Raw genomic sequence first — 288358 nt, forward strand, 5'->3', positions numbered from 1 at the left:
TGGTCTCCCATGTGGTATTATAGGTTTGGGTGGCTTCAACTAGTCTCTCTACCCAATCCTTCCTATTTATGCTCACTACCTTGGTTAAGATGCCCTCCAATGCCCTGTTGGTCACCTCCACTTTCCCATTAGCTTGTGGATGATAGGGAGTGGAGGTCCTATGCTTGACTTTGTGATGGTTCATCAGTTCTTCAATCATGTTGGAGGTAAATTGGTTGCCTTGGTCTGTGACTAGCTTTCTAGGGTACCCAAATTTGTAGAATACATTCTCCCTTAGGAACTCAGCCACCTTCTCTTCTATTTTTGCCTTAATTGCCTTGGTTTCTGCGCACTCAGTCAAATAATCAGTGCACACAATAATATATTTTTTTTGCTTTGAAGGAGGGTTGATGGCCCAATGAAGTCCATGCCCCACTTGTCAAATGGCTTGAAAGTCGCTTGAGGCTATAGGGGCATATCATCTCTTGGAGTAGGCTTTCCCATCCTCTGGCACCGATCACACTGACTAGTGTTCTTTTTCACATCCTAATGGAGAGTGGGCCAATAATAGCATGCTTGTAACACTTTGAATGATGACCTCCTTACTGCAAAGCACCCTCCACAAGGCCCATCATGACAGGTCAGAAGGATGTCAAAAACTTCCTCTTCCCTTACACACCTTCTCAAGATTTGATCTAGGCCAAGTCTGAAGATATTTCCCCCAATCCAAGTGAAGAGGGTACTTTTCCTGATTATCTTGCTCTTTTCTTTGGAGGGAAAGTTTGGTGGGAACTGTGTTGATACCAAATAGTTTTCTATATCGAAAAACCATGGAGAGAGAACTGAAATAGCAAACAAGTGCTCGTCTAGTAACTGGTCATCCACCATTCCTTCTTCCCCTATAGGTAGATTCACCCTAGATAAAAAGTCTGCAACAACATTTTCCTTACCAGGCTTATCAACAATGGTTAGATCAAAGTGCTGTAATAAAAGAAACCATCTTATAATTCGAGCATTCACATCTGGTTTTTTCATTAATATTTGATTGCAGCATGGTCAGTATGCAAAAATGTTTGATAGCCTGTAATGTAATGTCTAAATTTGTTTAATGAATGCACAACAGCCAGGAGGTCCTTTTCGGTCACTGTATAATTTAGCTCAGCCTTTGACAAGTTCTTACTAATAAAATAGATGGCATAACGCAATTTTTCCTCTACTTGACCTAACGCTACTCTTATGGCTTTGTGTGAGGCATCAGCATGAATATGAAAGGGGAGGGCCCGGTTCGTGCCTCGAACAATTGGTGCAGTGGTTAACTTACCCTTCAAAATGTCTAAGGCCTCTTAATAGCTTTTTGACCATATAAACTTAGAATCTTTGGCCAACAACCAAAATAAAGGAGAGGCCAACTTATTGAAGTCGTTTATGAACCTTTGGTAGTATCCAGCTAGCCATAAGAAACTTGTGACATCTCTCTGCTTTTGCAGAGGTGGGACCCTTTTTATGATCACTATTTTGTTTGGGTCCACCTGCAGTCCCTGCTAAGATATTGAATGACCTAGCATGGTCCCTTCAGTCATTAAGAATTCACATTTTTCAATACTGAGATATGGGTTCATTTCAATGTGTTTGTGTAGTACTTTTCCTAGATTAGTCAGGGCTTCTTGAAAATCACAGCTATAAGATGTAAAATCATCCATATAAATTTCCACCGCATCATGTACTAATTCGACGAAAATACTCAAGACTGTTATCTGGAAAGTGGCAGGAGCATTGCATAGGCCAAAAGGAAGGACCATATAGGCAAAGGTACCCCAAGGACAAGTGAATGTGGTCTTATCCTAGTCTTTTAGGTAGATTTGGATTTGGTTGTACCCACTGAATCCATCTAGGAAATAAAAAAGACTTTTTCCCTACCAGACCGTCTAGCACTTGGTCAATGAAGGGAAGGGGAAAATGATCCTTCTTTGTGGCATTGCTCAGCTCCCTGTAATCGACACAAATCCTCCACTTAACATTTTTCTTGGGAACTAACACTAAAGGGGAGACCCACTCACTATCGGAGATAAAGTAAATGAATCCTGCAACTACTAGTTTTTTTAGTTCTTCTTTGACTATATATTTAAGAGCTGGATTCATCCTCCTTTATGGTTACCAGACTGGCTTGAAACCTTCTTTGATGTATATGTGGCAAGTACACACTGAGGGGTGTACTCCCTTCATTTCCTTGTAACTCCAAGCGAAGGATTCTAGGTTTTCTTTTAACATGTTGCATAGTTTTTCCTCTTTGAGAGAAAAAAGGGATGGATTAATTTTCAAGGTTTTCTATGGGATGAATTATATGGTTTTGACACGGAGTGGGTTGGAATCAACCAAGCTTAAGTCAATTTGATGATTGTTCTAGGTTTCCCTTACTTCTTCTTCTAATGGTAACGAACTAGGAGTTGGACTTTGGAGCAGGTGTTAAATCAAGTCATCTTCATCTTGTTGTCCTCCTCCTATGGTCGCTTCTAAAGCATAAACCTGGGTGGAATAAACCTAATCTTCTTCCTCCTCCTCCAACCATAAAGGTAAATCATGCTCTAGAGAAGGTTGAGCAGGAGGGTATAGGACTAACTGCTTAGACATATGCCCATTCTTGATGGTCATATTCCCGACTCTACAGTTAATGTAAGCATAGGTTGTGGCCAACGATGGCCTCCCAATGATGAGAGGATAACCAGTGAGATTAGCTTTAGGTTGGAGAACTAGAAAATCTGCAGGGTACTCCCACGAGTCAATGGAGACCATCACATCCTCCACAATTCCCTCAGGGGTGACTGTGGAACGGTCTGCAAGTTGCAGAACTGTTGTGGTCTTCCTCAATGACCCTTGGAGGTTGAGCTTGAGCATGGTGTCCTTGGTCATCATATTAATGGCAGATCCAAGATCGATCAGAGTGTGTGGGACAATGGTTCCATTGATGTGCACATCTACTACAGGCTTCCAGGGTCCAAATATTTCGGAAATTTTACCTGCCCCAGCGTTCAATCAAACAATTTTCCAATGACATTAATGGTAGGGACATCCCTTTTTTTCTTCTTGGATGCTTGAAGCATTTCTCCTTAATCAAATTATTGTAAATGGGAACATCTTTTATTGCCTAGAGAAGGGGGATCTTTACACATAGATTTTTCAATTCTCCCAGAAGTTTAGTTTCTTCTGGGGTAGGCTGGAGTGGTTGGGTTAATATCTCAGGAAATGGTGGATTTACATTAAGTTTGCTTTCCTCTCTTTCTTCCTCAACCTCCCTATGTGGAGGGGGAGGTTGGTTATCTAGGAGGACTCTCCCAAATCTTAGGTTAATCTCCTGGATTTCCACAACATAAGCTAGATATGATGTCTCTCCACTGTATACTTGTTGAGCCTGCCTATTGTTCAGGTTCACATTTGGCTGGGTAGGCATTTGGGGTTTCTTAGGTGGAGCAGAGTGTAGGAGTTGTGTTTGGGAAGGTGGTGGAGGAAATAGAGCTAGATCATTGTTGTATTGGGGCCTCCACCCCTCGAGTGGTGTATTCCACTAAGGTTGTGGTGGAGCATAAGGTTGAAATGACTAGTTGGCTGGCTGGGAATGATACTGAGATGCATCGGATCAAAGAGGGGGTGTAGACCAAGAAGGATGAGCAGGGGGTCCCCAAGAAGATATAGTTATGTTTTTGTTGGGGTTTTAATATGCATGGGATGACCTTTGCATGCCCTGTTGGTACGGTCTAGGCCTAGCAGGCCTCCTTTGGTTAACGTAGCAAAGTTTCTCGGTGACCCCTTCAGCTCCTGGATATACAGTTTTGAGTCCGGGTAACAAAATGCACTTGTCTGTGGAGTAGTTCTCTTCGCCGACTAAGAAAATTTCAACACAATTCAATGGACATTCGTTCCTAGGATGCTAATGCAGGAGCATACATCTCAACAATTTCATTATGTTCTAATTAACTTAGGGGGTATTGTGTTCTCAAGGAAGTTGGATTCCTATGTGTGTAATTATTAATTTTTTGAGTGATTAGAATAGGAATTAATTAGATATTATGAGGATATTTGTAAATTCTCTCGAATGTAGGAGAACATGAGTGATGATGAGAGAGTTGGAAATCAATTATAAGTCTTAGACTAGAAAGTGGTGTCATGATTCATGGAACTAGAGAGGATTCTTAGGGATTACTGGAGTTAAAAGTGGACTTAGAGGATATTGAGGATTTAGTTCAGCAGATTAAGGATCTGAACCAAAATTGGTTAAATGGAACCTTTTGTATAAATGTAAGCCTAAAAGGCATAGTAGAAGGTAGAGAGTCAGTCAGTTAGTTAGAGGATAGGTAGGATTTGACTATAAGCCTACGGGCAGGAAAGGAAAGGCCACTAATATTGAAAATCAGGTCGAGGAAGAAATTCCTGTGTAATGGTTGTTTATTAATACATATAACTCGATTCTGAGTTTGTGTGATGTGTATTTGAATTATAAGTTGGGTGTGAACTTGCATAATTCTATGTAACGTAGGTTGCAGGTATGCAAAATTAGAGAAGAAGTGCAGAGAGGGGTGTTATGGTTTTACACACAGACGGTTTTGGAGAAAGCCTTTAATGTTACAGCGAAGGTGAAGGAAGCATAAAGGCGTGAACGGAGATCGATATCAGAACAAGTGAATATCGTGAGGCGAAGACAAACACATAAGTAAAAACCCAAATGGGGGATTATACATTAAGAATAAAAAGAATGTAACAATGCACAAGAACCGTTAGATCGATCAAATCAAAAGATGAGTCAGTGTGCGATAGACGACTAAGATTAAGTCACGCAAAATAAAGTTAAGAAGATGAATGATGAAGATTAAACCCACGTGCTTTAAGAAGGATGAAGTGTTATTCACAAGGGGTAAGCAGTTTCTCGTGCACCCTAAAGGTGGTAAGCGGTCTTTCAAAATTTCACGCGATTACCTTTAGATGTTGACACGTAGCACACGGTGGAAAGAGAAAACCACTTTTCTCACGTGCTCTCAACCTAATATTGTTGGAAATAATACTGAGGGGGGGGGGAATCAGTATTATCTAGCAATTTACCAAATCTTCCTTATTTGATCTTTTGAAATATTCTTGCATATCAGTACCATAAAACAATGAGCATGAATAAAGAAAATAGACAGTCACACCAAAGAACACAAGATGTAAGGTGGAAACCCAATGCGGGAGAAAAACCACCTGCTGCAATAATGTCTCTATCTTCTTTCAAGAAATTCTTTTTACAATGATTTTGTACTGGTGCAGTCCTTTACCAGCACGCAGGCTGCAACCTGCAAAGAGCTACAACTCTTTCTCGTTTTCCAGACTTCTCCTGGAAGGGAGCTACAACCCCCTACTTCTTTTTCAAAATGATCAACAAGTATACAACAGATACAGTCTACTACAGATATCAGATCAGTAATTACTGAAACAACCCAGAACACCTTATGAACAGAAATATACAGTCAACAGATCATCTTAAGACAGGGACGCATATTTTCTTTCTGTGGCCTGCGACTGGACGCAGTCTACCTTCTTCTGTTCTGCGTGCAGACGCACTGTTCTTCTAAGTTTTTCCGCGACCGACGCACCCAGTAGCACTATTGCGCCGCGTCTTTTGCTTCAGAGACGCACCCAATAACACAGTCGCGCCGCGTCCTTTGCCTCAGAGACGCACCCAATATCACAGTCGCGCCGCGTCCTTCGCTTCAGAGACGCACCTGATCCTTTACTGTACTGCGTCCCGGCGCACTTTCCCTTCACTGAATCTGCGTCCCTTTAGATATAGAAGATAAGAGGACTTCAGAACCAACCCAAACACTCAGATCCACAGATCTGATCATGCGCCATATAGATCGTAGTCCTTTAGAAGATTTACCCTTAAAGATATGGACTAGAACACACCAAGAGATGATCAACCAAGATGATGCCTAATCCAAATGAATTCCTCTGCTTTATATAGGCAAGCTTCTCCCCAAAACATGGAACAATACCACGAGCCGACATCATAGAAACACAAAACCGTCGGCTAGATACCACACAAGAAACCCCCACGTGCATTTCTCTGCCTTGAAATGTGTGCACTGGGCGGACGCACCTCCTGAACGGCTGGCCTGCGTCCCTGGACGCGGGTTCTGTATGGTATACCTGCGGGGACGCACGTGCTGAACATATTTCCTGCGTCCTTCTTGATTTATCCCCTGAATGGGTTTGCCATCAAGGACAACACCTGAATCATAATGCCAACAATCTCCCCCTTTGGACTTGATGGCAACCACATAATCTTCAGCTTCATTCTCCCCCTTTGACATCAAGGGCAAAGGGTATGCTCCCCCTATGCTCATGCATCTCCAGATTTGTAACCAGAAATCCATCATGAAGGAGATAGAGACATATTGCAGCTATTTCCAAGATCTCCTTCTCCATAATGCCAACAATGCATTATGTGCTCCCCCTGAGCCTATACCACCAATAGGAAGATGATCAACAGTAAGATGATGCATCAACAACCCCCAGCTTTTGCCTGAGGTATTCAAAAGTGTCCCTGGGCAACGGTTTGGTGAAAATATCAGCAACTTGTTCCTTAGAAGGAACATACTCCAACTTGACCTTCTGTTCAAGTACTTGTTCCCGGAGAAAATGGTACTTGATTGGTATGTGCTTGGTTTTTGAATGCATAACCGGATTCTTTGAGATGCTGATTGCACTTGTGTTGTCACATAAGATAGGAATAGGAGGTGTACAAGTGATTTGATAATCCTGCAAAGTCTGCATCATCCAAAGAAGTTGGGTGCAACAAGATGCAGCCGCAACATATTCTGCTTCAGCTGTAGACAAGGCAATTGAACTCTGTTTCTTGCTGAACCAAGATACCAGTCTAGAACCCATAAAGAATGCACCACCACTTGTGCTTTTCCTGTCATCCACGCTTCCGGCCCAATCTGCATCTGTATAAGCATGAAGAGTGAGATCTGTTTCTCTAGGATACCATAGGCCATAATTTTGAGTCCCTTGAAGATATTTGAAGATTCTCTTTACTGCTTGAAGATGAGTTTCCTTTGGATTTGCCTGAAACCTTCCAACTATTCCAACTGCATGCATGATGTCTGGTCGGGTACCTGTCAAATATAGTAAACTTCCAATCATAGATCTGTAGGTTGGTTGATGAACTGCTGCAGATTCGTCATTTGCACTGAGACTACATCCTGTAACCATGGGTGTACATACTGGTTTTGCATCTTCCATGCCATATTTCTTCAAAATCTGCTTGAGATACTTGGTTTGAGATAAAAGGATTCCTCCTTTCTTTTGTTGGATTTGCAAACCAAGAAAGTATGTCAGTTCTCCTAGCAAGGACATCTCAAATTCTTTCTGCATGACTGAGGCAAAGCTTTGACTCATAGCTTCTTCATTACTGCCAAAAATAATGTCATCTACATACACAACAAGTATTAGTAATTTGTCATTTTCAACTTTTATATAAAGATTGCTATCTGCTGAACCTTTTGAAAAACCTTGTTGATGAAGATATTTGTCCAACCGGTAGTACCAAGCCCTTGGAGCTTGTTTGAGACCATAGAGAGCCTTTTTTAATCGGCATACAAGATTTGGATCGTTTCCAAGAATGAAACCATCTGGCTGTTCAATGTACACTTCTTCATCCAAGTCTCCATTCAGAAAAGCTGATTTCACATCCATTTGAAATACTTTGAAGTTTTGACAACTTGAGAGAGCAAGAAACATTCGGATGGCCTCAAGTCTTGCAACAGGAGCAAAAGTTTCTTCAAAGTCTATCCCTTCTTGCTGTGCATACCCTTTACAAACAAGTCTGGCTTTGTTTCTAATTACTTCTCCATTTTCATTCAATTTATTTTTGAAAACCCATTTTGTTCCGATAACATTCTTATCCTTTGGTCTAGGAACCAGCTCCCAAGTATTGTTCTTTTCGATTTGCTCAAGTTCTTCATCCATTGCTTTCACCCAACATTCATCTTTGCATGCTTCTTTCACATTTTGTGGTTCAGTAGAGGAGAGTAATGCCAAATAACTTGAAGCTTCTGCAACTGTTCTTCTAGTTTGTATACCTGCTTCCTTTTGTCCCATGATCTGAGATTCTGGATGGTTCTTTTGAACATATCTGGATGGAGTCTTTTCTTCTATTCTTGTTCTTTCTACTGCTTCTTCGTGAGGTCCGTCTTGAAATTGTTCTTGCGGTTCTTCTTCTTCATCATTCTGTCTTTGAGGGTAGCTTTCATCTTCTTCAATGTCTTCACGATGTATTTGCCTAGGAATGTATCCTTTCTCATCAACCACTACATCAATGCTTTCAACAATTCTGCCAAGTCTTTTATTGTAGCATTTGTATGCTTTGCTATGTGGAGAGTAGCCAAGAAGAATTCCTTCATCTGCTCTAGGATCAAGTTTGCCAAGCTGCTCCTCAGTATTTTTGATATAGCATTTGCTCCCAAAGATTTTGAAGTGCTTTACTGAAGGAGTTTTACCACTCCAGAGCTCATGAGGAGTTTGAGTGCTGTTCACTCGGACATTTGTCTTGTTGAGAATAATAACTGCCGCATGTGCAGCTTCACCCCAGAAGGTTGCAGGAGTTCCTGATTCATCAAGCATAGCACGAGCCATTTGCTGGACTGTTCTGTTCATTCTTTCCACTACTCCATTTTGCTGAGGAGTTCTAGCTGTAGAAAATTCTCTCCTTATTCCATGTTCATCACAGAAATCGAAAAATTCATTTGAAGTAAATTCTCCACCTCTGTCGGATCTGAGGCACTTAATCTTGTGACCTGATTCATTTTCAGCCAAGGCTTTGAAGGATTTGAATTTTTCGAAAGCTTCATCTTTGTGCTTCATAAGTCCTAACCAAACAAACCTGGAGAAATCGTCAATAAATAATATCAAGTATTCCTCTCCTCTAGGTGTTCTTTTTCTGAATGGTCCACATACATCTGTATGTACTAGCTCAAGAGGCATACTGGCTGATCCTTCTTTCTCTGGAAAGTTAGTTCTAGTCTGTTTTCCAAACTGACATGATCTGCACATGGTGTTGTCAGGAATTTTGATATCTGGAAGATCGCGAACTGCCTGATATTTGCAAGCTTTCCTTATTTGTGAGAAGCTTAGATGTCCCAATCTTCGATGCCATAACCAGTGCTCTTCATCCTTGCTTAAATAGCATTGTTGTTGTTCTTCATCAAAAATGTATAGATTATTTGAAGTTCTTTTTCCTTTGAGAACTGTTTTACCTGTATCAAGATCACGAACAAGACATCCATTTGATCTGAATATAACCTCGGTTCTTTGATCACACATCTGGCTTACACTTAGAAGATTATGCTTTAGTCCATCAACAAACAAAACATTTCCAGCCTTAACATCTTCTTTTAAAGGAGCAATACCTTTTCCTTTTATAGTTGCAGGAGTATCATTTCCAAAAGAGACTTTCTTTCCCTTCTCTAAATTAGAATAAGATTCAAGTTTTTCTTTATCACCTGTCATGTGCTTTGAACTTCCACTGTCAATGTACCATAGATTTTCTTGTCCTTCTGCATAGAATGCTATCCCACATCTTTCTGTTTGAGGTTCCTTTATTTTCAATGTTTTGGTGCCTGAGGTTTGTTCCCTTTTTTGTTCTTGTATCTTTCTTTCCGGAAACCTGTTTCTACATTCAACATCTTCATGTCCAAAATTATTGCAAATAGAGCATTCAACTTCATTTTCAAGAGCTGAAAAATTGTTATAGGTCCTTTTTGTATTCCCTGTCATGCTTCTTTGTTTTTGAGCTTCCCTAGTCATGATTGTTTTATACGCAACACATTGGGCTGCTTTGTGACCAAAGTTATGGCAAGAAAAGCATTGTCCATTGAAGAAGTTTCTGCGATTATTGAATCTACCAGCCGACTGATTGTAATTTCTATTTTCATCTATTCTTGAACCAAATTGAGAAGGTTTTACCTGTGGCTGGTTGTGGCTTTTGTTCACCTTTAAGCTGGATTGCCCCTGATAGTTTGAAGTTTGTCCCTGCTTTACCTGATGATCTTCCTTGTGTTCTTGCTCATTTCTTCTTGCTGCATCAAGATAACTTTTTGAAGTGGAAGCTTGAGAAGTTTCTCCATTGTAGCCCAGACCTGTCTTATTTAGAGGAGATCGCTGCACACTGATAATCTCATTCAACGTTTCAGATCCTTTGACAAACTTGAGATTAATAGTTTTTGTTTTCTCAATTTCTTTTCTAAGACCAACAATTTCACCTTCTAATTTTTCAAGATGTTTTTCCTTTTCATCAATCTGAAATTGTAGAGTATCAATAATCATGTTCTTTTCTTCTATACATCTCTTGAGTCTAGTAATTTCATCATAAAGGTTATCCACATCTATAGCATCCTCATAATTATCATCTTCAAATGCCATTAACAATCTATATTTGTTACCTTGTTCATCTTCATCACTGTTTGATAAGCCATCGCTATCTTCATGGGTGTAGTAGCTTTTCTTATTTGTACCCTGTTTCTTGTTCCATCTAACTGGTTCCTTTCCTTTATCCTTATAAGAGCATTTTGCAGCATAATGACCTACTCTTCCACAAGCAAAACATTTGAAAGGTAGCTTACCTCTGAACCTTCCAGAACCCCTTTGAAGATTTCTAACAAAGTTTGATTCTTCTTCCTCTTCTTCATGACATGCTTCATAGTGATCTTCTTTGCCTGATGCTTTAAAAGCAGCTTCCCTTCTGTCTGATGGACCTCCCTTTCTCATTTCATAAGCAGTTAGAATTCCATGCAGCTGAGACATAGTGAGAACACGGAGATTTTCCTTTTCTTCTACTGCAGATACTTTAGATTCAAATTTGGGAGATAAAGATCTTAGAATCTTTTGAACTACTATAGTCTCTTTTATTTCTTCACCCAAATTTTTCATACAATTAACAATCTCATCTACTCGAAGAAAATAATTAGCCACACTTTCATCATTATACATCTTGAGAGTCTCATATTGAGTCCTGAGAGTTTGAAGTTTAGCTTCTTTTACCTGTTCATCTCCTTCATAGCTAGTGATCATTTTGTCCCATATCTCTTTTGCTGATTTGAAGTGCATGACCTTCATGAACTCTGTTTGAGATATACTTCCTAATAGAGTACTGACTGCTTTTGCATTTGTTTCATACTGCTTTTTCTCAGCTGGATCTGTAGGAGTAACTGAAGGAAAGGCATAGCCTGATTCTACAATGTTCCAAACTTCTGTACCAAGAGATTGAAGATATGCAGTAACTCTTACCTTCCAATAATTGAAGTTTGTCCCATCGAAGACGGGTGGCCTGATTGATGCTTCTCTCTCGTAGTTGCTCATGATGAACGATCTACCTTCAAGCGATCAAGCTGTTTTGAAGGACCTGCTCTGATACCAATTGTTGGAAATAATACTGAGGGGGGGGGAATCAGTATTATCTAGCAATTTACCAAATCTTCCTTATTTGATCTTTTGAAATATTCTTGCATATCAGTACCATAAAACAATGAGCATGAATAAAGAAAATAGACAGTCACACCAAAGAACACAAGATGTAAGGTGGAAACCCAATGCGGGAGAAAAACCACCTGCTGCAATAATGTCTCTATCTTCTTTCAAGAAATTCTTTTTACAATGATTTTGTACTGGTGCAGTCCTTTACCAGCACGCAGGCTGCAACCTGCAAAGAGCTACAACTCTTTCTCGTTTTCCAGACTTCTCCTGGAAGGGAGCTACAACCCCCTACTTCTTTTTCAAAATGATCAACAAGTATACAACAGATACAGTCTACTACAGATATCAGATCAGTAATTACTGAAACAACCCAGAACACCTTATGAACAGAAATATACAGTCAACAGATCATCTTAAGACAGGGACGCATATTTTCTTTCTGTGGCCTGCGACTGGACGCAGTCTACCTTCTTCTGTTCTGCGTGCAGACGCACTGTTCTTCTAAGTTTTTCCGCGACCGACGCACCCAGTAGCACTATTGCGCCGCGTCTTTTGCTTCAGAGACGCACCCAATAACACAGTCGCGCCGCGTCCTTTGCCTCAGAGACGCACCCAATATCACAGTCGCGCCGCGTCCTTCGCTTCAGAGACGCACCTGATCCTTTACTGTACTGCGTCCCGGCGCACTTTCCCTTCACTGAATCTGCGTCCCTTTAGATATAGAAGATAAGAGGACTTCAGAACCAACCCAAACACTCAGATCCACAGATCTGATCATGCGCCATATAGATCGTAGTCCTTTAGAAGATTTACCCTTAAAGATATGGACTAGAACACACCAAGAGATGATCAACCAAGATGATGCCTAATCCAAATGAATTCCTCTGCTTTATATAGGCAAGCTTCTCCCCAAAACATGGAACAATACCACGAGCCGACATCATAGAAACACAAAACCGTCGGCTAGATACCACACAAGAAACCCCCACGTGCATTTCTCTGCCTTGAAATGTGTGCACTGGGCGGACGCACCTCCTGAACGGCTGGCCTGCGTCCCTGGACGCGGGTTCTGTATGGTATACCTGCGGGGACGCACGTGCTGAACATATTTCCTGCGTCCTTCTTGATTTATCCCCTGAATGGGTTTGCCATCAAGGACAACACCTGAATCATAATGCCAACAAATATCGGTCATGCACGATTCCACACGAGATTACAGGATAGTCATTGGATCAAGCGAGATTGATCAATGGTGGAGATCAGCCAAATTGGTTTGGTGATCGGATGACGCGACAGTCGTTGCATTGGGCAGAGCAGATCAATGGTAGAGATCGTCTGGGTTAGTTACTGATTGGGTGAAACGATAACCATCAGATCGAGGAATGAGATCGATGACGGAGATTTAATGTGCTAAGGAGAGAATCGATAAATGTGAAAAGGTTTGTGGAATAGCGAAAAGATAATGTTTACGTGTGGTTTATGAGATATTTCTATTACACGGGAATTATAAAGAAATAAGTGGGATTAATGTTTTATGGGTTAAGTTTGAGTTAACCAAAGTCACAATACCATGGTATGGTTGACAAGCACCTATGGTGAAAATAACCCAAAGTCTAAACTTGAGATAGTTAGATGAAATATGTTCGCTTAAGGAATTGAACTTTGATAAAGTTGGTTTCATCAGATGTTATATTTCTGCTGATTAAACCTTGACTTGTGAAGGTTTTACTAAGTGAGGTATTTGGAATTCCTGGGACACATGTAGATGACATGAAATTTTATTTGCATACCGTGGGTATTGCAGCTTATGCTACATCATTGGGGTATATGTGGCTTAGGCTAGCATCATTTGGTATCAGAGCAGAACAAGGAAATTGTATGTAAGAATTCTTTGAGAAAACTTGGAACGGAGTTATGTTTTGAAGGTGTGTATGCAGGCAAGAGGAGATCAGATTCTAAATCTGACAAAAAGTAGGCATACAGAGATAAAGTGTAGCAGAATATTGGGAAAAATTGTAGATGCAAAGAAATAGAGAACAATCCATTCAAAGTGCAGGTGAATGGTAAAACAAGATCATGCAGAGGTCTTGAATATAGCAGGTGAGAATATTGCAGCAACCTAGAACAAGGAGTGCTCAATTGGTTCTAGAGAAGAGAATCAGAGAGATGCCAAAAGACTAGGCTCATAGGAGAGAATTTTAGTGAGGCATGTGTAGCAAGAAGGAGACTTGTTACTGCAGAGTTTTTTTCGGAGCTCACCGGAAGATCATAAAGGAAATTCCACAAAGGATGTGGTTAGAATTTCTAAGGGATGAAGAAGTTGGTAAGAATTTCTAAATGAAAGCAGAATGTGGTAGAACCTTGAAGAATTGCAACAGAGGCTGGATAAAGAGGACAATTGTGTTCTTAAAAGGTGCAGATGAATTGAAGCCTAGAATGAGCAGAGAGAAGTGCTCAAAGAGGTTCCAGAGAATAGAGAACCAAGTGCTTGCCAAAAGACCAAGTACAGAGGAAAGATTGGTGAGGTAAATGGCAGCAAGGAGGACTTGTTGTTGAGAGGTTTTAATGCAACTCATAGTAAGTACGTGAGGAACTCATGAAGATAGAGAAGAAGGTGACTATTGATAATCATAACATAGATAACAGAGGTTCTAAGGAAGAAAAGTGAAGAAGGAGGATGCCAAGGCAAAAGGCAAGAAAAAAGTCAAGAGGAGAGCGACAAGGAGATTGCAGAGTTAAAAGAACAACTCAATGCATTAAAGATGATACTAGAGGAAAACAAAAGACAAGGTTGGGTCTTGAGGAAAAATCTAGTGAAGTGGTCTAAGTTACAGAGAGGGCTACAACAGAGGAAAATGAAGTGGTTGGTGGAAGAAATCAGACAAGCAGAGTTGGGAATGGAAGTTTCCATTTGTGAAGCAGAACAGGGTGAAGTTTTGGGTGAAGATGAAGACTAGAGATCTATGGAAGATCTTATGAATTATTATGAGAATTCAAGACAGCTAGGAGATATGATGACTGAAGCATCAAGTGATACCACAAGGTCTTATGTTTTTAAAACTAATAGTTTGTGTATGATTGCAGGTATTGCAGGAGAAAAGCAACTTTGGGAAGATGTCTTCAGGATGGATGAAGATCTTGAATGAAAGGTGACAGAATATTTCTCAAAAGATGAAGAATTTGACTGTTTACAGCAGAAAGAGTCTATGGATGAGTTACTTAATGAGAGAAGATAGTCATTTAAAGTTGTCATAGAGATGGAAGATCATGAACTTATTATGATGAAGAACAAAGGAATATTGTCTCAGAGAGGTAATCTAATGAATTTTATTACTATTATTGATCTAATCTAATCTAATCTAGGAGAATATTAATGCAGATGATGAGACAAGGATAGCTTTGGAAGAAGGGTTATAAAGGGACAGCAAGGAAAAATGTATTGAAGAAGAAGGACATCTTCTGAAAGATGTTAAGAAAGAAGAAATCTATGCTAAGATTTAGCAAAGGGAGAAAGGATATTTGATGATTGGTCACTAACAAAGGAAGGTTTTGTAGAGGATGAGAAACCTTTTGAAGTTGTCAAAAGTATGGAAGAGTATCTTTTAGAAGATGAATACTCTGAAGTAAAGAAGGATGGAGAATGTCTCTTAAATGGGAAAAACAGTGAATTGTTGCAGCAGAAAAAATTTAGTAATACATTGATGTTTAAAGTTGTTACAATCTAGGAACAATTTCTTGTGAAAGAAGGAGATGAGAATCAATCTGAAGAGCTGATATGTGAAGCAACAGTTGAGATTGTTGAACCTTGTAATTTTGAAATTGATAATTTGTGTATAAATGTAGGAATTATAAGTGATGATGAAGTACTTATGAAGTGTCAAAGAGAAATTGAATTGTTGGAATATTCGCTGGAAAACTCAGAGTATGACAGTGTAATTTCAGAGGAAAGAGTTCACTACAGTGGAAAAAAGTAGAAAGACATCATTGAAACAGATGGTTTGGAAGAGAGCCTTGCTAACAATCTCGAGAGTCCTTTACAGAATCCTTTAAAGAGGTTGAATCAACATACTGATGTGCTAATAAAAGAGGAAAAAATAACGCAACATGCTGAGATGTTACCAGAGAACAAAAAGGTAATGAGACCTTATATTTTTAATTTTGATAATTGTTTTATGAATACAGGATTTGATGAAATTGAGACAGACATGATTCAAGTTGAAGAGTCAGTTTTAGAACTGAAGAAGACTAGAAGTTTCCAAGACAGACATGCTGATGGGGAAAAATCAAAGCATGAAGATACTGTGCTTGAAAAAGTTAAAATTATTGTCAGAATCAATCAAAGAAGTGAAGGACAATTACTGAGGGTTGTGAAGGAATAGGAAGGAAAATATGTTGGAATTGATGAATAGCATAGTGATATATTTGAGGGGAATCAAGTACAAAGGAAATTGAAGGAAAATTTACTTTTTAAAAGTAAATTTATAGATATTGAACAGAGGTTGTTTGGAAAGCAACAAGAAGGTAAGGATGAAAGGGAGGTAGTAAGGATCCAACAACTTCAAAGAGAGTACAACAAACATAGTTTGAAGAGGAGTGGACAAAATACAACAACAAATGGCAAAGTAATTATCAGTCAAAAGATAAATTGGACATAGAGATTGAAAGAATAATAAGATTGATGATGAAGGTGCCTCAGAAGAAAGCAACAGTAAGAAGGTCAAGCAACAGAAAGAGAAAGACAACAACAGACTGTGAAAGCATAGCTAGTGGGGCAAAGCAACATAAAGTGTGGAAACCTAGAGAACAACAACAAACAACAACAACAACCAAAGACAAATTACAGAACAAAGTATGGGATCCAAGAAGACAAATATCAGAAGCACATGATCAAGAGATCATGATTATTTTAACCTTGGGAGTCTGATGCAAGAGCATACAACTCAGAAATTTCATTATGTTCTAATTAACTTAGGGGTTCTTGTGTTTGCAAGGAAGTTGGATTCATATGTGTGTAACTATTAATGTTTTGAGTCATTAGAGTAGGAATTAATTAGATATTGTGAGGATATTTGTAAATGCTCTCGAATGTAGGAGAACATGAGTGATGATGACTGATGATGAGAGAGTTGGAAATCAATTATAAGTCTTATACTAGAAAGTAGTGTCATGATTCATGGAATTAGAGAGGATCCTTAAGGATTATTGAAGTTAAAAGTGGACTTAGAGGATATTCAGGATTTAGTTCAACAGATTAAGGATCTGAACCAGAATTGGTTAAACAGAACCTTTTGAATAAATGTAAACCTAAAAGGCATAGTAGAAGGTAGAAAGTCAGTCAGTTAATTAGAGATTAGGTAGGATTTGACTGTAAGCCTATGAGCTAAAAGGAAAGGCCACTGATATTAAAAATCAAGCCGAGGAAGAAATTCATGTGTAATGGTTGTTTGGTAATACAAATAACTCAATTCTGAGTTTTTGTAATGTGTATTTGAATTATAATTTGGGTGTGAACTTTAGTAATTCTGTGTAACATAGGTTGCAGGTGTACAGAATCAAAGAATAAGTGCAGAGAGGAGTGTTATGGTTTTACACACAAAAAGTGTTGGATAAATCCTTTAATGTTCTAGTGAAGGTGAAGGAAGCATAAAGGCGTGAGCAGAGATCAAGATTAGAACAAGTGAAGATCGTGAGGCGAAGACAAATACACAAACAGAAAGCCAAATGGGCGATTATATAGTAAGAACCAAAAGAATGTAACGATGCATAAGTATCGTTAGATCCTTCAGATCAACGGATGAGTTGGTGTGTGATAGATGACTAAGATTAAGTCGTGCAAAATAAAGTTAAGAAGATGAACGGTGGAGATTAAACCTATGTGCTTGAAGAAGGATGAAGTAGTACTTGCAAGGGGTAAGTGATTTTTCGCACGCCCTAAAGGTGGTAAGTGGTCTTTTAAAATTTCATGTGGTTACCTTTAGATGTTGACACGTAGCACATGGTGGAAAGAGAAAACCACTTTTCTCGCATGCTCTCGACTTAATATCAGTCATGCACGATTCCACGCAATATTGTGCGATAGCCATTGGATCAACTGGGATTGATCAACGTTGGAGATCAACCAAGCTGGTTGGTGATCAAGTGGCACGATAGTCGTTGGATTGGGTAGAGTAGATAAACGATATATATCATCTAGGTTAGTTAATGATCGGGTGATGTGATAACCGTCAGATCGAGGAATTAGATCGACGGCGGAGATTTAACGTGCTAAGGAGATCATCGATATATGTGCAAAGGGTTGTGGAATGGAGGAAAGGTAAGGTTTACGTGTGGTTTATGAGATATTTCTATTAATAATATAAATAAGCAGTATTGATGTTTTATAGGTTAAGTTTGAGTTAACCAAAAATGAAATACCATGGTATGGTTGATAAGTTCCTGTGGTGAAAATAACCCAAATTCTAAACTTGGGATAGTTAGATGAAATATTTCCACTTAAGGAATTGAACTTTGATAAAGTGGGTTTTCATCAAATGTTATATTTCTGTTGATTAAACCTTGACTTGTGAAGGTTTTACTAAGTGAGGAATTTGGAATTCCTGGGACACATGTAGATGACATGAAATTTTATTTTCATACTGTGGGTATTGCAGCTTAGGCTGCATTATTGGGGTATATGTGGCTTAGGCTGGCATCAGATGCCTCCTGGTGCATCCAGGACAAAATATGGCCAAGGATCTCTCTGTTTCATCTTACTTCCTTTTGATGATCATGGTGTCCATTTGCAAGGCAAGCGTCTGCAACATCTCACTTTTGAAATATTCTAGCATATTTCCAATTTCACCCTTGATGGATGAGTTGGAAGGTGATGCATTGGTCATAGGTTGACGACCCCTACCCTAGAATGGTTTATAAAGACAGTCCTGATACCCTCATAGGGTAATTGGTAGATATATCCTCTTACTAACAAGTGTAAGGTAGCCAGAATGTCTTCTCTTACTCCCCTAAGAAGGACTAGCTTTAGTGACTTAGGGTCAAGTCTGCACCTGGCCCTTTTGTAACTGAGCTGGAATATTTCTTCGTAGCCTTCTAAGGATTTATCCTGGCCTATGGTCATCCTGAAAATTTCTTCTTTAGGATCCTTTAAACTACAGTAGTCCCGATATTTGTTGTTAAAATCCTATTGCATCTGAGCCCAGGTTGTGATGCTATCTCTAGGTAAGCCCATGAACCAGTGCAATGTTGCATCCTTGAGGGTAGATGGAAATAGTTTTAAATTTTTCTCATCATCTGTATAGTCATAGGTTTGGCATATAACAACAAACTCAAATAGGAAAGTGTCGGGGTTTTTTGTGGTTAATCCATGGAAATGAGGTATGGTAGAGGGGCTTATATTCTTCATCGTAGTGTCCCTGTTGGTTTCCCTAATGGGGAAGGCACCCACAACTCTCTATCTATTCCCACTGTCATTTCGGTTTTCAGCCATTGGTTCAGTAGGAATGGGTTCCTCTTCTTCTCCTTCCCATGTAGGCTCTTCAAATATGTCATGTTACTCACCTAAAATTTCCTCCAATTCATAGCCACCGAAGAAGAGAGAAGGTTGGCTGTTGGACGGAGTAAGGTATCTGGCAAAAATTTCCCTAAATTGTCCCTATTCCTACGAGGCATGAAAGGAAATGTTTTTGGGGTGGTTTTGTAATTTTTTTAAGCTGGAAAGTACTTTCAAGAAATGAAATTGTTGATTGAATGAAAATCACTGACAGAATGAAAAAGCTACTTTCTGAATTGAAATTATACTTGCAGAATGGAAAGGAAAGCAGATAATGAAAAATGAAAGAAAAGAAGCTACTAGATTACTTTTGCATAAATAAACTAATGGTAGAAAATTGAAGGAAAGAAATAGAAGAAAAGAAAGCAGTAATCACATTCTACTCAGACACCTACCCAGCAATGGCACCAAAAAGTGATAAACGCTAGTATTGCAGCAAGGATGTTGCAACTCCTGGGCTACTAGCTTTACATATTAACCCGAGGTTCATACAAACTTGGAGGTGACAGTGTTATATGCACAAGTAAAAGTGAAGGTCCTGCCTGTTGTCACTTGTTCATCCAGTGAGAGACCCCAGGGGTTCCAAGCAAGACTTTTATAGAGCCAGAAGAAGCTTGATTCTTTGATGGAAAAAGAGAAAATCTATTCTAAGAGAGCTACACTACTGCAGTAATGAAGAAAATAACATGTAATGCTATATCACACCATATCCTAATTAACCATTTAAATAGTTGTGCTAAGCAGAATTGCTAAATCATCACTAACCTAATGTTTCTATCTAACCTACAGAGTAAAGAGCATCAAACCATACTAATGTGTAAGCAAGAAAACTAAACTAAATATGTTTTCACTTTTTTGGTTTTTTTAGGCAAAATCAAGTATGAAAATTAATTGTTCTTGTGGATGTGACAGGTGGATGGAAGGTGATTGAGGATGGCTAAAAAGCTTATGGAGTGGTTGGATGGTGTGGAAGGGTCCTAGGAGGCTTTTTGTGACTTCCTAGATGTTCCCCGTCAATTCAGCCTCAAAAAAGGTCATTTCAAGAAAACCTATAGGATGTACTAAAAACCTACAGGATGATCCTATAGAAAAACCTATAGGATGTACTAAAAACCTACCAGATGATCCTATAGGAATTATAGGAAACCTACACGATGCAGCCAAGAGCTAATTGTGAGGTGCTAGAAGTGTTGGAAAGCTTGGAAAAGGTGTTTGATGAGTGGGATGGGGTGTTAGAAGGTCTAGGAACACTCAAGAGTCAATATCCAAGATCAGAGATGGCTATATTCGCTCAATGTATCTAGGGGAATTTTAATGAAAAATGACAAAAAAACTGGTGAGGGTGATGGTGGAACAAGAAATAGTTAGGGTGGATGAAGTGGAAGGTGGCTACTGGTGATGAAATCTGGGTCTCCTCCTAAAGTACCTGATGTTCTTAAAACATGTGTGTTTTCCAAGAACTATGCGACAAGATATATTTTCATAAACTAGAAAAGCATGAATCAATTTCCTATATTGCGCATGAAGAGAGTGCTGAAAGGAATGAAAGCATGAGTGAGATCTTATTGCAGAAATGGAGTAATGGAAAAATATGACAATGAAATAAACCAAATGATGAATCAAGACAAAAAACTCCAAAGCCCATGCAAGAACTAGAAATCTGTGTTTTTTGGGCTGTTGAAGGGTCTCTTCCTCAAGTCATGGTCCCAGAGGGAGGAAGTGAGCCCGAGGCACTTGTTGAAAACCTTATGGTGATCCTTTTTCTCCTTGTCAACCTGCGAACTGAAATAAGGCACAAATGGAAGCAAACTAATGTACAACCAATCTAATCTACACTGCTATAATGGAAATGTAGCTACTAAGCAAATGAACAATGAAACTATGAATCTATACTAGCATACATGTATAATAAAGAGGAGCCTTGGCTGCTAGGGTTGGGCCCTAACCCAAGAGCTTCAGCCCTCTGAGTTAACTCAGTGTTGGCTCGAAATAAAACTCATTCTTATTATCAAAACAATGGATTACATCAAAAATTGTCACAAGTCTTGCAGCTTGAAAATAGAGTAGGGTTTTACAATCAAAAATATGAATCCTACTAAGGTCCTAGGCCTCTCTACTTATACATCTGAAGTCTACAATGAATTCCTCAAAATTAGGCAGTCTCGGCTCCCAATATCAAGATAAACTGATGCTTTATCTTTCACTTGCTCGACTTCCTTCTAGTCCTCATGAATTGGTCGTTTGCACTCTGAGCTGATGGAGGAATATTCGAATGGAGGGGTAGTAAATGAGGAGGATTTTCCTCCTATAATTCCTCTCCCTTGTCCCACTCGAGTTTTGACCAAGGTCTTTGCCAAAATTCCTTGCTTTTATCCTCTAATCCTGCATTAAATGCACATTAGACCACAAAACAAAATATCTAACTCTAATTCATCTCATACACAAAATATAATCAAAAGTATGCAATAAGTTATGAGAATAGTTGGTTTGACTAAGCTAGGAGGTGGATTAAGGCCCATATATAATTACCCAATGATGAGTCTCATCACCTTACTGTTCTTCGTTTCTCCTCGTATTTAAAACATTATCACATTACAATCTTATGAGCATTACCTTCAACCAATCAATGATAATTCCAAGTTGTTTAATATATAATTACATTTAAAATCAATATGCCTCTAGCTTCATAAACCATATCATGATGTCATTCAAATCGATCCTAACATGTTAAAGGAAATGAGGAATTTTTTATTACTTAATCCAAAGCAGATGATTTAAATAAATAAATAAAATATAAATGAAAAATATTCTATCACCCTTTTGTTGTATATGATCACCTTATTATTGTACTTAAGGTGGAACATTAATGTTTATATTTGCAATGTCCCTTAAATATTTGAATAATAATTAAAAAAACATCTCATTAAAATGTGAAAATTTGGTGTTAAATTTACAACACCATATTTTCCATGATGTAATTAAAAAAATAAACACAATGGTTGTATAAACAAAAATTATGTATAGGATCCTTTTTAGGGTTGCCTCTTTGATAGCTTAATTGCTAACAAATAAGATGGATACATTAGTACATGTATTTTCATTTATATGAAGTATATGTGAAATATATATATATATAAGATAACTAAACATGTGAAGGAGGAAACCATGTGTGAATTATGTGAATAGATTGTAACATGGTAGTGTTGGAAAAAATAGATCTTTGAACAACATTTGTTAAATATTAGAAACATTGTGCTAAAACCATTAATAAGTATCCTTTGATTAACTATAAAGATCTAGGTAGTATGTTAAGTATTGTCACACTATTACATATCAAAACAAATTACCCTTCCAATTAGGACAATGAGGTAACGATACCACTCTCGTGACCTATGTGTCAGTAACACTTGCCTATAAGTATCGCACGAGGGAACCATTTCGATGAAACCATTATGTATACTATAATATAGGGTTTGACAGCTCAGGAACCGCCTAGTAGACCAAGTATGATCTTGGATCCACTACTTAGGAAGACACAAAGACCATATCCAAAATACTCCAACTTGTTTTGACTTTGAAGCAAATAAAACCTTATTTTGTATATCCTTACTATGTTTTGACTAGATACTTGAGACTACCATTTTGAGATATTTTATAACTATAAAAGGTTACACATAAGAATGATTTCAAATTATTTACTTAACATTACTGGCACATGGATACCAATAAGAAGTATGTCATTTTCTTAACATTGCTAGTACATGGATGTCAATATGAAGTATTTTATTTGTTTAACATTGCTAGTACATGGATAATAATATAAATTATGAATTATGTTATTGATGTGATATCTATAATTTTTATTTTTCTTACCAACATGAATGATGAGATAGAAATAAAAGAATGACTACACTTGACTACTCAATGTGAAATCAATCTTATAGATATATTGGCTAGACATAGCCAACTATGTTATATGAACTCAAAGATCAATATCATAGATGACAACATATTAGGAATGCATAGAAATTGTTATCTAAATAATATTAGTTTTGAATATATTGATGCATATGTTATAATGTGTGGAAATTTGTTTACATTTGATGATAGAACTCCAATAACAATTGATGCTCAATGAGATTCCATGATAGGGTGTTGACCTTGTATTACTAGGAGGGATGGATGTGTTTCCCATTGTTTATCCTCCAAACCTAGAGTCGTGGGAGGATTGTGCGAGTCACACTCTCCTAAACGTGTGATGATGACTGTCGGATACCTACTCAAAAATCAAGTCGATATAATCGATGTTGTCACCCTTGAGGTTTATGAATGGTTAGATCAATATAGTTGAAACCATGACATACTTCATTGGAGGATTGATAGGATGAGAGTGGAAGAGATTATGAAGGATAAGATGATTCTAGAATAGCTTGGAAATCCAGCTGGGGGCAGGGTATGACTATTAAGGTTGTAAAAATTATAACTGTTCAAAAATGAAAATTTTAAAGTGCCCTCACATTAAACGAAAATTCAATTATGAAACACAATTATTACATGATTATACTAATCTCTAAATGATTGATATACTTATAAACCCTAAATTTGTGACGAGGTTTTCTAAACGAGGGGTGTATGTAATGACCTTATTGAATTACAGATAGAACATGATTATTAGCATTCATATGAGGCATGCATATGATAGGTACATATGCATGCATCGCATGCACTACACTAGTATAACTACTAATTGGTTATGAAGAGTGTTTAAATATGGATAAATGAATTAATAATAAATTAAGTACCCAGCTATCAAGAATTTCATAAATGTATTAAGTCCAAAATTCTGTGATAAAATTTAATGAAATTATTAAACCCATTAATTAATAAGTTCATTCAATAATACATTTAATTAAACAAACCACTTGTTGACGGTGTTGGACCCGCCAACATTCAGGGGATCTCCCTGGTATGAAGTCTCAACTAGACCTCACACTGTTTGGTGTAGAGGTATCATCCAGTACGATGGCTCGGTTGTCACTATCATAGAGATTTGTCTTAGCTCTTGTTGTTCAGCACATTAGAGTGTTATGCTTATAACTTTAAGAAAGAGAGATGAGTGTTCCTGGTGAGTGCATAATGTAACTTTGTGTCTGAGTTCTCTTACTATAAGGTAGAGGTTAAAAGTAAGCCTCTAGATGTGAGGTAGTAGTACCACCCAGCGAGAGACACACGTGAAAACAACAAGGTTATGTCAAGCATCCAGCGGAATATTTCATAGTGGATGCCAAGTCGTTAAAATCAAATTACAAGGGAAAACACGTACACCGTCCAGCAAAGTAGTCCACATGAGGGTGACAGTCGTTATAACCATGAAAACACAAGAATGGTATGTCTAATGTCTGGCGGAGTAGTCCAAATGAATGAGACAACAATTATAAACAATACAATACATCTTCAACAATGTAAGTACTAAAATAACCGAAGTAGTTCAACTATCTTATTACAGGTTAAGCAAACATGCATTAAAAATGTTTAAAGAGTAATCTTACAAGCAGATGCAAAACATGCATGAAAATGTACTCGCCTAAGACATGCTTCTAAATTAAACAAAATTTCCAAGACACATATGTACAACATACATCACTAGCCCCAGTGGTAGGAAATTGGAGCCACTCCTCACTCCAGACTACAAACTCTCAAGGCTATGTGGGAGGAGCTAAGTTGAAAATTCATTTGCTCATACAATGAGGGGGTATATGTAACCAAGTGGGATACTTGACCCTTGTGACTCTTTGACTTCCCTCATGACTGTTTGACTTCCTATGAATTTTCAACTTACATGACTCTTCAACTTCATATGTGTGTCTCTTGGACTTTCACATTACATTACATTTGATTGCAACAAGTATGGCCCATAATAGTGATGTGGTCTAGAAAACTCATGACACAACTCTACATGACACTGTTGACATGTACTGGCTAACTGTGGTGTCTGTGTCAAGCTGCTATGCTACTAAGTGATTGGTGTGCTCTCTTTGTATCATGTCTTCACCTTTGCATGGAAAAGTGTGTGGGGTCTTCAATGGTCTTGGTTTTTACATGATGGTGCACATGTATGTGTCCCTTTCACTTGTTGCTCGATGTGCTTCATATGTTCGTTTAACTGCAAGTAAGTCTTCTAGCATGCACTCCTTCTTTATCTCATTCATTGTCGTGCCATATTTCATCAATGTACATGTTCTTGAAATCACTAATGATGAGACGACATCAAATCCAAAATTATCCTACTCTAGCATGATGCATTCTTTTCTATTTCGAATGCAAGTGATTGGGAGGGAGGACAAGGCACTGAAACTATGCAGAGCACACCTCAGGCTGGGATGAAAGGCTCTGAAGCACTGTCAAGAAAAAATACGCAGATGTCACTGGGAGGTAGATTTGTACAATCTGAGACATCAGTGACAGCTCCAAGGTAGAACCCAATTGGGCAGAATTGTGCAATTCCTAGGAGGAAGACAAGGCAGGGTGTTGGAGGAACTGCTAAGAAATTTTACACATTTTTCAAGATGAGGATTGGGCATGTCATTCGGGGCCCAGCTGGGAATTTTTTCAGTTTCACTAAGGAAGACAGAGCAGGAAATGGGAGGCACTGGCAGACATTTCCGTGCAGTCTTCCAAAGAAAGGCTAGATCGAGTTGCAGGGATCTATTGGTCACAACTACGCAGTTTTGAGGGACAATGTCGGACATGCAGTAGGGGCCTTCCTAACACAACTGCATAATTTTTGGGATGAGTGCAGAATGAGACAACAGGGAGAGTGCCAGTGAAAACTGAACAATTTTCAGGGAAAAATCAAAGCAAGCCAACAAGGGGTCCTGCCAATGAGATCTATGAAATTTCTTGGAATAGTGTAGTGTCAGGCAAAAAAGGCCTAACTCACATGATTGTGCAATTTCTACAAGCAATGCAGGGCAGGCAGCTAGGTATGTCTTTGCAGTTTTGGAGAGCAGTGCAAGTTGGGGTCAAAATGCAGTTCAGGTTTCTAATAGACAAGAGGAAGGCTTAATGAGTGATCTTGTGGGAAATGAAAATTGAATCGGACTTGGGGACAACTTCTACACAATTCTGAGAGAAAGTCAACTTACTCACTTCCAGGATTACACAATGCAAGCTATCCCGAAGGATAGCCTCAAGCTCTGTGCAATTCTGGGTAGCAGATTAGGGTCACTGAGGGCTGAGACTACATAGTGCAACTCAATCAGGTATGGTTGAAGCAAGGTTGTCCGGTCAAAAGATTTTCAAGCAAAATGGCTAAGTGTGAGAGCAAGTGAACTTGTGCATACATGACATTGTGATCACACACTTAGCATGACTTGACGACAAGACACATCAAACCAATAAGATAAACATGTGCTCAGTGAAATTGTCTTAAAGGTTAAGAGCAACAAGTGTGACACTTGAGATAGATCTTTGAACGACCGCGACGGCACTTGTGCAACAGTGCTTCAACTTTGTGTGTGAGTATGACCAATGTTCACAAAGAAAAAAAAAACTCATGCACACAAAGACAAACCTTCAAAATTTCCAGAACGAGATCACCAGCATGACATAGCAATCAACATGCCAAAAGATGACCAGTGGTCGGTCAAGCAAAATGGTGTTACATGTAAATTTGCCACAATGACACTTGATCAGCTTATGGGTCCTTTTACCATCCGTGAACATGTTTGAATGAACTCCCTTAGAATTCAAACAACCCAAAATGTCTTGAAGTAGCTAAGAAATTTTGGGAAAATAGCTGTCACACCTTGTTAAGTTTCACCTGCACTGATTTTCTAGATTTTTTCACACATTTGCTGGAATTAACTCTGAGAAAATCGCAGAGTTGTGCACTGTCTCCCACTATAAACCTGTGCAAGTGAATTCAAGAAAGTAAAAATAAAAAGTACATTCTAGAAACATAGTTGGTCAAATATTTCCCAACTAAAATCTTCCAGGTGATGATTATTCGAACTATAACCCTCAGATGATGCATCTTAATCCCTTTTCTCATGGAAACCTAATCCCTTAATTTAGGAGTCTATCCTCCTCTTTTGGATCTGAAACTTCTTCCTCTTGGCTTATAAAATGACTAGAGGGATTGAGGAGGTGAGGACTCAGAGTAGATAAAGTTACATTGTTAGTTTGAGATTGGAAAGTTTGTCATCTAAGGAGGAGATTGAAGGAATTTCGGGGGACCTCATGGCATCAAGGTGAAGGTTGTAAGGCTCCTCTTTATATTTGATTAATACAAATGAACACTTTCTCCCATTGATTTTTCTTATTGGAGTGATGAATGGTTTATAAATGTTTATAATTTTTATTAAGGAAAATTCAATTCCTAATTTCCTTGATCATTAGGTTAAGTTTTGCTTGGATTATTATATCGCATGTGTTTTTTATCCTTTTATGGTCTATGTTTGCAGGTCCTATCAAGCATTCAGGAGCTACACAAAATCACAACAAGGGATCTTCTACAAGCATTTCGTGAAATAGATAAGAGGCTCATCCATTAGCCTTACTTCTTATAATTCAAACAAGTCCAACTTAGGGAAAGAGTTAATTCAATTTTCTTGCTTGTTTCTAGTTTCTGTCAAGGATCTAGGGAGATCGTTCCTATCTACAAGAGGGATTTGTCTAGTGTAACAAATTGGTGACTCCACTGGGGAACGTCTCTATTCTCATATTTTTCCTTAGTTTTGCTTTCTGATTCTTTTGATTTATCTCGACCTGATTCTTTATGAATTAATGACCTTTCATATTTGTGTGGTTGATTCCTTGAATTTTTATTTTTTCATGGGTTTATTACACCTGTGTTGTTTTTGTCCGCTAACAGAGTGCATTTATGCGCCAGTTTTGCCTTAGAAATCGGGTGCATGCACTTTGTTTTGTATCGCTGACCTACACATGCCTTGAGAATTTTTGAAAATTTGGCTTTTTCTTCAACCAAGACCTGTGTTGTTTTTTTGGAAGTGTCGTTATCTTTTTTTAGGCTGTGTTATGTCTCTTTTGAACTCATTTGAGTAATTTATTAATATTCTTTTATAATTAGGTCTCTTTGAAGAAACTAGTTAGGGTTTTGCCTAGTTGATTTGTTGATTGATCAAAACAAGATAGGTTGTCCTTCTGCTTGTAATATCCTTATTTGTGTTGTCAAATACACCAATTAGCCTTAATTTTTGATTATTTGTGATCAAACTCATTTTGAATTACAAATTAGGGTTTCTTTAGATCTAGTGCTTTTGTGAAGAAATTGTGGTCATTTTCGTTTGATAAAGGAAATTGTTGCTTTCAAATTTGGGGATTTCTCATAATTACATTGTCGCTATCATTAAATCAAAGAATTCATAGGAAAAATGTGCTTTTCTCCAACTCTCTTTATTGATTTCTGACTTGAAAGTTTTGAGTGATAAAAGATAAAGAGTATTTTGGTTTATTTGATATTTAGGGAAATCTGGAACTTGGTTTGTTTTCTGCATTTTCATTGCATTAAGATGAAATTTGGAAAAGTTGTGAGTTTTGCATTTCATTTCAGAAAAATCAAAGGAACTCTTTCTTTCCTCTAAATAGGACTTCATCGAATTTGAAAGTTGTTATTGCATTTTTTAGTGCATTAATATTTTGAGTTGTGTCATAACATCATGAGTTTCACCTTCATTAATAATACAACGTTAATTAAAATTCATCTGGATTTTACATTTTTTAGGGCTCTTGCGACCTACATTAGGTTAATTATAGAGCTTTGGAATAGGGAAGGAAGTAAACCTTCCAAATCTACAAACAAACAATAAAATCTTCAGTTAGGGAGAGAAAATCCAATTATTTACATTTTTTCTCTGGGAATCTCTTCTTGTAAATGAGTTAAGCATGAGATCATGTTGAATCTAGTGAAGTGATCGTACCCACTTCATCGGCCTAAATATAGTGATTTACACATATTACAACGGTACCAAAAGGCACTTGGGGTCACTTGAAAGTAAACCTCCAATTTCTCATGTGGAGGAGCCTTCAAGAGGATTGAGCTTGTTACTATGCCCTTGCGTGTACGTTCGATCTGTGACTTGCCCCCCAAGTAAAATTTTTGTATTTGGTGAACTTAGTGGCTATAATCCTAGGGATCTACCTAAGGTGATTGCAGAGGGAAGTTCCTATTGTACCTGGAACAGACGTTGACTAGACTCACTAGGACTTTTTGGAGGGTAACTTTGCTCGAGATGGTTTATAGAAAAGTTACTTGCACCAGATTGCTTCATTAAGCAGGTTGTCAAGGTAACTGGTTCCAAATGCTCATTTCTATAAATATTTTCACCTTGGTCACTGGGATGTTGGATTTCATCAACAACTAGTAACTATTGATCTCTGTGAAGAGTCAATTAGTATGGTTTGAACTCCTAGATTTTTAGCTTGTGTTACTTTCTGTGTTGTTTTTTTCTTCTTAGAGACTTTAATTGTAATTTAGATATTGTGTGATTTATTAATTAATTTTTTTTCATTGTGGCGGGATTAACAAGAAAAACAAGTAGGATACTCGGGGAACCCCCTGAGTATACACCGAGTGAGTTAGAAAAGATAAAAACTGAAAAATCTAAATCATTGGGATCCAGAACTACAGCAAGAACTGAATTTCTACTTTTATAAACTCTAATGTAAAAGGAAATGAAGTTAATCAACCAAAAACATCTACTATTTTAGGCCTTGAAGTGACAAAAACTGAACTTGATCAAACTCATAGATTAGCATCAAACTCAGGAGGAACTTATTTACAAATTATTGAACTCATTCAAATTGAATCAGATACAGGAGAATTTTAAAATACAAATCCCATTTCTGAACCAGGTATTAATGAACCTAAGTCTGATATTTCTAAACCTGAGACTTATACGCCTGCTACAATGCATATTCGAAATCCTCCACATTCATTTCATGTGAAACTTATTATTACTGATAGTCTCCCTCCTGGTCTCATTAACATCGAAGAACTTCTTTCAGACGAAGAGGATGAACCAATAGTTTCTATCAATGAACCCTCAGATATCTCGGATATTTTGTTTAGATCTCTTTACCCTGGCCCTTAGTATTTCACACCCTTGAACTTTTTAGGACAAGGGATTCTATGATACACTACTCCTTACTCTACCATACCAGGTTTTGACTGGTCTATGATGGCTTATAGAAGTACCTCATCAGATACATCTATGTTTTCTACTTCTCCGGAGTCAACATTATATGGTGGTTTTCTACCGCCTGGATATCATTCTCTTGTTGGAGCTTATTCAAGAGCTTCCTCCTCAAATTCATCTTCAAACATGTCAACTGGTGTAATTAATCCTATCAATGAAGGTTTGACATCTAAAAAATTTATTAATATGATTTATGGTAATGTTGGTAATCCTCAAAACAACCTGATGGGTGGTTATTACCCACATCGGGGGCAACCATCGTATCCTCCACCCACAGGACAACATTTAGGTGCATATTAACATACAATTGGGAGGAAACCCCCTACCGGAAATTATCTTAATTATGCTCAAATGCCTAAACCCACCATTGGAATGCCTTACCCTAGAATGAATACAATTTGGAACCAAATCAACAGTAAATTCCAATTGCTTCTCAAGTTCCTATGTATCAACCTGTTCAACCTACTGGAAAACCTATTCAACAATTACCATTTCAAGGTATGCCTTTTCAAGTCCAACAGACTTCCCAGGTTAATCCATCGACACCTACCCAAAAACCACTCCAGCATCATGTCCCTAGTACTCCTCAAACCTTGGTGCAGTCTATTGTACCAATGATTGTTCAGAATCCAGGTTCAGGTTCGCCTCAAACTCTCATTCTAGGAGTATCGCAGGTAATTGTCCCGCTTACATCACAAGTAATGGTGCAACCCCTTGTTCAGTCTATCCCTCAGGTATCTAGTGTTCAATCTATTCCTACAATTTCGTACATGCCCAAAATACCTATTCTACAGCCTAATGTCCCATATATGTAAGTGTCGTTTCAAGGTCAACCCCAGAGTCAGTTTTTTCAAGGTCCACCTTTTCAAAATCAATTTCTCCAAGGTCAACCTTTGCAAAATCAACCCTTTCAAGGACAATTTATTCAAGGTCAAATGGGTCAGAGTCTTTCGTTTCAAAATCAACCATACCCAAGTCATACGTTTCAAGTATCTATGTAGCCTCAATATGGTATGGCTCATCCTAGATATCTAGGACGTATGTAGATTCCAACTGCTCAGACTATTCCAATATATCTTGGGTATCCTCCTCCTGGTATAGGACTTGTCCCTCAGGGTTATCAATATCCATCTCAAGATCCTAACCGTTAGTTACCTTTCATTGTAGCTTTGGATTTTCCTGGCCTCTCTTGGTTAACTAATGAACCTCTTATTTATTTACCGTTTTGGCCAACTATTCCTACTAAGTTTCCCAGTGACATCCCTAAGTTTGAAGGTAATTTGGGTGAAGATCCATCAAACCATGTTATGACCTATCATCTTTGGTGCATGCCCAACTCATTAATCAACAATTCTATTAGATTACGACTTTTTCAACAAACCTTAACTAGTTCGGCAACCAAATGGTATGCAGAATTTCTACGTGCTTCCTTCAGTAGATTTAATGCCCTTACTACAACTGTTTTGACCCATTTCCAATTGCCCATTCGATATGATAATGGAACCGAACTTTTAACTTCTTTGAAGCAGTCAACAGCAACCCATATCTCATATCACATTCATGAATGGAGACGAAGACGTCGCTTGGTTAAAGTGTACATACCAAAACATACTTTGGCTGAATGATTCATAAAATCTCTTTTACCAGTAATTGGTGGGCTCCAATATTGCAGTAATGATGTTGCAACTCTTGGGACTCCCTTCTTTACTTTTATCAACCCAGTAGTTCATAACAAACTTGGAAGTGATGGTGCTATATGCACAAGTACTAGCTCTTACTACAGGCTGTCACTTGATCAGCTGGCACAAGTTCGCTAGGAGCTTAAGCCAACTTCTATGAGTTCTTATAAGAAGCTTTTGACTATGATGGATGAAAGCTAACTCAAAAGAGGGTAGTCTACTTGCAGAAAGAAGCAGAAAGCTGAATGCAAACCCTAATAAACCCTAGCTTTACTAACTAACCCTACTGGTGCAAGAAAAGAGATGAAAGTTGTTGAAATGGATGCCATTGACTCTTGGAAAGGTAAAATGCATGTGTTTAAGCTAATTTTGAAGGAAAATATGGAAAAATCATATTTTTGTATTTTTGAGTAATTTTGCAGAATTATTATGCATGTGCTTTAACTATTTTTTATTGTGCAGGGGTTTATTGGCGAAAGGAAATGGAATGGGCGCTTGCAGAAGGTTGGGAAGGTGAGAAGATGACCTAAGGGGTCCCTAGCACCCTTCTAGAGAATTCCATAGTGATCAGATCTCAAAAAACTGCTCGTGCGAACTTCTACAGGAAGTCTCCAAGGGTTCTACAGGAAGTTCTACAAGAACAGGCCGAAAGTGGATTTTAGAGGGTTGATGGTGGAAAAACGGTGGGAAAGTGGAAATGAAGGGTGGATAAGGGTGTTAAGGGTTCTAGGACCTGATAAATGAAGCTAAGGATTGATGAAGGTGGTTGGATTTGTTCAAGGATGGAGAGAGAAATGTTGCACAAAAATGTAGAAATTAGGGCAAATTGGAAAAGTGTGGCAAATGAAGGGGAGGAATCTTGGATTAGGGGTTGGAACGGGTTGTATGATGGAGGAAGGGTAGGTAGGAATATATCACAGGTGCTCTGCACACTACTTTCCAAAATTGATCGAACAAAGACTGAAAATACAGAGATCTATCTATTTTGACCTAATCTGACCTAAAAAACCAGAAATATGATGCACAGAAGTTTATAGATAGAAAATCATGCAAGATAGCTATGGAAACTAAGAAAGAACAGATCTAAACATGCAAACACAACTGATATCAACTTTTCCAACTTAAAATCTAACACTAGCAATTGCAATGGAAGGCAAAAACAATGTTTTTATGGCAGCAAGTATGCCTTGGTCTCAGCTCATGGTCCCAAGGAGGGAGAGATGATATCAAAGACTGCTCATTGGCCTTTTTGCAGATATTTTATATTACAAAACTGTCAAATCAACCTGAAGCATGAAAAACTATCTTAATCATCAAAAACAACCTAAGTAACAAAGCAAGATTTTAACCTAAATAACATAAACTATTCTATGAATGCAAGAAAAACACATAAAAGTACACAAAGGAGATACTGGCACTTGGGTTGGGCCCAACCCCAAGAGCTATAGCCTCCTAAGAAAACTCAGGGCTAGTGCAAAGAGAAATTCATCTCCATTGCTCAAAAAATAATAGTCATGTCACAAAACTGTTTACAACAAGAGCTCGAAAATGAGCTGAAATGCAAAGTTGCACTAAAGTGCAAAAAACAACTGTTCAATAGCTAAACTACCAAGGCTTGAAGCCTTCCTACTTATGCAACACGAGGACTCCCAACAGTCCTCCTTAACTTTAGGAGCTTGGCTACCCAAAACTGCAGTTAATCAGCCACTTCACTAAACCTACTCAGCTACCCCTTGAAATCATCTTTGGTGGGCTGTTGAACTCCGAGATGATGGTGGAGAACTTGGGGAAGGGTTCATTTAGTGCAGGAGACACCCCTCCTACAAATCCTTAGCCTTGTCCCTTCGTATTTGGCTACCAATTTGCTCATAAATGCCTGACCTTGGTCCAAAAAATGTCCAAAAATCTGCAATAATCATGTATTAGACTTTGTGGTCAAGTGACTATTCTCATTCATTCAATTAACATAAATATATTCAAAAGCATGCATAAAACTATGAAGAATAGTGGATTAATCAAGAATAATAGGCAAAATGAGCCCATAAAGTTACCCATTTTTGGGGCTCATCATCACCCCCTTGCTGAATGTGTTGCTCATCCTCTGAGCAACTAATCCAGTTCATCATCTTTGATTGCTTTGACTGCCTCTCTGACATCCCAGGCTTTTGAGGTGATGTCCTCTTCTTGGTCATGAAACCCTACCTTTCTCTTTACTTCCTCCCATTGCTTGTGTTCTTCTTCTTCTTCATTGACCCCTTCCAGTAGTCCTAAAAGTAATGGAGGACTGAAATTTAGGCCAATCCAGTTGGCTTTCAGATTTTGCATTGACTGTTTATAAAGTGGCACTCTTGCCAAAGCCTCCCTCATTTTGGTTGGGGAGGGTTACTCTCTTATTTTCAGATCGTGGGACAATGTGTTCAATCTCCTTATGCAAGCATGAATGCAATTATCACCAAACAGTCTTTCCATGTCTTCAAAGTGAGCAATGGCCTGAGCTTCCCTTTCAACGTAGTCTGGTAGAACTTGAGGGTTGTTGGAAAGGTGTTGATGCGCATATACTAGAGCTGAGGGATCTTTTGGTTTTGCCCTGATCATGAGTGGCTCACTTAGCTCCCTGTCCATAACCTTTCGAATTTCTACTGCCCTCTTTTCCTCATGGCTTAACCAAGAAACCATAGCCATGAGTTGTACATCTCCCAATGCAGCATTTGGGTCCCATAGATTCATGTTTGGAAGTGCCAAGTTGTGTAAATAGAATTCTGCTAACTTGGCCTTATCTTCAGTTGAGCTATTATCACACAAATACATAAAATGATTGTAATTCTGAAATGGAATGGTGCCCCTTTTTGCCAATGTGTTAATTTGAAATTGCAACCATTGATCTTTAACGTATAATGCATAGGACTTAGCAGGTTGCCTACATTGTAAGGCATCTACTACCCAGCTGGCCATGAAGGCCATTTGGGCTTCTTTTTCTTGCAACTGTTGTTTTAAAACCTGTATTTCCTCTGTTGCCTGAGACTCCTTTTCCTATAGCATTTTTGTCAGCATCTCAACATCAGCTTGCAGCTTTTCCTCTCTCTGTTGTTTCTCGATCATTTCCTTGTCTGCTGGAGGCCCTTCTTGCTATTGTTGCCCTCCCAAAATGGACGGACTATCTTCCTTATGACCTTCCTGTAGCTGCAAATTCTTTTTCAGCAGCTCATTCTCCTCCTGTAACTTGTCTCTTTTACGGCTTTCTATGTGCCTCACCATGGCCAACTCTCTTCTTGATTCTGTTAGTTGTTCTTCCAGGTGGCCTATGTCTGCAACACCCTTGGATTTGGCAATTCTCATCCAAGTGTGAGTCCTAACCCGTTCTTGTTCCAATGCAAAGAAAAGTGGTATAGAAAAATTCTGTGGGATGATCTTCCCACTTTCTAACAAGTTGTAATATGAGCCCAAGCTAAGCTGAGGGCTTGGTTCTAGTATCTCCTCGACCTTGTCTTCTCCCTGTGATTATTTGGCTGTCTTCTCCTCCAATTTCTCAGTCTCTTTTAACTTGGCTAGAGTTTCCTGTAGAGATGTTTCAGCTTCCTGTAGAGTTTCCTTTAAGTCCATCATCCTAATTCTCTCTTTCCAGGTGGAGGTTTTTGGGCTTCCTCTTTCATAGGTGATAGATATCTTGTAAGGAGACTCTTCCTTCTATTTAGTGGTTGTGTCCTCAATGACAATTGGTTCCTTGATTGTGGCTGGGGTTTTCCCACTTTGATCCTTGTGCTTCTTCTGGATTTAAAGTACATGGAGGTTTTCCTCTTTCTTTTTCCTTTTTTTTTGTAGGTGTGCTTAATGCAGCAAGCATAGCTACTGCTTCCTTTGCCAACGTCTCGGGGGATTTCTCTTCCTATTGTTCTTTTCCTTCACTTCCTGTAGAAATCTCTGTGTCCACTATTTCCGTCTATGTTACTGATATCTTAGGGTGTGTCTTTCCCTTGTCTTGCTGGGTGCCTGCTTTGGATGTGGCAATCTTCTTTTGGTCTTTCTCGGCCTTTCCTTTCCAATCAGTCTCCTTTTTCCCTTCTCTGTTCTTGCTGTTGTCTCTTTCTCTGTTTTAGGCTCAGCAGTCTTGTCAAATTCTTCTTTTTCTTTCTGTTCTTCCTTTGTTTTTCCCTCTAATTAAATGTCTTATGCTCCCTCATCATTGTTCTTCTCAATTTCTTCAATTTTCTCCCCCTCATCACTGCCGGATGGGGTGATGTTCTCAGCCAAAGTTCTAATGTCATCATCCCTGGACATATTTCTGAAGATTTCCCAAGCTATGGGGATAGTATAGGTGTGTAAAGCATCTTCCACCAACAGTTTGATGAGCCCATGGTGGGCCAACTGATCTAGGATCCCTTCATTTAGCTTTGTACCACATTCAATTAAGGACTGAAGGAGGAAATATGGGATGCTCAATATTCTGGCTGGAGGCAAGTCCATCCCATACCTTAATTCATGTAGCAACCTAAAATGGTATCCATAAATGATGTTGAACCTCCCTTCACATGTGATATACTTCATTATTTGATAACTAACATCACTCTAGAGAGGAGGCAAGCTTGTCCTTCTAACCCCATTTTTGTCTTCTACAGGATGCTCCTCAAGCAGAAAAAATGTTTTCTTAGCAACTTGTCCCAATGATCTCTCCTCTTTGCTCCATGGGAGCCCCAATCGTAGACTAGTAATTCTACTGATGAGATCAGATGTAAGTTCTAGGGTCAAACCCCTAAAACTAACTGTGGCATGTGTCTTCGAATGTGGTCTCAGGGACATCAAAAACTCTTCAATTATCTCCTCATCATAACCCTGAATTCTATCAAAGAAGGATATCTAGTTTGCCCTGGTGAAAAGGTCCACCATCTCAGGGTGCTCATGCAATTTGCTAGAGTCTGAGGGTTCTTTCCTTATGAATCCTCCTGGCATGGTGTCGAGTGCTCTCTTTATGTTTTAACCAGAAAAGAAAATGCTCAGGTGAGAAAAAACAGTGAATCACTTAAATAGAGGATAGTTGAATTCGGTTTCTTCTGAATCCAAGAAGGAATGTCTCGGGTGCTTCTTTGTAATATCAAATGGAAATAATTCTCCTATTTTAACTACTGCCACCCTGAATTTGACTTCGTGGTTTTGAAAAGAAGGAATTTTTCCATCGAAAAAAGGATAAGGACACAGGTTCTTTTCTCAGCATGTAGATAGATATGCACATTCGATTTTTTTCACACACACAGAGGCTGGCCTTTACTGTTGCATGTATCTTTCTTATAGGATAATTTGAAAAAGGATGGGGAGATTTCGTATGCAGAGAGAAAAATCAACTGTGTAGACTCAGGGAAATATGCAGGCAGACTTTCACTTTTTCAATGCATAGGCAGACTTCCACTTTCTTTTTCAATCTACTGTCGTGTTCAATTTACCACCTTACTCAAACAAAGCATGCACAGAGGTGTTTTCCCAAGCCTACGTCATTTTGAGCCTGAACCCCGATGAAAATCCCAATTTTCCTTTCCACAGAGTTGTTCTCTACCTTTCCTGTAGAACCCTTCCTGTAGAAATCTCCTAGCTCTTGTAGAATGAAATTGTGCTTCTGGTAGAGCCCAATAGGCGGGAGATTTTCAAAAATAGGAAGAAAACTGGTGAAGGATGACTGGTAAACTACTCTGGAAGTGGTGGATGCATACTCCAGTCGAGAACGTCGTGAGTGCAGAATGAACAAAGGGTGGTGCATGTTTCAACTGAGTTGTCTTTTAACTATGGGCATGATTCGTGGTGAGGGGATGAGGTGTTCGGACTGGATCGTTGATCCTACGTCACAGCCATAATGTTTCTACATGCCGTCTGAATGCCATCACCTCCCTTTCTCCCATTATCCACCACCACCATTACCAGTCCCGAATATCTCTACCTGAATGGACACTCCACACGTGCTGGCTACGCATCTAATCAGTAGTTTTGAATTTAACAGGGCTTGTTTGGATTCCGCGAGGATATGTAACTAGCCAAGGGTGGTCAGTTGACTGGCCATCGATTTCACTCAATCCGGACCATTCCCATAGTCCCACAACCTTAAAATATGATTTATGCAATTGAAGAATGATTTTAGGCACTTACCTGCATAGTCGCGGCCGTGTTATGCATATTTCGGATTTTGGAACCCATTTCTTCATTTATTGTTGCTGCTTGCGCATTGCATACTTGGCCTCAGGTTGTTGCTGATAGTCACATGTTCAAGCAGAGCTCCATGCATGTTTCATATGCCATACTTTGCTGTCCCTGTCTCTGGAGTATGTCTTTTAGAGGGATCAGATGCTACAGGAATCCTGGAAGATGTCCTGTAGCTGCTTCTCCTCCTAGAATGCAAGCGAGAATGAGTAGGGCTACAATTTCTAATGAGGGTCTTGGTTGAAGGAGTCTATATGGAGGGTATTAGGTATAGTGAGTGAAAAATTGCTTCTTCGATTTGTCATTAAAAAATTTCACTGGCAGCATGAAGGAAACAAGATTTATGTGTGTGACTATGCAGGGACATAAAAATGAGTGCAATGGAGGTGTGCGGAGATGGAAAAAGGGTGACATATGGTGATGGATGGAAGCAGGGAGGTTTACATGCCTCATAGACAAATTCCCAACCTTCGGGTCCTCTTCTGAGATCGATTTAGACGTGTCTGTAGGTTCTATAGGATCTTCTTGTAAAAGATACAAAATTTCCTGTAGAAGGTGAAATCTTAGCCCGAATGAGACCAAATATTAGGAAAGGATAATGGTCATAGAGGAATGGATTGTGAGGGATGCTTGAAGCCTGGTGCTGACCTCTGTCTTTGTCTTGTGTGATCCTCCTAAAACCTATAATGACCTTCGTGCAACCTGCAATTTATTCAACAGAAATTAGGTTTATTTTTCTTTTTGTTTCTTTTTTTCTTTTTTTTGCCTGAGACAGCTGGGGTGCCTCCAGGAGGTTTTCACCCTCACTTTCTACCCTGGGCACCTCCAAGAGGTTTTCACCCAAGGATCTTTTATTCCTTTTTCTTTTCTCTATTTTTTTCTTCTTCTTTTTTTGTGTGGTCAAGGTGTAGGTGGAGTGGAGACAGGGGCCTGCTCCACTACCAGCACTGATTTACCCAGAGTTCCAATGAACTCCTGCTTATAAAGGGGCTTCCTATAGATTTTCAATCGATTCCCATTGACGAGCATGGGGATGGCTTCTTCATCAATGGTCCTGATAAGGACTGAACCATTGTCATTGCATTTCTCCACTGTATATGGTCCCAGCCATCTTGTCCTCAGTTTTCCTTTGAAGTTCTTGTATCTTGAATCATATAACAACACCCAATCTCTTGGCTGAAATGTCTTTTCTTTAAGGTGTCGGTCATGCCATATCTTTTTTTGAAGTTGGACTACCTCTGAGTGGAGAAGGGCTTGCATTCTTTGTTCATCTAATCCATTCAGCTGCAGTAATCTTTCCTGTTGTGCATGGCTGAGATCTAGGTCCAGCTGAGCTGCCAACCTCAATGTGTTATATTCAAATTCTATGGACAACAAAGCCTTCTTCCCGTAGACCAGCTCACATGGTGTGCAACTTGTTGTAGTTTTTCAAGTAGTGTTATAGGCCCAAGTGACCTCAAACAAGCGATCTGCCCAATCGTTTCTGTTACTGCTCACTACTTTAGTCAAAATCTCTTCCAAATCTCTGTTAGTGACTTCCACCTATCCATTTGCTTGTGGATGATAAGGGGTGGAAGTATTGTGCTTAATATTGTGATGAGTGAGCAGGTCTTCAATCAGGTTAGAGGTAAACTGACGTCCTTGATCTGTGACTAATTCTCTTGGGTAGCCAAACTTGTAGAAGATATTTCCCTCAAAAACTGAGCTACTTTTTCTTCTGTTGTTGCCTTGATTGCCTTTGTTTCTACCCACTTTTTCAGGTAGTCCGTGCACACAATGATGTAAGACTTTTGCCTTGAAGGAGGGTTGATAGACCCACAAAGTCGATTCCCCACTTCTCAAATGGCTTGAGAGTCACTTGGGTTTGTAGGGGCATCTCATCCCTTGGAGTCGGTTTCCCCATCCTTTGACATCAATCACATTGGCTAATGTATCTCCTGACATCTTGATGAAGAGTGGGCCAATAGTACCCTGCCTGTAGAATTTTGAAGGCGGTTCTTTTTGCTGCAAAGTGGCCTCCACAGGGCCCGTCATGACAGGTTAGGAGGATTTCAAAAACTTCCTCCTCCTTGACACAACACCTCAAAATCTTATCTGGACCAAGTTTAAACAGGTTGCCCCCAATCCAAGTGAATGGGGCACTTTTCCTCACGATCTTGCTCTTCTCTTTTGAGGATAGGTGTGGCGGAAACTATGCTGAAACCAATTAATTTGTTATATCAGAAGACCATGGAGAGAGTACTGAAATGTCAAATAGGTGTTCATCTAGCATTTGATCATCCACCATCCCTTCTTCACCTGCAGCAAAATCTAGTCTAGACAGAAAATCAGCAACAACATTTTCCTTACCTGGCTTATCAACAATGGTCAAATCAAATTGCTGCAATAAAAATAACCATCTAGTGATATGAGAATTTACATCAAGTTTATTTATCAAATACCTAACTGCAGCATGACCAGTGCGTACGAATGTTTGATAACCAGTGATGTAGTGTCTAAACTTGTTTAGGGAATGGACTACAGCTAGGAGCTCTTTCTCAGTTACAGTATAGTTTAATTCTGCCTTGGACAGGTTTTTACTAACAAAATATATGGCATACGGTAGCTTCTCTTCAACTTGTCCTAAGGCTGCTCCTATGGCTTTGTTCGAGGCATGTGTGAATGTGGAAAGGTAGGTCCCAGTTTGGACCTCTCAAGATTGTGGCAGGTACCAGCTTACCTTTCAATGCATCCAGAGCCTCTTGACAGTTGTCAGTCCATATAAACTCAACATCTTTCCCCAAAAGACCAAACAATGGAGAGGCTAACTTACTGAAATCTTTAATGAATCTTCTATAATATCCTGCTAAGCCTAGAAAACTCTGAACATCTCTTACCTTTTGAGGATGTGGGACCCTTTGGATGATAGCAATCTTGTTGGGATCCACCTGTAATCCTTGCTGAGAAATTGTATGACCTAGCACGGTCCCTTCAGTCATCAGAAATTCACATTTTTTAGGACTGAGGGACAGGTTCATTTCAATACACTTGGCTAAAACTTTTCCTAGGTTAGTCAATGCTTCTTAGAAGTTGGACCCATAAGGAGTAAAGTCATCCATATATATTTCCACCGAATCATGAAACAACTCAGCAAACATGCTTAGTCCTTCTCTCTGGAAAGTGGCAGGAGCGTTGCATAACCCAAAGGGAAGGACCTGGTAGGCAAAGGTACCCCATGGACAAGTGAAAGTGGTCTTATCTTGGTCTTCCGGGCTTATTTGGATCTGATTATACCTGCTAAACCCATCTAGGAAGGAAAATAACTTCTTCCCTGCCAGGCCATCTAACACTTGATCTATGAAAGGCAAAGGGAAATGGTCCTTCTTGGTAGCTTTGTTAAGTTTTCGATAATCTACACAGATTCTCCACTTACCATTTTTCTTGGGCACAAGCACCAAAGGAGAAACCCACTCGCTGTTAGAGATGGGTTAGATGAATCTTGCATCTAGCAACTTTTGAAGTTCTTCTTTGACAATGTCCTTAAGGGCTAGATTCATTCTCCTCTGAGGCTGCCTGACTGGTTTACAATCCTCTTTAATGTAAATGTGATGGGTATAGACTAAGGGGTGGACTCATTTCATCTCCTTATAGCTCCAAGAAAAAGCATCCAAATGGTTGTTCAATAAGCTATACAGCTCTTTCTCGTGAGAGAGGGATAGGGATGAGTTGATCTTCAGGGTTCTTTTAGGGCCAAATTCCACATTCTTAACTCAGGGAGAGGTCGGATCAGCCACATAGAGATCCACTAAAGCACTGGCTTGGGTGTCTTCTACCAACTCTTCTAATGGCAACACACTGGGAGGTGGATTCTGAATCAAATTTTCAATAAGGTCATCCTCGGTTTGAGGACCTCCCCTGGTGGCTTCCAATGTGCACAATGGTGCAAAGTAGACTTCATCCTCATCTTCCCCTTCCAACCAAAGTGATAAGTCATGTTCTAGTAGAGGTTGGGCAGGAGGATATAGGACTAGCTGTTTGGACATAGGCCCATTCTTAATGGTCATGCTCCCAGCTTGACAACTGATGTAAGCATCTGTAGTAGCTAACCAAGGCCTTCCCAAAATGAGGGGGTATCCAGTGAGTTTTTCCTTTGGCTGAAGGACCAAGAAGTCCGCAGGGTACTCCCAAGAATCAACGGAGACCATGACATCTTCCACAATCCCCTCGGGGGTCATGGTGGAGTGGTCTGCTAACTACAGTACTGTCGAGGTCTTTCTTAGGGAACTCTGAAGGTTGAGTTTGAACGTAGTGTCCCTGGTCATCACATTAATGGTAGCCCCTAGATTAATCAGGGTGTGGGGGATTATGGTGACATTGGTGTGGACATCAACTACAGGACTCCCAGGGTCTAGAGATTTTGGACAGATTACTTGTCCCAACATTAGGCCGGTCAGTTGTCCTATGACATTGATAGTTGGGGCATCTCTCTTGCGCCTACCTGGGTGCCTGAAACACTTCTATTTGATCAATTTGTCGTAGATTGGTACATCTTTTATGGCCTGGAGAAGTGTTATTTTTACACATAACTGTTTAAGTTCTCCCAGAATTTCAGTCTCTTCTGGGTTTGGTTGCGTAGTTCCAGTTAGTCTCTCAGGAAAGGGTGGAATGGCTTTGGGTTCACTTTCTTGTTTCTCTTCCTCATCCTCCTTAGGAGGAGGTTGGCTATCTGGGAGGACCTTCCCAGATCGTAGGTTGATCTCCTGAATCTCCACAGAATAGGCAGGGCATGCTGTCTCTCCAGTATATACTTGTTGGGCCTGTCTGTTATTGGGGTTTGGGTTCGGTTGAGCAGGCATCTGGGGTTGCTTCGGAGGAGCAGGAGGTAATGGTTGTGGTTGAGCAGGTGGTGGAGGAAAAATAGTGGGAGGAGAGTTGTATTGGGGCCTCCACCCCTGTTGAGGTGCATTCCACTAAGGTTGTGGTTGAACATGAGAATGAAACGAATGAGCAGCAGGTTGAGTATGGTATTGAGATGGATATGACCAAGGAGGGGGTGCGGAATAGGAAGGGTGAGCAGGGGGACCCCAGGAAGGTATGTGAGTGGATTGGTTGGGGTGTAATAATTCTGGGATGTCCCTTGCATCCCCTGATGGTAAGGTCTGGGTCCATGTGGCCTCCTTTGGTTCATGAAGTAGAGTGGTTCAGTGGTTCCTTCAGCCCCTTGGTACATAGCTTTAAATATCAGTAAGGTTGGCCACTAGTTTGTAGGGTGGTATACCTCACAAATAAAACATACCTCTATGGAGTGCAATGGACACTCGTTCCTAGGATGCTTCCTTGTACATCTAGGACAAAAGATGGCCAAAGCCCTCTCAACTTCCTCTTGCTTCTGTTGGATTCAGAAGGTATCCATTTGCATGGCAATGGTCTATCTCACCTCACTTTTAAGGTCTTCCATCTGATTTTCAAACTCATGTTTGGAAAAGGTGGCACTGGCTGAAAGTTAACTCCCCCTACCTCTTTTCCAGGCTTCCCTAGAATGGTTTCTAAACACAGTCTTTATTTCATCGTAAGGTAGTTGGTATATGTCTCCCCAACCAGCAAATGGAGGGTATCTAGAAGGTCTTCAGGGACTCCTCGGAGCAGAACCAGCTTCAGAGATTCGGGGTCAAGTGTGCACCTGGCCCTTTTATAACTAAGTTGGAACCTTTCTTCATAGTCTTCTAAAGATTCATCACTTCCCATGGTCATCCGAAAGATTTCTCCCTTTGTTTCCTTTGACCTACAATAATCCTGGTATTTGTTGTTAAAGGCTTGTTGCATCTAAGCCCAAGTTTTTATACTGTTTCCAGGTAACCCCATGAACCAGCGTAGTGCTGCATCCTTGAGGGTAGAAGGAAAGAGTTTCAACTTTTGCTCGTCTTCTGCATAGTCATAAGTTCGAAAAAGGACAAAAAACTCAAACAAGAAGGTATCAGGGTCTTCAGTGGTCAATCCATGGAAATGAGGTAAGGCTGAGGGACTTATGTTTTTCATTTTTGTGTCCCCATTGGTCTCTCAGATGGGAAAGGTGCCTTCTATTCTCTCCTCATTTCCTATACCGTTTCTGTGTTTAGCCATGGTCTCGGGAGGAATGTTTTCTTGCTCTTCTTCTGTTATAAGATCTTCGTATATCTCTGGAGGTTCACCTATAGGTTCTTTTGGATCACTACCACCGAAGAAGAGAGAAGGGTGACTCAGTGATGTGGTGGGGGTGTTGGGTAAGAATTTTCCTGAATTGTCTCTATTCCTACGAGGCATGAAAGGAAATCTTTTTGGTTGTTTTTTTGTGTTTTTATGCTTGTACCTGCAAAACTGAAATTGATTAAACAACAAATTGCAACTAACTAAAATAAACCTTGTTGGAATGAAAATTGCAGAATTGAAATGAAAATAAGAAATGACTAATCTATGCTGTTGAAATGAGATTGTGGAATCGAAATGCTAAGCTACGCTTGTAGAAATGAAATTGCAAAATCGAAATGCTAAGCTACGCTTGCAGAATTGAAATTGCGGAATTGAAATGCTAATCTATGAAAGCGGGAAATATCTAATCTACGCTTGCTGAAATGAAATGAAAGCAGGAAATGTCTAATCTACTTTTGTGGAAATAAAATTGCAGAATGGAAATGAAACAACCACTCTACTCTTGTTGAAATAAACTACTTAGCAGAAGGTTGCAGTAGAAAATAGAAGAAAAGCAGCATTCACAAACTCTGACGCTTCCTCGGAAACGGCACCAAAAAGATGGTGGGCTCCAGTATTGCAGCAATTATGCTGCAACTCTTGGGACTCCTTTCTTTACTTTTATCAACCCGGTAGTTCGTAACAAACTTGGAAACGACAGTGCCATATGCACAAGTACTAGCTCTTATTGCAGGCTGTCACTTGATTAGTTGGCATTAGTTCGCTAGGATCTTAATCCAACTTCTATGAGTTCTTAGAAGAAGCTTTTAACTATGATGGACGAAATCTAACTCAAAAGAGGCTAGTCTACTTGCAAAAAGTAGTGAAAAGCTGAATGCAAACCCTAGTTTTACTGACTAACCCTATTGGTGCAAGAAAAGAGATGAAAGTTGCTGAAATGGATGTCATTGACTCTTGGAAAGGTAAAATGCATGTGTTTAAGCTACTTCTGAAGGAAAATATGGAAAAAGCATCTTTTTGTATTTTTGAGTAATTTTGCAGAATTATTATGCATGTGCTTTAACTATTTTTTACTGTGCAGGGGTTTATTGGCAAAAGGAAATGGAGTGGGCACTTGTAGGAGGTTGGGAAGGTGAGAAGAGGACCTAAGGGGTCCCTAGCACCCTTCTAGAGAATTCCACAGTGATCAGATCTCGAAAAACTGCTCGCACGAACTTCTACAGGAAGTCTGTAGGATTTCTATAGGAAGTTCTACAGGAACAAGAAAAAAGTGGATTTTAGAAGGTTAATGGTGGAAAAACGGTGGGAAAGTGGAAACGAAGGATGGATAAGGATGTTAAGGGGTATAGGACCTAGTAAATGAAGCTAAGGAGTGATGAAGGTGGTTAGATTTGTTCAAGGATGGAGAAAGCAATGTTGCACAAAAATGTAGAAATTAGCGCAAATTGGGAAAGTGTGGCAAATGAAGGGGAGGAATCTTGGATTAGGGGTTGGAACAGGTTGTATGATGGAGGAAGGGTAGGTAGGAATATATCACAGGTGCTCTACACACTATTTTCCAAAACTGATCAAACAAAGACTAAAAAAACAAAGATTTATCTATTTTGACCTAATATGACCTAAAAAACTAGAAATATGATGAACAGAAGTTTATAGACAGAAAATCATGCAAGATAGCTATGGAAACTAAGCAAGAACATATCTAAACATGCAAACACAACTGATATCAAATTTTCCAACTTAAAATCTAACACTATCAATTGCATTGGAAGGCAAACTCAAGAGCTACAGCCTCCTAAGAAAACTCAGAGCAGGTGCAAAGTTAAATTCATCTCCATTACTCAAAAAATAATAGTCATGTCACAAAACTGTTTACAGCAAGAGCTCGAAAATGAGCTAAAATGCAAAGCTACACTAAAGTGCAAAAAACAATTGTTCAATAGCTAAACTATCAAGGCTTGAAGCCTTCCTACTTATGCAACACGAGGACTCCCAACAGTGCTCCTTAACTTTAGGAGCTTGGCTGCCCAAAACTGCAGTTAATTAGCCACTTCACTAAACCTGCCTGGCTGCCCCTTGAAATCATCTTTGGTGGGTTATTGAACTCCGAGCTGATGGTGGAGAATTCGAGGAAGGGGTCATTTAGTGCAGGAGACACCCCTCCTACAAATCCTCAGCCTTGTCCCTTCGTATGTGGCTGCCAATTTGCTCATAAATTCCTAACCTTGGTCCAAAAAATGTCCAAAAATATACAATAAGCACGTATTAGACTTTGTGGTCAAGTGACTATTCTCATTCATTCAATTAACATAAATATATTCAAAAGCATGCATAAATCTATGAATAAAGGTGGATTAGTCGAGAATAATAGGCAAAATGATCCCATTAAGTTACCCATTTTTGGGGTTCATCAGTAATAACTGAAGATGTTGCCAAAGGAGGTGTTGTAACTGAGGAGAAAGTAATTGTTCGTGCTCAATACCATGATCTTGTTTATACTCAGTCCAGTACTTTGTATGAAAAGATACCAGATTTACCCCGCCCTAGTCAAAATAATCTAACCCTTACAAGATCACATTCCGTTGATGGTATGATTGGTTCTGTGAGCCAAATATCTAATAATAAAAAGAAAAAATCTAAGAAAACTCAGATTTTGGCTCTATCTAATTCACCTGAAGAAGATTCCTCTCCCAAAATTACTTCGGAAATTAAGGGTAAGCAACTTGGAAATAAGAAAAAAGGAAAATGGAAAGCTAAACAAGACACTCATTCTAAGGAGAAATCAAACAAGAATAAACCATATAATGAACAGAAGAAACCTTGTTATCCTTGCCTAATTTGTGATGAATATTATTACACCAAGGAGTGCCCACATCATGTCGAAGTTTCTAAATTTGTCAAAACTTCACTGACTCTTACTATTTTGAAGGACCCCTTTCCTCCCCAAGACAGAAAAATGGTTTCATGACCAATCCTCCTCATTCTCATTGGCAAATATCATGATGATCTCTTCCAAAGTTATGGTATCAACGAGGTCCAAAGATTACACATCAAATAGTCTTGTTGAATATGGAGATGACTCCAATCCATCTAGTCAAACTTCCACATCTACTCCTCCTTCTTCTGAATCATTACATATTGAAAAACAAAACCCTGATATGATAATTTATCTGCCTCCTAAGGGTATGCTTCGAAAGTCAACCTTTAACCCTCATGTTAGGGGTGCTCAAAACTATATCGTCGAAGATTTGGATATGTCACCTTCGGAAATGTCGGCTTTTGAAGTGCTCCAAGCTTTTCCAACACAAAGGAATTTATTATTATCATCCATAGGCGTAGTATATCCTCATGACTCCAATTTTATTGTTTTTTATCTTGAAAATCATGTCTCGTGTCTCCCGCACCAACTGGATTTTCAAATACCAGTTCATGTCAAAACTCGACGAGTTTTTCAAACAGTCATTGACGAAGGAGAATTGAAATGTATTTTATCCATTGCCTATTGGAAATCTTTAGGTTCTCCAACAATCAATCAATCTCCCACAACTTTGAAAGCCTTTGATGGAAGAGGTTTTCATCCTTATCATCTTTTAAATGATTTACCAATCGAATTAGAGGGTAAAACAGTTGCAATAGACATTGAGGTTGTTGATGCTCAACTTGAGTATAACATTTTTCCTAGTCGGAGCTGGACTTATGCCATGTCATCAATAGTCTCGTTATATTTTAGGATGATCATGTTTCTTCACAAAGGAATAATTGTGAAGGTAGATCAATTATCCTACTATACCTCAAACCCTAATTCCATTGGTAGTTTGCCTTTTGTTAGAAAATCAATGACTCCATATGAATAAGTTGGTGTTGGTCTTCTCAAAAAATCGTCTTTGATGGGAACTTGTCATTCCCTCCACCCAATTTCCCTCATAATGTTGTCGAGATTAATATGATTACATCAAGTACTTTTGAATTAGAAGATCCGTGGAAAGTACCTTCAGAGTCAGAAATAGTCTTATATGGCAGTGAGATGCCTCATAGCCCTTTTGAGTTAGCTTATGAGCCAATTCAGTCCTTTTCCAATTGATTAATGTCTGAAAACAATCGAATGAATACGATTATTGATGAATATTCTCATTTGTCACGCTTGGAACCAATATTTATGCCTGATCCTTTTAACACGGATTTCTTAACTGATGAAGGGATTATGGAAGCTATGACCTTGGATGAAATGCCATGGAACAATACTCATCATCATTCAACCTTCTTGCCATCCTTTTGACAAAATTGAGAATAATTTCTCATCTATGTTTTCTTCTGAGACTCTTAGTGATCCTCAATGTCCCATATCTACCCTTTCTTCCAATTCTGAACAGAATTTAGGGAACATATCAGCAACGATACCCATAGATATCTTAGTGAAACGTGGGATGACTGAAAATATTCATATAGGATATTCTTTTTCTTTAGAAGATATTGAAACTTATAAAGCTCTATTTCGAGAATTTTGCAACATATTTGCTTGGTCATATGAAGAAATGCCAAGAATCGACCCTAGCATAGTTGTACATGAAATAAAAGGTTATCTGGATGCTAAGGTTGCTAGAGAATGATTACATCCTATATATCCATGAAAAGCTACTGTGATCAAAACTAAAGTTGAAAATTTGTTGAAAGTGGGATTCATTTAACCCATTCCTTTGACTGATTGGGTATCAAACATTGTACCCGTTGATAAAAATCAATTATTCAAGTATGTGTTGATTACAAAGATATTAATAAAGTTTGTACTAAGGACAATTATCCAACTCTGTATATCAACCAAATTGTTGATGATTATGCCGGGAATGAAATTTTTTCATTCATGGATGGATTTTTTGGCTACAATCAGATAAACATATTCCCTGTCGATCAATACAAAACCTTTTTTATATGCCCACGGGGAACTTTTTCTTATCGCAAACTCCCATTTGGCCGGAAAAATGTTGGCGCATTCAATGACTTGCCGACTCATTCAATGAAAAGGCAGGATCACCTGTTGCACTTAAAAGTAATTTTCATTAGATGTAGGCATTACAATATCCTCTTGAATTTGCACAAATGTGTCTTTTGTGTACAATCAAGTCGGCTTCTAGGTTTCATCATTTCGAAAGAAGGCATTCGTGTTGACCCCCTTAAGGTGGAGGCGATTCTAAATTTTCCTGCTCCTTCTAGCCTTACACAGCTCCAAAGTTTGCAACGAAAAGCAAAATTTTTGCGTAGATTCATCCACAATTATGTTGAACTAACCTAGGGTTTTACTCAATTTTTGAAAAAGGGAATTCCTTTCTTTTGGGATGATCTTGTCGATAAATCTTTTGATGCATTAAAACATGCACTGACCAATGTATTGTTACTGCATCCACCTAATTATCTTCGAGATTACCTTATGTACTTAGTTGTGTCTGATGCCACTATTGGCATGGTGTTAGTCCAAGAGGATGATTCTAGCAGCGAACATGTGATTTATTATTTGAGTATAAATCTCACTAAAACCAAGATTAAATATGCACATGTGGAGAAGCTAGCCTTGGCAGCTGTCCAAGTTGTTCAATGATTCCGTCACTATATACTTCTCCGAAAAACAACTGTCATTTCATATTGCAACCCTATGATGTATATTCTCACTAAGCAATTGTTAGGGGGAAAATACTCCAAGTGGATAGTTATATTACAAGAGTTTGATTTAGAATTTGAAAAATCTAAATCAAAGAAATCTTTGGTTTTCGTTGAACTATTGTGTGACTTTCCTCATACTAATATAGAAACTGTAGCAAAAGATTCCTTTGTTGATGAATCTCTCTTTCTTATTAGTATGTCAGATTCGTGGTATGGAGATATCATTATATATCTCCAAACACAAACTTTTAGGCCCGAGTTATCTAAAACTGATCGTCGTCGAATCTGATACCAATCCCAACAATAAAATATTATTGGTGACACTCTTTACCGTCAGAGTACCAATTCTATATTCTGAAGTTGTTGGACTCTCCAAGACGCAAAAAAAAAACATTAAATGATTGCCACTCTGGAGCATGTGGCGGTCATATGTCTAGGTATGCTACTGCCCAAAAGATATTACATGTTGTTTATTTTTGGCTTTCAATGTTTAAAGATTGCATCACTACAATACGAAAATTCCATAATTTCTAAGTCTACGATCGTAAAATGCGAGCACCTCAAGCTCCTCTTCACCCTATCATAGTTTTCAGTTCTTTTTCCAAATGGGGCATCAATTTCGTCACCTGTAACCCTCACTCGACCAAGGGGCATGGCTATATTATCCTTGCAGCCAATTACTTTACAAAATGGGCTGAGGCGATGCCTACATATAGAGACGCAACAAAACTACAACAGTTTTCATTTTCAATCATGTGATTTCTCGGTTTGGTGTCCCACAAGCTATTGTTATAGACCATGGTAGTCATTTTCGTAACTTTATGATGGTTGAACTATCCACATAGATCGGCCTACATCATGATAGATCTACTCTTTATTATCCACAACCTAATGGTCAGGTCGAAGCTGTCAATGAAGTTTTAACCAATACAAACGTGCTAAATGTACAAAACGTTCTTCGTCTGCAGAGGTAGCAGGTAGTAATTCGATAGCTAGTTTCAGGGATGGGATTTCACATTCAATGGGTAAAACTGCTTCCAAACCATAAACAAGTTGGAAAGGAGTAAAAGTCGTCGATGTTTTTACAGTATTATTGTAAGCCCACAGTGCTGAAAAGAGCATGGAATGCTAATTTCCTTTATGAATACCAACTATTCGTTTAATCATATTGGTTAGATGCGCAGCTCGTAGTATTGCATTTAAATAGCGTCTATATAATAAGGAGTCCAACAATGTTAAGAATGTTTTTACATGTCCGTCTTTTAGAAAGTAAATTTGATTATATCGAACATCAACACATTCTGAGATATTTTGACACATTGACAAATGCATTGGCTAATCATGTGTTAAATAGACATTTGCAACATTTGTAAATTAAAAACAATAGCCATTCATATATTGTTCAAGATAAACAGTAGGCAAAAGTAGTATTTTTTCATTAAAATAGAATTTGTATAGAAGTGTGTCTACAAAATATGTCATCCGAGGACATAAGGCCTCATGGCCTTTTATTTTCCAAATATGCTGACACCAAAAATAAAAAATGTGGTCCTAGAAACTAGAACAACTAAGCATGATTATGCTTATGATCTCAAATGATAGAACGAGCATCTCAACACAGTAATCGTCTAAGTGGCCCTGGAACCCCAACTACATGTCTCTGATAAGGGCAAGGAATGTCATCTGTCCTAGTCTCTGGGATCTCAAAAATTCAACCTCTCGAGGTTGTGTTCCAGCTTTATCAAAATCTCTTCTGCCTCTGGGTTAGTTTTCACAACCACTACAGGTTTCTCGCCTCTGTTATCAAATCACCTCGACCTTGCTGGTTGGTTTGGGCCCACATCTACACATGCATTTCAAATAATTAGCCTTTGAAGACAAAAACATATAACAATTTAAAAAATAAAAAATAAAAATTGAAAACATGTGAAAATGATAAATTCTCACCTAGATCACCCCACTGAGTTTCGGCTGGAAGTGGGATATCGGGATCACCTCTGTAATCCATCCCGACATATGGAAAGTCCTCAGTTAGAATGATCTATTGGCCTAGCCGATCAAAAAAATTAGGAGTATACCTCACTACTGGTCCATCGACTCCATGACGTGCCATCAGTGCAACCCACCTCATCATGCGTGGATCCCTAGGTTCCCCCTCATTTGCTAGAATCTATTGTGGCCGGAGAAGAGGAATCCTCTCTAAGGCAAAAGCAATAAGAATGGTGTCGCAACCAAACTTCTTCAGTTTCCCATTCTTGCATCTGGTCAGTTGTCTCTTCATGTTCACCACCACTGCCTCGCACCAGCTGAACATCGTGGATTCCCAGCTTTCCACGGTAGTCTACATCTATGCCTGCATGGCTAAATGAAGGGCAGCGTTACCACACAGCTTGCTAACAGTGAAATTAATGGTCCTTAGGGGCAACAACTTGATGGTTTGAATATCAATTCTTCCATCCTTGGGTGGTGCACCCTTGCAAAAGCGTCATAGATACCCATCAATAATATCTCCTCCTGTCATTTGTCCAAATAATGAAATGTCATCTCCCCGATGAGACAACCTAGTCAAGAAATAGATGTCATCAACGTCAATGGTAACGCGATGATCTGTGATCACAAAACATTGTTCCTAGACATTCTAGGTTCTTATCATCCATGTCATCATATCTACCTGGGCTTTCATCCCAGGAATGAGCCAGTTTTTTAGGAGGCCACAAGTTCTTAGAGCCTGAATGGTAGCTGGATCTGCCAAAGCTGCCAAATCATTGACTTCATTCTCTCTTTTCCTCCACTCCATTTTGAACAATCAATTAGTCTAAAATGACCATTTTAAAAGGATTAGAATCATTTTTGAAAACCATATCATATGTTATCCTCCTCAAGCTTGTAAAAAATAGAGAGGTACTTGCCAGTAATGGTGGGAGGGAATTGGGAAAAGGTGTCCATTTTACATTGTCATTTCTAAAGGTAGCATGTCGCTCTTGAACATGGCACTCCGTCACACTCATATCCGGGTTGCGAAATCCATTTGTCTTCCAATTAATCGAACCTCATTGGAAGTCTTCATGGTTTTTGGTATTATCGTTAATATTGAAATGTGGCAACAAGAATATTCCAATTTTAATTTGTCCTTGAATTAAAATTGTGAATTAAAATCATATTTAGTCTTACCAGCTACTTGGAAATACTTAATTAATTTAGTTTGAATTAATTAGTTGGAGAAATTAAAGTTAGAAGTCTTTCTGAAGTCATGCAACACTTATCCCTTAAATTAAGGAGATAAGGTTGAGTTATATTTGAGTTAAATTAGTTAACTTAGTTTACTGAGTTAAGTCCAGTTAAATTAGTTCCAAACTATTTGAGGAACTAATAGAGAGTTAATAGTCAGTTGATGCATGCATGCACTCAACTATTGTACTCCATATAACTGAAGATTCCCTCATCAGTAACTCATGCATGTCTATTCTAAGAAAGACCCAATTGAGATTAAAGACAATGACAATGTGCTATCAGTTGCATGTGTTCTCTTATAAATAAAACTCATGCATGTAGTCAAGGCATCATTCATTGAGGATTGGGAAATTCTGACAGTGTGTGAGAGTATTGTTCCACTAGGTGAGGTGAGAATCATCCACTAGGAACAACACAAGGAAATAGGAGCTTGGAGGGCAGAGAGGAAGGCTGGTGATAGGCCTAGATTTCCTGTGAGCATCTGTGAGGATTGTACTGAGATTTGACTAGCTGTGAGAGTTAAGGCTTTCTATAATTCCTATGTATTTCCACCTTGTATGATAATATAGATAGTGGGGTTTTTAGTTGAGGCTTTCCCCGAAGTATTTTCATGTGTATCGTGCATTGATTCTTCTTTTGGTTATATGTGTTCAGCTCGATCTTGCTCAATCCTTTAAGCTTCCCCAAATTGATCGTAGAAGTAGGTTATAGTATTTTTCTTTAATTTATATTGCATTATCAGGTTAACCTATAGTAGATCTACAGAGTTGGATTTGTAGGGAGAATTTCTACATGGTATTGGAGCCAAGTTTATCGAAGTTGTTAACAGTGTACTGACAAAAAAATTCAAAGTTTGAAGTTCGGAGTTGCAGGTGCAAATCGAATTCATATCATACTTCAAAGTTGGCCAATGGCGTTCTATGGCTTGAGACTTGAGTATGTCTTGGAAGGTAGCTCGAATTACATCGCATGGAAAGATATAATGGAGGTTGTATTAGAAGACAATGGCTTGAAAGATTTCATTGATCAAGAAATCCCAAAGCCAGATGCAACTAATGCACAAGAGTTGCCTGAGTGGAAGAAGTGTGTGGTGAAGACAAGACAGATCATCCTTGAGGGAGTTCAAGACCATATTGTCTCGAGTCTCCATAGGAAGGATACTCCATTTTCAACGTGGAAGACATTGAAGGACCTCTACCAGAACAATGGCGACCAGAGGAAATTGGCACTCAAGGATAAGCTTTGAAGAATCAAGATGGAGAAGGGCGATACTATTTCCACATATCTGAACAAGCTCACCACCTGCAGAGATGAGCTTGGCAGTGTGGTAATAACTACTGCCGATGATGATATGGTGAGCCTCGCTCTCCTTGGCCTTCCAAAGAGTTGGAATAGCTACCAGAACTCTGTGAATGGAAGGGAGAAACTACCAAATTGGGAATGACTTTGGTCGGATCTTATGCAGGAGGAGATAAGGAGGAGCAAATGAGATGGTTCTTCACCCAAGAATGATGATGAAGAAAATATGGCCTTAGTAAATAAGGAAAGGAAAGGTAAGGGTAAGGCTTCCCATTCAAAATCGAATTCTTCTCATAGAGGGAAGAAGGGTGACAATTCTAAAGTAAGATGCTTTAATTGTCATGAGACGGGACATTATGCGACTAAATGCCCATCAAAGAAGTCCAATAAGGGATCCTCAGAAGGATCGGAATGTGATGAATTAGCCTCTTAGTTCGAAATGGACTTTACCCTCATCGCATGCATGGTGTCATTAATGATGGGTTGTGTTTGGTATCTTGACAGTGGAGCCTCATTCCACATGACCGGTGATAAAAGTTTATTCAGTACCTTGGAGGAGAAAGACCTTAATATGTGCATAGAGATGGGTGACGACGGAAGGTATATTATTTTAGGAGCAGGCACGATTGCTTTTCAGAGGGAGCATGGAGCTCTTATCACCTTGACAGATGTGAAGTATGTGTTTGGGCTAAAGAAGAACTTGGTATCGGTTGCAATGTTGGAGGACAAAGGCTACAATGTTGTCTTCAGTAAAGGAAAGGCATTCCTAAGACACATAGCCACGGGTCAGACCAAGAGGATAGGGATTCGGGTGAAGAATATTTATAAACTAGAGGTAGATGATTATGCAACATTGAGTATGAAATCAGAATTGGTTCAAAGCCAAGACATTGGTGAGTTGTGGCATAGGCAATTGGACCATTTACATCATGTAGCCTTGAAGATAATGCAGCAAATATATACATGACTTACCGAAGGTAAACTTGAGAAATTTGACACACGCAAAGGTTATACCTTAGGAAAGTACACCAATTATTCCATTCATGATCGAGATAGTTGAGCAAAGGCTATCTTAGAGCGAGTTCATACTGATGTGTGTGGACCATTCTCGACGGCATCCACGAAGCAAAGGTATTATGTGATTTTCATTGATGATTATTCTCGTAATGATGGATTCATTTCATGCAGAAGAAGGACCAAACCTTCACAAAGTTTTGTGAGTTCAAAGCTTTGGTCGAGAAAGAGTCAGGGAAGAAGATCAAGGCCTTAAGAAGCGACAACGGTGGAGAATATGTCTCTCTAGAGTTTAAGGACTTTTGTGCAGCGGAAGGAATTAAACGAGAGTTTACGGAACCTCATAACCCATAGTAGAATGAGGTGGCCGAGAGGAAAAACAAAACTATTGTAGGGGCAGCACAGGTAATGTTGCATGGCCAAGGTCGACCACTTCATTTTTGGGTTGAGGCATGCAACACAGCAGTCTATTTGTAGAATAGAAGCTCACATCACATACTTGGGATGAAGACACCAAAGGAAGATTTCTCCAATAAGAGACCAGATGTGGGTCACTTCAGGATCTTTGGCTCATCGGCATATTTCCATGTAACAAAGGATGCACGAAAGAATCTTGAGCCAATAACAGAGTTGGGGATACTTTTGGGGTACACTGATACACCTCACAACTATCGGGTGTACTTGCCTACCAGTCGGATGATATTGGTTCGTAGAGATCTCAAGTTTGATGAGCAGAAGTCCATGCGAGTTTCTCTTGAGAGGGAGCTCCAACTACATGTTGTGGAGGAACTGTTGGTTCCTAAGGAGGAGGAGCCTCAGACTGATGTGGAGCAGCCGCATGAAAAGGTTTTAGGAGTGGAGACATCCACTCAAGAAGAGTCTCCCAGAGATGGATGGAAGCACAGAAGAGAAGCTGACAGATTATTGCAGGATGTGAGAGAGAATGTGGGAGAACCATCTTCTCAGCACAGATAGAGGAGGTCACCTGAGAGGTACACTAGATACACGGCCCTTGTTGGGGAATGTGTTGAGACCAAGCCATCTTCCTTTGAGGATGTAGTGTAGTAGCCAATTTGGGTTGATGCTATGGTAGAGAAGTATGACTCCATAGTTCGTAACAGTGTTTGGGATGTGGTTCTGATACCGAAGAACAAGTCAGTTGTGAGTTCCCGTTGGCTTTACAAGGTAAAGCAAGCTACTGGTGGTAGTGTGGAGAAGCATAAGGCAAGATTTGTTTCCCGTGGATTTTCACTAGTGAGGAGGATCATGTTATTGCAGTATATTTCGACAAAGGAGCAAGATGCTAACATTTTGACAAAGGCATTGTCAAAGTGTAAATTCGAGTTCCATAGAGAGAGGATCAGGGTGGCAGATAATCCCTTTCTTGTTGAGAGGGAGTGTTGAAATGTGGTGACAAGAATATTCTAATTTTAATTTTTCCTTGAATTAAAATCGAATTTATTCTTACCATCTACTTGGAAATAATTAATTAATTCATTTTGAATTAATTAGTTGGAGAAATTCAAGTTAGAAGTATTTCTGAAGTCATGCAACAGTTATCCCTTAAATTAAGGAGATAAGGTTGAGTTATTTTTGAGTTACAATTATTTAACTCAGTTTACTGAGTTAAGTCCAGTTAAATTAGTTCCAAACTGTTTGAGTAACTAATAGAGAGTTAACATTCAGTTGATGCATGCATGCACTCAACTAGTGCACTCTAGATAACTGAAGATTCCCTCATCAGTAACTCATGCATGTCTATTCTGAGAAAGACCCAGTTGAGATTAAAGACAAGGAAAGTGTACTATTAGTTGCTTGTATTCTCTTATAAAGAAAACTCATGCATGTAGTTGAGGCATCATTCCTTGAGGATTACGCAGTTCTGACAGTGTGTGAGAGCAGTGTTCCACTTGGTGAGGTGAGAATCATACACTAAGAACAATGCAAGGAAATAGGAGCTTGGAGGGTAGAGAGGAAGGCTGGTGAGAGGCTTGGATTTCCTGTGAGAATCTATTAGGATTGTACTGAGAGATGGATAGCTGTGAGAGCTAATGCTTTGTATAATTCCTATGTTTTTCCACCTTGTATGATAATACAAAAAGTGGGGTTTTAGCTGAGGCTTTCCTCGAAGTATTTCATGTGTATTGTGCATTGATTCTTCTTTTCATTATATGTGTTCATCTCGATCTTGCTCAATCCTTTAAGCTTCCGTAAATTGATAGTAGAAGTAAATTATAGTGTTCTGCTTTAATTTATATTGCATTATCGGGTTAACCTACAGCAGATCTACAGAGCTAGATTTGTAGAGAGAATTTCTACAGTTAAGTCAAATGATGCCAAGTCAATTGTCATGCTGTTATGTGCTCAAGAGAAGTTCAACCTCAGTTCAAAATTCCTTTGCAAATTCTAGCCTTCAATCGCATCAACCATCCTTGAGTCAGTCTTTTCAAACTATTTTCAAAACTTGACATTGTGTTTCATGTCGTAGGCTTTCCTACGATAGGTCGCTTCCTATCAACTTCAACTCATTATCTAGGAAGTTGATCTAGAAACCTTCAGTACCTTGAGACCTGCATGCCTTAATGTAAGGTTTATCGCCTTCGATGACAAGTTCTCATCATTGGCCTTTGATTGAATGATTATATGAGTGTTCAACCTCAGATAACTTATTTTCACTTCATAGATTGTACTGGAAGTACCTTGAGAACCATTGTCATTATTGGTGGTTTCTCTCACACTTGTTAACATTTCATATCATTGGTCGATAATCAAGTGGTTTCTGCCATGTTCGACTTCGAAACATTCACTCGCATGGTTAGATTCGTACTGTGGATTGAGAGGTGGAGTTCAAGACCCTGGATCTAGTTTCATCAATCTAGGTTGCGAGGATATTTTATATTCATGATTACAGATGGTTGCATCCATGTCGTGTCTACTATCTATATGATTTTGGTTTTTTCCATGTTTTTTCATTAAGTTCGCTTTACTTTGAGTATGGGAATGCCTACCTCAATGATGATTTTTGATATACAATTGCATTGAAATCCTTGAATGTTCCCTGCAGGTTTCTGACCATTTTCTTTGATCCGATCCTTGGAATGATAAAGCACTTCAATATTTTAAACTTATTTTACAGACTTCGCACTTTAGGGGGCAATTTATTACATGTCAATTTGTCTCCATGACACTTGATAATTTTATGGGTCTTTTTACCATCCATGAACGTGTTTGAATGAACTCCCTTAGAAGTCAAACAACCCAAAATGTCTTGAAGTAGATGAGAAATTTGGGGAAAATAGATGTCACACCTTGTTAAGTTTCACTTGCACTAATTTTTCTAGATTTTCTTGCACATTCGCTAGAAATAACTCTGAGAACAGTGCAGATTTGCGCTTTGTCTGCCGCTACAATTCTACGCAAGTGAATTCAAGAAAGTAAAAATAAAAATTACATTCTAGAAACATTGTTGGTCAAATATTTCCCAACTAAAAGCTTCCAAGTGATGACTATTCAAACTATAACCCTCAGATGATGCATCTTAATCCCTTTTCTCATGGAAACCTAATCCCTCAATTTAGGAGTCTCATCCTCCCCTTTTGGATCTAAAGCTTCTTCCTCTTGGACTATAAAATGACTAGATGGATTAAGGAGGTGAGGACTCAGAGCAATAAACTTATGATGTTAGTTTGAGATTGGAAATCTTGTCATCTAAGGAGGAGATTGAAGGCATTTGGGAGGGAACTCACAGCATCAAGGCGAAGGTTGTAAGGCTCCTCTTTATATTTGTTTAATACAAATGAAAACTTTCTCCCATCGATTTGTCTTATTAGAGTGATGGATGGTTAATAATTGTTTATAATGTTTATTAAGGAAAATTCAATTCCTAATTTCCTTGATCATTATGATAAGTTTTGTTTGGATTATTATATGGCATGTGCTTTTGATCCTTTTATGGTCTATGTTTGCAATTCTTATCAAGCATTGAGTGGCTACATCAAATCACAAAAAAGGATCTTCATCGAGCATTTCATGAAATAGGTTAAGAGGCTCATCCATTAGCCTTAATTCTTATAATTCAAGCAATTCCAACTTAGGGAAAGGGTCAGTTCAATTGTCTTGCTTGTTTCTAGTTTCCATCAAGGATCTAGAGAGATCACTCTTGTCCGCAAGAGGGATTTGTCCAATGTAACAAAAGGGTGTAAAGACTTGACAAGAGCTCACAGAATGAGCCCGAGTGTTTGCAACCATCAAGGGAAAAACCAAGGAAGGCTCCGAAATTTGGATGCAGGCCAAAATTTTGGAGGGTGTTGTAGTTGCTACAACACCACTATACTTACTTTGGTATAACACCCAATGTATAATTGAATTAAACTCAAATTTTAATATAATAACTTATTAATTATTCAATGAAATTTAGTAACGTTAATGAATAATATCACATATATGTGGTTTGTGATATATAAGATGTGAACAAATAATTGACATTAATGTGTATCATCATATATATACATAATATTTGTGAGACATTGGGTATCGATGTCCATCATCATAAAACTTATTTAATAAATTTATTATAATAAAGTTACAAGTCATTTAATATATAAAACATAAAACATTGTAAAACAATGAAGACGGTGACTGCCAAACAAATCATAAAGGAAACTACAGGTGGCAGGGAGTCGAGAGGATTTTTATGCAAGGGTGGTGGAGAAATTTTGAGAGAGGAAGAAACCTCTCTATTATAAAGGAGGGGAGGTGTGGTAAGAAGGGGGAATTCTTTTTCATGAAAAGTAATTTCGGTCTTCTGAAGGAAGGGAGAAAATTGTGGGAAATCTAGAGGAAAGGAAGAGGGTGCAAAAGGGAATGAACAGAGAGAAAGCCACAAGAAAGGGAGAATAGCTAGAACAAATAACTGGGAGGAGCTTGGGGCTTGAGTCCTAAAAAATATATTTGCAAATTTGAGCAAATAGTGGTTGGATTTTTGGGCACGGGGGTTGGAAGACTTCAATTTCGAAATCTTTTAGATCTGGGAACTGGCTAGGTTGATCCCAGATAAGCTGGGAGGAAATGGTTGGTTTCGTAGCAGATAGGACAATATACTAGATATGTCTTCAAAAGGGTTTCCAGGTATTTTTCTACATTTTATTGTTAAATTCTGGTTAAATTGAATGTCTCTACATTTTATTATTAAATTCTTATTAAATTTATTGTTAAATTCTTGTTAAATTGAATATCTGAGTAAATTTCAAAGTATGGGATAATATTAGCAATTAATTGTGTAATTATTCGAGGCGTTAAAGTAGTTTGGTTGCTTTTCAGTGGCAGTTGTTGCAGTTGCAGCAACAGCGAATGGAGAGGGAGTTGCAGTACATATGCAGTGTTGGCAGCACTTCAGCAAGGTCAGCAATAGCACAGATGTAGCGTTTATCAGAGTTTCACAGTGGTTAGTGGGAAATAGCAGCTAAACATCAACAACATGACAAGAGATGGTGCAGAGACAAAGTTTTGCTTCAGTGGGTTGTAGCGCTATAACACTTTCCTCGCTAAGAGGGAGTGTTAGTTTTTGTAGCATCGAACATGTTCTAGCCACAAAATTTGGTGGGGAGACTAGAATACATGTATTCTCCAAAACCCAGAAATCATTTATGGAAATTCCACCTAGAGACGATTTAATTAAAATAATTAATCGTTAATTAATTAAAGGGTATTAATTAAGTCATGGTGAGAATCTTCTAGAAAAAGGCATGAATCGATTTCTAGTTAATCTTAGCCATCGATTAAGTTTTAATCATGGTCGTTGATGTCCCAACAAGAGATTATAAGAAGAAACTTGATGGGGGTTGGAGAACACACTTGAGACACCAGTAGATCGAACTCTAGAATAGCAGTGTTGGGTTGCTGGGGAGAGAGCTAGTGAGCTTGATGCAGTGAGAGAGAGGCAGGGATAGTAAGGTCAGAGGAAGATTTTCCAGTTCCTATGAGTGAATTGCAGAGAGGTAGTGAGTGCCACAGAGAGGCAGTGCAAAGCCATTCAAAGGCAGCACAGTGGTCCAAAGGGGATTTCGTATTTTTCTATGGAGAAGCAGTAATTCAGTGCTAGAAGCCAGAGAGAGAGTCTCGAGGCCAGAAGGGCCCATCTTCCAGAAAATAGTTGATCAGAAAGTGAGGGAAGTAGTTCTAATTTGTGGGATGCATTACTGTGTAGGTTGAAGCAGGGACTGCGCAGAGGCAGTAGAGAGTAGCTTGACTTGAGCCAAGGTCAGTGTCGGATCGCCAATGGGAGTGACATTTTTCTCACTAGATTTATTGTTATTCATTTCTCTGTATGGATTGCTAAATTTGAACATCCATAGTCTTGTAGTCATATTTGCTACTGCATAGTATTAAAACCCTCAGCTGCTACACCGGTTTTCTCAAGTTGAGTTTTTATGGGGACTTAGTCCAAAAGTAATTGTGTATTTGTGTGTTCATCTATTCTTCCAGCTTTATTTTTTCTTTCACAATATTTTATTTTGTGGAGGCTGCAGTGTATTAGTTTTGATATTTACCATAGAACATAGTAAATAATTCATTTGATTTATTTAGTAAATAGAAGAAACTAAATCAGTTGTTGCGGTAGGATTCCAGGTTTAAGAATTCTCACATGAAATATTACTGAATACATCTTCATAAAATGAGTTAGACACATGAATTTACTTTTGTTGGTCATTGGAAATTTTTGTACTTCATATGTTCAAAAATTTGTATAATTTAGAGTGATTTTTCTACTATTGCCATAACATTAATAAGCAATGAAATTTTCTGAAGTACTATTGTTGATTTAATTGTTGAGATCTAACACTTGTGTGGTTTATTCTAAGTTTGAAAATTTTCCGGAATTTGGTGTTGAAGAATTTAGGGCGATGTAGGTTAATGAGATTCTTCTATTCATGATAACCATTTGTGAGGTGTTTTTAATTTTCTTATTAGCACAATTATTCACTTGTTATAATTAGAGTGTGTCTTCTCAATTCATCAAATAGTTACCAAAACAAAAGAGACAAGGACATAAGATGTTAGCTTGTGCCAAGGCCAAAACCTCTCACTCTTTAAGAGGAAAACCCACACAAAATATTCTTATAGAGATTCCAATTGACGAATACCAAGACCATAACCCTTGACCTATTAGGCCACTCGAAGACCAAGACACCAATCCTTTTATTTGTCACTACTGAGTTCATCATCATCATTGTTGCTTCACCGAGGTAATCATTATTGCATTACAGTTGCATCATTGTTGTACCTTCTCCTAGATCATTGTTGCACTCTCACTAAGATCATCACCATGTCAACGAGGTCTCTATACTAAGATATGTATGTATATATCGAGATCTTCATCATGACCTTGTCTTCATCAAGATTATGACCGAGATCATGGTTGCCACTATGCCGAGATCATGACTGTGTCTAGTATGACGAGAGCATATTATGCCAAGAGTGTATAACAGTGAGATCACCTACATCTTCATCATCATAATTATACTGAGATTGTGACTGTGTTCTTTCCCTGCATTGAGGTCTTCATCATCACAATTATGTCAATAAGGTTGAGACTGTAATTACTCACTATAATTAGAGGCATACAAGTTTTTCTTCCCTCCTATAATGCAGATTTCAGACTTGTACCCATCCAAAGAATTCAAAGAATCTAAGTTCCTGTACCTCACTGTATCCACTATAATTACCACCGAATATTTTAGAGACATTCGAGATCCTGAACTGAACTTATACGAATATATCAGCAGGGTCTTTATAGTAGTTTTGTCTCCATAAATTAGCCAACATGTCAAGTTGAATGGGTGTGTCTCCATAGGTGATCTGACATGACTTTATTTAATTCATTTTGTTGGCTGACATCAAGAGGATTGTGCTTGTCTTTTTGGAGGGCTTTTCTAGACACTAGGTTGACTAATATATATTTTTGATATGCTCGAGAAAAGCTCTTCATACATGACATTGACTCTTTTGAATAAATAATAAATCCTAAGTCTCTCAATGGGAGCCACTAACAAATAAACCTTTTGCTCAGGAAGCCATGCACCAAGGCATATAGAAATAATTTTATTTCTTTCATTTCATCATTTACAAAGATTGCATCATTATGAAGAGTTAACCTAGTTACATTTTCTTCAACACTCCCTCTTAACTAGGGAGGTATTCATAATGGTACTTGGTCATTCTCAATTTGAAGAATTTCTCATAAGAAGAATCAAATTGGTAACCCATTTGTATAGAATCTTAGTAACCAACATTATTTCCACACTGAGGCCTTGACTGACAACTCTATCTCTCATCATATCATAGCACAATGTTGGCAATACCAATGACAATAGACACCTTCGTCATTGTCTCTCAAGGTACATGCCCACTTGAGTGTTCACTAAGTATGACCTTCTAGACCTATTCTTATCTTTGGTTCCTAGCCCTCAAAGAATATCAGTCCTCTTGCCTACTATTACCTTGGATTCCCTACACATCCTCAAAGAGCATCAGATGTTAGATGATTACCCACATTCTTTCTTCCCAAGTGAAGACAAGAATGTTGTGTTTATCTCTCCCTCTTAACTAGGGAGTATATGCCCATTCCTATAAAGGAATGTACCCAAGTTCCCTATGACCAAGAACTTGCCCAAGATCCCCCTCAATTAGGGACTTATCAGATCTCCCTCTTAACTAGGGACTCTCTTTTTCATCAGCATATTCTTCTTCATGGGTCATTTAGCTGCTTTATCAATTTCCTTGATGTCATGAAATTCAATCGAGCTTCTTCCTTGTAGGGCATTAGCCATCGATCACTTTCCTTCTTGGTTCGTCATGTCATTCCTTTCTTCATGGAAAGTGGCCTTCTTGATACATATCTGGAACCTTCATCATATGGCTACTTCTTCCTTATCATGTTTCTTTCAGGAATTTCCATCCTCCACATGAATGATAGTTGTACTTGTACTTACAACTCTTGTGCCAGTAGCCTTGTATGAACTCATCCAAATTTTATTCAAGAAATCAAAACATAGCATTAAATAAAATTGTACCTTTCGATATGGATCTTCACCATGATATCCTTCTGTAGGTATCAACATAATGCATACATGTTGACACATCTACCAAAGATATTCATAGTCAAGGGTCACCATATTTTTCAAACTTCCATCAGAATATTCATATCTTTCTGGGAAATTTCCTAGTCAAATCTTATTGGTCTTTTGGATGTTGATCACCTTCATCATGGTTGCATATCTCATGATCTCTTCCTTCCTCACACATTCCATTCCCAGGAGCTTTTAATCAGAGTTTCTTCATTGTGTTCAACCACCTCATACTTCATATGAGGACATATTATGTTGATTTCATCTAGTGTGACTTATGCCTTCCTACATCCTTTCAGAGGAGGAGATCCTTTTTCTCTTGATCATGCTTCTCAAGATATATATAATGATCCATGTTACATGAAACCATATTACATGACATTATAATATTAAACACAGGCATACATACCTCATTTTACCTTTAGGTTATCTAGGCTTCTTCCAGTAGCTTCCTTGATTGAAAAGATCTTCAATCCCTTGATTTGCTTCATTTCTCATGTCATACCATCATCTCATGAATTCCATAAGTTGGATTTCCTGATGAAACACTTGCTTCCTCCCTAGATCAGTGAACCCTCAGATGAGTATTCCTTCAGAGAATATTGAGAATCTTGTCTATCCCCATTTGGAAGATGTTTCATTTTTGTATGATGAGCCTTGTCCTAGATGACTTCATCTTTTTCTTCAATGTCCAATGAGGTTCCCAAGAGCTATATCCTTCATTTTTGTTTGCCATGGATTTTTTCCTTCTTGATTCCCATGGTGATGTCCCAAGCTCTTGTTTCTAATGCTTCCATGATGCCACAATTCATCTTATTATCATGGTCATATATGTAACTAAAAATTTAGGAGCTTATGATAGAACCCTTTTGTGAGGGATATTATCCCAATCATAGTAGAGATCTGTTACTCCCTCTTTCCATTGTCCCTTTCTTCAACTTCCTCCATCTTTCTGGTGATATGAGCTTTCTTTTTATAATATTTCCATAGCATTGTTTTGTCTTGTTTGAGGACTCTTTCCTTTCCTTTCAACACATGTTTGAGTCCTTTAACCTTCAACACTTTTTCCATCAACTTGTCTTTCTCTATCTCGCATAGAAACCACAAATTGTCGATTGAGGTAAACTTCTTGTTCATGGACATTTGTTACCTTACTTATCAGTTAGAATAATGATGATTATATTATTATCATCTCTCCCAGATCTCTCAATTGAGATCTCATGAAGATATTCCTTCATTCTTTGATACCTTCAATCAAATCTAAGTGATATGACCTTCTTCACTGCATCATCATTTCATATATCTCTTTTATGTCTCCTCTCCTGCTACATAGGGATGAGAGGACCTTTGGCTGATTTTATAAGAATCCTATGAGTCCCTTGATCCTTTTCCATGCATTCAAACAATGCTTGACCTTCAGAGACTTTTCCATAGATATCAATGACTTCTCTTTTCTATGAGGACTATGACAATCCTCCTTATTCCATGCAAGGACCTTTGATGACCCATCCAACCTATAGATCTCCTTGCAATCATGAAGTCATTTTACCAAATTGATTAATGAGAATACTTACTTGACATGTGAAGATAAAAACTTCACCTTGATCATGTTGAAGATGCACTGATGCTTCCTCCGAGTGATCTTCGAGTTGATGTGATTTTATTGTAGATCCTTGCTTGAGTTGAACAACTGAAATCCTTTTTCAAAGATCTCTTTTGAGACCCTCTTGCATTGTCTAACACCAAGCACCAAAACTGCTCCAGACTATAAGTTATTGAGATCACTATGGTATAACAAAGATTGTAGTGACACCAAATTTGTGGCTAGCACCATGGTTATTTCAAGACTAAATAGAGAGACTGAATTAGCACAGAAAATGCCTTCTCTTCTTTTGACTGTGATTACTTAATCATATTGTGGCACCGAGATGTCAATAGCATAGCACCATCACTATGGGTAGTATGAGACTATGAAATCATCTTCAAATAAGGATCCAAATCAGTCTTATTGTAGGACTAAATTGTCTTGTTGTTGTAGGTTGTTTTCTTGATTATATAGACAAAATCCCTTGTTGTTGTAGACTATTGTTGTAGACTGATCCTTTAATTTTGATATAGGTTTTGAAACACAAAGCCCTTCAACTTGCTTTGATGCCCTTCTTGAAAGCTTGAATGTCTCTTTGTTTCCCTTCCTTTGACTTCAGCACCTTAGCTCTGAAACCATGTTGAAGAATCTAGGGCAATATAGGTTAATGAGATTCTTCTAGTCATGATAACTATTTGTGAGGTGTTTTTAATTTTCTTATTAGCACAATTCTTCACTTGTTATAATTAGAGTGTGTCTTCTCAATTCATCAAATAGTTACCAAAACAAAAGAGACAAGGACACAAGATGTTGTCTTTCTACTAGGGTCAAAACCTCTCACTCTTTGAGAGGAAAACCCGCACAAGATTCTTCTTATAAAGATTCCAATTGATGAATACCAAGATCATGATCCTTGACCTATTAGGCCACTCCAAGAGAAAGACACCAATCCTTTTATTTGTCACTGCTGAGTTCATCATCATCACTGCTACTTCACCGAGGTAATCATTATTGCATTACAGTTGCATCATTATTGTACCTTCTCCTAGATCATTGTTGCACTCTCACTGAGATCATCACCATGTCAATGAGGTCTCTATACTGAGATATGTATGTATATACTAAGATATTCATCATGACCTTGTCTTCATCAAGATTATGACTAAGATCATGGTTGCCACTATGTCGAGATCATGATTGTGTCTAGTATGTCGAGAGTGTATTATGCCAAGAATGTGACTATGCCAAGAGTGTATAACAAAGAGATCACCTACATATTCATCATCACAATTATATTGAGATTGTGGTTGTGTTCTTTCCCTGCACCGAGGTCTTCATCATCACAATTATGCCAAGAAGGTTGAGACTGTAATTACTCACTGTAATTATAGGCATCTGAGTTTCTCTACCCTCCTGTAATGCGAATTTTATACCTGTGCCCATTTGAATAATCTAAGTTCTTGTACCTCACTGTATCCACTGTAATTACCACTGAAGATTTTAAAGACATCTAAGATCCTAAACTGAACTTATACGAAAATCTCAACAGGGTATTTATAGTAGTTTCGTCTCCGTAAATGAGCCAACGTGTCATGCTGAATGGGTGTGTCTCCATAGGTGAGACGACATGACTGTATTTAATTCATTTTGATGGCTGGCATCAAGAGGATTGTGCTTATCTTTTTGGGGGGATTTTCTAGACACTAGGTTGACTCATATAGATTTTTCTTATGCTCGAGAAGATCTCTTAATACATGACATTAACCCTTCTGACTCAATAATAAATCCTAAGGCTCTCAATGGGAGCCACTAACAAATAAACCTCTTGTTTAAGAAATGTGTAACTAGGTTCACTATTTGTTAATGTAATTTTGATCTTTGTACTTGTCAAGAAAAAGAAATATTATTTTTGTAAATTATTTGAATGAGTTTCTTGCTCATTCATAGGTCTATGAAAGTCAAGGGATCAAAGTCATGTTAAAGAGCTCTTCTTGAGCATGAATATGGGTCAACCTAGTGTCACGTAGCCCCCCAAGACAAGCACCATCCTCCAGTGAAGAATACTACAAGAAAAAATATGAAGAGAATAGTTACGTCAGCCTCAAAATGAATATTAACATCAATTCAGCTCACATATGGAGACACATTTCTTCAGTGGACATGTCGACTCAAATACAAGGGTAAACCACTATATATACCCCATCAAGGTCTACACAGAAAAAGAGAAGATAGAATTTTGGATTCCTCTATAAATTCAGAGGTGCAAGAAGGTACAATCTCGGTGATGATTACAGTCAAGAATCTCGGATAGGTCTGCAATCTCAGATGGTTACAGGAACGTACAGAATCTCGGTGACAAGTACAGTGATCTCACTGCAATCTCAGCCTAGTTACAGGGTCACTGTAATACAGTCTCGGTATAGTTGTAGTTGACCTTGGTGCAAGGAGAAAGGGCTACAATCTTGGTGAATATCGCAGTATAGAAAACGATACAATCATAATATCAACATTCATGGTAGAGAAAGGATCTCGGCGTAGTATATATATCCTAGACACATCATTTCCTCGGCATTACTTTGAGCATGATAATAGTGATGATCCTAACGGAGATGAAGATTTCAATATAGCTATATATATACCTCTAAGTGGAGACCTCATTGATGCTATAAGATTCTCAGTGAAGGTGAAGTAGAGGCACATCAAGTTCTCAATGAAGTTGTAGCATTGGCACAACAGTAATGAAGGTATAAATGAAGGAGCAGTCATGGTGTAGTAGTGATATAGATGAAGGAGCAATGATGGTATAGAAATGATGATGATGATCTCAGTAGTGACAACGAAGAGGATTGGTGTCTTAGTCTTGGAGTAGCCTAGTAGGTCAAGGGTCATGATCTTGGTATTCGCCAATTGGAATCTCTATAAGGAAAAAAAATTGCGGGTTTTCCTCTCCAAGAGGGAGAGGTTTTTTCCATGACAGAATTCCAACATCTTGTGTTCTTGTCTCTTTGTTTTGATAGCTATTTGATGAACTAAAGAAGACACACTCTAATAATAATAAGTGAAGATTAGAATAAGAAGAAAATTGAAAACACCTCACAAATATTTATCATGCTAAGAAGAATCAAATTAACTACATTTGCCCTAGATTCTTCAACATGGTATCAGAGCTAAGGTGCTAAACTTGATGACCTATACTCGAATTCTTCCCACATTCTTAGCCTCAGAAAACTTGGAAAAAAGATGCAAATGATCACTAGAAGAAGACTTGATTAGGAGATCTCATACAGCAATTCAGTTCGGATATACACAGCCTGATGACATTTATTTTACAAGTCCCATTCTACACATAGTCTCGGTGCCACTATATGAAGATGTCAACCTTGGATTGAATCCTTTCCATAAAAGGAAAAATCTTGACATCTTGGATTCTTAGAGCTTGATGATATATATATTCAAGGGCATATATATAGAAGTTCGTATAAACAATACTCAACATAAAATGAAGAAGTTCTATGATACAGCAATTCTAACTAATGGGTCTCTATACATCATGGAAAGCAACCTCAATACTCTATGATTCTACATAATGTTGCATACTATAAGGTTCCATGGTCTACTTATGTGATAGAAATGCAGTGCCTTCCCAAGTACATCAACAGTTTGGCAGATGTGTAAGTCGACGTAACTCGAAGACAAAGAAGGCAATCTTCCTATCAGTACAACAAGGATATCATCCACAGGAAGCATCAATGCATCTACTTCAACCACTTCCAACATGATCAAGGTGAAGCGTTCATCTTCACAAAACAAGTATGTATATTTTCTTTCTATAATTAAGTTTAGTTAAATGATTTCATGATTGCAAGGACATCTATAGGCTGGATGGGTCATCAATATTCCTTGCATGAAGAAGGAGGATAGTCATAGTCCTCTAAGAAGCTAAATTCATTAAACATATCAATAGGTCTCCTCTGAATTTATGGAAAGGGGTGCTTATGAAAGATCCCCTCACATAGCAATATTAGAGACATCAAAGTGATGTAGATGATAAACTCATTCTCTGAAGGTGCAATAAAAAAGGTCACATCAAATCTAATCTTCATGAAAGTAAAGGTATCAAAAGATGTATGATATCTTCATAAGATGATCCAAAATCTTTTACTTATAGATGTATTAAATAATTACATGCATAAACTGTAGCTTAACATAGAAAACTTAATGTTCACATGAGAGAAGAGGAGAAACACATAAAGCATGAAAGAAGACAACAAGACTTGATAACGGAGTTTTTCCATCTTGGAGTACATCTCTGGGCCCTACTCGATCAATGGGGAGGCCTTCATTCATTAAGTGGCATGAGAAGAAGAGTACAAGCATCAGTTACAAAAAAAGGAGTTTTATACCTCCATACTAAAAAATCGTTGAAAAGTGCAGAACTCTGATGGAGAAACGGACAATTCCATTGTGTTCGTGGCATCGAGAAGTGCTGAAACCATATAAAATTTGTCAAAATCTGACAAAGTGAAGATTCGACCCTCCTGCAAAATTCAGCCTCAAACTACGTGCACTGCCTCCTCTGCTTGGGCGCACTGAAAAACTATCTTTAAATAAAAATTGGCTAGCGTATTTTTCAAAGTGGATGGTTGGTTGAGTTGGTTAAGGATCCCGATTAATAGGGAGGAGGTCAAGCGTTCAAACCCTGCCTCCTCCTTTTTACATAACAAAATTTCTTTTTTTTTAAATAATGGTTGGGTTGGGCCCACCTTGGGCAGCTCGCCCACCGTACCCACCTCTGTAATGGTTGTTGCGTGTTTCCTCTGGGCGTGGTTGGGTCTGTGCCCCAAGTGTCGGCCCACCACCCACTATGTAATGTTGTTTGGTGTGAGTTGTGGGGTGGCAGGGTCATGGCCTCCCACCCCATTTTGGGTTATGGTTCCGTGGGAGGGGTCGAGGATCGTGGCCCACCACTCCACCAATGTGTTTTTCTGCTACATGTACAGGTTATGGTGGTAGTGTTGGTGGCCTGCCAACCCCTTTTTTATATATTTTTATTTTAAAACAAACTATGTGATTTTGAAAATTTTGTTTTTGACCGAAGGAGTCATTTTAACGATGCAACACTTTTGCCTAGAATCTGGCCAGAGTTGGCTAGATTTCGTCCGCCAGAAAAAGTCAAAATTGTTCCCTCATTAATCCTACCCAGTCATTAAAAATTCAACCCAACTTTGACTTCCTCTATCTACTTCATCTGGACTAGGATTAGAGTGTCATTCACACCATTGGAATCAGGGCAACAAGCACTTTGATCTGATGTCAATTTCATCGTCTTTCCACCACTTTAAATTCTGAAATTTTTCCATGCCACTGGTGTCTAGATATCCACCTGAATCAATCCTCCCCATTGAGGAGCTTTTGGACTTCCAAAAGCTTTATCATTCAATTGGTAATTGAGGGACTTGTTCCCTCACTCTTTCTTTTTCTAGCCATTTTTCCTTGCTAGAGTTCATCCCCTTGAGACCAACTCGAAGGTATTCCACATCTCCTCGTCATGAAGTCCTAGTTCTTTTGTCAAGGATGATGTCTTCAAGTAACTCATCGAGATACTCTAGTGCAAAGTCATCAACTGTGGGAACTGTGCCAACCTCTTCAGTGTCCATAATCAATGGTGGCTCATACAGCTTTAAGTTCTCCACATTCACTACGGAATACATTTGCATATATATCGGCAAATCAAGATGAAAGGCATTGTTTCCAATCTTCTCCAAGATGGTGAATGGACCATACCAAATTGGTTGCAACTTCTTCCCTTCTCCCTTCATCCTTTCCTTGCTAATGTGGAACCACACTTTGTTGCCCACTTGAAATTGATGGTTGACTTGGTGTTTGTCATGTCGAGCCTTCTACCGGGCTTGAATTTTCTCCAACTGTTCTTATACTACTTGGTGAATCAACTGGATCCATTGACTGAACTGTTGTGCTTTGTCCCTATCATCACGTCCACTGGAGTCATCTTCCCTTCCAAAGACCATATCAAAAGGGTCTTTTGGCAGGTAGCCAAAACATGTCTTAAATGATGAACAATGCATAGATGAGTGCACTGCTCAATTGTAGGAATGTTGCACATATGGAAGATGCTCATCCCATAACTTAGGATGTTTCCCACAATAGCCTCGCAACAAGTGTACCATGGTGTGGTTTACAACCTATGTCTATCCATAGTTTGTGGATGAAATGTCATGCTTCTTTTCAACTTGGTGTCCATCATCTTCCACAAGTTGGTCCAAAACTCTCTAAGAAAGTGAGTCCTGATCTGACACAATCAATGTGGGCAACCCAAAATGGACCCAGACATGTTGAAAGAAAAGATAAGCAGTCTGCTCTATAGTGATCTGATTTTTACAAGGAATTAAAATATATATCTTACTAAAATGGTCAACGACGACATACAAAGAGTAGTGACTTTTCCTAGACAAAGGAAAACCTCCTGCAAAATCCATTGACACACTTTCCCATGGATGACTCAGAATAGGGAGTGGTGTGTAGAGCCAAAGCTTTCTATTAGAGGGCTTTGAAATAGAACATGTCACACATGCCTTTACATAGCAAGTCACAATGTTCTTCATATGAGGACAAAAACAAAACCTTTTTACATGACACAAAGGTTTTTCAATACCAAAATGACCAGACACAAGGGAGGTGTGGGCCTCTCGGATTACATGTACCCTTTCTCCTGTGGGTATGCACAATTTGCCAAGGTGATACAACAGTTTCCCCTCCAAGTGATAGTTGTAACTTGTCCACCTGTGAAACATGGGTTAGTTTTGGATAAATCTCCTTAAATCCATCATCGTTAGCACATTGTTCAACATAACTTTCAAAAGATAACGAAGCATTATGCAAAATAACAGAAGCAGAAATAGGAGGGCGAGATAGCATATTGGCCATTTTATTGCTAGTGCCCTTCTTATACTTTATTACCAAATGAAACTGCTACAGAAAACCCATCCACCTAAAATGAGGAGATTTCTCCAACTTGTTCTGTGACTGAAGATACTGCAAGGGCTGATGATCCGTATGGATGATGATCTCCTTGCCGATCAGGTAGTGTTTCCACTTTTTCACACTTTGGACTAAGGCATATAATTCCTTATCATAAGTGGGATATTTTATCACAGCCTGATAGAACTTCTCTGAATGGTAACATATCATCTTCTTTTACTGCATTAGTACAGCTCCCATGGCATATCCGTTGGGTCTGTCTCGATCTCGCATGGCTATTGGCGATCTGGTAAGGCCAAAATTGATGCAGTGATGATCTTTTATTTCAATGTTTCAAAGGACTTCTGTTGCTTTCCTCCCCATTGAAATACTTTATTTACACTTTTCAATGTGTGTAAAGGTGTTGCAATAATAGATAAATTGGAAATAAATCTTCTCCAATATTGTACTACACCCAAAAAGTTGCGAACCTCGGTTACACTAGTAGGCTTAGGCCAATTTATAATTGCTTAAACTTTAGAAGGATCAATTTTTAGCTAACCATGACCAACAGTATGACCTAGGTAAACCAAAGAGGTTTTCCCAAACTCACACTTTGACAATTTTACATAGAGCTTTTGTTTTTCAATACATTAAGCACTTTCTTCACATGACATACATGTTCATTCCAACTTTTACTAAAGACAAGAATATCATCTAGATATACAAGAACAAATTCGTCAATGAAAGGCCTAAAGATATCATTCGTGACCCTCATGAAAGTGACTGGAGCGTTACAAAGTCTGAATGGAATCACCATCCATTCGAACAACCCCTATTTGGTCTTGAAGGCAGTTTTCCACACATCCTGATTTGCAATTCGGACCTGGTGATAACCACTACGCAAATCCAATTTGGTGAAATAGATATCATTCTTTAACTGATCTATTCAGTCATCAATGTGGGGAAGAGGGTAACGATTTTTCACCTTGATTTTATTTAGTGCTCGATAATCCACGCACAACCTCCATGTGCCATCTTTCTTCGGCACTAAGACAATCGGTGAGCCACATGGAGAATTGCTCGGTCTGATGACCCCTTGGTTCAATAGTTCCTGCACCTACTTTTTGATCTCCTCCATCTCAATGGTTGACATCCTGTACATGCCAATATTTGGTAAAGGAGCATCATGTTGCAAATGGATCTCATGCTGGATTTCCCTCTTCGAAGGTAATCCCCTTGGTTCCTAAAACATCTCATCATAGTTAGAAATTAATTCACATAATCCTTTTTATGCACATGATCACAACCCTGGAAATCATTGAATAATTTTGCATCTTTTCCCCTTACAATCATAAGCATGCAACCCTTACTGGTATTCACCAACCTCTTCATTTTTCCTGCACTTACAAGGCTGGCATTGATTTTAGTTTGATGAGCCCTTACAATATATTCTACCCCATATTTTGTGATTTGGTATTTATTTTCATGACGGAAGAAGATTTCCTTTCTATCATATTGACATGGACTCCCTAACACCATGCCACATATATCCAATGGTATCACATCAAGTTTTACCTCATCCACTAACTTAGAAGCGATCACAAATTTAACCTTACACTGCTTAGTTACATTCAATTTTTCTTTATCACGTATCCATCCATGTGGGTAAGGTTTTGGATGTGGTTTGGTTTTCAAGCCTAGCTTCTTTACCAAGGACTCTCAAATTAAGTTTTCTTGGGATCCAGTATCAAATAGAGTTTCTACTTTTGTATGATTTATGAAAACTCTAATATGAAATAGCTCAATTCTCTTTCGTTCATTAGGAAGAGACTCAGCTATTGAACTAGTGCCTTCATGTGATTCAAAATTAACATGAGGTGTAAGAGTACCTTTTGTTCCTACTGCTATGGTCAATGCTTCATCTTCGGAATCAGATCCAAGGTCTCGCTGCATAGTTGCCACTATCTTCTGCTTGCCTTTTCCTCCATACTTCTTTGGTCTCTTTTCTGGGTACAATTTCCAACAATGATCGTCGTCATGACCTTCCTTTTTGCAGTGAGTGCAATAAGGTCTTTCTCCTTCATCTTCTTGGTTGATGTTGTCTTCTTCTCCTTTCCTTTTCCTTTCACTTTGGATTTTCCATTTGGAGGTTTGAAAGGTGGTTTCTTGAAATGATCATCTCTTTCATTTTTGCCCCTGTTCTCAAGATGGATGGCCTTTACATTGGCTGAGTCAATAGTAATTGGTTCAAACAATAATAATGAATGTCTAAGGTAACTATGTAATGACCCAATATACTTAGTTACTACTTCAGGTGAGTCAAGTGCAATGCCCAAATTAAGTGCTTGTTTTCTAAATTCCTCTATAAAGCTTTGAACATCCTGACCTCTGCCTTGCCTTAAGTATTTCCAATCCATTAAGGATTTTTGTTTATAACCAAATGGATAGAATTGTTCCTTTAATGCAGAAATGAAACTAGGGCGAGGAAAGAAGATTACCCACACTCTTACTTCTTCGCAATTTTCTCTCCCACAAGACAAGAGCAGTGCTACTCATTCGAAGAGAGGCCAACTAAATATTTTTCTCGTCCTCTTTGATTGTTGAATTCTGTAGTAGATTTCAATCTTCCTAATCCAATTATTAATCTTTTCTGCATTAATTTCATCGTTAAACATGGGAAGATCAAATTTGACATCTAATTTAAAGAAGGGTTTCTTAAATGCATCCCTTGAATTTCTATGATGATGGTGATGAGAAGAAGAAGAAATTTCACTTGTGGAAGGAGAAGGAGGGGGTTCTCCTTCACCATTTCCATGCATTGAACCTTGTTCTTTTAGATTTCTCTCTTCTGCTTTCTCCAGCCTTGAAAGAAAATGACTGACATTCTCTGCCATTGTATAGAAGGTTTTGGGGAACTTTTGCTCCTCTTCATGACGAGCCTCTTCATCCACCATGTTTCTCCTTCGATGTGCACGCCCTGCTTCGGGATCGAAAGAATTTAGTTCCCTTCACCTCTTCAGAGCCTATTTCTTGTTAGCATACAAACATGCAATTCACATCCCAAAAAAGACCTGCTCTGTTACCACTTGATCCAAAATCTTTTGCTTATAGATGTGTTAAAGAATTACATGCATACATTGTATCTTAACATAGAAAACTTAATGTACGCATGAGAGAAGAGGAGAAACACATAAAGCATGAAAGAAGACAACAAGACTTGATAACAAAGTTTGTCTGACTTGGACTATGTCTACGAGCCATGCTCGATCAATGGGGAGGCCTTCATTCATTAAGTGGCATGAGAAAGAAGAATACAAGCATCAGTTACAAAAAAGGATTTCTATACCTCCATACTGAAAAATGGCCGAAAAATGCAGGACTCTGATGGAGAAACGAACAGTTCCATTGTGTTCATGGCATCGAGAAGTGCTAAAACCATATAAAATTTGTCAAAAACTGACAAAGTGAAAATTCGGCCCTCCTGCAAAATTTAGCCTTGAACTACATGCACTACCTCCTCTACCTAGGTGCACTGAAAAAATATGTTTAAATAAAAATTGGCCGATGGATTTTTCAATAATGGTTGGGTTGGGCCCACCTTGGGTGGCCTGCCCACCGTACCCACCTCTATCATGGCTATTTCAAGTTTCCTTTGGGCATGGTTGGGTCTGTACCCCAAGGGTCGGCCCACCACCCACTATGTAATGTCATTTGGTGTGAGTTGTGGGGTGGAGAGGTCATGGTTGCCCACTCCGTTTTGGGTTGTGGTTCCGTGGAAGGGGCCGGGGGTCATGGCCCGCCCCTCCACTAATGTATTTTGCTGCTTCATGTACGGGTTGGGGTTGCGGGGTTGGTGGCCCGCCACCCCCCTTTAGCTATATATATATATATCTATATATATATATATATATATATATATATATATATATATATATATATAAAAACAAACTGTGCGATTTTGAAAATTCGTTTTTTGACCGAAGGAGTCATTTTAATGAGGCAACAATTTTCCCAGAATCTGGCTGGATTTAGCCAGATTCCATCGGCTGGAAAAATTCAAAATTGTTCCTTCATTAATCCTACCCAGTCATCAAAAAGTATATATATATATATATATATATATATATATATATATCTATATATATATAGATATATATATATATATATTCTTTTAAAACAAACTGTGCGATTTTGAAAATTCGTTTTTTGACCGAAGGAGTCATTTTAATGAGGCAACAATTTTCCCAGAATCTGACTGGATTTAGCCAGATTCCATCGGCTGGAAAAATTCAAAATTGTTCCTTCATTAATCCTACCCAATCATCAAAAAGTCAACCCAACTTTGACTGCCTCTATCTCCTTCATCCGGACTCATATTGGAGTGTCGTTCACACCATTGGAATCAGGGCAACGAGCACTTTGATCTGATGTCAAGTTCATCGTCTTTTCGCCACTTTGAATTTTTAGCTTTTTCCATGCCACTAGTGTCTAGAGATCCACCTGGATCATAAGATCCCATCTACAAGATCTAGGAAGGAAGATAATAATCATCGTTCTAACTGATAAGAAAGGTAACAATTGTCCATGAACAAGAAGGTTACCTCATTCAAAAATTTGTGGTCTCTATGCTAGATAGAGAAAGGAAATTTGATGGCAAAAATATTGAACGTTAAAAGAACTCAAACATGTGTAGAAAGGAAAGACAAGTTTGGTCCTCAAGCAGACTGAATAAGTATAACTAAGATTCAATGCTATGGAAATTTTATAGAAAGTAGCTCATATCACTGGAAATATGGAGGAAGCTGAAGAAAGGGACCAAGGAAAGAGGGAGTAAGAAATCTCTCCTATGAGTGAGATGTTATCCCTCACAAAAGGATCCTATCATAAGCTCCTAAATCTTGTGTTATAGATATGACCAAGATAATAAGATGCATTATGGCATCATGGAAGCATTAGAAACAAGATCTCATGACATCACCATGGGAATCATGAAGGGCAAAACCCATGGTAGACAAACATGAAGAATATATCTCTTGGGAACCTCCGTGGACATTGAAGAAAATGAAGGGGTCATCTGGGACAAGACTCATCATACATCAAGTAAAAAAGGAAACATCTGTCAGTTGGGGATATATAAGATCCACAAAATTCTTTGATGGAATCCTCATCGAAGGGTTCATTAATCTAGAGAGGAAGCACGTGTTTCAACAAGAATTTCAACTTATGGAATCCATGAGATAATGATGTTATGACATGAAGTAGATCAAGTGATTGAAGATCTCTTCAATCAAGGAAGCTGCTGGAAGAAGCCTTGATGACATGAAGGTAAAATAAGGTATGTATGCTTGTGTTTAATATTATAATGACATGTCATATGGTTGTGGGTAACATGGATCATTACTTCTATCTTGAGAAGCATGATCAAGAGAAAAAGGATATCCTCCTCTGAAAGGGTGCAAGAAGGCATAAGTCACACCTGATGAAATCAACATTAAAGAAACTCCGATTGAAAGCTCCTAGGAATGGAATGTGTGAGGAAGGAAGAGATCGTGAGATATGCAACGCTAATAAAGGTGATCAACATCCAAAAGACCAAGAAGACTTGACTAGGAAATCTCCCAGAAAAATATGAACACTCTGTTGGAAAAGATGAAGACCCTTGACAATGGATATCTTTGGGAGATGTGTCAACATGAATGCAGGATGTTGATACCTATAGGAAGATGTCATGATGAAGAGCCATCTAGTAAGGTATGATTTAATTTAATGTTATGTTTTGATTTCTTAAATAATATCTGGATGAGTGCATGCAGGGCTACTAGATCAAGAATTATAAGTACAAGTACAACTGGAATTCATGTGGTGGATGAAAATTCTTGAAAGAAGCATGATGGGAAAGAAGTTGCTACATGATGAAGGTTCCAAATATGTATCAAGAAGGCCACTTTCCATGAAGAAAGGAATCACATAACGAACCAAGAAGGAAAGTGATCGATCGTTGATGCCCTACAAGGAAGAAGCTCAACTGAACTCTATGACATCAAGGAAAGAAGTTGATCAAGTAGCTGAAGGACCCATGAAGAAGAAGTTGTTGATGAAAATAAGATTCCCTTGTTAAGAAGGAGCTCTGACATGTCTGTGATCAAGGGGAACCTTGAATTAGGTCACCCCTAATTATAAGGGAGTGACAGTTGTGTTTTTCTATTTCATGTGTCATGCATTAGACCATGACTAACAATCGTAAGTCTAAGTGAAGGCCATGAATGGAAATGTAGACACATGATAGACACAAAATTCTTGTCTTCACCTGGGAAGAAAGAATGGAGGGTTGGGTAATCATCTGGCACCCGATACCCTTTAAGGATGTGTAGGGCATCCAAGATGAGAGTACGCAAGAGGACCGATATTCTTTGAGGACTGGGAACCCAAGATAATAATAGTCCTAGAAGGTCATACTCAGTGAACACCCAAGTGGGTATGTATCTTGACAGATAATGATGAAGGTGTCTATAAATCATTGGTCTCTCTAGCATTGTAGCTCATGGTCTCGTAGAGAGATGGAGTTGTTAGTCAAGGACTTGCACCATGATAATGTTGGTTGATATGATGTTATACAGATGGGATTACCAATCTGATTCTTCATATGAGAAATTCTTCAGATTGAGAATGACAAAGTAGCATTGTAAATACCTCCCTAGTTAAGGCGGAGTGTTGAAGAAAAGTGTAACTAGGTATGGTATTTGTAAATGTAATTTTGATCTTTATACTTGTCAAGAAAAGAAATATTATTTTTGTAAATTATTCGAATGAGTTTATTTCTCATTCATAGGTCTAGGAAATTCAAAGGATCAAAGTCATTGTCAATAGCTTGTCTTGAGCATGAATATGGGTTAACCTAGTGTCAAGTAGCCCTCCAAGACAAGCATCATCCTCCAGCGAAGAAGACTACAAGAAAAACGATGAAGAGAACAGTTAAGTTAGTCTCAAAATGAATATTAACATCAAGTCGGCTTACATATGGAGACACATCTCTTCAGTGGACATGTCGGCTCAAATACAGGGGAAAACCACTATATATACCCAATTAGGGTCTACGTAGAAAAAGAGAAGACACAATTTCGGATTCCTCTATAACTTCGAAGGTGCAGGAAGGTACAGTCTCGGTGATGATTATGGTCAAAAATCTTGAACAAGTTTGCAATCTCAAATTGTTACAAGAAGGTACAAAATCTCGGTGACAAGTACAGTGATCTCACTGCAATCTCGGCCAAGTTATAGGGTCACTGTAATATAGTCTCGATATAGTTTCAATTGACCTCAGTGCAAGGAGAATAGGGCTACAATGTCGATGAAGATCATAGTACAGACAGATATAATCATAATCTTGGCATTCCTGATAGAGAAAGGATCTCGGTGTAGTATATATATCCTAGACACAACATGCCCTTAGCATTATTGTGAGCATGATAATAGTGATGACCCTAACGAAGATGAATATTTTGGTATAGATATATATATACATCTAATAGAGACCTCATTGATTTTATAAGATTCTTGATGAAGGTGAAGCAATGGCACATCAGGTTCTCAATGAAGGTGTAGCATTGGCACAACAGTAATGAAGGTCTAAATGAAGGAGCAGTCATGGTGCAACAGTTATCTAGATGGAGTAGTCATGGTATAGAAATGATGATGATGATCTCAACCGTGACAAGGAAGAGGATTGGTGTCTTGGTCTTGGAGTGGCATAGTAGGTCAAGGGTCATGGTCTTGGTATTCGTCAATTGGAATCTCTATAAGAAGAATTGTGTGTGGGTTTTCCTCTCCAAGAGGGAGAGGTTTTGGCCCTGGTAGAATGCCAACATCTTGTGTTCTTGTCTCTTTGTTTTGATAGCTATTTGATGAACTAAAGAAGACACACTCTAATAATAATAAGTGAAGATTGGAATAAGAAGAAAATTGAAAACACCTCACAAATAGTTATCATGCTAAGAAGAATCACATTAACTACATTTGCCCTAGATTATTCAACACCTATTGCTCATGAAACCCATGCAGCAAGGCATACAAAAATAATTTTATTTCTTTCATTTCATCATTTATAAATATCATGTCATTATGAAGACTGAACCTAGTTACATTTTCTTCAGCATTTGGCACCTAAAGCACTCCTACATTTAAGCTCTAGATCTGATCATGTGATAATTGGAATCTAATTGGAATGTTTGTATTTGGTAATCACTCTAAATCTTGGCATATAAATTTTCATTTGGCTATCGTGAATGGTGATTAGTTCATCTTAAAGTGGTATCGAACATTGTTGAAAAATTGGCATTTTACATCTTGTGAGAATTTGTTGAAGTTTTGCACTAGTGTCTCTAAAGCAATTTATCTTGTTCAAGATTGTCATATCATCATTGTTAAGTACTCTCGCTATGAGCTAATTCACACTAAGTACTTAAGTAACATAAACAATCTTAATTCAAGATAATTTTATTCATAATCTCTTTCATAAGCATCATAGATCTAGCTTGCATTAAAACTTACTTCCTAGCATAAGCTAGGTTGATATAAATCTAGGGAAAACCTTTTCGCATAGCTTGAGGGGCTTGGAAACTCTTCGGTGGTTAACATGGTGACCTTTCAGTCGTTAGAGCAACAGTATCTGCAGCATCAAAGGCATTGGGTGATAGGAGCACAACAAAAGGTATCGTTAATCGGGCCCTAGCCTGCTTCCTATTGGCCTCCTTCCCACAACCTACCTTGGAGCCCAACTTCAAAATAGTTAAGGGAAGGCCATACTTAGACTAGGTATATAATTAAAATAAACCAAGATCACTGCATCTCACGTAGATCCTAGGACTTGCACATCATATAGGATGGTTAATCATTCAAGAAGCGTGTGTCCATCCGGTCACTTCGTTTCAAATTACCATAAGAAAGAATTGTGAGTCCATTAAGGCACCGATCTCATATTTAAAATCTAATCTAATCATTAATCTTGTTAAATTTAACCAATTAACTAGGCCACTCATCTATGTCTCCCAAACAGGTTGGTTTCCAACTTGTTTTCCTTCACCTCATTCCATAGGGACTACCCCCCATAGCCTGTTATTAGGAGACAGCTAGAACGGAGTGGGCAAGGATCAAAGTGATAGCCCCCGCCCTGAGCAGTTTCCATGGTGTCTGTACAATCTAAGCAACAACATTTTTTGGTGTCATTATCGGGGACATGTTTGCTCATTGTCAAGGTTTATGACATTCTATCATCTTGTGATCTTTCATCCTTCATTCATTGTCCTGCCAATGCCACAACATTTTTGGCTTTGTTGTTGGGGACCAATTTATTGAGCCTTGGTGTTGACAACATTCTCATTAATCTTCATAATCCTCTAATATATTTTCATCTTCTTGATTCGTCACACACCGCATTGATCTTTGATATCTCACTAATCTTCTTATTGCCTTATTCACTTCTCTATTTGCACTTTAGCACCCAGAAATTTTGGTTAGTTTCTTGTTTGCGTGGTGACTCCACTGATTCATCCATTCATAAAATCTTACGGGTAGCTTGGTTCACCCCGCTTTCTGGGCACGGTTAAACAATGTACATTATAGTGAGCATTCAATTTTCTCGAATAGGAAGCCTTCCTTGATATCCACCTGCTTCTCCCTAGCTAACTTTGTTAGAAAATTATATATTACAGAGCAATGGAACACAGAAAATATTGCAGAAATATAAACACAAAAAATGCATAAAACAAGAGAGACACAGATATACGTGGTTCACCCAGTTTGGGCTACATCCATGGAGAAACAGCCAGTCCTTCTTTTATTATATTTCCAGCAAACTGAAGAGACACAACCTACAGCAGATCTGCTGTAATATCCTCTATTTTCTCTCACAGTCTCACCTCTCTGCTTCTCACTCGAAGAATACACATCTATTACACAGCCTCAAATACAATGCACTCATACAAAGAGAGGGGTTGCCTTCTAGGGAAAAAAACCCTAAACTAAACATAAGTTCTACCGTCAGATCATCCGCCTAATGAACGGCCCAGATTGACTAGAAATTACTATACTTTTACAAGGAAATTTTACATCAATTTTTATCTTCGAGGGCGTTGCCCCCGAAACCCCCGCCGGGGGACTGCTGGCCCCCAGACCCCCCAGCTGGGGGGGATCGGCCCCCTGAACCCCTGTGGGGAGGACAAATCCCCCCGCACCCCCCGTGTGGACGAGTGTACAAACTTCCTGGGGTATACATCTGGCTGAAACAAAGACCTCTAAACAATCATGCTCCATACTCAACAATCTCCCACTTGGAGAATGATTGTAGCAACTCCACCACTGCTTCATTTGTTGGACAATGACTCCTCTTTGGACTTGGTTGTTTCTCATCTTCATCGTCATCCTTGAAGACCAATTGAAACTGAGCATATTCTTAGTTTCTCCCTAGTTCAACTTTTGTTAGCATATCTGCAAGATTCTGGCTAGTGTGTATCTTTTCCAGCTTCAACTTTCCAACTTCCAACACTGATCATATGAAATGTACTTGAGTTTTATGTTTTTAGTCCTGGAATGAAATGTTGAGTTCTTTGCAAGATGAATGGCACTTTGGCTATCACTGTATAACGTGCCCATATCATGCTCCTTACCCAATTCACCCATAAACATTTGTAACCAAATCATTTCTTTACTAGCCTCTATCACAGCAACATAATCTGCTTCTGTTGTTGAAAGTGCAACAACACTTTGGATGTTTGAAACCCAACTGGCAGTTTTTCCACCAACAGTAAATGCATATCCTGTAGTGCTCCTCCTGTTATCTCTGTCACCTGCCATATCTGCATCAACATATCCCTGTAGAGCAGTGTTTGAACCACCAAAGCATAATTCTTGACTTGTGGTACCTCTCAAATACCTAGGAATCCACTTCACCGCCATCCAATGTTCTTTTCCTGGATTATTCATGTACCTACTTACAACTCCCACTGCATGTGCAATATCAGGCCTTGCGCAAACCATTTCATAAATTAAGCTTCCAACTACTGATGCATATGGAACTTTAGACATATGAACCATTTCTTCCTGAGTCTTGGGACATGCCTCCTTACTTAATTTGAAATGGCTAGCCAAAGGTATACTAACTGGTTTTTCATTCTGCATATTAAACCTTTTCAACACATTTTCGCCTTTTGCTATTACCAAGGCTCCTTTGGTGACCTTCCAAGCTTTATCTATGAAAGTTTTCACACAACCTTCACAGCCTAACTGCCCTGTTGAAATCAGATTTTTTTTAGATCTGGAACATGTCTTACCTCCTTTAGTAGCCATTGGTTTCCATTATGCTGTTTTACAAGAACCTTACCCATTCCAACAATTTTATAGGGTTTATCATCACCCAAATAGACTTGTCCAAAATCTCCTTGAACATAGTCATGAAAATATTTCTTATCAGGTGTGGCATGGAATAAGGCCCCTGAATCTACCACCTAGGAATCAGTAATATTTTTGAAAGAAAGAATCAAAGCATCTTGTAACACCTCACCTGTCACATTTGCTTCATGATAGTTTTCTTGTTGTGCATCTCCTTCTTTTCCCTTCCGAGATCTATAGTCTTCTTTAGGTGTCCTTTCTTTCCTCATTTCCAGCACACTATCCCCGATCTGGACTTGGATCTACCTTTCCTTGATTTATTGCGATATCCTGAGCTCTTTCCTCTTTCCATTTTTCTTCCCCTAGACTTTGCACTCAAAGCATTACCTGATGTCTCACTGGAGCTTTTCCGTCGCATTTCCTTGCTAAGGATAGCACCGACAACATCATCAAACTTTAAAGTACTAGATCCAAACACAGAGTTACTAATGGCCATTACTAAACCATTCCAAATTTCTAGCAATGAGCACAAGAATAACAGAGCTCTAACTTTATCATCAAATTTTACCCCTACAGAACATAACTAACTTGTAACAGTATTAAAATCATTTAAATGGTCTGCAACAGATCCACCTTCTGACATCTTCATATTAAATAATCGTTTCATAAGAAATACGTTGTTTGAGGCCGAGGGTTTTTCATATAGTTTCTCCAACGTCTTAATCAAACCCTCTATCGTTGTTTCCTTCGAAATTTTGAAGGCGACCGATGCTGCGAGGCACAACCATACTATTCCGAGTGCCTTTCTATCAAGAAGGTTCCATTCTTCATCTGTCATACCCGTTGGTATCTTTGTTTTTCCGCCCAATGGTAGGTATAGATCTTTCTGATACAAATAATCTTCCATCTGCATCTTCCACAGCGAGAAGTTTTGGCCGTTAAATTTCTCGACCCTAAACTTACCATCTTCCACCATTGCTCCCACTCGAACAAGGAACCCTTCTTTCCTGCAAGTTTATCAGCCAAATAGACCTTAAGCTCTGATACCAGTTGTTAGAAAATTATATATTACAGAGCAATGGAGTACATAAAATATTGCAGAAATATAAACACAGAAAATGCATAAAACAAGAGAGACACAGATATATGTGGTTCACCCAGTTTGGGCTACATCCACGAAGAAACAGCTAGTCCTTCTTTTATTATATTATCTAGCAAACTGAAGAGACACAACCTACAACAGATCCGCTGTAATATCCTATGTTTTCTCTCACAGTCTCACCTCTCTGCTTCTCGCTCAGAGAATACACATCTATTACACAACCTCAAATACAATGCCCTCATACAAAGAGAGGGGTTTCCTTCTAGGGAAAAAACCCTAAACTAAACATAATTTCTACCGTCAGATCATCTGCCTAATGAACGGCCCAAATTGACTAGAAATTACTATACTTTTACAAGGCAATTTTACATCTGTTTTTGGCTTCGGGGGCGCTGCCCCCAAAACCCCCGCCAGGACCGCTGGCCCCCAAACCCCCCAGTCGGGGGGATCGGCCCCCCCGCATGGAGGAGTGTACAAACTTCCTGGGGTATACATCTGGCTGAAACAAAGACCTCTAAACAATCATGATCCATACTCAACAAACTTTTCATTTTCTACATTTGGATTTTAGAGTTAGATTCATGTTCAAGTGGCGACTTCACTTCTTCCATTTTCTACAATAATTTTTGCTACGAGCCTTCTTCTTGTAGAATTCTTGCTTATCCTGGACATGAACCACTTGTTGATATCCATTTTCTCTCAAGTGAGCAATTCATCATGAATGACTTGCTTGCCCCTTGTAATTTTACTAACATTCAGGGTTATCCCCATGATATTCTAGAAAATAGCCATTGATAATTTACCCTCTTTTTAAGGAAATGATGAAATTAATGCTAATGATCATCTCAATAAATTTAATCTTTGTAATATGTATAGTTAAGTGGTGCAACAATACTAACTGTAATCATGAAAACATTAAGATGTGTCTCTCTGTTTTTTCCTTGGAAAATAATGTTATGGATTGGTTTCATGATTTTCCCAATGATTCTTTTGATCTCTACAAGTTGTAATCAAGGCCTTTATCAATGAATATGAAGATAAGAAGCATGAAAAGGGTTTACTTCTGTTGTAAAATGTAATTAGGTTCGGTCTTCATAAACACATGTAATATGATCTATGTAAATGATGAAAAGAAGAGAATAAAATTATTTTTGTAATGCCTTGCTTCATGGGTTTCATGAGCAAGAGTTTTTATCTAGTTGGCTCCCATTGAGAAGCTTAGGATTTGCCATTAGATTCAAAGCGCCAATGGCATGTATGTAGAGCCCTTCTTTGGCATGTGTCAATTGTATATAATTCTATATAGCCCTCTAACTACAAACACACAGACCTCTCTTCATGTCGGCTTCAAGGTAAGGTGACAAAATCATGTCGGCTTCTTATTATGGAGACACGCCTATTCATAATGTTTATGTTGACTTACTATGATGGACATACCACTATAAATAGGCACCTCGGCCTGTTCCCCAAACATATAATTTCGTTCATCTCTCTCTGAAGTTTTCGAATGGGCAAAATAGAAGATGGGTTCGGAGCTCTAGTACAGAAACAAGCTCGAATGATGTAGATAGCAAGGATATGTTTAAAGGGTGATCACAGTAAAAGATGAAGCTTGAATATCCCACAGAATTCAGATCACATAACAAAAGACACATTAGATGTATCTCTGAAGCTCGTGTGTATGATTACAGTGACGTGAAGTTTGGATCTTTGTATCGGTGCTAGGAAGAAGCCTTATATCAGTAATATAATGAAGCTAAAGAGATTCGATACTATATTTGATGACATGATAGTGAGATTCAGTGCTGCTACAATCATCATAGTTTGGTGACTTAATAGTGATGAGTTTTATGGTGATAGTGACATGACAGTTCATTGTTGTGATAGGAGATGATCTTAGTTTGTGTTAGTGTTATGTATCAAAGAAGATCTCGGTGGAAGAGGAGTCAATAAGAGGTTTGACTAGAGAACGTGTGCCTTGGTCTTAGAGTGGCTAATTGGTCAAGGATCTTGGTCTTAGTATTCATCAATTGGAATCTCTATAAAAAGTATTTGCGCGGGTTTTCCTCTCAAAGAGTGAGAGGTTTTGGCCCTAGCTCATAGCCTACATTCAGTGTCTCTTGTCTATTTATGTTTGTGCATTGGTAGTTGTTTGATGAAGAAGAACACTAATAATTTAAGATATGAAGAAGATACTAATCTAATGAAGTAAAAGATACTCACAAGCAGTTACTAATCAAGAGAAATCACCTAACTATTGATGCCCTAGATTTCTCAACATGGTATCAGAGCTAAGGTGTCAAAGTCAAGAAAAGAGCATGCAATCAAGGAGACACCCATGGATCAAGTTTTCATAATGGCATCAAAACAAGTTGAAGGATATCAAAGAAAAAGTTCAAAGATCTACATTGAAGAATCAAACCCTAGATCAAAGAAGAAGGTCTACTTCAGAAGAATTCTTGGGATAATCAATCAAAATAATCAAGGCCAAAGCCTTATCTCTACTCAAGAAAAATAGATCTATAAATCAAAGCAACTAGAAGTCTACACCAGCAAAAGTATTGGATCCTAGAGTCATCATCAAAATACCACAAAGACCCTCATCAAGTTATCTACAAATCAAGGTAGCTAGAAGTACTTAAAAATGAAGATCACATGATCTTGGAGAAAGTTGAAACCCTAGAAGCATTTCTGATTTGCACTCATTCACTACCAAAGAAGTCGAATTATATTAAAGGCACGAAGGCATTATTATCATCTTCAAAAGCTATAAGGCAATCTCCCTATCATTACAGCAAGGATCCCCTCCTTATCCTTGAAGAAGATCATCCAAGGAAGCATGAAAACATCATCATCGATCACCATCAACAAAGGAACCAAGATCTAAAGGCATTGACATCATAAAAGGAGCATTATCCTTCATTAAAGAAGGGCTTTTCATTTGGAAGAATATCATCCAAAAGGAGCACTAATACATCTTCTTCAACCACCATCAAAGTGATCAAATTGAATATTGCATCTTCACTTGTCAAGTAAGTATATTTCATTCTATAATCAACTTTAGTAAAATGACTTTGTTTTGCAAGGAGATATATAAAATGGTTGGGTCATCGAAATTCCTTGCATGGAAAAAGGAGGATAAACATAGTCCTCAAAGAAAGTGAAGTCGTTGAACATATCAATGAAAAGGTCTCCTTTGAATACATGGAAAGGGATTCTTATGAAAGGTCCCCTCATATAGCAATATTGGAGATATCAAAGAGATAGTATATGATAAGTTGGTAGAACTATTCTCTGAAGTTTCCATAAAGAAGGTTACATCACTTAGATCTGATCTACACAAATTGAAGGTATCAAAGGATAAAGAGTTATCTTCATAAGATCTCAATTGCAAGATCCGAGAGAGATAATCCTCATTGTTCTAAATGCACTAACTGATGAAAAATGTAACAAATGTTTGTGAGGATAAGAAATCTAGTCAAAAACGTGTAATCTCTATGCAAGATAGAAGAAGACAGGTTGAGGGAAAAAAGTATTCAAACATTTGCTGAAAGGAAAGAAGAACATATATAAGATTCAATGCTATGAACATTACAGGAAAGATTGTCCTAAGCTTAAGAAGGGAAATAACAAGAAAGATAGGCAAGAAATCAATTTCACTGAAGAAGTGGAGAAAGTTGAAAGAAGGAAGCCCAAGGAAGAGGAAAAGCATTAAAATTAAGAACTTGTGACATCACCATAGGAAACATGAAGGATGTCTGATAGTCAACTATTAAGGATATAACTCTTAAGAACCTCATTGAAAACTAAAGGAAAGGGAAGAAGTCATCCAGGACAAGTCTCATCATACATCAAGAGGAAACATTTGCTAGATAGGGATATGCAAGATCCTCAAGATTATCTGATGGAATCCTCATCAAAGGAATTCCAACTTGTGGAATTCATGGGATGATGGTATGATGACATAAGAGATGAAGCAGATCAAGGGGTTGAAGATCTTTTCAATCAAGGAAGCAGTTGAAAGAATCCTAGATGACCTAAAGGTAAATGAGGTATCTATGCTTGTATTAAATATTATAAATTCATGTTGTATGGTTGCAGGTAACATGGATCATTGCTCTATCTTAAGAAGCATGATCAAAGGAAAAGGATCTCCTCCTCTGAAAGGATGCAGGAAGGCATAGGTCACATCAGATGAAATCAACATAATATGTCCTCATATGAAAATGAGGTGGTTGACAACAACCCTGATTGAAAGTTCCTAGGAATATCATGTGTGAAGAAAGGAAGGAAGAGATCGTGGACAATGCAACCATTGAAAAGACAATCGACATCTGAGGACTAGAATATTTTACTAGGAAATCTTCCGGAAAGGTATGAAGACTCTTATGGAAGTTCAAAAAATATGGAGACCCTTGACAATGGATATCTTTCGGAGATATGTCAACATGTATGCATGATGTTGATGCAAACTGGAAGATGTCGTGATGAAAGACCATCACAAAGGTAATTTTTAATATAAGTGTTCATTTCTTATTTTTGAACAAATATATGGATGGGTTTATGCAAGTCTACAAAGGGAAGAATTGTGGATGTCTTCCAAGAGGACCATATAGAAGGATGTAAGATCCTTCTAGAAAATATGGCATGAAGAAGGCAGTGTGACATAAAGCAAGGCCAGATGAAGGCTAATGGATCACTTTCTGATGAAAGTAATAATGACATGACTGAATCATGGATGAAAGTGATGGATGGTCTATGCCCTATGAAGAAGCCCCAAAAGATGAAGACTCCTTGACAAAGAAATTCATGACATCGAAGGAAGGAGCTCTTCAAGTAGCTGGTTGCGGAGCTGTTGTAGGTCCCTAATTAAGAGGGAGCCTAAAAACAAGTTTCTTACTTGGAAGAAACTTGGAAATTCCTAAGACAAGAGGGAGCTTAGGTACATTACTTTTGCAGGAATGAGTACATTCCATTATTGGAATTGATATGTCCTCCCTAATTGAGAGGGAGAGATAGACACACCATTCTGGTCTTCACCTGGGAAGACAAAATGGAGGATTGGGTAATCATCTGGCATCTGATACTCTTTGAGGATGAGATAGGGAATCCAAGATAAAAGTAGTCGTGGACTGATATTATTTGAGGACTGGTAATCCAAGATAAGAATATTCGAAAGTAGGTCATACTCTGTGAACACCCAAGTGGAGTATGTACCTTGAGAGACAATTATTATGGTGTCTATGAATCATTGGTCTCACCAGCATTATTCTTTGATCAGGTGGATAGAGTTTTTAGTCAAGTCATTTCTATGTGGAATTGTTGGTTGATATGATGCTATACAGATGGGTTACGAATCTGACTCTTCTTATGATAAATTCTTCAAATTTAGAATGACCAAGTACCATTATGAATACCTCCCTAGTTAAGAGGAAGTGTTGTAAAATGTCACTAGGTTCGGTCTTCATAATGACATGTAATTATGATCTTTGTAAATGATGAAAAGAAGAGAATAAAATTATTTTTGTAATGCTTTGCTTCATGGGTTTCATGAGCAAGAGTTTTTATCTAGCTGGCTCCCATTGAGCACCTTAGTATTTATCATTAGAGTCAAAGAGTCAATGTCATGTATGAAGAGCCCTTCTTGAGCATGTGTCAATTGTATATAAGTCTATATAGCCCTCCAACTACAAGCACATAGTCCTATCTTCATGTCAGCTTCAAGGTAAGGTGACAAACTCATGTTAACTTCTTATTATGGAAACACACCTATACATAAGTTTATGTGGGCTTAATATGATGGAAAAACCACTATAAATAGGCACCTCGACCTATTCCCCAAACACAGAATTTCAGTTATCTCTCTTTGAATTTTTCGGAAGGGCAAAATAGAAGATGGGTTCAGATCTCTAGTAGAGAAACAAGCTCGGATGATGTAGACAACAAGGATATGTTTAAAGGGTGATCACAGTAAAAGATGAAGCTCGAATTTCTCCCAAAATTCAAATCATAGAGTAGAAGACATGTTAGGTGTATCTCTGAAATTTGTTTGTATGATTATAATGACATGAAGTTTGGATCTATGTCTCGGTACTAGGAAGAAGTCTTATATCAGTAATTTAATGAAGCTATAGAGATTCGGTGCTATCTTTGATGACATGACAGTGAGATTCAGTGTTGCTACAATCATCACAGTTTGGTGACATGACAGTGATGAGTTTATGCGGTGATAGTGACATGACAATTCATTGCTATGATAGGAGATAATCTCAATTTGTGTTAGCGTTATGTATCAAAGAAGATCTCGGTGGAAGAGTATTCAAGATGAGTTTTGACGAGAGAACGTGTTTCTTGGTCTTGGAGTGGCTAATAGGTCAAGGGTCCTCGTCTTGGAATTCATCAATTGGAATCTCTATAAGAATTATTTGTGCGGGTTTTCCTCTCAAAGAGTGAGTGGTTTTGGCCCTAGCCCCTAGCCTACATTCTGTGTCTCTTGTCTATTTATGTTTGTGCATTGGTAGTTGTTTGATGAAGAATAATACTAATAATTTAAGCTATGAAGAAGATCATAATCTAATGAAGGAAAAGATACTCACAAGCAATTACTAATCAAGAGAAATCACCTAACTATTGATGCCCTAGATTTCTTCACAACTTCATGTTATTTACAGTATGAAAAAGAATAGAGATGTTAGGAAACCATCTCACAAAAAGATAGAAAAGATAGATCAAAGCCTTAGAATTCAGCCTCTTAGAGGGGGCAACCTCCTTTACATTACACAAATGGACAATTCTTGGATGATACAAATGACTAAATCTCCCTTCTATATACAGGAGTCTAAGGGGTCACAATATAATCAAGTCAACGTAACAGTAATAGCATAAGGGCACAATAATAACAATAGTGGATTTCTATGGGGCACAATAATAACAATAAGGGATACAATGACAATAGTAATGGGGGAATCACTAGTATTATAGCGACCTAACATGCCCTTCTCCTTCTGAAAATCGTTGTCCTCAACACTTGAGTAGTTCTAGATGCTTCTGTATAAAATTCTCATCCTCCCATGTGGAATCTTCAGCGGATAATTTCTTCCACTTGATGAGATACTCTGAAATTGATCGATTTCGTAGCTTTTGAGTTCTTGTTTTTGTGCCTGCTTCCAGTTTCAATATGATTTTTCCTTCCTCGTCAAGTTCTAGCAATATTGTTTGAACTGGGAACTTGTCACCTATAACCTTCTTTAAACATGAAACATGGAAAATTGGGTGCACTCAGGAAGCTGCAGGAAGCTCCAATTTGTATGCCATAGTACCAATATTTTGCAACACCTTATACGGACTATAATACTTTGGTGATAATTTATTATCCTTCTTAGCTTGCTTGAGGGACATTTGTTTATATGGTTGTAGTCATAGGAATACCCAGTCACCTACATCAAAACTTCTTTCACTGCGATGTTGATCTGCCTATTGTTTCATTCTATTCTGTGCCAACATGAGGTTATTCTTTAAGAGTTGGATAACTTGTTGTCGATGCTCGATGTGATGTTCCACTGCTTGAACCTTAGAATTTTCTCTTAAATATGATGTGATGGATGGTGGATGATATCCATAAAGTGCCATAAATGGGGTCATTTTTGTTGCAGTATGGAAGGAAGTGTTATACCACCATCTAGCCAAAGGCAACCATTTGACCCATTGTGTTTGTTTATCATATACAAAGCAACGAAGATATCCTTCCAAACATTTGTTTACTATCTCAATTTTCCCATTAGATTGAGGATGATAAGATGAGCTATGAGATAACTAAGTACTAAGACAAGAAAATAATTTTGTCCAAAATTTCCAGTGAAAATGGGATCTCTGTCGCTTACAATAATCTTTTGGTTTCCATGTAGCTTTTGAATTGTTTCCACAAATGCAGTAGAAACTATATTGGTTTTAAATGGATGCGATAATGCACAGAAGTGTGCATACTTGGTAAGTCTATCAACTACCACCATGATGACACTCTTTCCTTCGAACCTCGGTAAACCTGTGATAAAATCCATTGAAACCTCCTCCCAACATTGGCTTGGAATGGATAAAGGTTGTAATAGTCCTAGGGTCTTAATTGTTTCAACTTTATTTTTTTGGCAAACCAAACATTCCGCCACAAACTTTTGAATATCCGATTTAAGGCCATCCCAAAAAAATTCCTTCTTAACCTTGTGGTAAGTTTTTAAAAATTGTGAGTGCCCTCATAAGGGAGAAGTGTGCAATTCCATAAGAATATTTTGTTTAAGTTGGGAATTATTACATAGGTATAAGCGATCTTTGTACCATAACGAAGCATTTTTCCAGCTAAATGTATCAATTGTACCGGGATCTTGTTGTATCTTTTGAATGAGTTCTCACACTTCTTCATCATTCTTCCATTCATCCCTTGCTTCGTTTATCCAATCTGGTTGGATAATAGAAATGGTGCACAACAATGATTTTACATCCTCATCCTTTCTTGAGAGTGAATCTGCCACAACATTTTGCTTCCCTTTTTGTAGATTATTTCAGAGTCATAACCCAACATCTTTGTGACTCATTTTTGTTGCTCTTCAGAGGATAATCTTTGTTCTAAAAAGTATTTAAGACTATCATGATCTGTTTTTACCTTGAAGTGTCTTCCCATTAGGTAGGGTCTCCATTTCTTAAGTGCATGTAGTATTGACAACATTTCCTTTTCATAAATAGCTTTGTGTAAATACTTTCCTTTGATTGGATGACTTTCGAAAGCAATGGGTCTTTCATCTTGCATTAAAACAACACCAATTCCATTTCCTGAAGCATCACATTCCACAATAAAGGTTTTGTGTATGGCATAGCTAAGACCGGTGCTTGGCACATTGCCTCTTTAAGATGTCTGAAGGCCTTTATTGCTTCTGGAGTCCATGAAAATGCATATTTCTTCAATAATGTTGTTAGAGGTGCTGCTATTCTCCCATAATTCTTAACAAACTTGCAATAATACCCTGTCAACCCGAGAAATCCTCGTAGACACTTTATGGACATGGGTATTTTCCATTCCTTAATGGCTTTAATTTTTTTAGGGTCTGCCTTAACACCTTCATGAGATACAATATGACCTAGATATTCCACCTCTTTACTCCAAAGAAACATTTGGAGCTTTTTTGCACATAATTGTTTCTCCTTCAATAGTTTGAGCACCCTGTCAACATGTTCAACATGATCCTTCCAAGACTTGTTGTGTATTAGTATATCATCAAAAAATACTAACAAAAATTTTCTAAGGAAGGGTTTGAAAATGGAATTCATCAAACCTTGAAATGTAGAAGGTGCAGTGGCAAGGCCAAAAGGCATGACCAAAAATTCATAATGACCCTCATGAGTTCTAAACCAAGTTTTCGAAATGTCTTCAGTCTTCATTATGATTTGATGATATCCTGAGTGAAGATCCAATTTGGTGAAGTAAATTGATCCATGCAATTCATCTAGTAATTCATCAATGACAGGAATGGGAAATTTATCTTTAATAGTGAGCTTGTTGAGCTCCCTATAATCTGGACACATGCGCCATGATCCATCCTTCTTGTGCACCAATACTACTGGAGCAGAGAAAGAACTTTGACTAAGTTGAATTATACCAGCCTCTAGCATTTATGCAACCATACATTCAATTTCACCCTTTTGGGCATAGGGATATCTGTACGGCCTGATGTTTGGAGAAACACTTCCTGGAATCAAATGAATAGCATGATCATGATCACGAATAGGTGGGATGCCTTTGGGAGTCTCAAATACCTTGGAATGGTTGTCCAATACTTTTTGGAGATATGGAGAAATAGATGATTTCGATGTGGGAACCTCTAGCGAACATAACTGTGCAATTATGCCTCTTTGTTCCTTCTTTAGAAGCTTTGTCATACCGTTATAGCTAATTATCTTTCCTGGTTTCCCTGCAATACCCCTTAATTCAACTTCCTTTCCTTCCGCACAAAATTTCATGAAAAGTTCTTGAAAATTAAAAGCTATTATACCCAAGGATTGTAGCCATTGGACTCCCAGTACAACATTAGCACCACCCATTGGAATGGAAAGCATTGGACTATTCAATACATACTCTCCCATTGATAGCTTGATATTATGGCACTTTACAGAGAAATTTATGGTTCCTCAACTTGCAACCATCACTTGACACTCCAGTGCTGGGTATAGCAAGAAATTCAATTCCTTAGCTATCTTACAATGAATAAAATTATGGGTACTTTCCGAATCAATCAATACTATTACCTTTTTCTTCTTGACATGTCCTTTTATATTGATAGTTTGAGGAGTGATAATTCCAGCCAATGCATTGCAAGAAATGGTTAGATTCATTTTTTCTTTATCTAGGGTTTGTTCTTGGAGTATATCCTATTCTTTTGGCATTTCTGGTTCCTTTTCTTCCTCATCTTCACAATCTACATAGAATAATTTCTTCTCAGCACACTTATGACCTTTAGTGTATTTGTTATCACAACTATAAAAAAGCCATTTTTCTTTTTTTTCTTCCAATTGTTATGGTGTCAACCTTGTAGGTTGTGGAAAGCTAGGGGCAAAAACACTTCCATATTTATAGTTGTGAGTGGTAGGCTTCCTGGTTGCCATAATTTTGCTTTCCATTTTTCTTGCTAACATGAATGTCTTCTCCAATGAATCAGGTTCCCAAAGGCAAACCTCATTTTGGATATTATCCTTTAAAGTCCCTATGAACACATCAATCCTATGCTCCTCTGGAATATCTTTTATCCTTATGTTCAATTTTTGGAAATCTTCAATGTGCTCCATCATTGAGCCCTTTTGTTTGAGATTTATCAATTGGCTAAAAAAGATGTTTCTTTTTGTATCCTTGTAATGTGCTATCATTTCTTACGTAAAAATTGCGCAAGTGACAATTTGTTTATGAAAGAAAAGTCATCGATACCATATAAACTCATTTGGTTCCAAATATAAAGTTGCAATATGTACCTTTTGTGTGTTTTGCACATTATGGAGATCGAAAAATTGCTCCATCTGGCGTATCCATGTTTTGGGATCCTTGCCATCAAACTTCCTCATATCGATTTTTGGAACATGGTGGGTCTTCAATCCAACTTTAGAATCTATAAAATCATGATTAACATTTCTTTTGTTTCCATCATGAGTTTCCTTTACTACCCTTTCACCATTAGTAACCATTTCTTGTAGCAACTTATTCAAATTTATCTTCAATTCTTCCATCTTAGCGTCCATGCCATCCATCTTAACTTGCATGCCATTCATATTAGCTTCCACACCATTCATCTTGGCTTCAGTTACCTTTTGTGATATTGAAATTTTTTGTACTTGGTCTTGTAATTTTGATATATCATGTTGCATTTCTTCCTCTTCTTCATGAGTCATGCTAGAGCCTCCAGGTTTCTTACTAGGTGTTTCCATTTTCTTTTTTTGGGACATCAATTAATGCTAATAATTCTTCACTATTCGTTTTGAATTCCTTCAAACTAATTTTTCAAACCATTCTTATGCAAAATTTTAAAAAAATTACACACTTTTTTTTTTTTTTTCAGTTTGTAAGCTCAATATTGAATTTGTTTTATCTCTGTAACTGCGGATCTAGAATATCTGAAATCGTGTCTTGTAGTATCCCTTTGAATCCTCTTTCTAACCCCACAAGTCTGATCAAGATTGGATTCTCCAAGGAAGAGTTATGTCAACTCTCCCACGGTGACCTAATTATAGACAAGTTTAGTAGAGCGAATTTGTAAGAAGTTCCACGTGTCACTGTTCCAACGTTAGTAACTGAAACTGATAAAAAAAAAACTACAGATCGTCTTCTTTCTGAAACTTCTTATGAAATTTCAATCTGATGCTCAAAAAAAAAATATGATAATTTTCCACGGGTCACTTGTTTGGAATGTAATTCAGGAGTCTACAAAAACCCTAACTTCCTCAGATCATATCTCTGAAAATGTAGTGAGACAAGCTCTAAAATTTCGACCCAGAGTTCAGAACGATTTTGGCTCAAATGGGTTTTTTTTTTAGCTTCTAAAACGTCGTAGAAAAAATTTATAGCGAAAATTCCATGATGACCTGTTTGGAGCAGCGAAACCCTAAAATCCAAAGCTCTGATACCAAATGTTAGGAAACCAGCTCACAAAAATATAGAAAAGATAGATCAATGTGATCCAGGTGGATGTTGGTGGCCACCCACCAACCCATTTGGACCCCCACAACTGTCTCTTTCAGCATTTTCAGTTTCCTTAATTGTAGCACAACTTACTATTTTTAGCAGTTTTTCGGGTCCTGAACTTCCGGAGCCGTTTTGAGGCCCTAAACGATGTTTTTTTGGGAATCTGGGGGCAACATGGGTCTATAGACCAATGTTGCCCTTCCCAAAGTGGTAGTGCTCGGATAGATCTTTCTAACGAGCTATTGTACGCGTCAAACGAAGATCGTATGCCAAAGTTACGACCCCGGGAAATTGATGTACCAATTTACCCAAACGGGGCCCACAATTTGGCGTTTCATCTTCTAGGGTTAGGTTTCGGGATGTGAAGGGTTTTCCATTGTTTCTCAACAATAAATAGGCCTTCGAGCCTCATTGTAATAGAGTTCGGAACAGTTCAGAGGCATGTAGCCGCCACATCTCTTCTCAGAGATAAGCTACCATCGCCCTAGCTGGTTTCTTTCCATTTCTATTTGTAAACATATTTCAGTATCTTACAGTAATGAAATGAAGTATTATTTCCGCTGCATCTCTGTTTTTATGGTTATCGCATCTCTGTATTTATGGTTATCTCTGTAATCTATTGCGTTCCTGTCTAAATCCGGATCAGTGGTATCAGAGCGGTCTGCTTTTTCTCTGTTTTTCTTTGCATGTCCCCAACGAGGTCGGGATATAAGGAGTTAGGGCTTGAACTGGTCGAACCTTTGCAAGACCAGCCTCGCAAATCCCGACGGCCTCCCATGGCGGATGAGAAGAAAGACGAGGGGGCAGGAGATCCTATCAAAATCTTGCTCGAAGAAGCGCTCGAGCGGCAAAGGAACGCGATGATGGATAGCTTTGCGCAGATCCTTCAGCGGCTACCCAGAGGCGACGCATCGACTTCCAACAGCAACTCTGGAAACGCCACACCGTTCAAGGTACAAGTTAATTTTGAAATCCCCATCTTCGAGGGTCAAATAGACGCAGATGCCGTAGATAAATGGTTAAATCTGCTAGATGGGTATTTTTCTGTTCATGAATTTTCAAGTCGGGAAAAGATTGTTTTCGCTCTTCTCAAAGCAGCCCCCCACGTCAAGGACTGGTGGGAAACCTACTGCGAGCAGAAGGATGAAAGTACAGGCTCACTATTTTCAGCCGCACCCACTTGGAATGACTTTCGGGATGCCATCAAGGAGCAGTATTACCCTGTCGGAAGCTATGAGGACAAATACATCAAATGGACCACACTGCGGCAGGGACGAGACCAAGATGTGCCAGAGTTCACAAACATTTTTCATACCCTTCGCACACAGTTGGGTATCAAAGATTCTGAGCTGCATCTGGTACTCAAATACCGTGGCTGCCTGCACAGATACATCCAGGAAGAGATGGTGTTCTTGAACATCTCCTCACTTGGCACAGCATACCGATACGCTGTCAAAATCGAGCAAAAGTTCAAACAGAAGAAGCGAGACTTTGGATCTGCAAATCCAAAGCCCAAAGGACAAAGCCAAGGCGGGGTGACCCAAGACAACCCGTCGAAGCCGCAAGAAAAGAACAACACCACGAAGCCGAAGAAGGACACAGGAAAGTGGTGTGAGTTCCACAAGAGTCCCACTCATAACACAAGTGAGTGTCGGACCAAGCAGTCGCTGGTGGCCGAGTTGAAGGCTTCCGAATCAGATGCATGTTCCGACCCTGAGCCAGAACTCGACAAGGGGAATGGTAAAGGGAAGCAGATCATTGATGCGGATCCCAGTGCCACTGTTGCCACCGCCAAGATCAAGAAAAATGAGCCCGAAGATCCAGAGGAGGGGGAGCGTCTTTTCCACTCACAGATGTGGGTGAAGGGTTCACCGCTGCGATTCATTGTCGACAGTGGTAGCCAAAAGAACCTGGTTTCAGCAGAGGTCGTGAAGCGGTTGGGCCTACCGACTACACCTCACCCACAGCCGTACAGTATCGGGTGGCTTCATGAAGGACGAGATCTCAAAGTTCGCCAGCAGTGCCGCCTTCCCTACAGCATCAAGCCCTTCACAGACGAGGTATTGTGTGATGTTACACCTCTGGATGTTTGTGATGTATTATTAGGCCAGCCATACTTGTGGAGGCGACATGCTGTGTATGAGTCAAGGCCTCGCGCTGTCATTATTTCTTTGGGTGATTCATTATACAGGATACCGGAGGTAGCCCCACCTACCGCCACATCTTTGATTACTACCAAGAAAGGCAGCAAGCTCATATCACAAACCAGGAAATTCATCTGTCTGGTTCACTCCCAAAATAAGGGGAAGATCGTTGCTACATCCATGACCCCTGCAAAGGGTTCCTCTACACAGCAGCAGCAGCAAAGGAATACGGTCATGACAGAACACAGGAACAACTTCTCCTCAGTCACAGGGGTACCACATAAGCTTCAAGTGGGCAACAAATTCTGGTTGCATCTGCAGAGAGAACGCCTTACCAGAACCCATCAGAAGCTCAGATCACTCCGACATGGTCCTTACAGCAGTACCAAGGCTATGGGGAACAATGCTTTGGAGCACATCATTCCTCCATTCCTTCGCCTGCACCAAATGTTCAATGTGGACCATCGTCGACCATGCTTTCCACCATTACTGGACACATCAGAGATTGCAGGACAAGTTCAGCAGATGGAGGAACTCAACGCAATGGGGACCATTGCTTCCTAAGGGGGGAGGAATGATCCAGGTGGATGTTGGTGGCCACCCACCAACCCATTTGGACCCCCACAACTGTCTCTTTCAGCATTTTCAGTTTCCTTAATTGTAGCACAACTTACTATTTTTAGCAGTTTTTCGGGTCCTGAACTTCCGGAGCCGTTTTGAGGCCCTAAACGATGTTTTTTTGGGAATCTGGGGGCAACATGGGTCTATAGACCAATGTTGCCCTTCCCAAAGTGGTAGTGCTCGGATAGATCTTTCTAACGAGCTATTGTACGCGTCAAACGAAGATCGTATGCCAAAGTTACGACCCCGGGAAATTGATGTACCAATTTACCCAAACGGGGCCCACAATTTGGCGTTTCATCTTCTAGGGTTAGGTTTCGGGATGTGAAGGGTTTTCCATTGTTTCTCAACAATAAATAGGCCTTCGAGCCTCATTGTAATAGAGTTCGGAACAGTTCAGAGGCATGTAGCCGCCACATCTCTTCTCAGAGATAAGCTACCATCGCCCTAGCTGGTTTCTTTCCATTTCTATTTGTAAACATATTTCAGTATCTTACAGTAATGAAATGAAGTATTATTTCCGCTGCATCTCTGTTTTTATGGTTATCGCATCTCTGTATTTATGGTTATCTCTGTAATCTATTGCGTTCCTGTCTAAATCCGGATCAGTGGTATCAGAGCGGTCTGCTTTTTCTCTGTTTTTCTTTGCATGTCCCCAACGAGGTCGGGATATAAGGAGTTAGGGCTTGAACTGGTCGAACCTTTGCAAGACCAGCCTCGCAAATCCCGACGGCCTCCCATGGCGGATGAGAAGAAAGACGAGGGGGCAGGAGATCCTATCAAAATCTTGCTCGAAGAAGCGCTCGAGCGGCAAAGGAACGCGATGATGGATAGCTTTGCGCAGATCCTTCAGCGGCTACCCAGAGGCGACGCATCGACTTCCAACAGCAACTCTGGAAACGCCACACCGTTCAAGGTACAAGTTAATTTTGAAATCCCCATCTTCGAGGGTCAAATAGACGCAGATGCCGTAGATAAATGGTTAAATCTGCTAGATGGGTATTTTTCTGTTCATGAATTTTCAAGTCGGGAAAAGATTGTTTTCGCTCTTCTCAAAGCAGCCCCCCACGTCAAGGACTGGTGGGAAACCTACTGCGAGCAGAAGGATGAAAGTACAGGCTCACTATTTTCAGCCGCACCCACTTGGAATGACTTTCGGGATGCCATCAAGGAGCAGTATTACCCTGTCGGAAGCTATGAGGACAAATACATCAAATGGACCACACTGCGGCAGGGACGAGACCAAGATGTGCCAGAGTTCACAAACATTTTTCATACCCTTCGCACACAGTTGGGTATCAAAGATTCTGAGCTGCATCTGGTACTCAAATACCGTGGCTGCCTGCACAGATACATCCAGGAAGAGATGGTGTTCTTGAACATCTCCTCACTTGGCACAGCATACCGATACGCTGTCAAAATCGAGCAAAAGTTCAAACAGAAGAAGCGAGACTTTGGATCTGCAAATCCAAAGCCCAAAGGACAAAGCCAAGGCGGGGTGACCCAAGACAACCCGTCGAAGCCGCAAGAAAAGAACAACACCACGAAGCCGAAGAAGGACACAGGAAAGTGGTGTGAGTTCCACAAGAGTCCCACTCATAACACAAGTGAGTGTCGGACCAAGCAGTCGCTGGTGGCCGAGTTGAAGGCTTCCGAATCAGATGCATGTTCCGACCCTGAGCCAGAACTCGACAAGGGGAATGGTAAAGGGAAGCAGATCATTGATGCGGATCCCAGTGCCACTGTTGCCACCGCCAAGATCAAGAAAAATGAGCCCGAAGATCCAGAGGAGGGGGAGCGTCTTTTCCACTCACAGATGTGGGTGAAGGGTTCACCGCTGCGATTCATTGTCGACAGTGGTAGCCAAAAGAACCTGGTTTCAGCAGAGGTCGTGAAGCGGTTGGGCCTACCGACTACACCTCACCCACAGCCGTACAGTATCGGGTGGCTTCATGAAGGACGAGATCTCAAAGTTCGCCAGCAGTGCCGCCTTCCCTACAGCATCAAGCCCTTCACAGACGAGGTATTGTGTGATGTTACACCTCTGGATGTTTGTGATGTATTATTAGGCCAGCCATACTTGTGGAGGCGACATGCTGTGTATGAGTCAAGGCCTCGCGCTGTCATTATTTCTTTGGGTGATTCATTATACAGGATACCGGAGGTAGCCCCACCTACCGCCACATCTTTGATTACTACCAAGAAAGGCAGCAAGCTCATATCACAAACCAGGAAATTCATCTGTCTGGTTCACTCCCAAAATAAGGGGAAGATCGTTGCTACATCCATGACCCCTGCAAAGGGTTCCTCTACACAGCAGCAGCAGCAAAGGAATACGGTCATGACAGAACACAGGAACAACTTCTCCTCAGTCACAGGGGTACCACATAAGCTTCAAGTGGGCAACAAATTCTGGTTGCATCTGCAGAGAGAACGCCTTACCAGAACCCATCAGAAGCTCAGATCACTCCGACATGGTCCTTACAGCAGTACCAAGGCTATGGGGAACAATGCTTTGGAGCACATCATTCCTCCATTCCTTCGCCTGCACCAAATGTTCAATGTGGACCATCGTCGACCATGCTTTCCACCATTACTGGACACATCAGAGATTGCAGGACAAGTTCAGCAGATGGAGGAACTCAACGCAATGGGGACCATTGCTTCCTAAGGGGGGAGGAATGATCCAGGTGGATGTTGGTGGCCACCCACCAACCCATTTGGACCCCCACAACTGTCTCTTTCAGCATTTTCAGTTTCCTTAATTGTAGCACAACTTACTATTTTTAGCAGTTTTTCGGGTCCTGAACTTCCGGAGCCGTTTTGAGGCCCTAAACGATGTTTTTTTGGGAATCTGGGGGCAACATGGGTCTATAGACCAATGTTGCCCTTCCCAAAGTGGTAGTGCTCGGATAGATCTTTCTAACGAGCTATTGTACGCGTCAAACGAAGATCGTATGCCAAAGTTACGACCCCGGGAAATTGATGTACCAATTTACCCAAACGGGGCCCACAATTTGGCGTTTCATCTTCTAGGGTTAGGTTTCGGGATGTGAAGGGTTTTCCATTGTTTCTCAACAATAAATAGGCCTTCGAGCCTCATTGTAATACAGTTCGGAACAGTTCAGAGGCATGTAGCCGCCACATCTCTTCTCAGAGATAAGCTACCATCGCCCTAGCTGGTTTCTTTCCATTTCTATTTGTAAACATATTTCAGTATTTTACAGTAATGAAATGAAGTATTATTTCCGCTGCATCTCTGTTTTTATGGTTATCGCATCTCTGTATTTATGGTTATCTCTGTAATCTATTGCGTTCCTGTCTAAATCCGGATCAGTGGTATCAGAGCGGTCTGCTTTTTCTCTGTTTTTCTTTGCATGTCCCCAACGAGGTCGGGATATAAGGAGTTAGGGCTTGAACTGGTCGAACCTTTGCAAGACCAGCCTCGCAAATCCCGACGGCCTCCCATGGCGGATGAGAAGAAAGACGAGGGGGCAGGAGATCCTATCAAAATCTTGCTCGAAGAAGCGCTCGAGCGGCAAAGGAACGCGATGATGGATAGCTTTGCGCAGATCCTTCAGCGGCTACCCAGAGGCGACGCATCGACTTCCAACAGCAACTCTGGAAACGCCACACCGTTCAAGGTACAAGTTAATTTTGAAATCCCCATCTTCGAGGGTCAAATAGACGCAGATGCCGTAGATAAATGGTTAAATCTGCTAGATGGGTATTTTTCTGTTCATGAATTTTCAAGTCGGGAAAAGATTGTTTTCGCTCTTCTCAAAGCAGCCCCCCACGTCAAGGACTGGTGGGAAACCTACTGCGAGCAGAAGGATGAAAGTACAGGCTCACTATTTTCAGCCGCACCCACTTGGAATGACTTTCGGGATGCCATCAAGGAGCAGTATTACCCTGTCGGAAGCTATGAGGACAAATACATCAAATGGACCACACTGCGGCAGGGACGAGACCAAGATGTGCCAGAGTTCACAAACATTTTTCATACCCTTCGCACACAGTTGGGTATCAAAGATTCTGAGCTGCATCTGGTACTCAAATACCGTGGCTGCCTGCACAGATACATCCAGGAAGAGATGGTGTTCTTGAACATCTCCTCACTTGGCACAGCATACCGATACGCTGTCAAAATCGAGCAAAAGTTCAAACAGAAGAAGCGAGACTTTGGATCTGCAAATCCAAAGCCCAAAGGACAAAGCCAAGGCGGGGTGACCCAAGACAACCCGTCGAAGCCGCAAGAAAAGAACAACACCACGAAGCCGAAGAAGGACACAGGAAAGTGGTGTGAGTTCCACAAGAGTCCCACTCATAACACAAGTGAGTGTCGGACCAAGCAGTCGCTGGTGGCCGAGTTGAAGGCTTCCGAATCAGATGCATGTTCCGACCCTGAGCCAGAACTCGACAAGGGGAATGGTAAAGGGAAGCAGATCATTGATGCGGATCCCAGTGCCACTGTTGCCACCGCCAAGATCAAGAAAAATGAGCCCGAAGATCCAGAGGAGGGGGAGCGTCTTTTCCACTCACAGATGTGGGTGAAGGGTTCACCGCTGCGATTCATTGTCGACAGTGGTAGCCAAAAGAACCTGGTTTCAGCAGAGGTCGTGAAGCGGTTGGGCCTACCGACTACACCACACCCACAGCCGTACAGTATCGGGTGGCTTCATGAAGGACGAGATCTCAAAGTTCGCCAGCAGTGCCGCCTTCCCTACAGCATCAAGCCCTTCACAGACGAGGTATTGTGTGATGTTACACCTCTGGATGTTTGTGATGTATTATTAGGCCAGCCATACTTGTGGAGGCGACATGCTGTGTATGAGTCAAGGCCTCGCGCTGTCATTATTTCTTTGGGTGATTCATTATACAGGATACCGGAGGTAGCCCCACCTACCGCCACATCTTTGATTACTACCAAGAAAGGCAGCAAGCTCATATCACAGACCAGGAAATTCATCTGTCTGGTTCACTCCCAAAATAAGGGGAAGATCGTTGCTACATCCATGACCCCTGCAAAGGGTTCCTCTACACAGCAGCAGCAGCAAAGGAATACGGTCATGACAGAACACAGGAACAACTTCTCCTCACCCACAGGGGTACCACATAAGCTTCAAGTGGGCAACAAATTCTGGTTGCATCTGCAGAGAGAACGCCTTACCAGAACCCATCAGAAGCTCAGATCACTCCGACATGGTCCTTACAGCAGTACCAAGGCTATGGGGAACAATGCTTTGGAGCACATCATTCCTCCATTCCTTCGCCTGCACCAAATGTTCAATGTGGACCATCGTCGACCATGCTTTCCACCATTACTGGACACATCAGAGATTGCAGGACAAGTTCAGCAGATGGAGGAACTCAACGCAATGGGGACCATTGCTTCCTAAGGGGGGAGGAATGATCCAGGTGGATGTTGGTGGCCACCCACCAACCCATTTGGACCCCCACAACTGTCTCTTTCAGCATTTTCAGTTTCCTTAATTGTAGCACAACTTACTATTTTTAGCAGTTTTTCGGGTCCTGAACTTCCGGAGCCGTTTTGAGGCCCTAAACGACGTTTTTTTGGGAATCTGGGGCAACATGGGTCTATAGACCAATGTTGCCCTTCCCAAAGTGGTAGTGCTCGGATAGATCTTTCTAACGAGCTATTGTACGCGTCAAACGAAGATCGTATGCCAAAGTTACGACCCCGGGAAATTGATGTACCAATTTACCCAAACGGGGCCCACAATTTGGCGTTTCATCTTCTAGGGTTAGGTTTCGGGATGTGAAGGGTTTTCCATTGTTTCTCAACAATAAATAGGCCTTCGAGCCTCATTGTAATACAGTTCGGAACAGTTCAGAGGCATGTAGCCGCCACATCTCTTCTCAGAGATAAGCTACCATCGCCCTAGCTGGTTTCTTTCCATTTCTGTTTGTAAACATATTTCAGTATTTACAGTAATGAAATGAAGTATTATTTCCGCTGCATCTCTGTTTTTATGGTTATCGCATCTCTGTATTTATGGTTATCTCTGTAATCTATTGCGTTCCTGTCTAAATCCGGATCAGTGGTATCAGAGCGGTCTGCTTTTTCTCTGTTTTTCTTTGCATGTCCCCAACGAGGTCGGGATATAAGGAGTTAGGGCTTGAACTGGTCGAACCTTTGCAAGACCAGCCTCGCAAATCCCGACGGCCTCCCATGGCGGATGAGAAGAAAGACGAGGGGGCAGGAGATCCTATCAAAATCTTGCTCGAAGAAGCGCTCGAGCGGCAAAGGAACGCGATGATGGATAGCTTTGCGCAGATCCTTCAGCGGCTACCCAGAGGCGACGCATCGACTTCCAACAGCAACTCTGGAAACGCCACACCGTTCAAGGTACAAGTTAATTTTGAAATCCCCATCTTCGAGGGTCAAATAGACGCAGATGCCGTAGATAAATGGTTAAATCTGCTAGATGGGTATTTTTCTGTTCATGAATTTTCAAGTCGGGAAAAGATTGTTTTCGCTCTTCTCAAAGCAGCCCCCCACGTCAAGGACTGGTGGGAAACCTACTGCGAGCAGAAGGATGAAAGTACAGGCTCACTATTTTCAGCCGCACCCACTTGGAATGACTTTCGGGATGCCATCAAGGAGCAGTATTACCCTGTCGGAAGCTATGAGGACAAATACATCAAATGGACCACACTGCGGCAGGGACGAGACCAAGATGTGCCAGAGTTCACAAACATTTTTCATACCCTTCGCACACAGTTGGGTATCAAAGATTCTGAGCTGCATCTGGTACTCAAATACCGTGGCTGCCTGCACAGATACATCCAGGAAGAGATGGTGTTCTTGAACATCTCCTCACTTGGCACAGCATACCGATACGCTGTCAAAATCGAGCAAAAGTTCAAACAGAAGAAGCGAGACTTTGGATCTGCAAATCCAAAGCCCAAAGGACAAAGCCAAGGCGGGGTGACCCAAGACAACCCGTCGAAGCCGCAAGAAAAGAACAACACCACGAAGCCGAAGAAGGACACAGGAAAGTGGTGTGAGTTCCACAAGAGTCCCACTCATAACACAAGTGAGTGTCGGACCAAGCAGTCGCTGGTGGCCGAGTTGAAGGCTTCCGAATCAGATGCATGTTCCGACCCTGAGCCAGAACTCGACAAGGGGAATGGTAAAGGGAAGCAGATCATTGATGCGGATCCCAGTGCCACTGTTGCCACCGCCAAGATCAAGAAAAATGAGCCCGAAGATCCAGAGGAGGGGGAGCGTCTTTTCCACTCACAGATGTGGGTGAAGGGTTCACCGCTGCGATTCATTGTCGACAGTGGTAGCCAAAAGAACCTGGTTTCAGCAGAGGTCGTGAAGCGGTTGGGCCTACCGACTACACCTCACCCACAGCCGTACAGTATCGGGTGGCTTCATGAAGGACGAGATCTCAAAGTTCGCCAGCAGTGCCGCCTTCCCTACAGCATCAAGCCCTTCACAGACGAGGTATTGTGTGATGTTACACCTCTGGATGTTTGTGATGTATTATTAGGCCAGCCATACTTGTGGAGGCGACATGCTGTGTATGAGTCAAGGCCTCGCGCTGTCATTATTTCTTTGGGTGATTCATTATACAGGATACCGGAGGTAGCCCCACCTACCGCCACATCTTTGATTACTACCAAGAAAGGCAGCAAGCTCATATCACAAACCAGGAAATTCATCTGTCTGGTTCACTCCCAAAATAAGGGGAAGATCGTTGCTACATCCATGACCCCTGCAAAGGGTTCCTCTACACAGCAGCAGCAGCAAAGGAATACGGTCATGACAGAACACAGGAACAACTTCTCCTCAGTCACAGGGGTACCACATAAGCTTCAAGTGGGCAACAAATTCTGGTTGCATCTGCAGAGAGAACGCCTTACCAGAACCCATCAGAAGCTCAGATCACTCCGACATGGTCCTTACAGCAGTACCAAGGCTATGGGGAACAATGCTTTGGAGCACATCATTCCTCCATTCCTTCGCCTGCACCAAATGTTCAATGTGGACCATCGTCGACCATGCTTTCCACCATTACTGGACACATCAGAGATTGCAGGACAAGTTCAGCAGATGGAGGAACTCAACGCAATGGGGACCATTGCTTCCTAAGGGGGGAGGAATGATCCAGGTGGATGTTGGTGGCCACCCACCAACCCATTTGGACCCCCACAACTGTCTCTTTCAGCATTTTCAGTTTCCTTAATTGTAGCACAACTTACTATTTTTAGCAGTTTTTCGGGTCCTGAACTTCCGGAGCCGTTTTGAGGCCCTAAACGATGTTTTTTTTGGGAATCTGGGGGCAACATGGGTCTATAGACCAATGTTGCCCTTCCCAAAGTGGTAGTGCTCGGATAGATCTTTCTAACGAGCTATTGTACGCGTCAAACGAAGATCGTATGCCAAAGTTACGACCCCGGGAAATTGATGTACCAATTTACCCAAACGGGGCCCACAATTTGGCGTTTCATCTTCTAGGGTTAGGTTTCGGGATGTGAAGGGTTTTCCATTGTTTCTCAACAATAAATAGGCCTTCGAGCCTCATTGTAATAGAGTTCGGAACAGTTCAGAGGCATGTAGCCGCCACATCTCTTCTCAGAGATAAGCTACCATCGCCCTAGCTGGTTTCTTTCCATTTCTATTTGTAAACATATTTCAGTATCTTACAGTAATGAAATGAAGTATTATTTCCGCTGCATCTCTGTTTTTATGGTTATCGCATCTCTGTATTTATGGTTATCTCTGTAATCTATTGCGTTCCTGTCTAAATCCGGATCAGTGGTATCAGAGCGGTCTGCTTTTTCTCTGTTTTTCTTTGCATGTCCCCAACGAGGTCGGGATATAAGGAGTTAGGGCTTGAACTGGTCGAACCTTTGCAAGACCAGCCTCGCAAATCCCGACGGCCTCCCATGGCGGATGAGAAGAAAGACGAGGGGGCAGGAGATCCTATCAAAATCTTGCTCGAAGAAGCGCTCGAGCGGCAAAGGAACGCGATGATGGATAGCTTTGCGCAGATCCTTCAGCGGCTACCCAGAGGCGACGCATCGACTTCCAACAGCAACTCTGGAAACGCCACACCGTTCAAGGTACAAGTTAATTTTGAAATCCCCATCTTCGAGGGTCAAATAGACGCAGATGCCGTAGATAAATGGTTAAATCTGCTAGATGGGTATTTTTCTGTTCATGAATTTTCAAGTCGGGAAAAGATTGTTTTCGCTCTTCTCAAAGCAGCCCCCCACGTCAAGGACTGGTGGGAAACCTACTGCGAGCAGAAGGATGAAAGTACAGGCTCACTATTTTCAGCCGCACCCACTTGGAATGACTTTCGGGATGCCATCAAGGAGCAGTATTACCCTGTCGGAAGCTATGAGGACAAATACATCAAATGGACCACACTGCGGCAGGGACGAGACCAAGATGTGCCAGAGTTCACAAACATTTTTCATACCCTTCGCACACAGTTGGGTATCAAAGATTCTGAGCTGCATCTGGTACTCAAATACCGTGGCTGCCTGCACAGATACATCCAGGAAGAGATGGTGTTCTTGAACATCTCCTCACTTGGCACAGCATACCGATACGCTGTCAAAATCGAGCAAAAGTTCAAACAGAAGAAGCGAGACTTTGGATCTGCAAATCCAAAGCCCAAAGGACAAAGCCAAGGCGGGGTGACCCAAGACAACCCGTCGAAGCCGCAAGAAAAGAACAACACCACGAAGCCGAAGAAGGACACAGGAAAGTGGTGTGAGTTCCACAAGAGTCCCACTCATAACACAAGTGAGTGTCGGACCAAGCAGTCGCTGGTGGCCGAGTTGAAGGCTTCCGAATCAGATGCATGTTCCGACCCTGAGCCAGAACTCGACAAGGGGAATGGTAAAGGGAAGCAGATCATTGATGCGGATCCCAGTGCCACTGTTGCCACCGCCAAGATCAAGAAAAATGAGCCCGAAGATCCAGAGGAGGGGGAGCGTCTTTTCCACTCACAGATGTGGGTGAAGGGTTCACCGCTGCGATTCATTGTCGACAGTGGTAGCCAAAAGAACCTGGTTTCAGCAGAGGTCGTGAAGCGGTTGGGCCTACCGACTACACCTCACCCACAGCCGTACAGTATCGGGTGGCTTCATGAAGGACGAGATCTCAAAGTTCGCCAGCAGTGCCGCCTTCCCTACAGCATCAAGCCCTTCACAGACGAGGTATTGTGTGATGTTACACCTCTGGATGTTTGTGATGTATTATTAGGCCAGCCATACTTGTGGAGGCGACATGCTGTGTATGAGTCAAGGCCTCGCGCTGTCATTATTTCTTTGGGTGATTCATTATACAGGATACCGGAGGTAGCCCCACCTACCGCCACATCTTTGATTACTACCAAGAAAGGCAGCAAGCTCATATCACAAACCAGGAAATTCATCTGTCTGGTTCACTCCCAAAATAAGGGGAAGATCGTTGCTACATCCATGACCCCTGCAAAGGGTTCCTCTACACAGCAGCAGCAGCAAAGGAATACGGTCATGACAGAACACAGGAACAACTTCTCCTCAGTCACAGGGGTACCACATAAGCTTCAAGTGGGCAACAAATTCTGGTTGCATCTGCAGAGAGAACGCCTTACCAGAACCCATCAGAAGCTCAGATCACTCCGACATGGTCCTTACAGCAGTACCAAGGCTATGGGGAACAATGCTTTGGAGCACATCATTCCTCCATTCCTTCGCCTGCACCAAATGTTCAATGTGGACCATCGTCGACCATGCTTTCCACCATTACTGGACACATCAGAGATTGCAGGACAAGTTCAGCAGATGGAGGAACTCAACGCAATGGGGACCATTGCTTCCTAAGGGGGGAGGAATGATCCAGGTGGATGTTGGTGGCCACCCACCAACCCATTTGGACCCCCACAACTGTCTCTTTCAGCATTTTCAGTTTCCTTAATTGTAGCACAACTTACTATTTTTAGCAGTTTTTCGGGTCCTGAACTTCCGGAGCCGTTTTGAGGCCCTAAACGATGTTTTTTTGGGAATCTGGGGGCAACATGGGTCTATAGACCAATGTTGCCCTTCCCAAAGTGGTAGTGCTCGGATAGATCTTTCTAACGAGCTATTGTACGCGTCAAACGAAGATCGTATGCCAAAGTTACGACCCCGGGAAATTGATGTACCAATTTACCCAAACGGGGCCCACAATTTGGCGTTTCATCTTCTAGGGTTAGGTTTCGGGATGTGAAGGGTTTTCCATTGTTTCTCAACAATAAATAGGCCTTCGAGCCTCATTGTAATAGAGTTCGGAACAGTTCAGAGGCATGTAGCCGCCACATCTCTTCTCAGAGATAAGCTACCATCGCCCTAGCTGGTTTCTTTCCATTTCTATTTGTAAACATATTTCAGTATCTTACAGTAATGAAATGAAGTATTATTTCCGCTGCATCTCTGTTTTTATGGTTATCGCATCTCTGTATTTATGGTTATCTCTGTAATCTATTGCGTTCCTGTCTAAATCCGGATCACAATGCCTTATAATTCAGTCTCTTCGAGGGGGAAACTTCCTTTAAATTACACAAATGAACAATTCTTGGATGATACAAATGACTAAACCTCCCTTCTATATATAGGATTCTAAGGGGTCACAATATAATCAAGCCGACCTAGCAGTAATAACATAAGGGCACAACAATAACAATAGTGGGTTTCTATGGAGCACACTAATAACAATATGGGGACAATAGGGGCACAATAATAAAAATAAGAGATACAATGACAATAGTAATGGGGGAATCACTAGTATTATAGAGACCTAACAGGAGATGAAACTTTTAAAAAATTTAATAGGAGGTTCAATGGCATTATAAGAGAAATATCTCAAGATTACAAGCATGCTAACAAACTTTTGTTAGACCATTACATTGATGCATTTGACGTCGATACTTCTTACGAATTGATGCGAGGGAAGCCCATTAATGTAACAATTGCTCAAGATTTAGCTAAGGAATTAGAAAATAACAAGAAAGCATTCGGGAATGTTGAGATTCCAGATATTAAAGAAGAGGAAAATGGTCGTGTTAAAAAACTAGCTCAAAGCATTAAAAGTGTGCAAGATCAGAGCAAAAAAATCAAGTCATTGTCATGCAAAATTACCTAGTTAATATGTGTTGGAAATAATACTGAGAGGGGGGGTGAATCAGTATTATCAAATCAGTAAAAAAATTTCATTTCCATACTTAGTTATATATACGCTACTTCAGTTAATAGAACCCACGTGTATACGCAACTGTGTCTAATGCAACTAGCATATATCCAGAATACTTATGATTCAGTTAATCCACTAAATGTTGATCTTTATTTAGTGCATTAGAACTTAATTAACCATATGAACAGTAAGCAGGTGCAGTAAAATAGAACAGATCATCACACACATAAGAAGCACACATGAACACCATGATATAAGGTGGAAACCCAATGTGGGTGAAAACCACCTGCTGCAAGTCGTCTCTATTTTCTTTTAATAAGAAACTTCATTTTACAATATTTTTGTACTGGTGCAGTCTTATACCAGTACGCAGGCTTCTACCTGCAAAAGGCTACAACCTTCTCTTATTCTCCAGACTCTCCTGGAAGGGAGCTACAACCCACTTAGCTCTTGTACTAGCCGATCCATTTACTAGTACGTAGGTGCCGGCTTACTAGAATGCTCCAACCTTTACACGTTCTCCAGCTGCTACTGGAAGGGAGCTACCACCCCCTTTGCTCTTGTACTAGCTGATGTACTAGTACGTAGGTTCCAACCTACAGAAGGCTACAACCTTCTCTTTCTTCCTCCAGGTACCACGTTTCATACATTTTCAGACTGGATACTCCTGAAGCACAACACCATAATCTGAAGGCCACCTTTCATCCAATTTTCATGCTGTACCCATCAATATCATTGAAGCACAAAAACAATCAATACTAGAATCATCAATCTCTAAATCACTGGAACACTGAAACCCTGTCAACAACACAGTCACCAGAACACAGAGCAGACAACAGAACTCTGCAATAACAGTCAGACCCAACCACAACTTCAAATATCATACTTCATAATGTATACGCTACTACGATGAACCAAACCCGCGTACATACGCGCTTTCACCAAAGCCAACCCGCGTACAAATCTACAAATATTTTCTCATAACTGGCAGTTGTTCTAGACATCAGTCATACCCATAACATTTACAGAACATTACATGCGTCAGTATACAAATCTAAAGTAAACAAGATCAAACCGTGCAAAGATGATTCATTCCAAGCCATTAGATCCTGATCTATCCTTAGATCTTGTTCTCCATCAATTGCCGAGATTCTTCCTTAGAAAAACACCATGGACCCATAATTAGCATACTAGATCTCATACTTCATCAGATATTCAAGACTTTCTCAATGCCCTTACCTAATGATCTTCTTCTCCTTTTATAGTCTTAGGCCTTACTCAATACCATGGTCCAAAACCATTGAGAACCAATACTAGGGACCCAATACCTAGGTTCAACACTTTAGACGAGATACCATGGTCCAAAACCATAGGTCCAAATACCAAGGACTTAATACCATGGACCAAAACCCAATGTACGCACCTTCCCTTGCATGAAAGTGTGTGTATACGCATACGCGCCTTTTGATCGATGATACCGCATGTATACGCGGCTTTGCTAAGAGGAACCTGCGTATAACTTATTTTCTTCATTCTTTGTAGTCTAATCATCAACTCTTTGCTACTGACCTGCTACACTATGATCTGTCATCTGTGTGAGTTTCCATTAAGGACAATACTTGTATCATAATGCCAACAATCTCCCACTTTGGACTTGATGTCAAAGCTAGCTTGTCATACTGAGAATTGTCATCTGATTCCCATGTATTCTGTCACATCTGATATCTCTTTTGTAGATTCATATGTAAGTGAGCTGTTCTTCTACGAGTGGGTTGCCATCAAGTACAACACATGCATCATAATGCCAACAATCTCCCCCTTTGGACTTGATGGCAAAAACACCAAATCACTCTCCCCCTTTGACATCAAGGGCAAAGGGTAGACCAAGATATTCTCTTTCCTTGATAATCATTCCGCTGTCCATACTCCCCTTGAGTACCTGCTGAAATATCTGAATGAGCTCCCCCTTTGTATATGCCAAGGTGTATCAATCTGTCCATGCTCCCTTTGAGTACATGCTAAAGTCTCTGCTCTGCTGAAGAGTGTTGTTCACGCTGCCCCTGACTGTAATCAAGGTCTGCAAAAAGATGTTCTATAAGAAGAACATGACTCTATCATAAATGACCTTCCTATCACCAAGGACTCATACATACATCCATCTCCCATCTTAGTGGGGATATACCAATATTGACTCATCCACCCAACCAAGTGGGGATACATCAAAAGTTTACACATGATAAAACAAGAACATTACATCATCCATCCCAGGCATAGGTCGTTACATGACCTTGATGATAAAAGATATACATGACATAGAGACGAAATATTTAAAACAATTCTATGAAAGTCATCAACATCATCTGTCAATCATCATTCAGATCAGCAACCATGTTCTCCTTCTGTTCTCCTTCTGAAGCTGATCCACCTGAAATCAAATCAAACCAACATATACGCAACTGTATCCACAGAAACAGGCGTATATACGTGGATGTTCTTCATAAAACTCGCGTACAACCACTTCTATATTAGCAACCTATAAATGTCTCGTAACAAGGTATGTCTGCATATAGATATCAGCTCATCCTTTTGAACATCATCATAAAATCATTCACATTATATCATATGTGAAAAACACCATAGTCGTCTCATCAAGGTCCGCATGATCCAAGTATCATCACTCTGGGAACATCTGCATCAATCAACATATGTAAGTATCAACCTATCATCATATCATCATGTCTCCAACAATGCAACTTTGAGTATTCATTCATGTATCTAGCACTATGTATCTTGATCTCAAGATAATTTGTCAAGACTTCTTGATATCATCAACAGCAACAATCCTCATCCACATGAGCACCAAGAACTATAGGAATCCTACATCATAACTGTATTATATGATCTTTATGCATATGACGATAGCAACATATGAGTAACTCATCATCAAGTAAAGAAGATGTGTATTCAAGCTTTGTACTTCTCCTTATCCTTATGAAGATCACCATGTAAACACCATATATGCATCATCAGAGAATCAACCAAAAATCAACTATGTAACCCCAAGAATCATATGAGATTTTGTCGTGGATAACTCATAACCATATCATAGCAAGATATATCATTTAGCCATATAAGCATCATCACCAAGGACTACTAACCATAATGCCAACAATGCATTATTCAAAACATAAACTCCCCCTGAACATGTGCCATCTGTTTACTATCAGATATGATCATGCATATATCAGCAAGAAGTATCAAGACATTTCCACACATCATTAACAAATTGTAACCATTATCAAACAAAGCAAATAATGGACTAAATCATATCAGACCCTTTTTCTGAGCCTGTCCCTTCTGCTTTTCCTCAGACTGACATATACACGACTGTGCAGTGTCTAACTCGCGTATATACGCGACTTCCCTTTATGAAACTTGCGTATGAGATTTAGGACACTGAAGTTTTACACTTTTAGCTCCCCCTGAGTCTGTTATGTTTGTATATGGTGTTGTGCCACATCTTTCTTACAGTACTTCCTTCTTCTTCCATATCTTCAAGTGTGATGATGTTTTCTCCTTTTAGTGTGGTGCTCGTACCTTGTTCCTGCATTCCTTTGCTATATGTCCAAGCTTGTTACACGCATAACATCTTACCTGTTTCATATTCTTTCTGTAGTAATCAACAGCTTTGTGACCAAACATATTGCAAGAAAAACAATATCCCTTAAAGTACCTAGACCGTGATGATCTTTCTATGTGATGATCCTGAATCATTCTTCTTTTGTATCTGGCTGCAACATGTCCAAGATTATGACATACATAACATTCAACATTATTCATCGGAGTAAAAGAGTTTCTTTGAAGAATTTCTTTCCTTGGCTGTTGATGGGGTCAACCTTTCATCTCCTTGTTGAGCATTTCAGATTTTGCATTAGAGTTCCTTGTCTTATTTTTTGAACTAGATTCACCTTCAATAGATTCATGAAAACCAAGACCAGTTTTGATAGCAGGAGACCTTTGACTACTAAGAATATCATCCAAAATATTAGTACTATCTTGAAATCGTAAGAGCTTATCCTTTTCTTCTAATTTATCATTTAGAATATTTACCTCAACCTGAAGTTGCTCTTCCCTTTCACGATGCTGCTTCTTCATGTTTTCTTCAACTTTTCTTTCTTCTTCCAACTGATGTCTTAGTTCAAGAACTTCGTTTTCTTGTTTTTCAAGAGCTTGGAGTAATTCTTTATTCTACTTCTTTGGTTCTTCAAGATCTTCCTTTAGCGAGAGGATCGTAGCTTCAGGCCTTTCATAATAACTAGATCTATCTCTGAGTTTCTTGATTGTTGTGCTCCTTTCATTGACTTCATTTGTTAATGATGTCACTTCATCCTGCAACTTTTGACATTGAACTGCCTTGTCCCTGAATACCTTCCTTACCTTTTTTCCTTCCTCTAGTTAAACTTTTAGTTTGGTAGCTTCTTCTTTGAAGGCACATTCCCTTTTGTTCAATAGATCTTGTTGATCTCTAATTTTGTCTGTAAGACTTTTAAATTCTGCCTCTATTTGATATCTTTCTTGCTCACCCATAAGAGAAATTTCAGTTGTTTCGTTGTCACTTTCATCATCTTCAAATGGATATATAACTGTATCACCAGAGGATAACAAATTCATACCTGATAGTTCATCTTCATTCTGAAGTGATTTTGAATCTGAAGTGCTTCTTCCACATATTCCCTAATCGATACTCCCACTGTCATAGCTCTTTTGAGATGTATTCTTTTTCTTAGGTGCTTTCTTCTTAAGCTTCTTTCCCATTGTTCCACAGATCTCCTTCAAGTGATCAAGCTTCTACCAAAGGTGTTGAAAAGTGTGCAACAAGAAATGCTTGTTGAGAATGCAACAAGATGATGGAGCTTAGTGAAAAGAGTCACCTTCACTAAATGGGCCCGCCGGCAAATTATGGTGCAAGTTCTATTTTTGGATCCCAGCAGGGATGATCACAGCAGGAGTGACCACAGCAGGGATGATCACAATAGGAGTGACCACAGCAGGAGTGATCATAGCAGGAGTGATCACAGAAGGAGTGATCAAAGTCTATTTTTAGACTGGCTGTCAAAAATAGAAAAGTCAAATACTATTGTCTCATAATAATATTTGGACTATAAACTTGATCTTATTCTCTTGGAGCACTTCAGTTTGAGCTACAGATGTGGCACATGCAGCTGTCAGAAGAAAGTACGCTTTCTTTGTGGGTCATTTGATTTGTTGCATGCATGACTTTAGTTAGAACTCAATCAGTTGAGTTTGGTGGAGTTGATTGTAGAGTTGATGGAGTTGTGTTCAGTTTGACTTGGTTAAACTAGTTGTAATTAGTCTAACTGCAAATAGACTAATTATGAGTTGTTAAACTAATTATTAACTCACAATGCAACTATAGAATACATCATTTAACTCAGTTTCATGTCAGTGCATGTTCAATTCAGCAGGGACAGGTGTTAGAGGATCAAATTGTTATCAGTTGTGACTATAGTTGTGCATGATGATTTGCACAATCAAAGGGATTGAGTATGCCAATGAATTGGCCAATACCAAGTATTATAGCCTCTGCTCACATCTTTCCCAGTGTGAGTGATTCTTTGGAGGTTAAATACGAGTTTGGTAAACCATTCTCATTCATTCTTCAGCAGGTATTGAGCTGTGGAGGCAGGCAAGCAGCGAGGGATATTTGGAGATCAGATCTGAGTTGTATTGTGTGTAGCATGTGGAGATAGTACTGAGTACTTGTGAGGAGTATTGTACTATGTATTATTACATGATTCAATCACTATAATATACAGATAGTTTGGGTTTTCAACGAGATGCTTTCCCCGGGAAATACTGTGTTGATATGTGCGATTGATGCTTCTATGTACGCCTGTGAATGTTTCTTCTTCTGTAAACTGATGATCAACGTAGAGGAGGTTATGTATTATGTATGTTCCGCTTATAAGTGTATAGTCAGGATAATCTATGTGATTATGTGTCATATTATTCAAAATTTCTACAAAAGGACCTGCTCTGATTCTAATTGTTGGAAATAATATTGAGAGGGGGGTGAATCAGTATTATCAAATCAATAAAACTTTTTCAATTCCATACTTATATATCTATATATATATATATATATATATATATATATATATATACACTACTTCAGTTAATAGAACCCGCGTGTATACGCAACTGTGTCTAATGCAACTAGCGTATATCGAATATACTTATGATTTAGTTAATCCACTAAATGTTGATCTTTAGTTAGTGCATTAGAACTTAATTAACCATATGAACAGTAAGCAGGTGCAGTAAAATAGAACAGATCATCACACACACAAGAAGCACACATGAACACCATGATATAAGGTGGAAACCCAATGTGGGTGAAAACCACTTGCTGCAAGTCGTCTCTATCTTCTTTTAATAAGAAACTTCATTTTACAATATTTTTGTACTGGTGCAGTCTTATACTAGTACGCAGGCTTCTACCTGCAGAAGGCTACAACCTTCTCTCGTTCTCCAGACTCTCCTGGAAGGGAGCTAAAACCCCCTTATCTCTTGTACTAGCCGATCCATTTACTAGTACGTAGGTGCCGGCCTACTAGAATGCTCCAACCTTTACACGTTCTCCAGTTGCTATTGGAAGGGAGCTACCACCCCCTTTGCTCTTGTACTAGCTGATGTACTGGTACGTAGGTGCCGACCTACAAAAGGCTACAACCTTCTCTTTCTTCCTCCAGATACCACGTTTCATACATTTTCAGACTGGATACTCCTGAAGCACAACACCATAATCTAAGGCCCACCTTTCATCCAATTTTCATACTGGACCCATCAATATCATTGAAGCAAAAGAAAATCAATACTAGCATCATCAATCTCTGAATCACTGAAACCCTGTCAACAACACAGTCACCAAAACACAGAGTAGACAATATAACTATGCAATAACAATCAAACCCAACTGCAACTTCAAATATCATACTTCATAATGTATACGCTACTATGATGAACCAAACCCGCGTACATACGCGCTTTCACCAAAGCCAACCCGCGTACAGATCTACAAATATTTTCTCATAACTAGCAGTTGTTCCAGACATCAGTAATACCCATAACATTTATAGAACATTACATGCGTTAGTATACAGATCTAAAGTAAACAAGATCAAACCGTACAGAGATGATTCATTCCAAGCCATTAGATCCTGATATATCCTTAGATCTTGTTCTCCATCAACTGCCGAGATTCTTCCTTAGCAAAACATCATGAACCCATAATCAGCATACTAGATCTCATACTTCATCAGATATTCAAGACTTTCTCAATGCCCTTGCCTAATGATCTTCTTCTCCTTTTATAGTCTTAGGCCTTACTCAATACCATGGTCCAAAACCATTGAGAACCAATACTAGGGACCCAATACCTGGGTTCAACACTTTAGACGAGATACCATGGTCCAAAACCATAGGTCCAAATACCAAGGACTTAATACCATGGACCAAAACCCAATGTACACGCCTTCCCTTGCATGAAAGTGTGTGTATACGCATACGCACCTTTTAATCGATGATACCGCGTGTATACGCGGCTTTGCTAAGAGGAACCTGCGTATACCTTATTTTCTTCATTCTTTGTAGTCTGATCATCAAATCTTTGCTACTGACCTGCTGCACTATGATCTATCATCTATGTGAGTTGCCATCAAGGACAATACTTGTATCATAATGCCAACAATATGAAGGAGTCTCAAGGAAATGAGTCGCATGATAATAATGATCAATCTTGGCCATATTGCGGTACTTGTGAAAGTTTTCAGAATGAATCTACTTGTGCTTTTGCAAGGGGAATCCTGGGTAGTGGAATTGCAGGGACTAGTAACCAAATTAATCATTTTGACGATGAAAAGGAAAATGATAAGCATCTTATTAAGGAATTAACTAAAATGATCAAAGACATGTAATATAGTCAAGAAAAATTAATCGCAGATCACGCTAGAGAAATGAATTCTCTGGGGAACAGGTTAAAGACAATGGAAGTTAATCAATATAATCAAAAAATCAATTTTCAGAATATGATAGATACCATAGAGGAGGAGCATGTCGAGGAACTAAAAATCATGCACACTAATCCTTCTAATCAGATGAACACCATGTAGGACCATTTGATCACCATGGAGAAAAATCATGCCAATGAAATCAGTGTTATAAGGCATGAGCATTCCAACCAAATGAATGTCATTGAGGATAGGCTCCAGAACTTGATTGTGAGCATGAAGGATGTTCACACAACAAACAAGAACAATGGATGAAAGGCAATTATAGGTAATCAGTGACATGGAAATTAACTACTTTGACAAAATAAATACCATGGAGCACAATCACACACAGGAAATCAAAACCTTGGAAGTTAAGCATTTCACTCTTCAAGACAAATTCGTGAAGAAAAAAATTGATCAAGAAAAATTAATAGTAAGACATGCCAAGGAGATGAGTTCGATGCAGAGGAGGTTGCAAGAAATGGAAAAATTACAAAAGATGGAAAGATGACAGGTGCAAGAATTTAAGCTTAGATTAGATGATGAGAGAAACAAAGAAATTTCGACAGATCATAAGCCTTACAGTCCACCAGAACAACTCTCATCCTACTGCAAAGAGGTCTCTTGTCCCATTGGAAACAAGTTGACTAGAAATTCCATGATTGGAAAAGAAATTGATCAAACTTATGTGTCACCTTTGACAGAGTATATTCAGAATAAGGTTGGGCATACTTCAATCTCTTTAAATCTTTCATCTGAGCATACTCAGGACCAAGACAAGAAATCTACAGTGGTCTCATTATTGACATCACAACCCACCGAGAAGAAAAGTAAAAGATAGAGGAAGAGAAGGAAGAATTTTGATGCATCTGTTGGTCGAGAGCAACACAATATTTGGATAAGACAAAGCCCCATGATATGCAGGATAGGGTGTGGCAAATTAGAGAAGCAGCCTCCAGACCTGCCATGGGGCATATTTTGTATAGTATCTCTAACCCTACTCTCTTTTCTTTTATGTCATTAGGTAGTTTTATTTCATGCATTTATATTATGTCTTCTATATTTCAGTCTGATAGAGTAGATTTTTATATTCCAGCGGATTTCCTATATATGCATGATGACTTCGATGTTGAATGGATATCTATTTGATGGACTTTTATTTTATTGGATGCAGGATTATGGAGTTCTCATGTTACTTCATAGAAGCAAAGTATCCACATATGGAGCTAGATGTTGCACTCAAATTGTCAAAGTTCCAAGGAAGCAGAAGTACCAAAAAAATTCAATTGGATCAGATCATCTATCAGCAATGCATGTGTCATGGTCACCCCATTCTGCAAGTTATATGATGTAAATGATCCTACTAAGACCTTGAGTATATGTAACTACATAGGTAAGTCTATAATTTTGATAACGAATTTCATCCTAAGAGGTTTTTTAACCTCCCTCATTACCTATGTTTGTAGACATGGCTAATTAGAAGAGTTTTTTCCCTCCAGCTTAAACCCCAAAGCTAGGGTGAAATTTGTTGTTGAAATTTTAGGTGAGTTCTAATGTTTTTAATCAAGTCGTATATTGAAGTGAGTTGGGAATAATTTAAGCTAACTTGCTTATTATTTTATTACAAATCACTTGGTCTACTAGATCATATTGTGTTGCAGATGGGTTATGTGTCTTGAGGGTCTAAGTCTAATGTGTATTTTCCCTTTGAGGGTTGAAAATATAAAATCTTATGTATTAGAGGGTGGAAAAATAATTAAATCCCCACATGTGTAAATTAATTAATTTTTCTAGCAAAAAAAAATTAAATCTTAAGCCAAAAAATTAATTAATAGTCAAAAATAAATTGTCTTAGGAAAAATAATTCTCCAAGTCAAAAAATTGTGGGTCCTAAAGGAATCATTTTTTAAAGGTCTTCCACCAAGGGAATATTGTATATTTCAAGAAAATTTGGACCCTTAGACCTTGGTGGTTAAGTCAAAGTCAATTTTTTAGGAAATTAACTCAAAATAATTAATTTTGAGCTAATAAAAATGGAATTATATGATAAATTCGAACCTCAAAAAATAAAAAATAAAAATCAAGGGTCAAGATTAAAAGATATTGAAGTGTTTATCAATGACTATTGGATGTTTTTATTGTCTATTAAATCCTTGTCATTTAATTTGTCAAGCCAGGGGTTTCGTAAACTTAGAAGCAAACCAAAATATATGGGACCTCAGATGAGACTGTTGTAAAAGGTTTGTTTAGAATGGAAATGCATGTTACAAATAACTTCTAAAACTAAAAATTTTATAGTTCAAGATGCAGCAAGCAAAGCAAGAGGCTCCCAATTCGGGAGGTCTTGGTTGTCCTTCCCCACAATATTGTCCTCAAGAAGAGAAAGTAAAGAGCAGCAGTATGTGATGTATAGAAAGCAAGAGAAGAGTCTCTTAACTTAGGACGTCTTGGTTGTCCTTCCTCATAGTTCTATTCCAACAACATTACCATTGCATAAACTCAAAAATAACTTGAAATAAAGAAAAGGAAATGAACTTTAATTATTGTTCAGACAAATAGAAGGAGAGCCTAAATTAAACTCTTGGTTGTCCCCTCATATGCTGATTAGAACTCAACTAAAATTCATTCATGAGCATCAAAAATCAAGAATTCGTAAATAACTTGAAACTAGAAAAAGAGAATGAATTTCAATTATTACTCATATCAAATGGAAGAGAGCCTAACGTAAACCCTTGTTTGTCCTTTCATATGCTGATAAGATTTAAACTAAAATTTATTCATTAATAATGAAAAATCTTCAAACATCTAAGTAATTAAATGAAAATAAAATCTATAATGAAATAAATCTATAATGAAATAAAATCTATGATGAAATAAAATGTTTCTTTGATCCTTTTAGAGTGAGCTCAATTCTCTTAAGAACAAAGTGACAAACTATTCCATAAATTCATATACTACATTAAGACAATTTATATCTAAAACTAGAGAAAGAAAACTTTATTCTATTCCATCATAAGTTAGGATACATGCTCCAAGAGTCCTCCCTTGAAATGAAGGAGGTACTCCTATTTATACAAATACATAAGCAACTAACTCATTAATGGATATCCAATAATCCCTCCTAGTTCCACAAATCATTCATACGGTTACAACTAATATGAGACACATATTGTTGGCATTATGATACATATGTTGTACTTGATGGCAACCCACTCATCTCAAATAATAAATTATAGTGTAGAGAAAAGTTCACGCACTTATATGCAGAGAAAAGTTTATTTCATGTAGAGAAAAGTTCACGCACTTTTATGCAGAGAAAAGTTTATTTCATGTAGAGAAAAGTTCACGCACTTTTATGCAGAGAAAAGTTTATTTCATGTAGAGAAAAATTTCACGCACTTTCATGCAAGGAAAAGCGCGTATATGTTGGAGAACTTACCTTTGGTCCATGGTAGTTAGTCCTTGGTATTTGAACCTATGAGGAAAAACGTGTATATGTTGGAGAACTTACCTTTGGTCCATGGTAGTTAGTCCTTGGTATTTGAACCTATGAGGAAAAGCACGTATATGTTGGAGAACTTACCTTTGGTCCATGGTAGTTAGTCCTTGGTATTTGAACCTATGCTTTTGGACCATGGTACGCACTTTCATGCAAGGAAAAGCGTGTATATGTTGGAGAACTTACCTTTGGTCCATGGTAGTTAGTCCTTGGTATTTGAACCTATGGTTTTGGACCATGGTACCTCGTCAAAAGTGTTGATCTCACGCAATTTCATGGTTGGTTCATGGTATTAGTCCAACAGTTTTTTGATCCTATGGTTTTGGCCCGTGGTATTGTGAAAGGCCTAAGACTATAAAAGAGGAAGGAGATCATTTGGCAAAGCATCTTCTGAATTATCGAATATCTGATAAAGTGCTAGATTTGGAATATTTTGATTGGGTTTTGGTGCAGATTTGGATCTGAATGAAGAAGGAACCTGAGCGTAAGGAGAAGGATAAGTTCTATTGATGGGTCAAAATCTTAAGGCTGGAATAGTGGTATCTCTATATGATTTTGATCTGTGATATGTGGCATACGCTTGATCTATAAATCTAATAATCTGGGTCTGAATTATTGATGCATGTTTTATTTTACACATGTTATGATCTGGGTATGTCTGATGTAACAACTGCAAAGTTATAAGGAAATATTTGCAGATCTGTATGCGGGTTGGCTTTGGTGAAATCAGAGATTGATGATGCAAGTGTAGTTGATGGGTTTTTGATGTTCTTGGATCCAGTTTGAAAATTTATGAAAAGTGGTCCTTGAAAGAAAAGAAGTAGGGGGTTGTAGCTCCCTTCTAGGAGAGACTGTAAAACGAGAGAGAGTTGTAGTTCTCTACAGGTTGCAGCCTGCGTACTGGTAAAGAACTGCACCAGTACAAAACCATTGTAAAAGGAGTTTCTAATTTGAAAGAAGATAGAGACATATTGCAGCAGGTGGTTTTCACCCACATTGGGTTTCCACCTTACATCTTGTGTTCTTTGGTGTGACTATCTGTTTTCTTTGTTCATGCTCATTATTTTATGGTACTGACATGCAAAAATAATTCAAATAATAAATAAGGAAGATTTATTAAAAGAACTTGATAATACTGATTCACCCCCCCTCTCAGTATTATTTCCAACAATTGGTATCAGAGCAGGTCCTTCAGAGAAGCTTGATCGCTTGAAGGAAGATCATTCATCATGAGCAACTACGAGAGGGAAGCATCAATCAGGCCACCAATTTTTGATGGGACAAACTTCAATTATTGGAAGGTAAGAGTTACTGCCTATCTTCAATCTCTTGGTACAAAATTTTGGGATATCATAGATACAGGCTACACTTTTCCTTCAGCGACTCCTACAGATACGGCCGAAAAGAAGAAATATGAAACAAATGCTAAAGTAGTCAATACTCTGCTGGGATGCTTATCTCAAACAGAATTCGTGAATGTTATGCAATATAAATCCGCAAAAGAAATATGGGACAAGATTGTCTTGAGCTACGACGGAGATGAACAGGTAAAGTGTGTTAAACTTCAAACCCTCAGGATTCAGTATGAGAATCTCAGAATGTATAATGATGAAAGTGTGGCTAACTATTTCCTTCGGGTAGATGAGATTGTTAATTGCATGAAAAACTTGGGTGAAGAAATAAAAGAGGCTATTGTGGTTGAAAAAGTTCTAAGATCATTGTCCCCCAAGTTTGAATCTAAAGTGTCTGCAATAGAAGAAAAGGAAAATCTACGAATTCTTACTATGTCTCAGCTACATGGAATTCTAACTGCTTATGAAATGAGAAAGGGAGGTCCATCAGACAGAAGAGAAGATGATTTCAAGGCTTCAGGCAAAGGAGACTATTATGAAGCAAGTCACGTGCCAGAAGAAGAAGAAGAAGAATCAAATTTTGTCAGAAATCTTCAAAGGGGAACTGGAAGGTTCAGAGGTAAGTTACCTTTTAAATGCTTTGCTTGTGGAAGAGTAGGTCATTATGCTGCAAACTGTCCTCATAAGGATAAAGGAAAGGAACTTGCTAGATGGAACAAGAAACAGATTGCAAATAAGAAAAGCTACTACACTCATGAAGATAGTGATGGTCTATCAAATAGTGACAAAGATGAACGAGGTAATGACTATAAACTCTTAATGGCATTTGAAGATGATGATTACATGGATGCTATAGATGTGGATAGCTTTTGTGAAGAAATTTCTAGACTCAAGACATGTATATAAGAAAAGAATAGGATCATTAATACTCTACAACTTCAAATTGATGAAAAAGAAAAATATCTTGAAAAGTTAGAAGGAGAAATTGTTGGTCTTAGAAAAGAGATTGAGAAAACAAAGGCTATTAATCTTAAGTTTGTCAAAGGATCTGAAACTCTGGATGAGATCATCAATGTGCAGTGCTCTCCTCTAAACAAGACAGGTATGGGCTATAATGGAGAAACTTCTCAAGCATCCACCTCAAAGAGTTATCTTGATGCAGCAAGAAGGAATGAGCAAAAGCACAATGGAGATCACCAAGTAAAGCAGGGACCAATTACAAACAAAGACTATCAGGCAAATCAGGGAAAATCTGTCTTAAGGATGAACAAAACCTACAACCAGCCACAGGTAAAATCCTCTCAATTTGCTTCAAGAATGAATGACAATAGAAATTACAATCGTTTGGCCGGAAGATTTGATAACCGGAGAAATTTCTTCAATGGACAATTCTTTTCTTGCCATAACTTTGGTCACAAAGCAGCTCAATGTGTTGCATATAAAACGATCATGACTAGAGAAGCTCAAAAACAAAGAAGTATGACCGGGAATACAAAAAGGACCTATAACAACTTTCCGGTTCTTGAAAATGAAGTTGAATGTTCTATTTGCAATAACTTTGGTCATGAAGATTCTGAATGCAAAAGCAGGTTTCAGCAGACAAAGGAACAAGCCTCAAGCACCAAAACATGGAGAATAAAGGAACCACAAACAGAAAGATGTGGGATAGCATTTTATGCAGAGGGACAGGAAAATCTATGGTACATTGACAGTGGATGTTCGAATCATATGATAGGTGATAAAGAAAAACTTGAATCATATTCTTCTCTAGTAAAAGGAAAGAAAGTTTCTTTTGGAAATGATACTCCTGCAACTATAAAAGGAAAAGGCACTGCTCAGTTAAAAGAAAAGGTCAAAGTTGGAAATGTTTTGTATGTTGATGGATTGAAACATAATCTTCTAAGTGTCATCCAGATGTGTGATCAAAGAACCAAGGTGATATTCAGATCAAATGGATGTCTTGTTCGTGATCTTGATACAGGTAAAACAGTGATCAAAGGTAAAAGAACTCCAAATAATCTATATATATTTGAAGAAGGACAACAACAATTCTATCTGAGCAAGGATGATGAGCACTGGTTATGGCACCGGAGGTTGGGGCATCTAAGCTTTTCACAAATAAGGAAAGCATGCAAATATCAGGCAGTTCGTGGTCTTCCAGATATCAAAGTTCCAGACAACACCATATGCAAATCATGTCAGTTTGGAAAGCAAACCAGAACTACCTTTCCGGAAAAGGAAGGATTAGCTAGCATGCCTCTTGAGCTAATACATACAGATACATGTGGTCCATTCAGGAAAAGGACACCTCGAGGAGAAGAATACTTGATATTATTCATTGACGATTTCTCCAGGTTTGTCTGGTTAGGACTTATGAAGCACAAAGATGAAGCATTCGAAAAATTCAAATCCTTTAAAGCCTTGGTTGAAAATGAATCAGGATACAAAATTAAGTGTCTTAGATCCGACAGAGGTGGGGAGTTTACCTCAAATGAATTTTTCGATTTCTGTGAAGAACATGGGATAAGAAGAGAATTCTCTACAGCTAGAACTCCTCAGCAAAATGGAGTGGTGGAAAGAATGAACAGAACTGTCCAACAAATGGCTCGTGCTATGCTTGATGAATCTAGAACTCCCGCAACTTTCTGGGGTGAAGTAGCACATGCTGCGGTTATTATTCTCAACAAAACAAATGTCCAAGTGAACAGCACTCAAACCCCTCATGAGCTCTGGTATGGTGAGACTCCTTCGGTAAAGCACTTCAAAATATTTGGGAGCAAATGCTATATTAAAAATACTGATGAGCAACTTGGAAAACTTGAACCTAGAGCAGATGAAGGCATCCTTCTTGGTTATTCTCCACACAGCAAAGCATACAAGTGCTATAATAAAAGACTTGGAAGAATTGTTGACAGCATTGATGTAGTGGTTGATGAGAAGGGATACATTCCTAGGCAAGTAAATCATGAAGATATCGAAGAAGATGAAGGCCATCCTCAAAGACAGAATGATGAAGAAGAAGAACCTCAAGAAGAACCAGAGGAGCAGATAAGGATAGAAGAGAAGACTCCATCCAGATATGTTCAGAAGAATCATCCAGAATCTCAGATTTTGGGACAGAAAGAAGCAGGTGTACAAACAAGAAGAATAATTGCAAAAGCTTCAAGCTATTTGGAATTACTCTTGTTGAGTCTTGAAAATGTCATTCATTTGCATTACACTTTCACTATTATGTCCATTATATCACCTCCATTTCACCTCCATTTCACTACTATGTCACCACATTCATCCCACTTTCATTATCATTGGGCTACCTTTATGTTTTTCCAATATTTATTATTTCTAAGCCTTTTAAGTGAATTTGTGGTTAAACATTAGAAAATAATGTGCATATGCTTATACCTAACAAATGGGTTGAGATTGTTGACATGTGTAGGTTGAAAGGAGGCTTCTAGAAGACCCTTATGTGGCACTCTAAGGCCAAATTCGAATTTGGTTGGAAAGAATCATGGGATCATGAGGATATGTGTCACATCTCCTAATTGTATTGTAACTCTAAAAAGACATGTGTCTTATCAGTTCCTATTTTGATTAGGACTCTAGAGGTAGAGGGAGAGATTCATGGACTATCATTAATGAGATGGCTCTCATCTTTTTGTATAAATAGGAGATCTCTCTCCTTCATTTGCTAGTCTTTCCTTTAGTCTTTTCTTAGTTTGTTAGTCCCATGGCTTTTGAAAGCTTTGGAGAGCTTTGTTGTACTTTGCACTTTTGAAGAAATTGAATAAAGCTTTGATGTTCTCAACATGGAAGGAGATGTGAGGTAGATGTCATGGAGCATATTAGGATGTAAGTAGATTAGATTTCATTTTGTAAATATTGCTTTGTAGAATGTAAGGTAGATTAGATTTTCATTCATGCAATTTTAATTTATGCAAGTTATTTTCTCCCGGGATTGTGTGTCTTTGTTGTATTTGCTTTATCTCTAATGGTATTTTCAGTTGTCATATTCATAAGTTGCTGCCTTTATTTTATTTTTCTAGCTTGATTTCTAGTTTAGTTTCTCAAGTTGTATGCTAACATATTGATGGTCTCTTTATCATAAGTTGTTCATCTTTAAGAGATCAGAATATTAATAAATTACAGCTTGCTTTGAGTACTTTTTAGACTAATCTCTAACTACTTCTTAATCGTGTTTCACATAATCCCATATGTTGGAAGCAGAGAGTTAGGAAGAGTTGAACATTATAACTGGTCTTTAAAGTGGATTTTTCTTATTTTGATTACTTTTTAGACTTATTTCTAACTACTTCTTAATCGTGTTTCACATAATCCCATATGTTGGAAGCAGAGAGTTAAGAAGAGTTGAACATTATAACTGGTCTTTAAAGTAGTTTTTATTATTTTTTTTGCAGCAGCATGAGTAGTGACTAGTGCCATTAGAAAGTGGTTTTTATGCTTTGCTTTTAGTTTCATTTCAAGTTATTTCTTTCAAGCTCTTTCTTTGCAAGTTTAATGAACAGTTTGAATTACTACATGCTTTCAAGTTGATTGTAGATTAGTGATGCACATAGCCTTCTAATGAACTAATGACGTGATAGAATCATCTTGTCATTTTGCTGCAGCAAGGATACTTGGTCTCATGGTCATTTTCTCATTATTTGATTATTGCATGTTAGAACAAAACCCCAAAAACAACATAAACTATAAAACAACGAAGTAAGAGAAAGGTTAACTAAGCACATATAGTGCACCACACTTCATCAGCTTACGATACCCGGATTGATAATTTATGTAGAGCAATTTAAGACATTAAATTGACTAGACAACTCTCTTCCACTGAACCACAAAATGTGAAAGAGGCATGCAAAGATGAATGTTGGGTCAAAGCAATGGATGAGGAACTTGAGCAAATCGAAAAGAACAACACTTGGGAGCTGGTTCCTAGACCAAAGGATAAGAATGTTATAGGAACAAAATGGGTCTTCAAAAATAAATTGAATGAAAATGGAGAAGTAATTAGAAACAAGGCCAGACTTGTTTGTAAAGGGTATGCGCAGCAAGAAGGAATAGATTTTGAAGAAACTTTTGCTCCTGTTGCAAGACTTGAGGCCATCCGAATGTTCCTTGCTCTCTCAAGCTTTCAAAACTTCAAAGTATTTCAAACGGACGTGAAATCAGCCTTTCTGAATGGAGATTTGGAAGAAGACGTATACATTGAGCAGCCAGATGATTTCATTCTTGGAAATGATCCAAATCTTGTATGCAGGTTGAAAAAGGCTCTCTATGGCCTCAAACAAGCCCCAAGGGCTTGGTACTATCGTTTGGACAAATATCTTCATCAACAAGGTTTTTCAAAAGGATCAGCAGACAGCAATCTTTATATAAAAGTTGAAAATGACAAATTGTTGATACTTGTTGTGTATGTAGATGACATTATCTTTGGCAGCAATGAAGAAGCTATGAGTCAAAGCTTTGCCTTTGTGATGTAGAAAGAATTCGAAATGTCCTTGCTGGGAGAACTGACATATTTTCTTGGTTTGCAAATCCAACAAAATGAAGGAGGGATCTTCTTGTCTCAAACCAAGTATCTCAAGCAGATTTTGAAGAAATATGGTATGGAAGAAGCAAAAGCAGTATGTACACCCATGGTCACAGGATGTAACCTCAGTGCAAATGATGAATCAACAGTAGTGCATCAACCAACTTACAGATCTATGATTGGAAGTCTACTTTATTTGATAGGTACCCGACCAGACATCATGCATGCAGTGGGAATAGTTGGAAGATTTCAGGCAAATCCAAAGGAAACTCATCTTTAGGCAGTAAAGAGAATCTTCAAATATCTTCAAGGGACTCAAAACTATGGCTTATGGTATCCTAGAGATACATATCTCACACTTCATGCTTATACAGATGCAGATTGGGCCGGAAGCGTGGATGACAGGAAAAGCACAAGTGGTGGTGCATTCTTTATGGGTTCCAGATTAGTATCTTGGTTCAGCAAGAAACAGAGTTCGATTGCCTTGTCTACAGCTGAAGCAGAATATGTTGCTGCTGCATCTTGCTGCACTCAACTCCTTTGGATGATGCAGACCTTGCAGGATTTTCAAATCACTTGTACACCACCTATCTCCATCTTATGTGATAATACAAGTGCAATCAGCATTTCAAAGAACCCAGTCATGCATTCAAAAACCAAGCACATACCAATCAAGTATCACTTTCTCCGGGAACAAGTGCTTGAACAAAAGGTCAAGTTGGAGTATGTTCCTTCTAAGGAACAGGTTGCTGATATACTCACCAAACCATTGCCTAGGGAGACCTTTGAATACCTCAGGCAAAAGTTGGGGGTTGTTGATGCATCATCTTGTTGTTGAATCTCTTCTGATTGTTGGTTGTACGCAAGGTTCATCTGAAGTATATGCGTACATGTGCTGGGTTGCGGATTGGTCAAAGATCGAATGGCACAGGTTCAGGGGGAGCATATCATGCATTGTTGGCATTATGGAGGAAGTACAGAAGGAGATCATGGATGCTGGTCTGAATATTGGAGGAAGCACAATGGAGATCACCAAGTAAAGCAGGGACCAATTACAAACAAAGACTATCAGGCAAATCAGGGGAAATCTGTCTTAAGGATGAACAAAAGCTACAACCAGCCACAGGTAAAATCCTCTCAATTTGCTTCAAGAATGAGTGACAATAGAAATTACAATCGTTTGGTCGGAAGATTTGATAACCGCAGAAATTTCTTCAATGGACAATGCTTTTCTTGCCATAACTTTGGTCACAAAGCAGCTCAATGTGTTGCATATAAAACGATCATGACTAGAGAAGCTCAAAAACAAAGAAGTATGACCGGGATTACAAAAAGGACCTATAACAACTTTCCGGTTCTTGAAAATGAAGTGGAATGTTCTATTTGCAATAACTTTGGTCATGAAGATTCTGAATGCAAAAGCAGGTTTCAGCAGACAAAGGAACAAGCCTCAAGCACCAAAACATGGAGAATAAAGGAACCACAAACAGAAAGATGTGGGATAGCATTTTATGCAGAGGGACAGGAAAATCTATGGTACATTGACAGTGGATGTTCGAATCATATGATAGGTGATAAAGAAAAACTTGAATCATATTCTTCTCTAGTAAAAGGAAAGAAAGTTTCTTTTGGAAATGATACTCCTGCAACTATAAAAGGAAAAGGCACTGCTCAGTTAAAAGAAAAGGTCAAAGTTGGAAATGTTTTGTATGTTGATGGATTGAAACATAATCTTCTAAGTGTCATCCAGATGTGTGATCAAAGAACCGAGGTGATATTCAGATCAAATGGATGTCTTGTTCGTGATCTTGATACAGGTAAAACAGTGATCAAAGGTAAAAGAACTCCAAATAATCTATATATATTTGAAGAAGGACAACAACAATTCTATCTGAGCAAGGATGATGAGCACTGGTTATGGCACCGGAGGTTGGGGCATCTAAGCTTTTCACAAATAAGGAAAGCATGCAAATATCAGGCAGTTCGTGGTCTTCCAGATATCAAAGTTCCAGACAACACCATATGCAAATCATGTCAGTTTGGAAAGCAAACCAGAACTACCTTTCCGGAAAAGGAAGGATTAGCTAGCATGCCTCTTGAGCTAATACATACAGATACATGTGGTCCATTCAGGAAAAGGACACCTCGAGGAGAAGAATACTTGATATTATTCATTGACGATTTCTCCAGGTTTGTCTGGTTAGGACTTATGAAGCACAAAGATGAAGCATTCGAAAAATTCAAATCCTTTAAAGCCTTGGTTGAAAATGAATCAGGATACAAAATTAAGTGTCTTAGATCCGACAGAGGTGGGGAGTTTACCTCAAATGAATTTTTCGATTTCTGTGAAGAACATGGGATAAGAAGAGAATTCTCTACAGCTAGAACTCCTCAGCAAAATGGAGTGGTGGAAAGAATGAACAGAACTGTCCAACAAATGGCTCGTGCTATGCTTGATGAATCTAGAACTCCCGCAACTTTCTGGGGTGAAGTAGCACATGCTGCGGTTATTATTCTCAACAAAACAAATGTCCAAGTGAACAGCACTCAAACCCCTCATGAGCTCTGGTATGGTGAGACTCCTTCGGTAAAGCACTTCAAAATATTTGGGAGCAAATGCTATATTAAAAATACTGATGAGCAACTTGGAAAACTTGAACCTAGAGCAGATGAAGGCATCCTTCTTGGTTATTCTCCACACAGCAAAGCATACAAGTGCTATAATAAAAGACTTGGAAGAATTGTTGACAGCATTGATGTAGTGGTTGATGAGAAGGGATACATTCCTAGGCAAGTAAATCATGAAGATATCGAAGAAGATGAAGGCCATCCTCAAAGACAGAATGATGAAGAAGAAGAACCTCAAGAAGAACCAGAGGAGCAGATAAGGATAGAAGAGAAGACTCCATCCAGATATGTTCAGAAGAATCATCCAGAATCTCAGATTTTGGGACAGAAAGAAGCAGGTGGACAAACAAGAAGAATAATTGCAAAAGCTTCAAGCTATTTGGCATTACTCTCTTCAACTGAACCACAAAATGTGAAAGAGGCATGCAAAGATGAATGTTGGGTCAAAGCAATGGATGAAGAACTTGAGCAAATCGAAAAGAACAACACTTGGGAGCTGGTTCCTAGACCAAAGGATAAGAATGTTATAGGAACAAAATGGGTCTTCAAAAATAAATTGAATGAAAATGGAGAAGTAATTAGAAACAAGGCCAGACTTGTTTGTAAAGGGTATGCGCAGCAAGAAGGAATAGATTTTGAAGAAACTTTTGCTCCTGTTGCAAGACTTGAGGCCATCCGAATGTTCCTTGCTCTCTCAAGCTTTCAAAACTTCAAAGTATTTCAAATGGACGTGAAATCAGCCTTTCTGAATGGAGATTTGGAAGAAGACATATACATTGAGCAGCCAGATGGTTTCATTCTTGGAAATGATCCAAATCTTGTATGCAGGTTGAAAAAGGCTCTCTATGTCCTCAAACAAGCCCCAAGGGCTTGGTACTATCGTTTGGACAAATATCTTCATCAACAAGGTTTTTCAAAAGGATCAGCAGACAGCAATCTTTATATAAAAGTTGAAAATGACAAATTGTTGATACTTGTTGTGTATGTAGATGACATTATCTTTGGCAGCAATGAAGAAGCTATGAATCAAAGCTTTGCCTTTGTGATGCAGAAAGAATTCGAAATGTCCTTGCTGGGAGAACTGACATATTTTCTTGGTTTGCAAATCCAACAAAATGAAGGAGGGATCTTCTTGTCTCAAACCAAGTATCTCAAGCAGATTTTGAAGAAATATGGTATGGAAGAAGCAAAAGCAGTATGTACACCCATGGTCACAGGATGTAACCTCAGTGCAAATGATGAATCAGCAGTAGTGCATCAACCAACTTACAGATCTATGATTGGAAGTCTACTTTATTTGACAGGTACCCGACCAGACATCATGCATGCAGTGGGAATAGTTGGAAGATTTCAGGCAAATCTAAAGGAAACTCATCTTCAGGCAGTAAAGAGAATCTTCAAATATCTTCAAGGGACTCAAAACTATGGTTTATGGTATCCTAGAGATACATATCTCACACTTCATGCTTATACAGATGCAGATTGGGCCGAAAGCGTGGATGACAGGAAGAGCACAAGTGGTGGTGCATTCTTTATGGGTTCCAGATTAGTATCTTGGTTCAGCAAGAAACAGAGTTCGATTGCCTTGTCTACAGCTGAAGCAGAATATGTTGTTGCTGCATCTTGCTGCACTCAACTCCTTTGGATGATGCAGACCTTGCAGGATTTTCAAATCACTTGTACACCACCTATCTCCATCTTATGTGATAATACAAGTGCAATCAGCATTTCAAAGAACCCAGTCATGCATTCAAAAACCAAGCACATACCAATCAAGTATCACTTTCTCCAGGAACAAGTGCTTGAACAAAAGGTCAAGTTGGAGTATGTTCCTTCTAAGGAACAGGTTGCTGATATACTCACCAAACCATTGCCTAGGGAGACCTTTGAATACCTCAGGCAAAAGTTGGGGGTTGTTGATGCATCATGTTGTTGTTGAATCTCTTTTGATTGTTGGTTGTACGCAAGGTTCATCTGAAGTATATGCGTACATGTGCTGGGTTGCGGATTGGTCAAAGATCGAATGGCACAGGTTCAGGGGGAGCATATCATGCATTGTTGGCATTATGGAGGAAGTACAGAAGGAGATCATGGATGCTGGTCTGAATATTGCTGCAATACATCTCTATCTCTTTCATGGTCATGGATTATGGTTCTTCTTTGCAGATCTGGTTTATAGTGAAGGGGAGCATGTTCTTAGGGGGAGCATAACCCTTTGCCCTTGATGTCAAAGGGGGAGAGTGATTGGTTGTTGTTACCATCAAGTCCAAAGGGGGAGATTGTTGGCATTATGATACATATGTTGTACTTGATGGCAACCCACTCATCTCAGATAATAAATTATAGTGTAGAGAAAAGTTCACGCACTTATATGCAGAGAAAATTTTATTTCATGTAGAGAAAAGTTCACGCACTTTTATGCAGAGAAAAGTTTATTTCATGTAGAGAAAAGTTCACACACTTTTATGCAGAGAAAAGTTTATTTCATGTAGAGAAAAAGTTCACGCACTTTCATGCAAGGAAAAGCGCGTATATGTTGGAGAACTTACCTTTGGTCCATGGTAGTTAGTCCTTGGTATTTGAACCTATGCTTTTGGACCATGGTACGCTCTTTCATGCAAGGAAAAGCGCGTATATGTTGGAGAACTTACCTTTGGTCCATGGTAGTTAGTCCTTGGTATTTGAACCTATGGTTTTGGACCATGGTACCTCGTCAAAAGTGTTGATCTCATGCAATTTCATGGTTGGTTCATGGTATTAGTCCAACAGTTTTTTGATCCTATGGTTTTGGCCCATGGTATTGTGAAAGGCCTAAGACTATAAAAGAGGAAGGAGATCATTTGGCAAAGCATCTTCTGAATTATCGAATATCTGATAAAGTGCTAGATCTGGAATATTATGATTGGGTTTTGGTGCAGATCTGGATCTGAATGAAGAAGGAACCTGAGCGTAAGGAGAAGGATAAGTTCTATTGATGGGTCAAAATCTTAAGGCTGGAATAGTGGTATCTCTATATGATTTTGATCTGTGATATGTGGCATATGCTTGATCTATAGATCTAATAATCTGGGTCTGAATTATTGATGCATGTTTTATTTTACACATGTTATGATCTGGGTATGTCTGATGTAACAACTGCAAAGTTATAAGGAAATATTTACATATCTGTATGCGGGTTGGCTTTGGTGAAATCAGAGATTGATGATGCAAGTGTAGTTGATGGGTTTTTGATGTTCTTGGATCCAGTTTGAAAATTTATGAAAAGTGGTCCTTGAAAGAAAAGAAGTAGGGGGTTGTAGCTCCCTTCCAGGAGAGACTGGAAAACGAGAGAGAGTTGTAGCTCTCTGCAGGTTGCAGCCTGCGTACTGGTAAAGGACTGCACCAGTACAAAACCATTGTAAAAGGAGTTTCTAATTTGAAAGAAGATAGAGACATATTGCAGCAGGTGGTTTTCACCCACATTGGGTTTCCACCTTACATCTTGTGTTCTTTGGTGTGACTATCTGTTTTCTTTGTTCATGCTCATTATTTTATGGTACTGACATGCAAAAATAATTCAAAGAATAAATAAGGAAGATTTATTAAAAGAACTTGATAATACTGATTCACCCCCCCTCTCAGTATTATTTCCAACACATATTCCTTTATCCATGATTTTTCTCCATGAGATATGCTTAACCCCTATCCCAAATCTCCTTCAAATCTTCAAGAGAATTCGAATTTGAGTCTTGGAGGCCACATAAGAGTGTCTTGGAACCTTCCAAATCACCTACACATGTCACCAAATTCATTCCACCTTTAAGTATAAGCAAATACATGCTATTTTTCTAACTTTTAATCATAAATTCACTTTAAATACATAAAATAGATAACTTTGAAAAATGAAAATATAAGTCCATATGGTAATGGAAATATGATGATAATGTGATGAAATGAGGTGAAAAAATGAGGATAAAGGTGAAAATGGAGTGCAAATGAGTGTTAATTTGGTGACCCAACAATGACCAAGGTTATTCTGACAAAAATCAAAGAAACTAGCCATTATTTTTCCATTTGGAGGATTTACCTATAAATTAAAGAATCAGTTAAGTCTTTAGTCATCTTGATCTCTAGCTACAAAAAAATTATGAAGCGGTTTTGTAACTATTGTCCCATTGGGAACTATTTTTCAATCATAATAAAGACTTTGGGGTGCAATTCAAGGTGTTCTTACTTATTGATTTGTAGTATGTGTTGACTACGGGTATCTCTATGTTGTGTTGAATATTGGTAAGATTTGTTTTGTCATTGAATGGAGATAAAACCATACTAGTGATAGTTTGGGCTAATCTTAGGTGGTTTGATTCCCCATGTGATCTAACAAATTATTTTTGAGATAAATTCATAGTGCTTGCAATTACTTCAGTCCTTGGCCTCCAAGTTCACAAACTTGGGTAAGAATCATTGTTGCTTGGATTCCAAATATTTATATGGTGGATTAAATCTTCATTAAGGCTTAATATACATTGGGGCTTCTAAAGTATTTTTAGCCATTCTTCAAAGGAAAAAACTCCATAGAAATATTTTTCTCAAAAATTTAAAATTTTCAAAACCCTTGTATATTTGTAAATCTTGTGAATATTTTTGTAGATCTAACTTGTAATTAGTTTTTTGTATATATTTGGGGTTTTGGGGTTTTGAATTTTTGTACAGTATTTAGGGTTTTGGGGTTTTGAAATTTAAATTTTAAATATTGGGTATTTGGGTTTCTATTATAAATTCGTTTCCGTATAGAATAATAAATTTGCATTGGAGACCTCAGAAACCCTAGACGTCTAGGGTTTTCAAACATTTTTGCAGGTTATTTATTTCTAAATCGGGAAAAAAACTCATTGAAGGCCCTAGCCTTTACCCAACCTAAAAGGCTAGCGTTTTGGATCTATTTTGCAAGAATTGAAAAGGCCATGAGCCCTACAAGGGCTAGATCTCATTGCAAACAAAGGTTTCTTCAAATGATTGACATTTTATCTCTAACAATTTGTTTTGCAACAATTTTGGCTCAAATCTTGTGTTTCCAGGTGCCAAGTACATTAAAGAAATTTTGGCAAATTTCAGCAAATAATCTTCAAGGTCTTGGGCCTAGGGTTTGACCTATAAACCCTAGTTTTATCTCTGATTTACTACAACAATCAAATCAATAACAATTAAGCCCTAAAATCACATGTTACATGGTCAAAATTGTTTAAAATTTCAAAATCTTCATTTTCATATATTTTTTCCATTTGGGCATCTCAGATCTAGTCTAGATCTAACTTTTATGCTTGTTGGAATTTACTGCATAACTGAAGTTTTTAGATCTGAAATTTTTTAAGCAAACACTTAATAAGGGTCTAAAACTTGAAATTTTCAATTTCTGGTAAATTTTTCAATTTATAGGCAATTTTGGCATTGATTGTAACTGCATTAGCTTATTGGCCTGTCAATTATTCACCGATGTGGTAAATATATCAGATCTGAAATTTTCTAAATCACTCTCTAAAAACCCTAAAATTTGAAAAAAAAAATCAAGTTGGGTGAATTTTACTATTTTTGGGTATATTAGGCATTATTTCTGACATTTCTAGCTTGTTGATCTGTGGGTCAATTTATTATTGTAATAACTTATTATAGGTCTGAAATATTACTGAATACATATTCATAAAGTGAGCTAGACACATAAATTTACTTCTACTGGTCATTGGAAAGTTTTGTACTTCCTATGTTGGGCAAATTTTATAACTTAGAGTGATTTTTCTATTATTGTCGTAACATTAATAAGCGTTGAAATTTTATGAAGTACTATTGTTGATTTAACTATTGATATATAATACTTGTGTGGTTTACTCTTTGTAAAATTTCCAGAATTTGGCCCCTAAAACACTCTTACATTTAAGCTTTAGATTTGATCTTGTGATAATTTGAACCTAATTGGCATCTTTGTCTTTAGCAATCACTCTAAATCCTGGCATCTAAAGCTTCATTTGACTATCTTGAATGGTGATTAATTTATCTTAAAGTGGTATCGAACATTGTTGAAAAATTGACATTTTACATCTTATGAAATTTTTTTGAAGTTTTGCACTGGCGTCTCTAAGCAATTTATCTTGTTCAATATTGGCATCTCATCATTGTTAAGTACTCTCACTATAAGCTAATTCACACTAAGTACTAAAGTAACATAAAAAAATTTGATTCAAGATAATCTCACTCGTAATCTCTTACATAAACATCAAAGACCTAACTTTCATTAAAACTTACTTCCCAGTGTAAGCTAGGTTTATAGAAATCTAGGGAAACCCTTCTCACCTAGCTTGAGGGACTTGGCAACTATTCGATGGTTAACATGGTAACCTTTTAGTCATCAGAGCCACAATCTCTGTAGCGCTGGAGGCATCGGGTGATAGGTGCAAAACAGAAGGTATTGTTAATCAGGCCCTAGCATGCTTCCTGTTGGCCTCCTTCCCACAACCTACCTTGGAGCTCTACTTCAAAATAGTTAAGGGAAGGCCATACTTAGACTAGGCATATAATTAAAATAAACCAAGATCATTGCATCTCACATAGATCCTAGGAATTTCACATCATATAGGATACTTAATCATTCAAGCAACGGGTGTCCGTCAAGCCACTTGGTTTCAAATTACCATAAGAATTGTGACTCCATTAAGGCACCGGTCTCATACTTAAAATCTAATCTAATCATTAATCTTGTTAAATTTAACTAAGTAACTAGGCCACTCATCTGTGTCTCCCAAACAAGTTGGTTTCCAACTTGTTTTCCTTCACCTCATTCCATAGGGACTACCTCCCATAGCCTGTTGTTGGGAGACATCTAGAACGAAGTGGGCAAGGATCAGAGTGACAGCGCTAACCCTAAGCAGTTATCGCAGTGCCTATATAATCTGAGTGAAAACAAGGCCGAAAAATATGGTTTCTGGAAATTCGAAACCGTCTCGACTTGATTCGCAGTTTCATATTTCCGAACTGTGGAACCAGTGTTGGATCTGCCTCAGATCTGCGACGGGTCGGGCACAAATCCTAAGCAGTTCTGATGCCTAATGAGCAGGTCCGTGGCAGCCAACCCAAAAAATATTTGTTTTCTCTAATTTGAGTTGGGGGTGGGTTTAGGTTGATTTAGGGAAATAGTAGATGGGGATAAAGCTCATTTCCCCCTCTCATTACCTCACTCTTGTATTTTTGGAGAGCTTGGAGAAGAGAGGATTGAGGAGACCTTGGAAGAGTGGAGGATGAACTAGGAGCAGTGAAGGAGGAGCTAGGAGCAATGACGAAGGAGGAGCTTGGAGGAGTAAAGAAGGGCTTCCATCTACAAGATCTAAAGAGGAAAGTGCAAACCCCAAACTCCCACATTTTTCTGTCATTGTTGTTTATATTTTTTCTCCTTCCTCTTATACTCTTTCTCATTCTTTCTTCTTGCTCATTTCATTGCAAGTTGCCCATCTATATTCATTCCCAAAATGGTGTTCTTTTGGCTTCTATGTATCATTCCACTTTTGGTTTTCATGATGGGAAGGGGGAGTAGGAATAGAAGGGAAGAAGAACAAGAGGACAATGGTCCCCATATGAGTGACCCAATGTATGATGAAGAGGAAGGGTTTGAAGAGGAAAGGGATGAACATGACACTAAAATGCTAGAGGGGAAAGTTACATTGAAACCCTTGTGGAATTATGTGACCAAACTTGAAGGGGGAAAAGGTAGTGGAAGCTACAAGTTTTTGTGCCCTCATGGTTTTCAAGGAAGAAAATCATATAGTGGTTCATATACCCGTGTGAGGAGGCATCTTTTTGGGGTGTTGGAAAGTGATGACAAAAAGGGTGTCATGTGGATAGCAATTTTCCCTAAGGTTTCAGTTGAACAAAGAAGAAAATACAACTAACTGAGAATAAGCATGCATGAACTAGATGGAAATGTATTAATCCATGAGAGAATCAAAATAATGTATGAAAATCACATCAAGATATGATTAAAAGTGTCCAGGAGAAAATTTAAATATACATATTAACAATCATCATCCAATCACATCAATATACACAAATATTTCGTTGAAAACAACCCACATATAAACAAGATATGAAAGTCACATCAATATATGACTAAAAGTATTCATGTGCAAATATAAATACACATGAAAAAATAAACATCCAATCACATCAACATACACAAATATTACGTGGAAAACAACCCACTGAAGTGTTGGAAAATCAAAGTAATTATATTAGGGTTTGATTCTCCTTTCTTGATAATTACTTGTGAGTGTGTTGGTTTTCTTTACTTCTTTATTATCTTATCTTTCATCAAGCAATTACCATATTATGTGTGTATGAAGATCACAAAACAAGAGACACAAGATATAGGCACTATGTCAGGGCAAAACCCCCCTCGAGGGGAAAACCTAGTCAAGATAATTATTTCTTTCAATAGTATTCTTTGAGACTCTTCACCTTAAACCAAGACTAGACTTTCCCTCCACACCAAGTAAATCTCCCAGATCTTCGACCCCTTCCAACAACTTCGACTAGACAGTAGCTTCTGGTAATAGCAAAAACTTAGGAGACTTCAATCTCCCAATCCAAACCATGAAATAGAGAGACAGAGGCACCAAAAGTTTGATTTTCTTACTCTCTATAGACTTCCACAAACTCACACTTCTTTTGATCTCCCAGCAACAAACTTCACACTTCTCCAGCTCTTCATGAGATATCAAACTAGCTTGAGAGATGATGCTCCAACTGACTTGGATCTCCTTGTATGTATAGGCTTCTTGTGGGTCAAATTAGGGTCCTTAGGCCGACTTGATCTCTCTTAGGCCGACTTGATGTGGAGGGTACATAAATCATATTTGATTCTATACTAACATTTTACATGATTAAAAAGTCCAAGAAGGATCTCTTTGAATGTACAATGACTATATAAACTCAGTATTAATCGTAGGAGTCCACAATGGGGACTTTGACTAATATAATGATGACCCAAACATGAAACCCGTGCTTTAATAAGTCATTGTTACAATAATAAAAATTAATTTCTTTATTCTTTTGACAAATACATTACATAATGACTCAAGTACATTAATGAAGACCGAATATAGTTACATTTTCTAACACTCTCTCTTAACTAGGGAGGTATTCATAATGTACAAATACAATGGAAGATCTCAAACTATATGAACCATGAAGAACTTTTAGGCACCGCAATGCCATGTACTAGATTCCTAACCAACGAAATCTATCCAATCAATCACTCAACAATTTAGGTACCACAATGCCATGGACTGGATTCTTGACCAAGGCAATCTATCGAAGCAGTCACTCAACAATTTAGGCAACGCAATGCCACATACTAGATTCCTGACCAGGGAAATCTATCGAAGTGGGAATAAGGTGGACTCAAGCTTTTAGCCCCTCTAGGTACATGTTGCACTCAAATTTTCAAAGTTCTAGGAAAGTGGAAGTACAACCTTTTTCAATAAGGAACAGATCACATATCGACAGTCTTTGTGTCATGGTCATCCCATTCTACAAGTTATATGTTGTAAATGATCTTAGTAAAACCTTGAGTCTATGTAACAACCTAGGTAAGCCTATAATTTGATGATGAATTTCATCCTATGGGGTTTTTTAACCTTACTGATTACCTGTGTTTTTCAACACGACTAATCAGAAGAGTTTTTTCCCTCTGGCTTAAACCCTCAAAGTTAGGTTGAAACTTATTGTCAAATTATTAAGTGAGCCCCAGTGTTTTAGTCGATTCTGATGTAAAAGTGGTTTGGGAATAATTTAAACTAATTGGCTTAATTATTTTATTACAAATCACTTGGTTTACTGGATCATATTGTGTCGCATATGGATTATGTGTCTTGAGGGTCTAAGATAAATGTGTATTCCCTCTTTGAGTCTTGTAAATAAAATATCTTATGTATTAGAGGGTTGGAAAAATAAATAAATCCCCTCAAGTGTAAATTAATTCATCTTTATGATAACATAAATTTAAATCCTAAACTAGAAAATTAATTAATTAGAGTCAAATTAAATTGTCGTAAGAAAATAAATTTTCCAAATGGAAAATTTCGTGGGTCTTGAAAGAATCATTTTTTAAAAGTCCTCCACCAAAGGAATATTGTATATTTCAATAAAATTTGAACCCTTGGACCTTGGTGGTTAAGTCAAAGTTAAATTTTTTTAGGAAATTAGCTCAAAATTAATTATTTTGAGCTAATTTAAATTAAAGTAAATGATAAATTCGAAAATTCCTCAAAAATAAAAATAAAAAAATCAAGGTCAAGATTAAAAGATCTTGAAGTTTTTATCAACTACCAAGATTATTTTGACAAAGATCAAATAAACTAGTCGTTATTTTTCCATTTGGAGGATTTATCTATAAATTAGAGAGTCATTTGAGTCTCTAATCATCTTGATCTATGACTAGAATTGTTGTTAAAACATTGTGTAAACTATTGTCCCACTAGGAACTATTTTTTCTATCATAATAAAAAACTTTGGGGTGCAATTCAAGGTGTTTTTGCTTATTGATTTGTAGTATTTTCTTACTACAAGGATCTCTATGTTGTGTTGAATATTGGTAAGATCTTTTTTTTCATTAGATGGAGATAAAATCATACTATTGATAGTTTTGGGCTAATATTATATGCTTTAATTCCCCATGTGATCTAACATACTTTCTTTTAGATAAATATATAGTGTTTGCAGGTACTTCAGTGATTGGCCTCCAAGTTCTTAAACATGGGCAAGAATCATTGTTTCTTGGATCTCTAGTTTTTTATATGGTGGATTTAATCTTCGCTTGGGCTATAGTAAATCATTAATTTTTCTGAAGCATTTTAGTCATTCTTTCAAGTAAAATATATTGAAAAGAATCCATTTAAAAATTCATGTATATTTTGTAAATTAAATTGTAATCTGTAATTGTAATTTATTTTTTCTAACTTGGGTTAGGGTTTTAGATCTATTTTTTATATATTTGGGGTTTGGGTGCTTTTATTTTCATTTTTTGTAGGTTGGATCAAGGGATCAAGTGAGAGAAGAGCTAGATCTAGGCCCTTGACGGTAAGATCTAGTCTCTAGACAATTTTGGAGGGCCATTTACTGAAGATTTGACAACACAATTCAGATCTGGAAATTTTCAAGACACGGGTTTTCAATTTCTGGCCTTCTCTTGCCATTTCAGTCCTCGATCTATCATTTCAACGCTTTTATCCCCACAAATTGGCTTTCATTAGCCTTGTTCTCCAATTCTTGGCCTGTTTTGCCCCAAAATTGACCCGAAACCCTAAGCTGAAGTTTTAAGGCTAAATACTTGGGGGTTTTGCAGGATTAAAGTCTCAAAATTCGTATCTAGCAAGTGGCAAGGTAATCCTAAAATTTTAATGATTTTCAACGGTGGAATATTCAAGGCCTTGGGCCTAGGGTTTGATCTCCAAACCCTCATTTTGCTTTATTTTCATTACAGCAGTTAAATCATAAATAATTAGGCTCTAAAATCAAATTCTATATGGTCAAAATTGTTTAGAATTGTAAAATCTTTGTTTTCACAATTTTTTGTCACTTGGGCATCTCTAATTTGACCCAGATCTGACATTTTGCTTGCTGGAAATTTTTGCATAACTGTAAAAAATCATATCTGAACATTTATGAATCACATCCTAATTAAAGTCTAAAAACTCTGAATTTTCATTTTTTCGGCAACTTACTACGTTTAGACATTGTGGAGATTATCTGAATTATTTTCAGTTTATTGGTCTATCATAATATATTATTGTCATAAACTTATCAGTTCTAAAAATTGTTGAACCAAACTCTCCTAAAGCCTTCAAATTGGAAATTTTCAAGTTTTAGTGTATTTTGTCATTTCTGGAAATATTGGTTATCTATTTTTGGCAATTTTATCTTGTTGGTCTGTCATTGTTTCACTATTGAAATAAGTATATCAGATCTGAAATTTTCTTATTCAAGCCCTAAAAAAAATCCTAAAAATTGATTTTTCTCAAGTTTGGCAAGTTTTACTATTTTTAGGCATTTTTGGGCATTGGTGCTTACATCACTATTTGTTTATTTGCGGATTATCTTACTGCTACAAATTATACTTCAGATTTGAAATTTTATTAAAAATATATCTTGAGAAAGATTACATACATATTTTCTAATTTGACATATTTTTGTGTCTTGGGCAAAACATAAGCATTGTTGGTATATCATTTTCTTACTGTTGTTATAACATTGATCAAGTCTGAATTTTATATATATTTATTGTTGAGATACATTTTCATAAATCTGTGATCAGCATCTTGATTGGATATTGTTGGCATTTGACATCTTCAGTATCTTGGTATATTGTTGAAATTTGTACATCATATTGGTTAGTTAATCATTCAAGAAGCGGGTGTCCATCCGGTCATTTGGTTTCAATTCATAAGAAGCAAGAATTTGTGACTCCATTAAGGCACTGCTCTCATAATAGAAAATCTAATTTAATCATAATATTGTTTAATTCCAACCAAGTGGCTAGGCCACTCATCTGTGTCTCCCAGGTACATTGATTTCTCAACTTACTTTCTTTCACCTCATTCCATAGGGACTACCTCCCATAGCATGTTATTGGGAGACAGCTAGAACAGAGTGGGCGGGGATCAGAGTGATAGCCCCCTCCTGAGCGTTGTCACGGTGCCTGTATAATCTATATGACAACAATTTTTGGCTCCATTAGTGGGGATAGATTTTTTCCATTCTCGGGGATTTACAACAATTTCCCATAATCATCATATCATCTTTTGATCCTTCATTCTTCATTCAATTGTGAAAATTCTATCACTATAACAACTGATTTATTTTACCTACTTATTTCCTAATAAGTTATTTACAAAAAACCCTTCAGTAAACATTAAAATAAATTTTGCTGCAGATATCACACCATAATACAAAAACAGACACATGCACAAGAATCAACACATCAACACAGATATTTTGGACAATTGTCCCCGGAAAAACCCAATATGGGAAAACCGGTGTAGCAGAGGAGGATTTTATTATTCAGCAATTCTTCAATACAACTCGGTGCCAAATTGGCTTACCCATTAGAGAAAATTCTCTAGCACTTCTCCTAGTCTCAGTATCAGGCTTGTTGGCCTTTGCGCAGCTCCCAGACCCTCTGCATCAGCTCCTGCCTCTCTACATCAGCACTAGGCCTCTCTGCGTCAGCATTGGGTCTCTCTGCTTCACCCATGCAGACCCTCTAATAATTGTGCAGTCTATTATTGCCTCTGCATCAGCCTGAGAGGCTTTTCATCTACCTCTCCAACCTCTGCATTGATCTTCTGGTGTTGTTCCTAACTCTCTGTTCCGTACCCGCTGCCTCTTATTTCTCTCCAAACCATTAGTTTGAATTTTTCAGCTAACCCCGCTCCATAATTCGAACTGACTAGTCTCCCTCAGTGTGTTTTCCAACTGACCCTCAAGCCTTTTTTTATACTTTTTATATTGGTCCTTCAACGGCTGAGATTAAATCTCTAATAAACAACTAAGATTAGATTTTGCTTGATACATGACTTTTGGAACCTTCTAACCCAGTTTTATATTAGTACCCATTAATATTTTATTTTGCTAAGTTTACTTAGGAACTCCATTAAAAATATTAATTATTTTAATATCTCCCAAACCGATTAGAATCTTCCCAAACCATTTCTAGGTCTTGGAGATCTCATGTGCTTTAGCCTCTCCACCAATTTTCATGGCTAGCTCACATCCGATGTTACCCTAAAGCAACACTCCATCTTAGCAAGGATTGTGCTCTAGTAATACTCTTCACTGAGTATCACATTGATTATTCGGCACCGATACCTGTGTTGATGTTAGGCCTCCCCACCCAACATCCTCTACACTATTGCATCTTGTATTACTACCCATGGCTCTGCCCCTGCCACTACTGCATCCGTATGAAAGCTCCCTCTACATCTGTGTTACTGTTGGTCCTTTCTCCCAACACTTCATCTACACTGCAACTCCCTCTGCATTCATGTTGTTTCTAGTCCTTATTCCCAACACTACATCTGCACTGCATCATGTTCTCATCATGTTGCATCGTGCTACTGCTGACTGCTACTGCACTGCAACATCATACCCATTTCGGCTACTGAAATAGATTCTTTATCATCCCCATATTCTCCTTGAAATAATCAAACTCCGTTCTTCCAAGGGCCTTGGTAAGGATGTCTACCACCTGCTCTCTTGTAGGAGTGTAACTCAACTGTATGGTTTCTCGCTGGACACAGTCTTTGACAAAGTGACAACGAATATCAATATGTTTTGACCAATCATGAAACATTGGACTCTCAGAGAGCTTGATGCAACTCTGATTGTCACACATGATCTTGGTCGCCTCCATCTTTCTTCGGAATAGGTTCACAAGCAGTTTTCTAAGCCATATGGCCTCGCACGAAGTTGTGCTTGCAACCATATATTCTACCTCAACTGAGATCAGACCCACGGATTTATGTTTCTTACTGCACCAGGAGGTCATTCCTGATCCAATGTTGAAACAGTACCCAAAGGTACTTTTCTGATCCACTCAACTTCTAGCCCAATCTGCGTCAGTAAATCCATTCAATATAATATCTTTACTCCTAGTGTACAAGAGTGCATCTAAGAACATGTTTGGTTGCTACCCAATGTGCCCTCTTTGGGTCCACCATGAACTGACTGAGGGTGTTGACAGTGTAACAAATGTCTGGCCTAATATTGACCAGATACATCAGGGACCCTATGAGCTCCCAGTATAAGGTGGGATCAACATCCTTGTCTTTTGATGCATCAATTTTCTTCTAGTTGGTAATCATTGGGGTAGCCATGGGTCTACAATCCTCCATATTGAATCTCTTCATAAATTTTGTAGTGTTAGCCTCCTGTTGCGACAGGTGTTCATTTTTCATGATTGACATTTTACATGCCAAATATGTCATACTTTGCATACTACAATGTTCCATATTTCCAGAAGAGACCAAAGAAGAAGCCATGAAGTATGCTAGTCCAAATGCCACTGCTGAGTTCCAAATTTTGGTGACTTAACCATTTTTAAAAGAATGTTCTATAAAAGGGAAGGCCAAACAGCTTAATCTTGGCCTCCCTAGGTTTCAATTTCCTGTTTTAGAAAATAGAAAATGATATCTGTCCAAACAGCTTAATCTCGACAGATCTGTAGATAGGTAGAGAATCAAAGGAGCCCAACTGCTTAATCTGGGCCCTTGGCAGAAATAAGTATAGACTTAGATAGGAGAACAGAAAAAAAGAAAAAATTGTAAATCTGGGTCTGCAAGTCTAAGTGCACCCACCAAAAGAAGAAAAATGTTAGGAAAGTAGGCTGGGTAGGCAGTTTTTGAGGTTGCAGAATGATGATCCATGATCAATTTTGTGTTTCTAAGTGTTATATCTTTTCAAATCACAGTCAAGATGCAGTTTTTCATCTGGAGGTACTCAAACTGGACATAACTAACTCTCCTCTCTTCTCATTCCCCAAATCACTCACTAATTTTCCCAAAGAGGTCAAGATCTGCTTGAGCCTCTTAGTTTCATCATGTTCCATAACATTGGCCTTGGTGAAGATTTGCCTCACTCAAGGATTTCCATTCTTCTTTTACAAAGTTCTAGTTTCCCAAAATAGCCTAAGGTTCCTCACCTTAGCGCTTTCTCATCATCTTCATATTAACCACTAACTCTATTATGTAAATCCCTATCTGTTTTTCCCTTCCCCTACTAAATCTATGTTAATAACTCCCCTATGTACATACCCCACCTCATAGCACTATAGCTATGTATTTTTTAGTTTTGGGACATAGTAGTCCACCTAGGACTATTGTGAACCCACCCGTGTCATGAAACTGGGATTGGTCTAAACCTCTGGTTAGACCAAGAACCTTTACCCACCTCGCTGTCCTTAAAACCCTATAACTTTACCCCTCCGCATTCATTTACACAAAGATAATGTTTAAAGTGTTATTAAACATTAAATTTTGTTCTCCTGCTTGTATAAACCCACAAAACCAAATTATAAACCCTCCCCGCAACGTTTATGAAGATCCGAATATTCGTGCGCCCGTCCATTATTCCCCCGCCGATTCACCTGTTCCGTCCACTGTCGGATCGGGCCCTCCCCATCCGACAGCTCTCAGCGATTTCGGAGGCACCCCGCTGCTCGGCCGTTAGCTTCCGATGGCGAGGCGGTTTCTCTGCCGTACTAAAGACACTTGTCCACTTTCTATTGCATCGGAAGGGCTCTGACAGATACCACCCTCGTACAGAAGGCGGTCCGATGAAACCGCTTTCCGCCTTCTGTATATGCGCCCCATGTCACTTATCCAGTTCTACATGTCTGCCTCGTCACCACGCCACGTTATCTGCACAACATCGGCCTCCTGCCGAGTCACCCCTGCCACGTCATCCACCGTACATGCTGACGTCACCCTGCTGACGTCATCCTGCCACGTCATCTACCGTACCATGGTCCCACCCGCTGACGTCATCATCAATTTTGAGGCGAAAATCGTGCTTAGGAAGCCTAGATTCAAATTCCAAGGCAGTTTTTCATGCACGATTAGCGCCTAGCGCTAATCGCACATGGCTATGGGAAAAGGGCCGAAGTGGAAAGCCCCTCATTGTGCAGCCCCCAGCAAGCCCAAAAGGCGCCGAATGACCCATTTTTCTTCGCGAGGCATACAGAAAGGATCAAAAGACAGTTCTAAAGGAAATAGAGGGCCGAACAGTGGCCATTAAGTTTTGATTTGACCCACAGCGAAAGAGAGAACCAGCCCGATTCATTCATCAAAGAGTATCAGAGGAAGGATGAAGCGGCAAAGAGTATCAGTTAAATTTTTTAATGAAAATCTTCAGTTCCCAAAGCAAGTCAACATTGAATGGCCTCCAACAAAGTCAAATCAGGAGGTGGAAGCCCATCCCAGCTCTCAAATCACAGTTAAAGCACTTAAAGCCACCAAACTACAATGGAGCAGAAGTCCATGCACAGTTATTGCAGAAGCACTGCACCAAGCCACCAAGGACAACGCATTAATTCAGTTTTGATACGGCTACGCTGAGATATTTTCTTGCATTTATTTCTGATAGGTTTAGGTTAAAGTAATCTTTTACTTTCAGACCTGTTTAGGTCACAGCTGTAATAAACAATTTTGGAGAATTTTTCCTATATATACCACCCTCTGTATTGTTTCAAGGGTTGGTCGATTGATAACTTTTCATTAGAGACTCGCACTGTATGTCTGAGACTTTTTCTTTAATCAAAGATTGCTGAAGAGATTGGAGGAATGACTGTCTGATGTGTTGTTAATGGTCTCTGGAGACTAAATGATGGAATTCTTGTGCTGCAACATGAATCAATAAGTGCTTCTTACCTCTGTTTTCATTTTTCACCATCTAAATAGCAAAAAGAAAGATTAGCTTAGAACTTGTTTAACTGCACTCTAGGCTCAATTTCTGTTGTTTCTTTATGTTTTCATCTAAAATGAATTGGACATGAATATGAATTCCCCGTGGCTCATATTTACCCTAATTCACATGTGTTTGACAGTTATCTAGGGATTCTTTACTGCCCTTAGATAGAGCTCATCTGCCCTTCTGTGTTAAACTGACTGAGAGATTCTTAATTGCCTCTCCTTCCTTAGCATTCTTTCCATCCTTTAGACTTTGAAAATTGTTCCGTGTGCAGCTACCTTGCTCCTTATTCCTCCTGTGACCAAGAAAACGCACCAGCAGTCTTACTCCTTGACTCCATGCCCAATGGTTTGAAACTTTCACACTATACCTGGCCCTTTACCTGAAAACATCAATCTTCCCACCAAAACACAAAAGAAACCCCAAAACTCAATAGCTAGCCTAAAATCATCATCAACAGAGCTAAATCAGAAAGAGAGAGCCCTCTCTAATTGCAGGTGGGCTAGAACCTGCAGTCCAAAGTTGGTTTGTGGTTACCTCAGCCATATCCCTTTACTCCAACCTGAGGGACAACCTGAGTGATAACATAATGGCGACTCCACTGGGGACCTCCTCAGTTAAATTCACGTAACAGGTTGGAAGGATCCACTGAGAAATCAATTTTCTAATTGCTATATATTCCTTAAAACTACAGATGAAGCCTGAATGTCAGCCAGGTAGCCTTTGAAACTGTTTTTGCTTTGCACTGACAGAAGTAGACAAAAGCTGCTTCAGTCAATCTTCATGCTAGTTTTAAGCTATACACAGCCATTCCAAAATTTGATCAGTCCCTTGCCGATTCTAAAAGCATTCCCAGAAAAATACCAAAAAACAAATTCGGAAGCTGGCTCCTAAGAAGAATCCACGATACACAAGGTCAAATCCAGACCCAAATCCCCCAGTTGCTTTGGACAATCCGAACTTAATCCCAAAGATTCTTAGGAAGCAAGAAAGACAAGAAGATTTTGCTGAGTTGAGTCCTGAAACAGCTCTCCCAAGTTGTGTTCCAACTCCTGTTAAGGTTTTATTTCGTTCAACCCCTACTTCCCCTTGTTCATCATCCACATCTCAAAGCACTCCATCCACACCTCCATTCACTGCACATACTACAAATACCACAACTGTTGTTCCAGTTACTTCTGTTATCCCTGTTGTTCCTGTTATCCCTGTTGTTCCTGTTATCCCCGTTGTCCCACTTATCCCTGCCAATATGGCTAATAGATATGCACCCCTGCAACTACCCGCTAATCCTGGGGCTTTACCTCAGGAGTACCAATCTAAAATTACCTATTTTGACAGTACCGGTCCTTTCACAGCCCTTCAGCATACCAAAAAGATGCAAGACTATTTTGAAAACTACGAAATAGATGATGACAGCGTGAGAATGAGAATTTTTGTTCAAAGTTTAACAGGTGATGTAAGAACTTGGTTCAGATCACTTGCTGCAAATTCCATAACTACTCCGGATGAGCTTTACCAATCCTTTACCAACAGATGGGAGAAAAAGAAAGACCCCTTGCACATACTAGCTGAATATGATACAATTAAAAGAGGTCCTCAGGAGACTGTTTTGGAATACTGTGCAAGGTTCAACAATGTCTATAATGCAATACCACAGAACTTAAGACCCCCACCTGACCTTGCCTTGTATAAATTCCCTGACGGATTCGACCCGGATATGGCATACCAGTTAAAAGAAAGAGCTCCTCAGACCCTTGCAGATATGCAAAATGTTGTTGTTAGCGTAGAGGCCAACCTAATTGCCAAAAGAAACAGAGCTAGAGTGGAAAGAAGAACCACCTTTAAGGAAGAACCCTCAGCCTTTGATCAAAAGCTTGATGCTATTATCAGTGGCCTACAAAGGCTGGGAGAAAGAGTAGAAAGCGTTGAGAGGAGATCATCATGGGAAGGACAACAGTCCAATACCATAAGGAACCCAAATTTTAGGAAAACACAGAACACAAATGTTGGTAGGTCAAGCCTAGACCATGACATAAGACCCCCTTTTCAAGATAACTATGTTGAAGGATCTACATCCAACGAGCAAACAGAAGACACTCACATGAATCTGATGGATCTAAAGGGTGAGCATCAGACTTTCCTAAGCCAAGAAGACCAAGATGAGCATAACCTAAGTCAATTTCAGACTAAGTCTGGTGAGTCTTTTGATTTTAAACAAGGTTATGATACTGCTGTGTATGAAGTACACAAACAATACAAGCTGAGAACTAGGACCATTGACATTTCTGAACCTAGCAAAACAAAGGATGGAAAACAGCCCAACAAGATTAAGAGCAAGGCTGTCATAACAGAACCAGCTGATACAACTGTCCCAAACCCGCATCAAATAACTGTAGAAGACATTACAGAATCACAACCTTCTGTAGATCATTTGTTGCCACCTTCTTCCTCTGAGAAAAACTAAAACAGCGTTCCAAAAAGCCCTCCTGAAGTTGAAAAACCACAAGCAATCAATTCCCATAACGCTGATAAACAAGAGCAAATAGCAGATAATCCAAATGAAACAGAAAAAACTGCCATTATCAACACCAAGACTCCATTGGAAAAGCCATTTAATTTAGAGGCAGAAATAGCTAAGTTGAAGATATCCATCCCCCTCTCAGAACTTGCCAAGCACGATGTATATAGGCAACAAATTCAAAGATCACTTCAAATACCAGAGAATAAGGATGATGTAAATGTTCTGGATGATACCCCTGAACTGTTGTTTGGCCCAGAAGTTAATGGAAAAACAACATATGGACCTATTCCGCCCTTTTATGTCAGTTTGCATATACATGACAAATTTTTGCACAACGCTATGTTTGATTCAGGAGCATCACACAATCTGATGCCCAAAGCAGTTATGGAAAAGCTGAACCTTGATATTACAAGACCCTACAAATATTTGTACTCATTTGACTCAAGTCAAGTCAAGTGTTTAGGCCTCATTAAAGACTTGTGTGTCTCCTTAGTCCAATATCCCAATAAGACCATCCTCATGGATGTGGTGGTGGCTGACATCCCACCAAAATATGGTATGCTCCTGTCAAGATCATGGGGAGCAAAGCTCCAAGGATCCCTTCAACTAGACCTCTCCTATGCTACTATTTCAGACTTTGGGCAACCAAAGAGATTGTACAGAGAAAAACTTATGAAATATGTGGTAAGTAGTGAGAGTAAGCCTGAAAATTTTCCCATTTACTCAATCCATTCTGATATGGATTCCTTTATTTTGTTTAATGACAATACAAATTCTCCAACTGATGATGAGCCTTTGGCTCTAGAACAACAAACACAAATCAACGAAGAATCGGTTGCACATACCCATGAGACTGTCACAATAATTAATGCAACCAGCATCCTAGAACAACCTCCCCAAACAAAAATTTCAAATCTACCCGCTGCAAGAATGACTGAAACTCTCAGTACTAAACACCAGCAAGAAATCACATGGTATTTAGAGTTTGATGTCTCGGTCAACAAGTTAGGAGCAGGGGCAGGTGTATGGATTCACAATACACATAACAATCATGTGGAGGGTCATGCCTACAGACTGAATTTCAAATGCACAAATAACATGGCAGAATATGAGGCTCTACTTTTAGGCCTTAAACTGCTCAAAGCTCTAGGAGCTGCAAAAGTGTCTATTTTAGGGGACTCTCACTTCATCGTACAGTAGATGAAAGGTAATTTCGTAACCAATGACAATAGAATGAGGGCCTATAGGACTGCTGCCACTAATATACTTAATGCGTTCACAGAATTCAAGCTGGCCAAGATTTCAAGAGAGCATAACATTCATGCACACAGCCTAGCCACCTTTGCTAGTACATGTAAGCTTCCTTTTGAGCCAAACCATCACTTTACTGCTGAAATAAAACATAGGCCTGTTGTCCCAAATAACGTTAAAGACTGGCAAGTTTTTGAAAATGATGCCCAGATCAACAATTTCCTCACCCTTGAGCAGGAGTTTTCGAATATCAACATTGACATGGATGCTATGAACGATGTCCAACAGCAAACAAATGAAAACCAGCAGGCTGTAACAGCTGCAACAGCCAAACAAATCCTAAACCCCACTGTTTTTGACAAAACAAACATAGAACGGCTAAAACAAATGCATTTGGAAGAAATTGCCAAAACAGAGGTAGAGATCATTGACTTAAAGGACAATTTTCTGCCTGCTGGCCTAACCCCATTAGAAGACATGTTTGACGCTAATTATCTTCCCAAAAAGCCAAAATTACAACCATTGAACGCTGCTATAGAGGAACACAACATTGGGACAGTAGAGAATCCCAAAATGATCAAATTGTCCAAAAAATTACCACCCGATCAAAAGCCCAAGTACATTGATTTGTTTAAAGAGTTCCAAGATGTATTTGCTTGGAGTTATGAGGACTTGAAGTCCTATGACACTTCAATAATTCAACACACCATTCCCTTAAAACCAAACCAGAAACCTTTCAAACAGAAACTTAGACGAATTAACCCTATGCTTCTTCCCATGATTGAGAAGGAAGTAAAGAGGATGTTTGAAGCAGGCATAATAGCACCCATCATATTTTCTGAATGGGTATCCAATCTGGTTCCCACAAGAAAGAAGATAGGTGAGATTAGACTCTGTGTAGATCTGAGAAATTTAAACCAAGTCTCCCTAAAAGACCACTATCCTTTGCCCAAGATGGATCACATCCTACAAAGAGTAGTGGGGTCATCTAGAATCTCTTTGCTAGATGGCTTTTCAGGTTTCAATCAAATACTTGTTCACCCGGATGACCAAGACAAGACAGCCTTTACCATATCGTGGGGAACATTTAAGTATGTTAATATGCCATTCGGACTTAAAAATGTTGGTGCTACCTTTCAAAGAGCAATGGATATTGCTTTTTCCAAAGAAATACATGACTTCCTAGTTGTCTATCTGGATGATCTCACCCCATTTTCCAAATCTGATGAAGAACACCTCAAGCACTTGAGGCAAATATTCATAACATGTAGGAAATATGGCATTTCCTTAAATCCCAAGAAGTCCCTGTTTGGCCTTGAAGAAGGCAAACTACTTGGCCACATCATATCAAAAGATGGGATTAGAATAGATCCTGAAAGAATCCAAGCCATCCTCCAAATCCCTTATCCCAGAAACATAAAAGAGCTGCAAGCATTCCTTGGAAAAATCAACTTCTTAAGAAGATTTATCCCAAATCTAGCTGAACTGATACAACTATTAAACAATATGTTAAAAAAGGATGTCAAGGTAAAATGGTCTCTTGAAACCAAGCAAGCATTTGAGAGTATCAAAACGGCCTTAACCCAAACCCCTGTCCTCACCAGCCCACAATTTGAAAAAGATTTTATCATTTTTTCTTTTGCATCTGATCATACTATAGCTGTTATCCTTTTGCAAAAGAATGAACAGGGAGCTGAAAAGCCGATTGCATTTTTCAGCCGAGCCTTAAGAGACGCCCCTTTGAAGTACCCAATCATGGAAAAGCAGGCCTATGCGCTCGTTAAGGCCATCAAGGATTTCAGAGTGTACATTTTATATTCACATGTGATTGCCTACGTCCCAAGTGCTGTTGTGAAAGACATACTAACCCAAGAGGGATTAGAAGACAAAAGAGGCAAGTGGATAGCAAACATCCTTGAGTATGACATAGAAATAAAACCAACCAAGCGGATAAAGGGACAAGGTTTAGCCAAACTGATGTCTGAAACAAACTTTCAAGCCTTAGACATTAACCAACTGGACAATGAACAGGAGCTGGCGACTCCACGGATCGGTGAGACCTTTTTGCAATCTCCATGGTATGCTGATATATGTTTTGTATTGTTAAACCTGTTTGCTCCCCCAGGATTGTCCAGAACCAAAAAAAAAAAAATTGAAAATGAAAGCTTTAAAGTTTTGTGTCATAGATGGTGCATTATTCTGAAGAAATCATGAAAGTATGTTGCTTAATTGTTTAACCATGAGTGAAACTAACAATGTCATGAAAGAATTCCATGCAAGTTACTGTGGAGGACATCTATACTAGAAGTCCACTGCTGATAAAATCTTAAGAGCTAGTTTCTATTGCCCCTCTCTTTTTGCAGATGTAAAGAAGTTTGCCATGTCATGTCACAAATGCCAAATCTTTGAGGGCAAAAGAAAGTTGTTGCCCCTGCCCCTGAAACCCATCTCAACCGAAAAGCCTTTTCAACAATAGGGTCTTGACTTCATTGGAGAAATCCATCCTTCTTCCTCTGGCCAGCACAAATGGATCCTAACGGCCATCGACTATTTCACTAAATGGGTTGAAGTCGTCCCCTGCAGGCAAGCCAATGACACCATCATCATCCAATTTCTTGAGTGCAATATCCTTTCTAGATTTGGCTGCCCTGAGAAAATTATCACTGACAACGCTGCTGCCTTCAAATCCAAAAATATGGTTAGTTTTTGCCACAAATTTCATATTACCTTGGGCCACTCTACAACCTATTACCCTCAAGGCAATGGCTTGGCCGAATCATCTAACAAAAGCCTCATCAACATCATAAAGAAAGTGCTAGAAGAGAACAAGAAGAACTGGCACAAAAAGCTGGTAAATGCCCTATGGGCAGACAGACTTTCAAGCAAGAAATCCATTGGAATGAGCCCTTATGAGCTGGTATATGGCATGGAGGCCAGATTTCCATCATCCTTGGGCATTCCTACTATCAAACTGTTACAGGAAATTCGGGATGAACCAAATGACATTCAAAGAAGGATTAATCAAACCATTCATCTTCAGCAAACCAGAGAAAAAGTTTATGACAGAGCTCAAATTTTGCAAGAAAAACTCAAAAAGATGTTTGATAAGAGAGTTAAAGTTGAGGATTTCTACATTGGTGACAAAGTTCTAAGGTGGGACTCATGAAGAGAAGACAAGGGCAAACATGCCAAGTTTGATTTTTTATGGAAGGGACCATTCGTTATTTCTGTTGTTCAGGGAAATAACACTTATTTTCTCAAGTCTGTAGAGGATAGTTCTGCTGAAGAAGGCCCTGTCAATGGCCGTATGCTGAAACATTACCATGATCCCTTTTAAGGGATACAGTGCAGCTTTGTATGTATCTTTTGTACAGTCATATTTGTATATATCAATGTTTTGTTTTATTTTTCTGAATGTTAGAGGAGCAGCAATAAATCTTGTGAAGACACAGCCAATACAAGTGTTCCAGTTTTAAAAGCTCTGTCTCTGTACTAATTTCGACAAAACAGCAAGAGTGGCACAATCACATAACAGCAATTCATGATAAAGGGGAGTTGTTTACAATCTTCAGTCAAAAATATCAAAACAGAGGAGTATTTTAGTTCATATCAGCACCCTTGGTCAAAGCGAAAGTAAAGCAAACACATCAGTTTTTTGATCCATGTTTTGAGAATGTTTCAAAGGCAATGCTCAAGCAACATTCTACATAATAGCAAGCACGCAAAAGAAAGCAGGCAGTGCTATGCATTTCACAATATTTCAGTTAAGGAGAAGCATGTTCATATTACAAAGTTTCAATTATCTAACAGCCAGCATAAAGAAGCTCCTTCAATCCACAGCAACCATAGAAGATCAAGGCAGTCTGACCTGTTGTTCTTGGCTTTTCACAAGGAAAAGCCATCCCCAAGTGGAGCCACTGTTAGCCTCCTGTTGCGGCAGGTGTTCATTTTTCATGATTGACATTTTACATGCCAAATATGTCATACTTTGCATACTACAATGTTCCATATTTCCAGAAGAGACCAAAGAAGAAGCCATGAAGTATGCTAGTCCAAATGCCACTGCTAAGTTCCAAATTTTGGTGACTTAACCATTTTTAAAAGAATGTTCTATAAAAGGGAAGGCCAAACAGCTTAATCTTGGCCTCCCTAGGTTTCAATTTCCTGTTTTAGAGAATAGAAAATGATATCTGTCCAAACAGCTTAATCTCGGCAGATCTATAGATAGGTAGAGAACCAAAGGAGCCCAATTTCTTAATCTGGGCCCTTGGCAGAAATAAGTATAGACTTAGATAGGAGAACAGAAAAAAGAAAAAATTGTAAAGCTGGGTCTACAAGTCTAAGTGCACCCACCAAAAGAAGAAAAAATGTTAGGAAAGTAGGCTAGGTAGGCAGTTTTTGAGGTTGCAGAATGATGATCCATGATCAATTTTGTGTTTCTAAGTGTTATATCTTTTCAAATCATAGTCAGGATGCAGTTTTTCATCTAGAGGTACTCAAACTAGACATAACTAACTCCCCTCTCTTCTCATTCCCCAAATCACTCACTAATTTTCCCAAAGAGGTCAAGATTTACTTGAGCCTCTTAGTTTCATCATGTTCAATAACATTGGCCTTGGTGAAGATTTGCCTCACTCAAGGATTTCCATTCTTCTTTTACAATGTTCTAGTTTCCCAAAATAGCCTAAGGTTCCTCACCTTAGCGCTTTCTCATCATCTTCATATTAACCACTAACTCTATTATGTAAATCCCTATCTGTTTTTCCCTTCCCCTACTAAATCTATGTTAATAACTCCCCTATGTACATACCCCACCTCATAGCACTATAGCTATGTATTTTTCAGTTTTGGGACACAGTAGTCCACCTGGGACTATTGTGAACCCACCCGTGTCATGAAACTGGGATTGGTCTAAACCTCTGGTTAGACCAAGAACCTTTACCCACCTCGCTGTCCTTAAAACCCTATAACTTTACCCCTCCGCATTCATTTGCACAAAGATAATGTTTAAAGTGTTATTAAACATTAAATTTTGTTCTCCCCCGCTTGTATAAACCCACAAAACCAAAGTATAAACCCTCCCCACGGCGTTTATGAAGATCTGAATATTCGCGCGCCCGTCCATTATTCCCCCGCCGATTCACCTGTTCCGTCCACCGTCGGATCAGGCCCTCCCCATCCGACGGCTCTCAGCGATTTCGGAGGCGCCCCGCTGCTCGGCCGTTAGCTTCCGATGGCGAGGCGGTTTCTCTGCCGTACTAAAGACACTTGTCCACTTTCTATTGCATCGGAAGGGCTCTGACGGATACCGCCCTCGTACAGAAGGCAGTCCGATGAAACCGCTTTCCGCCTTCTGTATACGCGCCCCATGTCACTTATCCAGTTCTACGTGTCTGCCTCGTCACCACGCCACGTTATCTGCACAACATCGGCCTCCTGCCGAGTCACCGCTGCCACGTCATCCACCGTACATGCTGACGTCACCCTGCTGACATCATCCTGCCACGTCATCTGCCGTACCATGGTCCCACCCGCTGACGTCATGCTAACGTCATGCTGACGTCATCATCAATTTTGAGGCAAAAGGCGAAAATCGTGCTTAGGAAGCCCGGATTCAAATTCCGAGGCAGTTTTTCATGCGCGATTAGCGCCTACGGGAAAAGGGCCGAAGTGGAAAGCCCCTCATTGCGCAGCCCCCAGCAAGCCCAAAAGGCACCGAATGACCCGTTTTTCTTCGCGAGGCATACAGAAAGGATCAAAAGACAGTTCTAAAGGAAACAGAGGGCCGAACAGTGGCCATTAAGTTTTGATTTGACCCACAGCGAAAGAGAGAACCAGCCCGATTCATTCGTCAAAGAGTATCAGAGGAAGGATGAAGCGGCAAAGAGTATCAGTTAAATTTTTTAATGAAAATCTTCAGTTCCCAAAGCAGGTCAACATTGAATGGCCTCCAACAAAGTCAAATCAGGAGGTGGAAGCCCATCCCAACTCTCAAATCACAGTTAAAGCACTTAAAGCCACCGAACTACAATGGAGCAGAAGTCCATGCACAGTTATTGCAGAAGCACTGCACCAAGCCACCAAGGACAACGCATTAATTCAGTTTTGATACGACTGCCCTCAACACAGCCCATAGATATTTTCTTGCATTTATTTCTGATAGGTTTAGGTTAAAGTAATCTTTTACTTTCAGACCTGTTTAGGTCACAGCTGTAATAAACAATTTTGGAAAATTTGTCCTATATATACCACCCTCTGTATTGTTTCAAGGGTTGGTCGATTGATAACTTTTCACTAGAGACTCGCACTGTAGGTCTGAGACTTTTTCTTTAATCAAAGATTGCTGAAGAGATTGGAGGAATGACTATCTGATGGGTTGGTAATGGTCTCTGGAGACTAAATGATGGAATTCTTGTGCTGCAACATGAATCAATAAGTGCTTCTTACCTCTGTTTTCATTTTTCACCATCTAAATAGCAAAAAGAAAGATTAGCTTAGAACTTGTTTAACTGCACTCTAGGCTCAATTTCTGTTGTTTCTTTATGTTTTCATCTAAAATGAATTGGACATGAATATGAATTCCCCGTGGCTCATATTTACCCTAATTCACATGTGTTTGACAATTATCTAGGGATTCTTTACTGCCCTTAGATAGAGCTCATCCGCCCTTCTGTGTTAAACTGACTGAGAGATTCTTAATTGCCTCTCCTTCCTTAGCATTCTTTCCATCCTTTAGACTTTGAAAATTGTTCCGTGTGTAGCTACCTTGCTCCTTATTCCTCCTGTGACCAAGAAAACGCACCAGCAGTCTTACTCCTTGACTCCATGCCCAATGGTTTGAAACTTTCACACTATACCTGCCTCTTTACCTGAAAACATCAATCTTCCCACCAAAACACAAACGAAACCCCAGAACTCAATAGCTAGCCTAAAATCATCATCAACAGAGCTAAATCAGAAAGAGAGAGCCCTCTCTGATTGCAGGTGGGCTAGAACCTGCAGTCCAAAGTTGGTTTGTGGTTACCTCGGCCGTATCCCTTTACTCCAACCTGAGGGACAACCTGAGTGATAACATGTAGCATATCTCCCTTTCCCAAAGAAGATCTCCCCCTTTTGCTTCCAAACTTCCAACCCTAGGGAATAATGCATTTGTCCCAAATCCTTCATGTCAAATTATGTGGCTAGATTCTTCTTGCAATCCTCGATGAGCCCGGATGATCCTGTCAGGAAAAGATCATCCACATATAATACTAGGATTAGAGGCTCATTCTCTACAACCAGATAGTAGAGATTTGGATTTACATCACTCTTTACAAATCCCATCTTCTGCAAGTAGCCATCAATTCGACCGTACCATGCTCTAGGTGCCTGTTTCAGCCCATACAAGGCTTTCTTCAATCTGCATACATGAGACTTATTCTCATGTGTCTCAACGCCTTCTAGTTGTTCAATGTATACCTCTTCTTCTATCACCCTATTTAGAAATGTCATTTTGACATCCATCTAATGAATCTCTCATCCCATCTTTGTTGCAAGAGATATCACGGATCTAATAGATGTATACATGGATACCTGAGCAAATGTCTCTTTGTTGTCAATTCCTTCCTTCTAAGCATACCCCTTAACCACAAACCTGGCTTTGTATTTTTCCACCCTGCCGTTTGCCGCGTATTTAATCTTGTAGATCCATCGCAACCTACCACCGATATGTCTTGAGGTCTTGGCACTACCTCCCAAACATCATTCACCATTATGGATTTGTACTCCTTTACCATCACATCCAGTGAAACCCGATGTTAAGTAGCCTCTTGAAAACTGGTCGGCTCCCCATCCTGAGCTACTAATGCCTGATATCTATCTAGTTGTTTTCTCTCCCTCTTATTATTCCTTGGTGCATCGATGAAATACTCTGCATCTCGTAGAATCTAACAAAGTTCCCTTCTTGTTCTTCCTCTGCCAGCAGGTGCTTCTGTTAGCTCCTCCTCTGCCTGTAATTCTTCTTGATTCGAGGAAGAATTCTTTACTTCCATTGGTTGAAGAGGTTTGACCAACGGCTCTTCTTTTTACTTCTCCTAGGAAGGCATTTCTCGAGATTTTCTGAAAGACCTATCCTTCGTGAACTTCACATCTCGTCGAACTACTACCTTCTTGCTCCCTGGAAGATAGATTATGTATGCCTTAGTGTTCTTGCTATATCGCACTAGATATCCTTTCTTTGTAGTTTGATCTAGCTTCTTCCTCTTTTCCTCAGGTATGCGGCAATATTCTAAGCTCCCAAATATCTTGAAATGACTGGCTTCAGGTGTCTTCCCTATGAATACTTTCTTTGGAGTAATCTTTCCCAATGCCTGATGAGGAGTTCTATTTTAAAAATAGACTGTCGTGTTGCATACTTCTGCCCACAGGAATTTTGGCATATCCTAATCATACATCATGGCCCTAGCTGCTTCTACGATAGTCCTGTTCTTCCTTTCTGTCACTCCATTTTGCTCCAGATTGTAAGGAGCTGTCCACTCCCTTCTGATGCCCTCCTTAGTGAAAAAATCAGTGAAGTCCTTATTGACATACTCTCCACCATTATCTAAGCGCAAAACTTTTATTTTCTTCCCAGTCAGATTCTCCACCAGAGCCTTGAACTCTTTGAATCGACAGAAAACCTCGTCCTTTGTTTTCAGAAAATAAATCCAATTTTTCTTTGAGTGGTCATCAATGAAGGTGACGAAGTACTTAGCACCACTAAGAGCTTTAGTGAACATAGGTCTGTAGATATCTGAGAGTATCAATCCTAGTACACTCTTGGCCCTGTTTTTACTTCTAGGAAACGCTGCTTTGGCATACTTTCCCAGAGCACATCCTCTGCATACATAATCTCATTCTGTACTAAGATTTCGAACTCCTGCTATAGTTTTCTTGAGAATTCTCAAAGCTCCATGGTGAAAATGTCTCATTCTTCTGTGCCATAGTTCGTTCAAATCCTTGTCTCCATGACTGCCTATTAGTGCCATTGGTGATTCTAGTTGTAGTTTGTACAACCTGCTACTTTTGATCTCAATCTGCACTTTCTTTTTCTAGCTCGGGTGTTTGAGATATACTTTCTCCTTGATGAATAAAATGTCATAGCCTTTGCCTTGAAGTTGTGACACAGAAAGTAAGTTCATCCCCAATCCTGGTACATGCATCACATTGGTAGCATGCAACCGCTCTCCCGTTTCTGTTTGAAAAACTACGGTACCCCTCCTTATTGGAGCACATTTTTCCTTGTTCCACATGGTGATCCGAAAGATCATCCTCTCCTCCTGATAATCTAAGAAACATCCTCAGATTCCCGTCATATGCCAAGAGGCTCCACTGTCTATATACCATATCTCTGATGATGCAGAGCTAGTCAGACAAGCCACTTCTTCTTCCAGCCTGGAATCCAACATAGAGAAATCGAAATTACTGTCTCTTGTGCAATTTTCTGAAAATATGTGCGAGTCTCTTGACATAGATGCCTCTGCATCATGGTCTCGACCCATAATTGATTTTCCCTTCTTGTCTTTGATTACTTCCTTTGATACCATGTGAAAATTCCATCACTGCAACAACTTATTTATTTTACCTACTTATTTCCCAATAGGTTATTTACGAAAAACCCTTCAGTAAACATTGAAATAAATTATGTTGCAGATATCATACCATAATACAGAAACAAACACATGCACAAGAATCAACACATCAACACAGATATTTTGGACAATTGTCCCCGACAAAACCCAATGTGGGAAAACTAGTGCAGCAAAGGAGGATTTTATTATTCAGCAATTCTTTAGTACAACAGACAAAAATTCTCCAGCACTTCTCCTAGTCTCAGCATCAGGCTTATTGGCCTTTACGCAACTCCCAGACCCTCTGCGTCAACGTTGGGCTTCTCTGCGTCACCCACGCAGGCCCTCCAGTGACTTCGCAGTATGTTGTCTCTGCATCTGCCTCTCCAACATCTGCGCTAGTATTCTGGTGTTGTTCCCAACTCTATGTTCTGTACCTGCTTCCTCTTGCTACTCTCCTGACCACTAATTTGAATTTCTCAGCTAACCCCACTCCAGAAATGGAACTGACTAGTCTCCCTCAGTGTGTTTTCCAACTGACCCTCAAGCCTCTTCTTATACTTTTCCTGTTGATCCTTCAACGTCCGAGATTAAATCTATAATCAACGGCTAAGATTATATTTGGCTTGACCATGACTTTTGGAACCTTCTAACCTAGTTTTATATTAATACCCATTAATATTTTAATTTTTCTAAGTTTAGACTTAGGAACTCCATTAAAAATATTAATTATCTTAATATCTCCCAAATCGGTCAGAAGCTGCCCAAACCATTTTTGGGTCTTGGAGATCTCATGTGCTTTAGCCTCTCCACCAATTTTCATGGCTAGAGCACATCCGATGCTACCCCAAACCAACATCATTGTCCCATCAACACCACACATTTTTTAGCACCTTCTTTCATCATTCTTCATATTTTCATCTTTTTATCCTTTTTCTTTTCACTAATCCTATCATTTTGTTCATTCAAACTTTTAGGTTGGTTTCTTCTTTGAGTGGCGACTCCACTTATTCATCCATTTTTCTCAAGTAGGAACTCTCCTTGATATCCATATGCTTGATCCTTGACTAACTTTATGGTGTTTTTGCTTTTGGATCTTGGAGCTAAATTCATGTTCAAGTAGTGACTCCATTTCTTGCATTTCTTACAAGAATTTATGTTAGAATCTTGCTTCTTGTGAATATCTTGTTCTTCCTGAAAAAGGATTTCTCTCTAACATCCGTTAGCCCCCTTTTCCCTAAAGAAAATCATCATGAATGACGCGTTTGCCCCGTGTCATTTTACTAACATTCTTCATGATATTTCGGAAAATGCCATTAATAGATTGTCTTTGTTCACAAGTAATGATGAAATCACCGCTGCAAAACATATCTTAAGGTTTACTTGTTGTATGATAATGTGTTGTAGATCTTCATATTATGATCATGAAGACATCAAGATGCAACTTTTTGTCCTATATTTGGAAGAAGGTGCTAGAGATTGGTTTCGCAAGTTTCCTAATGACTCCTTTGATTCTTTACAAGGCATCATCGATGCTTTTAAAGATCTTGTCTTTGAGGTTTCTGCGAGTTTCATCATTGTTTAGATTATCTTCTGGATCCATCGCATAAAGATTCTGACGTTTCGAACCAGCAACGATGGTTCATCTTCAGGATTTGAGAAAATATTGAAAGACTGGTCTTATTTTTCTTATATATATAGAGATGCTTAGCTGACAGATATAATTAATTTAATTATTCTTTTTTACTTTAAGTCTATGGTTATATTAATTATATTTGTTTTAATTTTCTAATTTATATAATTATTTTAATTTAATTTTAATTATTTTAATTTAATTTTAATTATTTTAATTTAATTTTAATTATTCCTTATTTTAATTATACTTATTTCTTATTTTAATTATAGTTCTTTTAACTATTAATCTTAATTTTAATTGTTATTTATTTTAATCAATTTTAATTTTAGTTATTATAATTATTTTAATTTTAATGGTTATAATTATATTGATTCTCTAATTGTTTTATGAAAATTTTAATTATTTGTTTATTTTCATTATTATTTTAATTAATTATTTATTATTAATTTTAATTGTATTGATTGTATTTATTTTAATTATTATTTTAATTAATTTTTAATTTTTAATTGTTAATTGTTATAATTGTATTTGTCCTAATTTATTTATTAATTATAATTTTAGTTTTAATTGTTGTAATTATATTTATTTACTATATATATATATATATATATATATATACATTTTTATTTTTTATTTTTTTTATTTTTTTATTTTTTATTTTTTATTTTTTTATGTCGTGATTATTTATTAAGGCTCCCTAAAGATAATATGAAATTCAAAGGGGCTCACCTTGTGCCTCTAGTGCTCAGAAAAATGATGAAAGTGATCATGTGAAGGATCCAAATATTGTAGAAAGGTATCAAAAGAATGAGTTGCAACATAATAACGATCAAGAAGTCCCATATTGTAGACCTTGTGATCATTTTCATGATTAATCCACATGTGCCTTTGCAATAAGAATCCAAGATGGTGGAAATGCAAGGACAAGTGATCAAGGTGATCTTATCAGGGAATTAACTCAAAGGCTTAGAGACATGCAATTCAGTCAAGCTCAATTGATGAAAACTATGGAACTTAATCAAGAGAAATTATTGGAAGATCACTCCAAGGAAATGAAATCCTTACACGCTAGGTAGATGGGTATTGAGAAAAGGCATGTTGAAGAAGTAAGTTCCATAAAAGAAATTCATAAGAAAAGAAATAGCTCTATTCATGATAGGGAGGTCAGTGTTCATAACAGATTATTAATCATAGAAGTGCAACATGCTAAGGCGCTGAAAACCATGGAAATTAATCATTATAATCAGATGGCTTCTATGCAAAGTTATTTGATTACCATGAAAGAAAATCATAAGGAAGAAATGAATTCTATTCAAGTAAATCATGATGAGGAGCTAAAGGTCATGAAAATTAATCACTCCAATCATATAGCCACCATTGAGGAAAAGTGTGCTCGAGAGATGGAGGCTATGAAGTCTAGTATGCATAATCATTTGATTTCCATAAAAACATATCATGAAAAAGTAATAAAAAATATGGAAGTTGGTCAAATGTGTCTCCAAAATAAGTTGTTGACCATGCAGGAAATCCATGCCAATGAAATCAGCACTATGAAGCTTGAACACTTAGATCAAATGGGTGACATGAGAATTGAAAAGATCACTCTTCATAATAAACTACAAATAATGGAAAAGATATAGGTACAAGAACTTCAGCATGGATCAAATAATGAAAGAAATAAAGTGCCTGCAACAAATCACAAGCCTCCCAGTCCACCAAAGCAGTTCTCATCTCATTGTCAGGAGGTTACTTGCCCCACTCGATGTAGATCAACTGGAAGTACCAGAATTGAAAAAGAAGCTAAGAATGGTTTGGCTTATTTGTCACATTTGACCGAGTACATACATAATAAGATTGGGCATACTTCAAATTCTTCAGATCCTTCATCCAGGAATTCTCAGAATCAGGACAAGAAATCTACAGTGGTCTCATTATTGACATCACAACCCACTGGGGAGAAAATAAAAGGAAATAATTTCGATGCATATGATGGCCGAGAGCAGCTTGATATCCGGATGAGTCACAGTCCTAGCTTTTTCATAATTCAACATGGCACATCCAAGAAGCAGCCTACAGACTCGTCAGAGAGTCGGCAGATGCTCAGTATGCACCATGTTGATGACATATGATGCCATAGGGCATCGTTTTGTATAGTATCTCAAACCCTATTCCCTTTTATTTTATGTTAGTTAGATAGTTTTACTTTCAGCATTTATATTATGTCATTTACATTTCAGTTTATTAGAGTAGATTTTCAATTCCAGTGGTATTGTCTATATATGCATGATGATTTCGATGTTGAATGGATATTTATTTGATGGGATTTTATTTCCTTACATGCAAGATTATGGGATTCTCACATTCCTTCTTGGAAGCAACGTGTCCCCAAATGGAGCCAAATGTTGCACTCAAATTGTCAAAGTTCCAAGGAAGCGGAAGTACCAACTTTTTTAACAAGGATCAGATCACATATCGACAGTGCATGTGTCATGGTCATCCCATTTTGCAAGTTATATGTTGTAAATGATCTTAGTAAAACCTTGAGTCTATGTAACAACCTAGGTAAGCCTATAATTTGATGACGAATTCCATCCTAGGATATTTTTAACTTCACTGATTACTTATGTTTTTCGACACGACTAATCAAAAGAGTTTTTACCTCTAGCTTAAACCCCCAAAGATAGGGTGAAATTTATTGTTGAATTATTAGGGGAGTCCTAGTGTTTTAGTTGAGACTGATGTAAAAGTGGTTTGGGAATAATTTAATTTAATTAACTTAATTATTTTATTACAAATCAGTTGGTTTACTAGATCATATTGTGTCGCAGATGGATTATGTGTCTTGAGGGTCTAAGAAAAATGTGTATTCCCTCTGTGAGCCTTGTAAATAAAAAACCTTAAGTATTAGAGGGTTGGAAAAATAATCAATTTCCCTCATGTGTAAATTAATTAATTTTTCTCGTACAATAAAATAAAAACCTAAACCAGAAAATTAATTAATTAGAGTCAAATTAAATTGTCTTAGGAAAATAAATTTTCCAATTGGAAAATTTTGTGGGTCTTGGAAGAATCAATTTTAAAGAATCCTCCACCAAGGGAATATTGTATATTTCAAGAAAATTTGGACCCTTGGACCTTGGTGGTTAAGTCAAAGTCAATTTTTTTAGAAAATTAGCTCAAAATAATTAATTTTGAACTAATTAAAATGGAATTAAATGATAAATTCGAAAATTCCTCAAAAAAAAAAAAAAAAAAAAAACAACAACAACAACAACAACAAGGGCCAAAATTAAAAAATTTTAAAGTGTTTATCAACGGCCAAGATTATTTTGATAAGAATCAAATAAACTAGTCGTTATTTTTCCATTTGGAGGAATTATCTATAAATTAGAGTCATTTGAGTCTCTAGTCGTCTTGATCTCTGACTAGAATTGGTACTGAAGCATTGTGTAAACTATTGTCCCGCTAGGAACTATTTTTTCTATCATAATAAAAGACATTGGGGTGCAATTCAAGGTGTTCTTGCTTATTGATTGGTGGTATTTGCTGACTACGGACGTCTTTATGTTGTGTTGAATATTGGTAAGATCTGTTTTTTCATTAAATGGAGATAAAATCATATTATTGATAGTTTTGAGCTAATCTTGCGTGGTTTAATTCCCCATGTGATCTAACAGATTATCTTTTGAGATAAATACATAGTGTTTGTAGGTACTTCAGTCTTTGGCCTCCAAGTTCACAAACTTGGGAAGGAAACACTATTGCTTGGATCTCTATTTTTTTATATGGTGGATTTAATATTCACTTGGGCTATAGTGAATCATTAAATTTTATGAAACATTTTAGCCATTCTTTCAAGCAAAAAATATTGAAAATTTTATTTTCTCAAAATCCATTTAAAAACTCATGTATATTTTGTAAATTATAATTGTAATTTATTTTTTCTAACTTGAGTTGGGGTTTTAGATCTATTCTGTATATATATGGGGTTTGGGTGTTTTTATTTCATTTTTTGCAGGTTGGATCAAAGGATCAAGTGAGAGAACAGTTAGATCTAGGTCCTTGAGGGTAAGATCTAGTCTCTAGACAATTTTGCAAACCCATTTACTGAAGATTTGATGGAAAAATTCAAATTTGGAAATTTTCGAGACATGGGTTTTCAATTTTGGCCTCCTCTTACCATTTCAACCCCTCATCTATCATTTTAGCGCTTTTATCCCCGCAAATTAGCTTTCCTTAGCCTTGTTCTCCATTTCTTGGCCTTTTTTGCCCTAAAATTGACCCGAAACCCTAAGTTGAAGTTTTAAGGCTTATACTTGGTGGTTTTACGGGATTAAGGTCTCAAAATCCATATATAGCAAGTGGCAAGGTAATCCCAAAATTTCAACGATTTTCAATGGTGAGACCTTCAAGACCTTGGGCCTAGGGTTTGACTTCCAAAACTTCATTTTGGTTCAGTTTCATTACAACAGTTAAATCACAAATAATTAGGCCCTAAAATCAAATTCTATATGGTCAAAATTGTTTAGAATTGCAAAATCTTTGTTTTCACAATTTTTTGCCACTTTGGCATCTCTAATTTGACCTAGATCTAACATTTTAGCTTGCTGGAAATTTCTGCATAACTGTAAAAAATCAAATCTGAACATTTCTGAATCACATCCTAATTAAAGTCTAAAAAATCTGAATTTTCATTTTTTTTTGGCAAACTTACTATTTTTAGACATTGTGGGGATTATCTGTAGTATTTTCAATTTGTTGATCTTTCATTAATATATTGTTGTCATAAACTTATCAATTTTGAAAATTGCTGAATCAAACTCTCCTAAAGCCCTCAAATTGGAAATTTTCAAGTTTTAGTGTATTTTGCCATTTCTGGAAATATTGGTTATCTATTTTTGGAAATTTTATCTTGCTGATCTATCACTGTTTCACTGCTGAAATAAGTATATCAGATCTAAAATTTTCTTAGTCAAGCCCTAAACAGATCCTAAAAATTGGTTTTTCTCAAGTTTGGCAATTTTTACTATTTTTACGCAGTTTTGGGCATTGGTGCTAACATCACTATTTGTTGATCTATGGATTAACTTACTGCTGCAAATTATATTTTAGATCTGAAATTTTACTGAAAGATATATCTTGAGAAAGCTAACATACATATTTTATAAGTTGGCATATTTTTGTGATCTTGGGCAAGCATAATCATTGTTGGTTTAGCATTTTCTTATTGTTGTTATACAATTGATCAAGTCTGAATTTTTTGAATATTTATTGCTGAGACACATTGTCATAAATATGTGATTAGCATATTGATTTACTACTGTTTCCATTTGACATCTTGAGTATCTTGGTATATTGTTGAAATTTTCACATCATATAGGTTAGTTAATCATTCAAGCAGTGGGTGTCCATCCAATCATTTGGTTTCAATTCATAAGAAACAAGAATTTGTGACTCCATTAAGGCATTCATCTCATAATATAAAATCTAATTTAATCATAATCTTGCTTAATTCCAACCAAGTGGCTAGGCCACTCATCCGTGTCTCCCAGGTAAGTTGATTTCTCAACTTACTTTTCTTCACCTCATTCCATAGGGACTACCCCCTATAGCTTGTTGTTGGGAGATAGCTAGAACGAAGTGGGTTGTATTCATAGTGACAGCCCCCATCCTGACCGTTGTGGCGATGCTTATACAATCCGTGCGACAACAATACCATCAGTGTTACTTGCTAACCACTAACCCAAACATCCAATTGTGTATCCAAAACAGAGCTCAATAACCAACACCATCTTTTCAACTTCAGGACCCAAACATCAACACAAAGTGTCGGCCAGATGTCTTCCTAGACAATGCTTCACTTGCAAAGCCTCAACAAATCTCTTCCACTTTCTTATCATCAATACAATTAGCAATGTCTACCAAACCAAGCAGGTTCCTTAGATATTCAAACTTCTTATTAGGAAGAGCCTTTGTCAGTATGTCTGCTACCTGTTTATCTGTCGAGACATACTCCAACTTCACAGTCCCATCCTGCACAAAGCTCCTAATAAAGTGGAACTTATTATTGATATGTTTTGTCCTCGAGTGAAACATGGGATCTCCAGACATCTTGATACAAATTTGATTGTCACAATTAATCACAATAGGACCCAGATACTTCTCAAACAAATCTGTCAGAAGCTTCCTTAACCAAACAACTTATTTTCCTACTTCACATTCAGCCACATATTCTGCCTCGACACTACTCAATGCAACGGGATCTTGCTTCCTACTCATTCATGAGATCATAGCAGCTCCCAGACTAAAGCATCCTCCAGTAGTGCTCCTTCCATCGGTCTCACTGCCACCCCAATCAAAGTTTGCGAAGCCAATTAGCTTGACTTCCTTACTATCATACTTTAAGCAGTGATGTATAGTGCCATGAAGATACCTCAATATATGTTTGGAAACTATCCAGTGATCATGACGAGGCTCCAACTGAAACTCACTAAGAACGTTCACTGCAAAACATATATATGGCCTAGTATTTACCAAATACATCAAGGAACCCACCAACTATTGATATGAGGTAGGATCCACATGAGTAGAGTCAGAGCTCCTCAATTTCTTGAGGTTTGTGATCATAGAAGTAGTCATCGGCTTGGAATCCATCGTCCCAAATTTCTGTAATAACTTGATGATGTACTTTCCTTGCCCCAAACATATCTCCCCATGTCTCTGCCATTCTTCTAGACCTATGTAATAGTGCATCAGTCCTAGATCCTTCATTTCAAATTCAGTTGCCAACATCTTCTTGCATTCTTTAATTTTTCGCTCTACACTTTTGATGAATAGATCATCCACATAAAGTAGAATAATGGCGAGCTCATTATTCACAACCTTGATCTAGAGATTCGGATCAACAAAACTCTTCATGAACCAAATTCTAAGTAGATATGCATCCATCCGTGCATATCATGCCCTAGGTGCTTGCTTCAAGCCAAATAGGGCCTTCTTAAGTCTACAGACATGAGAGTCCCCGGTATTCACTTCAATTCCCTCTGGTTGTTCGATGTACACTTCCTCATCAATGGTCTAATTCAGAAATGCGGTCTTAACATCAATTTGATGGATATTCCACCCCATTGTAGCAGCCAATGAAACAAATAATCTAATGGTAGTGTACCTTGTTGTAGGGGCAAAGGTTTCTTCATAATCATAGAATTCCTTTTGAGGGAAACCCCTTGCAACGAATCTTGCTTTGCGCTCCTCTATACCTCCATCAACAACATGTTTGATCTTATAGATTCACTTCGATGTGACAACTGATTTGTCACTAGGTCTAGGAACGATCTCCCAAACCCATTCTTCATGATGGATTGATATTCTTCTTGCATAGCTTTCTTCCAAACCTCTTCGTGCTCAGCTTCATTGAATGTAGATGGTTTGGCTTCCTATAATGGTCGTTAATGAATGTCACATAGTAAAGACGACATCCAAGTGATTTGTCAGACATGGGCCCACACACATTGGAATAGATGAGGTCTAATATCTCTTTAGACCTAGTTTCACTATTATGAAATGGCTTTCTAGTATGTTTTCCCAAAGAGCATCCCTTTCACACACCTTCATGATCTAACTTTATATTAGGAATACCATGAACCAATTGACTAAGAGTAGGGATGACCTTGTAAAGTAGATGACCATACCTCCTATGCCATAGCTCAATGGGAATTATTTCCATCTGAACCAAAGCTTGAGGAGGTGGTGTAATGACTCGATAAATACTTCCTTCACAAACTCCAATAACCCTAGCTTTATCAATGCTAGATTCTTTTCCCCAAACCCAATACTTTTCCATCAAAAAAATCCACTCTTTCCCCTTTATCTTCTAAACAATAAATAGAAAGTAAATTCTTTTTCAAACCTAGAACATAGAGAGTGTTATTGAGATGCAGTTTCGATCCATTATCTAATTTCAACGATGTTGATCCCAGACCTCTAACAACATAGCTTTTGTTGTCACCCAATTCCACTACATGAGACGATGTCTCCTTTGATAGTGTATGAAGTTGCTTACTTTCGCCTGTCGTGTGTCTCGATGCTCCACTATCAATTATCCATGCATTGTCATCAATAAGAGAACCTATAAGGGCAACCAAGAATCCTTGACTCTTGACCTTGTTGAACAAGTCGTAGATGACCTTCTTAATCTAGCTTCCAGACAATGTTGCAACTCATTCTTATGTAGTTCACCATAGAGGAAGAATACATGCCAACAAAGTGATCTTCGACTCTTCTTGACCTTAGCTCTGATACCATGTTGGAAAATCAAAGTAATTATATTAGGGTTTGATTCTCCTTTCTTGATAATTACTTGTGTGTTGGCTTCTTTTACTTATTTATTATCTTATCTTTCATTAAGAAATTACCATATTATGTGTGTATGAAGATCACAAAACAAGAGACATAAGATATAGGCACTATGCCAGGCAAAAACCCCCCTCGAGGGGAAAACCTACTCAAGATAATTATTCCTTTCAATAGTATTCTTTGAGACTCTTCACCCTAGACCAAGACCAAACTTTCCCTCCACACCAAGTCAACCTCCCAGATATTCGACCCCTTCCAGCAACTTCAACTAGGCAACAACTTCCAGCAATAAGCAGCTTCCAACAACAGCAAAAAATTAGGAGACTTCGATCCCCCAATCTAGACAACCAAACAGAGAGAGAGAGAGAGGCACCAAAAGTTCGATTTTCTTCCTCTCTATAGACTTCCCCAAACTTGCACTTCTTTCGACCTCCCGACAACAGACTTCGCACTTCTCCAGCTCTTCTTGAGATATCGAACTAGCTTGAGAGATGATGCTCCAAATGACTTCCACCTCCTTGTATATATAGGCTTCTTGTGGGTTGAATTAGGGTCCTTAGGCCGACTTGTTGTGGAGGGTACATAAATCATATTTGACTCAATACTAAACCTTTTCACATGATTCAAAAGCCCAAGAAGGGTCTCTTTGAATGTACAATGGCTCTATAAACTCAATATTGATCCTAGGAGTCCACAATGGGAACTTTGACTAATATAATGATGACCCAAGCATGAAACTCGTACTTTATTAAGTCATTGTTACAATAATAAAAAATCATTTCTTTATTCTTTTTACAAGTACATTACATAATGACTCAAGTACATTAATGAAGATCGAACATGTAATAACCCCGAAATAACAACACATAATTAATTAGATTAATCAAGTGATTTATAATCAACAAGAAATTTATCAACTAGTTAGCATTAAATTACAAAAGAAAATGTGAGTGAAAAGAGGCAACTTACCTGTGGAACGCTAGTTGAACGCTAGTTGAATTCTGTTACCTGCAACAAAGTCTTGGGGACGACTCTCCACCCAACCGTAGGCTCAATTGCACAAAAAATTGCTACAACTGGCCACCCCTGAGCCCTCAATCAACGTACTACTGCCAGGGAATCCTTTGTCTCACAACACTATTCTCCCAAGAGAATGGATGGTGGAATTCTTCGAGAATTCCACCATCCATTCTCTTGGGAGAATAGTGTTGTGAGACAAAGGATTCCCTGGCAGTAGTACGTTGATTGAGGGCTCGGGGTGGCCAGTTGTAGCAAGTTTTTGTGCAATTGAGCCTACGGTTGGGTGGAGAGTCATCCCCAAGACTTTGTTGCAGGTAGCAGAATTCAACTAGCATTCCACCAGTAAGTTGCCTCTACTCACATTTTCTTTTGTAATTTAATGCTAACTAGTTGTTAAATTGCTTGTTGATTATAAATCGCTTGATTAATATAATTAATTATGTGTTGTTATTTCAGGGTTGTTACAGAACATAGTTACATTTTCTAACACAAAGGAAAACCCACAATGAAAACTCAATGTGCTTATATCATGGAGCAGAATCAATGACAATCTCCAAGCTCTTCTTTATGAGCCATTCATCCTATTGCAAAATTCATACCAGCATCCTTTCAAACAATTAGTATTATCCTTATAATAATAAATGACATCGTTTAAGAAAATTACCCCCCCCCCAATCAAGCGATTCCCATTTTTAAGTGTAAAATGAAGAGTTGATTGAGTCAAATTTGATTTGGGATAATAGGTTAGTTGATTTAGCCAGCTTTGATCTCTTTATCTTAGTGGGTTGTTTTTTAATGTTTCACATTATACAATAGTGGCTCAAATCCTTATATCTAAGGCCCACCTTTATCTCTGTGTTGGCAGTGTTACCCACCATCCGTGGGTGGTATCTATAGGAGAATTTTTTTCTCCTAGATGGTCCTCAGTCGGTATCCCCTTACAACCACCAGATAGCTTGATGTGTTAGTATCTCTGCCACCTGAGCATGCCATGTGGTCCCTTTCCCATCTGTTATGATCATATGTTTGAAGGTGGGTCGTCCCAACCACAAAGGTATGGTTTTTCATTGTGTAGTTGGGTAATTTTGTTTACTTATCATAAACACTTTTGGGCATGGATTGGTGGGGGTATTCGGTGAAAAGAGTGGGCTAGGTTTGTACTCTTGTCTTGTCTACCTGATTTGGTGGTTAGCCTTGTATCCTAGTCTCATGGGATCTCCTTTACTAACTACTAGCTTTAGGTTGGCACTACATGAGAAATCCTTAATTTAGTTGTGTGGTCCCGCTTCCGGGCACCATATACATTACCCCCCTCCACTCATTACAACCCCATTCATCATTTTTCCCATCTAGGTCCACATTTGTCCACTGGGTCCATAAGGGGTTAGCTTCCCCCTCCCCTTGTCCACACCTTGGGTCGGACCTGGAACAATGCCCCAGAGGTTGATGCAGCTAAAAAGAAAAGAAAAAGCATAATTTGGCCACTCTCAACAGGAAATGTACCACAAAATGAAAAAGATGGTCAAGACATACAAATTTAGTGCGTGGGCAAAACCCAATCATGACATCTACCCCTTGTCTCTGGCCATCACCTTGGGTTCCTATGGGCCCTAGATGAGCCCCCTCCATCATTAAAGAACCCATGATTGTCCCAACCCCTGGTGGGAAATGAACTGCCCCACCTTAAGAAGGGTATCTACTGCTATATCTTACACATCATGCTCCCATCCCCTAGAGCCCCAAGTAGTTATAAAATAAAAATCAATAAAAAGAAAAAGGCATGTGAAGAAGGGTGGAAAAACAAAGGTCAGGATAACTCATGTACCATTGTTTCTCCCTCTTACATCCATATACCTAAGTGTGGGCGCCCCTTATTTTAGCTACCCTTATACTATGGAATATGGCTCGGAGCCTTCCCTTCATGCCCCACTCCATTCCATCGCTATATCACGTGCCACCTACCATTTGATGGATATACAATGGACATGTCATTCCTTTTAGAGGCTGAAACCACCTAATAAGGTCCTTGGTTAACCTCATTACTAAGCTTGGAGCCACTTGTACATGCCATAGCCCACTATAGAAGGGCATGTCACTATGAAGTGTCCACTTTTTGTCCATTGTTTACAAGCTTTTTTACTCAATTACTTTAATGATTTTTTGTACTGCAAGGAGAGGGGATGCATTGGATCTTATACAAGATTGCAGGTGGGTCTCCATTTGGGGTTTGGTCTCCTTATACGGGGTCCAATCCCTCTAGAGGGTCACATTGGCACTTGTAGAGTGAGCATTGAGAACCATGGACCTACACCATAACAGAGATCACTTCATGGATCCCCTAGCACCATTCATTGATTGCTCGTGTTCCACCTTTTTAGATGAGGATGATGCACATGGATCATCATGCCCAGTTGGCTTCATGCTTGTACCATACACTTGGCAGATGTTCCAAGGCCCAAAATGAGGATGTGCCTCACCATGGGAGATAAAGGGAGGGCTTATGTCATCATTCTAGCCCTTACAAAAGGTTTACATACATTATTGATCCACTTGGTGACCCATGAGGATGTCATTGTGCCCCTACACCCACTTGGGGACACCAGCTATGACTTTTTTGGATATCAAGGGGCCAACCCCTTGAACACTATTTTTGGAGCCTATTTTCTCAACTTGGCACACTTTGGACCCCACTAGGCCTTCCCAATGGCCCAACAACTCATCAAGATTACTATTTTTCCCTCTTGAGAGACTTATATTTCTATTTTGGTGCTATTTTAGTGGGCTTGTCACCAAGTTATATCATTATTGTACATTATTTTATTATTTGGAGCTAAATTAGGGGAATTAGGCCATTCAAATCCCCTATTGGATTGTATAAATAGATGAGAGGCTCATTCATTCCTCTCATCATTACATGGATTGGATTAGTATCTCTTGATATTTTCGCACTTGTTCTCCTAGACAAAATTTGGAGTTTCTTGATGCACTATGATGTTTGGATTTTCGTTAGTCTTTGGCGCTTCTATTTATGCGAAATTGATGAATGGATATATTCTCTCTCTCTTGTAAGTAAAATTTTAATGCTATTTCATTTTCTTACTTGTCTAATGCATGAGATATTTTATCATTGTTCTTGTATGGGCCATAAGTAATGTGAAATTCTTCTTAAAGCCGTGAATAATTGATATATTGCATGCATTGTCATTAAGAGGGAGGGTGAATGTTCCTAGAGGCACCCTAATAAGTTAACAAGCCTTGAAAATTCAACTCTTTTGCAAGTCGAAGTATAAATCTCTAATGACCTAGTTGTTGCACTTAGAAGGGGCTAGCAAAGGTCAATTAGGACTCCTTAGCATATGAAAATTCTTGATCTAGGTGTATCTTGACTCCATTAGCCCAAAGAGACAAGGCATTGATCCTCGCTTTCCTTTGGTGATCAAAATAACCCTTCTTTTCTTCCCTTCTCCCAATTCTAGGCCTAACCCTAGAAGGCCTCCTAGGGCATCACACGAAATCATTTGTAGCCATCAAAAACCCTTGAAATTTGGTCTAGAATTGCATTGTGGTCTTCTCAAGGGATCCTCCAATTTTGAACTCAAACTAGCGGTGGAATCTCGATACATTGCAAGCCCTAGCTCGAAGACCATTCTTCTCCCTAGGCCCCCTTGGGTTAGTGTCTTCATTTGGATCATTGCATTTAAAATCCAAGAGAAAAATATTCCTTTGATCCTATTCTCCTCCAAAACTTGGTCAAGCCCATCTATTGATGATCAAACCCACGCCCTTGACCTATTTTGTGTCCACTTAGGTTCTTTGTGGTCCTGCAACTTTGTGATTCAAATTTCACAAGGATTACATAGAAACATTTTCTCTTTAAGGATTCTTAGGTCTAGGATACATCATGTTAAGGGATATTCTCCATACCTAGGTTTAGGTATCCTTTTCATCCCTTCATAAAGAGCCAATCACCTTGCTTCTAAAGAAAGTATGCCATTTATTTGAGCCTCTCTTGTGAATAGGCTTTAAGAATCACTCATTATCTCATCATTGATCTATCCATCGTAGTGATTCCTCTCATACTGGGACTCCTCCCATTGTTGAAAGTCTATAAAGAGCAAGGAGCTTTAGCTAAGGTGACAATAGGCTATCACTCCATTGTTTCTACTTGACCTAGTAGTTTCTCTATAGGATCCCCTCATAGTAACAAGAAGTTTATGGAAATCCTCATGACAATGATATATGGCACGGTGATCTTGAATTGATCTTGAGGCATGACAGTGACTTATAATGTATGGTAGAGTTCTTATAATAGTGACCTTTGTTTATGTGTCTATGATGAGTATGGCAATAGCCATATAGCAGTGTTATGGAAGTTATGTATAGTTGTGTTATGGCAGTGTTGTACAGTAGTGATATCGATATATGGCAGTGCCTTTATAACTAGCATGTATGGTAGTGCCTTTATAACTAGCATGTATGGCAGCACCTTCATATGTATGATGGTATCCTTATATGGAAGAACCCTCATGGCAGTAATATTTAGTAATGGTGAATATTGGGCAGTGATAACACACCCTTGATGACAGTGATAACATACTCTCGACGACAATAACCTTGATATGGAAGTAACCTAGTATGGCAGTAAGCTTTGATATGGCAGTAACCTTTGGTGTATGACAATGACTATAGTTGTGATCTATACGACAGTGACTTGGAGACATGATTTTAATCTAAATGACAGTGACTTGGAGGCATGATTGTGATCTATATGATAATAATCCTATTGCATAACAGTGACTTTGATGTATGACTATGACAGTAAACTTGTTGCATAGCAGTGACCTTGATGAATGATAGTGACAGTGACCTTCATATGGAAGTGACACCTTGACGTATGGAAGTGTATCTTTGATGTATGGTTGTGTCTTTATACAGTGATAAAACCATGATGTGTGGCTTATCTCTGTGACAGTGACTTTGAGGCATGACTGTGATCTATATGATAGTAATCCTATTGCAAAACAGTGACTTTGATGTATGACTATGACAGTAAACTTGTCGCATAATAGTGACCTTGATGAATGATAGTGACCGTGACCTTCATATGGCAGTGTATCTTTGATGTATAGTTGTGTATTTATACAGTGATATATGACAGTGATAAAACCGTGATGTGTGGCTTATCTCTATGACAGTGACTTGACAGAGAAAAATGCTATTTGGAGATCTATCAAAGAGGGTTGGTTAATAGCTCCCCATACTTACCCGCTGCCAGGTTTGGCCTAGGAGGCCTAATGTATTGGATGATGAAATATGTGTCTCATTCTTATGTGTACATTGTATCTCAGTTGAAAATTTGATGAATATCTAAGAAGAAGAATTTGCTTGGGTTTTCCCCCTTGTGGGGTTTTTTCATGGTCTTTGACCTAAATCCTGGTGTCTCTACTGTGTATTTTTTTCTTCTATTGTTATTTACTATTCCATTTCATTTTTGATGTTATTTTTCTCTCTACATAATTTCTAATGATGATATGATATTATGGGGTGAATGTAATATGAAAATATTGAAAAGGTTTAAAATTGCAATTATCTACAGCAAAGAACAATCCAGCCTAAAAAGTAACAGATTTTGATGTGCTTTGACCTATCATAGAACAAAGGGTTCTTTGAAAGCTTCACACAGCTTTGATTGTCACAATATATCATGCTTGGTTCTAGCTCCTAGTCAAACAATAATGCAAACAACTTCTGAAGCCACATCACTTTAATACAAGCTTCATTGGTTGTGTGATATACTCTGCTTCTACAATGCTAAGTGCGATAAATTTTTGGTTCCTGCTCATCCAAGATATCATAATGGAGCCCAAACTGAAGCATACACCTAAAGTAATATTCCTATCATCTGCACTCCTTTCGTAGTCAGAATCTATATATCCCTGCACTTGGATGTTCACTGTTTGAGGCATATCTCAAACCATAATTTATAGTACCACGTAGATATCTCAATATGTGCTTTGCTTCAATCTAATGCTCATGTCTTGGTTCCACCTAGAATTGGTTTAATGTGTTCACTACAAAGAAAATGTTTGGCTTGGTATTAACAAGATATATCAATGAACCAATAAACCATCGGTACATGGATGGATCTACTAAGTTGGACTCAAAGTCTCTCAACTTTTTCAAATTAGTCACCATGGGAGTTGCCATGGATTTACAGTCCATCATGCCAAATCTTTGAAGGATCTCAATGAAATACTTTCCTTGACCAAGGAAGATTTTGCCTAGCTTCTGCCATACTTCTAGTCCCAAATAATAATCTATCATGCCAAGATCCTTCATGTCAAACTCGGAGGCCAATTGCCTCTTACACTAAGTAATGAGAGACTCAACATCTGTTAGAAATAAGTCATCAACATATAGCAACAAAATCACAAGTGAATTCTTCACAACCCTGAAATATAGGTTTGGATCGGCATCACTCTTAGAGCGCCCCAAGTCTCATCAGGTAGCTATCAATTTGAGCATACCAAGCTCTTAGAGCTTGCTTGAGTCCATACGAGGCCTTCTTCAACCTGCAAATGAGAGAATCCTTACCATGCACGTCAAAGCCTTGAGGTTGCTATATGTACACCTCTTCCTCAATTACACCATTTAGGAAAGCAATCTTTACATCCATCTGATGTAAATTCCAACCCAAAAAAGCAACAAGAGATAATAGATCTAATAGAGGTGTACTTGGAAACTGGAGTAAAGGTTTCATCGTAATCTTCTCCCTCTTTTTGGGAGAACCCTCTAGCCACAAATTGTGTCTTTTATTTGTCAATACTTCCATTTGTTGCATGCTTGATCTTATATATCCATTCAGAAGTCAACATTGACTTCCCTTCAGGTCTCAGCATAATCTCCCAGGCATCATTCTTCATGATGGATTGGTATTATTCCATCATAGCATCCTTCCACAATTGTTGGCTAGTTGCTTCTTCATAAGTGGAAGGTTTCACATCAATAATATTAGTCATAGGAGTTGCATAACTAGAGAACCTTTTAGGTTCCTACCTTCTCGGGGTGTGCCGTCTGGAGCCACGTGTCCTTTTGCTTCTTCCAAGGTAGATTTAATCCATGTCGGTCTCCTACTAATCCTGGGAATAATGAATGGTTCTACAGGTTCACAAGGCCCTTCTGGCTCTTTAGGATGTTTTGTAGAACTTGAACTTTCCTCCGTAGAAACCTCATGCTTTTCTTCATCATTGGAGTCCATAGAAACTTCTTTAGACTTCCAATATGCAATCTTTTCATCAAAGGTTATGTCCCGCCTGACCTCAAACTCTCGTTGCTCTAGAATGTAGATTTTATAAGCCTTTGATGATTCGCTATAACCAACAAATATTCCTTTCTTTCTTGAAGGCTCTAGTTTCTTCCTTTTATCCTTAGGAATATGAATGTAAATTAGGCAACCAAAGATTCCTAAATGCCCAACCTTTGGATTTTCTCTAGTGAATGCTTCTTCAAGAGTCATATCTTGCATAATTCGATGAGGACTTCTATTTTGACTGTATGCAGTTGTTATGGATGCTTCTTCCCATAAGAAAATAGGCAAATCTTGATCATGCATCATAGCCTTCACATATTCTTCAATGGACCAATTATTTCTTTCTACCACACCATTTTGTTGAGGATTATAGGGGACAATCATATCCCTCTTAATCCAAGCTTCTTTACAGAAGGAATCAAGTTTTTTTGAAGTGTATTCTCCTCCATTGTCAGATCTTAGAAGCTTGATCTTATTTCCTGTCAAGTTCTTACTTCAACCTTGAATTCTTGAAACTTGAAGACTTCATCCTTGGTCTTCATGAGATATATCCATGTCTTACAAGAGAAGCATCAATAAACATTACTTATTGTAACGATCCTCAAGTGATCTCACTGACAGAGGACCACATACATTAGAACGAATCAGATTCAATATTTCCTTGGATCTACTATCACTGCTTGGAAATGACTTCTTGATATTCTTTACAAGTGCACATCCTTTACATACACCTTCATGTTTGTTAATTTTAGGTATGTTCTATGCTTAGAGAAATTTATTTCAATTTTCACAGTTAGCTCAATATCTTTTCCAGATTAGCAATCACATCAGCATTTAAAGTAAATTGCAAATAGAACATAAACATAGATCACAGAAGACAAGCCAAGACAAGAGGACACAAGATGTGGCGCTAGCCAGGGACAAACCCCAATGTGGGGAAACCCTTGATCAATTCTTCTTATATGTTCTTCAATAGTTCAGAAAAGAGAGAGAGAGAGAGAGATAGTACATATACAACACAAGTCAACATTTTGACTTATCTAAATAAGAGAATAGATCATCTCTAAGTAGATGATACATGAGGTAGCTGATCTCAGTTGAAGACATGATGCAACTGGTTCTCCCTGGTTACTCCATCACCATGTTGCACCTATCATTGTGTTGCTCCTCATCATCATGTTGTACCTCACTGTGTTGCACCATGCCGCACCCATCATCACTATGCTGCATCTCATCATGCTTCATCAGCCATGACTGTACCCATCGTTACATTGCATCATGTAACATCATGTGCCATTGCTGTACCATGTTTGCCATACTGTCCCATGTGCTTGTTGCACCATGCTTGCCACCATGTGCTTACTGCACCTTGCTTACCATACTGTTGTTTCATTGTTAGCATGCCTTTGTTGCTAACCCATTGTTACATATGTGTACCATGCCATCATTGCTATCATGTTGTCATTGTAACATTGGTGTACCATGCCATCATTGCTATCATGCTGCCCATGCATCTTGTTGCATTATCATGCTTTCAAACTTCATGGGTCACCTTGTTGTCACATTCCTAACACTGTTGTCCCATTGTTAGTGATTGTTGCTCCTATGATTGCTTGATGTCCCATTTGTGTTTGCAACAACATGTGACCTTGTCCCATCTTCCTTTATTGCTCCATGTGACCTTGTTGTCCCATCTTCCTTTGCTACCAACACACCATACAAACGTTGTTGTTTGTCACTTCATTACTGCTGTAATTTCTGGGACTGGTTAGGGAACACAACAGTCCCTAACCGTCCTCAAATCTGGCCCAGAATTTCCCATATGAAATGCGACCTACCCTACTATGAACAGACCTCATTTAGATGATTATGTATTAAAATTGGCAACTAGGGCCAAACTCCATGTGGGTCACCTTATTTATGGCAGCTGATATTTTCTTGGATCCCTCTCATCGAGAGGTGTAGGATTGATCTAAATATCATCCAATTCTGATTATTTTTTATGGAGATATGAATTCATTTGCGTTATGGGACAATTCATCAAGGTCGGTCAGCAACCAAATAACCCCCACATGTGCTCACCGTTTTAGTATAAAAGGAGATGACTTGAGAGTCATTTCACACACACTTCACTCTTGATTTCTCTCCACTTGTTCTGGGTTTTAGTGGCAAGATAAATCTAGAGAGGAAGCCCTAAACGTTGGAGGAAAGGAGGTTGCCCTGTGTACTATAGTTATGGAAGGGATCTACGTTGACCTAAAGGAGGTCATGGAAGAATTTTAACGCAGCTATGGAGGAGGCTTTAACAAGCCCTAGCCGCAATCCTAAAATAGCCTTAACATTGTCCTAAATATGCCCTAACCGCAGGTCTATTCAAGCTCTAGACGCAGGTCTATTGAGGTGTCTAGGGTGCAAGAAAGTGTAGCGTATGATGCTACAAGAAGAGGCCAAGGCAGTGGGGGAGTTAAGGTCCCATTCAAGGCTAACTGAGCTGTTGTTAGAGGGCCAAGGAGCTGAGCTGGGAGGCCGAGTTGAAGAAGGGTGATCACAAGTCTGTTTGGGGCAGCGAAAAGGTAAGGGAAGCTTGTTTTGAGTGGGCTATAGGTGACAGCGTGGAACTGTGGTAGGCCACAATCCTAACCACCTCAAAACAGGGACAAAGCGGAGAGGTTGAGGTCTCAAATGTGCCCAAACAACATCATACTAGGGGAGGTGTCTCATGAAGGTATGCCGCAATCTTTGAGGGTTATTTGTGGATTGTTAGAGGAGTTTAGGGCTATGTACTGCCCTAACCAGAATAGCCACAAGTACCAGTACAAAAACATATTTGGAGCAGCATTTGTATGATGTGTTGGTAGCTAGATACATGGGACAACAAGGTCACTTGGTGGAGAAAGTAGTAGGACAACAATCAATGACATGGTGCAGAAAGGCTACAATGGGACAGCAATAATAGCATAGTGTTGCAAACTCATTAGGATAGCAGCAAGGTACAACATGTCAAATGGGACAGCTAGGCAATGGTGTGTGTTGGAGCATAGAAAATGGGACAGCAGTATGCCAAACATGGAATGGCAGTGTCACTAACAATGGGACAGCAATATGCCACATGGGATAGCAGTGGCCAGCATGGTGCAGCTATGGCACATGGGACAGTTGTGGCAGCATGGTGCAACAAGGACACATGGGACAGTAGTGGCACCATAAGGTGCAACAGTATGATGTGTGCAACATGGTTATGAGGTCCAGCATAGTGATGATGAGTGCAGCATGGTGAGATGCAGCATGATGATGAGGAGCAGCACAATGATAGGTGTAGCATGGTGATGGAGTCACCTAGGAGAATCAGTTGAAGCAACTTGTCTTCAATTAAGTTCAAATACCTCATGTATCATCTACTTAGAGATGATGTGTGCTCTTACTTAGATAAGTCAAAGTGTTGAATTTTGTTGCATATGTACTATCTCTCTCACTCTCTCTCTGATGAACTATTGAAGAACATATAAGAAGAATTGATCAAGGGTTCCCCACATTGGGGTTTGTCCCTGGCTAGCGCCACATCTTGTGTCCTCTTGTCTTGGCTTGTCTTCTGCGATTTATTTTTATGTTTTATCTGCAATTTACCATTATGCTGACGTGATTGCTAATTTGGAAAAGATATTGAGCTCACTGTAAAAATTGAAATAAATTGCTCGAAGCATAGAACATACCTAAAATTAACACTGCGTCTAGGGTATTCTAGGACTGCGGCTAGGGTTTCCTTAGGACAGCATCTAGGGCTACCTTAAGACTGCGTCTAGGGCTTCCTTAGGACATCGTCTAGGGCTTCCTGAGGACTGTGTCTAGGGAATTTTTAAGATAGCGTGTAGGGCTTCTTTAGGATAGCATATATATCCCTTCGATAGCTTCGTTGGCATGTCTTCTTTGTTGCAGCTAAGGCAGCCTCCTTTCCTCCAATGTCTAGGACTTCCACTCCTAGATTTCTCTTCCACTAAAACCCAAAGTGAGTGGAGATAAATCAAGAGAGAAGTGTATGTGAAATGACTCTCAAGTCATCTCCTTTTATACTAAAACGTTGAGCACATGTTGGTTTTATTTAGTCGTTGGCCAACCTTGAAGAATTGTCTTATATCACAAATAAATTCATAACTCCATGAATACTTATCAAAATTGAATGATCTTTAGATCAATCCTACACCTCTCGTTGAGAGGGATCCAATAAAAATATCAGCTACCATAAATAAGATGACCCACATGGATTTTGGCCCTAGTTTCAAATTTTAACACTCCCTCTTAACTAGGGAGAACTCTATCCACTAATCCATCTGCCAGATTGTACTATCTCTGCCATTAGCGCCTTTCTCTGCTCTGCTGAACCATGAAGAAGAAGAATTGGTCGAGAATGTCTCATACCATTCTATACTGACCCGAAGTCAATTCCATATGAAGGGAGTGTGTCATACCACTCTTACTGATCCCAGATCAGTTACAAGAGAGTGAGTTATGTCACTCTTATAGACCCTGTTACACTAAAATTTGTCACCATGACTATCTACAGTTAGTATGGCTCTATCAACTGTCATACTATCCTCCTTGGCAAGTATCATACCTCTGCTCCTCATGTCAAACCCCAAGAAAGAGAGAAAGTCCTTTAAAAGTCAATTAACTCTGGTAGCAGATTCTCTTAGCCTTACCTGCGTGTACGCACCTCCAGTTCATAAAACCTGCGTACTTGTACGCTCTGTATGTAAAGGGTTGGGTGCGTACTCCTGTAAAGGTCAAAAGGCGCAAGTTTCACTTCAAAAAAGTTACTTGTGGTCATTTCTATAGCATTCTAGAAGATGGTTTGACGTGGATTGAGCGCCTCCAGATGGTTCATGCATCCCTATGTAAGAGGAACTTATCCCATGAAGAGGGGAGCTATCCCATTGAAAGAGGGGCTTATCCCATTCATGGTGGACCTGATTAACTTCCTCCAAAGCACTATAAATACAGGCATTAGGCCAAAGGGAGGAGAGGTTGAAAGCTGAACATTCCTAAGGGTAGATGCTGCTGAGATTAGGACTCCCTTATAGAGCTTGAGAGGAGAGATTCCCATCCTTTCTTAGCTTCATTTGGAAGTGGGTGAGCTGATCAAAGTATAGGAAAACTCTTGCTGGACCCTGGGAGGGACCTGCACAACACCAAGGCTCAGGTTGTAATGGTTTCTTTTGTTTCCACTTAATATAATTAAGCTCATTTTTCTCAACAAGTTGTTATACATGATTTGTTTCATATACTCCTTGGTCTGTATGATGAATATGTTTTATTTTATGAGTTATTCAGGTGCTATGTAATCGTTTGCTTGTTAGTGAATGCAGGTTTCGAAGAGAAGGAGGAGCTCATCTGGATCGGTGAGGTTGGACTGCTACAAAGCGTTAGACTAAAGGTATGTTATAAACACCTGATCACTTGTATTCTAAACGCATATTTAGGGAAAGATAGTGTTTAATTGTCTTGTTTGTCACTAGAAAGCCTTAGCTTCTAGGGAGGTCGGTTTTGTCCGCAAAATTGACTCTTTCCGCATGACAAAATGGCGACTCCACTAGGGAACTCCATTGATGTGAATGATTTTTCCTTTGTCTGAAACTTTGATCTAAGAAAAGTCTTTTTCTTTCTGGTTTTTGGCTGTCTGACTGTGCATTTGGGTGGCTTAGCTTAGGGTTAAATTAGATTTTAGTTTTTCTTGATTTTGCTAGAAGTACGCAGCCTCTGCATTAAGCACAGTGTGTACCTGTACGCACTGCAGCTTTGTGCACAGAGCGTACACGCACCTGTGCAAACAGGTTGCCTGCGTACCCTGTCAAAATTGAGAAAATTTCAATTTTCTCCTGTTTGCCTCTTAGATTTTGTTTATAGGTTGTTTTTACTGCCCAGATCCACTGGTTACCTGCCACAAATCTTCATCTAAGCTTGTTTCATCAGTGTCGAGAGTTTTAGTGGAATTCGTAGAGGTTCTAGCCTTAGGGTTTGATTTTTGCATTGGTCTTGTAGTGAATTTGGCTTTAGAAGTCGTAAAACCTTGGATATCCCTAGTCTTTGTAGTCTTCTTAGGAGTCGAACCTTTCATAGAATCCACCCTTGTGAGACACCTACCTTTGTGTTGTCTCTTTGCCGAATCTCGAAAAAGTTTGTTGATTGAACTAGGAATTTCATTTTTGAGAAAAAGAACAAAAGATTTTGATTTTTGTTTTTGGCTAGTTTTTTATTCTGCATTGACTAGTCCTTAGTTAAATCATGATTGAGTAAAACATCCTGGGATCATACTTTGTAGGTTTTGGCCTCATTAGATTTTCTTATTAGGTGAATTTCTCTTTGATTTGCTTTTAAGTAGAATTGATTTGATTGTTATAGTTTTTAAAAAATTTGATTTTTGATTTTTATATGCTTTGTTAAGTAGGAAAAAATCCAAAAAATCTCTTTTGAAGGAAAGTTTGCTTAGTGGCATTTGAGTCTTTGAAAGGAAAAGGAATTTTCGTGGAGTAATTAGTGGTCATGTGTTGTATGCTTTGGAAAAGATAAAGAGATTGTTTCTTTGATTTTCATTGCCAAGAAAGTTGTCTTTATATCAATTTTGCATTCTCCAACTCTCTTAGCTAGGGAATTCATTGAAAAAGAAAATTAGTATAAATCATCCTAAGTGCATATTTTTAGTGGATTTGAGTCGAGTCTACACACCATCAGTTTCATCTCTGCTACCTTTTGTCCTAAAGAAAAGCCATAAAAATTAACGCTTAAAGTAAAATCAACTTAGTAACTTTTTATTTACTAGGGCTCTGAAACACCAATATAGATCAGGCTAGTGTCTTGGAGTAGGAGAGTAATTAACTCTCCAAGACAGCAAAACCAAACAAGTAGCTTATCTTGTGGTAGGATAAATCCAACTGTTTCATTTGTACTCTGGGAAAGCTCCTCTTAAAGGAGAAGCACGAGACCGTGTCCGAACCAGTGAGGGGATCAATCCTCCTTCATTGGGAAAGACGTCAGATACGCACGTACTACAAACGGTAAACCTCAGATTATTGTCGAGGAGCCTGGGGTCACTTGTCGGTAAACCTTGGATTATTGTCAAGGATCCAGCAAGAGGATTGAGCTTGTTACTCTGCCCTTGCATGCTATCGGGTCGTAGACTGTTCCCCCAGGTATATTTGTTGTTGTTGGTAACCTTAGTGACCATTATCTTTAGGATTCTACCCAAGGTGACGGTGGAGGGAAGATCCCACTGTACCTGGAGCAGACGTCGGCTAGACTCACTTGGATTTTCCGGGGGGTTCACTTCACTCGAGACGGTTAAAGTGGAGGAACTTGTGTCGGTCTATTCATTAAGCAGGTTGCCGGGTTAACTGTTCCACCCACCACTTCTGTACTGAATCCGGCGATGTTGGGCTTCATCACCAACTAGTGTTTTCGGTCCGAAAGGTTACTGTTTGTGTTTGGTTTGACGCCCTAGATTCTTTAGGTGTGTGATTCGAATTTGTTTGGTTCTTTAGAGAATTTAGTCGGTTTTCTTTGAGATTTTACTTTGTTTGCGTGTGAAGTAGTTAAAAGTTTTCAACTGTGGCTGAATTACCGAGACAGTCCCGTAGACTTCGGGGCAAGTCTCCTGAGATTGTTACCGTGGCTGATTTGTTGAGGAAGTCCCGTAGACTTCGGGGTGAACCTCCTGAAGACGTCCCGGGTCATTACGAAGGTTTGAAAGTCCTTGTAACTCCTGGTGGCAGTAAAGTAGGTTCACCTGAAGAAGGAGAGTCTTCATTGGTAGTCCATCCCGATTACCAAAGTCTAGAAACAGGTTACAATCCTGAAGCTGTTGCAGTTTCTGAGCTTGCTGGTAGTTTTTCATCTACTAGTGATATAGGCGAAGAACCTGAAATATCTGAACCTATTACTCCAACTTCTAGTGTTCCCGATTCATCTAGGGTAGAAAGAGTCATCACCGAAAATCTTCCTTCTGGTTTGATAGCTATTGAAGAACTTGCTCCAGAAGAAGTAGGGACGCCTGAAGATCAACCTACTATTGATCTAAGGGAGCGTGAATCCATTTTTTACAGTCCACCTAGAAGTACTACTTGGTATCTTTCGTTAACTAATTACTTAGACAACTCAGGGATAATTTTTTCTCCACCTCGTACTCCTTATCCACCTGGAGGTATTTATACTCCTGTAAATATGTCTAGTCAGTCGTCCATGTTTACTCAATCTCCTGAATCTTTCTTGTAAGGCAGTCCTTCTGTTCCTGCTGGGTATCAGTCACTTTCTGGTACTTTTGCAGGAGCATCTCCTCAACCCATTGCACATGGGTCATTAACTGGAAACAATGGTAATAAACCGTTGGGCGTAGGAGACATTTACATGATGTCAGGTTCAATTCCCAGTTCTCAACCTCAAGGTGGCCAGTTACCGCCTGGGGGGCAGCCTCAATTAACGCCTGGAGGGCAACCTCAAGGTACACAAATTGTGTCTGGGGGGCAACCTCAAGGACAGTATGTACCCATGGTACAGTACATTCCTCAAGGTCAACCCCAGCCTCAATATGTACCCCAGGGTCAACCTCAGTATCAATTTATGCCTCAAGGTCAACCCCAGTATCAGTACTTACCTCAAGGGTATCTACCCCAAGGTCAGTACTCGAGTCAAGGTTATCAACCACCCCAAGGTCAATCTTATGTTGAAGGTACGGGAAATGTACCTTTCAATTATGAATCCTACCCTCAATCTGGTTATGGATCTCAATATCCTCAACCTATCATGGGTCAATACCCCGGAATGAACATAGTGTGGGATCCATCGCAAGTTCAACCGGTGTTGCAGCCAAGCGCATAGTTGTCATCTCAAACTGGACAACCTATAGTTTCTGGTCCACCCCAGCAACCAGTCCAGTCTAATGTTCAAACTTTTGTACCTTCGGTAGTTACTCAGTTGCCCATTGCACCTACTCCATCTCAAACGACTGCTGCAACTACCGCAACATCTGTTCCTTCCACCGCACTTACTTCTGGAGTATCGACAGCTCCGGTTTCTACTGTCTCTGCCACTACTCCTCAGACATCTTTACCATTGTTTGGATCCATGATTCAAACTACGGTTCAGATGCCTGTAGGACAGCCTGGTTTAAGTACGGTTGTCACTACTCAACCACAATTTGTTTATCAACCGTACCAGGGATAGTACCAATACGGGCCTGCTGTCCAGCAACCGGTTTACCAGTATCAACCGTATCCTGGGTACACTTATCAACAACCACAGCAACCCCAGTACGGTCCTGTTAATCCTGGTTTTCCGGGAGGATACAATATCCCGAATGCGATTCCTATTCCAAGTTATCTTGGATATCCTCCTCCTGGGACTGGTCTTGTGACCCAGAGTTTTAGGGATCCTAATCGGCAATTGTCGTTTATCGCAACTTTGGATTTACCAGACTTGACGCGCCTAACGAACGATCCAATAAATTATCTTCCGTTCTGGCCGCCAATGCCAAATAAGTTGCCCAGTGACATACCCAAGTTCGAAGGTAAGTCTGGAGAGGATCCGTCAAATCATGTGATGACTTACCACCTCTGGTGTGCTTCAAATTCCATCTCGGATGATTCGATCCGTTTACGTCTTTTTCAGCGTACACTCATTGGTCTCGTGGCCAAGTGGTACATTGAGTTACCACGGGGCTCTTTTTATAATTTTAGTCAGTTAGCTACCTCGTTCTTAACACATTTTCAGTTGCTGGTCAGATATGATAATGGCACCGAGTTACTAACTTCATTAAAACAGTCGACGTCTACTTATATTTCTGATCATATTCATGAATGGAGACGTCGAAGGCGATTAGTGAAAGTTTTTATCCCAGACCAAATCTTAGCTGAATGGTTTGTTAAATCATTATTACCGAAGATTACTGAAGACGTAGCTAAGGCCGGAGTAGTTACTGAAGAGCAAGTGATTGCTCAAGCACAGTACCTTGACTTAGTTTATACTCAGTCGGGTACGTTACACGAAAAGATCCCAGATCTTCCAAAGTCAAATCAAATCGCTGCTGCTCCTTCGGGATCTCATGCTGCTGATGGCATGATTGGTACGGTGAATACTAAAAGCAAGAAGAAGTCTTCAAAGAATTCTTCGCCCATTATAACCTTACCAGACTCCCCGACAGGAGATTCTTCTGTTGAAGTTTCCGCTGATATTCACGCTGTAGAGTCATCTATGGCTAAATCAAAAAACGGTGGGAAAAAGAAAGGCAAGAAGAAGAATAAAGCAGACAAAACTCCAAAGGAGAAAACAGAAAAGTCGGAAACCAATGACGAAAAGCGCAAGCCTCGTTATCCTTGTCTTATTTGTGAAGAAGATCATTTTACAAGAGATTGCCCTCATCGGGCCGAGGTTGCGAAAATCGTCAAGGGTTCCCAAATTCCTGCTGTCTTGAAGGACCCATTTCCGAAAGATAGCAAAATGATAGGTTCTTCCTCGAATGCCACTGAAGAACCCATATTGATGATGTCTCATGTAAGGATTGCGACTCGGTCACATGATTATGGTAGTAAGAGTCCTGTTGATGGATCGAAAGAAGCAGAATCTTCTCACTCAAATCCATCAACCTCAGCTCTCGGTTCCGATCCACTACAGATCGAGAAACCTAACCCTGACTTAGTAATCAAACCGCCCGCCAAGGGTGTACTTCGAAGGTCTGCTTTCAATCCACATGCGAGAGCGGCCCAGAATTAGTACATTGTTGAGGATTTAGCTATTTCACCCTCAGCAATGTCGGCTTTAGAAGTGCTGCAATCATGCCCAGCACAGCGAAAATTACTTTTGTCGGCTATAGGAGCTGTTGATGTTCATGACCCGAACCTAATAATCTTTGATCTAGAAAATAGTACACCGCGTTTACCTCATCAAATGGCTTTCCAGATCCCAGTGATAGTCAAAAATAGGCCTATTCATCGGACTGTAATTGATGAGGGAGCTTCCATGTGTATTATGTCGATACAGTGCTGGAGATCGCTTGGTTCTCCTTCACTAAATCAATCCCCGACAATTCTTAAGGCCTTTGATGGCCGTGGGTTCCATCTGTTTGGCATTCTACAGGATTTTCCTATAGGGGTTGAAGGAAAAACCGTTAGTCTGGATGTGGAGGTGGTTGATGCCCCTCTAGACTACAACCTTCTCTTGGGTCGAAGTTGGTCTTACGCTATGACAGCGGTCGTTTCATCGGTCTTCAGAGTAATAAAGTTTCCACATAATGGCAAGATCGTGACCATAGATCAGCTGGCTTACCTTTCATCCGACCCAGCCTCTTCAGAGAGTATCCAGCATGTCGGTAAAACGACTATCCCTTATAAGGATGTTGGCGTAGGATTAGTTAAAGATGCCGGTTTACTGGGAACTTTTCCTTTTCCTCCAATCAACGTCGTGTCTTCATTTGTGTCCATTCATATGATTACATCAGACACCATTGTTTACGACGATCCTTGGATCGTTCCTTCCGAATCTGAAATAGACTCATTTGGCAATGCTATGCCTTTGAGTCCGTATGAAATTGCTTATGAAGCCATGTGGTCTTTTACCGACCCGCGTTCAACCAAAATCGACCAAATGAATGCGGTCCGTGAGGAATCACTTTTCACTTCAACCTCGGATTTAATAGCGTTTCCCGAAGTTGTGTCATCTGACGAATAACTTTGTGAAGTCCTGTGTGTAGACGATTTACCATGGGAAGATCTCCATCATAGATCTTCGTTTTTACCTGAGGATGATCATTTTGAAAACGATTTCTCATCAGTTTTTACAGCTGAATATGTCAAAGAAGCTCAGAGTCAAATGAAACATCCTGATTCAAAGCTGAATTTGGGAAACATCTCTCGCACTGTTCCCATTGACATTTCAGTCAAGCCCGGAATTGTTGAGCACATTCATATAGGTGCCTCGTGTTCAGACGACGAAATTCAGATATACAAGGCCCTATTTCAAGAATTTCGTGACGTGTTTGCCTGGTCCTATGAGGAAATGCCAGGAATTGATCCCGCAATTGTTGTCCATGAGATTAAGACTTACCCGGACGCTAAACCCGTCCAGCAACGTTTCCGTCAGATTCACCCACGAAAAGTGGCTGCAATTAAAGCAGAAGTTAAGAAGTTGTTGAAAGCAGGTTTCATTTATCCGATCCCGTTAACGGATTGGGTATCGAATATTGTTCCGGTTAACAAAAAACAGGGAAAAATAAGAATATGCATCGACTATAGGGATATCAATCATGCTTGTCCCAAAGACAACTACCCAACGCCCTATATCGATCAAATAATTGATGATTGTGCCGGCAGTGAAATATTTTCCTTTATGGACGGTTTTTCCGGTTACAATCAAATCAATATTCTACCTGCCGATCAACCAAAAACGGCTTTCATTTGTCCATGGGGGACATTTTCTTATTGCAAATTACCTTTTGGGCTTAAGAATGTTGGAGCCACTTTTCAAAGGGCGATGTCTTATGCGTTTCATGACATCAAACACATTGTGCAACCGTATCTCGATGATTTGCCCGCTCATTCATTACATCGATCTGATCACCTTATCCATTTACGAGCAATCTTCATGAGGTGTAGGCATTATCGTATACGGTTGAACCCACACAAATGCGTCTTCTGTATAGAAGTGGGACGATTGCTGGGATTTGTAGTTTCAAAATTCGGCATTCGCGTCGATCCCTCGAAGGTAGAAGCTATCATCAAATTGCCTCCTCCTTCGAGTCTTTGCCAACTCCAAAGTTTGTAGGGGAAAGCAAACTTTTTATGCCGATTCATTAATAACTACGCCGAGATTACAAAAGGTTTTACCCGGTTGTTGAAACAGAACGCTCAATTCTCTTGGGATGAGATTGCTCAGCAATCTTTTGATGCACTCAAGCACGCGTTGACCCATGCGCCGTTGCTCCATCCTCCCAACTACAACCAGGATTATTTTTTGTACCTCGCCGCTGCTCATTCCACCATAGGAATGGTGTTAGTTCAGGAATATGAACTCGGAACGGAACATGTGATATATTACCTTAGTCAGACATTAAATACCACTGAGCTCAAATATTCACATGTGGAGAAATTGGCTTTGGCAGTCGTTCAGGTTGTCCAACGTTTTCGTCATTACATTCTTCTCCATAAAACTACAGTCATTTCGGATTGCAACCCTATGATCTACATTTTGACTAAACAATTGCTAGGGGGCAAGTACTCTAAATGGATCGTTATCCTGCAAGAGTTCGACTTGGAATTTGAAAAATCTAAGTCTAAGAAATCTTTAGTTTTTGCAGATTTGATGTGTGATTTCCCGTGTGCGGACACGGAAACTGTGGCAGAGGAACCCATTGCGGACGAATCTTTGTTTCTCATCAGCACTTTAGATCCGTGGTATGGGGATATAATCATCTATCTCCAAACCCAATCCTTTCGGCCTGAAGCTTCAAAGTCGGAACGTCGAAAAATTTGATTCCCGTCCCAACAGTACAAAATTATTGGAGATACTCTTTATCGCAGTGGGGCAGACTTGGTTTTCCGACGTTGCTTAACTCACGAAGAGGTGCAAAGGGTTTTAAATGACTGTCACTCTGGAGCGTGTGGCGGTCATATGTCTGGGTATGCCACAGCCCAAAAAGTGTTGCGCGCTGGCTACTTCTGGCCGTCCATGTTTAAAGATTGTATTACTGCGGTCTGAAAATGCCACAACTGTCAAGTGTTTGATCGTAAGATGCGCGCACCACCTACTCCTCTCCACCCTATAATTGCCATCGATCCTTTTTCCAAATGGGGTATCGATTTTATTACATGTAACCCTCACTCGGCCGGGGGGCATGCATATATCAACCTTGCAGTTGATTATTTTACTAAGTGGGCCGAGGCGATGCCTACATTCGAGGCTGACGGCAAGACAGCTGCAATTTTCGTATTCAATCACATTATTGTTAGGTTTGGTGTCCCACAAGCGATAATTACTGACCATGGATGCCATTTTCGAAACATTATGATGACAGAACTTACAGGCCAGCTTGGTTTGCGTCACGATAGCTCAACTCCTTATTATCCACAAGCCAACGGTCTGGTTGAGTCCATCAACAAAGTTTTAGTTATCATGATCCGACGAATCATTGGTATTCATCGATCGAATTGGCACAACATGTTATTTTCCGCGCTTTGGGCATACCGAACCTCAGTGAAAACATCAACAGGGTTCACTCCTTTCCAACTAGTTTATGGTTTGGAAGCTGTACTGCCCATTGAATGCGAAATCCCATCACTTCAAATGGTTGTCGAATTACTTCCAGCTACTTCCGAAGAGGAGAAGCGTTTATTATACTTAGCTCAATTAGATGAGACTTGACGTGATGCTGCATTGGCAATCGAGAATCATGCAAAACGAATGAAAGCTCAGTATGATCAAAATGTGACTCCCACAATTTTCGTATTCAATCACATTATTGCTAGGTTTGATGTCACACAAGCGATAATTACTGACCATGGGCGCCATTTTCGAAACATTATGATGACAGAACTTACAGGCCAGCTTGGTTTGCGTCACGATAGCTCAACTCCTTATTATCCACAAGCCAACGGTCTGGTTGAGTCCATCAACAAAGTTTTAGTTATCATGATCCGACGAATCATTGGTATTCATCGGTCGAATTGGCACAACATGTTATTTTCCGCGCTTTGGGCATACCGAACCTCAGTGAAAACATCAACAGGGTTCACTCCTTTCCAACTAGTTTATGGTTTGGAAGTTGTGCTGCCCATTGAATGTGAAATCCCATCACTTCAAATGGCTGTCGAATTACTTCCAGCTACTTCCGAAGAGGAGAAGCGTTTATTATACTTAGCTCAATTAGATGAGACTCGACGTGATGCTGCATTGGCGATCGAGAATCATGCAAAACGAATGAAAGCTCAGTATGATCGAAATGTGACCCCCGCAATTTTCGTATTCAATCACATTATTTCTAGGTTTGGTGTCCCACTGTTATTGGGAAAAGTATCCAATACGGAATGCCCCTATCCCACTCTAAGAGGTGATAGTGCCTTAGCAACAAACAAGGAAAGCTATCTGAGTATTCTTCTTTATGAGATGCAAATAGAGAAAGAAGGATCTAACTAACCGATGTCTTCCGCTAGTTGGTCGATCCAATCAATCTCTCTCTTTCGTTCGCTTCCCGCTGCCTGCTCTTTCACTGGTCCAGCTTCACACGGTTCCTGCAAGATCACAAGAGCAGAAGACTACACGAAAGATATAGATTCACATTCATAACTAGTTTAGGATCAGATATAAACTAAATATGCAAATACAACAAAACATCATTGAAATACAAGCATATAGGAGAAACTCAAGCAGCTTTATTGATATGATAAACAAGGTTCAAGAGGAGATACAACCAAGTGAGTCTCGATCCAGCATCTACCTCCCAGCAAAAGAATCCCTTCCTCTCCTCCAACAAAGCATAAATCACCCAATGTAATATTCTCAATCTCAAACCAACAGCAATTCTCTGCAAATACAAAATTCCAGCCTCCTAAACCTCTGGGTGAGAGATCCATATATAGATGTGAGCAGAGAGGATGAGTCAGCTCATGCTTTGAATTGTGGCTTCTCTCTATCAGTTCTTGCTTCCACTTGGAGGTTGAGAACCTCTTACTCATCACTTGGTCGAATTCACTGAGGCAAGTGTCATTGAGGAAGATTCTGGAAGCTTCCAGGGTCTTGACACCTCGTTGAATGAACTTGCCATTTGTCAATTCCCGCTCAGCGCACCCTGGTAGTGCTTCTACCTGCGTTGCAGTGCAGGTAGCCAGTGCAGACTTTGCATTTCAGCGCAGACAGCTAGTGGAGCTACTGAATTGATCCTGATTTGACCATTTCTGAGTGGTTTTTGGTGGAGAACTTCTGGGAGAAGCTGTCATTGGTTGACCTTGTTCCTTTAGGGGTAGGAACAACTCATTTAGGGACTTTGGATCCCTTGAATTATGGACATTTCATGCTCAATGCTGTAAGGCACAAAAATGTCTATAACAGTTGCCCCCTAAAGTATGAGGTCGTTTATCGGGTGAAATGCTTTATTAGGAAGATCCGAAGTTCTTCTAATGTTGGGAGGAGACCTGTAATAAGATACAATACAATACATTATTTTTCATACTACTTTCATGATCTAGCTGAGGCGGGCATTCCCATGCTCAGCTTTATAAATTCATTTTTCTGTACATAGAACAGACAATCGTCTGATGGTAGACTGATGATTTTGATGAAATCATCATCCTTTTTAGTAGGATGATTATCTGCTGCAATGATGTACATGTCAATGTCTTTATCTTTCCTGAATATATATCGCAGCCCAGATGGATGAAACTAGATCCGGGGTCTTCAATCTCGTTCGATCTTCACTCTAAGTACAAGTCGATCCATGTGAGAAATGTTCTGAAGTCGAACATGGAAAGACATCACTTGATTGCCAGTCAATGATGTAAATTGTTAACAAGCGCGAGAGGAATCATCGATAATGATAATGACCCTCAAGGTACTACAGTACAATTCACGTGGTGTGAATAAAGGACTTGGCGTCGAACACCACGCAAAATCTTTCGGTCGAAGGTCATTGATGTATACCTGTCGCCGGAAGTGAGAAACTTGCCATTGAGGCATGCAAGCTTCAAAGTACTGAAGGGGGTGTTCCTAGATCAACTTCTTGGATAATGAGCTGATGTCGACAAGAAGCGATCCGTCAAAGGAGGGCCTTAATGTATCCCACATCAGTGACACGGAACGCAGCAAATGATTTTAATGGAGGTGAAAATGATCTGATGATATATGGTTCAGGGTGGCGGTCATGAAAGGATGAAGGATAATGTATGGTAGTGGATGGGACACGGTTGACTTCTCTGGATGACTTCTCTTGAACATATCGGCGACACTTGTGTGATGGATTGGTAGCATTTACCCCAAAGATGGATGGTATTGGCAAGACCATGGCGATGTGACCTGTGAATGAAACAACCCAACCCGACTCAGGCACGGAGTGGAAGTGTCATGTTCAAGAGCGACTTGCTACCAACAAAAGTTCTTTGAGTTTCTCCCAATTTTTCCCCAGTCATTTCTGACCAGTACCTCTTTATTTTTGTCAAGCTTGAGGAGGATATCATATGCTTGTTCTATAATTTGCCCTTCGGGCAAACCCATCGCTATGTTTTAATGAGCCTAGCGATAGTGAAACTCATTCTCGTCTAAAGACAATTTTGTCGCTATTAATGCTTTTTAACGAGTCTAACGACAAAGATAACTCGGTCCTTTTCAATTTTAGAGAGTCTGAAAAGGTACGTAAAGGTAACTCCAAAGTTCCTTTTTCGTCATCTAATCCCTTAAGTCCAAAAAAGTATAAAACAATACAGAAGGGATGAGTTTTTGATAGTTTTAACGAGCCGAACCAAACAAGCGCTCGATCTTTTTGTGCAATAATCCCTCAGGTCCAAAAAGATTAAAATCTAGAGGAGGGATAGCACTTCCGGTCGGTTTAACGAGCTGGAAGGCCAAAACTCGGAAATCTTTTCATATTTTACGAGTCAGATGAAAAGAGCTTAAAGAAGACTCGTCTTTTGAGGAACGAGTGATAAACGGGTTAGCAGCTGATTCCAGGTAAGGCTTGGAATTTTCCAATCACGGCAGTGTCACAAGGATGGCTAGTGAAATCACTCTTCGCAGCTGTTCCTCAAAATGGGTAAACAATCAAATGGAGGTGAATGATCGGCCAATGGAAAAGTGGAGGTGACGGTGCAAACATGACCAAGGCTTTAATGGCTGATAATTTACATTCGCAGTGGTTATTTACCGGGTAGTTCATTTTTTAACGAGCTTAAACGCGGATTGAAACACTTGCTCGATCTTATGTTTATTTTTTAACGAGCATGAACTATGCGCTAAAACTGCTCGATTTTATGTTTATTTTTTAACGAGCATGAACTATACGATAAAACTGCTCAATTATCCAGTCATATGATAAGAAAGTCTCATTTAAGATGCCATTTTTTATGGGGCTTGCACCTCATAAAGCCTTGCCCCAGAATCCTTTCTTTAAGCAAGCTCGGAAACGACTAATCCTACGAGTTTAAAGGGTTAGACCTACAGGTTTAAAGGGAGGACCTAAAAATTTAAAAAATAAATAGCCGCTCTTTGCTTGCACTCCAAAAGGTTTGCATGCCCCTAGGCATAAAATAGAGTTTCAAGGTTACCCCTCAATTTGCAGGAAAAACATTTGTTTAACCGGGAGAGGCCTACCTCTTTCAGGCTACCCAAAGATTGTCTCATTTGCGCAGCAAACAAAACATTTCTTCGGCAATGTCTACCGAGATAGACAAAGGTGAGTGACAACGAGCGCCAAACACATAACTTTGACAAAAGAATCTTATTCTAGAATAACCCTCTTCCAGCATGGGCGGGGTACAGACTAGTCATATTATCCCGCGGAAACCTACCCTATACCCAGAGTTTTCCTGCCGAAGCAGACCAGGACGCATGCCTCTTGGGTTCCAGTCATATCCTTCCGAATCACTCGCGCTCATCGGGAGGACGGACCGTGGGTTGAGACATTTCTTGCGTGAAGAGACCATTTAGGGATGGTATATGACTATTTGCGATGCGTGATCCGGGAAATGAAAGCTGGTCCACGAGCTTGACCACTCTTCCTTCGTGCGGAAAACACATTACTCTAAAGAGTGAGGAGACGATGGCTCCCATGCAATATATATAGTCTCGTCCAAGGAGTATGTTATAATCCAAGGGTCCTTGAACGACCATCACGTTCATTTGAACGGTCTTCCCTTTCAATGTGATAGGCACATTAGGGAGGATCCCTAAAGGTCGACTGGTTCCTTTATCGAAGCCTGATAGATTTCTCATTTCAGGCAAAAGCGCTGGCGAACCAAGCGCTTTCCAAGCAATAGAGGAAAGGATACTCACAGATGCCCCCTCATCAATGATTGTGCCAGCCATTACCATTCTGTATATTTGAACGATAATTCTGAATGGTATATTGGCTGGCAACCAGGGTCTGCCTAGTTGGTTCCAGTCGAAGGACACAACTAGGTTTCTTGGTGGTGGGACCGAATAGACGGCCGGATATCGCTCTGACGAACTTCCCTCTTGCGATAAAGGAATGGTTGTATTGCCCCCGTGTTCGTCGGAGTCTGTGTTGATGAAAAGAATCTGGATGGTGTCATCCTTATCCTCTTCAGTGACAGTATCATTCGAAGATAAATCCTCTGAAGGCAATACCGAGTCAACTGTCGCCTCGACCTTTTGACTTTCGTCTGGTATGGATTCAGTCGGTTTATCCTCAATGATAGACGCTTCAACTAACCACTTGAGCGGGCCAGCTGGATTCTCAACTAACGAAGGACATGGCAAGAGTTTTTGATATCCAGGAGGAAGTCGTAACGGTGAGACCGGACGATCTTCCAAGACTCTTTTAGCCTCGTCTAAGAAGGGACAATGGTGGAGGGCATGGTTGCCTTCGCACAGTCTACAGGGAGGTCTGGTCCTCCCTTTCTGTCCTGTAACTTCACTTTTGCTAGTTGACAGTGTACTTTCAACATGGCTCTCAGAGGTTGACGACACAGGATTGTGCAAACGGGGAGACCAGTCCCTTAGTATCCAAGGGATGCAGGGACAATCTCGGTGAAAGTGGTCTCCCTTGCAGATGACACATGGCGATCTAGGCCTGCTCAGTGCTGTGTGTGGATTTTCATCAGACGACACTTGTTTTCCCTTATTTGCCTTTGGCTCCTTCTTCTTTTTCTCTTTCTTCTTCTTTTCCTTCTTCTCCTTAGGAACTTGGTTTTTAGTCTTACCAGTTCCGTTACGCGAAGAGGAAGGAAGAGAGGAAGAATTATAAGAAGTAGAAGGTTGGTGGAAAATTCTAGACTCGTCTAATTGTTGATTCGACTGTTCAGGAATAGTGGTGTTCTGAACGACATTGGTTGAGAAGAGCTAGACCGGCAGGCCAATTGTCAGTCCTGGAAGCGACAATGTGGCCATATGGGGCGCACCAACATCTCCCCAAGAGGAGAAGGGACTAGGATTTCCACCAAGGGGAATTCCTTGGTTGGTGGGCTCCATTTTCTCAACCTAAAGATCAACGCAGGAATAAAGGGTGATTGTTCCGTTTAAAATAAATTTTTAACGACGCTTAGACACAACTTGCTTTTTCAATTTTAAAGAGTCGAGAAAAGCTAAAGATGACTCTAGTCTCCTTCGATGTTTTAACGAGCCCGAAGTGACAAATGCTCGGATGGACTTTTTCCGTTATAGAGTCTGAAAAAGGCCAAAAGGAACTGCTCTGGAGTTCTAGGTAGAGGGTGTGCCAAACTTTTCGCAAAACCGCAGAATACTTTTTAGGGTACGGGCGATCGATCTTCCTGAATGCTGTGTTCAGTGCATTGAGATCAGTAGGGCGGCCGACACGGCTTCCTATGGATAAAGGTTATATTCCTATAGGGGTCTCCCAATATATACGCGACGGTACGTGGGAGCACAATCCGTACTGGTACTAATCGTCCCTCAGGAGGAATCACCCAACCATCAGTGAGGCGACCAGTGACCAGGTTTTACGACGCCGGAACACGTCTCTAGCCTAGACCTCTATGTTGTGCGTTATGTTACAAAGCGTTGTTAAGTTCATTCAATTTATTTTAGGTTGATATTTTTAGAAGTTTTCCTTTCTGGATCACCACGAGATGTATGATACAATTCCTAAATGCAGTCTAAAGATGATAAGCAAGCTTTATATCTTTTCAACAATGAAAATCCTAGCTACAAAGGGAAAAGAAAGACATCATCTTCTCTCAAAGAGCATAGAGCACACAGTAATGCACTTTTCCCTAAATCAACATACAAACTGTCAAAATGAAAATGCACATGTGCATGTATTTGTTTTCGCTTTCTTAATATTGATGCCTAAAAAGAAAGCTGTTATATAAATTTGAATTCGATTTCAAGTGAAAACACAAACAAGTTCCTTTTTCGAAATCAAAAAGACGATTACGACACTTTATGATTTACTTGTTTTGACACTTTGAAATGCATAAATTCAAACAAAAAGACAAAATTAAAAGCTAAATCAACTGTGAACAGCAAACAAACTCACTCCTAAGATCAAAACGACACTTACGACAGGTCTAGATCTAGGGGCGACAGTATGACTAGTTTACTCTTGTAATGGGAAACTGCAAATGATGTAACAAATACACAAAGAACAAATAAAGTTTCTTTATATAACCGAGGCGGAATTGAGGCAAAGAAAAGGGGTTTCAGATAGGTACACTGACTGATAACAGGATGCAAAAACAGAGATGAAAACTGAGCAAAAGGAAGCAGGGAACCACAGCTGCACAAGGCAAAGACTGATCAGCGCACCCTCAACACAGAGGTTTTGACATTCAGCGCAGGTAGCCTTCACGGGACCTGCGTGGAAATGCAGAACCCCTTCACAGGGTCTGCGCTAAAGCAGAAACGAGAGTTGTTTCTGGGTTCTGGGTTACAGTTTGCAAGTTTTTCTACAGTTTTTGGCCGGATAAAAGCTATCAATTAGGTACAATTAGGAGGATGATTTATAGGAGGACTAAGATCTATCACAAAGGGTTGTTAGAGCACTTGTGGATCAGCTTCTCAGATCATAAACAGGCCCAGTGAGAGGGCTAGAGTAGCTGATCTCTACTTTGCATTTGCAAGCAAATGCAGTTCGATTCGGCACTCTTGAGTTTATGAAATGAATAGCAATAGAAACACAAGTAAACCAACAAAATACTTTCCCCAGCGGAGTCGCCAATTTGTTGTTGGGAAAAGTATCCAATACGGAATGCCCCTATCCCACTCTAAGAGGTGATAGTGCCTTAGCAACAAACAAGGAAAGCTATCTGAGTATTCTTCTTTATGAGATGCAAATAGAGAAAGAAGGATCTAACTAACCGATGTCTTCCTCTAGTTGGTCGATCCAATCAATCTCTCTCTTTCATTCGCTTCCCGCTGCCTGCTCTTTCACTGGTCCAGCTTCACACGGTTCCTGCAAGATCACAAGAGCAGAAGACTACACGAAAGATATAGATTCACATTCATAACTAGTTTAGGATCAGATATAAACTAAATATGCAAATACAACAAAACATCATTGAAATACAAGCATATAGGAGAAACTCAAGCAGCTTTATTGATATGATAAACAAGGTTCAAGAGGAGATACAACCAAGTGAGTCCTGATCCAGCATCTACCTCCCAGCAAAAGAATCCCTTCCTCTCCTCCAACAAAGCATAAATCACCCAATGTAATATTCTCAATCTCAAATCAACAGCAATTCTCTGCAAATACAAAATTCCGGCCTCCTGAACCTCTGGGTGAGAGATCCATATATAGATGTGAGCAGAGAGGATGAGTCAGCTCATGCTTTGACTTGTGGCTTCTCTCTGTCAGTTCTTGCTTCCACTTGGAGGTTGAGAACCTCTTACTCATCACTTGGTTGAATTCACTGAGGCAAGTGTCATTGAGGAAGATTCTGGAAGCTTCCAGGGTCTTGACACCTTGTTGAATGAACTTGCCATTTGTCAATTCCCGCTCAGCGCACCCTGGTAGTGCTTCTATCTGCGTTGCAGTGCAGGTAGCCAGTGCAGACTTTGCATTTCAGTGCAGACAGCTAGTGGAGCTACTGAATTGATCTTGATTTGACCATTTCTGAGTGGTTTTTGGTGGAGAACTTCTGGGAGAAGCTGTCATTGGTTGACCTTGTTCCTTTAGGGGTAGGAACAATTCATTTAGGGACTTTGGATCCCTTAAATTATGGACATTTCATGCTCAATGCTGCAAGGCACAAAAATGTCTATAACACCCACAAGCGATAATTACTGACCATGGGCGCCATTTTCGAAACATTATGATGACAGAACTTACAGGCCAGCTTGGTTTGCGTCACGATAGCTCAACTCCTTATTATCCACAAGCCAACGGTATGGTTGAGTCCATCAACAAAGTTTTAGTTATCATGATCCGACGAATCATTGGTATTCATCGGTCGAATTGGCACAACATGTTATTTTCCGCGCTTTGGGCATACCGAACCTCAGTGAAAACATCAACAGGGTTCACTCCTTTCCAACTAGTTTATGGTTTGGAAGTTGTGCTGCCCATTGAATGCGAAATCCCATCACTTCAAATGGTTGTCGAATTACTTCTAGCTACTTCCGAAGAGGAGAAGCATTTATTATACTTAGCTCAATTAGATGAGACTCGACGTGATGCTGCATTGGCGATCGAGAATCATGCAAAACGAATGAAAGCTCAGTATGATCGAAATGTGACCCCTCGAAATTTTTCGGAAGGAGACCTAGTGCTATTGTATGATCAAGCTAATGATAAATTAGGTGTTGGAAAATTCGTTCCTATGTGGCATGGGCCCTACATTGTTAAGCGAAAGCTAGCAAAAGGGGCCTATGAGCTGGTTGACTTTGACGGGGACTCTTTGGGTAAACCCAGAAATGGACTTTACCTAAAGAGGTATTATGCTTAAATGATGGGTGTGGAGATTTTAGTTAGGTTAGTTAGGTTAATTTTTCTTTCTAACTGGTGTGTTTGTTAGTTTAGACAGTGTGCTTAGCTTAGAAAGTGTGTTTTTCGTCGTTATTCTGCTTATCTTGGTTTTACCCTTGATGTTTGCAGATGCCGATGCCTCTCCAAACATACATTGGATTTGCTGATGGTGCTTGTCGTAGTACATGGAATATCTCTTCCGTAGCTTGGGTTATTTATTCGCCCTCTGACGAGTTAGTTTCTATGCATGGGGTGAGGCTCGGTCAAACAACAAACAACATTGCAGAATACAGTGCAGTGATTGAGTTATTGTCTGAATCTATTTCATTTGGGATTCGGAGTTTGATAGTGAGGTTAGATTCCGAACTCGTTGTATTACAGCTTAATAGAGTATATGCCATTAGAAATTCAATGTTATTAAGGTTATTTTTGAGAGTGCGTCTCTTGGAACGTGAGTTTGATTACATTGAATATCAACATATTCCAAGGTCTTTAAATACATTAGCAGATGCAATTGCTTCTCAAATGTTAGACAGACATTTGCGGTAATCATACATGTAAATTTAAAAACATTTAATCACACATGTTTAACAAGATAAGCTGGTAATAATGATATATATATAGATAGGAGTGTGTCAAAAATACATCGTCTTCGATCATAGGTTGCAAAACACCTTATGATCGGCAAAAATGATAAGTACAAAAAACCAAAATGTCACATGTGTCTACAAAAACGATCATCCAATCACTGGTGATGATCTCTATACGACACCATTGCACGGGCTACCCTACACAAGAACCTCCTAAAAGGTCCTGGGACTCCGACTACATAGCGCTGAAGCCTGATAGGAATATCATCTATAGTAGTCTCCGGTATATCTTCCGTCAGACGCTCTAGGTCTTGTTCCAACTCAGCTAAGGTCTCTGTAGCCTCGTTCTGTGGGACCGGTGCTGGTGCAACTGGTTGTCTCCTCTCGAAAGGCCAGAGATTGGCTGGACGCCGTGGGTCTACATCTGCATTTTGAAAATTTTCACTGTCAGTTTTGAGACGATATAAAAACAAAAAAATAGATAATTTAAAAACTTGTGAAAAATGAATTACCTGTGTCATCCCAATGTTCTCCCGGTGGAAGAATCATGTCCGGATCGCCACGAAAATCGACTCAGGCATAAGGAAAATCCTGTATCGAGAAGACCTGGTCCTCTAACCAGTGAAAGTACTCTGGTCTAAATCGGACAACCTCCGTGCCCTAGTCAGGATGACGGGCCATCACCGCAACCCATCGCATCAACTTAGGCTCTCGGGGAAGCCCAGCCTCAACAGTGAGCTGTTGTGGGATCAGCATCGGAACCCTCTCTAGAGAAAAACTCACAACTAAAGGCCCATAACCAAAAGTCTTCAGTTGCCCGTTTTTTTCCCTAGTCAGTTGGCCCTTTAAATTGGCCAACACAGCATCACACCAGTTGAAAATGGTGCCCTGATAGCAGTCAATCGCCATCCGCATTTGGGACCCGGTGGCAATGTGCAAAGCGGCAGCGCCGCAAAGTCTGGTAACTGTAAAGGCAATTACCATAAGTTCAGGTCGGGATATCTTTTTAATTTCTATCCCCCTCTCCTGGTTTTGATTATTGCACCACTCTAGACGGAGACTAGCGATGGACTGGCCACCCGGCCTAGTCCCGGACAGAGTCAATTGTTCGCCCCTCTTGGGCAAACCAGTGAGAAAGTAAATATCTGAGGGCTCTATCTCGAGCTGGTGCCCTCCAATGTAAAAGCACTGATCCTGGACGTTCCACCTTTCAACCAGCCACTCTAGAAATCTCACCTGGGCCCTCATGCCAGGTATGGCCCAGTATTTGTAAAGACCGCATGCCTTCAAAGCATCAATGGAAGGTTGGTGATTAATGGCGGCCAAATCAACATCTTCATGTTCTCTTTCGCGCCAATCAAGCATGGTGGGCAATCTACACACCATAAAACATCTGTTAGAGTCCATAAAATTGAAAGTTTTTGGTTCATTTTGGAGAAATGGGGGTTTGAAAACCCACTCCGCGGTGTACGCAGCCCGCCTTTAGAGACAGAGCGTGTGTACGCAGGTTCTCTTAAGGCAAGCTGCGTACGCCCGGCATTTTCCCAACTGAGAAAATGTCGGGGTACGCAGGTCACCAGTGGAGCACCTGCGTACCCCGAAAAGTGGCCCTTGAAACCCCAAGGCCTCCAAAAAATGAAACTAAAGCTTAAAAACAAATTCTAAACGGATGAAAATGCAAGAGAGGATGTTGTAGAATACCTGATGAGACGGCGTTCGGTTTCGACGGTCGGATTCTCCGCAATGACCACGGGAAGTTTCTTGCCAAAAGCCCTTTTTCTCTCCTCAACAGTAAAATGGTAAAAATGAAATGGTAAAACCCCTTTTTATAGGTTTTTTGAGTAAATGAATGTTAAATTTGTTTATTTTCCACCATGAAAAGGTATTTTTCAAAGTATTTTTATCTATATTAAACAGGTATGAGTAATGTGTTGGTTTTTGTGCAGGATAAAGGATTTTCAGGGAAATTGTCATTTTTCACAAACAAAAACATCAGAGTCATCTTTTAAGCCCTTTTCTAACTCCTAAAACATGAAAATATTGCCGAGCGTTTCTTTTACACTCGTTAAAACGGAATTAAAAGACGGTCCCCTTATAGCCCTTTTCTGACCGCAAAAACGGGAAAAGATTGCCGGGTTTTTGTCGTTTCAAACTCGATATTGGAAATAAAACGACGTGTCCTTGATCGCTTTTTACTTTTCAGGTCAAAGACACTAACTATGAAAGTACTCCTTGGTCGTAAAAAACCAAGCGGTTCTCTCAAGTATTATTTTATAATTTTTCGGGCTTGGGAGACACAAATTTACGAAAAAGTTCAACCTTGGAGTCTTCTTAAGTTTTTCAGACTCTCTAAAATTGAAAAACGCCGAGTTTCTCCTATACTGGACTCGTTAAAATTTCACAGTAAAGGACCTGTTCGATTACAAACAGGAACGGACCACTCCTTCTTAGGGTTCGAATCTAAACTAAGTTGGACTCATCCGAAGGATGAGCTTATAATCAAGCATATGTATTGTTATCACTTAGAACTAAAAATTTGATGCATATAATTGTCTGTCCTAGTCCGATGAAAAAGGTCTATGTTAAGTTAATTTCATTTTATTTTTTCACTTAGGATTTGGAGTTTTAAAGTTTTTAACTTAAACCATACTCGACTCTCATTGGTTCTCCTCCACCTATCATTGCTCCATAGTCATATCTTGCCTTATCCGAGTCACCGTGTCTTTTAGTGATTTCGCAGCATAATCCCATTTTCCAGTTTCGCAGCGCAATTATGGTTAAGCAATTTCGCAGTGCGTCATGATTAGGCCATTTCGCAGCGCATCATTAGAATTTAAAACTAACAGCGCTGTGAAATCATGGATTTGTGCATTTCGCAGCGAATTTTTCCCGAAATGTCAAGTCCGTTAGGTGAGTCACCAGTTGTGTCCACTCATGTCAGTTTATGTACCTCTCGTATCACGTTTGAACGCTCATTTGCCACTACCCCACCACTAGATCTGTTGATATGCACAGAAATATCATTCCCAAGGGATTTTACCGTGCATAGACCTTAATGATAGTCGTAAATGCTGCATGAGTGACAAATCTGCCTGATTATGTATTGAAGCATTTTGAATGAAAGAATTTGAATTTCAAGCGAGGCTGAATTAAAAAGGAGCTGATTCACCATTTCAACCAGAGCTGTTAGACTTTGTGTGTGAAGATCTCGAAGAAAAAATGGAGAAAAAAGAGCACAGATCTGGTAAATGCCAGAGGACTGAACCTGAGGGCTTGGACATAACACTGAGGGATGAAGGTGTGAAGAAAGCGTTCAAAGATGCCGGGTGCTGGAACTTTTGTAAAAAGCTACAAGGAGGACATGCGCAGGTAACTAAAGAATTTGCGCTAAACTTCACTGGTTTAAATTCAAAGGTAGCTATATTAGAAGTACAGGTTTCCCCAGAAGCAATATCTGCTGTGACAGATATCCCAAGAGGACAAGAGGAATGGTTTAAGAATTTCAAATTTGACATGAATCCTTGTAAGGAGTTTTTAAAGGATGCATATGTAAATGAAGATTTGAGTAGGGGAGTGCCCAAGAATTATGTCAAAGAACATTATGCTCTTTTACTCACCTGCATTCAGAAATACTTGACTTGTGAAGGAAGGTATAATAAGGTTTATTCTTACCATTTCAAACTGTTGTTGCATTTCACTGGGAAAATCTCCTTAGACCTACCTTTTTATTTGTTCCGTAGCTTGAGTAAGATGTGTGATAAGGTGCAGCTGAAAAAAGAGGATTCTGAAACCTCCTTGTTTCATCATGGTTTGATTAAGTTACTGGTTTTAGATGGCCTCCAGAAGATAAACAGAGACTGGAATTCTTTTATTTTTATGGCTGGATTCCAAAGCAAGACTGGCCTCACTCCTCAACCAGCCAGAGAATTCACAATAGCTGAGCTCCAAAAAAAAGCAAGAGCTAAAAAGAAAACCAAGTCACAGCTAAGAAAACCAGTGAAGCCACTAATCATTCAAGATCAACCTCAGCAATCAATAAAGGAAAAAACTCGTGATAAGAAGACTATACCTGAAACAAGCAGATCTGAAGCAGTCTCAAGGGTAAGGACAAGAAGCCAGATAAATAAGGAGAAAGGTAAAGCCATAGCAGTTGAAGAGAGCCCAGTGTCTAAGGCAAGTTTGAATGATTTATTACAGGCCATTGAATTCGAGCAGTCTGAACCAGTCCATATTGATTTGACACAGTCACCGCAAGAAGGTACCAAGAAGTCTAAGGCCTCAAAAAGGCTTAAATTCGATGAGCCAGGTGAAGAATTTATTTTTAAACCCAGAAGACCTATTACAAGGAAGTTCCAGCAAGTAAAGGAAACACTGCCCAGAACAGAGGAAACCGGGAAAGTTAGGCAAAAAGATATAAGCAGAACAGTCATCACATCTCAAGGAGATAATATAGCAGCCATAAAGAGCCAATTAGAAGCAGCTAAATATGAGATTGCCAAAATGAAGAAAGCCGCTAGAAAACATGCAGTCATATATGCAGAGTATAAGAAAGCTATATGGAAAGGGAGTGAAACCCTAGAAAACCAGTTGAACTCAGTGGTTGATGGCCATGCACAATTTCACACATGGACAGTACCAGCAATCAGAGAGGCCAGGTATATCAGAAGGATCAATATGCAACTGAGAGCTGGGAATAAAGCTATGAAGAGACAAATTGAAGATCTGAAGGCACAGCTAGGTCAGCTACCTGCTAAATGAGTTTTGAGGCCAAGTAAGATTTTGTTTCAAATTTTTGTCAAACTTGCTTAGTCTTATGGTTCTGAAGAAATATAAATCCTTGTTCTACATATGAAAATTCGAAGGGAGTTTTTGGCAATCAAATGTTTGGGTGATAAAGATCTCGGGTCAAAGGCAAACTGTTTTAAATAATTCAGCAGTTTCGTAGCGCGCTACGAAACTGCTGTAGGTGATGATTTTAACACAGATAGGCAGTTTTGTATTATGAGCGGGAATTTTGAAAGGGAAACGCCAAAAGGGTATGCAAGACATCAGCTGGAACAACAATAGTCAATCAGATTAAGACAGGTGGATGCTTTAAAAAGGTGGAATATTTCGACCCAATTTTAAACTTCTATTGTAAAGTCCCTTTATCACCGTTCAAGAGGTATCAAGTGATTTGCATACAAGGAACTTTTGCCTGCACACATGTCCATCGATGAAGCTTACAACACATCAAGAACGTGGCAGTGTTCCATGTTTTGGGTTATTAAAGACTAGGAGACATGCTTCTGTATATTCGAGCATTTTGAGGAGAACTGAAGCCGAGAAACAAGGGAAATCTCCTAATACTTCTGAGCAGTTAAAAGATTCAGCGTTCAAGGTCAATATGGAGTATTAAACATCCAGCTCAGCCAAATCGAAAGAGGACCAGGTGTCAAAGAACAAGGAGAAGCCGTATGCATGGAAAATGGAGTTAGAGTCATAGTTAATTTAGAACTCTTTAAAAACTCCAGTCAGCACTTTATTGTATTTATTAGTTAGTTAAATAGCTGATAGGTGTCATTAGAGGTAGTTATCGAATTCCCCTCATGCTGGAGGAGGAAGCTCGAATTAGTTAGAATAAGGATTCTATATATAGCTGAAGCAGCAATGTAATGAGGGTTGGAAATTTGATGAACAGAGCATTGTTTTGGCATATGTAAAGACAGAGTTTCAGTAATATAATTGAGATGCTTTACTTCTCAGGATTCATGAAGGATTTCTATGTTCAGAATGTATGATTTTATCTTTTCCTTAATGTCTTTTACAGTTGCATAGGTGTACAATCACTCAGAATTCACTGATTGTGCTCTGATTTCCTGTGTGCATTTATGAGCTGTGGTTCCATATGTGTTGTGTTCTGAATATTCAAATGCTAAGTGCCCTGACTTCTATGTAAAGGCAGTACCATTGTTTACTGAGGTGTTGTTGACTCCATAGGCCCAATGGAAATTTGTTTAATGTTTTTCCAGCATCCATATTTATCACAGATATGTCACAAAGAGTTAGCCATCTTATCTTAAGTAAAAATCATTAACCCATTTAGAGAGAGCCCTCTCAGGTTGAGGAGGCTAAGCCTCAACCTAAAGTAGGTCTGAAATAGTTACTTGAAGTCTTCCTGGTCAGCAGCCTTCCAGGGCCTGATTTTGAGATAACATGTATCCTCCCCAAGCTTGTAAAAAATAAAGAGGTACTTGCCAGAAATGGTGGGGGAAAAGAGAGAAACATGAGCCTATTTTCTATCCTTTGTCTCAGAAGAAACCTTATCACCACTCTTGAACACGACACTTTTCATTCACCTGGGTTGGGAAATCCTTTGCCTCACAGTTGATTGAACCACATTGAAAGTCTTCAGCCGGGTATTAACTTTGGGTCAAATGTCACCAAGCCATCTGTTGTGTCGTTATGTGTTCAAGAGGTCGCTGCAAATAAACCATTCATCTGCAAAATACCCGTCATCCATCTTGACCATCCCTGAGTCAGTCCTTACAGCTACATTTCTTCAACTTGATCTATGATTTCGTGTTGTGGGCTTGCCTGCAACGGGTCGCTTTCTATCGACATCATCACATTATCTAGAAAGATGACCTAGAAATCGTCAGTACCTTGAAATCTGCATGCATCAATGGCAGGTTTCTCACCTTCGACGACAGTTTACATCATTGACCTTCGATCAAAGGATTCCATGACATGTTCGACATCAACACATTCATTCACATCTCATGGATTGTACTGGGTACTTTGAGAGCCATTGACATCACTGGTGGTCTCTCTCACACTTGTTAACAGTTTACATCATTGACTGGTAATCAAGTGGTTTCTACCATGCTCGACATCAACTCATTTATTCGCATGGATAGAATCGTACTATTTCGGGAAGTAGAAATGAAGACCCTAGATCTAGTTTCCACCATCCAGGCTGCGAGGAGTTTTGTATTCATTGTATAGTAGACTAACTATAAACAGATGGTTGCGTCCATACTGTTTCTACATGAGTCTATGATTATGATGTACTGCGAAATCATTCCTGTATCAAAGCAGTAGCTAGTTTGCTAGTTAAAGTTTTGATCTGAGTATGGGAATGCCTACCTCAGCGATGATATGATCTCATACATGTATTTTGTGTCAAATACTTGCAGGTTCCAACCAGGCTCTCCACAAGATAATCCTTGAAATGATAAAGTACTTCACCCTTCCTAGATGATATGAAACCCTAAATCTACTACAGGCTTCGCACTTTAGGGGACAATCTGTTACACTAAAATTTGTCACCATGACTATCTACAGTTAGTATGGCTCTATCAATTGTCATACTATCCTCATGTCAAACCCCAAGAAAGAGAGAAAGTACTTTAAAAGTCAATTAACTCTGGTTACACAGATTCTCTTAGCCTTACCTGCGTGTACGCACCTCCAGTTCATAAAACCTGCGTACTTGTACGCTCTGTATGTAAAGGGCTGGGTGCGTACTCCTGTAAAGGTCAAAAGGCGCAAGTTTCACTTCAAAAAAGTTACTTGTGGTCATTTCTAGAGCTTTCTAGAAGATGGTTTGACGTGGATTGAGCACCTCCAGATGGTTCATGCATCCCTATGTAAGAGGAACTTATCCCATGAAGAGGGGAGCTATCCCATTGAAAGAGGGGCTTATCCCATTCATGGTGGACCTGATTAACTTCCTCCAAAGCACTATAAATACAGGCATTAGGCCAGAGGGAGGAGAGGTTGAAAGCTGAACATTCCTAAGGGTAGATGTTGCTGAGATTAGGACTCCCTTATAGAGCTTGAGAGGAGAGATTCCCATCCTTTCTTAGCTTCATTTGGAAGTGGGTGAGCTGATCAAAGTAAAGGAAAACTCTTGTTGGACCCTGGGAGGGACCTGCACAACACCAAGGCTCAGGTTGTAATGGTTTCTTTTGTTTCCACTTAATATAATTAAGCTCATTTTTCTCAACAAGTTGTTATACATGATTTGTTTCATATACTCCTTGGTCTGTATGATGAATATGTTTTATTTTATGAGTTATTCAGGTGCTATGTAATCGTTTGCTTGTTAGTGAATGCAGGTTTCGAAGAGAAGGAGGAGCTCATCCGGATCGGCGAGGCTGGACTGCTACAAAGCGTTAGACTAAAGGTATGTTATAAACACCTGATAACTTCTATTCTAAACGCATATTTAGGGAAAGATAGTGTTTAATTGTCTTGTTTGTCACTAGAAAGCCTTAGCTTCTAGGGAGGTCGGTTTTGTCTGCAAAATTGACTCTTTCCGCATGACAGACCTGAAGTCAGTTCCAATTGATCCCAGATCAATATCAAAAGAGTGTCTCAAATCACTCATACTGATCCCAGATCAATGGAGGTCATCCTAACATAGGGAGTACGGTAGATACAATGATGCATCCATCGATAGTACTACTATGGTCCCTAACCCCATTTCCCTACTCATTGGCTAGATGAGAGGTACTTCCCATGAGTTCTAGACTAGATGGGTAGGATGCCTCGACAGGAGATCCACTCATTATGTCCATAAGTCACCACGGGGTATCACATGGGAAGGCTAAACCATTCACCCTTTACATAGTACACCATTAGGGGAGGGTGAGTCACCCTATGGTCGCTTGTTGCGCCAAGAAGTACCCCAAGCCCCTCGGAGCTCCCAGATCTCAATGCATGCATCATGCAGGACCCTCATAAGAGGGTCTCTCAATGATCCAATTCATTCAGGAAAGTCACAAATTTGACCTTTCCCCAGGGCTTCAACAGAATGTCTGCGACCTGTACATTAGTCTCAATGCGATAGAGCCTTATCGCTCATCGATGTACCATATCCTAGATAAGGTAGTATCTGATGTCTATATGCTAGATAAATCATAGAATATGGGATTCCTCAATAATCGAATCCCCCTCTAGTCGTCACAAAAGATCATGGTGGTATCCATCATGTGTCAAACAGCTCGCTGAAGAGATTTTGCAACCAAGTAGCTTCACATGAGGTCATACTCGTAGCTATGTATTCGGTCTCAGCGATGCTCAAAGCAACCATCTTCTGCTTCCTGCTCATCCAAGATATCGAGCAGAACCCAAAGAGAATCAGCACCCAAAATTTCTCTTGCGATCCTCCACACTACATGTCCAGTCAACATTCAAATATTCATGCAGCTTCACGTTTCCGACAGTGTATCTCAATTCATGAGAGATTGTGCCCTGAAGATATCTCAAATGATTCTTGGCACCAATCTAGTGAGACTCAACCAAATATGATGTATCTCAATTCATGAGAGATTGTGCCCTGAAGATATCTTAAATGATTCTTGGCACCAATCTAGTGAGACTCAACCAAATATGAGCCCAAGGTGCTAACTGTAAAACATATATCCGGACAAAATTTCACCACGAACATCAATGCAAATGAGTTTATGAAACTCAGAGGCATTTCCCAAATCTGTTCTGACATTACTACCACATAACTCCTGAAAGTTAAGCTCCATCGAGGTAGTCACGGGCTTGCAATTCACCATTCCAAATATGGAATCCAACTCCCTCTTAATTTTGTAAATGAGAGGGTCTGCACCTATCATAAAGAGGTCGTCCTCATAACATGCCTGTATGAGAGGTCTATCATCCAGAACCTTCAAGCAATGGTTTAGATCGGCTTCACTCCTAGTGAATCTCAGCTTCATCAAACAGTTATCAATCCTCTCATATTAAGCCTGGGGTGTTTTTCTTCCAACCATAGAGGGCTTCCTTCCACCTGCATACATGAGATTCCTGATCATGAATCTCAAACCCCTCAGGTTGTTCCAAACTTGTGGACCTGTTACATGAGGGGAATGGTCCCCTTGTAGGATTTTCTTTCGGTACATCTCAAACATGTACCTTCATGCTCTTTTTGAATTCAAGCATCCCAGTCACCATCTGACTCACATCGGGTAGGGTCCTATAATAATTAGACCTCTGGTGCTATAGATGAGATATGTCAATTGACATGATCCCCAATGGACCATCCTGCAACTTGATACAAATTTCCAACCCTGAACCCATGAGTAAAAGCATCTATGAAAATTCTATTTTCAAACACATAACTTTCCATCGATGAATGCCACCATGAAACCTTTGACTTCCATTGTCGTAATGGACACCAGGTTCTTCTTGTGATCAGTTACATAAAGAGATTCTCGTAAATGAATTGAGTTACCCTCATTCACTTGAGGGGTAACATTCCCTACACCCTTTCCGGGATAGTTGGCATCGACTCCAAGTATAATCCCACGATTGTTTCCATCTCTACCAAATTAGAGAGAGCACCCTTCTATCCAATGAAGTGCCTTAAAGAACTACAATCAATAACCTAGATTCCCAAAGAGTCTAAAGGAGATTGCCAATATAAGATAACGCTTCTTTATCTCATTAGAAACAACATTTGGTTCTTCATACCTAGGGTTCCTTACTTTCTTTGAAGAGTCAGCTATTTCCTTGATGCCCTGCATTACCTGTCATTCCTACGATCATTGAAGATGTCCCTGGAATGATTGTTATCATCATCAAGTGTTGTGTCCCTACCTCGAACACTCCTTCGCATAATGGTCGAACTTATTACAACCAAGGCATCTGCCTTTCCATCCACCCTTAGATCCGGACTTCCCATTGAAGTGATCTTTAGGTAGGCCATCTGAAGCTTCCACTGTTCCATTCTGATAATATTCTCTACTTCGATTTCACCCTTGGCGAATTTGAAGATGGATGAGGAATCCATTGATCCTTGTCCTTTCCCAACTGTCTTCGGTGATTTCTCTTTCACTCTTGTTTGGACATTGTCTTCACCTCAGCTCTGATACCATGTTAATTTTAGGTATGTTTTATGCTTAGAGCAATTTATTTCAATTTTCACAGTTAGCCCCATATCTTTTCCAGATTAGCAATCACATCAACATTTAAAGTAAATTGTAGATAGAACAAAAACATAGATCGCAAAAGACAAGCCAAGACAAGAGGACACAAGATGTGGCACTAGCCAGGGACAAACCTTAATGTGGGGAAACCCTTGATCAATTCTTCTTATATGTTCTTCAATAGTTTAGGAGAGATAGAGAGAAAGAGAGAGATAGTACATATACCACAGAAGTCAACATTTTGACTTATCTAAATAAGAGCATAGATCATCTCTAAGTAGATGATACATGAGGTAGTTAAACTCAGTTGAAGACATGCTACTTCAACTGGTTCTCCCAGGCTACTCCATCACCATGTTGTACCTATCATTTTGTTGCTCCTCATCATCATGTTTCACATCACTTTGTTACACCATGTTGCACCCATCATCACTATGATGCATCTCATCATGCTTCGTCAGTCATGACTGTACCCATCATTGTACTGCGTCATGTACCATCCTGTGCCATTGTTGCAACATCTTTTCCATACTGTCCCATGTGCTTGTTGCACCATGCTTGCCACCATGTGCTTACTGCACCTTGCTTACCATACTGTTGTTTCATTGTTATCATGCCTTTGTTGTTGACCCATTGTTACATTGATGTACCATGCCATAATTGTTATCATGTTGTCATCGTAACATTGTTGTTATCATGTTTTCATTGTAACATTGTTGTTATCATGCTGTCATTGTAACATTTTTGTACCATGTCATCATTGCTATCATGCTGCCCATGCATCTTGATGCACTATCATGCATTCAAACTTCATGGGTCACCTTGTTGTCGCATTCCTAGCACTGTTGTCCCACTGTTAGTGACTGTTGCTCCTATGATTGCTTCCAGTCTCATTTGTGTTTGCAACACCATGTGACCTTGTTGTCCCATCTTCCTTTGCTGCTCCATGTGACCTTATTGTCCCATCTTCCTTTGTTGCCAACACACCATACAAACGTTGTTGTTTGTCACTTCATTACTGTTGTAATTTCTGGGACTAGTTAGGGCACACAACAGTCCCTAACCGTCCTCAAATCTGGCCCAGAATTTCCCTTATGAAATGCGGCCTACCCTAGTGTGAACAGACCTCATTTAGATGACTGCATCTAGGGTATTCTAGGACTGCAGCTAGGGCTTCCTTAGGACAGCGTCTAGGGCTTCCTTAGGACTACGTCTAGGGCTTCCTTAGGACATCGTCTAAGGCTTCCTTAGGACTACGTCTAGGGATTCTTTAGGGCAACGTCTAGGGCTTCCTTAGGATTGCGTCTAGGGCTTCTTTAGGACGGCATCTAGGGCTTCTTTAGGAAAGCGTTTAGGGCTTCTTTAGGACAGCGTATAAATCCCTTCCATAGCTTCGATGGCATGTATTCTTTGCTACGGCTAGGGAAACCTCCTTTCCTCCAACATCTAGGGCTTCCACTCCTAGATTTCTCTTCCACTAAAACCCAAAGCGAGTGGAGAGAAATCAAGAGAGAAGTGTGTGTGAAATGACTCTCAAGTCATCTCCCTTTATACTAAAATGTTGAGCACATGTGGGTGTTATTTAGTCATTGGGCAACCTTGACGAATTGTTTTATAACACAAATAAATTCATAACTCCATGAATACTTATCAGAATCAGATGATATTTAGATCAATCCTACACCTCTCGATGATAGGGATCCAAGAAAAATATCAGTTGCCATAAATAAGATGACCCACATAGAGTTTGGCCCAAGTTGCCAATTTTAACAATGTTTTATCTGCAATTTGGAACACCTTAAACTAATTGACTCAAAGCAGGCAATGCTCTATAGTGAAGGTGACCATATCTCCTATGCCACAGTTCACATGGATTGATTTCATCATGTACTATAGCTTGAGCTGCTTGCCCCAAGAGTCTACAATCTTCCTTCACTAATGCCAATAACTCTAACATCATCTATACTAGAGCCCTTAGGCCATAAAAGTACTTTGCCATCAACAAATTCTACTCTATCTCCTTATCTTCTAAACATGAAATAGATACTAAATTCTTTCTCAAACCTGACACATATAGCACATTGTTGAGATGGACATTTTTATCAGATTCTAGCTCAATGGATGTCTTTTCAATTCCTTTCACTACATATTTGTGGTTGTCTCCAAGCTCTACCCTTTATGCTAGTCTTCTTTCCATCATGCTAGTGGCATTGCCACGATCTCCTATCATGTCTTGAAGCGCCACTATCTACCGACCACATACCATCATCATCTGCAATGGAACCTATTAGAGCAAAAAAGTAAAAGAAATATTTGTCACCTTTAGATTTATTTGGATGTTCATCAGTGGTTTCTACAGAAAAAATTTTCTTTCCTTTCCTATTTCTATCATTCTCTCCTTTAGGACATTGACTCATATAATGACCAAACCAGCGATAACAATAACATTGAATATTTGACATATCTTTCTTTCCTTGAGGAGCAAGTTTTCCTTTTGGTTTTCTAATTCAGAAACAAAACTTTTTATTTCCTCCATTCTTCCTTTCGAAACGTGTCGCAAATGCTTGAGAGTCTTCTTCCTTTCTATCTCTTGATATAAATCATGATTCTTCTTGAGCACAAGAGGTCTATAGTTCTTCAAAAGAGAGAATGTCCTTCCTATTTCTTATACCAACTGTAAATGCATCCCATGATCTAGATAGTCCATTAAGTGTTGTAGTCACAAGTTCCTCCTCAAAGATGACTTGATCAATTACTTGAAGTTGGTCTCTTAGTTGAGAGATTCTTACAAAATATGAAGCCATAGTGTCATCATTTGTCTTCCTCACATCACGAAGCTCATTCTTCAAACTCATGACTTGACCAATGTTGTTGACTATAAATAGATTAGTTAGGGCATCACACATTGCCTTTGAAGATTCAAGATTTGCACTTTAGGGAAATAGGTGATCTCTAATGGAATCCACAATGAGGCTCATGGCAGTGATGTCATCCTCCTTGAATTTCCCTTTTCCTACACTATTTGTTGGTTTTACAACCGTTCCCTTCACAATATCCAAAACTTTGTTCTTTGCAAGAATAAGATCAATTCTAGTTTTCCAAGCTCTAAAATTTGAAGCCCCTTCTAACTTTTTCTCTGATTTCATAGAAGAAGTTATGGATGTAGATCAACAAGAATGACTCAACAATAGTGATTGCAATGTAGGGTTTCTTCAATATTGATCTCAGTGTTCCTTCCTTCACCAAAGCTCTAATAACATGTTGATTTTTCAAGTGCAATAGATACAAGCACAATATTTCTGAAAATTGATAATTACTTCTAATGATGTTGATCTTCTTTTAATTTTTCTAGTATATCATTAAGCAATTATGCTTCAAACATTCAACCATATAAAAGCAATAGAATAGTAGAGATCACAATTAGTGTTGAATGAACCTCCCCCCCCCCAACAGCTGATAGAGGTGGATTCATGTACCGTACCAATCCTCTAGAAAAACCACGAACCACAGTTTCATCATTTTTTTGGTGATTCATGGAATTTAGGATCTGAAAAAGATCATTCATAGATCCATCGGGGATCCAATCCAAGAGAAGGCGAATGGTTCTGCGGACTTGGTTTTTTTTTTAATTGGACTTGACTTGGGTTTTCGAACTATTACGAAGAATTATGCTTCTCGAACACTAGGTGCCCCCTCGATGCTCCTTAAACACTTCCTAGATGCTCCCTAATGGTAATGTTAAATTCTTAAAGTAAAAGTGGCATTCTCCTTTATTCTACTTAAATTTTTAACATTATCGTGAAATGAATTTGGATGTTTGAGAGTGGTTCTAACCTCATCAGACTCCATATAGAGAAAATAGAATTTCAAATCCCATACAAAATTCAACAGAATTAACAGTTTTCATGATTTCAGGATCAATGGGATTGTGGCAATTCATTAGATTATATCATGTATGAGGGTATGTGATTGGAATTTAATCAAGAGCACCAAGCCCTATATGTACCCCAGTGTTAGTAGTGTTGATTGCTGAACTCCTTTGTCATGGCCTTAGCAAAAATGTACCCTTAACTCAAGTCAAAAGCATTGATTAGGCATGTTAATATTTTTCTACCATATTATAAGGCTTGGAATAGGTTGTTTGATTAATATTGGGCAATGTTGACTAATATCCTAAAGAAACAAAGAATAGGCAAACACTAAACAAGAGGAGAGGAATCTAGATTCTAGATGGTTGATGCATCTATATGCTTGATGCTCGAATAATTAATCATTGATGTACAATGGATGCCATATCTATCTTGATTTATGTACAAATATGCCTGTTTTCTTATCTTTTATAACTAATTTGGTATTTTGGATATTTTTTTAATATAAATGCAAAAAAGTATAAAAATATGTATATATAATAGACGCTTCACTTCCTGGATTTTTGGAAAATGACGCTTTTGACACTTCGCTTCCAAAAACGTCCCTATTGCATCCCTGCTTCATGCAACATTGATCACAATGCACAAAGAGAGCACAAGATTTACCCTAGGAAAATCCACTAAGGGGAAACCAGCAACTCTTTCAATAGAGAAATTCTTCTTTTCAACAAGAGACGCACCTAGACCTATAGTCAACAACTAGGTCAAATTGACCTTCAACAATTCTATGGTCAAACCTGGTATTCACCATCCAAGTCAAGCCTCCAATCTGATCTAAAAAATTGCCTTCTTTCTCTGCCTTAGGCTGAATTTTGGCCTCCCAGAATCTACCAGAAACCCAGAATTTCTACCCCCTGTAACTACTGAGAAAATTCAGCCTTGCAACTGCAATTGCCTAGAAAATAGTGCGAACTAGAGAGAGAGAATACTTCCACACATGCGAACTAGATAGAGAGAGAAAGAGATGATTTTGTCCTTCTTCTTTGTCCTCCTCGTCCTTCTTGTCCTTTGCTTGTATGCCCAAAAGATTCTTGCTTGAGAGAAGTCGAATCCTTGCATTGAGGAGGAGGTTGAATGTCTATATATAGTGATCTTCTGAGACAAATGGGTGTGTCCTTTTCTTGGTCTAACTTGACTTGGAGGGAGATCGACTTGACTAACTTTGAAGCCAAAATTTCAATTTCAAAAATTCAAATTTCTTCCTTTAAAAAGTCCAAATGGACATGACTCAAAGATATAAGTTATTTTTGACTCTAGCATGAAGAACATGGTTTACAATAATCAAAATCAATACATCAAGGGCCAAAATACACATTATGAAGATCATCCATAGTTACAAAATTCGACATCATGTAGAAAACCTGAAAGCATATATTTTTGGTGCAAAGTTCGTTTTTTATGATAATTGAAAGAGCATTCATTTAGGAAGTCGAGTTACCTTGTCTAGAAGTATCAAGATCAACCATCAAAGTTCTACCAATTGTTTTTTTGTGATAATCTGCAATCATAAGTTGTTGATGTTTATTTTTGTATAGTAAGATTGTTTTCTATGGAAAACCTGAAAGGTATGTCTTGTATAAATATGACTGCATATTGTTATCCAGCTACTTGTGCACTTTAGAAATATGTTGTGAAATCTCCTATACACCCATTAGTATGAAGTAATAATTTTTGGATTATGGTTCATATGCATAATAAGATTTGAAAAAGGGGGATGAACCTAGTATCGAGAACATTTGGCATATTGAAGATATATTGATTGAAATTGTGTGCTCAAAAGTAGAAGTATTGTTTTGAATGCCTGATACCTTGAGAAAAATATAGGCTCTTATACAAACGATGCTTTGTATTGTACTGATGTGATTGCTCAATTCTAGTTAAGCATCTGAGATATGATCAATTTGATTTAGAGGGAGCTAAGGACATTGGAATGCCATCTTGTTTTCATGACATGACAATGGAAAGGGCATTCATAAAGTTACAATAAAAAAGAAGCTAAAATCCTCATCAAATTTGAAGACAAATCCTCTTGTGAAGACCTAGTCATTTTTCAGAACTAAAGATTGTCTTTGTGAAGAACTAATTGTTTTTGTTACAAAGAGGTCGAGATACTTAGTTTGAAAAGGGCTAAGAGAAATCATATCTGTAAACAAATTCCATGGACAAAATTTGTTAAATACTCTAAAGGAAGTCTGGACCTTGCTCGAGCCTCTTGAAAATAGTTTTTTTTTATGAAGTAATTTCTCTTGTAAGATCTCGGATGATTGTTTCTTTACCATGCTTGATACTTTTGCTTGGACTGGTATCTATTAATTTTGCACTATTCTATGTTGTTACGATTACTTTAGCCCAGTTCTTAACTTCAATTAGCAATCAATTTAATCTTCCAATACTCAATAGCAATTGTAGATAGAACAGTAAATGCAATGTACAATAAGAGACAATCAGACGCAATGACAAGAGACACAAGAATTAATCAAAAACAAGGGAAAAACTCCACAAGGGGGAAAACCCTTTCAAATATTTCTTCTTATTAGATTGTCATAAAATGTTCAGCGGAGTACAAAGTTCCAAATTCATCAAGAGTCAAATTCAATGCTTTGACTATCCAACAAAGTCAACCAACCAATATCAAATGATGAGCCAATATTTAAACCTGTCCTAATTCAAATCTGGTCAAATTCAAAGTCTGCAAATATGTCAAAGTCAACAACAGTCAAATGTGCCTTAATTAGTCCAATATTCAACAGTCAAATTGTCCTCCAAGAGCTCGATCAACAATCAATAAACATGGCCTTCAATGTTGGCAAAACCTCAATGAAAATGTCTCCAAAAATCACAGTCAAACTTGGTCAATGGAGAGAGAAGGTCTGCGGTTAGAGCTTCCGATCAACATGCCCATAAAACTTCAGTCCTTGTGCCAATAAATGTGAACTTCCAAAATAGGTCAAAGCAAGCCAAAACGTCCCAAAACAAGGATGGTCAACGTTGGTAAAGTCACCCAAACAAAATTAGAATTTGGTCAACAGAAAAAGAAGACTTCCTCCTCCACATGTGTGAAGAGAACCCTGCAATTTTTAGATGTACGAACCAATGAGAGAAGAGAGAGATGCTTGATGTAATGTCTCTAAATGAGGTGCCTTGACTTGTATTTATACGCAATGGATGAGGGCTAATTAGTCTTTTAGGCCAACGTTGGCTTTTGTGCCATTGTGGGTTTTCTCTTTACCAATTAATTTTCCCTTAACCAAATTAAATTCTTCCAAGGGAAATTTGGGGCTTCTTTGGATGAGGAAGAGTGTTCAATGAAGGGAATTTGTCCCTGAACTGCCAAATTAACACTCCCTCTTAGCCGGGGAGAAATTTTCGACTACAATATATGTCCCATCTTAAATATCTCATCATCTTCAAGTCATTTGTCATCTTTGCTCATCCCTGCTCATATCTGCTCATCCCTATTCATATTTTCTCATCTCTACTTATCTTTGATCATCTGTTGAACACTCTTGAATCCAAAAGAAGAATTTGACATCATATGGGAGCTCAAGCTACTACCCTCTATCCAATGACAATAGGTGAGATACAACTTGCTATAGAAGGTAGTGATCACATCCATCCTATCATCCAGTGAAAATGGGTGAGATCCATCTACTAGCAAGGATCACATCCATCTTGTTGTTTAATCAACAAGTGAGATACAAATTTCCATATAAGGTAGTGATCACATCCATCCCAATTATTTTTGATCTTCCTACGTTGACCCTCAAGAGTCAAGTGGTAGAACACCTGCATCCTCAATACTCTAGTGAGATACCCCTTTCCATGCAAGGATCACACCATCTCAATTCATTTCACCCATTGGCTAGATGGGGAGACAATCCCAACAAGCCTCGCTTGTGGGTAGGATGCATACTGGGGTATACATTGTCAATCATTATAGGGGAGATACCCAACTTGTCATAAATGACAATGATAACACACAACCTATGGTGACAATAGGCGAGATACTAATTACCTTAGAGGGTAAGGATCACAACCATCCTATTGTCTAGAGATCCCTCAACCCCAAGAGGTCTCGGGCTCAATTCCCCTCCCTGTGAGCTCAACAAGGGGGAAGAGCATAGCTCAGTGTCCTCAATCAGCTGAGGCCCTTACTCAGGAAGGTCACATCCATCAGCCCAAGCTACTCTCTAAAGACCAAGAACTTCCCTTTCGGCAAAGCCCTGGTGAGTATGGTTGTTATCTGCTCATCAATCGAAATGTGATGGAGTCGTACGGTTCCTCTCTATACCATGTCTCGAATCTAGTGGAACATGATCTCAGTATGCTTGGACTTGTCATGAAATATGGGATTCTCTGCCAATTGGATCCCACTCTTATTGTCGCAATATATCACTATAGTATCTAGGACCTGCTCAAATAGCTCTGCAAAGAACATTCTCAACCAAACTGTCTCGCAACTAGCCATGCTAGCAGCAATATACTCTAGCTCAGCCATGCTTAATGTTGAAGGAAATGTGACTAGGTCCAGTCTTCATAGATGTAATTTTGATATTTGTATTTATTCAAGAAAAGAGAAATTATTTTTATATTATTTTTCAATGGGTTTCTTGCTCATTGAAAATAGGTCAAGCACATTTTAAAGTGCTTCTATAAAGTCAAATTCAAAATTTATTTATGATGAGACCCTTTGAGGGCATGATACACCATGTATGTCAATGTACAAGGTCATGGGAACAACTCCAAGCAAATTCAAATCCTCTCCTGACATCAACGAAGTCTTCAAGCAGCAAAATAATGAATAAAAGATGAATTATAGTGTAATTGTCAAGTCGGCCTAAAGAGGAGGGACAGGCCTCTATTTATAGAGGTTTTCCACTCCTCATTTGGTATCACTTCACTCTGAAATCCGCAAGCAAGAAAGAGGACGAAGAAAAGACAAGGAAAATGGTTTCAAGGGCAACGTGATAAGGAGACAGAACAGTGAGTGTAAGAATATAGTTTCTAGAGCAGGTACAACAAAACGTGCAAGGTTAAGGAAGGTCTACCTATGGCCATAGTAGCAGAGAAGTAAAGGTCATCCTATCTCACTGTTTTGGGTGCAAACAATGTCTAAAAGGCCTCTCTCTACAAGCGAATGAGAAGCCCTCATACATGAAGGAAGAAGGACCAAGATCGAAGTTGAAGGGACTGTTTTCTAGGGTAGAAAACAATCAAACGTGCGAGAATCGGATCTATTTATATAGTCATAACAGCGCTACATCCAAGTTAGTTGATGGATGGGAAGAATAAAGGAACCATCATGAAGAAGAAAGGTCTCATCAACAGTGTCTACTCTAGAACAAGTGCAACAAAGTGACTAACAAGTTAAAAGAAGAACGAAGTGCCGAAAGAAGGAGGACGAAGTGTTGAGGTCCATGTGCTGGAAATTATACTGCATAAAGAGGAAGGATTTGACTTATGCTTGGAGGATATCCTAGTCAATGGTCTATGGTTCGGCAGTTGTTCAAATAAGAAGATTCAATAAGAGAAAACTTACAAAGGGTTTTCCTCTCAAGAGTGGAGAGGTTTTTTCCCTGGAAAAAATCCAAACTTTGTGTTCTTGTTATTTTGTTTTTGTTAGCAGTTTGATGAAGTACACATATATGCACTAATAAGAAGAAGAAGAAGCATAAGATAATAAGAAAAGTAAAAATGCTTCACAAATTGTTATCAAGTAACAAAGAATCACACTACACTACTTTTCCCTATATTCTTCAACACTTAAAGCTACAAACTTCTATTTCTAGCTCATCCAATATATCATCACAGGCCCCAAACTAAAACAACAACATGATATGCTCTACCTATCAAGAATAGATCATCAACATATAAAACCAAAATCAAAGGCATACCTTGGACCACCTTGAAGTGGAGGTTGGGATCAACATTGCTTCTTATGAATCCAAGCTTCATCGAGTTGTTGAGAAATCCATTAGGGTGGAAAATTAATTGATTTCTCTTGTTATGACATTATCTTGTGATGTTTCATTATTAGTTTTATTCTTTTGATTTATATTTTTCTTATCATCAAGACTAATGCCAATCAACAAATAGAAGATGACACGATATGTAGGCACGCAGCCAAGGAAAAACCCCTATGTAGGGGAAAACCCGGTCAAGAATTCTTCCTTAAATAGATTCAAAACAAAATTGAGATTACCAAAACCCTTATAACCTAGACTAAAGACTACTTCCGCCCATCAATTCAACCTTGTCACATCATGCTTCAGTTATGTAGCATCTCAATTATGCTTCAGTCTTGTGACAGTCCCAAACAAGCTTCAATACATTAGTTATGTGGCATTCCAAATGTGCTTCAGTCCTGGGATGGTAGTACTCATATAAGCTTCGACCTACTAGTGTTAGCACACATATGATAATGCAATCCTTCAGTGAAGTTCGGTCTTGTAATGATAGCACACATTGTCCTACCATACACTCATGCCTCGGTCTTGTTGTGATAACCCAAGTTTTGGTCCTGAAATGATAACAAACACTGCAATACAATGATGCCTCAGTCCTGTGGCAGTAGCCTTAGTTTCAATTCTAAGGTAGGCCAATAAAATGTTTATACTTCGATCTGAAATGGTACTTCAACCTTCTAGATCACCGAATTATACTTCATTGTGATTCACCGAACTTCTTCACTGAAATTTTCTGAACTTGTTTCTCTGAAATTTGAGCAAGTCCACACGTCTATATATAGTTGTTTCCCACTAAAAATAAGTCAACATGAGTTTAATTGAGAAGCCAACTTGTAGAATATTGATTTGTAGGCCGATGGCAAGATGACTTGATGGAGAAGTCTTTTGAGAAAATAAATTTGACCTTTTGACTTAAATAGAAAATCCTAAAAGCCTACAATGGAGGCTTGACCTATGACAATTGAGCCAAGCATGAAACCCATGCTTTAACAAGTCAATTTAATTAATAATAAATTTTATTTTACTTTCCTTTTATAAATATATTTCATTTTGACTCAAGTATAATTATGAAGACCGAACCTAGTTACATTCTTCAACATGGGTAATTGTCAATGCAGGCATACTAGGCTCTGGGGGCTTGCTTCAAGCCATATAATGTTTTCTTCAATCTGCAAACATGAGTATTGATGTCTTTCACTTAAAATTCCTAAGGTTGCTCAACATATACTTCTTCCTGTATTATGCCACAAAGAAATGACATCTCTATATCCATCCGGTGAAGAGTCCATCCTTGACTAGCAACAAGGGAAACAATCGATCTAATAGTAGTGTAGCGAGCAATGGAAGCAAATATATCATCATAGTCTTCCCCCTCTCTTGGAGAACCCTCGAGCCAAGAACCTTGCTTTATACTTCTCAATGTTTCCATCAACTCCATGCTTGATTATGTTTAGCCATTTTGAAGTCACAATAGATTTTCCTTTTGGTCTCGGAATAGCATACCATACATTATTTTTCATAATCGATTCATACTCTTCAGCCATGGCATCCTTCCAAACTTATTCTTTCACAGCATCTTCAAAGGTAGGAGGCTCAGCCTGAATGATAGTGCTCATGGCTACAATGTATCCCTGATACCAGCATCACTTCTTGCTTTCTCTAAAGGTCCCTTTGGCAAGAATATCTCTCAGCATCCTATAACATATCTCAAAGCCACAATGGCCTCTTCTTGGCAAGACAATCACTTGGAAGAGGGTCCAATGGGTTCATGGGATCAATGGGATCATCAACAATGTCCTTCTCAGATTTTGGCATAGACAAGCCTTCTAGTAGAGCCATATCATCATCCTTCTTCTCAAGACGAGGAGGCAGAGGAAGGTCCCTTGCTTTTCCAAGGCCACCATCTTCATCAAAATTTACATCCCTGCTAGACTTGATCTTCCTTTGACCAGATCTATTTATTTTAAATGCTTTAGAATTTTCACAATATCCAACAAATGTACCTTTCTTTTTGGTGGCTTCCAATTTGTTCCTCTTGTCCTTTAGCACATGGAAATATATAGGGCAGCCAAATATCCTTAGATGTCCAATGTCGGGCTTCACACTTGTGAATACTTCTTCGAGAGTCTTGTTATCCAAGGCTTGATGAGGAGCCCTATTTTGAACATATATTGTTGTATTTGTTGCTTCTCCCCAAAGGAACTTCAACAAGTTTTTATTATGTAGCATAACTTGGGAAGCTTCCACAATGGAACTATTCTTTCTTTTAGCCACTCCATTTTGTTCGAGATTATAAGGTAAAATAGTTTGCTTCGTAATTCTAGTTTGCTTGCAAAAGTCAACGAACTCATTTGATGTATATTCTCCACCACTGTCAGACCTAAAAAGCTTGATTTTCTTCCCTGTTCGATTTTCTATCAATTCCTTGAAGTCCTTGAACATATCAAAAGCCTCATCCTTATGCTTCAAGTAGTATATTCATGTATTCCTTGAGAAATCATCAATAAAGGTTATGTAGTAGAGATGGCCACAGAGAGAATGCACAGGCATGGGTCCACATAGATCAGAATGAATGAGTTGAAAAAAATCATTGGTCTTCTTCATGCTAGAGGGGAAGGGTACCCTTGTCTTCTTGCCACTGGCACATCCCAAACATACTCCATCATGACTAGCTTGAACATCAGGTATCCCAGTGTTAGGTCCCTATACTACAAGTGTAACCCCTTATTGTTATTAGTACAACCCCCTTATTATATTGTTGTGCCCATGTAGTCCCCATATTGTTATTATTGTGCCCCATAGAAGCTCACTATTGTTATTATTGTGCCCTTACATTATTATTGTTATGTCGGCTCTGATTATATTATGACCCCTTAGACTCCTATATATAGAAAGGAGGTATTTTCATTTGTATCATCCAAGAATTGTTCATTTTTGTGATGTAAAGGAGGTTTCCCCCTCGAAGAGGCTAATTTATAAGGTGGTGATATTTATTTTCTATCTTTTTGTGAGCTGGTTTCGTAACATTTGGTATCAAAGCTTTGGATTCTAGGGTTTCGCTGCTTCAAACAGGCCTTCGTGGCATTTTCACTATAACTTTTTTTTTGCGATGTTTTAGAAGATAAACAAAAAAACCCATCTGAGATGAAATCATTTTGAACCTCGGGTCTAAATTTCAGATCTTGTATCGCTACATTTTCGGAGATTTGATTTGAGGAAGTTAGGGTTTTTGCAGGCTCCAAAATTCAATCTCAAATAGGTCATCGTGGAATTTTCGCTATAATTGGTTTTATACGAAGTTTCAGGCTCTGAAATTAAAACCCATTTGAGCCAAAATCGTGGGGAAGATCGGGCCCAAATTTCAAATCTTGTTTCGCTATATTTTCGGAGATACAGTCCAAGACATTTATGGTTTCTGCAGGCTCCTGAATTACATCCCAAACAGGTGACCTGCAGAAAATTGTCATAACTCTCTCTGAGCATCAGATTGAAATTTCATAAGAAGTTACAGAAAGAGGACAAACTGTAGGTTTTTTTGTATCTTTTTCAAATCCGAAGGTCAAAACAGTGACACGTGGAACTTTGTACAAGTTCGCTCTTCTGAAAAGGTATATAATCAGGTCATCTTGGGAGATTGTGCATAACTCTTTCTTGGAGAATCCAATTTTGATCATACTATTGGCATTGGAAAGAGGACGCAGAGGGCTACCCAGGCCACAATTTCAGAACTGGGAGATCTGAAAGTACAAAGTTACAGTCATTTCAAGATCGGGCTCCTAAAATCAAGAAAAGGCGATATGAGGAAGTTTGATGGCAAGGATCCGTTAAATTGGATACTACAGATGGAGCAATATTTTGATCTACATGAGGTGCAACTGTTACAAAAGGTACGTGTTGCATCTTCATATTTAGAATTGAATCAATTTTTATGGTATTAAGGGCTTTGTTCTCGTAAACCACTTGTCACATGGTCAATTTTCACGAAGGAAATGATAGAACATTATGAGCATATAAAGGAAACATCTTTAGCCAATCGATAAATCTCAAACAAAAGGGTTCAATGGCAGAGCACATTGAGGACTTTAAAAAGTTGAATATAAAGGTAAATGATATTCCAAAGAAGCAAAGGATTGATGTCTTCATAGGGACTTTAAAGGATAACATTCAACATGAGGTCCGTCTTTAGGAGCCTGATTCATTGGAGAAGGCATTCAGGTTGGCAAGAAAAATTGAAAGCGAAATTATGGAAACAAGGAATCCCACCACTCATGACTAAAATTATGGAAGTGCTTTTTCTCCTAGCCTTCGACAACCTACAAGGTTTACACCACAACAACTGGAAGAAAAAAGAGAAAAAGGGCTTTGTTACAATTGTGATAGAAAATACACTAAAGGTCATATGTGTGTTGAAAATAACTTATTTTACATAGATTATTAAGAGGGGGAAGAAAAGGATCAAGAAACATCAAAAGAAGAGGATATACACCAGGAACCAATCCCAGAGAAAGAAGAAATGAATCCAACAATATCTTGTAAAGCATTGGCAAGAATTACCACTCCTCAAACTCTCAAGATAGAAGGACATATCAAGAAGAAAAAGGTTCAAGAAGTGAAGGATCACATCAAGAAAGAAGAAATGAATCTAACCATATATTGTAATGCATTGGCCGGAATTACCACTCCTCGAACTATCAAGATAGAAGGACATATCAAGAAGAAAAATGTTCAAGAATTGAAAGATCACATTGAGCATCAAGAAATGAATCCGACCATCTTGGAAGAAATTACCACTTCTAAAACTCTCAAGATAGAAGGACATATCAAGAAGAAAAAGATTCAAGCAGTGAAGGATCACATCGAGCATCAACAACAAGTTCTCCAACTTTTAAAGGATAACGCCACTTTGGTGCAGAATTGAATGAAACAATAGGCAGATCAACATAGCAGTGAAAGAAGTTTTGATGTAGGCGATTGGGTATTTTTACGGCTACATCTCAAGCAAGCTATTTATGAGAAGTGTTGGCAATACTACATGCACTTAAGAAATGGCGAACTTACCTAATGGGAAGACACTTCAAGGTAAAAATGGATCATGATAGTCTTAAATACTTTTTAGAACAAATATTATCTTTAGAAGAACAGAAAAAATGGGTCACAAATATGTTGGGCTATGATTTTGAAATCATCTACAAAAAAGGGAAGCAAAATGTTGTTGCAGATGCACTCTTAAGAAAGGATGAGGATGTGGATGCATTGTTTTGTGCTATTTCTAGTATCCAACCAAATTGGATAAATGAAGAAAGGGATGAATGGAAGAAGGACGAAGAAGTGTGGCCACTCATTCAAAAGTTTCAGAAGATCACAGTTCAAACAATATTTCCAGAACTTGATGAGGGAGGAAAAATCATATTGGAACATGGAGCAGTCACAGAAACAAGAACCCGATAGCTATGAAATCGATCAATTTCATAGTATCTCATCAAGTGGAAGAACTTACCCACTAAAGATTCCACATGGGAGGACAAGAATTCTATACAGAAGCATCAAAAACTACTCAAGCGTTGAGGACAACACTTTTTGAAGGAGAGTAGCATGTTAGGTCCCTATACTACTAGTGTAACCCCTTATTGTTATTAGTACAACCCCCTTATTATATTGTTTTGCCCACGTAGTCCCCATATTGTTATTATTGTGCCCCAGAGAGACTGCCTATTGTTATTATTGTGCCCTTACATTATTATTGTTATGTCAGCTCTGATTTTATTATGACCCCTTAGACTCCTATATATAGAAAGGAGGTCTTTTCATTTGTATCATCCAAGAATTGTTCATTTTTGTAATGTAAAGGAGGTTTCCCCCTCGAAGAGGCTGATTTCTAAGGCATTGATCTTTCTTTTCTGTCTTTTTGTGAGCTGGTTTTATAACACCCAGGCACTAACTTCTTCAATTTTAGTAGGGCTTCATAATGTAGATGTGCCAACCGTTGGTGCCATAACTCACTTCGATGATTGGTGTCATTGACCATTTCCAGCAGGGGTCTTCTAGTGACTCTATAGAGTCCTTTAAGTCTAGATCCCAAGGTAAAAGCATCCCTCATTCGGGATTCCATAGGTCGAGTGAATAATTTTCCTCTTATGGAGGCTACTCTCATTCCTTTATCTTCCAAGGTAGATATGAATACCAAGTTCTTCTTTAGTCCTGGAACATACATTACTTCATGAAGAAGAACGGATTCCCCAGAGTCCAAATCAAATTTGACAGAACAAAAACCCTTCATTAGATATGTAGATTTGTCCCCAAGAATGATCTTTAGACATGTCTCCCTCTCAACCAGATTAGAGAGGACTCCCTTATACCCGGAGAAGTGTCTAGAAACCCCACTATCCACCATCCAACTATCATAAGAATTTGGCAGGGAAGAACTAGAAAGGGAAGAAATAAGAATATATTTAGATTGACTAGTAGATGCATTACTTTCATACCTGGAGTACTTTAACTTCTTTTGAGGATGATGGTCTTCTTCACGATCATCCAAAGCACCTCTTCTTCTTCTATCATCTTCTCCTCTTCGATAATCTCTTCTTCTATTATTGAATCAACAACTGTTGAAGCCTCTATTGTTGTTGTACTTTGACCTTGGAGTATTCCTCTTTTCCCAACAATCTTGAGCATAGTGGCCAAACCTATGACAATTATAACATTCAATCTTTGACATATCCTTGTCTCTTCTTGATCTTCTATTGGAGTCCTTGGATGTTGGAGCAGACTTCCTTGAATTAGATGGACCTCCTCTACCTTTCCTTTTCTTCCCCTGAGTGACAAATGCAGATGGCTCTCCTTCTTCTTTCTCTTGAATTCTCCCTCTAAAGAACATCCTAGATTATTCTTGAGTGCATTTTCCCACCAGCTCATCAAATGTTGGAAATTGATTATTGTTGCTAATAGTAGTGATGAAGGTTTCCCAAATAGGAGGAAGACCTTGAAGAGTGACCATCGCATATCTCTATCAAATATAGGCTCACCAGTATTTTTCAATTGATCCCTTAGTTGGGATACCCTCATGACATAGGACTGCACAGATTCCCCCTTGTTCATCTTCATTTCCTTGAGTTTATTCTTCAAGGAGAGGATGTGGTTCAAGTTGTTGACTTGATACATCCCAACCAGCTTATCATAAATTTCCTTGGAATTCTTCAAGCTACCAACATAAACAAGTAAATGATCTTGCAAACCATCAATGATAATTTTCTTAGCCTTGATCTCACCTTTCTTATACTTGGACTTAGTGGAAACAAGAGCATTCTTTGGAGGCTCAGAAACCTTTCCTTGCACATATTCTAAAACATCGTTGTCATCTAGTATAACTTCCAACTTGATCTTCCAAGCAACAAAGTTTGATGAAGCACCCAGCTTCGCATTATCCTTAAAGAAAGAGGTAGTCATCTTGATCAAATTAGATGGGCTCCTTCAGCTTCTTCCAAAGATGATTGCTTTAGTCTCTTGTCTCTTTTGGGCTTCTCTTCACCTTGGCTCTGATACCATGTTAATTTTCCTTTGTTTTATATTGTTACAATCACTTTAGCCCAATTTAATTAGCAATCAATTGAATCTTCCAATAATCAATAGCAATTGTAGATTTAGCAGTAAATGCAATGTACAATAAGAGACAATAAGAAGCAATGAAAAGAGACACAAGAATTGGTCAAAGACCAGGGAAAACCCCCACAAGGGGGAAAACCCTTTCAAATTTTTCTTCTTATTAGATTGTCATAAAATGTTCAACAGACAGTACAAAGTTCCAATGGGAGGGAACCCTTTCAAATTTTTCTTCTTATTAGATTGTCATAAAATGTTCAGCAGAGAGTACAAAGTTCCAAATTTATCAAGAGTCAAAATCAATACTTTGACTATTCAACAAAGTCAACCAACCAATATCAAACGACGAGCCAATATTCAAATTTGTGCCAAGTCAAATTTGGTTAAAGTCAAAATCTACAAATCTATCAAAATAAATAGTAGTCAAATGTGCCCCTAACTAGTCCAACAGTCAACAGTCAAATAGTCCTCCAAGAGGTCAGTGAACAGTTAATAAACTCGACCTTCAATGCTAGTCAAGCCTCAACCAAAATAGCTCCAAAAATCATGGTCAAACCTGGTCAACAGAGAGAGAATGTCTATGGCCAAAGCCTGCAGTCAACTGTAGTCAACATGCCTAGAAAACTTTGTTCCTTGTGCCAATAAATGCAGCTTTCCAAAATCGGTCAACGTCTAGTAAAAACAAGTCAAAAGGTCCCAAAACAAGGTTGGTCAACGCTAGTCAAAGGCACCCAAATAGAAGTCGAATTCGGTCAATAGAAAAAGAAGACTTCCTCCTTCTCATGTGTGAAGCGAACCTTGCAATTTTCAAATGTACGAACCAATGAGAGAATAGAGAGATGCTTGATGTGATGTCTCCAAATGAGGTGCATGTTGAGAAATCTAGGGCATAGGAATGAGGTGATTTCTCTTGTAATGATAACTACTTGTGAATGCTTTTTACTTCTTTAAATTAGCTTTTTCTCTTATCTTAGATTATTATAGTGTTCTTCTTCATCAAACAACTACCAAAGCATAAACAATAAGGAGACAAGAGACACAGAATGTAGGCGATCAGCCAGGGCCAAAACCTCTCCACCTTGAGAGGAAAACCCAAACAAATTCTTCTTCTTATAGAAACTTCTAATGAAAAATACCAAGACCAAGGCCCTTGAAACAACAACCTCTACAAGACCAAGTCACAAGATCCTTCTTCATTGCTTCTTCTTCTTGCCCAATTCAACACTTAGTCAAACTACTTGTTGTCCTTTGAATTTCGGCTACCCTTCAGATTTCGGATTTTTGGATAAGGTTTGCAACTTTCGGCCTCCTCAAAAACCCTAGTTGCAGCACGTGTGAGATATTTTGTCTCTTAAATTTCTTCACTCTAGGTGGAGAACCTTTCTTCTTCAATTTGGCTTGAAAATCAACTTGTTTTCTTCCTTGATCTGCCCTCCTAATGAGACTGTGATATCTTGGTTCATCCTGCAATAGATAGCATCAATTCCTCACACATGTGGAGTGTATTTTCCCAAAATAGATCAGAAAAATGACTTGGTTATGTTCCTCTTTCCTTTGTTAGGTGGTGAGGCTCTTCTCTTGTGATCTTCACACTTCTTCTTGGTTCAGATTGCTTGACCGAATTCACTTACAAATGATGTTGAGTTCTCCTATATATATAGTGGTTCGTCCATGATATAGGCCGACTTGATCTTGATCATAGGCTGACATGCCCTTCTGGAATCATCTTTATTCCCTTTTGCAGGCTGACTTCAAGGAGAGCTTGTGACATGGTCTTGGAGGTTTAATGACTCAAACAATTTCTCTTTTTACAATGTATAATATGCTCAAATGGTATTCAATCTTTGACATTGACTCATTAGACTTTATGACATGATGACCAACCCTAAAGGCTCACAATGGGAGCCTTAACTATAAAGTAAAATTCCTTGAGCAATAAACCCATGACTCAAGCATTACAAAATAATTTTATTTTCTTCTTTACATATATTACATAAAATCATGATTACATATGTCATTATGCATACTGAACCTAGTTACATTTTTCAATAGTGCCTTGACTTGTATTTATAGGCAATGGAGGAGAGCTAATTAGTCTCTTAGGTCAACCTTGAATTTTGTGCCATTGTGGATTTTTTCTTTAAAAAATAATTTTTCCTTAACCAAATTAAATTCTTCCAAGGGAAATTTGGGGCTTCTTTGGATGAGGAAGATTGTTTAATGAAGGGAATACATCCCTGAGCTACCAAATTAACAATATCAACATGGAACATCCTTGATTGTTTGATGTCAAACTGAGGCATGGAGACTTTTTTTGGACATGAAAAAGTGAATTTGTGTATAACAGTCTGTTGGACTTGCCAAAAGGGTGAATGAAAAATTGTAAATTTAGGGAATACTTGAAGTCTTGGATGAGAAAGACTGAGGGTTTATGGATAAAATCCTAGAGCTCAACCTAGATCAATGTTTCTGTTGAAAGAAGAAACCCTAGCTCATGCAAGGAAGGAAAGTAACTAATGATAAAGATGAGGATGATGAATTTACAGATGGGTGATTTCTACAAGATGGCAAGGATCAAGAGGGAGCTGACAATTCCCTTCAACTCTCAAAAAAGTGATCTATGTCCTTCTATCTGTTGAAGTTTCTAAGTTTACTTAGTTTAGAAACTCTTCATGCACTTTTTCTGATTTATTCCTACCTACTTGTTATTTTTCTTTAACAAGTTATTTACAAATTAAATACTGAAAATAAACACCAGTGCATGCTCAACATATTACATATCAGCAACTAAAAGAAACAAGAACAAACACACTGTTGGCATTATGAGACAAGTGTTGTCCTTGATGGCAAATCACACAAATGACAAATTATAGTGCAGCAAATTTATTTGATAAATTATAGTGCAACAAAGTTTCCTTCATGTAGAGAAAAGTTCACGCACTTTTATGCAGAGAAAAGTTTATTCCATGTAGAGAAAAGTTCACGCACTTTTATGCAGAGAAAAGTTTATTCCATGTAGAGAAAATTTCACGTACTTTTATGCAGAGAAAAGTTTATTCCATGTAGAGAAAAGTTCACGCACTTTTATGCAGAGAAAAGTTTATTTCATGTAGAGAAAAGTCCACGCACTTTTATGCAGAGAAGAGTTTATTTCATGTAGAGAAATGTTCACGCACTTTTATGCAGAGAAAAGTTTATTTCATGTAGAGAAAAGTTTACACACTTTCATGTAGATAAAAGTTCCCTTCATGCAAGAGAAAAGTTCACACACTTTCATGGTTGGTTCATGGTATTAGTCCGACAGTTTTTGATCCTATGGTTTTGGTCCGTGGTATTGTATCCAAAAGTGTTGATCTCACGCACTTTCATGGTTGGTTCATGGTTTTAGTCTGACAGTTTTCGATCCTATGGTTTTGGTCCGTGGTATTGCATCCAAAAGTGTTGATCTCATGCACTTTCATGGTTGGTTCATGGTATTAGTCCAACAGTTTTTTTGATCCTATGGTTTTGGACCATGGTATTGAGAAAGGACTAAGGCTATAAAAGAGGAAGGAGATCATTTGGCAAAGCATCTTCTGAATTATTGAATATCTGATAAAGTGCTAGATCTGGAATATGGTGATTGGGTTATGGTGCAGATCTGGATCTGAATGAAGAAGGAACCTGAGCGTAAGGAGAAGGATAAGTTCTATTGATGGGTCAAAATCTTAAGGCTGGAATAGTGGTATCTCTATATGATTTTGATCTGTGATATGTGGCACACGCTTGATCTATAAATCTAATAATTTGGGTTAACTAATATCTGAATATTTGAAAGAATGAATTTATAAATCTGAATTATTGATGCATGTTTTATTGTACACATGTTATGATCTGGGTATGTCTGATGTATGGAACAGCTGCAAAGTTATAAGGAAATATTTGCAGATCTGTATGCGGGTTGGCTTTGGTGAAAGCATTGATTCAGTATTGGATAAATTAGAGATTGATGATGCAAGTGTAGTTGATGGGTTTTTAATGTTCTTGGATCCAGTCTAAAAATTAATGAAAAGTGGTCCTTGAAAGAAAAGAAGTAGGGGGTTGTAGCTCCCTTCCAGGAGAGACTGGAAAACGAGAGAGAGAGTTGTAGCTCTCTGCAGGTTGTAGCCTGCGTACTGGTAAGGGACTGCACCAGTATAAAATCATTGTAAAAGGAGTTTCTTATTAAAAGAAGATACATACATATTGCAGCAGGTGGTTTTCACCCACATTGGGTTTCCACCTTATATCTGGTGTTCTTTTGTGTGACTATTTTCTTTTCTTGTTCCTGCTCATTATTTTATGATACTGATATTTGAAGAATTATTCAAAGTATAAATAAGGAAGATATATTGAAAAGAATTTGATAATACTAATTCACCCCCCCTCTCAGTATTATTTTCAACAATTGGTATCAGAGCAGGTCCTTCTGAAGAAGCTTGATCGCTTGAAGGAAGATCTAACATCATGAGAAACTACGAGGGGGAAGCATCAATCAGGCCACCAATTTTTGATGGGACAAACTTCGTATATTGGAAGGTAAGAGTTACTGCCTATCTTCAATCTTTGGGTACAGAAGTATGGGACATTATAGAAACAGGGTATACTTTTCCATCAGCTACTCCTACAGATTCAGCTGAGAAGAAGAAATATGAAACAAATGCAAAGGCAGTTAATACTCTTCTAGGATGTCTATCTCAATCTGAATTCGTGAAGGTTATGCAATATAAATCCGCAAAAGAAATATGGGACAAGATTGTTTTGAGCTACGAAGGAGATGAACAGGTAAAACGTGCAAAACTTCAAACCCTCAGGATTCAGTATGAGAATCTCAGAATGTATAATGATGAAAGTGTGGCTAACTATTTCCTTCGGGTAGATGAGATTGTTAATTGTATGAAAAACTTGGGTGAAGAAATAAAAGAGGTTGTTGTGGTTGAAAAAGTCCTAAGATCATTGTCCCCCAAGTTTGAATCTAAAGTATCTACAATAGAAGAAAAGGAAAATCTACAAACTCTTACTATGTCTCAGCTACACGGAATTCTAACTGCTTATGAAATGAGAAAATGAGGTCTATCAGACAGGAGAGAAGCTGCTTTTAAGGCTTCAGGCAAAGGAGACTACTATGAATCAAGTCACGTGCCAGAAGAAGAAGAAGAATCAAATTTTGTCAGAAATCTTCAACGGGGTACTGGAAGGTTCAGAGGTAAGCTACCTTTTAAATGTTTTGCTTGTGGAAGAGTAGGTCATTATGCTACCAAATGTACTCATAAGGATAAGATTGACAAAGGAAAGGAACCTGCTAGATGGAACAATAAACAAAATGCAAATAAGAAAAGCTACTACACTCATGAAGACAGTGATGGTCTATCAAATAGTGATGAAGATGAACGAGGTAATGACTATAAACTTTTAATGGCATTTGAAGATGATGATTACATGGATGCTATAGATGTGGATAGTTTTTATGAGGAGATTTCTAGACTTAAGACATGTATAGAAGAAAAGAATATGATCATTGATACTCTACAATTTCAAATTGATGAAAAAGAAAAATATCTTGAAAAGTTAGAAGGTGAAATTGTTGACCTTAGAAAAGAAATTGAGAAAACAAAGGCTATTAATCTTAAGTTTGTCAAAGGATCTGAAACTTTGGATGAGATCATCAATGTACAGCGTTCTCCGCTAAACCAGACAGGTCTGGGGTATAATGGAGAAACATCTCAAGCATCCACCTCAAAGAGTTATCTTGATGCAGCAAGAAGGAATGAGCAAAAGCACAATGGAGATCACCAAGTAAAGCAGGGACGAATTACATCAAGAACGAACAAAGACTATCAAGTAAACCAGGGGCAATCTGTCTTAAGGATGAACAAAAGCTACAACCAGCCACAGGTAAAATCTTCTCAATTTGCTTCAAGAATGGATGACAATAGAAATTACAATCATTTGGCTGGTAGATTTGATAATCGCAGAAGTTTCTTCAATGGGCAATGTTTCTCTTGCCATAACTTCGGTCACAAAGCAGCTCAATGTGTTGCATATAAAACAATCATGACTAGAGAAGCTCAAAAACAAAGAAGTATGATCGGGATTACAAAAAGGACCTATAACAACTTTCCAGCTCTTGAAAATGAAGTTGAATGTTCTGTTTGCAATAACTTTGGTCATGAAGATTCTGAATGCAGGAGCAGGTTTCAGCAGACAAAGGAACAAGCCTCAAGCACCAGAACATGGAAAATAAAGGAACACAAACAGAAAGATGTGGGATAGCATTTTATGCAGAAGGACAAGAAAATTTATGGTACATTGGCAGTGGATGTTCAAAATATATGACAGGTGATAAAGAAAAACTTGAATCATATTCCACTTTAGAAAAGGGAAAGAAAGTTTCTTTTGGAAATGATACTCCTGCAGCTATAAAAGGAAAAGGCACTGCTCAGTTAAAAGAAAAGGTCAAAGCTGGAAATGTTTTGTATGTTGATGGATTGAAGCATAATCTTCTAAGTGTCAGCCAGATGTGTGATCAAGGAACCGAGGTGATATTTAGATCAAACGGATGTCATGTTCGTGATCTTGATACAGGTGAAATAGTGATCAAAGGTAGAAGAACTCCAAATAATCTATACATATTTGAAGAAGGACAACAACAATGCTATTTGAGCAAGGATGATGAACACTGGTTATGGCACCGGAGGTTGGGGCATCTAAGCTTTTCACAAATAAGGAAAGCATGCAAATATCAGGAAGTTCGTGGTCTTCCAGATATCAAAATTCCAGACAACACCATATGCAAATCATGTCAGTTTGGAAAGCAAACCAGAACTAACTTTCCAGAGAAGGAAGGATCAGCTAGCATGCCTCTTGAGCTAGTCCATACAGATGTATGTGGTCCATTTAGGAAAAGGACACCTCAAGGAGAAGAATACTTGATATTATTCATTGACGATTTCTCCAGGTTTGTTTGGTTAGGACTTATGAAGCACAAAGACGAAGCATTCGAGAAATTCAAATCCTTCAAAGCCTTGGTTGAAAATGAATCAGGTTACAAAATTAAGTGCCTCAGGTCTGACATAGGTGGGGAGTTTACCTCAAATGAATTTTTCGATTTTTGTGAAGAACATGGGATAAGAAGAGAATTCTCTACAGCTAGAACTCCTCAACAAAATGGAGTGGTGGAAAGGATGAACAGAATAGTCCAACAAATGGCTCGTGCTATGCTGGATTAGTCTGGAACTCCCGCAAATTTCTGGGGTGAAGCCGCATATGCTGCAGTTGTTATTCTCAACAAAACAAATGTCCGAGTGAACAGCACTCAAACTCCTCATGAGCTCTGGTATGGTGAGACTCCTTCGGTAAAGCACTTCAAAATCTTTGGGAGCAAATGCTATATTAAGAATACTGATGAGCAACTTGGCAAACTTGAACCTAGAGTAGATGAAGGCATTCTTCTTGGTTATTCTCCACACAGCAAAGCATATAAGTGCTACAATAAAAGACTTGGAAGAATTGTTGATAGCGTTGATGTAGTGGTTGATGAAAATGGATACATTCCTAGGCAAGTAAATCATGAAAATATCGAAGAAGATGAAGACTACCCTCAAAGACAGAATGATGAAGAAGAAGAACCTCAAGGAGCACCAGAGGAACAGATAAGAATAGAAGAGAAGACCCCATCCCGGTACGTTCAGAAGAATCATCCAGAATCTCAGATTTTGGGGCAGAAAGAAGCAGGTGTACAAACAAGAAGAACAATTGCAGAAGCTTCAAGCTATTTGGCATTACTCTCCTCCACTAAACCACAAAATGTAAAAGAGGCATGCAAAGATGAATGTTGGGTCAAAGCAATGGATGAAGAACTTGAGCAGATCGAAAAGAACAACACTTGGGAGTTGGTTCCTAGACAAAAGGATAAGAATGTTATAGGGACAAAATGGGTCTTCAAAAATAAGTTGAATGAAAATGGGGAAGTAATTAGAAACAAGGCAAGACTTGTTTGTAAAGGGTATGCGCAGCAAGAAGGAATAGATTTTGAGGAAACTTTTGCTCCTGTTGCAAGACTTGAGGCCATCCGAATGTTCCTTGCTCTCTCAAGCTTTCAAAAGTTCAAAGTATTTCAAATGGACGTGAAATCAGCCTTTCTGAATGGAGACTTAGAAGAAGAAGTATACATTGAGCAGCCAGATGGGTTCATTCTTGGAAATGATCCAAATCTTGTATGCAGACTGAAAAAGGCTCTCTATGGTCTTAAACAAGCTCCAAGGGCTTGGTACTATCGTTTGGACAAATATCTTCATCAACAAGGTTTTTCAAAAGGATCAGCAGATAGAAATCTTTATATAAAAATTGAAAATGACAAATTGCTAATACTTGTTGTGTATGTAGATGACATTATCTTTGGCAGCAATGAAGAATCTATGAGTCAAAGCTTTTCCTTGGTGATGCAGAAAGAATTCGAAATGTCCTTGCTTGGAGAATTGACATATTTTCTTGGCCTGCAAATCCAACAAAAGGAAGGAGGGATCTTCTTGTCTCAAACCAAGTATCTCAAACAGATTTTGAAGAAATATGGCATGGAAGATGCAAAACCAGTATGTACACCCATGGTCACAGGATGTAGCCTCAATGAAAATGATGAATCAGCAGCAATACATCAACCAACCTATAGATCTATGATTGGAAGTCTACTTTATTTGACAGGTACCCGACCAGACATCATGCATGCAGTGGGAATAGTTGGAAGATTTCAGGAAAATCCAAAGGAAACTCATCTTCAGGCAGTAAAGAGAATCTTCAAATATCTTCAAGGGACTCAAAATTATGGCTTATGGTATCCTAGAGATACAGATCTCACACTTCATGCTTATACTGATGCAGATTGGGCCGGAAGCGTGGATGACAGGAAGAGCACAAGTGGTGGTGCATTCTTTATGGGTTCCAGATTAGTATCTTGGTTCAGCAAGAAACAGAGTTCGATTGCCTTGTCTACAGCTGAAGCAGAATATGTTGCTGCTGCATCTTGCTGCACTCAACTCCTTTGGATGATGCAGACCCTGCAGGATTTTCAAATCACTTGTACACCACCTATCTCCATCTTATGTGATAATACAAGTGCAATCAGCATTTCAAAGAACCCAGTCATGCACTCAAAAACCAAGCACATACCAATCAAGTATCACTTTCTCCGGGAACAAGTGCTTGAACAAAAGGTCAAGTTGGAGTATGTTCCTTCTAAGGAACAGGTTGCTAATATACTCACCAAACCATTGCCTAGGGAGACCTTTGAATACCTCAGGCAAAAGCTGGGGGTTGTTGATGTACCATCTTGTTGTTGAATCTCTTCTGATTGTTGGTTGTATGCAAGGTTCATCTGAAGTATATGCATACATTGGTCGAAGATCGAATGGCACAGGTTCAGGGGGAGCATATCATGCATTGTTGGCATTATGGAGGAAGTACAGAAGGAGATCATGGATGCTGGTCTGAATATTGCTCCAATACGTCTCTATCTCTTTCATGATGTATAATTCTTGGTTCTTCTTGAAGAACATCTTTTGCAGATCTTTCCTACAGTCAGGGGGAGCATGAACAGCACAATTCAGAAAGAGCAGAGCTTTCAGCATGTAGCATGAACAGATTGGTACACCTTGGCATATACAAAGGGGGAGCTCATTCAGAGATTTCAACAGGTACTCAGGGGGAGTATGAACAGCGGAATTCCTTTCTAGGAAGCAGAATATCTTGGTTCGCCCTTTGCCCTTGATGTCAAAGGGGGAGAGTGATTTGGTATTGTTGCCATCAAGTCCAAAGGGGGAGATTGTTGGCATTATGAGACAAGTGTTGTCCTTGATGGCAAATCACACAAATGATAAATTATAGTGCAGCAAATTTATTTGATAAATTATAGTGCAACAAAGTTTCCTTCATGTAGAGAAAAGTTCACACACTTTTATGCAGAGAAAAGTTTATTCCATGTAGAGAAAAGTTCACGCACTTTTATGCAGAGAAAAGTTGATTCCATGTAGAGAAAATTTCACGCACTTTTATGCAGAGAAAAGTTTATTCCATGTAGAGAAAAGTTCACGCACTTTTATGCAGAGAAAAGTTTATTTCATGTAGAGAAAAGTTCACACACTTTTATGCAGAGAAGAGTTTATTTCATGTAGAGAAATGTTCACGCACTTTTATGCAGAGAAAAGTTTATTTCATGTAGAGAAAAGTTTACGCACTTTCATGCAGAGAAAAGTTCCCTTCATGCAAGAGAAAAGTTCACACACTTTCATGGTTGGTTCATGGTATTAGTCCAACAGTTTTTGATCCTATGGTTTTGGTCCGTGGTATTGCATCCAAAAGTGTTGATCTCATGCACTTTCATGGTTGGTTCATGGTTTTAGTCCGACAGTTTTTGATCCTATGGTTTTGGTCCATGGTATTGCATCCAAAAGTGTTGATCTCATGCACTTTCATGGTTGGTTCATGGTATTAGTCCAACAGTTTTTTTGATCCTATGGTTTTGGACCATGGTATTGAGAAAGGACTAAGGCTATAAAAGAGGAAGGAGATCATTTGGCAAAGCATCTTCTGAATTATTGAATATCTGATAAAGTGCTAGATCTGGAATATGGTGATTGGGTTATGATGCAGATCTGGATCTGAATGAAGAAGGAACCTGAGCGTAAGGAGAAGGATAAGTTCTATTGATGGGTCAAAATCTTAAGGCTGGAATAGTGGTATCTCTATATGATTTTGATCTGTGATATGTGGCACACGCTTGATCTATAAATCTAATAATCTGGGTTAACTAATATCTAAATATTTGAAAGAATGAATTTATAGATCTGAATTATTGATGCATGTTTTATTGTACACATGTTATGATCTGGGTATGTCTGATGTATGGAACAACTGCAAAGTTATAAGGAAATATTTGCAGATCTGTATGCGGGTTGGCTTTGGTGAAAGCATTGATTCAGTATTGGATAAATCAGAGATTGATGATGCAAGTGTAGTTGATGGGTTTTTGATGTTCTTGGATCCAGTCTGAAAATTAATGAAAAGTGGTCCTTGAAAGAAAAGAAGTAGGGGGTTGTAGCTCCCTTCCAGGAGAGACAGGAAAACGAGAGAGAGAGTTGTAGCTCTCTGCAGGTTGTAGCCTGTGTACTGGTAAAGGACTGCACCAGTACAAAATCATTGTAAAAGGATTTTCTTATTAAAAGAAGATAGAGACATATTGCAGCAGGTGGTTTTCACCCACATTGGGTTTCCACCTTATATCTGGTGTTCTTTTGTGTGACTATTTGCTTTTCTTGTTCCTGCTCATTATTTTATGATACTGACATTTGAAGAATTATTCAAAGTATAAACAAGGAAGATATATTGAAAAGAATTTGATAATACTGATTCACCCCCCCTCTCAGTATTATTTTCAACACACACCTCATGACACCATTATTTTTGGACCAACGTCCCCGAAAAAACCCAATGCGGGAAAATTGATGCAGCTATCTGAGGTTTTTCTTATTAAGCAATATCAGAGTACAATCTGGGTGTCGAAACTGGCCTACCCAACAGAGAATTTCCTTAGCAGCTATACCTCACAGTTTGAGAGAAATCTCCTGGCTGAAACCCCGAAAAAACCTTTCGTCATCTCCTCAACACAAAATTGCTCTGCAACCCCAGCGTCTACCCAAACTAGACTGCGTCAACCCCTCTCTGTCTCATGCTAGCCCTGTGTTAGCCTTTCTAGGTCTTCGTCAGCCCCAGGAGGCCCTACCTCAACCCTGGGAGCCTTTGCATCAGCTGTGTTGGCCCCTCTGGTGCTCTGCGCAGCACTTGGCTACCTCTGCGTGGCCTTGCGTGAGCCCTTGTTGGCTCTACATCACCCTCCTTGGTTGTTGTGCTGCTCTCCCAGCACAATCTCTGCCTTCTCTATTTCTCTGTACTCAATGCCCCTCAACTACTCTCTCGATCATTGATTCTATCTCTCTTAGCAAACCCTGCTCTAGAGAATAGAATGACTAATCATCTCATGTACTTCTCCAAGTGACCCTCAAGCCTCCTCTTATACTTTTCCTGTTGACATATCAACAGTCGAGATTAAGTCCCTAATCAACGACTAAGATTAGATCTGGCTTGATCCATGTCTTTTGGACCATTCTAACATAGATTCATATTAATATGCATTAATAATTTATTTTCCCTAAGTCTAAACTTAGGGACTCCATTAAAAATATTAATTACTTTAATATCTCCTAATATATTTAGAATATGCCCAAACCCTTTCTGGGTATTAGAGATATCATGTGCCCCAACCTCTCCACCAAATTTCATTGCTAGAGAACATCTTATGCTACCGCAAATCAACACTCCCTCTTAGCGAGGACTGTGCTCTAGCAATACTCCTTACTGAGTATTACCCTGATCATCTGGCATCGGTCCCTGTGTTGATGCTAGGCCTTCCTGCCCACCATCCTCTACATTATTGCCTCCTGTACTGTTTCCAATGGTTCTACCACTACCACTGTTGCATTTGTACAATAGCTCCCTCTGCATCCGTGTTGTTGTTGGTCCTTTCTCTTAGTGCTGCATCCACACTGCACCTCCTCTCATCATGTTGCATCGTGCTGCCCACTGTTGTTCTGCAACTCAATTACTGAGAAGTAAGTAATTGATCTCCCAAATGACCTCCTTGTTGGGCTAGAAACACCCACCGATGTTGAAGCTCCCTCTTCCTCTAATAAGTGCTCCCTCTCTCTAACCTCTGCGTTGTTGTAACAACTCCCTACATCTCGCACTGTTGCACACCTCTTTGTGATTTCCTGCACTGGTGCAACACTCCTGTGCCTCTTGCACTACTACAACCTGCTAGCTCTGCGTTTTCTAGGGACTCCTGCACTGTAGCTCTCTCTGCCACTCCATCCACATTCATCTCTACCCACTCAACCAGTGTTACTCTTCTTCGGGGCTCCCATAGCAAGATCTAATCCAAGAGGCTGGGTACCTCAAGGATCCTACCCCTCATCGCATGTAGTCCACCTGACTACAGCTTGATCTCTCCCCACTTCTTCTCAAGTGGTGCGTGTGCACTAAAGGCACAGTCATCATGTGTCAAAACTTCCTTCTCTGCCCATGCTGGCGCTGCCTTAGTCTCGGAAGACTCTCCCTTATTCTTCTTCCTTGGGCAATGGGTCACATAATGACCCATCTCCCCACAGTGGAAGCACTTGATCTTTGAGAGATGTTTCTTCTTTTGCTTCTCCTGAATTCCCTCAGATGCTAGGGCCACATCCTCCTCTTCCTACTTGACCTTGATCCCTTTGTTGCTGCTACCTGCCTTTGACTGTCGTTTGATCTCTTCCTGGTGAAGAGTTGCCCACATCTCATCCCAAGGTAGGAGAGTCCCTCTGCCTAGGATACTCTGGACAAACACTTCCCAATCTTCTGAGACAGCATTCACGGTTGTCCTCACCATAAGCTCCTGATTCGGTGTCACTCCTATAGCATTCAATTGGTCTCAGATCTCATTCAGTCCTCCGAGGAAGGTGTCAATCAATTGACCCTTCTTCATCTGATATGACCTCATCTGGTTCTTGAGCAACATTCTTCTCTACACAGAAGTATGCTCATACAGGTTCTTGAGAACCTCCCACATCTCAACTGTCATTTCCTTCTTAGCTATATGTGGTACCACATGATCCTTGACCCTGTCAAGGATAATGCACTTGGCCCTCGCCATCACCTCTTCGTACCTTTCATTTTCATTGGGGTCAACTGGGACAGCTATAACCTTTAAGGCAAAGTTCTTGACACGATCCCTGTCAAGAATTGATAAGATTTTGGCCTTCCAGACTGCGAAGTTCGATGCTCCATCCAGCCTATCTTGGTCTCTTACCCCGTGTAGTGCCATGATGCTCCTCTACTTCCCTCCTGGAAGTTCTCTGTTCGACTCCTTTGAGTCTCTACTTCCTGTCTGGAAGTTCTCTTCTGGACTCCCTCTGAGTCCTAATTTCCCTCCTGGAAATCCTTCTGCCACTTGTCGAGATGTCCCCTACTTTGATCGTCTTATGCAACTGCACTCCTGATCCAGGTTCCTCAACTAGAAACCATCGGTAATAACTCCTATAGCCCTGCTCTGTCAGTTACTATTCTGACTACAGTACCTCACCAGCTCCACTCTGCAATATTTCTACAGCCTTCTAGACTCTAGCAATTTCCTCTGTGAACTGCGTCAGCCCCTCTCTGCCTCACGCTGGCTCTGTGTCACCCTAGATGGGTCTGGGTCAGCCCTCTGGCCCTCTGTGTCAGCAATGCTGGCCTCTGTGAGGCTCTGCGCATCTCCCGACTTCTTTTGCGTGGCTCTAGCTGGATCTGCATCACACTTCTTGGCTTCTGCGCTGCTAGAAACAACCTTTGTCACGTCAGGACAATTGTTTTATGCTGCTATTGCTCTGTTCGGATGATGTCCTATAGTCCTCCTGCGATCTGCAATCACGCTCCGATACCATGTTGAAGTTTCTAAGTTTACTTAGTTTAGAAACCCTTCATGCACTTTTTTTGATTTATTCCTACCTACTTGTTAATTTTCTTTAACAAGTTATTTACAAAGTAAATACTAAAAATAAACATCAGTGCATGCTCAACATATTACAGATCAGCAACTAAAAGAAACAAGAACAAACACACCACATGACACCATTATTTTTGGACCAATATCCCTAGAAAAACCCAATGCGGGAAAATCGGTGCAGCTATCTGAGGGTTTTCTTATTAAGCAATACCAAACTACAATATGGGTGTTGAAACTGGCCTACCTAACAGATAATTTCCTTAGCAGCTATACCTCACAATTTGAGAGAAATCTCTTGGATGACACCCCAGAAAAACCTTCCGGCAGCTTCTCAGCACAAAACTGCTCTGCAACCCCAGCATCTACCCAAACTGGACTATGTCAGCCCCTCTTTGTCTCACATTGGCCCTGTGTTAGCCTTTCTAGGCCTGCATCAGCCCCAAGAGGCCCTACGTCAACTCTGGGAACCTCTGCGTCAGTTGTGTTGACCCCTCTAGTGCTCTGCGCAGCACTTGGCTGCCTCTACATGACCTTGCGTGAGCCCTTGTTGGCTCTAAATCACCCCCCTTGGTTTTTGCGCTGCTCTCCCGGCATAGTCTCTACCTTCTCTGTTTCTCTATACTCAATGCCCCTCAGTTACTCTCCTGATCACTGATTTTATCTCTCTTAGCAAACCCCACTCTAGAGAATAGAATGATTGATCATCTCGTGTACTTCTCCAAGTGACCCTCAAGCCTCCTCATACCTTTTTCTGTTGATCCCTAATCAATGGCTAAGATTAGATCTGGCTTGATCCATGTCTTTTGGACCATTCTAACACAAATTCATATTAATATGCATTAATATTTTATTTTCCCTAAGTTTAAACTTAGGGACTCCATTAAAAATATTAATTATTTTAATATCTCCTGATCTGTTTAGAATCTGCCCAAACCCTTTCTGGGAATTGGAGATCTCATGTGCCCCAACCTCTCCACCAAATTTCATGGCTAGAGCACATCCGATGCTAGCCCAAATCAACACTATCTTGATTTTACTTTATTTCTCTCTCTTACATATCTTGTTTTTCTTCATCTTCTACTCAACAAAAATTGTTTCTCTTATGATGTCCTAATTAAGTTTTGCAGGAACATTGTTAATATTGTCTCTCAAGTAAGAGGGAGTAGTTGTGGTACAAAAGACTTGCCTACATGATAGAGGGAGCACCAATAAAAAAGAAACTTGCTTATGGAAGAGAGATGATGTAATGATTGTTATAATGACAAAGGGAGAAACCAAGATCACCACAAGAAAGACCTTAAGATGAATTGTCTAGCTCTCATGAACTGAAGTGAGTATTTGCATAAAGAAATGACCAAATCACTTTATTCGAGACTTGATGAAGAAAGGAGCATTTTAGTTCCAGTATATATTCATGAATGAATAGATTGTGAACAAATTTGAGCTTAGTATGATGCTAGATGTTTCCTTCATTGAAAGGAATGTTGATGACGCCAAAAAGGATTTTTGGCTAGGTCATAAGGGACTTTGAGCAAGAAAAGATGTATACATTCACTTTTGAAGCCAGAAGGAGTTGGCTAAGTTGACCAAAAATGGATGTTCCAGGGAAACTATAATATTGGACAAATATTCTCCTTAGAAGCCAGAAGGAGTTGGCTATGTCAACCAAAGGAGATAGGTGAAATTCAAAATAAGTAACTCGTAAGATAAACTCACAGTTATATTTCACAAATCTCAGATCTCACAACTTTTACAAACTCAATACAGATATGAACAGATACTTTAATCCTGGTCTAAACAAATATTGTTATACAGGAAATCTTGCATTCAGCAAAAGAGAGAAGAGAAGAAATCTTAGGTTGCATCAGATACTTGCACAACTTCAGAGTGATTTACAATGAGGCCCTTATCTGCTTATATAATATGACAACCGGTAAGTCGGTGACTCATAACTGGTGACTACCAGTCAAAATCCTAATTCTAATGGCGGGCGGAAAAAATCCAACTCACCAACGAAAACAAAGTGGAGTCATAAAGGACCCACGTACTTTGGACCCACCATGTCTTCCATTATGAAGGAATAAGGTCCACTGCTTCTCTTGTAAGGAGATCTGCTAAGCAGTTTAGATACCCTGGTTTGAATTCAATATCAAAATCAAAGTTATCTAACCATATTGCCCATCTGATTAGGTGAGCATTTTTCTCTATCAGATCTTTTCCTGGTCGTATCATGCCTGGCATTTGCTTAAGGTCAGTACAAACAATAAAGTGTACTGGTTTGAGGTATAGCCTAAAATTCATAATACTTCTTTTTACAGCCAGGACTTCTTTATGGCTACTTGGATATTTCAATTCTACTCCATGGAATGATCCTGAAGTGTAAGATCGTACTCTTTCTTCCCCTGATATATCATTTTCAAATAAAACTCCTCCTCGTGATGTAGTTGAAGCATCAGTTTCGAGGACAAAAATTCCCTTGTCAGATGGTAACTTAAGTGAGGTAGCATACTCTTTCTTCCCCTGATATATCATTTTCAAGTAAAACTCCTCCTTGTGATGTAGTTGAAGCATCAGTTTCGTGGAAAAAAATTCCCTTGTCAGATGGTAACTTAAGTGAGGTTAGCGATGTTAACTTCTATTTAATTTTCTTGACTGTTGTAGTCAGTGCTTCAGTCCACTAAGGCGATTCTTTTTTTAATATCTATTGGAGGATCACTAGGATCACTAGGTCTTGTGCCTGTCCTGAATAGAACGAACATATATAATTCAGACAGCCAAGAAATCTTTGCAACTGAGTTTTGTCAGTAATCTGGTCTAGGAATTTTTGCAGACTTTGTAGAATATGATTCTGGAGGGAGATACATCCTGCATCAACCTTTAAACCCAAAAATTCTATGGTTTTCTTACCAATCTCCATCTTGGTTTTAGATAGTGTTAGGCCATATTTATAATAATGCTCGTAAAATATCTGGAGATGTTTTTGATGTTCTTGAATATTTCTAGAATAGACTAATAAATCATCAATATAAATAATTAAAAAGTCTAGTCCTCTAAATACATCTTCCATTCTTTTCTGAAATTATGATGGAGCATTTTTCAAACCGAAAGGCATTACCTTCCACTCATACTAGCCATGTGGGATGTTGAAGGTTGTTTTGAACCTATCTTCTGGTTTGATTCCAACCTAATAGAAGCTTGACTTCAAGTCGAACTTGCAGAGGATCGTACAACCTTTGATCTTCTGGAGAAGTGTTGATTGGTTTGGAAGAGGATATGCTATCATCTTCAGTACTGAGTTTAATGGTTTATAGTTTATAACCATTCTTGGTCTGCCTCACTTGATCTCTGAATGTTTGTTAACATAGAAGGCTCTGCAAGCCCATGGAGATCTGGCTGGTTCGATCAGACCCTTTTGTAAGAGATCTTTGATTTCTTCTTTGCAATAGTCCAATTTTGATGGACTCATTAGAGTTGAAGCTTTCTGCGGCTTTATCTTGATGTTATCTACATATGGTAAATCAACTATATATTATTCTCTATGCCAAAATGCATTAGGAATCTCTGAGGAACAATGATCAATCAATTTGTTAGAGATTTCATGCAAATAATCATCTGTATGTGAAAGATTGAAAAAAACAATCCTTTCTCTTTTCTGTTGTTGCTTTAACGTTTCTTGAGGCTCTTCTTTTGCTTTTGGAACTTATTTTCTTGCTGAATCAAGAAGTTTAAGCATTACAGGCTTATTTTCTATAGTGAGTATAATGGTTTTGGCTGGGTAGTCAATTGTGACTGGGGACCATATGGTAAGGAATTCTGAACCTAAAATAACATTAGTAGGAATGATATCTAACTCACAGAATGTACAATTGGTGTTATGGCTTTCAATCTGAACAGGGAAATATTTAACTTGGTGTTTGACGTTGAACAAATTGCCATTAATGGAGCTTCCTCCCTCTAAATATTTCTCCCAATAGAATGGAGGTATTGCAAGATGTCTAGTTAAATTTAACTGAGCAACTGAGTCTAACAGACAATCTAAAGACTAAGGCTTAAAATCTGGAGCACAAAATGTAAGAGATATAAACAATTTTGGTTGGCTTGTAAGGGTGAGGCTTTTCATAGGACTATGGTATGGACCAGGGGATTCATCAGTTTCTTCTAAAGAAACTCCTAATAGTCTGTGGATTTCTTCATCTGAAGAGTCGTTGACTTCTTCCATTACTGTCCTTTGATCTTTTCTAAGCTTATATATTTTAGAAACAAAAATTTTGAGTTGTTCTTGTTTATCTATAATTTGTCACTGAAGTGAAGATATTGTTTCTATTCTCACTTGCTGTCTAAATTTGTGCTTTGTTGGATGTTGAGCATGTAATTATTTTGGATTCCAATTTCCAGAGACTGAATACCTGACGGTTTCTCCTATTTCTGACTCAGTCATCTTTTCGTGTGAAGGAGATGGATTTTTTGAAGTTCTTTTGTTTAGTAAAGCCATGCTTTGTTCTATCTCTATTATCTCAAGTTGTAAGCAGCGTTGAAGAGACATCTGGTATGGCTATGTTTCTGACAACTGTTTTTTCAGTTCTGTTAGCTTTGCTGGTGTATGGGAAAACATACAAAATGTGTAATCTTGTAAACTTTCGAAATCTTCATCAGAGATATCTTCTTCTTTTGAATCATCTGAGAAGGAGTTTTGGTCTTCTTCTTGTTCGCAGATGAGTATGTCCCACATTGCTGGGTCATGGGATTCAAAGAAGGACGCAATCTTTGGCTTTCTGTGTTTTTGTGGACAATTTCTTGCCCAATGTCCTTCTCTGTCACATATATAACACTTGGATGAGGATCTGGATGTTGTCCTTTTAGTGAATGAGATTCTCTTTTTCTAGAAGTTCTTCCAAGGCTTTTGTGATTTCTTGTAAGTATCAATTTGATACTCACTTTTATACTAATTTTGCCAGTATTTCTTTTTAGTGTTTGCAGGAGTGCAGAGACACTTGGGGTTCCTATTGTAGGTTCCCTTCCCCCAGTTGGGCATCTGGCCAAATGTGTTACAAAGCTGATTAGTAAAGATTTTTTCATGCTCTTTGAAATCTTTGTTGACTCGCTTTGCAAGGCAATGCTCTTGAATGACTTTATTGATATGACCTGCTGCCTTTTTAATGTCATTCTTGTTAGCTGAATATTTTTCTCTTTAAAATAGAGATTCATAGATGATGGTAGGTGTCCTGACATACTCTAGATATATCTTTTGATAGAAGTGGGATCACCATAAGAATTACATTTAATTAGGTATTCTTGCATTTGGCATGTATATGCATGTAGCTGACTTAAATCTCCTAATTCACTAGATAAGAATAATTGTCTAAAATGATCTATATCTTCATTTACAGTGAATCCAACAAATTCTACTCTGAGAGCTGAAAGGAATTGAGCTATGGGGTCTGGTCCTCCAAGAATAGCTTCTCTGGCTGCTGGTGTAGCATAGTGCCACCATGTGTTAGCTAAACCACCAAAGTTGTTAGCTATGAGCTGTGTTATTTGTCGATTGGAGAGACTGTCGTAATCTATGTGTTTCTTAACTGCCCATGATGCTAATAAGGTAATAGAATTTGTTGTTTCTTCTTGGGACATGCAATTCAAAAAAAAAAAGGGTTTTCTGGCAAAGCTTGGATTTCCCGAGAGATGGCAGCAGGTCTTATTGGTATACTAGATGGTCTGCTGGAACTTTCTCCTTTTGTGATAAGGCCTGGTTCAGGTTTTACCTGAACACAAAACTGTTTTAATCTGTCTGGAGATAAGACAGGGCCTTTCTTAGAGACTTGTCTGACAAAGTCTCTGGTTGTGAAACTTGCATCTTGTATTTCTTTTGCAAGTTCGGCATCCTTTGTTTGGAATGTGTACTCTGGTAGTTCTTGTGCCATGACACTAAAACTCCAAGTTCTTTTAAGCTGGGGCTTATCTTCAAACAAGGCATTTTTCTGAGGTTTGTCTAATATATCATAATTAGGTTGTTTCTTTCCTTTGCCTAATTTTTGAATGATTGGAGTTGTAATAGACAAAACTTGTTCTATAGCATCTAACCTTCCATTAATCTGATTTTGAGCTTGGGTTAGGTCTGCTATCTGATGATCTAGCAATTCTTGTCTTGCTAGGATTTTCTCACAGTCTTCTTGTTCTGCTAAAACTATATCTTTAATGCACAAAACATCTCTATGTAGGTCATCTATATTTTTAGCTTCTAGATCCAACTGTAGGTTGGTGTAGTTTGCTTGGCTAGTAGATGTACCTGAACTGGCCCCTGCCAGGACTGTGGAATAGGGAAGGAATTCCCTTTTCTTCTATCCATCATCATCATACTGTCTGAAAGGTATGTAAGGAAGATTTCTTCCTGGAATATAGCTTTCTTCTCCTGTGGCTACCTTGACAGTTTTAGATGTTTCTTCCCGAGGGAGTTTATGAAACATGAGGATGTTGAAGACTTCTTTCTTGGGTTGTTTCCCAAGTTTTTTTATCAGCTAGTTGCAGGTTGAACAGATTTCCATTAATGGAGCTTCCTCCCTCTAAATATTTCTTCCAATAGAATGGAGGTATTTCAAGATGTCTGGTTAAATTTAACTAAGCACCGAGATCTAAAAGCAATCTAAAGAGTAAGGTTTAAAATCTAGAGGACAAAATGTAAGAGATATAAACAATTTTGGCTGGCCTATAAGGGCAAGGCTTTGCGTAGGACTATGGTATGGAGCTAGGGATTCATCAGTTTCTTCTAAAGAATCTCTTAATAGTATGTGGATTTCTTCATCTGAAGAGTTGTTGACTTCTTCCATTAATGTCCTTTGAGATTTTCTAAGCTTAGAGATTTATGAAACAAGAATTTTGAGTTGTTCTTGTTTATCTGTAATTTGTAACTGAAGTGAAGAGATTGTTTCTCTTTTCACTTGTTGTCTAACTTTGTGCTTTGCTAGATGTTGAGCATGTAATTCTTCTGGATTCCAATTTCCAGAGACTGAATACCTGATGGTTTTTTATATTTCTGACTCAGTGATCTTTTCGTGTGAAGGAGATGGCTTTTGTGAAGTTCTTTTGTTTAGTAAAGCCATGCTTTTTTCTATCTCTGTTATCTCAAAGTCCTCTGTATTCCCGCATGCTAAGGAGCCTTCAAAATCAGCAAAGGAAATTATAAATATTAAAAGAAAAATTCAATTTTCATATTTGTTTATGTAGGCTCCAAGAAACCTAAGTTGACCCCACCATTAGAGGTGACCCTTGGTCAAAAGGGCACTTATTTGACCACTATATATAAATCAATTTGATCTTCTCACTTTGCAATTCTGATTACACACAGGAAGTCATATGTTCACACGTGCGAAGGAGCATAAGTTTGAGATTGACCACCGAAATCTAAAAATGATGTTTGGCTTATTGAACAGTGTTGACTTTGGAATTATCTGGACCAATTTGACTTGGAATCATTGACTAGTTATTGGGCATATTTAACTAGACTGCTAACTGAATATTTGGGGAGAAATAAGGACGTTGACCGCAATAGTTTGACCAAAGTTGACCATAGGTCAACTATAATAGTTTGACCGAGTTCTCTGAGGATGTTGCAGGGCTGAATTTCAGACTCCTTTGACTACAGTTGACCAGAAGTTGAACAAGCCAAAATTTAGTTGTTGACCAAATTTGAAGTCATATGTTTCTCTCTCCTTTGACTAGGTTTGCTTGGTATTTAAGCTTAGAAATTGGCATAAATTTCTAGACAATTTATATTGTAAACTTTGCTGAAGATTGAGTTCTCCTTAGAAGAAATGTTGGTTGGGTTTTTCCAAAGGTTGGATTTCTCAGGGTAATCTTTTGTCCCTCATTGTGTTTGGTTGTCTTGTTTTGATCCTATTACCCACCAAAAGTGGGTGATCCCATAGGAGAATTTTTTCTCCTAGATTTTGTCTTCAGCCGACAGCCAGCAGCCCCTCATAGCCACCAATGTAGTTGATATATTGTGACAGTTGATCTCTGCTCAATGAGATAGTCATATGTCCCCTCACCCACCTGTTGAGAGTGTATATTTGAAGGTGGGCCATCCAATCCTAAAGGTATGTTTTTCATTATGCAAACATGTGCTTATGCTTGTTTTCCCTTGGGCACATTGGGCATGGATTATTGGGTGACTTGGAAGAAGGGTTTTGACTATAGTTATGTTCCCTCACCTTAAATGGGGGGTTAATCCTCAACCCTAGTCTTGTGGGATCTCCCTTATTGGCTTATAGTTTTAGGGAGGGCACTACTTCAGATACCCTAATTTTGGTAGTGCAATCTCGTTTTCCCGTTTCACATTTTTGACCTCCCTCGGCACATTACAAGCCCTATTTCATCATCTTCCCTCTCTGGGTCCACATGACCACTCAGTCCACAAGGCTCTGGTACGCCCCCTCCCCATCTCCACACATTTGGATCTGACCTAGAAATGTTGCCCCAGAGGTTGATGCAGCTAAAAAAGAAGCTTAAAAGCATATCATGGCCACAAACAAAGAAAATAATATCATTAAATGTAAAATATGGTTGAGACATTATATTAGCACGTGGGTAAAATCCAAACATGAGCTTTACCCCTTCATTATGGCCATCACCCTGGCTCTTAGGGTCCCCCATGAGTTCCCCCCGCATAATTATGGAACCCATGCATGTCCCAACCCCTGGTGAGCAATGAACTGCCCCACCTTAAGGGGGTAGTCATTGTTTATATCATACACAGCATGCTCTCATCTCTTGGAGCCTTGAGCAGTATAATAAAGAAAAATAAATAAAAGACAAAAGGCAAATGAAGAAGGGTGGAAAAACAAAGGCCGATGTAACTCATGTACCATGATTTCTCCCTCCTACATTTATACACCCAAGTATGTGGACATCCCTCATCATTACCACCCTTGAACCCATAGCATTTGGCCTTGAGACCCTTGTGTCCCTATCCACTTCATCATTATCCATATGACCCATATCACTTGAAGGATGTACCTTGGACTTGTCTTTCCCCTTAAGGTCTGGGAACACCTAATAGGGTTGTTTATTAGTCACTCCTACCTAGGGAGGTAACACTATTACATGCTGAAAGCACCAAATTTGGAAGGGAAACCCATTATGAAGTTCATTTGTGCCCTGGATTAACAAGCTTGGTTCACTTAGATGCCCTAATGAATTACTGTACCTGATATTGAGGAGATACATTGGATATTATCTGTAATTGGCAGGTGGTTTCATCATGGCCTGGGTAGCTTACTTGTGGCCCAAACCCACCAACGGGTCATATTGATATTTGTAGGGGTGCATTGAGAGCCATGGGACTCCATCATGTGTATTAACATCATTCCATGCCATGGGCACCCTCAGCACCTTCAGCACTTTGTTTATTGCCCCACATTATTTGTGAGATGATGCACTTGGACCAACGTGACCCAGGCGGCTTAGCATAATTATGGTAACTAATCCAAGGCCTAGAGGAGGTTTCTCTCACCATTGAGACATGGGAGGGTAGGCACCATCATCAGAGCCCCATTTACATCATTGTACATGATTATTTCTCATCAGGAGACCCATAAGACCAGTATTTGAGCCCCAAAGCCACTATGGGGCACTACATGATGACTTGTATTGAGATTAAGGGGCCATCCTCTTGTCCATCATTCATGGAGCTCTCTCTCCCCTCATGGCACCTAGAGGATTCAGCGAGCCCCTTCAACAACCCTTCTACACCATGATGTCATCATTTTCGCTCACTTGTAGATGGCTTCTTCATAATATTTTATGGCTACTTGGTTGGCTTGTAACCAAGATTTTTTATTAACATATTATTTTATGATTTTTGGGGTTAATTAGGCTAAATCAAATTAGGAGAGACTTGTATAAATTAAGATGAGTCTAATTTGTGAGAACTTGTTGAAGAATCTAGGGCAATTAGTATTAGTAGGATGCTTCTAGGCTTGATAACAATTTGTGAAGTGATTTTACAATTTATCTTAGCTTGATCTTCTTCCAATTATTAGTGTGTGTGTTTACTTCGTCAAAATGCTACCAAAAACAAAGAGACAAGAACAAAAGATGTTTGGCTTTATGCCAGGGACAAAACCTCTCCCTCTTGGAGAGGAAAACCCGCACAAAATTATTCTTATAGAGATTCCAATTGATGAACACCAAGACCATAACCCTTAACCTACTAGGCCACTCCAAGACCAAGTCACCAATCCTTTTTCTTACTATTGAGATTATCATCAACACTACTGCTTCACTGAGTTCATCATTCATGCACCTTCACTGAGATATTCATCACCATAAGGAGAACATAGTTGTTGCACCATATCTCCATCTTCTCTTAGATCATTACTGCACTTCTCACTGAGATCATCATCATGTTGATGAGACTTCCATATTGAGATATGTGAATGCTTCAATGATGTCTAGTGTGTATAGTTGAGAGCTTCTTGTACTAGGATCCTTATCATGATATATATGCCAAGACTGTCCTAGTATGTTGAAATTGTAATCATGATGATCATCTGAAATGTTCAACCGAAACTGTAGTTATGATGCTCAATTGAGATGCTATACTCTTGTACCCTGTCTAAGATATTGTCCTTTATGGGTCATCCGAGATTATGCACCACACCTCCGAAATTTTAGACAAGTCCGAGATTCTATGAGTTTTTGCAGATACCCCAGCTGGGTATAAATAGTGGTTATGTCTCCATTTTTTAGCCGACTTTAACAAGTGAGCCGTTGTGTCTTTTATATGAGCCGACATGACATTTGTATATATATTTGAGGTTGACATGATGTTCTCCTTATCGTTTTTCTTGCAAAATTCTTTGTGCTTGTTTTGGAGGATTGTGCTTGGTCTTGGAGGGTTGCTCTAGGCTTGTATACATTTTACATACGCTCATGAAGAGCTCCTTATTCATGACTTTGACTCTTTGACCTTAAATATAAATCCCAAGGCTCTCAATGGGAGCCATCTATAAAACCTCTTGCTCATGAAACCCAACCAACAAGGAATAATAAATTTGTTTTCTTGTCTTACAAAAATCATAATTATAATGTCATGAAAACTGAACCTAGTTACATTTTCTTCAACACTCCCACTTAATTAGGGAGGTATTCATGATGGTACTTAGTCATTCTCAATCTGAAGAATTTCTCATAAGAAGAATCGGATTGGTAATCCCATCTATATGGCATCATATCAATCAGCATTGTCATAGTGCAAGGCCTTGACTAACAGCTCCATCTCTCTATGAGACCAAGAGCTACAATGTTGGTGAGACCAATGATTTATAGACACCTTCATCATTGTCTCTCAAGGTTCATACCCACTCACGTGTTCACTGAGTATGCCCTTCTAGGACTATTCTTATCTTGGGTTCCTAGCCCTCAAAAGATATCGATCCTCTTGCCTACTCTTATCTTGGATGCCCTACACATCCTCAAAGAGTATCAGATGCCAAATGATTACCCAACCCTCCATTCTTTCTTCCCAAGTGAAGATAAAAATGATGTGTCTATCATGTGTCTACATTTCCATTCATGGCCTTCATCTAGACTTACGGTTGTTAGTCCTGGTCTAGTGCATGATACATGAAATAGAAAAACACAATTATCACTCCTTTGTAATCAGGGTGGATTTAATTCAAACTCCCTCTTGATCAGGGACCTGTCAGAGCTCCCTCTTAGCTAGGGACTCTTCTATATATCAACAACTTCTTCTTCGTGGGTCCTTCAGCTGCTTGATCAACTTCTCTCCTTGATGTCGTGAAATTTAGTTGATCTTCTTCCTTGTAGGGTATTAGCCATCCATCACTTTCCTTCTTGGTTCATTAGGCCATTCTTTTCTTCATGGAAAGTGGCCTTCTTGATACATATCTCGAACCTTCGTTATATGGCTACTTCTTCCTCATCATGTTTCTTTCAAGAATTTCCATCGACCACATGAATGCTATTTGTACTTGTACTTACAACTCTTGTGCCAGTAGCCTTGCATGAACTCATCCAGATATTATTCAAGAAATCAAAACATAACATTAAATCAAATTGTACCTTTCGAGATGGCTCACCATCATGACATTTTCCTATAGGTAGCAGCATCCTACATACATGTTGACACATATCCCAAAGATATCCATTCTCAAGGGCCTTCATCTTTTTCAAACTTTCATCAGAGTCTTCATATCTTTCAAGGAGATTTCCTAGTCAAATCTTCTTGGTCTTTTGGATTTTGATCACCTTCAATATGAGGGCATATTATGTTGATTTCATCTAGTGCGACTTATGCCTTCCTGCATTCTTTCAGAGGAGAATATCATTTTTCTCTTGATCATGCTTCTCAAGATAGAAGTAATGATCCATGTTACCTACAACCATATGGCATGACATTATAATATTAAATACAAGCATACATACCTCATTTTACCTTTAGGTCATCTAGCCTTCTTCTAGCAACTTCCTTGATTGAAAAGACCCTTAATTCCTTGATATGCTTCATGTCATCACACCGTCATCCCATGAATTCCATAAGTTGCAGTTCCTGATGAAACACTTGCTTCCTCTCTAGATTAGTGAACCCTCTGATGAGGATTACATCATAGAACCATGAGGATCTTGCATATCCCCATCTGGAAAATGTTTCCTTTTTGCCTTGATGTATGATGAGCCTTGTCCTGGATGACATTTTTCTTTCCTTCAATGTTCAATGATATTCCCAAGAGCTATATCCTTCATGTTTGACTGCCATGGGTTTTGTTCCATTTTTCCTTCATGATTCCCATGGTGATGTCACGATCTCTTGCTTCTAATGCTTCCATGATGCCATGATGCATCTTATTATCATTGTCATATATTATAATACAAGATCTATGAGCTTATGATAGGACCTTTTTGTGAGGGATATTATCCTACTCATAGAAGAGATTTGGTACTCCCTCTTTCCTTGGCCCTTTTCTTTAGCTTCCTCCATCTTTTAGTGATATGAGCTTCCAAAATCTTTCTATAGCATTGAATCTTAATTGTACTTATTTTTTCTTGCTTGAGGAACAAACTTGCCTTCCTTTTCTGTACATGGTTGAGTTCTTTTAACCTTCAAGATTTTTGCCATCAACTTGTCCTTCTCTATCTTGCATAAAGACTACAAGATGTTGAATGAGGTAACCTTCTTGTTCATGGATATTTGTTACAGTGCCAGTGCATCAATGATGGTTGTCTTTATTCCTAGATCTTATATATAAGACCTTGTGAAGATATCCTTTGATTCATTTTTACTTTCATGTAGATCAAATTTCATTTGACCTTCTTTATTGCACCTTAATAGAATGAGTTTATCATCTAACTCACTTTGATGTCTCCAATTTTGCTATGTGAGGGAATATTTCATAAATATCTCTTTTCATAAATTCAGAGGAGACATTTTGATGACTTCAACTACTTAGAGGACTATGTCTATTCTCCTTCTCCATGCAAGGGATCTTGATAACCCATCCAATTCATAGATGTCCTTGCAATCATGAAGTCATTTAACCAAACTTGAATATAGAATGAAAAGATACTTACTTGTCATGTGAAGATGAAATCTTCACCTTGATGCTTTCTTGAATGATCTCCTTCAATGAGATTCTTCCTTGAGATGCCTAGTATAATAGAGTTCCAAAACCTTTCTTGAGACTTCCTTGCATTGTTCAGCGCCAAGCACTACTGCCTTTAATGATATGTTGAGAGTATTTGATTCCTTGACTATGAGTTTATGGAACCGAAATCAAGAATTTTGAGAGCATTGTCATGATGTCCACCTGAGATGTGCCATTGTGTTCTCCATCTGAAGTGATATTGATGTAATGTATGTTGTGACTGTATATCTTTGTAACCTTGTTGCAATACTCCTTGTTGGAGTAGAACATTGCTTGATTCAACTAGCATGAGCAAATATCTGTGTGGCCTTCGAGCATTGTTCAATACCAATCATCGAAACTGCCTAAGCCATTAAGATTGTTGTGGTATGAAATGGGTTGTAATGACACCCAAATTTTGAGGCTAGCACCGAGACTATGAAAGGTATTGTTTTTTCCTTTTGTTGTAGTGTAGATTAGGACTACTTCTTGGATTTTCAACCTTCTCCAAGATGATAATATTTCAGTTTGAGTTATCTTGCTTTCTAGTCATATTGATAAGGTTCTTGGTGACCTTTTTTATGATGACTGTGGAGAAAAGGTTCTTTGCTGATGTAGAATGATTGTTGTAGACTTGATCCTTTATTCTTGACAAAACCCTTAACCTTACTTTGATGCCCTTCTTGAGGATTGATCCCTATATGTTACTTTGATGCCCTTCTTGAGGATCGATCCTTGTATGTCTCTTTTGTTGCCCTTCCTTTGACTTCTGCACCTTAGCTCGAATACCATGTTGAAGAATCTAGGGCAATTAGTATTAGTAGGATTATTCTAGGCTTGATAACAATTTGTGAAGTGCTTTTACAATTTATCTTAGCTTGACCTTCTTCTTATTATTAGTGTGTGTGTTTACTTCATCAAACTACTACCAAAAACAAAGAGACAAGAACACAAGATGTTTGGCTTTCTGCCAGGGCCAAACCTCTCCCTCTTGGAGAGGAAAACCCGCACAAAATTCTTCTTATAGAGATTCCAATTGATGAACACCAAGACCATAATCCTTGAACTACTAGGCCACTCCAAGACCAAGTCATCAATCCTTCTTCTTACTATTGAGATTATCATCAACACTGCTACTTCACCGAGTTCATCATTCATGCACCTTCACTGAGATATTCATCACAATAAGGAAAAAATAGTTGTTGCACCATATCTCCATCTTCCCTTAGATCATTACTGCACTTCTCACTGAGATCATCATCATGTTGATGAGACTTCCATATTAAGATATGTGAACGCTTCAATGATGTCTAGTGTGTATAGCTAAGAGCTTCTTGTACTAGGATCCTTATCATGATATATATGCCAAGAATGTCCTAGTATGTTGAAACTGTAATCATGATCATCATCCGAAATGGTCAACCGAAACTATAATTACGATGCTCAACCGAGATGATATACTCTTGTACCATGTCTAAGATACTATCCTTTCTGGGCCATCCGAGATTTTGTACCACACCTCCGAAATTTCAGACAAGTCTGAGATTCTATCTTAGTTTTTGTAGATACCCCAACTGGGTATAAATAGTGGTTATGTTTCCATTTTTAGCCGACTTTAACAAGTGAACCGTTGTGTCTTTTATATGAGACAACATGACATTTGTATATATATTTGAGGCTGACATGATGTTCTCCTTATCTTTTTGCTTGCAGACTTCTTTGTGCTTATTTTGGAGGATTGTGCTTGGTCTTGGAGGACTGCTCTAGGCTTTGTATACATTTTACATAGGCTCATGAAGAGCTTCTTATTCATGACTTTGACTCTTTGACCTTAAATATAAATCCTAAGGCTCTCAATGGGAGCCATCTATAAAACCTCTTGCTCATGAAACCCATGCAGCAAGGAATAATAAATTTGTTTTCTTGTTTTACAAAAATCATAATTACAATGTCATGAAAAGCAAACCTAGTTACATTTTCTTCAACAGAACTCACCATCATCACTTGGATCTTTCTCTTGTAAAAAGACTTCGCGCTTTTTCTCTTGGACGCTAGTGGAGATTCTATTGATGCATTTTAATATTTTTGGAGCTAGAATCCAATCTTCTTTGGAGCTACTTCTTGGTTTATGGTTGGATATATCTTATTGTCAGCTTGTAAGTGCTTCTTATGGAAAATTCTCTTTAACAATGTCTAATGTATGGAATTGTTCTAACTAGTTAATGCCCTTGTGATCTAATTTGTTGAATATCATTGTAAAAGGCTATTTGGTTGGCAATTGCATATGCCACTCATTGCATGACAATAGATGAATGTTCCTAGTGGATGGAATTTTCTTTTTCTTGCATGAAAATCCATAGATCTTAAGTGGGTAAATGTTAAAGAGTGGTTGCTAACGCATCAATCGTTGGCCTCCTCAAAGACAGTTTTGGAAAATTTTGAATCATCTTATACTCCATAGCCCAAGGAACAAGGTACTAGTTCAAGAAATTTGGTGATCAACCTCTCCTTTCTCTTTCTTTTCTCCTCTCAAAAATTTATGCCCCTTTTCCCTAGGACGGCTAGCTAGGGCATCAAGCCAAATCCATTGGAAAATGAATTTCAAGATTCTCCTCAAATAGAATTCTTCCTTTGTGTTTCCTGATGGTGACCTCAAATTTTGGTGGAATTCTTACGATTAATTCTTCGGAAATTCGTGTGCCCTAGAAGGGAACCTACCTTGTTCCCTTTAGAAAGGTGGCTTCCTTGAGGGTCATCTGAACCTTGTATTTGATAGAATAAATAATAAGAGACCCTTTCCTCTCTCTTACCTTGACCTAGAGAATACCTTGGGGGAATTTTCTCCCATGAATATCCTAAAAACATTGGGTCTAGCGTAATCACTTAATAGGTCTCTCAAGAAGAGCGAGGAGCCTATTTGAGGTATCAAATAATCTTACGAGGCTTATTGAGAGGTCCTATCTCACCTTTAGAATCTTGATCTTAGGCAAGCCTATTGTCATTACAAATTTCAAGCCCTAAGTCTCGAATTCCATCCTAGGTATTTTTTGGAGAGCCTTTGGCTTCATCAAAGTGTCGAACCATCATTGAGCTTCTCTTTAAATGAGCCTATTGTCGCTCAGATTGTACAAACACTATGACAACAATTCAGGGTGGGGGTTGTCACTCTAATTCCTATCCACTCCATTCTAGTTGTCTCCTAATAGCACGCTATGGGGGATAGTCCCTATGGAAATAATATAATGAAAGACAAGTTGGGAACCAACTTGTCAGGGGGACATAGTTCAATGGCCTAGCTACTTGGTTAAATTTAGCAAGACTTAAGGATTTAATTAGATTTAGAAATGAGACCAGTGCCTTATAGAGTCGAAATTCTTGCTTATTACAAATTAAGACCAAGTAACCTTATGGATAATTGTTGCTTAAATGATTGACTAACCTATATGCTATGCAAATCTTAAGATCTAGGTGTAATGCAAGGATCTTGGTTAATTTTAAATTATATGCATAGTCTAAATGGAACCTCCCTCTTAACTATTTTTAGATCATTCTTTAGAGTAGGTTGTGGGATGGAAGCCAACGAGAAGCAAGCAAAGGCTTGATTAACGATACCTCCCCTTGTGTTCCAACCACCCAGTGCCTCCGGCGTTGCAAAGACTATGGCTCTGACGACTGCAAGGTCACTGTGTTAACCACTAGAAAGGTGTTGAATCCCTCAAGCTAGGTGAGAAAGGGTGGCCCTAGAGATCTATCAACCAAGCTTATGCTTGGAGGTAAATTATTAGTGCAAGCTAAGCCTAGAATGCTTATGCAATGGTTATGAGTGGATCTTGAGTTAAGATTGTTTATGTTCTTTAAGTACTTGATGTTAATTACCTTATAGCAAGAGTACTTAATAATGAATTGAAAGACAATCTTAAAACAAGACAAGTGCTTAATGATACAAGCGTAAATGTTAAACAATGGATCAATGCACAAGATGTTTAGAACACTTATTTAATTCAACAATGATTACCTGAGACTACTTAAGATATGCCAATGACCAATATTGACATGATTCACTTATAATGATAACTAATGAAACTTAAGATGTCAAGTGCTTAAGATAGACGATAAAGATATCAAAGCTTCTTAAGATTATGCTCTTTAAGTTAGAGCAATTATCCAATGATTTCACAACAATGCTTCAATTAAATGCTAAACACAAATTATATCTTAATGCTCAAGTAACTTAAACCATTAATGAGATTAGAAGATTTAAAGCTTAGATGTTTGAGTGATTTTAGTGTCAAGTTAACAATTTTTCAAATCTAACACAAGACAAGCGATTGTTAGAACTTAACAACATAAACCACCATGAGCCAATTTAATCATAAAAGAACCACTTATGATGAAGTATAGGACAGCAATAAGTATGTCACTTCAAATCAAGGAATTAACAAGCATATAAAACTGAAAATGATCAATGAATAGCCTAATGACTTGTCAATTGATAAAATAACTTTGCCAATGTAAATTGATGAACTTTTAGCCCTCTTAAGATGTTATATTCAGAAAATATCATATTTGATTATGTCTTTATGCAGAGATATCAACCACTAGAAATGAATATTCAAGGAAAAAACATTAATGCCCAAAAGCCACACCAATCAATTTTATACTCTGTAAGTACTCCTTTCGACTCATCAAAAGGGTCTTTGCTTCAGGTTTCTTCGATGTATTTTCTTCTTCTATTGGCAGCAATGTATGATTGACACCATCTTTGTTGAATTTGTAGGTGTTCTTCTTTCCATCATGCATAGCTCCTCTATCATACTGCCATGGTCTACCCAATAATATATGACACACATCCATAGGCATCACATCACACAAAATTTTATCTTTATACTTGCCCAACTGCAAGTCCACTTCACATTGTTCATTTACTAACAACTAATGTCCCTTTTGTAACCATGATACCTTGTAAGGTGTTGGATGTTTCTTTGTTTTCAATTTCAATTTCTCCACCACTTCTGTAGAGACCAAATTATCAGTGCTGCCACTATCAATTATCATCTAGAAACATTTCCCTTGAACCTTACACACAGTCCTGAACAAGGTCTTCCTTTGTGTTGGTTCAACAACTTCCTTTTCTGGCTTTAGCAATATTTTGTTAACTACCAAAGATTCTCCTCCCTCTGGTACATTTTATTCTTCTACCACCATTGTCGCTTCCTCTTCAGCCTTTGCAACTATTGCATTTCTATGAGGTATTCCTATATTTTCTGGGCACTCATAAGCTCGATGTCCCAACTTGTTACATCTGTAACATCTATTTTCTCTTCCTCTGCCTCTACCTCCTCTTCCTCTGGAAAAACTCCCTCTGCCACTTGCATCACCTCCTATGGGTGTATGCTGACTTGAGTTGCTTCTAACTCCATCTCCAGGTGTTGTAGATCTTCCTCTACCACCTTGTCTTCCCCTTCCTCGGAAAGTACCTCTATTTCTGGCGGATTGTTTCCTCAAGAGTTTTTCTTCGGCATTCTCTACCATCTGATAAGCCTCTTCCATTGTCTTAGGAGACAGTACACTTATCTCATCTTGAATGTCTATTCTAAGACCATTCACATATCTGGAAACTTTCTCATCGATATCTTGGACTTGTCCTGCTATTATACTCACTTTGTAGAATTCCTCTGTGTATTCCTTTACTGTCATAGACCTTTGTCTAAGATTATGCATCTGTCTAAAAAATGTTTGCTAATAGTTACTTGGCATAAACTTACTTTTCAGTTTTTCCACCATTCTGTTCCAATTCTTAATTGGTTGTTTGCCAAGTCTTATTATTTTTGCATGCACTCCATCCCACCAAATTGCTGCATATCCTTTCAAATTTGTGACAGCAAACTTTACCTTCTTTTCATCCTTTGTTTCTTCATAATCAAATAATTTCTCCATGTCATTAATCCATTCTATCAGCTCCTCAGGATTTAATCCTCCTGCATAAATTGAAACTTTAGTTTTGGGTCTAGATGTGGATCTCAACACTGACTGAAAGAATCTCATCTCAGGAGTAACTTCTATAGGTTTCTCCTCTTCTATAGCCTCCACTTCAGGATCATTGACATCTCCAACATCTGCATCTCTCCCTGTTTCCATTGCTTCTAATCTAGCCTGCATCTATTGCATAGCTTCCATCACTTCAGCATTTGCAATAGGCCTTCCTCTTCTACCACGTCCTCTTCCAACTCTGAAAGCCATAGTGGATTTTCTTCTCTGACCCCTGAGATCCTCTTCAATGTCTTTAACCTAGCTCTGATACCACTAATGGTGGCCGGATTACAGGCGTTATTGACAAATGTTCAAAACCAGACACAATTTCTTCTAATTCAGGCTGGACCCCTTCTTCGCTTTCCCGTGGAGTATTGCTCTTCTATCACTAAGTTATCTATTCCACTAAGCTAGCGGAACCGCCTTAAAATTCCCCAACAGGATGAGCCTTATAAATGTGCTAAACCTCCATAAAATCACAATCACAAGACTATTTGGTAAGGTTTACTTACTTTTGACTAAGCGATGCGAGGTTGATCGAACGGTCAACCACCTTAGTGATCCAACGGTCACCGTCTCGTCGCTCAAACAATCTGCGCGGCCTTTAACTGACTTTATGGACCCGATGAGGTTTATAACCACTCGGCCTATAGAAGTTAAGGTCCGGCTTTTCCCACGTGCTTAATTCCTTAGGACGGACTTGATGAGGTTTATAAACTATAATATAGTTGATGTCGAGTCCAGTTTAGGAGCTAACATTCACCCAACTCTTTAGCCGATATCTGTCAGATAACGATGGCCACTAGTCCTCCGAATTGCGGAGACTTCAAATGAGTTAACACCAGGATAAACCCATTGTGGATTGGTCATAAGGCGTTGATATTTGAGATCAACGGTTTAGGGCGAATGTAGTCTTTCAAGCCCGATCGAGGAACCCGTATACCTTCAAAGTCCACAGTTCATAATACATGAAAAGAGAATTAAACTCGATTACACAATACTCGAACTTTTTAGAATTAAACAGGAAATTCAACAAAACACAGTAAAATTAAAAGAGGGATGCAACATCTCTGGGATTGACCAAATCTACACATAAAGATACAGAGAGATATTTTTTGCAACTAAGTCTTATATCTGGAAAACAAGCCGAATCAGTCAAAATCCCTTTATATGATTCAGAACTTACATAAGTATTGTTTCAATTAACAACCAGGTCCTAAATAAAAGGACCAAACTAACTTATCCTATCTAATCTGCATGATATTCTCCTCGAGAATCTCCACTACATCTAACTACTTGAATTTATTACATGATAATCTATATCCTAGATTCTAGTCTAAATCCAATCTAGAAAGCTTTGAAAATTGACAACTAAAGGACCCCACACATTTGCTTGTAAATTTTTTTAGATTTTTGGAATAATATGAAGGCTTTTGCCTTTAAGCCTCATGCTACTACATCACATTCTATGCCACATGAATCTTCTATGAGAAAGATGGTCTCCACAAGATTCGAGGAACCTCAGAGCTATCAAAATATGCTTCAAGTAAGAATCAAAGAAGATAAAATGGTAGCAAGCAAGAGAGGATCCCATCACTGGAATGAGAATTCCAACTTCTCAAAAGAGCCCTACCAATGAAGAAATAATCAATCAAGAAGAAAATAGAGATACCTTCATGAATGAACTCATGAACCTTCCAACTTCACGTACTCTAATCTATTTTATGGTCATTGTTATAAATGTCACATATTTGGACATAAGGCCATTGATTGTAGAAGAGTCAAAGTTGGAAGAGATGAAAATTTTAGATACAATAAGTATCAACCTTTTTGGATCTCAAAACTCTCCTTCCAAAAATAGAAATCCCTTCTCTCCTATGATGAATGATGTTGAATGCTTCAAATGTAATAAATTTGGGCACAAAGCAAGTGATTGGAGAAGCATATTTGAGTACTCATCTAAGTCCTAAAATGCTTGGAAACTAGTTTTTCAAAAGGATAAGAAGAATTGGAAATGTAACTTTGGAAAAAGCATGAAATGTGAACTTGCTTTGTTGGCACATGATCAACAAAACAAATGGTATGTGGATAGTGGTTGTTCCAATCATATGACTAGGGATAAAGATAAATTCATATCTCTAAAAGAAAAGGAAAAAGGAAACAATTTCATGTTCGGCAATAATGCTCCAGCAAAAATTAAAGTCAAGGGCATAGTCAGTCTTAACGAAAAGACTAAAGCTCAAAATGTACTATTTGTAGAGGGACTCAAGCACGACTTACTTAGTGTGAGCCAAATGTGTGATAATGGGTATAATGTGACCGTTTGATCTAAATATTGTGAGATCTGACATTAAAAGAATAGAAATTTGGTGGGGAAGGCATTCAGCACTCATAATAATGTATATGTGTTTGATGACTCCAAAGTAAGTTGCTACTTGAGTAAGACAAATGAAGCTTGGTTATGGCATAGGAGACTTAGTCATATGAAATTTGACATCTTGATAAAAGTCATCAAGATAGGAGCTATGGGAGGATTTCCAAGACTGTCAAGGCCTAAGAATTCAATCTACAAGTCTTGTCAAAGTAGTAAGCAGACCAGGGCTCATTTCAAGACTAAGGAGTTCTCTTCATATAAACCACTGAAGGTAATCCACACACATATCTATGGCCCAATGAGAACAAGGAGCCCCATAGGAGAGAGTTATTTTATGTTTCCAAATGATTATTTTACTAGAGCCACACGGATCATGTTATTAAAAGAGAAATCAAAAGCACTTAAGCACTTTAATATGTTTAAATCTTAGGTATAAATGAGAAATATCTAAAGGTCAAATGCTTAAGATCAAATAGAGGAGGAGAATACACTTCAAGAGAGTTTGAATAATTCTACGAAGAGCATGGCATAATAAGGCGGTATTCTATGGCCAGAAATCCACAACAAAATGGACTAGTTGAGAGAAAGAACATAACAATCCAAGGGATAGCCAGAGTTATGATGGATGAAGCAGGTGTGCCTCACACCTTTTGGGGAGAAGCAGCACAAGCAGCAATCTATCAAACAAAACACCACTCAATCCTAATAGTGATAAAACTCCCTACAAGTTGTGGAAGGGAAGACCTGCATGAGTAAAACACTACAAGGTATTTGGGAGAAAATGTTTTATCAAAAATAACGATAAACTTGGAAAATTTGATTCTTGTGCTGACAAGGGTATATTTCTCGGGTACTCAGCTCAAAGAAAAGGATGCAAATGTTGTAACAAAAGAACAAAAAAAGTTGAGGACTACATTGATATAGTTGTGGATGAAAGAATTCCAAATTCCAAGACTTCCAAAGGAGACGTGAACTCAGATGGAGAAGAAAGTTCATCCACCAGACTCTCAAATCAAGCAGAAATAGAGGCAAATGATGAAGATGAATAAATAGGTACAAAACCAAGGCCTGAAACTCCCTCAAGTTATATACAAAAACAACATCCAGATACTCAAATTATTGGTGATCAAAGACTTGGGGTTCAAACTAGGAGAAGGTTCCCTAGTAACCCAGGCAGTGCAAACCTAGCTATGTTATCGCGGATTGAGCCTAAGAATATTAGTTAGGCGAGTGACGATAAGACATGGATAAAGGCAATGAATGAAGAGTTGGATCAAATCGAGAAGAATCACACTTGGGAGCTTGTTCCAAGACCCAAAGAGAAAAAAATCATAGGCACTAAATGGTTCTTTAAAAATAAGCTAAATGAGTAAGGTCAAGTGGTTAGGAACAAGGCTCGCTTAGTCTGCAAAGGATATTGCCAAATAGAGGGAGTGGATTTTGACGAAACCTTTACACCTGTAGAAAGAGTGGAATTTATCAGAATGTTTCTTGCTTTTTCCAGTCATAAAAACATCAAGGTGTATCAGATGGATGTGAAGTCAGCCTTTCTCAATGGAGATCTAGAAGAAGTTTATATTGAGCAAACAAAGGGGTTCATGCTCACTGAAGATGAAGGGTTTGTGTGAAAACTGAAAAAAGGCCTTATATGGACTCAAACAGGCCCTGAGATCCCTGTATGCAAGATTGGATAGATACCTTCAGCAATAAGGCTTTAAGAGGGGCATTGTAGATAGATATTTGTTTATAAAGTTTGAAGATGACCACCTATGATAACTGTCCTTTTTCTTAGGACTACAAATTTTTCAATCAAAGGATGGGGTCTTTATCTCCCAATCCAAATACCTATGAGAAACTTTGAAGAAATTTGGATTGTAATATTATAAGCTAGTTAGCACCCCCATGGCTATAGGTTGTAAGTTGTGCAAAGAATATTAGGCACCACTGGTTAATCAAACTATCTACATATTGATGATAGGAAGCTTATTGTATCTTACAACATCTAGACTAGATATCATGCAAGAAGTAGTCTTAGCGGCCATATTTCAAGCCTGCCCACGTGAAATTCATGTCATTGTTGTCAAAAGGATCTTAAAATATCAATAAGGAACATCAGACTATGGGTTTTATTATGCTAGGAGAAAATATTTTAAATTAAAGGCCTCTACTGATGTTGATTGGGCACGCAATATTAATGACAGGAAGAGCACCTATGGTGCAACATTCTTTTTTGGAGACTGCTTAGCTTCCTGGGTTAGCAAGAAACAAGACTCCATTTCTCTATTGACTGTTGAAGTAGAGTATATTACAGTTTACACTTGTTGGTCACCAATTCTTTGGATGAAGTAGACCTTGAAGGACATTAAGGTAGAGGTGACTGATCCATTTCCAATAAAGTGTGACAACACTAGTGCTGTTGGCATCTCTAAGAATCATATCATGCATTCAAAGACCAAGCACATTCCTATCAAGTTTTATTTCTTAAGAAAATAGGTTAGTGATAGCGTCATTCAACTTGGGTAAGTGGCCACTAAAGAACAACTTGCGTACATCTTTACTAAACAACTTGAAAGAGAGGTCTTTTGTGTATCTCCAAAAGTAGATAAGATTTGTGAATCCTCCTCCCAAATGACTTAATTACAATGAGTATTGGAAGCTACTCAACTTGTAGGATCATAGTAGACTACAGGGTTTTAGTGGGATACTTCAGAAGGATCCTTTTCCATTGATGGCAAAGCAGGAGAAGACTAGTAATTCAAAATAGAAGAACAACAATGCTTGGTTTTAGGGGGAGTTTACGTTGTTTCCATCAATGATAAAGGGGGAGATTGTTGGATAGTTGGAATTGTCTAAATGGTTGGTGACACCTTCTATGTTGACATTGATGTCAACCAGACTAGCATTAAGGTTAGAAGTGGCATATGTTGGCATTGAAGAGGATGCTACTCAGGTGGAGTTCCATGGTTACTACAATATTCTGTAGAGAATCATAATAGTAGTAGGGTTAGTGGAGAAGAAATAAAAAAATGACTATGATGGTTTGGGAGTCCCAGACTTTGGAGGAGATTATGTCTCAAGAGATCAACTTAGTTTCTCCTAAAAGTGGCATAGTTGTAAAGTGTGCTGGAAGATATTTCTAATGGTATGTTGAAGTCTAGAAAAGGCCTTCCAAATCAGGAGTTACAGTCAGTTGAAGTTTGCATAAAAAAAATATCATTCTCTCAGGATTTAGGCAGATTTTGAACTAAGGTCATGACTTAAGTGATTCAAGTCTAGTCAGAGGACGAGCCACACAGTAGAGTTTGGTAGGAAAATAACGTCTCAACCCTGAACTCCTAACCTATGAAGAACCATCTATCTCGTCAGAGGTCTGGCCATGTAACAGAATTTGGCAGGAGAACAAAGTATTAACCCCTGACCTATGTGGAACCCGGTACAAGTAAATAATTGACTGGGTGTGATTGTCTCACATTGATGTGTTGGAAACAACATGGAAGATGATGTAAGCATGACATGGCAGTACGAAGGACATGTGGCAGGCAGTTTCGGCATTTTTGGGTGACATGTGTCACCATGCAGAAGCTGCCACATGGCTTAGATGATGTTGGCATGACATAAGTTGATGATGTGGTAGAACCTTGAAGTTTGAACCAAGGGGTTGTTGTGTGAATTTACTCTCATGTATTTGGTTTTTAGCATTGAATGAATAGAAAGGGAAAAAATAGTGAAAAAGGACCAAGTTGGACCTACGGTAAAAGTCAGGGATGAACTAAACATAGATGCATAATAGTTGGAGCAGGTTGACCCATGACCTTCTGCCCTCTCGATCAAAATTGAAAGGCATTCCCATGAGTCAGTATCGCATGGTTTTCCTTTCTTATTGGTGACTTCACTAACTTCGGTCACACAGCAGAACTATTGCTAGTATTAAATGGTGATTACAGAGAACATAGACAAGGCAGTGAGGACCACGATTTGTAGAACTAATTTACTGGGCCTCACTCAAACAAAACAAGGCATCCCTGATATGTCCTACACACTATGAACAATTCAATGGAAAATATGGTTGGGGGCAGAAGATTTGATTACAAAACAAGAAACTTATGCATGCGGTACAGGTTGATCACTGTGATCATTCTATAAGCATGGAATTCCTCGTTGGAGTGCACGATTTGACTAAGAATTAATTCTCAATATAGGGAAACACTCAGAATTCCATTCTCTGCATTAACTTAGTTTTTGGGACTAAGAAAAAAAATTACAACAGAATGGGGAGCCCTATTGAAGTGTGCAGGATGACTAAAAACTCATTCTCAGTATGGGGGACACCCAGATAACAGTCATCGATTCAATGCGACTGCGATGGTTGAGTGCACTAATCCCATATTCAAAATTGAATATGGTTGCAGAGTGTAGGAACCCTGATGGAACAACTATCGACCATACCCTACTGAAGTACACTATCAGAGTCAAATACTGCAAAGACAACATTGTTCTCAACACCGCTAAAGAAGAAAATAGTGGAGTGTAGTTGAGCAAAGTGGGGGAATGTAGAATTGTTGTGAGTTACAAAGTGAAGAGCTATGAGTGTGAGACTGAGCCAAGTGTTCAGTGAGAGATAGTGTATAAGAGGGTCGAGATAGAACTGGTTGAGTAGCAGAGAGTACATTTCAAAGGAGAACTATTGAGTTGAAGAAAAGGAGTTGGTATTACAGTAGATAAGATTTATATCACTGAGTTTACGTATTAGCCTCTATTTTCAGGTTGAAAATTGTATGAAAAGTAAAAGACCGGCTAGAGCAGGTAGTGGCATGCATCCATAAGAGGTTGGTGCCTCTTGGAAAGTGGTGGTTTCCTATCTGAAGGGGGGCAGGGCCTCCTGTGAGTGGTGCTCACAAACAACTTGATGTAATTAAGTGAGTGCTTAATTTACATCATAATGAGAAATAGATTGGTGGTTTTTCCCTTTGGGTTTCCACATTAAAAAATACATGTGTAAATATGTGTGTGTTGCTCAATTGGTAAAATGTGTGCTCATGTGAATGGTGTTCTTTACTTCATATTTAAATTGTAGTCTAGATACTCATACAAATAACTAGTAGAGGCCAAAGGAAATATAAGAATTCCACATAAAATTTTGATAACCTCACAATTACTTATTCACCCCCCACCCTTAATAATTCCTTATTCTAATATATTGGCCTCGAACTGTACTTGTGTGGATTTTGTCTATGTAGTCACATGAGGCATGCTTGGAGTTATACATCTAGATTATGTGCACTATCATCCTATTATTGACCTTTTTTTTGCCATTAGTCTTGGGATGGAATGTAGTTGACTTAGTGAGCTTGGTGTCCAATAGTGTCCAAAGGCTTGACCAAAATGTGCTTAGGAACCTGCTATCCTGATCTGATATAATGGTTTGCGGGATCCCAAAATGTACGCACACTTGTTCAAAGAAGAGTTTGGAAGTGTCCTCAGTTGTGATACTCTTCTTGCGGGCTGCCAATATATCCATCTTAGAAAAGTTTCCCATGACCACAAATAAAGTGATTACCATGCTTCGTAGAAGGGAGGCCAGACATATAGTCCATAGAGATGGATTCCCAACACTGGCTGGGAGTAGGAAAAGGAGTGTACAAGCCTTGCTTCTTGATGGTTGGCTTGGCGATGGCATAGGTAGTGCAAGATCTGATATATTTTCTAACATCCTTTCAGAGTTTTTGCCAATAAAAGTACTTATGTATTACAACCACAATTTTCTCTACACCAAAGTGTCCTGCGACCCGACTTTAGTGCACCTCCAAAATAAGCTTAGAACACTCACTTGAAGGAACACAAATGTGGCCCAGATATCATAATAATGTGTCTTGGAGGTGGAAATCGGGAACTTGCTTTCCATCCACTAACATATATGTGGTGGTGCACTCTGGATCATTTTTGTATAGTTGCGGCCATCTAGAGGTCTCGTGGGCACAAAAGTTGAGAACAATAGTCATTGTTGCAAATGGGGGCTGACAGGGTCAATCTACAACATGATTGGTGCTGCTCTTTTTGTCTTTAATGTTCAAGTTGAATTGTTGCAGGTATGTATACCACTTCTAATGGTGATTTTTCTACAACTTCCTTTGTGTTTGTATAAACTTAAGAGGTTGGTGGTCAGTGTGGATTTACCATCTCCATCCCCAAAATGTAATGTTTCCATTGTCAGAAAGACTGCACGATAGAATACATCTCTTTATCATAGGTGGGGTACTTCCGAATTGTATTGGAAAATGTCTCACTATGATAGGCCACTAGATGCCTATGTTGGGAGAGGACTACACCGATAGCATAGTCAGAGGTGTATGTGTCAATTTCAAATGGTTGCTACAAGTTTGGAAATGTGAGTATAGGTGCAGAGAAGAGGCGATGATTTAGCTCAACGAACACCTTCTATTGGGACTCATACCAGGAAAACCTTTCTTTCGCTTCGCCCTTGGTAATTTGACTTAAAGGCCAAGTGATATGTGAGAATCCCAACACGAACCTTCAATAAAAAAATTCAAGGCCCAAAAAGATGTGAAGCTCTTTTAGATTGGTCAGGGTTGGACAATTTCTAATGACTTGGATCTTAGCCAGATCCACGTGCATGTCTTTCTCATCTATGATGTAACCCATATATTGGAACTGACTCATGTGAAAGGTGCATTTCTCCAATTTGGCACATAATTTGTGCTACCATAGGGTTTGAAGGACTTAATGAATGTGTTGTAAGTTTTCTTCAAACCTCTTGTTGAAGATGAGTATGTCATCCATATACCAACCAACAACGAGTTTGTGAAGGGTCGTAAGATGTCATCAATCAACCTCACAAAAGTAGGAACGACATTCATCAACCCGAAGGGCATGACCCACCATTCAAAAAGGCCTCCCTTGGATTTGAAGGTGGTCTTCTATACATCTGTGGGATCTATCGGAACCTGGTGATAGTCAAATTTCATATCGATCTTGCTAAAATACTTGGCCCCCTTGAGCTGGTCCAAAAGTTCATCAATTAGTGGGATTGGATACCTGTTCCTCACAGTGATTTTGTTTAGTGCCCAATAATCAATGCAAAGCCTCGAGTTCCCATCCTTCTTTTGTACAAGTACAATCGGGGTCCCATTGGGTGAGGAACTTGGTCGTATTTTCCCTTTTTGCAGCAACCCTTCGATATGTCACTTGATCTCTTCATTTTCCAAAATGGAGCGGTGGTATATCGGCTCGTTGGGTAGGGGTGTTGATCCAAGTGGCTCTAGAGAGGCTCGGAAATCAAACAGGGCTTAGGAATGGCTCAAAAATAAAATTTCATGGATTTCCATGAAACATGGTTATATCAAAGAGTTTGTCGCAACATTTCAAATGACGCAAATGACACCTCAATCTAACATGGTATGTGAAATTTATGGCCAATCAAAGTTTTGGTCAACTAGGCCCCTTAGCTAAAGTTAGCACAACACCAACTAAGTTTGGAGTTTGGCTAAATCTAGTGTAGCCACTAAATTTGGCCTAAATTAATGAGGCAAAAATTTGGCACTTTGCAGCAATGGTTTCTAGCCACCAGAACTGGCAAAATTGTTGCCTACTTAAAAAACCAGTGACCCCAAAATTTTTGCCAATGACTTTTAAACAATGGGTTATATATATATATAGATATATATATATATATATATATATAATATAAATGGGGTGGCAAGCTACCTCCCTTTCCCATGTCATATATATATATATATATATATATATATATATATATATATATATATATATATATATATATATATATATATATATATATATAATGGGTCAACAACCCTATTTGACCATCGAATAGGGGGGTTGGTGAGACTTGAACCCACATCGGTCTGGTCGCTGGCACGCCCCAAGCGGTGGCCCCATAAATCACCATACACAACTGCCAAACAAAAACCTCCAAAAATTTTCCAAGGTCGGACTTGGACTTGTAACTACTAAGTTAGCCAACAACTTAACATTTTCTGCCAATTGTGTGTCCAATGGGCATGACTTTATTTTGTCTACCCCAATTTTTATATATAAACCAAAAAAAAACCATTCGACCAACAAAGGATAGGAGAGAGGCACGAAGCCCTGAGCGGGCATGGAAACCGAGGAGTTGAACCCTGACACAAGGAATATGCAAGGAATCTAAAAGATTCCCTTGGGGGTCAAATTTTCACACTGTCAGAATTATGTCAAGTTTATACTCAAATTCATCATAATTTCACCAGGAGTCTGATGTTGTAGATGGAATTTTGATCTGAGCAACAAATTTTCCAAAGACATAATGTTGAAGGTGGAACCATAATGCAATAATTTGCATGGAATCTAAAAGATTCCTTGGAGGCTGATTTTTTATAGTTTCAGAACTAGGCCGAATTTATATTCATTTTTCTCAGTTTTTCTCCAATAATGTGATGATGTGATCAGATTCTTCATCTAAGTAGCCAAATTCTAGTCAACCCATGAGAAGGAATCTTTTTGGAATCCTTGAGATCCCCGAGGGTCCATATTTTTACCGAGTCAGAATGGGGTCGAGTTTACAAACATTTTTCACAATTTTTCGACAGGAATTCAACTATGCAGTCCATTTCTTTAGCAGAGGTGTGCATTTTCAGGCCATCTCCGGAAGTGGAGGTATAAGGTGTCTTTTGTACATGCATCTAATTTTATTTTCACTACAGATTAAAGAAAGATGCCTCCCCATTTTGAGTAGAGCCCAGAGACATAACCCACACTAAGTGAACTCCATTATCAACCTGTTGTGACTTTGCTTCTGATGGTCGTCATTTATTTCCACTTATTTTGTGTCTATACATCTTATGATTATATGCCCCTTTTAATTGCAATTTTGTATGCATCTTTGAAGTGAAAAGATATGGATCAAGTTTTGTATCAAAGTGGGTTTTTTGTTGATGTGAATCACAAGTGTATGATAACTAGGGAAAAGCTCCAAATAGGTGAAGGAAAACTTAAGTCCTTTGATCCAAAAGCAAGGCATGCAACACGAAGAGGGAAAATGGTAGATGAAGATGCTTGATTGGAGGAAGAGCGAAACTATCGCAAGGCCTTCTATGCCATGGCAGAAAAAGTGGACAAATTGTTTGCAGAGTATGAGAAGACAATGGAAAAACTAGAGAAGAAGGAACGATTAAATGATCATGCCTCAATGAATCATGAAGGCGGAGGAGAAGAGCCTCCTGAACATCCCTCTCCATCTTCCAGCAAAAGTTATTTTTCTTGCTCTTCTCACCATTCTAGAGGTATAAAAACTCATAAAATTCCCTTTTTCAAGTTGAAGTATATTACCGCATACAAAAAATCAAGGAGAATGAAGCCAAGATCCAGCTAGCATCCCTTCGATTGAGTGGCACTACTCTCGTCTGGTGGGAAGGAAAGTTGTAGAAAGGTGGTAAGAGTAATCATAAACTTCTTTCATATTGGTTTGAGTCTATTTCTGCTTTGAGAGGACAGCGTTACCCACTGGGTTATAAACAGAATGCCATGATGGAATGGAAACAGTTTAAACAAAGTAAAGGTCAAAATGTTCAAAATTTTACAAAGGATTTTAGGAAACAAGCATTAGCATTGAATGTTCCATTAGACTCTCCTGAAACATTGATGAAATACATTGGCTCATTGCATAATTATTTGTGTCATTCATTGTTATTATTTGAACCTAAAACTCTTGATGAAGCTAGTGTGAAGGTTGTACATCTTGAAAGCAAGGGGAAGCATGAGTAAGATGGTTGCCCAAAGAGGGAAGCAGTAGCTAAGAGAAAATAAGCACGGCCCTCTTGTACTCATCGTGAGAAATAAGGGCATTATGAGGAAAAGTGTTGGAAATTGCATCCAGAATTGAGGCTAAAAAGGAATGGTAGAAAAGAGAAGCAGAAGAGAGTCGCAACTATGCAACAAGACCAAGAATCTGAATCAAAGGATGATGAGAAGATCACAGCTGCAGGATTTTTAGGTGTTGGAGAAATTAACCTCGGATCAAACTCAGGTGATGAAATGAAGATTGCAGCTCTTGGGAATGCATAAGATGTACTTATTAACTTGGGTTCCAATTCATGCGAGGAGACAAAGATTTCAGCAAATTTTGTACCAAAATAAAGGATGGCACAAAATATTGCATGGCTCCAAGAACTCGAAGAGATCAACCAAAGCATTTAGGCAGAGAATGTTAAACTAAGAAGACTCTGACAAGAAGTAGAGAAGGATAAATAAAGGTTGCAGCATCAACTACAAGCCAAGGAAGAGGTCTTGGAAAAGTTGCAACATAACAAGCCTGAGGTAAAAAGTGATTCTTCAATTTCATGTTCCTTTTATGATGATGATTTCGTTGCTTTTGAGAAACATACTACGCGAATTAGATCAAAATTCTTGAAAAAAAGGGTATCAATGAAAGGGCCTTGACATTAATGTCCAAGGCATTGTGAATCCCATCAAAGTGGAGGAATTTCCTCGCTATACAAGACTTGGGTATATCAGAAAAGAGGTTGGAGAATGCTCCAAGACAACCAATGACCAACCAATGATGGATGATGGGAGCATTTCATCACATTCCAGTGATAGTGAGGATTCCACAGGCACTTATTAGAGGCACACTAGGAATAAGCGTTCCAAGATGAACTAGAAAGTTTGGAGGAGAAAGAATCATTGCAGACACTACAACAAGTATGGACATCAAAGAGCCAAATGTCAAATACTCCATCCCTAGAAAGCACCTACGAAGGAACCAGGTGGTGAAGATGTTCAATAATCGAATCCACCACAGGGATCTGACCCATTCACTTTGTTGAGTGAGAGATGGTTTTATTAGATATAGTAGCTTGTCATGGCCACATTTTGTAAATCATATGTTGTGAAATGATTGTAAAAGTGATGATGTGTTTTCCATCACTTATGAAAGCAACATGACGATATTTTGGCCTTTTGTTGATAGTTGAGGTATTGGTTTTTGTTATGATGTAGACTTGACCAAAGAGTGTGATAAAAAATCTTGGCAAGAATGGGATTGTTTGAGTCATGTTTGATCTTGTATGTAACTTGAAAATAATTTACTACAGGTTTGCATTGAATGCAGGTGTTGACTCGTCACTTATGGCTACGAAGTACAAAGGTGAAGGAGAAGGAAGTGTGGATTGACAGGGCACTTATTATGCAAACAAGCGAGTACAACAGATTGTAGATAGTGTTCATGCTTTTTGAGGACCAAAAGCTACTCAGTGGGGAGGAATGATCCAGGTGGCTCCAGAGAGACTCAAAAATCAAAGAGGACTCAGGAAAGGCTGAAAAATTAAAGTTATTAGATTGTCATGAAACTAAGGTCAGATCGAAGAGATCATTGCAATATTTTCGATGACGCAAACGTCACCTCAATCCGACATGGCATGTGAAATATATGGCCAAACAAAGTTTTGGTTAATTAGATCCCTTGGCTAAAGTTAGTAGAATTCCAAATAAGTTTGGAGGTCAGCTAAACTTAGCAGAGCTGCTAAAATTGGCTGAAATTAATGAGGCAACAATTTGGCACTCTGTGGCAACGGTTTTTGGCCGCTAAAACTGGTGAAATTGTCAACTACTTAAAAAAATGGTGACCCCAAAATTTTGGCCAACAGTTTTTGAACAATGGGTTTTTTATATAAATAAAAATTTAAAAAATATAAAAAATGGGGTGGTGGGACGCCACCCCCGCCCATGTCATATATATATATATATATATATATATAATGGGCCAACGATCCTATTTGATCGTCGAATTGAAGGGTTGACAGGACTTGAACCCACGGTGCCTAGGTGGTCGGGCCACCCCACGTGGCGGCTCCACAAAACACCATACACAACCGCCCAACAAAAACTCCAAAAAAATTCAAAGGTCTGGATTTGAACCTGTAGCCGTTGGGTTAGCCAACAACTTAACATTTTCCGCCAACCATGTGCCCAATGGGCATGACTTTGTTTTGTTCACCCCAGTTTTTATATATAAACCAAAAAAAATCCATTTCACCAACAGAGGAGAGGAGAGTGGCATGTAACCCTGAGCGGGCATGGAAACTGAGGAGCGGAACCTTGATGCAAGAAATATGCAGGGAATCTAAAAGATTCCCTTAGGGGCCAAGTTTTCATAGTGTTACAATTATGGTGAAGTTATACTCAAATTTATTAGAATTTCGCCAGGAGTATGGTGGTGCAGACGAATTTCTAATCTGAGCAGCGGATTTTCTTAAGATAGAATGTTGAAGGCGGAACCATGAAGCAGAAATTTGCATGTCCTTGGAGGCCGACTTTTGACTGTTTCAGAACCAGGCCGACTTTATACTCATTTTTATCAGTTTTTTGCCAGGAACGCAATGATGTGATCAGATTCATCTAAGTAGTTAGATTTCAGTCAACCCATGATCCATATCTAAACAAGAACACAACAAATTACAGAGATAACCATAAATACAGAGATGCAGGAGAAATAATACTTCATTTCATTAATGTAAAATATTGAAATATGCTTACAAATAGAATGGAAATAAGACTAGCTTGAGCGATGGTAGCTTATCTCTGAGAAGAGATGTGGAGGCTACATGCCTCTGTACTGTGTTACAATGAGGCTTCAGGGCCTATTTATTGTTAAGAAACAATGGAAAACCCTAAACATCCAAAAACCCAACCCTAGAAGATGAAGCACCAAACTATGGGCCCCGTTTGGGTAAATTGGTACATTAACTTCCCGGGGTTGTAACTTTGGCATACGATCTCCGTTTGGCGTGCACAATACCTCTCTAGAGAGATCTATCCAAGGACTAAAACTTTTGAGTGAGCAACATGGATCTATGAAACATCATTTAGGGCCTCAAAACGGCTCCAGAAGTTCAGGACCCGAAAAACTGCCAAAAATAGTAAATTGTGCTACAAATAAGGAAACTAAAAAACTAAAAGAGATAATTGTGGGGGTCCAAGTGGGATAGGCAGGTGGCCAACACATCCACATGGATCAACCCACAAGAAAGAATCTTTAGATAATCTTTAAGATTCTTGAGAGTCTAGATTTTGACCAAGTCATAAAGGGGTCGAGTTTACAATCATTTTTCACTATTTTTTTACAAGAATTCAAAGGTGCAGTCCATTTCTTCAGCAAAGGTGTGCATTTTCAGGCCATCCCCGGAAGTGGAGGTATATGTTGTCTTTTGTACATGCACGTAATTTGACTTTCGTTGAATGTTAATGAAAGAGGCCTCCCCACTTTGAGTAGAGCCTAGAGATGTAGCCCACAGTGGGTGAGCTTTGTTATCAACCTATTGTGCCTTTCCTTCTCACGGTCATCATTTATTTCCACTTCTTTTGTGTGTATGCATCTTATGGTTACATACCCTTTTGAAATGCAATTCTGTATGCATCTTGAAGTAAAAATATCTGGATCAGGTGCTTCAGAAGTCATATTTATCGAATGCTTGACCTAACAGAGAAAGTGTACCCATGTGGTTGAGGGGAAGATGTCCCTTTATTATTCCACAACCTTACCCACTTGCTTCTACTGTGCGGAGGAACCCTTCCTGAGGGCCATGGATGTGATCATGAACTTCTCCTTACTTTGAGATCGCATCAAAAAGAAAAGAAAAGAAATCTCAGTCTAGGAAATGATCTTACGACATTTCTTAGTAGAGATCAAAGAGATGGTGGTAGGTAGGGATACCTCTAGTATCCTATATAACTTATTTCCCAAAGTAATAATAACATTGTGAGGCCTAGACTCATACACATCATGACGCTTCCACAAGTATGGTTGGCATAATAATACATCACAGACTTCATTAGGAGAAACATCACATAGTACCTCATTTGTGAAGGGATTGATGTTGTAGGGAAGGAAGCACTGCTAGATGATGTAAAGATCTTGTCCTTGGTGAAGCCACCCAATGGTATACGACTGCAGGTGTGGTGTTGTCGGTAGGCCCAAGCACTTCATGATCTCTACTAAAATAAGGTTCTTTTGGCTCCCATTATCAACAATTAACTACAACGGAGAACCCTTCACGCACATTTGTGAGTGGAAGAGATGCTACCCCTCCTATGGATCTTTGGGCTCAATCTTCTAGATCTTGGTGGTGGCAACTGTGGCACTGGGCTCTGCATCAATATTCTACTTCCCTTTGTCATTCGATTTGTTAGGTTCAAACTCAGAGTCAAAACATGCATTTGACTCTGAAGCCTTCAGTTTAGCCACCAGTGACTACCTAGCTCAACACTCACGTGTGTTGTGAGTGGGGATTTTATGGAACTCACACCACTTTCCTGTGTCCTTCTTTGTCTTTGTGATGTTTTTCTTTGCTTACGGCTTCGACAAGTTGTCATGGGTCATGTCGCCTTGGCTTTTTCCTTTTTTTTGTGGTTTGGAGGTGCTCTTACCCTACTTCTGATTCATAGATCCAAAGTTACGCTTATTTTGTTTAATTTTTTGTTCAATCTTGGCATCATATCAATATGTTACACCAAGCAAGGAGATGCCTAGGAAATCCATTTCTTCCTAAATGTATTTGTGTAGATATCCATAGACATCCATAGTACTTGAGCACTAGATTTCATTTAGAGTCTTTGATACCCAACTTTGTGCATAGAGTATGAAAAACATTTATGAGCTCATGCACATATTGGCTCCTTTGCTTTCGTAGTGTGGTCCATTGTATGTACTTGTCCTCATAGCTCTCAATGGGGTGATATTGTTCCTTGAAAACATATCGAAAAGAGTTAAAAGAGGGGGCGGTTGTAAATAGAGAGGATTCTTTAACCCTTTTCTCACAATAAGTTTTCCACCAATCCTTGACATGGGAAGCAACCTTAAGCAATGCAAAAATAATCTTATCCCGATCAGAGAAGCTATGGACTGAAAAGTAACCTTCCAACGTATTCAACCATTTATCTACAACATTTTCATCTATTTGACCTTGAAATATAGGGATATTAAAGTTTACTTGTACCTTGAAGGGGGAGGCGCCTCCGAAGTGATTGTTGGATAAAGATGCATCGCCAATGGGCATTTTTCAGCATATCTAGGAAAAATTGTCCCTCATTGAGTTCCTTTGTCACTTGAGGGATTCTTCAAGAAATATTTTGAAAGGATATCCTGCTCCCTTGTCTTTATTTTCTTCTACCATGGGAGGTCGTCAAGGTCGGCGAGGCCATTCTTACAAAGGTTCAACTAGTTTGAGCCATAGCTACTTATACCCCGAACTTGTTCGAGACATGCACAGAAAAATAGAAAAAGAGGAGATCACTCTGATACCATTGATCCAGTTTTATGAAGGGACAAAATGAAATATACATATGAACATAAACACAAATATGCGTCGAAAATAAAACCTAAATTCATTAATAACAAAGTATTGAAAAATCTTTACATGCAGAATGGAAATAAACTAGCTCAGGCAATGGTAGCTTATCTTTGAGAAGAGGTGGTGGCTACATGCCTTCTGAATTGTGTTACAATGAGGCTTGAAGGCCTATTTTTTATTGATAAACAATGGAAAACCCTAAACATCCAAAAACCTAACCTTAGGAGATGAAGCGCCAAAAGTCTGCAGGCCTCGTTGGGGTAAATTGGTACATAGGTGTTTACTTTTAATCTAGGATGCCTTTTCATTTACACAACTCTATTTAGGAAGAGTGGTAAGACAAGAGGTAAGAACATGCACATCACGATTGTGGGGTTCTTCCTAAAATATAGTTGTCGCAATTTCGTTTCATTATAGTTACATTCATTCTTTAGATGCGTGATTAATTCATATTAAAAACATTTGGGATGCATGTATAGAGATTGAGATTTTAGGGGTAGATTTGTGAGTAGAATACATAGTTCAATTCCAACATCACCAACCACCCCCGCTAGACCATGTAGTGCCACACCACCTTCTGATACACACATTCCATCATTTGCAAGTAGATCAATACTTCCTGAACTTCATAGGTCATAAATTCAACCTAGGGAATCACAAACTTCATCTACAAAAG

This window comes from Pinus tabuliformis, chromosome 8 (genome assembly GCF_031772625.1).
Source record: "Pinus tabuliformis cultivar Carrire ecotype Pingquan chromosome 8, CPIR1, whole genome shotgun sequence".
Classification (NCBI taxonomy): domain Eukaryota; kingdom Viridiplantae; phylum Streptophyta; class Pinopsida; order Pinales; family Pinaceae; genus Pinus; species Pinus tabuliformis.